Genomic DNA, 288358 nt, shown 5'->3' on the forward strand with positions numbered 1-288358 from the left:
TCACCTTGGTTTGTTTACAATGGCTTTATTTCTGTGATTTGTAATTTATCTAACTATCTGGTGTATATGATTTTATAATTTTTGTACATGTTTACTTTGTGAGTAACAAAGTGAACTACAAATGTAATTTCATTATACAACCCTGTGCTGTAAAATGACAAATCAACCTTGTAACCTTTTATTGGTTCCCACTGTTAACGGTAATTGAACTTTTATTTTACTTTTCTGCTGCCCTAATTAAAACATAACACGTAGAAAAACTTTAAGGTGGTAACTCTTATATTTTTGATGGAGGTGACAGTACGTGAGCACATAGCTTTATTAATAACCTGTTGTTAACACGGACTGTTGGTCGGTCGACCCACCACTCTGGTCCTGACTAAAATATCTCAACAACTATTTGATGGATTGCCGTGCCATGAATGTATATCCAAACTGGACCTTTGTGACAATCGCCACAAGATCCAGTAAGAACACCAGCACTACAGGGATGGGAAAAAGAAGAATAAACACAACAACATGTGATGTAGTGGTTCCATATGAGGATTTTCAACAAACCAAAGAACACCCTAAGACAGATACCAGTCCACCACAGACTGTTTAAAAGAGGAGTCATTTACACCAGAGTATAGAAACCACCTCTCAACAGGGGAGGAGGGCTGAGACACCTCTTATCACCCACTTACAATACTGTCCTTTCATCCCTTCCCAGTAGTTTAAACAAACACCCACATTTGGCCTCATGTGACAAAGCCAAACGACCGTCATTCAGACTTGGCCTCAAGTGACTCCAATGACCATAACGACTGCCTTTACAACACCCAGGAGCACTAAGGAGCTAAGCGGTACCCATCATCTTGATAACGACCCCACAGAGGTTAAATAGCTCGTCAGTCAACCAGAATTAAAGAAGCCTCTTGAATGAGAGGCGAAATGTCTTCAAGTATCTTCAACCAAGTCCAGTTGTCCTTGATTCTAACCCAGCTTGGATTACCATGAAGTTTGGAACAGATGTTCATGGTGCCCAGGCGCTGAACCCTAATGACTTCAGTGATTTCCTGAATTTTCCTCTAGTGCCACCTTGAGGTTCACATTTGTGGTTTTGAGTGAGATATTTCAACTGCTTTTGGGTGGATTGCCCTAACATTTAATGCAAACATTCATGTTCCCCTCAAGATGAACTGTAATAACTTTGCCATCATCATAAATCTTTGGTTTATGACCAAATATCTGCAATACTAATGATATTCCCATCATCCTCAACTTTAGGGGTTTAGCCAAAGACAGTTGCTTGTTATAACACATATTTGATTTTAACAGCCTCTATCTCATCCATACTGCCTTTCACTACCTGCCTCATTCTGAATTTCGGAATCACATGACTGCAAACAGCGAATTGGAGCGTGCAAAGCTAATCATGATTTGTGAGTAAGTTTTACCTACTGCTCATAGAGAGGCAAGAAAAAAAAATGAAGCACCACATTTTGTGTAGCAATACTAGAATCCACCTTGACATCATGTACATGTGTTCCTGTTTAACCAATACGTATATGATAAGCCTTCATTAATCAGTTCAACGATGTAAATTCACTGAAATCATACAGATGTATCATTAAGATAGTGATAACTCCCATTTAGCCAAAAAATACAATTTATACCTTTTATTGAATTACTTCCAAAGTATTCGCTAAATATATTAAATGAGTCTGGACAGACGTGGAGGTAAACTGCAACTTGACTGGTTGGTGGAGACAAACAACCGGGGTGGTAATTCTATTTTAAAATCTGTAATGCAAAGTTGATGTAGACTATTAGTCCCATGTGGAAGAAAATGTACAATACATACCAGAACATTGTATTTATTATAATAACTATAATAGGAATAAATACAACATTGATACCAAGTTTAGTAGCACAGTTCAGGCAGGATTAATACTATCAAAAATAGTTATACTGTTTTAAAATGGTACAGACCTTTCACAAACTATTTCACAGTACAGTATGTCTTTTTATTGATCAGTCTTGTGTAGTATTTCATTTTCAAAAGCAAATGTTTTTACAAAAGAAGGCAAGAAGTGGCTTGTGACGCTTTATCATAAATGTATATAATACTGCTATATTCAACAAAAATATAGTAATAGTGTATTTGCAGTCATTTATTATTGTCTTTTTTACTGTGTAAGTACAGTACAAGTCCTGCTTTCAGTGTTTGCATGATAGTTCTTTGAATTCTTACAATATACATGTTTGAAAAATATAATGCAAAACAAATTAGTACACTTTATCACACACAAATGTGTACACAAAACCATAATCTAACCTGATAAAACAATATTTCTAATTGCCTATTAATGTTTTAAGTCATAATTGGATTTGCATAGCCAGAAATGCTAACTAGTGGGCAGAGTGTAAATTTAGTTTGATTAATTTTGCTAATCATTACAAAATATCAGAAATTGAATTCCAACTCACTCTACGCACTTGTCCTGTGCTCAGCACTGTTTGTTGTGGGTGCAGGTGCCAGTAGCATGCTCAAGGTACAAAGATATAACAGAAACACAAGAGTAAATATCTACTTCTTGAGAAATTTGTTTCACAGCAGAAGACATGGATATTTAAGTGAAAGATAAGGAGGGGGAAATTACATATTTCATGGAATATAATGTTTCAACATAATTTTTTTTGTACATTTTCCTGCCTCATTGTCATGGGAGCATCCTGCTGGCAGCGATATTTTTGCCTTACGCTCCAACGTCCAAGGTGAAGGTCACACTGCCCAGGTAGCGGTCAGTGGGTGAATCATTTATGATGCCCTTGCCATTCAGTTTGCATTGTACTTGGATGTGAGTGTCGTACTGCACTCCTGCAAAACGCACAGCCACCACGGGCGCAGAGTAGTTTACCTGAGGCGGAAGAGGTCACGACAGGACAAGGCAAGACAGGTGTTAATATAGACTTAAATGACATTGTCTATATGCCACAGCAGTTATCCAGGATAAAACTGTCACTCACATGTCTGAGCTTCCCATAGTATGGATAGTACTTCATGTCAAAAATACTTTTAGGGAAAAATTGGATTTCTCCCAAAGCTTCTGGAGGTCCTTTCTGAAAGAGGAAGAAGTTATGTCTTCTTGAAGCACACTTGCTTGCATGATATGACTATGACATTTTCACAGATGTTGCTTACAAGCAAGGATGTTGATGGTTACCATACCTTAACTCCACAAGTCACATTTATTGGTTTGCCCTGGCCAGGTAAGTAACCAAGAATCTATAGAAAAGTAAGAATAGTAAGAGAAGAGTGTCATCATGCGAACAAAGTTATTCCTCAACCCTGTTTTTGTTTTATATTTTTGTTTGTCATGTCTTCAAACTGAGCTCCAATGACTCTTGATCTGACAAAGACCTTTTAGGACTAAACATTGCTTCAAATAAAATGTTTGTAGCTTGCAGATATCCATGCACAGACAACCTCACATTTTACCTTGTATGCAATTTGTTTTTTATCCTGCATCAGTTAGATGTACACACTACTCACCTTCTTTGCTTCAAACTGAGCTCCAGCAGGAGATCTTTTTAAAATTACATGCAAAAGTTTATCTTCTAGGAAGAAATGCCCAAATCTTCCACAATGTAATAATATGATGATAATTTACCATTTAAAATAAAAAGATTGTGCTTCGTGTGTCTTCATCCTCTCCCTGAAATGGCCACAAGATGTCACTCACTGAGGAACCTGTGAGCTTTAACAGTGCAGTAACACAGTGTGTCCCTGCTATTTTATGTTCCCTCTTTTGTTTTTTTGCTGATGTACATAATTGCACTTTTTAAAGTGCACTGTTTTACAGGTTTTGGTGGCATCTTACCCGGTTCATTCGAAGGAGGATGCATGGCCTTCCCTGAGAATAGCCATAGTGGGGGTCCTGTAGCCCAGAACAGTCCCCCAACCAGGACCTCTTAAACTGACACGCTTTCCGCTCTGCGCTCTCCTCCAAGTCATCCTGCATGAAGTATCTGTCCTGTGTGCAGCGAATGTTCTTCCTCTCCTGAGTTCCATCGTTATATGCTGTAAATGGAGAGCAAGGGGAAAGAGGCAGAGAGGGAGGGAAATGGAGAGAGGAGGGCATAAATAAAGCCTTGCTACAGCAAAGCCCTGCCAGACTCAGGCCTCTGATTAAGGAAGCTTGACAAAAGCTGGGCGTGAAAAAAAAAACACATTGAATGGCTGCACTCTGCCCACAAAGAGGCTTCCCTTCCCAGCATGCCCTGCAAGAATTAAATTGAAAAAGGGGACAAAGGTAGTGAAGATGAGGATTAACTCATCACATCCTTGCTTCTTTTTTAACAAACTCAACAACCTCATCCCCCCAACTACAATCACTAATAACTCACATCTTAGATATTCATCCATAGACCTTGCATACTTCTTCCAGGATTTGCGATCAGAGGCGTTAAAGGCGATCTCATGGCCTTCTAGATATGGGGCCATCGTCATACCTGCCAATGGAGACACAGAGACAGTCAACTGTGCTGAGACTCAATTAGAAGTAACACTGACAGAAGGACAATAGAGGATGCAGTGGAGGGGTTTGAGTTTGCCGTTATATTTACCTGGTGGCATCACTCTGTCATTGTAGGTTGGATGGTAGGGACTAATAGACCACATGAGGCAAAACATACAACCACCAAACATGGCTGCGAGAAACACATAAAGTGCAGTATAGAAGAGAAGGATGAGGCCTAAAAAAGGGAGTGGAAAAAGGGGAGTTATTTCTGATGCAATATTTGCGCATAAGTGAATTACATAACAGACCTCTCTCAAAAAATCCCTTCTCTGATCTGAGTGGAGAAAAACAAAGAACCATAAAGAATTTCCACTTTTGCTCAGACTGTGTGGTCCATCCGGACTGCAGCTACTGTCCTTGATCAGGACAGTTACTAATTTGTTTACCCTCCTCCCCTCAGGCCTGGACTTGCAAATAACTTTCAATAGTTGTGGTATAAAACCCACTGTACTGCGCTAATGTGAGAATCACGTGATAAAGAAACCCAGAGAACTATCATTGTTCTTCAATTTTCAATTAACAGTCCATTAGCAACTAATCAAGCCAAACGTGCACTAAATGAAATGGCTTTTGCTGTGCGGGCAATTTCACAGGGGACTAGCTGCAGCCAGCCTTGCGTCCCCAGAGCCACAAAGGCTTTTCTGTTTGAGCTCAGTGAGAATTCTCCCAGCTGTCCTTTCACTCAGGAACACAGTGAACCTCCGGTTGCCATCGTAGTGAAGGTCTTTTGCAGCCATAGAGGCCTGGCCAGCTCCAAGGAGCCCCAATCACCCCACTCTGGTATTGTGTCCTCTCTTACACACTCATCTCACAGGACACACAGCACAAACTTCAACCCAGGGCCTTTCTTCATCAGACACATGGGCCCCACACCCCCACAAGTGTGCACACACTGGCTATGTCGCTGAAATTAGCTCTCAGCCCTGCCTGCCTGGGATCCAGAGTCTCAGCTCATGCATGTAACACAGACTTTCCTGGGATATTCTCTCTACACTCAGTTGGATCATGTTTGTCATTGTGTACAGTTAGTGCAGCTGAGGGAGGGGTCTCTACAGCGTCACGTAGCAACTACCCTGGAATACCAAGAGGCTGCTCCATCATCACTGACTCAACAAACTCGTCCAGTCTGCCGCTTCTGCCAAAAGAAAAAAGTTAGCTGGATTTGGCAGTGAGCTCTGTGGATAAGAGCATCTATTAAGTGTTTAACTGCAACTGAGGGGCCATAAGCATGTTAGGTTCAGCGATGAGGTCACAGAGGCTTTGGGAAAGAGGCTGTGGAGAGCATGGTAAGATGTAGAGGAATGTGATTCCTGGCCAATGTGAGGCCTGGAACAGTGCGCTCCCGCTGGGGACACGTCCCCAGGCAGTCTGTTTTCGTCGGGACACTCTGAATTGTCCATGCACCTATGTAAACATTGAGCATAAGGACACACACACACAGCACAGTGAGCAGAGTCACTGGACTGCAGAGACATTTCTCACCCTCTAAAGTATCCCTGAGTGCATCTTTTAAAGACATTCAAACACCATGTTTGCTCCTAAGCGTGTTTTAGATGATTCAACTACAACACACTCAATATTATATCTAATCATTGGACACATGCAGTAAAAACTAAAGAATTTCAGCATTAATCCAAACGTCCCTCCTCATAACCCAATAACATAAAACCTGTCTTTCTCTGTCAACTCACTCCAGCTCTTTCCAGAGCGACCCATGAATTCGTTGGTCTCTGCATTCCACAGGTACGTCTTCAAGTCGTCTATTTTCTGGTGGAGTGTCCTCTTGGGTAACGGCCTGCGCTTCCATCTCTCAAAGTTCAGGTCTTCCTGCTCTAGAGGCTGGTGCTCTGCCAACTCCTCCTGCTCTTCCTCCAACTCTTGGCCATGTTTGAGAATCACTTTGTGAGGCTGGTGGAAAGAAGAAGAGAAAAAGCCCTCACCACACATATTCTCAACTGCTAAGTTCTGCAGTCGATCTATTTTCTTTTCAAATCACCGCAGGAAAAAAATGGCATGCCTTCAGCTCCGAGTATGACCGATGATATACACTGCCAGAGAGTGCTCTGCATATTAATGAACATCGCACTGATGGTCCTGTCCCCTGTTTCTGCAAATTATAAGCCCGCTGGTGACCTTTCTGGCACTCATTGGGAGAGCTGACCTCCTCTGAGTAGACCCTCCTGCTTGGAGCAACAGCTGCAGACAGCAGAGCTGAAGGGTCACTCTGACAGCCAGATGTTACTCACTGACTCTCAGCATCCACAGGCCAGGACACACAGATCCCAGAGGAACCACAGGACACATGTCACTTCATTTGTGAGAATTTGTCTGTTAAAAGAATCTGCTGTTAAATGTTCAAAATTTTGTTGGGAGTTAAGATAACTGCGCTGTTATTTAAAATAACCTTAAGGCTAGTGGAAAGATGTCTTAATTACTCCATGTGCTTCAGAAAATAAAGTGTTGTGAAAGTTATATGTTCTCTGTTTCATTTCAGCACTTACAAGACTTGGTGGATTATTTTTAAGGAGCTTCTCTTCAGCTCCTCCCTCTGTGGAACTGGGCTCCATGTTCTTCACAGAAAGAAAAGGTACTTGTTAAGCCAATCACATCTGCCATGCAATTAAATACAAGAAAGTTCTTGCGAACTTGTGGACTTCAGCAACATTTTCAAAACTTTTTACAACAATGCCAAGCCATCTCAACAGCTTAATCTAGCATCAGACACAAGACATGATTATTTTATAGTTTCAACATAGAGAATGTCAATGACAAATCTGACATACCTGAAGTTTTCTTTTCAGTAAAAACGCGGATTAATGTGTCGAAAACCCTCTTGGCCCGCAGAGAAAAAAGTAATGTTTGTCAAAAAAGGTTTGGGGATTTCATTAGAAAGTTTTAGGCATGCAAAGGGGACCGGGTACGGAGAACCTCCTTCAACTAGGCGCGCATCGTAGTGAATGAACGCTGGACAGAGAAAAACTGGGGGTGGGATACAACGTGCTTTTTTTTGTCCCAGAGACGTTTTGGCAGCGGTCTGATCCCTAGCACTGCATTCTGTGCACGCACCCCATCAACCATTGTCTGATAAACTGGGCTAACAGTGAAGCAAACCATGAATACAATATTTATAGCTTATCCCAACATAAGACACTGTTGTCAATCATTGCGTTGCCGCATATTGCACGTGCACAAAGACTCTCCAACAATTAACGTTATTATTATTAGGCTATTATTTTTGTATTATTAATCGGGTTTATATTTAATGAAACAAAAGCATCACAAATTAAATATCAGACATTAGCTATTGTCCCTGCACATGCATGCATACTAATCCGGTTGCCAACGCCAGCACCTCCACAGATTCTTGCAACAACTGCTCACCAGCAGCTTTCCCCTTGTGAAGTTCAAGTAGCCTAGTCCTCATCCCTGGCCCCATCTGCAATCCGGTCACGTAACGCTCTGTTACCCCGTGTAAAACTGGGAGAGGGGGACTTTTCAGAGTGTGTTTCCCCCCTTCTTCTTTTACATGAAAAGAGATATTGCGTCATGGAAAAAAATCTGTTCTTTGAGAATTGCGCGGCAAAACGTGCACGTGTGAGTGTGTGTGAGTGTATTTTACAGTGAAGGAAGGCCATTGATTCTTGTCACCACATAAGGACATTTGCAGAAAAGAAAAATCCAAAACATTTTGCAGGGAAAGCCAACCTGTGAAAAGCATTAACTTCATTCCCGTGTCCACGCAGAGTGTTGAACACTTCATTGTCAGTGTACATGTAAAATCTGCTAGGGGGCTCCAGGTCACAAATGAGCTGCGGGGCCCCTTTTAACCCCAAGTCCACCTCTTTGTAGCCTACAGGAATACCACCTGGCTACATATTACACATATTATTTTAGGGATAACAACATGTAAGAAAACTACTGTGACACTGATTTTGACACAAGACCATATGTCAGGTAATAAAGCAGGCCCCCTATCATGCCTGTGCATTTCATTTAAACAAATCAGTGCAGTAAGACAGGAGCTTCAGGGGCCAAACTTTACCTTTTCAAATTCAACAAGAGTTCATCACTGAACTCTTGAATGTCAGTTTTTTACGAAAAATCTTATAATCAAATGGATAGGATTTTGCCTTGCAGTGCATTTCTGAATCAATATAAATTTTATTTATATAGCACACTTAAAACAACCAAGGATGACCAAGGTGCTTTACAGGTTAAAAATACAACAATTAAAAAAAGTAATTACAAAGTAAAAGTACAGCAATAAAACATTATAATATACAGTATATGATATGCAATGATATTAAAATTGCCAAGGAGAATAACTCTCTTACTCGAAGGAAATACCAAAGAAAAGAGATGTGTTTTTAACAGTGATCTAAAGCATTCTAGAGTTGGTGTGGTTCTGATATGGACTGGCAGGCTGTTCCACAGGTTAGGGGCATACTGCGCCAAAGGCTCGATCAAGGAGGAGACTGGCAGATCTCAGCACTCTAGCTGGAGTGAGAATGCGAAGAAGCTCCGTTAGATAAAGCGGAACCAATTCATGAAAACATTTAAAAGTAAAAGTAAGTATTTTAAAATCAATCCTGTAATGAACAGGAAGCCAAGGGAGGGAGCGCAACACAGGTGTGATGTGGTCCCTCTTTTTCTTTCCTGTCAGGAGGTGGGCAGCAGCATTTTGGACTAACTGCAGGCATTGAATGGATGACTTGTCTAATCTAAACCCACATACAAAGAGTTACGCTACAATAGTCAAGATGGGAAGTTATGAAGGCGTTAATCACGTTTAAATGCACTGTCAAATAAGACACCAAGATTCCTCACAGTCCAGCGATCATTTGAAGCTAAAAGGCCAACGAGAGTAGCCTACCTAAATCAAGCAATTCAGGATGTCCAACACTATGACCTCGGTCTTGTCTCTGTGATTGGTGGAGGCGACTTGCTTTAAGTTGAGCTTTTCAGGTGTTTTCAATCTGCTTTGCTACTACTGCTAGTTTCTGTTCCACCTTTGACTTAATGACATTTTCAAACCAGTAACTCACAATCAACACCCAGAGAGCACACACAAGTCCCGTCAATGTCGGATTGAGATCGTGAGTGGATGTTATATTTCGGCCTATAGCATGGAAAAAGCAATCAGTGAGCAGCTCTGGTGTGTTTACAGCAAACAGCTGATGGCGTTAAGCTAAATAGGCCTACTGGGTCTGGAGTTATTGTTCATCAGTTGGTCCCCCCCTCTCTCTCAAAAAAAAAAACACTGATTACAACAGGTAATAAAGCATGTTAAAACCTCCAAAGCTCAGGCTGACACAGGATGTGAGTGCTGCAAGCTAAGCTGCTAACGTTAGGTAAGTTTAGGTGCTCAATTTGTTCTCAGGAGGTTTCTACCAGGAGCCGAATTACCACCGAGGCGGTGTCCTCTCCAAAGCAAACAGACTAAGTCATTAAAAAATTAAAGACACTGAATAAAGCAGTTTCATCCTTAAAAAATGATTGTCTCTTCAGTGGGTATGGCGTCATCGAACCGGAAGTTGGAAATGTTATAATGTCAGTCTGTGCTGGAGGTGCCCGATTCTGTTTTCAGACCTGCCAAACTGTTGCGATTTAATGTTTGTGTTTCTTTGTTCCTTTTTTGTGCTGGAGTTATTTTAAGAAGTTGATGGCTTAATCTAGTTTGATCGTGTGTCTCTTTACTCACATGCATCTTTAGTGGTCAAGCATACTTTTTTTCATCATAATCCAATCAAATCTGATGTTCATATATAGGCCTACATTTTGCAGATGACGTTACTAAATAATGATGCCTGTTCATTGCTTTGTATGCCATACATCAGAGTAGGAACATACTGTATGTCAGCTGGTTAATTTGCTTAATATTTGCAGGTCTTTAGGCCAGGGCGGAAACGCACAAAACAATGGTCTGAAGAAACCTTTCAGTTCCTTGAAAAGTTGATCCTGGGTGTAAATTAAAATTTGCTGTGTGCTAAACTAAATTCTTTATTTATAATGAATGAAATAAGTATAGTGATCTATAAAGTAAATTTCCCTACTTTGAATAATTAAATATTAATAATAATTAAATAATATTTCAAAAAAATTTTAACATGGGCAGGAATAATGTTTCAGATGGAAAACACCAAATCTTATTTATTTATTTGGTTTATTATTTGTCTGTCATTCCTAGAAGTATTTTTCCCAGAAAAAAAACTGAAGATGATACTCTATGATGTGGCAGATACAATTGCAAACAAGATGAAAAAAGACATGTCTAAATAATTATTTATAAATATTGAATCTCTTTTTTGTGATTTTTGTGCATTTTCAGTCTCAAATCTGACTTGGATGTTGTCTTTCTAATGTAGCTACTGCAAATTAAATACTAGCCTACTGTCAATTTATATAACAAGTAAAACCTAGTAAACAAAAGTATGGGGTCATTTTTAATCACACCAGAAGGACTTAAAGCCTTAGGAGAATGCATATTGTATACTGTATACCAAATCCACCTACCTCAAGTACATAATACCAGTACATAATTCTTTAATTTATTCCACCATCCTTTGCACTATGCTCCATCCCACATGTGTACATGTACTTGTTTGCATGTATGTGAAGGTGTACCTGTATATCTCATCCACTCCAGCATGTATATAATAATGATAATAATTTTACTCCTGCATCCTTTGCACTTCACTCATTGCACTATTATCTCAATCTGTCTATATTGTTTTTGTTTATGGTGTGTATAGATTTGTTCTCTATACTGTAGCCTGTGTGTGATTTTATTATTGTATTATTTTTGTATTAGCCTTTTGTGTAAGCAAACATATCGTGAGCAATGCACAATCCTGAGTCAAATTCCTCGTATGTGTAGCCTACACATACCTGGCACATGAAGGTGATTCTGATTCTTAAGTACATGAAGGCATTATGTATCACTGTGTTGGATTTTGTGCCTCTTTCTGAATGTCCGATAGCTCTTGAACGTAACGCCGTAGTTTCGACAGATGGTGGCGCTCGATACTCGACCCTCATCCATCTGACTTTGATTTTGTCCCGTACTATGATCCCAAACCACCCACACAGCTGTGTCAGAAACAGAAACAGCAGAATAAAATACCTTAAACACACTAAACCTGATTTACTCTCCATGTGATGTAAAGTAGGATGTCTTTTTGCCCCTGCTTTCAGTGATAAACCCTCAGGTGATGAACATGGATGCCATGGGACCTGTGCAATGCATTTACCATAAAACAGTTACTCCCAGTGACGTTTTTAATTTATATGTAGCCCATTATATGATTATTACTTTAATTTTACTATACATTCAATGCAATACAGAATACGTAAAGCTATTGTCTTTGTTTTAAATCCCAAACCCAATTTTCAGTTACCTCAGAAGTTTGACTTCGCTCCAACGTTATCTTGGAACGTTAACCGTTATACGTTACACTAGCTAGCTTATTATCTCTAAAAGATCTGTCTTTCGGTGTAACGTTATATACGTGTATTTTCCTATTGAATTTGGAGAATAACAATCATATTGAGTTTCAACGTTTGATCTCTAAATTAGGGTCCACCCCTAATGAGAGGTTTGTCATTCACGGACATGGCGGTGTGGGAAGATAACGGTCACGTTCTTCGGGGGAAATTGATTAAACGTAATTTAACGTTAGGTTAAGTATCGTTACATTGCTTTAACGCATCTACAAGTACGAGGACTGTAGCAGGGTATCGGTACTTTGCCTTTTGAGTAAGTTACGTGTTTGACATGCGCACATACATCCACCACCAGCAGCAACAACCCACCGTCTGACACCGACACACCGTGAGGACAGAGCCCGACAGACGGATCAACATCCGCAGGGATGTAAATGAGACGGACTCGGGCTCAGCGGGGACGGAAGGCTATTGTCAGAGAATGCCACAGCAAGCGAACACACCGTCTGCGTTAGCTCACGATTGTACACAGTTAGCTCTCACACATATAGCGAATAATATTGAGTCGTGATTATTATTATTATTTTTAATTATTTGCAAGCGGTCCGGCGGAGTGCGTAAAATCCCCCAGCCAGCATGCCCCCTGCTCAGAGCCTGCAATCCAGCGGACTGACTCTCTCCGAAACAAGCATGGGTAGGTGTGTGCAAGGTCAACGGCGTGTCTGCAGCAGGTTTTATCAATTAAATGATGTACTCGTTTTACCAGAATGCGGGGTTTTATTGGACGAGCTTACTGTTATTGTTGGCACATACCAAAGTTAATATTTTGACCATTGACGTGTGTTGTTTTTTGTCGGTTAAAAACAGTGACGGCCCGTTGTGTGTACAAAAACTGTCTTTGCATCCACCAGAGCGCTGTATTATTTTTTCTAGTCCAGGCCGCAGCGCGTCACTGCAGGTGCGGCCACGTTGAGTAACCACAGCAGCCTGGATGTTTGGCTCTAATCGGTAACTAGCCTGACACTTTTTGGCAGGATGCTCTTCTGCTATCGTGAAAATATAAAGGAATAAAACACACCATTCGTGTAAGGGAACATCAGTGAATATCTTTTGTACAGTATGGTGCAGCCTAAAACAGGCAGTTCTCGGAGAAAATAGGAGATTATTTATTGTTGTACTCAGTCTGCTCAATTTTGCAACTTGTAGCACTCATAGGGTCATCCATGTTTGCTTTACACTTCTTATTCCTTGTAAGGCAATGTTTGAGAAAGAAAAGTGGTCACTCATTATAGCACTTTTTAGAGGTGTCAGGCAAACCATATGTGACATATGTGGAGTAATCTTAATAGCTACTTTTTTAATAGCCTATTACTTGAGTAATATTTAAATAAAATCTTTCTTCTACTTGATTCTTATGAGTAGTAAGTCAAATAACATTGCCCATAATTTAATGTACACTTGTAGTCCCCTGGTTTCAGGTAGAACTACAGTTTTCAAAGGAATTCACATAAGAAGAAGAAATTGATTAATTCAAATGTGTCAACAATATTTTTGCTTAAAACTTATTGACTAAGATAATATAAATATATAAAACTTAAGGGATGTAATATGATGGGAAAACAGAGATATTCATTGTTAATTTCACCAATGTAAAACAGTTAGATGCAGTGTTTCAGTGAACTGTTTTGAGAGCTCTGCAAAATTGTGCATATATTTTTGGATGATTAATCTCAGAGGCTGTGTCCTTCATTTTGCAGGCAGCATGGCGACACAATTTGACTGAAACCATATGCTTTCCCTGCTTAGTGTAGTGATGAGCACTGATGTACTTCATATTGATCTCCAGGGTGGAGCATTAGCATTCGAGTAGCAGTGACGTCTGTTTGTGGCTTGCCAAATCTTGTGTTTCCACAAATTGATAAAAACAGAACATAGAGGTGACGGGGATGATCTGTTATCTGACGGGCTTTGATGAGCTTGGGGAACATCACAGAAATAACTTGATCAGGAAGAAGTAAAATAGATGGAGTAGATTACAAACAGAAGCAGGCAGAACTTCCTCTATCATAGTCTGACTACTGCTGAAACAAATGCACCAGAGAAAATAAGTTAGACTGCTTCTAAAATTACTGGCCACTCCCTCCTCTCTCTCTTTATTTATAACGTTCGCCTTCACCAAAAGGCCCTGAATATTGTTAGGGATGAGTCTCAGCCAGAGATGCCCTCTGGGAGGAGGTTCAGACAATTTTAATTCTGGAGTGGTTTAATAGACGTGCATTAACGAAGGTTATTTGACTCATGAAAGGGATACTGTTGGCACTTTTAGGTAGATTTTTTTGTTGTTAGTTTGTGGTTGTCTTTGTTGTTATTTATACGTATTTTTAGTATGTTTAAGTTTTTTGACTCCTGAATTGCAAACCTCACACACTTAGCTTAAAATACTTTGTGTATTTTATTATGTTCTTACTTAAATATAGTTTTATTATTAGTATGTTGTGTTGTCCTATCTGTCCTGTTGCACCACAAGCTCACCAAGGCAAGTGCCTAACGATGTTTGTTGTAATGGCAATAACAAGGGGCAAGTTAACTTATTTCAGCATATGATGAAAACGCTGCTTTACAAATATATTTAATTAGATACAGTTAGATATAGTGTACAGTTGCATACAGGATGCATGCATGCAGCACACAGTACAGTGCCTGTAAAGGTATTAACCCCATTTTGACCTTTCAAAAAAAAAACTGTAATGCCTTTATCATGCCGTATATAGCAGATAGCTGAGTGGATATGACATGCAACAGAGGTCCATGGAAGGCGGGACTGATATGATCAAACTGCCTCTTTAATTTAAATGTAATGGCAGTTAATGTGCTTTGAGGTTAAAAACACAAAAACTTTCACTGGAAATGGCTGCAAATTGTAGAATTAAACAGACCTTTGAAGTATGTCAGAAAGTTTTTCTACTTAACCAAACCAAATTAGGCCTAGGTATTTTGTTTAATGTTGGCAAACAAGCCAAGATTTCCCATCATGAGCAACACAAAAAGTTATTGTAGCTATATTACTTAAAGACAGGAATATCCTCCAATGTCTTGTTGATTCAGAAAAACAGCAACATCTTTTCCCCCATTAAAACTTTGTAATTCTAAGATCATTATCTCATTAATTCTAAAAAAACGGAGCAGATTTGTTTTCTTAAATTAATGCATTATGCTTCCTTAAAATATCTGCAAGACCCTTACAACAATGAATTGAAAATGTTGAATAATAAATTAAAGATTGGGTGACATATAAGTCGAAGTCATAATTCAGAGCCAGAGCCAGAGAAACTCCAGTCCAGTCATGAGTCTCTTCCATTACATCAATGCTTGTGGTGGATTCTAGTTGAAGCCTCACCTTCTAATTTGTGTAGAAGATACATTTGACCTCACAATGTTCACTCATTTGTCGTTTTGTAGGTTCCTTTAAGAGGAGGAAGAGGAAATCCATAATAGTGACGGTGATGCTGCTGATCGTATCCGTGCTCATCCTCATCTTTGGCCTGGCTGCGACAACCAGGACACAGAACATCACAGTGGGCGGCTACTACCCGGGATTCATTGTGAGTGCGCATTCACACCTGCGGGCAACTGCAACAGGCACAAAACAGCAGGCGTGCTCACTGCCAGAGTTCATAATAAGTGAAGTGTGAGCAAAGTGAAAGTGTTTCCAGTGAGCTCTTACCGCTCCTGGACTCTGATGAACATAATTACTGGGTGAATTTCCCTTCACATTTATTATTCAACATCACTGTCATTAGAGGCTGAGTGAGGTAAAGTATCTCAGCCCATAAATGTGTTTTCTTCACAGTACTCGGCTTTCAGCATTCTGTAAAGAGCTACAAGGAAAGCAGCCAGCTACACTTTTAAAGATGTTTCTTCTAACTTTACCATCAAATTAATCAAATTCATAATTTAAAGGTGCAGTGTGTAAGATATTGATATTAAAACATTTAAAAAATGAACTAACATTATTAACAGAATATGAAGAAGTTACAGTTAAGGAATGAGATGAGAGATGGTCCTGAGGCACGAGGGGAAGGCATTTAGCGAGCACAAGAAACTAGACTGAGCTGGACTACCACTGAGCTGAGGCAATGATCTGGCGACATGTGGGAGTTGAGCCAGGCTAAATGTACTGCTGAGGTGATGAGCTGACAGGTGATGAGCTTCAGGTTTGTGTAGGGGCAAGTGGCCTGGGAGCTGAAGAGTGAATTCGACAGGTGGGGAGTCATCTCAGTTCTTACACATTGTACCTTTAAATCATTCAAATATAGTGGAATTTACAGAGATTTACATAGAAATAGAAATTAATTGAATAACGTAATGCATCATTAAATTGAGAGATGCTTTGATCTTACAAATCCTCAAATTACAGTAAATGAATCTACAATGCATTTTACTTGTCTATAAAAGGGAAGAGTTGAGACTTTGGAAACATGCAAGCATGACAAACACTTAATACTTAATGCATCCCACTGTGCTATGAAATCAAAGCTTTATTGTCAAATTAGAAAAATGCTCTAACAGCCATTTTCTCTCTTTTCAGCTGGGCTTTGGCTCTTTTCTGGGAATTATCGGTGCTCATTTGATAGAGAACAAGAGGCAGATGGTAAGAGGATTTATATTACCTCCGTGCATTGAGATCACTTTCAGTGCTTGGTCATTATAGTTCGTATCAGTCCCTATTACCCTAACGACAGCATACAGCTCGATTATGTTGTTAATGTGACAATAGACACAGCAGACTCAACCCAGACTGAGAGTCACACTTGACCCGAGGAGGTTTGTGTATCAGAAGTAGTATCCTGGGCTTCAAGGGAGGTGCAGCCAGAAATAGAAATAGGGTGTAAGTAGAGGAGGGCAGATGTCCATGTTTGAATGTGGGGAAGTAAACTGCAGAGGAGCAGGTGGGAGGTGCCGGATAGGGACTGTCTGGGCTGAAATGAAGAATGAGTTTGTACTATGACACCTTTTCCCATAATGCAGCGGGTTTGGATGCCTGGAGTTCCAGTCAATGTGTGTGTGTGTGTGTGTGTGTACACGCAACGACTAACGCCATGACATGTTACACCACGCTGCATCTGATTTGTTATTTGCCATAAAATGTAACTACTTTCAGAATGTGTTGATATTATTTATGGTTTAGGGCATGAAAGGCAAAAGACATTTGTATTATTACATTGCCAGTACAGCTCAAATGATTAGCTGTTTAACAGAAAATTCATTAGCAACTATTTTGATCATGGATTCATCATATTATTAATTTTTTTATGCAAAAATGCCAAGAATTCACTGCTTCCCACCTCTCAAAGGTGAATATTTCCTGGTTTTCTTAGTCTTCTATGATAGTAAATAAGTTTGAACTGTGGAACTGGAAATTGTGATGGACATTTTATCATCTAACATTTTAATTGAATAATTGAGAGAATAATCAACAGATAAATCAACAATTAAAAGAATTGTTAGTTGCAACCCAAATTTTCAGTGATATAAAACAAATATTTTCATTATATATTTTCACACTTGTAAATGGGGGAAAGTCAATCCTAATTGATAGGATACATTATTGTAATTCAACCAATAATCCTATTAGCAGAAATCAGCAGCAAACTGTGCGAGCAGAGTTTCCACTACCACAGTTCAAAATAAACGCCATTAAGGTATGAGGTATAAATAAAGTCAAAGTGTACATTGATGAAGAAACATTGTTAATACACAGTGCTGTTTTTATCACTCTACTCCATGTAGTAGGGTCTTTATTGCTGAACGACACAAAGAACCTGCATTTCTTCTGCCACATATGATCATAAATTATCTTCTTGAAATCCCTGAAAACTTTAATATTTACTTTAGTATAAAACTTTCTATTTCTGTACAACGTCAAATATGCATGACTAAATATGTAACAATCAAAGTTAAAGTGTGGATTTAATAACAGCGGCCTGGCAACATAAGCAAACAACCACACAACTGTCATCAGACATGTTACTGGTGTTTTTATGAAACTACTGCACTGCACCTTTAAATTATGAACCTGAAAATGAGTATAATATGACCACTACATTTAAATAAGTAAAATAGATCTTAGTTTGGCAGAAAATAGTGTTTTGGTGGATCTTTTAGAATAAACTGATTGAGAAAATACATTATCAGGGCTAACTATCAGCATGTCTGCTAAATGTGTTGTTGAAATTCCCATTCCTGGTTTTATTTATGTTAGCATCCTCGAAATCTTGGTACAGGCATAAATCCCTGTTCCCTTTACCTGCCTTAATCTATTGTGTGCACTTGCACTGCCTCCCTCCTGTGAGCTGGGGAGGCTGCAGACAGGGCGGGGTGATCTGTAATTGAATACACGCTGTCTTTATTTGAAGGAGTGAAAGGAGGTGAGTTAGCCCTATAAAAGTGCCTAAAAAGAGCTGACCACCATGCCAGCCACGAACACCACTAGAGCTAGGTAAGGGTTGTCCTTTACCCTGCCCACAACCCCCCTCCACCTTCATCCCATTCAGAGGGATTGAGAGAAGCTCATGTGCTAAAGGATAGTGTTGGAAGTAGTTGGATAGGAACAGGAGTTTATAGTCTTGAGTGAGTAAAAACAGTTTTGTCTGTCTGTTGTCCTTTACAGTTAGTGGCATCTATTGTCTTCATCAGTTTCGGAGTGGTGGCTGCCTTCTGCTGTGCTATTGTCGATGGAGTTTTTGCTGCGAGGCACATTGTAAGTAGCACTGAAGCGACTACTTATTTAACTTACCTAATAAATTATGTATATGTATAACACTTGTGCTCCGACTTATAACAAGCTTATTAATCAATGCCATCCCCATTAAAGCTTAATACAGTCTGTCTGCATTAGATATATTAAAACATATGCCCTTCTGCAAGGGCATTGCTCACATACGGCAGGCTGTATGGCTACAACTGTTGCACCCTCCTCACCGAGACAAATATATAATGTGGTAGAGAGAGATTATTCTCCATGACGCAAGTACTTGAAACAATAAATAGCCACTAATGCACTCTCAAAACAATTATGCTAAAATAAGTTATGGCTGGGTAAAAAGGGAGATCAGTGCCATAAGCAGGGTTACATTTGCCAGTATGTACACACTAAACTACATAGAGGCACACTGTTGAATGGAAGAGCAATAGGAAAAGCAATATGATGCAGTGATAGAAAGTGATGCTGTCCGATGGCTGGTTATTCATTGTAACTATACTGTACTTTACAATTGTTAAATTTCATTAAAATGCTTGTAAATATTTCAGAATTCTACTTCTAAAAACTAAATCACATTTTTGGTGCCTATGGACATAATCCTTTTTGCTTTACCTCAACTATAGATCAACTATGGGCCTGGACAATTAGGTGCATAATAATCACAATCATTGATAATTATAGTTGATTAAACGCCATCATGCTCAATATTGATGCTTGGCATCTAAAGCACTTTCTGACCCTTGACAAATGTTTGTGAAATATACTACACAGGCAACAGATTTATTTATAGGGATTGTGTGAAAATGAAGGTAATATTCTCCCAAACATTAATACAATAATAAATATACATGTTGTCAATATTGAGCAAAATAAGCCATAGTGTAAGTTTGCTGTCACATGTATGTTATAGGTTTGTGTGTTTTAGTGGGTTAGTGTACAGTATTACCAAACAAATATGTGATTAATCAGATTAGCACAGGTTAGTAACCAGCCTTGCTTACTAGCTTTCTAAGGGGGGTTGAATGACGATGATAATCATGGTTACCGTTGCAGTCACTGATCATGGAGCACAAATCAAGTATAAGCTTCTTCTAATTTAGTAGTTTGGTGTTAGTAAGTAGACCCGTGATGAATCGTGCAGTGAAATATAGAAACATGTCATTTATTGTGCTGCAGGACCTCAGGCCTCTGTATGCTGGACGCTGTGAGTATCACTACAGTGAGACTGCATCTGACCGCGATGTAAGAAACACACATTTCTCTTTCTGTTCCCAGAAACATGATGAATTCATCCTATGTATGTTATTAATCATCTGTCAATACAGCCATTGGTTGTTTAGCCATGAAGTTGTATAAAGACATAATTAAGAGGCAGAAATCAACCCATATTGAAGAGACTATAAAATAACTTTTGACCTCCAGGTCTCCTGTCAGTCATCACGCACCTCCTGCAACCTGCGTGTGAAGAGCAACACCTGTTACTGCTGCGACCTCTACAACTGCGGGAAGTGAGTACGCTGGGTGGTCGAGCCCCTGATACACCTCTGAATCAATGGCTACTTACCTTGCTGTGACGCCTTGATTGTTTGGGACTTTCGATGTGTCCCGTTTGATGTGTTATTTTTGCGGGAGATTTTTTATTTTTTATTTTTGCACTGCAACTGCGTTGATGGTATTAGAACAAGAATGTTTCTTTTCTTTTAACCTTTGTTTCAGAGAACATCCTCTTATGGGACTTCAGAATAAAGATGTTTTGAAAAAGTTTAGGAAATCCTCCATGATTTGGAAGTAGGTCCCTTTTTTCTAGAACCATATTGGCCGTTAATGATCAACTCATGATTTTATTTTATTTTTTTGACAAGTGATAATTAAACCTAAGTAATGTATGTAATGTTTAGTTTTTATGCTTTAGCCCACCATAGAAGTGTGTTTTTAGGGAGCCATTTGCTCTGCATGTCCATTTTGTGTCTGATCAAACACCCATGGCATGTCCTCTGTGTCTCAGATTTGAACCAAAACCATCTGAACTTTTACAGAGACTTATTCATCTATATAAATCAAACCTTGTTGTATGTCTTTTAATGTGTCCTGAATACAAATGCACAGAGCCCAGTGGTGATTTTTGTGGCTTGACTGTAGGCTGTTTCCCTCTCTGTCCCACCAACTGGCCTAGCCGTGTAGAGGTGATTGGAGGCTACCACGAATACACAGATGTGAAGAGCTGCCAGGACGTGGTGCACCTCTATCACCTGTTATGGTTCGCTACCATCCTCAACATCGTGGCCCTCTTTCTGGGCATCATTACTGCTGCAGTGCTGGGAGGCTTCAAAGACATGGTAGGTCAGGTGACTGAAGAGAAGACGCCATTGGACAACTGGGCTTAAATTCTGCCTGATGTGTCGAAATAAGTCTGGTACTATATATTGATCTTTAATTATAGATTTGTCAGTATGAGCTGATGTAAAGGTGTTTTGTTGAGATGATAGCGACTGATCAATATTCTTCATGTCCTTGTCAGACTCCTGCTGCCTCAGAGAGTGCATCTGAACCTGAGGCCATTGCAGCTCCAGTGCCCTCACAGCCTCCTCCACCCACCACTTCCCTCAACTCGTATTACAACACTGCCCCCTGCCTGCCGCCTTACACTGCCTACGACCTGCAGGTACAGAGCCTATTAAACCCTGCAGTGTACTGCGTGATATGCGTAGAGTGAGAATGTGGCCAAAACACTAATTCATTTATTATTGGCTGTTTTATCAGTGATGTCTAGTTATTTAAAGCACTTGAACCACTTTATCTATTGGGTCATTTGATGTTGCTGCTAATTTCCCTACATGTGCTAGTGTTTCATTTTTGGTGTGTATATATAGAGTATTTCACAAAAGTGAGTACACCCCTAACATTTTTGTAAATATTTGACTATATCTTTTCACTTAACAACACTGAAGAAATGACACTTACTCTACACCCCTGAGTGAAAATGTCCAAATTTGGCCAAGTGTCAATATTTTGTGTGGCCACCATTATTTTCCAGCACTGCCTTAACCCTCTTGGGCATGGAGTTCACCAGAGCTTCACAGGTTGCCACTACAGTCCTCTTGCACTCCTCCATGACGACATCACGGAGCTGGTGGACGTCAGAGACCTTGCACTCCTTCTTCTGTTTGAGGATGCCCCACAGATGCTCAATAGGGTTTAGGTCTGGAGACATGCTTTGTCAGTCAATCACCTTTACCCTCAGCTTCTTTAGCAAGGCAACGGAGGTGTGGAGGTGTGTTTGGCGTCGTTATTATGTTGGAATACTGCCCGGCAGCCCAGTCTCCGAAAGGAGTGGATCACGCTCTGCTTCAGTATGTCACAGTACATGTAGCTCCCCAGTGCTGGCAGTACTCATGCAGCCCCAGTCCATGACACTCCCACCACCATGCTTGACTTCAGGCAAGACACACTTGTCTTTGCACTCCTCACCTGGTTGCCGCCACACACACTAGACACCATCTAAACCAAATAAGTTTATCTTGGTCTCATCAGACCACAGGACATGGTTTCAGTAATCCATCCTTAGTCTGCGTGTCTTCAGCAAACTGTTGGCAGTTTTCCTTCTGGGATGACAGCCATGCAGACCAGTTTGATGTAGTGTGCGGCGTATGGTCTGAACACTGACAGGCTGACCCTCCATCCACCCCTTCAACCTCTGCAGCAATGCTGGCAGCACTCATACATCTATTTCCCAAGGACAACCTCTGGATATGAGGCTGAACATGTGCACTCAACTTCTTTGGTCGACCATGGCGAGGCTATGTTTAACTTCTAGTGACCAGTATGAGAGAGTGTGAGAGCGATAACACCAAATTTAACACACCTGGTCCCCATTCACAACTGAGACCATGTAACACTAACGAGTTACATGACACCGGGGAGGGAAAAAGGCTAATTGGGCCCACTTTGGACATTTTCACTTAGGGTTGTACACACTTATGTTGCCAGCAGTTTACACATTAATGTCTGTGTGTTGTGTTATTTTGATGGGACAGCAAATTTACAGTGTTACACAAGCGGGACACTCACTACTTTACATTGTAGCAAAGTCATTTCTTCTGTGTTGTCACATGAAAAGATATAATCAAATATTTACTAAAATGTGAGGGGTGTACTTACTTTTGTGAGATACTATATGTTGGCTTTTATATTACCCATTGTTTTATGCTTTTGTATGGGTTGGATACTATCTGTTTTATACTTTTAATGTATGTTTGTTTAATGTTTAATGTATTGTGTGCTTGTGTTTTTTTGTCTTCATTTAAGTGAGCTCTCTAAGGCAAATTCCAATCAACCATGTTTATATGGTAATGAAGTATTGAATCTTGATGTCTTTTGATAAAGGAAGTGTACGAGAAATGAATCAGTTATTATCATGACATGAAATGGCATGCAACTTTATCTTAATGCCAGCAGTCAGTAGTCAGTATGTACATCTGCTATAATCTGTATTCTTCTCTCACTGTCAACAGACAAATATTCTAAATAGGGTTGTAAATGCCTGCAGCAAATACGTGGTCTGAGTACAGTTGATAGAGAAAGTAGAGTCCATGTGGTCTGACAGCTCCCCCTCCCCCTACATCCAGTTTCTGACTCCCATTAGCCCCCCCCCCCCCCAAAAAAAAACAGATAAAAGGACTATTTCATACCCCATCTCTATAAACTCAAAGATGTCTTTCAGGAACCAAATTCTTTTTTTTACCCATAATTTCACTTATGTATTCATGTGCTTTGTGGTTTTATCTTGTGTTTCTCTGCTGCACAACCAGTTGCCCTTTCAGGACAAATAAAGTGATTGATTGAATAGTCACTAGCAGTGAGGACCTTATTCTGAAACCAAACTAGTAAACATGTCATTTTAATAAGTGTTTTGCCTTTCCAGCAGGGCTCCTACATGTTCCCAGACTCCTCAGGCCTGTCAGATGACTCCCAGTCTGGAGCCAGCCACTTGTGGCCCACTTTGATCCCGCCGCGCTACTCACCTCCTCACAACCACCCTGATGAGAAGCCCCCACCATACAGCCCATAACGTGGCACGAGCACAGAAAGCACCTGGCATGTTGTTAGATGCTGAATGAGCAGTTTGAATACACAGTCCCTCTGGGCTCTTCCTCACAATCGTTGAAAACTGTGTCGAAGGAAAGGTGGTGAGGAGGGCAGCCACAGAGTACACACTAACTTTGAGTTCAGCCCTACAAAAGGGAGCGAGTGTTTGTCTCCCTGGGCATCACTCACACTCATGCCTTCACTGTTTGTGTGTGTGTTTGTGTGCATATACACATCAAGAGAGAGACAACCGGTTCAAAGCCAGGACTGTTTACACATCTATCTGCCTTAATGCAAATGGACTTCCAGTGCTGCAGCACTCTGTCACCTGCACTTATTGTGGTCAAAAACTCTCCAGCTCATAATTTATGTTCACCTCTCTTTAGTACATATTGTAAATGCTTCCCGCCTCGAGTGCGCCCTCACTCTTTGCAGTGTGAGGATCTGGACTGACCTTGTGTCAGATTAGATGAAAGCTTTAGTATCTGTCACTAATCTAAATCAGCAAGAAAATTAAAAGCTGTAGAGCTGTAGGCCCAAGCAGTCGTTTCACTGTACATTATTAAAAGGCAAAGTTAGCAGGTGTTAAGTACTCATAATGTATGTATAGCAGTGAGACATACAGATCGTTTCAGCAGTTAAGCCTAAGTTGTACAAACAGATCATGGTATCTATATATCAACTTTTCTGTTTATGTTCATAAATATCTCAATCAGTGTGGTGAACTTTGCACAGATGTATTCTTAAGTTAACTATCACTCGAAACCCTATTTATTGTATTTTCACTAAAAGCTGCAAAGCAGATAAGCATATATTGTGTCTATTTGTAAGTAGCCGTAATTTTACATCTATTAGTTGTGTTGTCTTTGTCACGAATAAACACTGGTACGGTTCAGTATGAACAGTCAGTGCTGGATTCATTGACAGGAGATGGGACATTGTGAAAAGTCAAAGTTAAGAACTGTTGTTCACTGAGGAAGAGAAAAGTGTAAAGTCAGTCCATGTCCACAAAACCAGTCTGTCAGCTTTAATCACTTTTTATTATTTAAATACATTCTCAGGGACTGATTGTCAGTTCCCTTTTGTCTTGCCATTAAAACATGTTTTGTGTAAATTCAAATAGTGTGCGTTTCTTTTTAGCCAAGCTTTAGCCATTTGGACGGCAGCGTCAGTTGGTCCACCATTAAATTCTGTACAACAGTGATTCCGAGATGATGATCCCGACTTTTCCTTTAGTGCCGACATGAGGTTCACATTATGGGTTGTTGGTAAAATTTCTCAGCAACTGTTGGACCAATTGCCACGACATCTGTCAAAATGTTCATGTCCCCCGTCAAGATAAAACTGTTGTAACATCCAATATAGCGCCATCTTTGGGTCAAACTTCCCAAACACAGACCTGCAACGCCTCAGCTCTATTTATATGTATAGTGCTAATCAGCAAGTGTTAGAGCATGCTAACACGCTAAAGATGGTCAACGTGGTTAACATTATACCCGCTAAACATCAGCATGTTAGAACGCCAACATTAGCATTTTAGCGCAAAGCACCCTTGTTCCCAAGTATAGCGTCACAGAGCTGCTAGCACGTCGGAAGAAAAGTCTTGTTTAAGTGCAATTGGATGAAATTAAATCATGTTTACCCATGTCTCTGAAGTCTCATTGCACAAGTGAGTTCAGCGCTTCCATCATGTTCGCTGGCTGTACACACAAGACTTTGTATCATTTGTTCAGACTTATTTTACTCTAATATTTTGCATTGTGGCAGAGAAAATTGATAAGATTTCCATTGTGTCCCATTTTGAGATGCTAGAGAAGATACATTGCAATGACACAACACAGTAAATAAAATAGGTGTTTATATGCTGGTGGTGCAAGACGATTAACTTAAAAATAGTAAAAGAATAATTTATTTACCATCAGGGAACCCTCATTGTTAATTGACAGAAAAGGGACATTTTGTACAATGCCAACAGAACTACTTGATTTTGTCTACTGCTATGTCCCTAATAAATACAACTGTAAAAAATAAAAATAAAAAAAGGGATTAACACAAATATACACTGTACATCATACATCAATGTTAATCTGTTAATTACAAAACAAAACCTGCATTATTTTATTGAACAGCAGAATAGATTTTCTTGTTAGCACTACCTTTTTTACTCATACTGACCAATCACTACATTTTGACAATGGAAAATCAGAGTGAAAAAGTAAAAATATTACAAAAAAAGGATTCTGCCTAATCCAAGCTAAGTGCTATATGTGCAAACTGAAATAATCCTCAGTTACTGTCAATCCTATCATCACATTTGTATGCAAAATCACTAGCCTACTCTGCGAAGACTGGCAGATTTTTGCAACACTCCTTACAAGACGTCAAAAATTTACAGAAAATAAAACAGGTGTTTAATGGACAAAAAAAATAAGCCATATTTGTTTTTTTCCCAGCAATTAAAATCATTTATCTTCCCTGTCACAATACCCACATGTGGGATCACAAATGATCACAATGAAAAAATATATTTCAGACCATAATCAACATTCTCTTGTACAGAACGAAAACCAGGAATGGTCATTTCAGAAACTCCTTGTATCTGTTAAATGGTTTTCCTCTGATACTCAAAAACAGAGAAATTCAAACAACCTTGATTTATTTGATTATGGGTCGCATCCTGTATTTTACACAAATCTATAGAAACCACAGATGCATAAATGTATCCAGACCAAAGGAAAAAGGTCACCTGGTTACACAAAGTCATCAGCTGAGGTTTCACCATCTTAAATAAGTGACTCCAGTTCCAATTTAATGGAATAGAGCTCAATGTTCTCCTTAACTGATTTAGGCAACATGGCCTTAAAGGTGCTACTAAAAGGATAACGCTATTTAAATATCTCATTTCAATGCTTCCATGCAAATCTTCAGAATTTGAGGCCCAAAAGGAAATGTCAACATCAGTTTGAGCCTGCACCAGCTGTAACTTGTCTCATTCAGAGAAAACCTTAACGAACACGATTATTATTTTTGATTTAAACCCCCCTTTATATTTCTGGGGCAGTTCCATATAGATTTTCCTCCATGTGAACCACTTCTATGTTTTCTTGCTAATGTGATTATCATTTATTCCAATGATACCAAAGATCAACTATTAGCACAAGCAGAGTAAAATCAGTTTTTTTCGTTTCCCGTTTCGATGCCATCTCCAGCGGGCACTGGCGGACATGTTTAGTACAATATTACAATACAAATGTTCTTAAAGGGTAAGGATACAGTAACCATACCTTAAGCTGACACTATCTAGAATTACAGAAGAATATTGTTGACATGGAACCAAAGAGGAAAATGGGTGGGGGGCACCTTAAAGGCACAGGCAATGGAGCAACGAGAGTTGCTCAGTAAGTCTCTGGTATAACAAAGTCAAACTCTGTAGCTCCCTGTGGAGGAGTGTTCATCGTGGACTCTGGTTGGGCGTGAGCATCAGGTGGCATGTGAGCTTCGGGCTCAACAAAGATGTCGTCCCAGTTCAACATTCTACTCTGGGTGGAAGACCTGATGTCTTCGCCGACTGTGGTTATATGATGCACGCTGCCATCCTCGGAGATGACGGGGACCCCCGGCCCGTCGGTACTCCATGAGTATGGTTTCATCTGCACCGTTTTACACGGCAGCAGTCGGTACAAGTTATTGTCGGCTTCATCTTTCTCTTTTCTCCCGCTGGGGTCCTGGTTGTGGACTTGCTTGCAGTGGGTGGACAGTACCTGGTAGTTCATGAACATCTCATTGCACAACAAGCACTGGTACCTCCGCTCTCCTGTGTGGTGGATTTCATGTTTAGTTCTGTACTCTGCCAAAGCAAAGACCTTGTTACAGTAGCGACACGGGTACTTCTTTTCCCACGAGTGGGTGTTGAAGTGACGACGGAGACTTGTCAGACACACGTAGGGGCGCTTGCAGACAATGCACACGTAGAAAGTCTTCCCATCCATAATCAGCTCATAGTGATCCTCAAGCTCTGTTTTGGTCCTCTTCTTGTTTGGGCTGGCCTGAGTTGATGTGGGTGTTTTATCAAAGGGTTTCAAAGGCGTTGCCATTAATGATCTCTTCCCTTTATTGGCTTTAGAGCCTCCTTCGCCTGGATCTTCCTTCACTGGGACAATGTCATATGTATTTTCTCCAATATTAGCATAGACTTTACAGCCTGATGAAATTGAATCAATCTCTGTGGCTGTATTCAGTGTCACTGTCTTTTTTGCTGCTATAGCTGATTTGGGAGTGTTGGTTTGATCTACTGTGCTTTCAGACACATCTAAGAGCCGTATTTTGAAATTCCCTTGCTGAGGTGAAGTAGAGACATGTTTTTTGTGGACTCCCAATATATCGCTGTTTTCAGAGGACTGAGAGGCACTAGAGGGCTCAGGCGTGATGCTGCTTGACCTGGCTGGTGTTGTAGGAGCACTTCCTGAGGAAACTCTGGCAGGGGAAGACGAGTTATTGGAGCTGCTGTCTGGACTGCGCAGAGGGCTGCTGTTGGGCAAACTGGGGTTTTGACAACGGATGCTGGGAGGCTTTGTAGCACATGTTCTTGAGGGGGCTCTGGCTTTCTCTGTTTGTTTTGCAACTGCATGATTTGATTCTTCATTTTGTTTTGGTGCTACATTTTCTGAATCTGCTGTATCCAAATCAATGACCTCTGCAGAGTTGGTTTTCTGATTGGTTGCTCTGGTTTGACCATCTGTCTGAGAGACAAACATAACATCACTGTCCGAGTCCTCATCATTACCTGCAGGTGTGCTCGTCTGATTGAATTCCTCCGCAGATATTGAGAATGATTCTGTGATGATCGGCATCACCTCAGCGGGTGTGTCACTTTTGCATTCCACCTCCTTTGACAAACCAGGTAGTCCCTTAACTTGTGATAATGGTGAACCCAAGTTTGCAATAAACTTGACTCCCAGTATCTGTCCAGCATTTATGAGCTCCTCAAGCATGTCAGAGCGGACGCGGACAATTTTGGAGCTGTAAATGTAATTGAGAATTTCCTCAAAGATTTCTGCTCTGATGAAGTTTAACTCGATAACTTGTCCAGCTACACTGAAGAGCTGGTGGAAATATGAACTTGAGGCAGACAGGATTGTTTTGTGCGCTCTGAATTTCTTGTCCTGTATGATAATAGTGACGTCGCAAAATAATCCATGATTTCGCTGCTCATTCATCGACTTCAGCACAGCTGCTGAATACTGTGTGTCGGTCGCAGATATTAGCTTTAGACTTGGCATGTCTGTAGAGATACAAAAAAAATGTGCAAAAGTCAGATACATTGTGTTGATATGCAAATACCACTCAACTTCAATGAAACATGTAGTAAAGGTATTTCCCTATCCTGATCTTCCAGTTCTAACAGACAATTATCACTGACACCCAGGTGAGTAGTGCATTAATTTTAACCACAAATACCTCTGACTTTGTTTTCTTGTGTTTCTGCAAACTACAGTCCACTCCACTTTATTAGCTAGCTGATACTATGGTTGTCTTATACCCCAAATAAATCCTAAATCCATGAGGGTTATTATGTTTTTGTGGAAATTGTCTTAGGTGTTGATTTAAGCTCATGGCCACAGGCAGTAGTTTGACATGCTTTTTAATTGTAGTGCGTTACACAGTGTTTCAAATAGAAGATTTGAGGCCAGTATTGATATTTAACAGTAAAAAAAAAAAAAAAAAGTCTGTTCTCTTGTGGACAAACTATATGACAGTGACACCATTACCTCAAATATGTATATACACACACACACACACACACTATTCCAAAAAATATGCCAAGCTCTAATTCCTAATACTTTGTCTAACCTTACCGATACAAACGAGGTGGACAAAATATTACAAAGCATTTTGTAAACAGTAAAATCTAACAGCACCACAAACTACAGGCTGCAAAATTATCATGCAGTCGCGGAAAAACAGTTAAAAATAACTGAAAGGCTTTATGGCAGGGCTGTTGCTGGCTGCATTAGCTTAAACTGACAATTAACGTTAACTGGCTATTGTTGAGGTGACAAACGCGTTATTTGAGGAAACATAGTTCCTAGTGGTGGGACAAGCCGTGTTTCAGTCTTTGATACAAACAGGAACAGTGAGAATATGAATGTAAACGGTGTTTGTAGTCATGCAAACAAATGTTGTGTGTGCAAGTTGTGGCAATCAGGCAACAACAACAAACAATAACGTAATTTTAGCTTGTGTTAGCTAAACGTTAGTTAGCCAAAGTTGAAGCAGAAATGTACAGGCGTTGAACTACGATTATTTAACTTTAACAAAGACATTAACTACTTTCACAAATCTCTAAGTATTCCTTTAGACGTGTTAAATGTGATATTCAAACGCTGTTGTTAGCCAGCTAACAAAGGTAACGCTAGCTGCGTTCACTCCCCTTCTTCCTCTCTAATGAAACCCGGACAGCGCGGCCTACAATTTAGCAGCGTGTTAGCATACTACATTCAAATACAACGCAACAGTGAATGCATGCTACCATAAAATAGTCCTACTGCACATACAGTGAAATCTGTTTACCTGCAGCACTTGTGTTTTCTGCCAAGACTAAGCAGGTCCGCTATCACCGACTGTAACAACTTAGCCAGAAACAGACAATGGCTAACAACAGACAGCTTCCCCTGCCAGCCGCTCTCAGCCCTAACTACCGCCTCATTGATTAAACAGCCACAAGGAGTCGCCGTCGTGTAGAATGAACAACTATATAACTCAAACTACATTGTATTAACTTACAGGACATATTACAAATAACATATTGACTTCATGCTAGCCAGAAAAAATAATGAAATAATGCACGTGCGATAATTCAGTTGAAAACCGTTTACTTTTTCCACACCGGGTTTTAGCGTCGAGCCAACAACTACCGGTTCATCGGTTTAGCCTTCAAAATAAAAAGTATAGCGACAGCTACTAACGGGAATTACACAAAGTAAATTAAAGTACCTGGCGGTCTCTTTTAGGTTCACATTGTCCTCCAAGAATGGATCCTGTTTGAGTCTCTTTGCAGCGGTAAAAGTCTGCGTGAAGATGATCGGACACGGTCTTCCTCTCGTGTCCATTGTACTTACTATAATTGTTTGCGTGTTTAGCAGTGTAATGCCGCTTCATATTATATTCTTTATATAGTACTTTCTGCCGGCAGATGAGGCACGTAGCGGTCGTGTTCAACTCCGTGAAAAATAACTCCACTGCCAGAGCCTCCTCAACGTACTTCTTCACCGGCTCCACGTTTCTAATGATAGAAACAGGCATCTTGCTTTGCATCGCGTCTCTGTTGCTACGAAAACAAACGAGCTAACGTACTTTACAGAGAGAATATCGCCGTGTAACAAGTTAATTCATTCCGTCTTGGTGGTTTAAAATTCAAGCCCACATTGCTCCGAGGTTCCGGTACGTTAGTGTGAGAAATCGGAAGTTGTGTTTTCAATGTACAAGCTAAACTTTACAAAACGTCCAACAACACATTTTAAACTTTACATTTATGCGCACCATTGTGCCACATTTTTACATTATTTCTCCATCATAAGAGTGAGCCGCTTGATATTTCATTGTTTATATCGCTATTTAGTCAATAACCTTATTTTCCGCAAAGGACACATAAATCACCGCCACCCTCACTGGACTGCAGCAGAACTAAATCCCACAAAAATTTTGGCTGAAGTGCTTCACATCTGCAAAAATCACATTAATTGAAAAGGAAGTACAGTCTTGATATGAAACACATTTAAAACGCACTGTTTTGATAAATCTTTTTTTATTTTAATAATATAACTTAAATGATATAACAAAGACAATCTGAAAGTGGAGGGGTTTACATTTACATTGACTAATTTGGCAGACCCTTTAATACAATAAACTATCAAAAGAGATCTACAAGTGATAGTAGATACTAGTAAGGAAGATAAAAAGATATGGAAAGACTGTGGCAGGTGCCCATAAAAGCTGTCCTATATAATAATAATAATAATAATAATAATAATGTATTAAATTTAAATAACGCCTTATCTTAAGACACTCAAAGCGCTTCAGAATGAAGGGGGGAACTACTCTCTACCACCATCAATATGTAGCTTCAGCTCATTCATGATATCATGACTCACCTTTGATTCTCCTTTCAGGCTTCACATGAGCCTGTCCAGCAGCTGGTTCAGTCTGGCACCGGATCTCTCTGGTCAGTTCAGGCTGAAACAGAACAAAAAACTGAATAATTCCAAGAAACTACTTTACTTTTTGTAACACCCCATAACAATAATGACTTCAAGAAAAACATCTTTTCCAACATCAGGCAAGAAATCCCTATTATTGGTCCTCGTTTTATGATGCGGGCACTATGGAAGCGGTCTGAATAGGATTATAAAAAGTATATAAAATATAACTGTTACATAAAATCTCACTTTTAACTTCGGGATTTGATAATATTCATTATTAAACATTTTCAACAAACATTAAATTACTTTTTCATAAACTGTGGCTAGATTATTAAGATTTTCTATAAACATTGTATTTCATTATCTAACAACAGATACAAACTGCAATTTAACTCAGTTTTATTAACCCAACTAACCCAACAACAATAACAACAACATAGCACACATTAAAACATTATAAACTGACTGAATTGGTCATCTAAATAAAACATATAACTTGTGTGCTTTTGGCATATGTGTGTGTACGTGTGAGTGTGTGTGTGTGTGTGTGCACGTGGGTTTGTGTGTGCGTGCGAGTTTGTGTGTGTACTTGGTCATCTATCATTTAGGACCATTTTGAGTTTTATAGTTGAGTTGAGTTAAGTGAAGACATTTTAGAAGGGGACATTTGAAGTTTGAGGCTTCAGACTAGTGTTAAGTTCAGAATTGGGTTTAGGTTTAGTTTAGTAGGGGTTGGGGTTAGGCATTTAGCTGTGATGGTTAAGGTTAGGGGCTAGGGAATGCATGATATCAGTGAATTTCTTCACTAAGATAGAAGTACAGTAGTGTGTGTGTGTGTACGTGTGTGTGTGTGTGTGTGTGTGTGTATGCGCCTCTTGCTTAATGGCATTCAAAGTCTAGCCCACACCTCTTTCAAGAGCTCCACATAGCGCTTTGTCACAGGCTGTGGGGGTGGTTTCAAGGACATTATCAAACAGGTACCAGAGGATATCATCCGGAGTTGAACAGAAGAATCGGTTTGGTTCAACGCGATGCATACATTTCACTTGGACATGTGTTTCATCTGTGCTAAAGATGATGCCTGGATACAGCTCTTCATCACATCTGAGCATGCACCACTGCCCAACCAGCTCTAAACTTCCCCACTGGATTTCCTTTTCTGGCGGTGGATTCCCTTCACTGGCTGGCTGTGGCACAGCTAAACACTGTGTTGAAGAGCTTGCAGTTAAACTTCTCAGGGGCATGATTTGGACTTTGTGGAGAAGTGGTTAAGTTCGTCAGTACTTCTCTTCTTTCCTTGCTTCTTTTGTAAGCCACTCTCCACTTTATACGCTTCTGCTGCTGTTCTCTTTCACTTAAGTCATTGATTCTCTTTTGTTCCCCTGTCTCTGTATTTTTTCTCCATCTCTGGCGTTCATTCTGCAGGTATTTCTCCCTTCTTTCAGGATCATCGTTTAGGCGTGCACGATACTGCCTCTGCCTTTCTGCCACTGTTGTTGATGCCATCATAGACTCATAGATGTCTGTAAATGTTTAAATTGATATACTTAAATCAAAAATTTGTTAAGATGACATTAAACACATGCATGTGGTATAAGACTGTTAATCAAAATAATAATTAATTTAAATAATTGGATAACTTCACAACCAAAGTGTTAACACAACCCGTCACAATATAAGTAACGGGGTTGAGTGTGACAGGGTTGTGATTTTTTGCTAAAGATGGCTGCTCCTCTACATGTGGTTCATAACAGGAGAGCACATGGCATGCATAAGATTAAAAAATCATATTTGTGGTTGAATTAACAAAGATCATTTTCACATCTACAAATTGTAACAAGGTTGAGTTGTTAAGCTTGACGACCACAATATCACAATATAAATGACTGAAATGTGGTTAAATGTGTGCACAATGTTGTTCAGAAGACTTCGATGATGTCACTTCCTGTTGTAGATGTCACTTAAGGATCAGTTTATTATTTTTATTGGGGGGGGGGGGGTGACATGTGTAAACAAGGTTTAGGGGTTGCTGAGGTATGGAACTAAATAATGTGATTTTAATGAATAATCAGGAATTTAATTTGGGGAAAAAACATTGACGGAATAGAAGGATAGATGTTTGTGACTTCTATCCCAAGTACACTTTCCTAGAAGCTCATGAGGGACATGAAAAAAAACAAGATCCTTTTTGATATAAACTTAAAATCTATTTAATGTTTTTACACTTTATCAAAATAAAAAAATGTTTTAAAAAATACACATAAAAGAGGTCAGAGAGACTCAAATCATACTGGTTATTCAGTATAATAATAATGTCATATTCTAGTCTATCCACAATTATTTTTTTTTGAAAACAACCATGTTAATAGATGTTAAATATGCAGTCAGTCAAACAGATATTCTAACCAAAAAAACAATTTACATAAACTGCAACAACAGCTCTGAAATTTACATATAAGGCTAATGTTACCAACTTTTGCCATATTAACCACTCTCGCCATTACAACACAGCCTAATTGCAGTTTTCAGCACTTTACAAGCCTATGACGTCCTCAAATGTCTTGTTTCGTCCACAACCCACAGTTATTCAGTTTACTGTCATCAAGGAGCAAAGAAACCTGAAAATATTCGCATTTAAGAAGCTGATATCAAAGAATTTTGACTGTTTTAAAAAAAAACTAAAACCAATTGATCGATCATCAAAATAGTTGGCAGTAATTGATTTTAATCATTGCAGCTCTAATTGCTTTGTAGGTAGGTAGATTTTAAAAATTCCATAAAAAAACTAATAAAACTTAACTACAACAAATTAATGCACTGATAATGCATTCCTGTTTGAATAATGGGGTCAAACGTTGAGTTGGGTGGGTAAATTATCCATTTTTGGGGATTGTAGCATGAAAATTTATTAGAACTGTGTCAAAGTGGTTAATTGCATGGATTACATGTGGATAACAATTTTCATAAAAACATATGTGAAATTCCCACATCAGCTACTGATAGTTTAATGGGGACATTACAGTCATGACTTCAAGTAAGCCAATAAGTCCTATATTACTTTCAGTTGACATCCAGATATTTATTTAACTTAACTACAACAAATGTTCTTGCCACAATCATTTTGTCAAGCTATTTCAAAAGTGTAAAATGTATTACCTATAAATATGCCTATACTTAACTATCAATATTGTAAGGCTCTGAGGTTTAAGGATATGCTATCTTGTACATCAGCATGTTAGTGTGTCATATGAATTCAAAAAAGTTGACAAAAGTTGAAAATGTATGTGGAACATGGAGATAAGAAAACTAACCAAGGGAAGACATCCATCCATCATCAACCGTTTATCCTGCGCACAGGGTTGCAGGGGGCTGGAGCCTATTCCAGATGACATTGGGCGAAAGGCGGGGTACACCCTGGACAGGTCGCCAGTCTATCGCAGGGCCAAACATAGACAAACAACCACTCACACTCGCATTCACACCTAAGGACAATTTTAGAGACACCAATTAACTTAGCATGCATGTCTTTGGATGGTGGGAGGAAGCAGGAGCACCCGGAGAGAACCCACGCAGACACAGGGAGAACATGCAAACTCCACACAGAAAGGCCGGGGCAAACGGGGTTTATGGGAAGACATATGAAGGAATATTGAAGGAGTGCAGGTAAATAAATAAAAAACATATCTTAAAAAGAATATAATGTTAGGAATACCTGGAAAACTCGATAATGACAGGATGGGTTGTTTATTTATTCAGATATCTCATTATGGGAAATTGCTGGGAAATGATGAAGCAACATTACATCCATGTCAGAACCAAACAATAGATAGATATTGCTGACAAAAAAAAATTCTGATCTGAAAATGTCATGCAATGATGAAACCCAGACTGCTTGTAGCAAAGTGGGTATTTGTTTTGACTTTGCCATTCCAACATTTAGGAAAATGTATCAGTAGACCCAACATGAACATCATCTTTGGTTTGATAAACTAAGACCAAGGATGTTATCATTGATTTTCAGAAAGAAAAAGGCTGTGGTGACCCCCCCAATGTCATGATTAAAGATGAAGCTTCCTCTAATTGCACTTCGGTGTCCTTGTGAATAACAGGCTGGTCTGGAAAGAGAACACCAGTGCCATCTTTTACAGGAAGCTGCAGCCTTTTAATGGCAGCAGTTCACTCCTGCATGTGTTTATGAAAGCATTTTAGCAAGTGTCCTATTTTATGCAGTTTTTTGTGGCTTAAGGAGGACGAGGACAAGAACCAGAAAAAATAAACTGAAAAGTAAGGCAGGGTCTATTATTGGCTTGACCCCTGACACTCTAAAAGGGTAGGAAGCCCAAGAGTGATATGCAAAATGAGGATCATCCAGTGTACAATGTTTAGCCACAGATCAGCCAACAGCAAAATTCAATTGCACTAGCCAAGTTTCAACCAGTAGAGGGCATATGCATACCCACCAGACCAGGCAATTTTTGTGTTTTATTTTTTATTTCAACTTCCTCATCTCCTCAATTTATTTGCAACTATTTTGTCTCAATGGACTTACTATTAATGATTGGTGTGTATAGTGTTTAGTCTGTTTTATATTTTTTGTTTGATGCATCTGTCCAGTGCATGCTTCATCAGATCTTATGTGTCATTTGTTGAAACTGCTTCTGTCCACCAAAGTGGCACTTGTGCACTCCTGTGCTCACTCATGAAACTGTTGCTACCAGAGTACACAGCTCCCACCCAATTCAATCTCTCATACTCTTCATTCATACTGGCTTCTTTCCAGTGAGCTAACATCATGGCTTGCATCTCAGAAAGAGCCATTTCTAATTTTGATTGATTTGCCCCTTTGTGGTTGTGATGTCAATAGCTGCATCACAAAATGTGGCTGTCATTTTATGTATAAACCATTGGTACGTCTTGGACCTGTTTGATGCAGCATAAGTGAGTGCTTACAATGTCAACATGAAGGATCCTTACCACCCATTCAGTTTCTGTGTGAATTTGTATCCGGCCACCACCCCTTTCCTTTTTAGTGGAGTCACAGTCTACAACCAGCAATGGAACAATGTTCAAGTCTGCAAAGAAACATAGTTTGAATCCCCATTTATTTTGGGCTTTGCCTTCATGTGTTATTCCGTTTTGAGCTTATGTTAACAGCACCACATGGCAAGCACGGTAACAGTTAACATGGTTCTGTAGTTCACCTTTGTTGAAGAAATATTAGCATGAATGAATTAATGTGATTTGGGGCAATAAAGCATATCCAGTTAAGAGGGTCCCAAACACTAAAGAGCAAGCAAATTCTTAATGCAAACATTAAGTCTGAAATCTCTTTGATTTGAAAAACAACAACAAGAAAAGGACAAATAAATATCTATTTCTCTTTTTATAATATGTCAGGTAAACTTACACCCCAAAAAGTAGCCTACTGACTCTGAACTCAATATCAAATACCTACATACCTTAATATTTCATTAAGCTAAGCAATTTAATATTTCTTCTCATCTTGCTCTGTAACATGTCCTACCTTTGTGTTGGCTGTGTACAACATACAATTTTCAAGACATAGGCCATTTGTTTGCAGTTTGTGCTCGCATTGTCAATGAATCACTTATTGAAGACTGAAGTACTGAAACAGCTACTGTCGTGATAACAAACAAAACAGGTAATGTCAAAGTGTTAAAGCACAACATGATGTGCTTTTCAGACATCAGAACACATAAAAATAATGAGCACATAAAATACACAACAAATACCTGATGCAGTTATAAAACAAAGTCTGTAATTAAATAATAAAATAATTTATGTTTACTATAAATTGTCCACATGACACAAAATGCATTTGTAACGTTATAATGTAAACAAGTAGATCTTATTTAGCTAAATGTCTTAAAATAGTGACAACCATTAACAGTCAGTATAAACTAGAGTTTCTAAATAATATGTTTTTAAGAGGCTGCAGGTAATAAATAAATAATTGGACTCTTCAGAAACTTTTTTATATTTATTAGACATACTAAAATGTCTTGTAACAAAGTTCAAGCGGAACTTTGTGCTTATACGTGTTCAGGAAGACCGGTTTCTGTTTGGGAACGGACGGATCGGGACTTCCTGTTATTAGACGCTTTGATTGCGTACTACAGAAAAGAGAAGAAACATGAGCGCATGTTAATATCTCCGTTAATCTGAACGTGTTATCTAGTGTGTCCCATAGTGTCCGTGTGAGTCTGAAGCAGTCAGTAAGTATGCCAATGTCTGACCGCTCGAGCTCTGACGGCGGCGGGGAGCCTCGGAGCCCTCGGAGCCGGAGACCCCGGACTCGTTCCCGCAGCCGCAACCGCGGGGACAGCCGTGAACGGAGCCTGTCTCCGGATAGCTTTGGCCCCAAACTCCCGAAGCCACGCAACAGGGAGAGGGAATGCGAGGAGCGGGAGCGCCGATTCAAAGAGGCAAAAACCCTCAGACGGATCCGCATAGGAAGCCCCCACCGGAGCCGGTCACGGTCCCGGTCCAGAGAGCGGCACACCAACAACAACAACAACACCAACAACAGCAGCAGCAGCAGCAGCCACAACCACTGGCCCGAGCAGCGCGACGCTCCGGGAAAACACGGGAGCTCCAAAGACGACTACTACTACGAGCAGCAGAGGGACGATGCTCAGAGACAGAGACAGGAGGCTTTTATTGCCAGGTAACAAATGCAAAAATCAAAGCTTGATAATAGTAATCATGAGGAGACATTTACAAAAAAAATGCTGTTGCTTTTTGGGAACGGCCTTTTGAAACGACATTTATGAATATTCTTTTGCATTGTCTCAAAAAATCAAATAACAATAGGTTAGACCCAAATAAGCCACATCCCACTCCTTTTTTACAAAATATTTTTAGATAGAAAAACAGATTAAATAAAAATTTTACCAACGCCTCCTTAAACTTAGAATCTGTAATCCTACACAAATAAACAAATTTACATGTTGAGAAATACGATATAATCAAACCCTTGACTCGCGTTTTTGTAGCGTTGCTATTGGGCCTGAACTTTTAAAGTTAGCTAAAGTCATTTCATTATTTAAAGCGGAGGATCCCTCAATTTTTCTGATTATCACGCAGTCAAAATTCTCATACGCTTTTTCAAAAAAAAAAAAATTTTTCAAGGGACTTATAAATCATCTGAAAAAGAATAATATAATCTGTGCATGGAAACTGCGCTTTATGGCAAATAATCCCTTTGAATATTTCTCGATCTTTCAAAGGGTTTCGACACAGTTAACTGTGATATTTTGCTTTCCACAGCCCAAAGAAACATGCCTTAATCAGACAGACGGCTAGAAGACTTTGAGTATGAAGTTTAGAATGGTGTAAATCTGTAACCAGCAAGTCTTTAGGGTCACAGACTGATTTTCTGCTTTCGGCTGCTGTATGTGTTTCAGCATTACCTGCCGTCAAAAGCTGTGAAAAAAGTATCCTAAAAGAGCTTGCTTACTTTAAATGTTCAGACAACTCGTCTCTTGACAAATGTGCCGTATTAGTCAAACGTTCTCTTGACAAGGACTAGGTTGAAATCATTATCGAAATATCAATGCGGGTATTTTCCAACACTGCTGAAATTGAGTTGTTGAATGCTCTTCTGCTGATCGTACAGAGATGTATTTTTTCAGGCAGGTTTTATACAAATAGAGGAGCCGATAGGAAGTATTCCTCAAAGGTTTTCCCACATAAAAACTTATTCTTCGTTTATTTTAACACAACCAGTTATTTGTTGTGAAAATAAAATGAGCCAGGTGTCACGTGTGATGAAGAAGGTCTCGGAGACTCATGATGACTTACGCAGCATTGTATATTAATGCTCGGCCAAGGAGACAGCTAACAGCATACAGTGTGCAGACACAGAGCGTACTGCCAAACCAAATCTGTCCGAACCTTCTTTCATCCGAAATATTTATTTCTCTGCCTTTCCCTTAGTGTGAATGGGCTTTGCCTACACGTTTATCATTAACTGTCATTAATAGCCTCCAATGCATTACCTATGTCACGTTAAAATCTAATGGTCTCATGTATTTTCACTCCAGAGACTGTATGTTCTGTAAACATAGTTCTGACTCCATCAGCCAGCTGTCATCACCCTGACTAGAAGTGAGACAGAGGCAAAGAGCTATAACTTGAAAGTGCAGAGTGCATTTTACTTTTTGGGGTCTGCTAGTGACCCTGAGCGTAATACATGAGCCGTATGTCACCTGTTACCTGGATGAAAACTTGTTTAGACTGCATCTGTCTGTCTTGCTGTTACAGGCGTCTGCAGGAGCGGGAGAGGATCGGTGAGCTAGGTTGTCCTGAAGTTTGGGGATATTCACCAAGAGTGAAGGAGCCAGAGTAAGTCAAGAGTCTCTCCTCTGTTAGCTATCATCACAGCATTAACATGTTAGTGTTGTATATTGTGCGAGATGAGAGATACACAAAACTAAATATTACTTTACTGTTTTAAGACAAACTGACTTTCTTGATGGACAAAATTAGATTTTGAATTGATAAATGTCAGATGTGTAAATCGGGGCACAATTCAAACGGGATCAAAACATTTGTTGCCTCTCGCTGTTGACTACTGTACAGATTTTCTCAGCGGGGCAGAAGTGGAAGGGAGGGACTTAGGCTTTCTATATTGGATTATATGTTGTATTTGGGTGCAGAAATGAATCTCTTTCTTTTGTCTCCACCAGCTCTGATGAATTCACTCCGGTTGAAGACGAGAAAAACAGCAGCTCAGAATCGAGCTCAGAAGGTACAGCCCATACCGTGTTTGAACATAAATACATGACGTTAATATTATATGGAGTTTGAATTTACAAGGAAGTCTGTCTGTCATTCGCAGAAGAGAAGAGGAAGAAAAAGAAGAGGAAGAAATCCAAGAAAAGAAAGAACAAAAAGCACTCAGAGGATAGTGAGCTGCAATCCGATTCAGATGGTAAGACAATCAAAATTACGATTCATTTAAGAAAGCTCAGTCTTTTTCAGTTCACCAGCTGAACTGTTGTGTTTTTATCTTGCAGAAGAAGAAGTAAAGAAGAAGAAAAAGAAAAAGAAGAGCAAAAAGTAAGCGCCGATATGCAGCTACACGACAACTTCATTCACACAGAAGGGGACGTTTTGATTAACCAACCGTTACGTGTTTACTAACAGGTCTAAGAAGTCCAAGAAGAAAAAGGCGAAGAAGAGCCGCAAGGAGTCCAGCAACTCTAGTAGTGAAGAGTCAGAGGAGGAAGAGGAGGAGGATCCTAACGCGGTGATGTGGGTGGAGAAAACCTGCATGGACGAACATGTGGTTGGGCCTGAAGCGCCACTCACCCATATGTCCCAGGACGACAGACCTTTGGAGTGAGTCTATTTCACATTTGTATTTAATCTTACATTACTGTTGAACTTTACATCACTGCAACTTAGAATTTCCACAATAAAAACACTGCAGAGGTTGTCTGAGAACAAGCAGGAGTCATGAAGCTGACAGGTTATGTTTTCCATCAATGCCAAGAAGACAACTTTCTACTATAATTCTTTTTGGTTTCAGTGCAGTTCATCAGGAGGCTGTTATTCTTCTGTTTCTGGAAAAACTAGAAAGAAATGATACGATCGACTGTGTCAAATCTGTTGTGGAGACAGAAAACATGTCAGTGACCACATGTATACGCTAGAGTGAAAAGCAAAGCAAGTTATTACACAATCTTAGGTTATGTACAGTTGGTAGAGCTGAAATGATTGGACAATTATTCTATTGGTTTATTATCAGAAAATCAATCTGCAACCATTTAATTAATAATAATGGAATTGTAAGCCATGCTAGCCATGTGGTGGACACGGCCATCTCTCTATGGATGGCTGTGTCCACCACTTTGGTCCAGACTGAAATATCTCAACAACAGTTTGATGATTTGATTAGGTTGCCATGACATTTTGTCCTGACATTCACGGTGCCCAGACGATAAATACAAATTCAAAAGCAGGTTGAAGTTTTTTTACATAACTTGTGACGAACAGTTAATCAAAAATAGCAAGATGGCGCACGGTTGGTTGGGCTCCGTGCTCCTCCTGCTTTTGCACTCTGATAGACTTTCTACTGACACCAAGATTAATAAGCAGCAAATACGTGAATATGTCAATAAACCAGAAGCCGCAAGTAAGAAGAACAAACAACATCAACAAGTGAAATGCCGGCGTGGAGCAAACAAACAGCGTCAGCGTTCAGACCTGCTATTCACCTGTTTGGTGTGGCTTCTGCTGCTGCTAACATTTGGATCACTTGTCCTAAGGAGGAGGAGGAGGAGGAGTTCTGGTTTACATTAAAGACCCCTTTAAGACCAAGAAAGTCCAATTAGATTAATCTCATTCAGTTGAAAGTCTATGTGTAAATGTTGCTTTACATGCAGCATGATGTTTAACATCCCTGTGGTGTATAACCCACCATCTAGTTGCCTACAAACTTTCTATCAAAATTTAGAAAACATTTTCAAATCTTTTAAACCTAACAAGAGAGGTCCTTATTTATGGAGACACTAATGTTAATTGGCTAAATAAATCCAGTAGGAAACAACTCAAAGAACTAACATCAAAATATGATTCATCAATTTATAAATGGACCCACTCGCCTGACAAAAACATCACAGACGGTAATAGAATTAGTTTTCTCAAATAAGCCTGAAAGAGTCTTAAAAACATACAATTTGGTGTGTGGCTTATCCGATCATAACATGATATTAATTTCCAGAAAACTCTCAAAGCATCTAACTGAATATAAAAATGACGAAAAGACAACAAAGTAGTTAACAATTCCCCGCAAGGATCTTAATAAATTTGAGAATGAGTTAGCAAACACTAATTGGGATGAAGTCTCACAACATAGTCAAGTGAATGAGTGATGTGATATATTTACTTCTACAATGAGTAATATTTTAAATAAGTTCTTAAAACAATGCAAAAGGCCACAAAGACAAGTACAACTTCCATGGGTAAGTGATGCAGTGCGACAGCTAATTAAAAAAAGAGATTTTGCTCTAAAAAAACAACCTTAAAACCAGATTTGACACAGACCTGAAGTTATTTAAAGGTTTACGAAATCAAGTAGTAAAAGAATTGTGCAACTCTTAAGCAAACTATTATATTAAAATTCTAACTGAAGCTAACGGAAATTGTTGCTGATGCTTTTTTAATCAATTTTTCATTAAATCCATACAAGATGTTGCTTCTAAATTTTCAGATAGCGAGCCCAATAGTAGCAACTTAAACATACTATCATCAGCAAATGAGAATTCCTTTAAAATTAGAGCAGTGGATCAGGCAGTGGTATTGAAAACTATTTCAGACCTGAATACCACTTTATCCAAAGTCAACTACAACATAGACGCAGCTTTCCTCAAAAAATATGCTCAAATTATCATCCAACCTTTGACCCACATTATAAATGTCTCTATTAAAACTGGAATATTTCCAGATGCTTGGAAAAAGGCACTGGTTAAACCCATCTTTAAGTCCGGGAATACCGCAGACGTCAGTAACTATCGACCAATAAGTCTAGTTCCAGTAATGTCGAAAATACTAGAAAAAATCATTTCAGAACAACTAACTGAATATTTAGAAACACATCAATATATACACCCTCAACAGTATGGTTTCAGACAGAACCATTCCACTGAATCAGCCATCTGCGCATTATTGGAAGATATTGTGCAGCCGCTTGATAAAGGAAACATCGTGGCTGCAGTATTCCTGGACTTAAAGAGGGCATTCGATACAGTAAACCATAGCCGTCTTATCTCAAAACTGTCATCCTTTAACATATCACACCAGGCATTATCATGGTTCGAGTCATACTTACAAGGCCGAGAACAATATGTAGTTATTGATCATATAAAATCTGCCCCATGTAAAATTAAGACCGGAATCCCTCAGGGAACCAAACTGGGGCCTTTTTTCTTCAGCCTGTATGTGAACAAGCGTCCTGAAGTTGGCCTTCAGATGTATGCCGATAACACTGTGGTTTATGTGTCCAGCAAAAGCCCTGCTGTTATTGGCAGTACAATGACCAAAAGTCTTGAGAATGTGTTTAATTGGCTAAACAAATCCTGTCTAACACTTAATCTGAAGAAAACTATTATATATATATATATATATATATATATTTCTATATTTCTATATTTCTATAAAAAGAACTCGGACAACAAATTACATTAACATCAAAATGAATAGCGAACTCATCGATCAGGTAGAACAAGAAAAATGTTGAGGAGTGATTTTAGATTCTCAGCTAAACTTTAAAAGTCATATCAAAAACATCTCAAGAAAAATGAAGGCCAGTATGAATTGTTTCAGAATGATCAGGAGCTGTCTGACATTTGAATGTGCTCATGTCTTTCTGAACACTATGATCCTGTCCCACCTGTCGTACTGTTTGGTCCCAGACCAGCCAAACTACCCTAAAGCTTATTGAGGGGCTTTATAATCGTGCCCTAAACATTTTAGATAAAAAGCCCATTTGATTCCATCACTGTTAAATTTACTAAACATAAAATCTTAAACTTTGTTAATTTTGTTAATCTTAGACATATAAAGTTGTTTTTTAAATGTTTGACTGGACTTGCACTTGAGCCACCTTGTAAATTTTTGAACAGGCTGGAACCCTTCAGATCAACAAGAGCTGCTACATGTGTAAAGTTCCATTTCATAAAACATCTTTTGCCCAAAAAGTTTTTTCTGTGAAAGGAGCCAATCTGTGGAAATGTCTTCCTACAAATATAAAGACTTTAACTAAACTTTCCACCTTCAAAAAACAAGCAAGCAGTGGTGTGATCATGCCATATGAAATGTATATCTGTGTGTATGTGAGGTGTGCATCTGTGTGAGCTCGAATGAATGTGTTTATTTACTACACTAACTCTTATTGGTGCTAACTGGTTTCTGGACATTTTATTGTATTCACTGTAAATTTTTACTCTTTCACTATCTTAACTGTTAAAAGCCCTTCTAGGGACAGGTGTTTTGCAAATTAGCCACGGCTATAAACAATGTGATACAGGCATCAGATTATTTTTTATGTAATAATCTATGTTTTTTGTATCTGTCCCTATACAAATAAACTATTAATATAATAATAATAATATCTCAACATCTATTTGCACAACATTTTAGTCCAGACATTCGTGGTTCCCAGACGATGAATCCTTATGACTTTGGGGATAACCTGACTTTTCTTCTAGCGCCACCCTGAGGTTGACTTTTATGGTTGGGACTGAAATGTCTCGACATCTGCTGGATGGATTGCCTTGAAGATTAGCACATTCATGTCCCCCCTCAGGGTTATAATTGTAATAATTTGGATCGCCTGATGTAGTTCCATCATCAGGTCAATAATTTCAATTTTGTCCAATACTTTTTAGCATGCTAACTCGCTAAACTCAGAACGTTAATGTGGTAAAATACTTACCTGCTAAACATATACCTCAAGAGACAAGGCTGTAGACTCTAAGTCTTGTAAATGTAGTGGTTCCGGCTTCTTAAATTCTTTGATAGTAAACTGAATATTTATAGGTTTTCGACAGTTTGTTGAACAAACCAAGAGATTTTAAAAGGTCAGCTTGGGAACTTGTGATGTCCATTTTCTGACATGTTGTAGGCCAGACAATTAATCAAGAAAATAGAAAATCTGCAGGATAAAAATGAAAATAATCATTAACTGCAGACCTAGAAGTTGTCTTAATAACATTACTAGCAGCTGTATGAAAAGGTTTAAGAAGAAGAAGCACATTCAAAATCTTTTGGTTTGTAGTATTTATTTCTGCCTAAAGTAAATTTGTTTCTCCTTAGGTAAATGTTGCCTAATTGTTTTAATTTTCCCTCTCCTTCCAGTTTTGGCCATGCACTGTTGCCAGGTGAAGGTGCTGCGATGGCGGAGTACGTGAAAGCAGGCAAACGTATCCCTAGAAGAGGAGAGATCGGTCTCACCAGTGACGAGATCGCAAACTTTGAGAAGTCTGGCTATGTGATGAGCGGCAGCAGGTACGCAGTGTTTACAAATGGAACTATAAACACCACGATACGACTTGTATCGGTAGGATGCAGTGAATCCACCAATTTTTCCTTTATCACAGTTAAAAATTCACTTTAACTACCAAGGCCTCACTGGAAAAAGAAATGCATGACTTAAATGAAGGTGACTGATCACACAACCTAATGTGAAAACTTGAATTACATTTTGCCTCCAGCCACCTCTGCAAATATATCATATTATTGTAGAAAATAGATTTCAGTATGTGTTTGGGATGGTGCCGTGGTTTCAAACAAGCTTGCGTGTTTTAATTACTGTGATTATGCACATATATAAAATATTGTATACTGGTCCATCTTGTCATTACTGTGTTACTGACAAATTTCGAACGTGACCCCTGCAGACATCGTCGTATGGAGGCTGTGCGTCTGAGAAAGGAGAACCAGATCTACAGTGCAGATGAAAAGAGAGCTTTGGCATCCTTCAACCAGGAGGAGAGGAGGAAGAGAGAGAGCAAGATCCTGTCCAGCTTCAGGGAGATGGTTTACCGGAAAACCAAAGGCAAGGAGGAGAAGTGAACGTCACATTTCTTAGATCACCCTTTACTGGACATCTTTTGTTTTTGTGACTTAAGAGTAAAGTTTTATTTGTTTTGGAGGATAACCACATTCAGCTTTAAAGGAATGTGCAGTGTGTAGGGAGGATTTTATTGTAAAGAAATGTGTCTGAAATGGTAATCAGTTGTATTATTATTATCCATCCTATTTACTCACTGGAACTGGTCTTTCCTTTCAATTGTTTCATTATTTTTTTTCTTGTACATTTTAGCAAATGATCCTGGTCAGAACCATAAATAAAATTTCATTATCAAGTCATCTTGTGGTTTTCACATTTCTTTTCACAAGTTTGGTTGCTCTGAGATAAATATTTCCAAGCAAAGTTGAGAGAAATGCCTGAGAAATGAAATGTTATTTTGTGTAGCATAAATGTTTTCTGTTGTCCTATTTTGTGGATCATTTAGTGACCTCTCAGATTTATCTTTTACCACATATGATGACCCTAAAGTCCTGTTTCAGAACCACAGAATTACAGCAATATTTAATATTATGCCAATTCATATGACCTAATCTACTACAGGAAATATTTCAGCTTGTTTCAGCCAACTAACTGGAGCTGGTACATGTTGGTAAAATCCAGTATGTTTCTTGTTCAGACACTGATGAGATATTTTGGATGGGGACAGTAATTCAACAGGGGTGACTCTTTCAATGTGGACATGGTGTCTGGCCAGGCTGCAATGATTATTTGTTGACTTGATGAATGTCTATCAAATTCTGAAAAACAACTTCTCAAAGCCCTGGCTGATGTCTTCATGTGCTTGTGTTGTCTGAACAGCCCAAAAGATATTCAGTTGACAATAAAATAAAACAGAACAGCAGCAAATTCTCAGATGTGATAACTGGAACCAGTTATTTGTTTCGCTTTTTGGATAATAAATGACCTAAATGATTAACAGATTATAAAAATAGTTAGCGATTAGTTTTCTGTAGATCAGCTACTTGATAAAATCGACCAATGGTGTCAGGTCTAATGGCAGGCAGTTTGTTTCTGCTGACTGTGATGAGGCCTTTAGACTAGGAAGAGACATTTAAGATGAACTATTACTAGCCTCACTACAGATACTGATCTATTCCTCAGGTGAGACATTATCACCTGTACAAGTGACATGACATCTACAGTTAATAGAAGCTCCACAACATATAACCAGGTGTAAAGTATTTATTATATTAGAGCAACAATCTCTCGTCTTTTGAAATTTAACATATGAGCCTCGCAAGATTTCCAGTATGGAATAGTTTTAATTGATAACAAGGACAACAGCCTTAAAAGACTGAAAACAAACAACTGAATGTTAAATGTAATTTATTTGACGTACAACGAAAAACTTTCTTCTGATCGGGGACTTCATTTTCCTCGTCATCAGTGGATGTTCTCAAGTCCCTGTTGAGGAAAAAAATAAATAAAAAAAAAGATCATCAACTCTTATTCTCTCATTTCTAACAGCTTTAAACCTCATGTAATGTCTAGCATAGCTCCACTCATCTTCAACCTGAGCAATTAACCAAATATAAAAAGACCTGTGTGGGTGTGCAGGGTGTTTTTTTGTTTGTTTGTTTTTTTACAATAAACATATGCTCTTGTTTGTTAATCAAGCCTGTTTAAGTGTGTTTTATGTGCAAATTCTGCTGGTATGGACAGTTTAAAAGCTATTTTAATATTTGGGGAAAAAATGCATTAGGAAAACATTTCAATCCCCTATCATAATGCAAGAAAATACTAAATTATCTTAATGAATTTAACAATCTTTTCTGTTGTTGTTCTTTTCTGTTTACTTATTTCTTTTGTCTTCTTGTATTGGTACCACTTAGGCTTGTACCGGCATACTCAATGTATTTACTGCGGTGAATTGTAGTATTCTGTAGTAATAGTCAAACTAATAATTATGCTTTTATTTTTGCATTGTTTGCTTAAATTAAATGATTGGTGAGCTAACGTATGTATTAGTATCCAGTTACCTCAATAACATCATTAGTTGTTGCTATTAACATCGCAAAGCATTTTACATTTCATATATAGATGTATGATACTACTTTTTCTTTAATTTACTTTATAACAGGAAAATAATAGTGTGCCAAATGTGCAGTCGATTCAGAACACGTCACTTTCAGATGGAAGACTAATGCTCTGAAATGATGGGTTTAGTTGGAAATACACCACCTAAATATAATGCCATCATTACTCTAGACTTTTGTTGTAGATGTTGCTCCATGAAACAGTATTTTGTTGCCTGTTTTTACACATATATTGTGTGTCTTTTCTGAAAATGTACACACCACTGAGGTCAATATGTTTGATAAATAAAACACTTGTAATGTCAGTGGCTAGCTGGAGGGTAATACAATTAGTTTAAAATACTAAAAAACTATAAGTTTTCTTTGGAAAATATGCACAATTCAAAGTATGCAAGTTTTCTTTGCAAGGAAATGTTTTATCACTATTGACACATGGACACTCACCTTGGAGTCAAAGTACTGTCCTGTTCCTGACACTCGCTTGTCTCTCTCCATCAGGTACCATTGCCACGGAGCCCGAGCGATTCTCTTTTCCTACAGGGAAAACAATAATCTTTAATGAAGTGGTTTACAGAGTACATAAACAATAACAGACTGCATATTTAGCTACATCTGACTTGTTAGCATAGCAGTGTTACATTAGCATCCAGCATCCTCCTCACCTTCCCTCCGTTGGTAAACTTGTGGATCTGTGCGGTGGCGACGCCAGGGATGATCAGACACGCGGTCATGATGGCGAAGCTAGGCAGAATTTCATACCACATGATAACAGCCTTAAACTGTCAGGCGACAAAGAGCAACTCTGATGACTGCCCTCGACAGCTTATTTTGCTAAGAAGCTAACAAAATGTCGGCCCTCCTGACGACCTAGCAGAACAAGAATAATACTTCCTGTCGGATATTTTTCAAATGAAAACCTACAAAGACTGCGGTATCTAACCCGTATAATTTGTGTACAAACGACTTCACTATTATGCTGTCAAACGTTTGTATACATTCTGAAAAAAATGTTGCCGTATTTGTAATGAACGTGTTGAAAGGTTGCTTCAATAGTTAAATATAGAAATTACAATGTAGTTTTCACACTGAATATTTAGACAAAGTTTACTCAGCAGCAAATATAACTTGTTTTGTTACTTTAACTAAACACTCGCTTGTTTTGTGTGGCATATACAAAATGAACTTAAACTTTAAACTTAAACTTGCGAAAGTTTATTTTGAAGGGCATCTGAAAGGGAAGCTGAATTTCGCTTACTTTAAGGTTATTATTTTTTAGTGAAACAAAACAACGAAAATTACTATTTCAGTCAAACACGGTCTATGGTCAATCCGAAGATTTAAAAAAAAAATACAAATCAAAATCTTAAATTATAATTTCAAATCCACGTTTGCTTCATAGACTGCATGGTTTGCTTTCACTCACAGCGCCGCCCTCCTGCGGTAACGCTGAACTGCAGGCCCAACCGTCAAAGAGGAAGTACGGTTAGCATCAGTTGGTTTGCTGCTAACCGGTGGCTAACTTGCTAAAAAAGTAAACAAGTCCGCGGGATGAGATGAAATTCAACCCCAGGACAAAGTAACTTTTCAGCTATGAAGGAAGACAAAGAAAACACTCGGCCGAAGGAGAAAAAAGTGGAAATAAAGTGTGAAGATGGAGAAAAGACGGAGAAGCCCAAGGAAAAGAAAGAGGCCATGACAAAGGTAAACTGTATGCTAATACTAGCTACGTTAGCAAAGGTTAAGTCGTCAGTTATAGATAATTATAGTTTCATGAAATAACATCATGTTTTTAACTGGCTGTATTTTGTCAGATATATCATACATAGCCTACTTTGTAATTTATGTAGTACGTTGAAGCCAGACAAACTGTCACTTGAACTAGCCCCAACTTTAAGATAATATTAGCCATTTTATTGCCCTCTTTTCCCAGGCTGATTGTTCTCCTAGATGTGATGGTGTTGACATTGTCAATAATCTTTCCTCAGATCGTGATCAGACGATTACCACCAAGTCTGACCAAGGAAGAGCTGGAGGAGCAGCTGCAACCTCTCCCAGAGGTGGACTACCTGGAGTTTTTCTCCAACGACACCAGGTGATATGATAAAAAGACACGTCATGATTAAAAAATACCACCAGCGACTCTAATAATAGTGTGAACTGACTTGAGTATTCTGTCCTTTCAGTCTTTACCCACACCTCTTCGCAAGGGCGTACATAAATTTCAAAAATCAAGAGGATATAGTTCTCTTCAGAGATCGATTTGATGGATATGTCTTCATCGACAGCAGAGGTATGGAGAGCAAACATTTATAGCTAAATAGACAAACTTTTCTCAGACATGAATTGAGGCCTCATGCATGTCCACATTTTGTTTTTAAAACAGGACAGGAGTATCCTGCCATTGTGGAGTTTGCACCTTTTCAGAAGACTGCCAAGAAAAGAAGTAAGAAAAGGGATGCCAAATGTGGAACAATTGTTGAAGGTAAAGATATTTATTGGTATAGATTATATATGTCCAAAATGTGAGATTTGGTGATCATGCATGCTAGGTATGCATGTGTTTGTGATTAAATTTGACGTTTGCTTCTTAAGAGTTGCCTAAAATAACCTGGATTAATGCTAGTAGTTGTTTTAGTACATGTGTGAACTGTTCTTAAGCTTTGTCTGACGTTTAAATGCCCTATTTCAATTAAGAAACGTTTTAAAATACTCCACACCAGACAAAGCTTCAGAGAAGCAGTCCAACCACACACAGTAACATGTCTTTATTGATATGTTGTATATTTTCTTTCAGATCCAGAATACAAGAAGTTCCTTGAATATTACAACGGAGATGAAGAAAAGTTGGCATCAACACCTGAGACCCTGTTGGAAGAGCTTGAGGCAAAATCAAAGGAACTTGTAGGTAGGTGAACAGACCCTTTAATTAAAACTGAAACATTACTGGTTATATTTTAAAACAGTTACACTGTTGGAAGGATAAATTAAAACATTTATTTGTCTCTTCAAGCTAAAAAAACAACTCCTCTGCTGGACTTCCTGAAGAATAAACAGGTAAATAAAGTACTGTGGGACAACAGTGTGGTTTAGTTATGCATGTTCATTTGCATAACTAAACCTCATGTCCTGTTTCAATGATGTTCAGAGAATCAGGGAGGAAAAGAAAGAAGAGAGAAGAAGGAGGGAGCTTGAACGCAAGCGTTTACGCGATGAGGAGCGTCGCAAGTGGAGGGAGGAGGAGAGAAGGAAGCGCAAAGACGCAGAGAAGATGAAGAGGCTCGAGAAACCTCTGGAGAAAGACAAGGACCAAGTTAAAGAAGAACCAAAAATTAAGGTGTGTGCAGCAGTGGATTGAAGCATTTTTTAACTCTGTGCAATTCCATGTAATGATTTTGTCTTTATTTGCATCTGTGTAGCTCCTGAAGAAGCCAGATAGAGGTGATAATGCTGATTCTGAGAAGCCCAAAGAAAAGGTTAAGAAACCAGAGAAGCCAAATAAAGAGGACAGGTCCATGGGGAGTGCTGATCATAAGAGGCGCCAGAACATTGAAAATAAGGATGATCGAGGAAGGAAGTTAGTTGCTTCAGTGTTTGTTTTGAATTCCCATTGCTCACTTTGAACAGAATACTTAAACAGGATTTCTGCTTTACCCTCAGGGTGGACGAAGATGGGCGTAAGGAGTTCAGGGAACGTGGTGTAGATCGAGACAGAGAGCGCGAACGAGAGCGGGAGAAGGAACGGCGGCAGAAGGAGAAGGAGCGCATCAGGCGACAGGACGAAGATCGCCGTAGAAGGAGAGATCGGCAGGATGGAGAGAACTCGGGCAGGAGGCGGGAGGAGGAGGTTAAAAAAGACAAAGAGCGTGTCTTCGAGAAGAAAAAGGGTGAAAACACTGGAGACTCCACTCACTCTGACAGGGCCGAGAAGCCTGCCAGAGACAGCAAAAGGGAGGAGAGCAGTAAAAGAGAGCGGCTACGAAATAAGGTAATGAGTCTGGCCTACCGAATCATTCCTCGCAGGCATTTTTCGTTTTTTCTAAAAGTATTGTTTCTTCGCATCAGGACCGGCCAGCTATTCAGCTGTACCAGCCAGGGGCCAGAAGCCGCAATCGAGGAGGAGGAGGAGGAGGTGGAGCAGGAAGAGGAGCCGAATCCAACTCTGCCGACAGGAAGGCAGATACTGAGACCGAGAAAGTGGCTGACAAAGGAGACGATTGAGCAGATTTCTACTTATGGCATTTTAAGTTTGGCGAGGAGAGGGAAGTAGGGCCTGCAAAGCTCAGAGCAGCGATGTGGCGCCTCAGGGCGACGTGCACTGTAGTGCAAGCAGGGCTGCATCTGGCTCTCCCAGTCTCAGAGGCAGAGATGGAATTGTGGAGCCTCTTAGTGCCTGAATGTTTATTTGTTAGGAGAGGTAACCGTAACCTTTGGAAAGAGTTTGGCTTTAGGGCACATTAGTTGAAGCCAAAGCTTTCTTGGACCAACTGAACTCAAAGTGACCTTATTTCAGTATTGTTTCTCTCATGTAGTGTTGTACACACAGCAAACATTAGCTTTCCACATCTTCATCCATATCACACTCTGATGGTAAAACATAACCTCGCAGGTCTTTAACTTCTCAGTTACTAAATATGTCAACATTGCCAAGCTCATCAATATTGTTTCCACGCTGTCTTGAATGGAATTTCTGTGGTAACATTGCCATTTTCAGTTTCACATGTAAAAATTACATCTTACTCCGCCTGGGGAGCCAGACAATTTAAACGCATGTGCAGAACTTCTTAAAAACATAAAACATAGTGCTAGTCTTACAGGCACGACATGCTGAAGGACATCATGTGTACTTGCCTGGATCATGTGTTTTGTTCATACATTCATACAGTGATTGAGGAGAAATAGCCATTTCTGACTAGAATCAGAGCGATCAACCTGTGCCCCCTCCCCTTTTTATAGTCTGAAACTCCCCTTTAACCTTAATCTGTGATGCACTAAACTGAATACTGCATGAGAACACGTCACTGCTGGTGATGCTACAGGAGCCACTTCTGACTGGAAATAAAAGAGCTCTTTGCTTAAGTCTACATGTCTTTTTTTTTTTCTCCTTGGTGAATCATTCAGTCTTGAAATGTTTTTTAATAGGTTGAGTGTGTGTGTATGTATGTATGTGTATGTATGTATGTATGTATGTATGTATATGTGTGTGTGTGTATATATATATATTTTATAGTTAGGGACTTTTGAGGTATTTTACTGGAGTAGTTCACCTCTTCCACCATATAACAATGGGTAGGCCTGATTAACTGGTGACATTAGACTTGAATCTTGAATCTAGGACAGAAATTTGCCCCTACTGCCTTAATTAATTTGATTAGGAATATGTATTTTTTGATGTCCACAAAATTGCCTTATAATGCAGACTGTGCTTTAGCTGATATTGTACTTTAGTGGTGTGGATTCCTTGACAAATTTACAATAGATAAAATTACCAAAACGTGTGGCATGCAATATACCTTGGGCTTTTGGGGCACCTCTGGGTTTAGAGCAACTGCCCACTTTGCCCAGTTGGTAATCCACTTTTAGTCCAAAACATTTTCATCTGTTCATATAAACATACATACTCTATTCATTTCAGGTTTCAGTATCCAAATATATCAGTAATGGGAAATAGGACTGAGTCAGAAGCAGGATTCACATCTAATCCAATATAAGTAGTAACGTGATGATGCCCCCGCGACCCTGTACGCAGGCTAAGCGGTTGACAATGGATGTATGTGATGATGCAGTGGCTAGGACACATGCCTTTGGTGTGAAAGACCCGGGTTTGATTACCACTGTGACATCCATAAATGTGTCCCTGAGCAAGACACTTAACCTCTAGTTGCTCCAGAGGCTTGTGACTTCTGACATATATAGCAATTGTAAGTTGCTTTGGATAAATTTGTCTGTTAAATGAAAAAATGGACATGTAAAAATACTCTGTTACAAGTAAATATCCTGCATTCAAAACCTGAGTAAAAGTACTTAAGAATCATCCTTAAAACTAACTATACAATTTGTCTCTTTTTAAATATATTATTTTATGCACTAACATATAAGCAGAGTTTTAATATTGTAGCTGGAGATGGAGCCAGTTTTCATTTTCATCTATAACAATGTATGTTTATTAGCTTTTTGTTTGTTTTGTGGGAAAAGTCATTATCTGTAATGTAATTAGTAACTACAGTAGCCAGGTAAATAAATAAATAAAATAGTACAACACATACATCTCAAATATAGTGGAGTAAAAGTATAAAATAGCATCAAATAAAAAGTACACCTACTTCAGAATTGTACACAAATGATGTACTTGAGCAAATGAACTTTCTACCACTCAGTGAAAAGTAGTTAGGAGTTAGCAGAAGCTCTTCAGACTACTTTTCCTTACAAAGAGGTACCCCAGAGAAACATCGTGTCTCAATCTTCGAGTAGCAGCTACATATTATTTGTATCTCCTGAGATGAACGTAAAGAAAACGTCCACACGGTGTCGCTGTTTGGTGGACGCCTATTGGATAAAAGAGCAACGTCACTTCCTTCTCTCTCTTCGACCACCGCCATAGTCGGGAAAGGACTGTGGACAAAATGGTAAATACAAAATCTTTAAACATCCATGTCTGCAGCCCCTTCAAACCTGCTCCGACACATTTAGTGATTAATAAATATTATAATGGTGTTGCAGAAATCTGGATGTTATCTAAAAAGATGGATTATGACCATATTAAAGCCTAATGATGTTAGCCGGTACCCACTCTGTGGCGCTACGCATGTTAGCTTTCAACTTTCTTCATAGACGTTAGCTGCTAGCTTGTTCCCTTTTACGTTATACATGATGTGTATTCCTTTGAATACGCGGACATGCCGCATTAGATAGAAACGTTTGTTGACATGGTGGTCTTTGTTGTTTGTAGTCGTCCCACAAGACTTTCAGAATCAAGCGCTTCCTCGCCAAGAAGCAGAAACAGAACAGGCCCATTCCTCAGTGGATCAGAATGAAGACCGGGAACAAGATCAGGTGAGTTTCTAATGTGTCATTTGCCAGTTTATTAGGTACACCTTACTAACTAATGCAGTCTAATGGAACAAGCATATTTTTAATGTCCTGTTAAGACGAGTAAGATGCTCACAGATGCACAGATGCAAGAATAACTACAGCAGACTACATTGTATATCGTCAGCACAACAGATTACTAGTCAATTGAAGCCTTCTGCAGGATTTGTCAGGCACTGAGTAAAGTTTGCCTTTGCGTAACATACTATATACTCCCATTTACAACTCAGTCACAGTAATGTGTGTACACCTAGGGCTAGGCAGTGAAACGGTAATGATACTTTCCTCTATCGATTTAACAATGTTTAAATATATCAAATGTTTGATTTAATTAATTTGAATAAGAATCAATTAGCACTTAATTTTTCTATTAAGATGTCTTATTGAGGAAAAGGGACTGGAAAATAAGATGTACTAATTTTTTGAAAAGATTTTGTCATGTTTTCAGTGTTCTACCTTAGATTTGTGAAGTGATCCACTGTTTGGTGTCAAGTGTTTGTCAAGTTCTGACCATATAGAATAGTTTAACAACACAATTAACCATCTGGTTTCCTAAATTTTTACTCAGGAGCAAAAATCAGACATTAAACTTAAAAGAAATAATGATTTGACATTTATCATGATAATTATCTATCAAATTATATGAATTTGTTTTATTGTGATAACACTTTTGGCCTATGCACACCTAGTTAAAACAAAGCAGTCTCATACAACAGCCCTGCATTAAGTCCTACTGGCATGATGGTGTTAGAAATGCATTTGTGTAATGCAACACAATTCAACAGTAGGGCTGCAACTAACGATTTCATTATCCATTAATCTGTTCATTAATTAGTAGTTAGCTCCAGAAATTGTGAAATGACGATCAGTATTTTCCAAGGCCCAAGGTGAGGTCCTTCTGTCCATGACCCAAATATATTCAGTTTACGGTCATAGGAGTAAAGAAAACAGAACATGTTCACTTTTCAGATGCTGAAATCAGAATTTTAACCTTATATAATAAGAAAAGGACTCAGTGGTAAATCGATTTATTAAAATGGCTGGCGATTAATGTCATTGACAACTAATTGTTGCAGCTCTGTTCAACAGCAGCACAAAGTACAATCTCAAATTACCATAAATACAAAAATTTCCAGTTTAACCTTTTTATAAGGGTGGGATTTATTGCAGGACTGTTGGGTACTTTTACTTGCACAGAAAGTTCACTTAATAACTTGAGCAACAACCTTGACTGAGTATTATTATAGTAGGTTAATTCTTCTTTTTGTTTTTAATGGTTTTAAAGTTGCACTTCCGGTGTTGGATTTCATTTTTGAGCTGTGTCAACTCTCGACTTAAGTGCAGAGAGGTATGGCTGGCTGACTAATGCAGGGAAGAAGCAGGAACTCCATATCATGTAAAGCAGGTCTGCAATTGCAGCACTTCATTGCAGTAGAGTGCTGTCATTAACCCTGCTGAGAGTATCTTTCTGCTGCAGAGCTCTTGTTCCTGCTCACTGTGGTGGTGATCAGGAAGCGCTGTAGCTGAACACTGTTTACCTAAACTGCTTATCTGCCTACTAAATTGCTGTCCTGAAAGAATTCCATGGTATGGCTTGTTTCTGAAATTGCTATGGTCTGGAACAAGTCCCATAATTGCCATAATGATTTAGTGCCAGTGGAAAAGAGAGAAATGATACCATCACCAAATAGCTTTTTCAGAGGAGGATTTATGAGTAGATTTCAAAACATTTGACATTCACTAAAGAATCTAATTATTGCAGTGACTTTAGCAATTGACCATGTGTCATGCAGGCTGTTGTAATCAGGATGTTTGTGGCTTCTGAAATCAACAGAATTTGCACAGGTTCAGCTGAACCTTTTGAACCTGCCCTTCATTTGACAGTTTGTATTTATTGAAATGAGCATGGTTTCATTGGCGTCTAGTAGTTTTGGACTTCCCAGTTTAGTGTTTAGTTCTCCTAGGAAATAAGAACACCACATGACAGGGAGAAAATTTATAAAACTGCTAAAGCTTGAGCTCAAATTATTATAAAAATGATTATAAAATCAAGTTTCTGACCTCAGTAGTAAGAAGTGGATTCCCCAATAGCTAAACTATGTATTTTTATTAGTGAAGTATTCGCCACTGAAATGCAACTTGATAGCATGAACTGCACAACTAGCAGACTACATAGGTCATTTCTACAAGATGCATGGTCTGCTTGAGTCACAGTTTACAATCCGTACAAGCTCATGATGCGGAGCAGATTTAAATCACTAAACAATGCTATGAGTAGCTTTATTTTCCAACCTTGACATATTTGGTATACATTAAATCCCTCTGTTACTTTCTCTTCCTGTCAGACAGTTTAACTCTTTCTTTTAATAGTTGTCGTCCAAAAGTCTAAATGTTATCTCTTGACATGTTTGTCTTTACATTTGATTTCAGGTACAACTCCAAGAGGAGACACTGGAGGAGAACCAAGCTTGGCCTGTAAGCATGAGGGTTCCTGGATCCAAGCATCCCTCCATTCCAACATCTGCCAGGACCTCCAGCTGCTGGTCCTGATCGCGGGGAGGGAGCCATGTTATCTGGAGCAGCAGTTGTTTTTGTACAGATACTCTGGTTATGCTCATGTTTGACAATAAAAGATCTGTGATCAAACTTGAAATGATGTTGTACTGCCTTTTTTCCCCCCCTTGAACCACAATGTGTAGCTGAGCAATCCACTTAGTGTTTTTCTGAGGCAAACATCACATAGGGAGGGGTACTGCTGACACAGCTCTGCAGAAAGAGAAGCACTGAAGGGGTTTTCCAATATCTTAACCACGCAGCAAACTTGTAAATCACTGTTTCATGGAAAATTGTGGTAATTTGTAGTTTGGCTGTGTTGCTTGTGCTGAAGACAGCAGTGCCATTGAAGAACGCTAATCTAGTAGCAAGACAAACTATGAAATGTTTACTTAAAGGGCAATCGCTAACATTTGAGTTGTTGACAAGAGCATGCTGGGTCAGCAGCAAGAAGTGTTTAGACAATCATGCAATATCATGTTTATTAAAGCTAGGTTCAGTGGAAGTTGAGGCAAAATTGAAAAATGTACTCAAGTACCAGTACTTTCTTCAGGTTGTTTTTATTTAACCAGATGACTCCCTGAAAATCAGTCTAGACTTGGACGTGGATTAAGGTGAATTGATACAGTGGCTCCCAACCTTTAAGAATAACTTCTTAAATGGTTTAATTTGAAGGATTTTTAGAGGAAGGGTTGAATGTACCAAGTATTGTCTTATCCATTAAATAACCACTTTGAATCTCCATTTCATTAATTATTTCTGCCTTAAATCCTAAAACAAGTACAACAATCTGCAACTACAGTGGGAATTTCAGTCCGTTTCCAGTAGAAACTCTCTTGTTTTTAAGGACTGAAAAAACATGGTGTTGCTCTAGAATGGAGAGAAATTAAACTTTACCCAGGTGTAAATTTGTTTAAAGAAGTAGAAACATTCTTGCTGCGCTGACAAAGCTGCAAGCGTAATGACTTGGTAAAGGGTCTGAAGGTTGGGGTCCATGAATGTGAATCAATGCACATATTGCAGGCTGCTGTCCAAACACTCAGTTTTTGTTTCCAAATAACGAAAACGAGGGTAGCAGCTTCCTTAAAGACCCAAACCTCCAGCTGCCACCACTCCTCTTAGTCCGGGTAAAGGAGTTCGCTTCAGCAGTCTCTCCACCGTCGACCTCATCATATGCGGTTAAGTTCATTGCGCCGGCGCTGTTGTTGTTGGCGTTTTTGTTGACATTTTGCGCACACCCACAGCTGTGCTCCTCGTCCCAGGTCCCCAGCAGCTCCTTCATCTCCGGCGGGGCGTCTCCCTTCAGATACTGCCAGGCTCTTTTCCCATTGTAGTCCATGGCATCGACGCTGGCACTGAACGCTCCGACCAGCAGCTTGATGACCATGTACTGACCTTGCATGCTGGCAACGTGCAGCGGGGTGAGCCCGCCGCTGCCTCGCAGGTTCACGTTCACGGGGATCCCCGCACTTTCCGCGTACCGCAGAAGTTTAAGCAAAGTCTCGTCGTGTCCTCTCTTGGCCAACCAGTGCAAGACCGAGTACCCGCTGATGAAATCCTTCCTGGTTAACAGATAGGGGTCCGCGGAGATGAACTCCAGTATGGTGTCATAGTTTCCCTCCACTGCAGACAGCATCCACGCGTGCTCCATCGGATTCAAAGCCCAGTCCGCGTCCTGCTCGGAGCACACACTGCGAGTTTGCGAGGACAGCACGCTGCTAAACCCGCTATGCGATGGGTCGCTCAGAAGCAACTCTTTCAGGTATTTCTTACGCATAGCGGGTGTGAGCGAGCCTCTCTCCGGAGCCTCAGTCTGGAACCCCCCCTGTGCGGAGCTGTCAATGACTTCTTGTTGCCTCTGCAGCCTCGACCTACGCTGGAAAGCGCTGGGCATGACCTGCATGCCATATCTCGAAAGTCGCTCCACAACGCTTCCCTGTCTGGATGTCCCGCTGTCGTGGGCGTCGGCATTGCTGACAGCTGGTTCGGATCCAGTTGAGTCACATCCAGCATCCTCCGATCTGCTCTCATACATGCTGCTTGGCTGCCTCCGCGCCGAGTTCAAGGCTACTTCCCTTTATTTAGACAACACCCTGGAGAGATCAGGTGTCAAATTATAAACTGGGGACAGTTTCCCCTCCACTGGACTAAATCCCTGTGTCATAGGAGGGAAACATTTGTAATATAAATGTGAAGACGTTTTAGAGAAGTTCAGACATGCCAGTCTTAAGCGTAAGTGAACCAAGTTCCTCATTTTGAAAGCATGAGGGGTTCAAGTAAATGCTTCATGCCACAACACTAAATATGACCAATGTTTGTTATAGTCACGCTAGAGTACTCACCTGTTCTCAGACCCACGGATTTAGCGCACACTCACTCCCAACTGAAGCGACGTTGAACATTAAGGCTTCAGTCTCGGTCAAACGCTACGGGCAAGATTCCAGTACAGTTTGTAAATTTTAGAGGTTTTACCCCGAATAATGAGCTGCACATTCAAGTCGCGGTTCTTCTTTCCTTTACAAGAGGAAATGAGACAAAGTTCATTCTAATCTCAGGAAAACCAATAGCGAGAATCCCTCACATGTGACCACTGATTCAGTTCAAAAGCAGGAAGTAATGTAGTGTATACTTCGCTGATATGTTAAATCCGTCACCAAGTATAAACTGGAGCAGAACCCCCCCTACTCACATTTAACAGCGGGTTAAAAAAACCACAACTTTATTTCAGTTAAAAAACAAACAGTTGACAAAAACATGCATTAACATTTCAATCAGTAACAGATTCTGGAGGAAGTTGAATGGTCAGCTCATCAAGGGTCTGAAGAAAGGCATCCAGCTCTGAACAACAATCTGGAAAGGGGGAGATGCAGTCAAGTTAATGATACCTGTAGTTAAGAACATGTACCCTGTACTTTATGGCTACAGCTGCCAGACAATTGTCACTTCTTAACTGCTGCATGTGAGCGTTTCCTCTGGCCATCATGCATATCAGATAGGATAACATTTTATGCATATAACTTTTAGTCTACACAATAGGTCATTTTCACTAGTGTTTATACACACACAAAAAAAGCTTACAGAGTTTGTGGTCAGGGTTGAAAAGTTATATGGTGCCATTAATGTGCAACTAAGTGGCCTCAATGAAAACTTATTCACAGCAACCAGGGCATTGTTTCTGGAAAGACAAGTTACCTTGTACTGGGGTGTCAAATGTAAACAAGCAATTAACACACCACTTAGGTACATTTTATTTTTATACATCTTTTTTTGGTGTTCACCAAGAGAGAACTGCCATTTCTACTTCACTAAGGTTGGGCAATATGAGCGTACATATAAACATGAATCAAAGTACATCTCCATGTCAGATCTTGGTGATAATTGTAAACAAAATGATTAACTGCATTGATTTGCAACAATTGATAGCCAAAACAGACAATCCTAGTTAATTTATCCATAAGTGGTTGCCCCAGAAATGTTCCATATCACAAGTATAGATGTGTCATGAAATCACATACTGTGGTGAGGATTTTAACTAGACCAGCCACCCTGTGTGCTTCATTGTATTATAACAAGCATGAATGCAGCCCTAATAGGAACTTGATACCTGAATGTTTTGACATCTTTACAGGTGACAGGTTTGGGAGTGGATCAAACTGTTCCAGATCCACCTTGCACATATGTGGAGGTGGCGAGAAACAGGCCAGTCCAGGCAAAGCAAAGCCACTGAGGAGAATCAAATCTTCAGGTACGCTGTACTTCTCAAACTCTGGAAAAATAATGGGGGGGGACACATGGGTGAATGAGACCTACACATGTTTTGTCATTAACATATTTGCCATGTACAAGTTCTTATGTAGCAAATCCATGAGCCTCAATGGGCTGAGTCCTGAGGGAACAAACCATTAACAGACTCAAGAAAGCAAGCTGTGTGATGCTGCAGTGAGATTCACACAGAAAATGGTCACAACTGATCAAGTGCCATTTTCCCTCCTTTAAGTCCCATGCCTGGAATGTAATTGTACAACTGATGTCATAGTTACCTAGTGGGTCATAAGGGATGAACTTCTCAATTTCTGGACATTCCTCCACTTTGGTCTGAGGAGCATGTTTGACTTTTGTTTCCTGTGGCAAATATATTGTATTAGTAAGCATGTACTTGAGGCATAGACCAGATGGGTTGCAGTTTTAGACTAAACTCATTTTAGTTTATGCTAACCTGCTTTACAAGTTTCTTCTCTTGTGTGGTGACAGCAGGGGTTGAGATTTTTTTGTTGATGGCACCAAATGCCTTGCGACCAGATGGCAGGGGAGTATTAAAGGTTTTGGCTATCATAGGAGATTTCAAGAGTTTCTCTGGTGGGTGGGAAAAAAGCAAAAGGTTATTGCACATTTCCACACAGAATCATTACTGCCAGAAGAAAAAACCAAACATCTGAGCACAACATTGGGGATTTCCCTACCTGGAGCAGACTGAAGCCGCTGTCTCATCTTCAAAGCAGGTGGATGAAGACATGCATTTTCTCGCTCTGCGAAAATTATGTTGGCCATTGTATCTGAAAACACAATCTGATTTTAGCTAATGCAACACATTACAATTGTTCATGGGACACTCTGAGGTGACAGTCAAGTACTTGATTTGAAAAATGCAATTTGTGATTCTAGCTTTGTCATAGTATAATAAAACTACTCTGGATTTTGTACAGTTGAGACAAATACATTTAAAGATGTGATTGAGCAATAACCCCCCCCACTCAAGATTGGTTAATTAGAACTGTTCCTTGCATCCATAAGGCTATTAACAGTGGAAGTTAATTTTTGATCTTGGAAAGTTTGACAAAATAATCTTAAGGGTAGCTTCTGTATTTTTCCCCCAACCAGACTATTTTTATCATCATCACCACCTCTTGTATTGAGTGAGTGCGAGTCGGCTGAAGCAAAACAGGGCTGCAATGTAATCCTTGGGCAATTGTGCCCCTTCCAACAGACTCCATTGACAAGACATTAATTTTACCTCCGTCTACCACTGCGTCGATGATTAGTTTGAACATGTGACTTTGGTTAAAAAAAAAAAAAAAACCCAGACACACATGTCACCCAATAGCCATTGATGCCAAGGGAGTCTAGTGCCTTGGAACAGAGACACTTCAACCGTTTGATTAAACAAAATTGTTCGTTTTTACTCCGTTGTGTCTTGGTTGCAGTGTTTGCGTGTCATTCGTTTGATATTTGTTTACCATCAGCTACTGTTGAAGTTAAGTCTACCAATACATAAACTAGACTCCATGGCTTAGAAAAGTATTTTGCATCAGTACATGTTCACATGTTGTCACACTTTCTACAGGACTGCAAAAAACATGCCACTTTGAGGCCAACATGCCCTCCACCAGCAGACTGGATTCTGCCATATTTCAGAGATCCTGGTAGTATTGGTTGCCTTGGCAATAAGAGTCCATTAATTTGGTGGGCAGCACTTTAGAGGAAGCACTGAAGGGAGGGGTGCATTTGTCTGGTCCTTTTATCACTACCAAATTATCAGCTGTCACAACTGAGCCAACTCCATCTGCTGATGAAGACCGTAATAAGCGGTTTAAGCTCAGGAAAACGCCAGTAAGTTGAGATTTTGTAAAGTCACGGTTATAGTATTAGGATCACAGGTTATTCCAAAAATCATTGATAAAAAGTTCTGTAAAATCACATGATTAGGTTATATGAAAGGGGGAAAAAAATAAAAAATAGAGGGTCCAAACCACTAAGGCTGGCAGCCAGTTTGTTTACGCAGTACTTGACACGAGACATTCAAGTAACAGAAGTGCACTGCAACTCATAGCCATTCTGGTAACGTTAGCACTTAATTAGCTAGTGACATCGGTCCTCCGCTAGCGCCTAAACTGCTGAAATACAGGCTTGTTGTCTCTCTGTTGGTCTTTATCCTCCATTTTTGGTTTAATATTAACACTTTGATAGTTAAATCTTTGTGGGTCACCGCAACGAGTTAGAAGAAACTTTAGCGTCTGCGACTTTTGTAAACATGCAAACTTCACTGAGTTAGCCAGTAACTGGGTTAGCTACCTTACGTTAGTCACGTCAACTCTTTTTCGTTAGTTTATAAAACTTAGCAACTGGCATTACTTAATACAAAAGCGCTGACAAATAGAAACAAACAGCAACTTCGATACACTGGTTTTAGGGTTACCTCAGTCAGTGTGTGCTAATCGCTGCTCGTCCCGTTGCTCTCAGTTGTTTTGGTACAAATTTTGTTTCTCAGCCACCGCGGCTCGTTTTTAAATTCACTGCCTTCGTCCTATTGGTCGCTGTAGCACAGAGGACTTGAATGGGCGTTACCCTAAAAATTTGCTGCCGTCATATTTAAGTCGATAATATGCACTACATATAGCTAAAGCATATAAATAAATAATGATACGGCCTAAATATTTATAATGTAGTCCCTGCAGTTCATCTACCTGAGATGTAACCGCTATCAGTCCTACTTCCTCTGTTCAAACACCTCATATACGTGTTTGTGACTGTATTTGATATCTTTACGTCATCATCAAGATGTTTGTATCATTGTAAATTGCCTGTCTGTTCGCCGTGGTTTCCCCCTTTTCTGCTAAATAACTGTTTCCGTTTGTAACGGTCATTGACGGCGGTTCACTTGCATCCCAACTGGACGAAACCATGAACACATCCTGTGAGGGGAGATGAGTGGGTAGTGCACATTCTTTTTAATCAGAATTATTATTGTTTCAAAACACGAGCCGGGGTGTATATGCCGTTAATAATTGTCTTAACGAAACACCGCTCAATGTGAGCACAGTTATCACAGTATCGTACCTAAAATAGCGTGTTAAAAAAGTGGTACATTCTCACTAGGCCATCTGTTGGCGTAACTTGAACGGTGCAGCCCCGCTTTGCTAAACACAGAGAGCAGCAGAGGTTTCGTCCTCCAGCTAACTGCTACCACCATGGCGTCAACTGAGATAGCGAGGCAAGCGGTGAGTAGCCTGTTTTACTCAGTATGTCATTGGAAGTATCCACACGTACCTCTTGAAATGTGTTTTGCTAGCCTCAGTAATGTCAAAAATACAATTGTAGCGTTACGTAAGATGTAATTTGGAATAGATTTAGGTTAGCTAGTTAGTCACCACTTGCTTTTCCTGGTTATATATCGTTCAAATTTCAATAACGTCGCTAAACAAAATGACGTATAGTTTACGTACTTTGAGCTATTATAAATCTGATTATGCATTTGTAAGTTGTTTAGAATAGCTGATTTAAAGTAAGGCCCAAGGCTGCTCAGTCGTAGCTTTCTGTTAAAAATATTTTCATTCCGTAACGCCTGCACATTAAGTTACCTGTGCTGATAACCGTTAACGTTAGCTAAAAAACGGTGTTTTAATCGACTTACGGTGCTTTAAAATAATTTAAATACTGTGTAGCAGATTCAGAATTCGCTCACGTTAAAACGATAACCTATTACAGAGCCATCGGTAGGCCATTCATTCTGAACGCCCCCATTTCAGCACAGCTACGGTGCTCATTTCCGTTATGTTGTTTCATGCAAGTCCCGTTAACTTTCAGTCGGGCGTTGTCTGATAAAGAATATGGACAAAACAGATTCTAGCTGTTTCTGTATTTAGGCCTGCAATTTGAAAAGCATGTGTAAAGTTTCCCTGTTTTTTGTTTGTGGGGCGGGGGGCACTACACCCAGAGATAGCTCAGAATAACAAGGTTTTGCAGTTTGATATCCCTTTGCGGCCCAGATAGATAAAAACCGGCTGTGTGTGTAACTTTGCTGTGAGTGTCTTGAAAAGCAAGAATGGTTTCAGGAATGTTGCACTTGCAGCTGAAGAGGAAAGGCTGTTTGTGCAGTCACATTAACCCCAGTTTTCCAAATACTCCCCCAGCTGTTTAAACCCAATTTCAACTATCCAAATAATCCACAACTGTCCAGTACCATCAGCTAGTCCAGTTATTTTAAATTGACCCTCAAGCGGAATGTTTCCTCTCAAAGCCTATGCCACTTTGGAAAGCAACATTTGTGTTATGTTAAGCCACATAATGGCTGGTTGGTTGCGTTGCCGTATAATCGAAATTCCAAGCTTTTCTTGCACCTCATAATGTAGACGTAGGCTGCAGAAATTAGATTCAGAGACTGAGATGCTCAATCAGCCAACACACACACATAACAACAGTGCTTTCACACTTTGGTGTTACTCTGGTCCAGATATACACTGTGTACAAACAGTGTAAGAGCAGAGTAAAGGAAAGTGCAACCGGCCCAAAATAGGGAGTTTAAGGGTTTAAACACAGAAACACAGTGCAGGCTACATTAATGTACTCTTTGACTCTTCAATTTTGTAATGTCAAAACTGTCAGATTTTAGATTATATATTTTTTTGTCAAAGGTATTTGTTGTTTTTACAGTAATCTTGACATGAACAACAAAACCTTTCCATATATGTACATTGTGGTCTGTAACTGTCTCGTCTGTAGGAAGAAAGTTACAGCACAGGAAACAGGAAGTGAGCTACACTGCACCTGAAGTCAGTCTCAAAGATTAACTAAATCAAATATAGTGGGAAAGTGTTGTAATTTGAGTGTTTTTTTTAGAGATATAATGTTACTTCAACAATCACTGAGATGTAGATGTTAAGTATCGGGTGTAGAGATTGAATCCTGTGCATGTTTACAGGTGTGAGAGCGCAGTACCGTAACAAGACATATCAATGCAAAATGTGTTCAGTGATTGATACCTGATGTTTTATGTTGATTTGTTTTGTTTTTAGGGTGAAGGTGCTCGTGCTGTGCCTCTGGCAGGCCATGTCGGCTTTGACAGCATGCCTGACCAGCTGGTCAACAAGTCTGTCAACCACGGATTCTGCTTTAACATCCTCTGTGTTGGTGAGTGTGTCATGCATGAAACTGCCTTTATTCTCTGTCCTGAAGATGACTTATTTGCTTCAATGAAAGTCAGGATTTTCTACGAGATGCACAGCATATTGCTCAGTATTCGCCCCACTTAGATTCCTCTGGCATTCCAGTTGGCATTGGTTACCGTGATGAGGAAGATGCTGTGGGTAAGAAATTCGAAATGTCTGCAGGGAGATATTTGATTTTATTATGAAATTAATTATCAGCATGACTGTTAACTTACAAAATGCAAGCCTTTTGCAGAATTTGTCAGACAGTGAGAATTATTTGTCTGGACATTCAATTTTATATTGAAAAAACAAGTCACTTCAGCTTCATTAAGCACCAGAATTATCCACTCACATACACTCAGTTGCCAGTTTATTAGGCACACCCAGCTAAAACGAATTAAATCTAATACAGTAAACAGTGCTGCAATAAACCCAAGCCTTATAGAGGCGATAAAGTTCAGCTTGTGCTGAAGCTGTTTCAGTGAGGCATTGATTCAGCTTTATGGTTATTTTTAAGGCCATACTTTGTGGTGCTGTCTCGTTATATTGTGTTATACTGAGAATGTTGTTATATTTTTTTCCACTCCGATTTGTATGAGTGAGTGCTGGATAAATTACTAGATGTTGCTGTTTTTGACAACATTGCATTACTGCACTCTGCACACAGTCAAAAAATTCTTGCTATTTGGAATCATCTTGTTTCAGGGGCACATGAAATCCTCAGGCAGCAATGGAAACGTGCAACCAATTGGTTGGCAGTGTTTTCTCTTCCTCTGCCATTTTTTCATGACACTTTGTAATTTTAGTATACACAGAGAGGAAGACATGGCACATAAACACACACACACACGCACACACAAATGCGAATACTTTGAATCTCTGATTCCTAGACTGATATTTTGTAGATTTCTGATGTGGATGCTTTGTCATTTTGCTCCAGAGAGCAGTAGTGAATATTGACCATTTATATTTCTTATAGACCTTGTATGCTATCTGTTTCTTCTGATATGCTATTTAGAGGTCTTGCTGTAGTATTTCTGTGTCTATATTTTTAAACATTTTGATGATGCCTTGTGGCCATTCTTAGTGCCATGGTTTTGACTCGCCTCCCAGCAGAAGATCTCTCTGCTATTTTGTGGATATACTCCAGTCCATTTGTATTTGTGTAGGAGTGAAATGTGGGATAGGCTGACAATACTGTCTCTTTCATAATTCAAATCTGATTTAATTTTAATTTTATCTTGGTGCTGTTATAAACAGAAACTTACACTTCATCCAATCCATTCAAGAATATGCAAGCATAGATGATGCAGGAGACTAGCAACATGCAAACTGTAAATGCTGTTGTGTGACTCACAAGTACAGCATTTCACAGTAGTACAAGCATTGCTTGAGGCAAAGGCATGGGATCTCTTTTATAATTTAGATGTGGTCTAAAATTCCAAAGAGGGAATCAAACATTTGGAGATGATGGTTCCATTGGGCAGAAGGATGACTGACTTTTCTGCACAGGATTTTTATTCTGTCATTTATGATTTCAGGAGGATTGATTGCAATCCTGTCCAGTTTGGCATTTTGTTTCTTTAAACAAGATGCCAGATTGCCTTCAGCATGAGAGTCTTCTTTATAGTGACTTAAACAGAGCTCAGAAACAGACAAAAGGACCCTTGATGCATCATTTACTTTGGATTCTGAGGGAAAGATTGGAAATTTGGAGGGTAGTGAGACGTCCTACAAAAATGGGCTAACATGTTTAGACTGTAGGTCAGGCTGTGAGGAATAAAAATAGAATTTCTTACAGTGGGAGCTTTGTATCTGAGTCATCTGACTGCCTTTAACAGGATGTCAGAATACATCAGAAAATAAGCAGCTACTTCTAAGCATTAAAAAAAAATTAGTTTGAACTATTTTGAAAATGTCACATTTAATCTACTCTACATTTTAGTTGACACTGTTTTAGGCTTTCTTTTTAGTTTCTTTAAATAGATGATCAGTAAAAGAGTCTGATGAGCTTGAATACACATTTATCAGAAGCTTACAAAATAAAAATGGTCAATATAATTGAATTTCTGCTGGTGTAGAAATACGCTAGGTAAAGTAGACATCGCCATGCACATGAAGATTAAGGTCTGTAGAAACTTAGTAACATGATGCACGTTTCTATGTTGTCAGGCGAGACGGGTCTGGGGAAGTCCACCCTGATGGACACGTTGTTCAACACCAAGTTTGAGGGCGAGCCCACTCAACACAACCAGCCGGGAGTCACCCTAAAATCCAACACTTATGAACTCCAGGAGAGTAACGTGCGCCTCAAACTCACTGTTGTCAACACCGTGGGCTTCGGAGACCAGATCAACAAAGAAGACAGGTAAAGCAGTCTGGCAGCTGCCACGCCTTCAAGAGAGAGAAAAATCTGATCTTTGCAACCTGGTTCCCTTTTTCTACTGACAGGCTCTGTCTTACTTCTACAATAGCATAAATCCACACCTGATTATAAACAACATTCCTCACATACAGTACAGTTACTGTGTGAAAGCTCTGAGCCGTTTCGTAGCTCAGGTTTCAGTCCTGATCCTGCAAAACATACCCTTTTGTATATGGAATCAAGCCTGCATCTCAAGAAGTTTCCTCAGCAGATTCATAGTATCACTTTAAAAAAAATCAGAAATCGGACGTAGATGCATCCTTTCCTGGCACAGCATTGAGGCTTTTTCTGGCTGCTGCAGACTGGAAGTATTTAATCAAACATAAGATATGATCTTGTTACCAAGCTAGCCATCCACAATGTAATTGCTGACTCTGCTCCTGAGATAAGTTAGGGGTGAGAATGATGTCACGTGAGCTCCAACCTTGTAAGTTCTGTATAATAGAAGGCTGCGGTTGTTTCCAGTTTTACACTTTGTTCAGTATCAAATTACTAGTCATAGATTTTTACAAGCACATAGTCATGTGAACCGCCACTGGGAGAATATCCTACAGTGTGTTCACAAGCTGTGTGTTTTGTGTATGGTGGGAAGTTTCCTGTAGTCCTCAGTGCATAGGGTAAACAATCTTTTTCCGTATATCCATTTTCTATAGCACGTATCATTTCTAGGTTTGCACATAATGTTGAAATAGTTGTTGTTTTTAGTCAATTGGTCTGAAAAGAATTGCAATGTTTAAAGTCTATATATGAATTAAAACATTAAACATTTGGTTGTGAAACCATCTCAAATGGACCTTCTCCCAAATGAGAGAGTGTGTCCTCACAGAGACCAAATCTGAGGATGGATTCCTTAAATGTGTTAAGTTAAAAATTAGTTAAGTTAACCAGGAAGTTGCTCCCAAATGACTGACAGTGTAAATACCAGGTGTAGGTTCCATGATACATGAGATTTAAAGTATGAGCTTCAACAACTTGTGGACAGTTGGTAAACAGTATAGCATGTTAACAGTGATTATTAGTAACGGCATATTTACGCTGCTATCAAGAATAACTTATTTATGCCTGGCTTCCATTTCTTTTTCAGAGGTTTAGTTCAACCAGTAAAAATATGGTGATAAATATGGCTCAACCAATGGAACACAGATACGCAGGAAAAAACAATGTGGTTTCATGATATTTCCCAAATTTAGGAGATAATGTGGATCACCTAAATGCCTCCCAGCTGAAAACTTGTTGAAAACTCTGTGGCTGTACTAAATCTTTAATTATGTTGAAAGGTAAAAGTGGCCAACAAGAATGTGTTTTTGAAAATTTACTAATTTTGCTAACTAATTTTATCATTATATTATATCCTCTGCTTTTTATTGGTGCTATTTCTACCAGAATTACTCTACACTGTAGACAAACATTAGTACAGTCCATTCAAGAATATGGAAGCAAAGATGGTGCAGGAGACAGTCAGCTTTTGTCAGAAACTGTAAATGCTCTTTTGTGACTCACAATTAAAGCATTTCACAGTAGTACAAACGTTATTTAACACGTTAGTAACGCTTTCGGCATTTTTTGAGACGGATGGCCTCAAAAAATCTGTTTCCTTCAAATTTGGGAAAAAGAATTCTGCTTTTCTTGGCTACATAAGGAGGACCCCTTTTTAAAGAGCACGGTGTTTCTATATCCAATCAGTGTTGCTACACTTTTGATATACTGATGCTTTGCACAGAAGCAAATTACTCTAAAACACTGTTTTGTTTAGTAGCAGAACATGACATGTTTTAATAAACAGCGCATCAGAAAAGAAATGCTCTAATGTCTTTCATGTTTCTCATGTCTCTGACAGCTACAAGTCTATTGTGGAGTTCATTGACGCCCAGTTTGAAGCATATCTACAGGAGGAGCTGAAAATAAAGCGCACGCTACACAGCTACCACGACACCCGCATCCACGCATGCCTGTACTTCATCGCTCCCACGGGACACTCGCTCAAATCCCTGGACTTGGTGACCATGAAGAAACTTGATAGCAAGGTGAGCTTCATGTCACTTCATCAAATTATCATCAGCCAGAAGACATTTTTATGTGTCCCTAGTTTCCAGGAGAATTTGTTTTTGTTGATTTGTTGTGCTGGGGGATAATTTGTTCAGAGACCCACTTTCTATTCTGGGTGTTTTCCATCAGTCCCAGATCAATTCTAGTTAGTGCTGGGTTTTATTAGTTTATGGCTCTTGTAGTATAAAGCTTCATACAGTTTATTTGCAGTTGTACAAGATTCACAAATTGAATAGCGAGAGTGTCTGTTTTTAGCCTTAAGTGAGAAGTACAGCTGCATTGCAGGAAACTGATATTAAAGAAGAACCGTTATATAATGCCTAAAAACATGGATAGACTTACTATAGCACGTCATACACTGCAAAAACTAAAATCTAAGTAAGATTAATTATCTTAATTGAAGGCGAAATATACTTGTTTTTTGTCTGACAAGATATTTCTTCTTACCAGGCAGCTTTTATGTTAGAGAATTTCACTTGTTTCAAGTTTTTTTTGTAGCAAGTGAAATATTCTTGTTCTGTTGGCAGATAATTTTGCTTATTTTAAGTAATATTTCCCCCATTTTAATGCTCCCCCCCCCCCCTTGTTTTTGAGAGCTCACTTTTTGCAGTGTAGATCTACTGGAGGTAAATTGCTGTGATCACTTTCATCTATCTACTCAAGTCATGGGTCATAAACCTTTTTTAGGCCATCTGCCTGCATGCAAATTGGCTCTGATCTTGTTACTGCGTCGGTGTAGGTCAGCTGTGAAATGCAGCCGGCTCAGTGACGGATGCCCTGTTTTCTTTTTTTTTCCTTTGTGAGGTCCTTTCCACAGCAGCTTATTTGCATGGACCTCCTGGCTTTTTTACAAAGAGTTAGCTCAGTGTTTGCCAGAGCAGCTGTGCCCTCTGGCAAACGCTCACAACCGCGTCATCCAGAGCAGAGCCGCCGCCTCAGCTTACACATTCACAGAGGGTGGGGGGGATTCAAACAGTACTCTGCTGAAGTGTCCTAGAGCAAGACGTTGAATCTTCACCAGACTCATGGGCGCTAGAAAGTATTTTTATTCACATGACCCAGAGCATGCCTTGCTGTTAGTAAGGGGCGCCCAGTTGGGGAGCAAATAATTTGTGATTGTGTAGGTGACAGGGCACCTAGAAAGTAATTGTGTGTGAGTGAAAGTCTCATTTTTCATCAACCCAGTTGTGCATATGAGACCATGCCTTTCTATTTGGATAGCATAGATAGCATCAATTCATTCAATTGAGTCTGACTACTAATGCCATGTTTGGAAAACTTTTAAGTGATCTGGTGCAGGATAGCAAAGCCTACTGCTCCCTTTGCTGCGTCTACTATTTATATCTCTTTGCTTAAGAAAGTGTTATTGTCTGCAATACACAATTACCTGATTTGCAGAGATCCTGCAAACTGAGAGAGGTGCAGTGATATGATGGAGAGAACACAGGTTATTAAGCACCCTATCCTTTATGAAATTGTATTTTAAATTGCTACTATAATCCTGAGCAACTAGCGATAGTAAGATATATAAAATAAATACGTGTAGGTGTGTTTTATTTTGTTAATAAACCTGAATTTTGTTCACTTGGAGCTACTACTTCTAAAAGACCAAAATGATATGATTTTGTATTGATTTGTTTAACCTTTTTGGTCCTCTTTTTAAAAATACATCAACTCCTTTCCAAATATGGAACTACGCAAATGGTGGTGAGGACAAGTTGCCACTGACAGACAGCTATAAACCGCTCTATATTTAACTGAATATCTGTAAGCTTTCTCTGCACCTTGTCATTGTGTCAGCCTATGTCAAATCTTTCCTCGTTTCTCAACTGCAGGTCAATATTATCCCAATCATTGCCAAGTCGGACGCTATCTCCAAGAGCGAGCTGGCCAAGTTCAAAATCAAAATCACCAGTGAGCTTGTCAGCAATGGAGTGCAGATCTACCAGTTTCCCACTGATGATGAGTCTGTGGCAGAGATCAACTCCACCATGAATGTAAGGCTCACAGCTGGCTTTTACACCGAACATCTTACTTAGTTCATGTTATAGATGATGTGTAAGGTCATCGTGGTCATTTTAATCTTAAGGAAATACAGTTGTATATGCAACACATTTTTTGTTTTTATATTTTGTTAAGGGCATAAATAACATGTGATGCAGATTCAGGACATTCATCGTGCTGTCAGGACGCCACCCCATGCAGGGAGGAGTGTGTTCACAGCAGCACAATCGGCCATCTCACTCTGCAGGAAGCCTGCAGTGTGGGAAAGGGCCTGTGCTCACTGACAGATCAGCCAATGCTCACTTGAGGCTGTTTATGAGGTCTGATCTCTGGAATTGCCTTAACCTCTCCCTCACTGATTGTGTTAGACCGTTGCCTCTCGGCTGTTATTGTATAGTCTGAACACACCTCTGTTCTGACAAAAGTTCATACTTCCTCCTGCTACAGCCGTTTCTAGATGTCTGTGAAAATGTGCACTTCACAGTCAGGATATATAAATAGAAATATCGCATTTTCTCAGTCTTCTTAGTTATGTTAACGTATCCTTAGCTGTCTGTAGGTTTTGTCCTGATCACTCAACAATGAATAAGATATTTGCAGCAGTCATGAAATAGAGGTTACATGGTGGCTTGTACCAGAATTTGATCAGAATCCACAGAGCTCTCAGGTGTGTTTGGCAGTATACCAACGTTGCTTTTTCCTCTGCTCTACAGAGCCATTTGCCATTTGCCGTGGTGGGGAGCACGGAGGAAGTGAAGATTGGGAACAAGATGGTGAAGGCCCGGCAGTACCCCTGGGGGACTGTGCAGGGTAAGCCTCGGTCACATCCTGTACAGGAAATGAGAGCGTGCTCTCTCTCATCAGAGCTGCTGCAGCTATTCCCTCCCCTCGTATTCCTCTTCGGCTCCAACAGCTGTTGCAAACTAGTTGATAACCAGTTATATAACCTCATTTAGCTGTAGCACCCTCTCTGCAACTATACTGTATGTTAGAGCTACAGCAGCTCTGAGCTCTTACAGATTGATCGCTGACAACGTTGACTTGTTAATGACTTACTCGATCAATCCATAATGGAGTTTATAATGTGCTGCAGTTACAATACTATTAGTTCATACAAGTATCTAAAATGTGCAGCAAAGGTTATGCTATGCTAATCTACTCTTAAGATATTTGATACTTTTCCAGCCACAAATGATCAGTTTAACTGTATAATGTTAGTGTGTGTGTGGGGAGGGGGTGTATAAATGTGGTGGTTGCATTATCGATATACTGCTTGGTCTATAAAAGGTCACATAATTGGGGAAAAATGCTCATCCAAATTTCCTACAACACAAGATCTATTTCTTTGCAATATCTTGGTTTGTCTGACCAACAGTCAAAAGATATTCAGTTTCTAATGATATAAACAGAAAAGAAAGCAGAAAATCCTCACACTGCAGAAGCTAGAACCCAGAATAGTCGGCATTGTTGCTTGATAAATAACTCTTTTGTTGCCTAAGAGGTTGGACGTCATTAATTTTAGGCGTGTTCACATTCACATCCATTGATCTGTGTAGAAATTAGCCTGCTTTATACACTGACCCCCCCCCAGCGTAAATAGGGCTGTGATTTTTTACCCAATATGGATATGAACAAGTCAGCATTTTAACCCTCAGTCTTTGTTCCATTTGAAATTTAATGTGCTGGATTACAGCCAAAACAGTGAAAAAACATATTGCTGTCCTAATACTTTCGGACTGCACTGTATAAAATGTCTGGCCAGAGGCTTTACCTGACATTGGTTCTGTTTACCACAGACTGACTGTCATGTGTACTCACATGATGTCACCCGTTCTGTGGGGGTGTGGTGCTTGGCTCAGGCCAGTAACAAAATCAATAGACAAGCCACAGGACATGACCACTATTCTGTTTTGGTAGGAATGGGTCTGTGAAATAGTTTCTCAAGTAATAATATATTTAATTATGTTCTGTAATTTAATGCAAACATTAGTGAGCATAGTGCTATCTGTTTCTGCCCACGTACACATATTGCAAATGACGTGCATGTGTCACTATGATGTGTCTCTCATAGTGGAAAATGAGAATCACTGTGACTTCGTCAAACTGCGAGAAATGCTGATCAGAGTGAACATGGAGGACCTGCGAGAGCAGACTCACACGCGTCATTATGAGCTCTACCGCCGCTGCAAGCTGGAGGAGATGGGCTTTAAGGACACAGACCCTGACAGCAAGCCCTTCAGGTAGTAGACTCGAGACTGCCCTCATACAGCTGGATTGTGTTTTTCATTTATCTTCTTGCTCTCCACCTACATCTGCTTGTTTCTGCTCTGCTCTCTGTTTCATTTAACATTTTCTGCTTCCATTTATAATTGGCAAGATTGCACCAGTTTGTGTCTGCGTCTAGTGTGTACTATAGTATAATGTTTCTGCTATTCATTTTTATCCTCCTTCTCCTTTTCTCTCTGCCAGTCTTCAGGAGACGTATGAAGCTAAGAGGAATGAGTTCATGGGTGAGCTGCAGAAGAAAGAGGAAGAAATGAGGCAAATGTTCGTCCAAAGAGTCAAAGAGAAGGAGGCTGAGCTCAAAGAAGCAGAGAAAGAGGTATTCTCATAAAACTTGAATGCTACCCTGTCTTGAAATATTACATGCATCACTTTGTTTAAGGAAGTTTCTGCTCTTGTCTTGAATAACACAAAGTTTCTTTTGTCCCCACCACATAGCTGCATGAGAAATTTGACCGTTTAAAGAAGCTCCACCAGGACGAGAAAAAGAAAGTGGAGGAAAAGAAGAAGTCCCTGGACGACGAGCTCAACATGTTCAAACAGAAAAAGACTGCTGCAGAGCTCTTGCAGAACCAAGCCCAGCAGGCAGGGGGCTCCACCACACTCAAGAGGGACAAAGAGAGGAAAAAGTAAGTATTGTTTTCTTCCTCTTGTGACTTCCTCACATCTGTCCTTACATCTTAGGTGCGGGAGACACCAGTTTTATGAGGATTGGAATAGTCTGGATGCTGTGAAACCAGGAGGCCACATATTGCTACACTGACATTTCAGGATATAGTTCCTGCCTCTGTTTAGAGAATTGCCTTAAAGATCTTTGTTACACATCAGTACATGAATACCACTGCCAATATGTGAGAAGCTGTTTGTGGTTAAGCCGTTGGGGTCCTTACGGGGTGAATTAGACTAAAATATGTAGCTTTGTCCTGACAAAAATGCAATAATGGAAACAGTATGACACCTTTTCTACATTCCATCAGTTATATTGTTGTCAGTGGCCACACCTCTGGTTTTAATGAATCTACACTATGAATTGTTCCATATTTTCCCCCTCGGTGTATCTGAAATAAATTATTTTGTCCCTCCAGCAGTTTATATGAATAGTTCCGCTAAACCATGAGTGTACGAGACTGTTCTCCACAACATGTTGCCGGATGTGTTGTTGTGTGCTATTGACATTGTCGGTCCCTTCATGTTGGTAATCAACTCCTGGTTTTGTGTTGAAGCTGATGAGATGCCGTGCCTGTTAGAAAAGGAAGAAGACACTTGCACTGAGAAGGTTCTTGTTGCTTTATTTTTTTTCCCTGTTAATTTATTTTCTTCACAGCCACTTCTTCCTTTTATGGGCTCTGCCTGGAAAATGTCTCTCCCTGTGCAACTTTGTCTGTGGGTCACTGATTAAAACTGACTAAAGAGGTCTTACACTTCAAGTTCCCAGAAGACAGTCATTGATTACTGCTTGTTGTGTAGATGTGAGTCTGTCCTGTGAGTGCATGTGTCACCTATGTCGCATCCATGTTTTCCAGTTAACTCCTCCCACACTTGCTGCATGCTGCATGAGGCACCTTTTCTGGTAAGACTGCCTTCTTGAGTTACACCACCAAGAATCTTAACAAAATGTAACATTTAAAAATTTAAATGAGGTGTCATTGATTGGCTTCTCAAAACCTTTTTGACTTATTACATGCATGTGAATAGTAATTATTCTAAAATACAACAAGCAAATCATCACCAAAACTTTATTGGACTGAAAAAGGCAACGTGTCTACATTACCGAGTGTCTGGAGATTTAATCGTGTGTGTGTGTGGAGGGGGTGTGTGTGGGGAGGGGGTGTATACATGTGGTGGTTGCATTATCGATATACTGCTTGGTCTATAAAAGGTCACATAATTGGGGAAAAATGCTCATCCAAATTTCCTACAACACAAGATCTATTTCTTTGCAATATCTTGGTTTGTCCGACCAACAGTCAAAAGATATTCAGTTTTTAATGATATAAACAGAAAAGAAAGCAGAAAATCCTCACACTGCAGAAGCTAGAACCCAGAATAGTCGGCTTTGTTGCTTGATAAATAACTCTTTTGTTGCTTAAGAGGTTGGACGTCATTAATTTTAGGCGTGTTTACATCCACATGCATTGATCTGTGTAGCACCCCCCCCCCCCCCATTGCGTCTGACATCCGGCACCTGTTCTAAATATAGAACGGGCTGTGCACTACTTTTCTTCATCTCCACATTAGAATAAAAACACAATCAAATGAACCATTAAAAGCTGTTAAAAGTACTATCTTAATTCACATGCATTTAATTTACTCTAAAGTTATTTAAATGCGACGCAGTCTGAGAAATGGGTGCAGTAATTCAGATATTTGAGCAGGCCTGTGGTATATCATTGGTAACATCAGCGTCAATCATATCCTTGAGCTGGCAGTGTTTACCGTCCTTGTGCCAGCTTCTAAATCAACCAGTTTATTAGATCCCCACACACCCATTTGATGTACTGCCCCATCTGCCTCTTTAAATCCACAACAGTCTCTTTTTTTTGTGGCTCTCCCAAGTCTTTCCCCACCCGTCCGTGCAATGACACAAAGAGCCATTCAAGGCTAAACTGAGACTAACAGGTCACACCAGAGTAGCAAATGGCCTCAGGGCCCATCTTTGTTCATAGAGATGACATGTTTTGTTGATCTCGCAGCCATATGACGACCCCTTCTGCCACCCCTCCCTCTTGAGTGGATACAAAAGCTAAATCCACAGAGAGCAAGAGAGAGATGTTGTTGAAACTCAACAACATGGTAGAAGTGAACGAAGACATCTGTCTCGCAATCTGTAAACTCCTCAAGCAGCTCAGGACCATTAAAATAGATGAAAACAAGCTGCTGTTTGATGAGCAATGAGGAAGACAATCAGACACATTGTTTGAAGCTCAAGGAAATGATAAAACCTAAAAAAAGGAAAAATAAATACATTTGTCTCTTTCTAAGAAGTAGACAACTATACTTGCACCCTAACGTCAGTACACTCAAACCCTTTTGAGTTGCCTTGAAAGCATGACCTCTTCTAAATGCCATCTGGTCACTAATGTTGATGTGATGTCACCGATGTGAAACTGTGTGTCGTGATGATGTTTTAACTCAAAAGAAAGCAATAACCTTCTCTCTCATTTCCAGCTTAGGATTCCTGTAGAAAAAGTGCTCCCTTGTGGCCATCCTGCTGTGAATGAGTTTCCGCCCCATCATCCTTTACAGTACCCCCCTTCCCCGCCCTCACCCTCACCCCATAATTACCCCCCCCCCGCTCTCTGGAAGACGCTGGGCATTGCTTATGAGTTTGACATCACTTTTTATTTTGCTGAATGACACTTGTCTATTAAATGGTTTGTACAAGCAATTATTCAGCTTGTCCTTTTTATACATGGTTATGAAAAAATGCATTCCATATTTGACTTATATTCAGTGATTCTTTGCATGATCCTTTTTTTTTTTTTATATTAACATACATGACTACTGTTGTGATGGGCAGAAATGTATTGAAGCTAAAGTGAAACATGCATCAGACAGTTGAGTATGTGTATGTGGTCAAAGATCTGTAGTAGATTAAAAAACAAATGATTAAGACCGATGAGGATTGATGCGAGGATGGATTAAGTTAATGTTTAAAACTGCTCCATCTTTAGATTGATTCTCTTCTCTTATTTAGTTGTTGGCTTGGGGTCGAGCTGGTTAGTTATAAGCTTGAAGTTATAATGCTTAAGATTTCAGTCCTGGTTGATTTGGTGACAGTGAGTGCAGTTTAATACTACACCAAACACTTGTTGAGCTGCTACTTCAACAGAAATACAACAATAGAGCAACTTGTGTTTACAGCCAAGCCAAACAAAATCACATTGGCCTTTTTCCATCATGCCATGAGCAACGACAATCTGATTTCATGCTGCATATTTAGCGAGTAGTACTATCTGCAGTATTTAAAACTGATCAGAAAAAAGACCACTGTTTTCCTTTGTAGATGCATTTTTGATCAGCATTGACTGTTGCTAATTGTGGCAATGAATACTTTGCACTTCCTGTGAACTCTTCACAATAAAAGCCACCCCGTGTTTTGCCAGTTGAGAGCTTTTAATGTGAAGTAGCAGCATTAAAGTAGAAGTAACTTAATACAGCTCTTGTACGACTGATGGTGAGTGAACAGGAAACAGCGAGGCTGATGTCTGAGATAGAATTACAGTAATGCTGAATTACATGCACGCATCTTTTCCTGCTAATTCCTTGTGCGCGTGAAGGCAAAAGAATGGCGGACCCCACCACTGACAATGAAGATAGAGATAATTACAGAATGTAAATAAAACAATAATAGACTATTGCAGAAACCATAAGTAATTAGTATCAAAAAGGAATTTGATTTAATGGAAATCTTGAGGAATATAACTTCCTAATACCACACCACACTTTATACACCCAATAAGAATTGAATTTGAGATTTAATTTGTTTGGTATTTATGTCCCTTTGCTGATGCTGTTTCACTTCAGCCTGATGCATGAGTAGTTGTGAGCCTAATCTCTTCTCTCCCATACCTCATTTATTGTCATGTGTTATGTGCATACTTGTCTTAGCTTTCACATTTGCACTTTTTAAAAATACTCAAATGTGATGTTTTGTTGCGTATATATTAATGTTGTCAGTGCAATTGTAACTTTCCTTTTATTTTACTTATCATGAAGGCACATTTATAAGTCATTCATCAAGATGTCCATTGTCCTGCAGGGACCAGTTTTGTTTGTATCAGTGTTGCGCATAAAATAAATATTATCTCATAAGAAAATAAAGGCCAGATTTTCACCAAATATTACAACTGTGGCCATAATCATTGTCTATGACACACATTGCTGGTCCAAAGTCTTCTCACAGCTTTGATTAACATCAAGTCAAGAATTCTTCAGGTATGTTTCTTTCTCTGTGCTCACAATCACAGGGCATCTGTTGACCTTGTTTAATACTTATTTTTTCACCACTTCAAGGTTGCTTTTATTGTCTTATGAAAGAGGGAAACTGTCTTGAAGACATTGCTGCATAAAAACACTTTGATTTCATATGATACCAGGGTCAAAATACATCAGGAGAAAGAGCAGTTTCCTCCTCCTAATCCACAGCTCACTGGTCTGTGTGGTTTCACTTTCCTTTGCAGTAATCCCTGGCTCTGCACTGAGTAGGTCCTCAGCCCTCAAACTTTGCTAAGGGACCAGCTTTTGTGGGCACTGAGTACCTCAAATGTGACCAGAGGCTTTGTGGACCCCATCCTTCAGGGTTTCTTAATTATCAGCTCTGCTATAATATTGATTAATGTGTATTTGTGTTTCACTGCAGCTCTAACTTCACCGTCTGCCATCTAATTCTTGCTTTATTGCCTCTGCTTATGTTTAGATGTGTACTTTTGTTTGCTGTGACTAACACCCTTCACTTGTGATGGAAATTACATGCGCACTTGTTTGTTTATTGTCACATGTGGTCTGCATTTACATCCACAAGAAGACAAGAAGACTTATAATACATTGGCCACAATATAATCTCATGATTTTATGCTTAATGTATTCTTTGAACTATGATCCCTATGAACTTTGTATTTCAAACTAAATCTGTTTTCTACCTGATATCAGATGCACTTCGAAATCTCAAGCTTGACTTGTGTTTTTGTAAACGCTTATGCTCTGCCACCTCTCTAACTGCCGGCTTTCTTTCTCTTTGTCTCTTTAGCTTCTTTTAATCTGTCTTGACCACCTGAAGAGGGAATTGCAGCTTCAGCGAGAACTAAGCACCCTTTACCTCTTCCCGTTTTCCTCGCTGTATGAACCTTTTTTATTCTCCCCATCACATCTCCTTTTGTTGAATATGGCCTTATGTGGACTCGCATGGTATTTCTGACCACCTAATGAAGCTCTAAACCCAGGCAGGTTGGGTACCGGGCACAGTTTAAATCTGTTATTATGTCTTAATGTATATAAAGAGACTCTTGTAGTATATAGAAGTCATAAGTTGGGGTTCACACTTTTGCAGGACTCGTAGGTGAAATCATTATTTGATCTTTACTTGAAACAAAATAGCAGGGACCTGCACTATGCACTCATCTTATATTTCAATAGGATTCTTAATACAATGCGATAAACAATAAAACGCTACTGAAACATCGAGGCTTGCTGATTTAAAACTAACTCATGAAGGACAGAAGCACTTAATGCACTGTGTAATGTGTTTTGAAGTACAGTAAAATGTGTATAGTCATGTTGTTTTCTTGAATCTAGTTCATTTGCATTGAAAATCTCCTGCTTCCAGGTTTTCTGAACATCAAAATTAGACAGCGAAATAAAGAGTCATAATCATGCAAAAGCCAAAGCAATATTTTATACCTAGCACTTCATTTGATGGTGCCCATGTTTACATGTCACTGTTGAATACCATGGAGGTCACATGTAATGGCCTTTTATTACACATTGTGCTTTAATATTCACCGGCCTATTCTATATTTTGCATGCATCTTTTAGTTTCATTACCGCAGTGATCTTTGACCTTTTGACCTGCTTGTTTTTATTCCCTAATAACTAAATTTTGCAGTCTATTTCTGCTGTTTTCTTAAAATGGTGCATATTTTTAATGTATTTTTGCTCTGTCCTTATGATTTCAGCTCCCTTTTTGCCAAATATTAGTGTAAGGTGGAGTTGAACTGAATCCCAGATAGGAGTATTAAAAACAAATACTCGTGCATTTATATAATTTATAAGGATATATTTTGTGTATTGAAGTGGAGACTTGTTGTTTATTACCTATGATCTTTGGATGTAACTCTGAGTGTAAAGTAACATTTTGGTGTCAGAAAATGCCATACATTTTTCTAGTATCAGTCATCACCTCCTGTAGTCAAAAACTCTCCCACACTACAAATGATGTAAAATCTTACTTTAGTTTGATTCCATTGGTGTACATTTTCAATAAAAATATGATCTTAACATATTAAGCTTTTGTCTTTTATTTACAGTGATGAAGCTCATGGTTACACCTAATAATGTTAATTACTGTAGGTTTGTGAAAACCTCGAGCTGATACGACCTGTAATGAGCACTTTCAAGGGTTAATTTAATGGTCTGTATTCAAACTTTTTATTCAACATGGACACAAACAACTGAGTTGATGAATTTAAAAGAAATTATTATAATTAAAAATGTAAAAAATATACATACGTGCCATAAGTATTTGTTATTCAGAATGGCCCATTTCAGAATATAAATATATATATGTATATACACACACACACATTACATTTCTGGATAATTAATATTGATGTATTAATGTGTAAGAACCACCTTAATGTTAAAGGTGGGACAAATTACAATGAATATATATTTCATGTTATTTTATATCATACTGGATAACGTGAATTTCCTCCTGGAGATCAATAATATCTTATTGATATAACTGTAAATTATTTGTTGATTTTATTAATCTAAATCTGTATAGTAAGCAAACGGACATACTTGAGTAAAGTACAAGAACTACAAAATTGCACTTGAGTAAATGTACATTAATTTGTTACTTTCCACAACTGAGCAGAAATATATAAATGAATGTGCAACCATTTACAGTATATGGAATGACTAGGACGGTGTTGCAAAGAAAAGAAGAAAAGCGATTTGACGTAGTGCTAATTTAGCATCACAATGTTCTAAATTACTTTATTTCTAGACTTCTACTTAATCGTGTAAGTCTGTACCGAGAGAAACTCTGCAGTGAACCTGAGATTAACACACTGCATCTCAGTGATATAATAATATGTGGCATATTTCTGCTGTATTTCCTCTTCAGTGTGTAAGCCACATGTACTCATTAATGACTCACTGACAGCAGCCCGCTGAGCTTGAACTGTCCGGCGGCAAAGCATTCTGGGCCAGTACGGTGTCAGACGCCATGATTTTCCTGTAGCTGGACCAGAAAATGGACGCTTCCTGCTAGTGAGCTAGTTGAATGGGTAACTGGAGTTCCCAGGAGGTTTCGCGCCGCATTTTAAACCTTCCGTCAAATTAAAGGATACAAACATACATGTGTTTTCTTTTTTGCAGAGGACGAGCTAAATCTGAAAGCTATTATAAGCAGCCTGGCGCTGCTGAAGTGGAGCTGGGAAAGCTACAGCCAAAGCTAGCTGGCTAATGCTAGCGGTTGCCAACGTTAGGCTAGCTAAAAGAGGCTAGGTCGATAATAATAACCGGCTGATCATAAAAATAAAAATAAATGCACCGTATCTTGCTCAGCGGAAGGACAGAGGTATTAGTCGGACCAAAGGCTACACCTTAAGGTGAGAATATGACATCGCTAGCTAGTCGCACATTTAAATGTTGATACGTGTAACGTTGATGTTTAGCATCTTAGTTACAACATGTCTGTGAGAGATGGACCCTGTCGGCCTACTGCGTCACTCTGTCAAGGCCTTGTGTTGGTTCAAAATGCAGCCTTTTTTCTCGCCCTTAACATCATATCCGTTAAATGTTTTTAGAAGTGTAGTGTAATGTTTTGTCCAGACACGTAGTTTGTATCTCAGTCACTGCATGCTGCTGGCAGGTGGTTTTGTTTTGCAGTGAATGTTTTGAGCCTCTATAGGCAGCATGGCGTATTAACTCATTATGCTGTGTTTGTATATTTTCATCCATTCATGTGACGTCTAACTCACACTGCCTCGATAACACAGGTATGGCCTGGATTTGATTTGGACGGTGCTGGTGATGGCAGAAGGGACCGACACTGGCGAAATGCCCTCCTTTGACCCAAGTCCTAGTTCTGAAGCAAAAAAGAGACCTACTTCTTCTGATGGCAGTGAGTATATTGATCTGTGTTTAGATTTAAACGTTTATTGAAATTTATACCAGGTTATCATCTACAGGTTGTGTTTCACCATTACATCTACATATCCACATATGCGAATATCATATTTCTTAATAGTACTGTCAGACATATGCAACATTCAGTCATTGAGTGAAGGACTGATTTGGGGGTAATCCAAACATCTTAAACTTGAAGGTTTGCCAGGCTGTTGAGCCAGTAGCATCCGTAATGTGAGTCAGGTGTGTATTTCAGGGGTTTCAGCAGCTCTTTCAGCTCTCACCAATGTTAAAGAATAAGGCTGTCAATATTCTTTATTATTATTTATTATTATTATTTATTATTATTTTTGTTATTGTCAACAAATCCCATGAAAAGGCCAAAACTGTATTCCTACTGGAGATGTTCATTTTTAAAAGCAGGCCAAAAATATAAACTCGAGTTATTTCTTTAAACAGTTGGGCACTGTAGTTTTTTTAGTAAACATTACTCAAACAGAAGCCATTTTCAGCTGCAGATTTTGGTGCACTACTGAGTATTTAAGGCTGCATGAGAGGTGTAAGTGGGATTGACTCAGAATAAACTAAAGTGCCCATAATGAAGGAACATGTCACCCAGTGCAAAAGTGTCATGTTCCTCATGATGTGTTTCTAGCAGTTTTTGGTTAGCAATGGATGTCTAAGTCACAGAGGAATAAGCTGTATGTGGCTTAGGCTTCACAAACAACACTTGTTACTAGGATCAATTCAACATTAGCTTTTTTCATGGGATGTGTTGACAATACAAAAACTCAGCCTTATACTGTAAACGCTGAGACCTGTATGGTCTGAAACTTATATCATGTACCTCTACAAAAACGTGACACTTAAGTTTTGCCACAACATGTTGTTAGGAGAAATGAATGCAGTCACAACCAGTTTCATGGAAATTTTATCACATTAACCCTCTAGTGCCCATCTGAGATTGATTCATCTGTATGTCAAATCAGACATCTATCCCAGTTTTCTAACTGTTTACCTGTGTCATGTTATTGCAGGAGACGAGCCCATGAGAAAAATGCCTGTGTCAAAATTTGGTTCCAGACCTCGGTTTGAGCCTGTACACTTTGTCAGTGGGGGAAGCAGTGGAGGTGGAAATGGTGCTGATGGGAAGGAGAACGATAAGGAGCGCAGGAGGAGTGAGTTGTACGGTGCAAGACAGTGGAACTCTGAACACTCTTCTTACAAAAGCACCAGCAGAGCGCAGGGCTCCGCATCCCTGAGGCCGGCTTTTGACCGAGTGCCATCTTACAGCTCTGACTCTTGGGGTTCCAATAGAGACAGAGAGCGAGACAGAGAGATTTTTTCAGGTAGCACGAGTGGGTTGGGTTATGGAGGACGTGGGTCCTCTTCAAACTTCATGGCAAAAACACAGCAGGACTACATATCCAAATATGAAGCGCACACCTCTCGAAATTCAGATTCCTATTCACAGCCCCACAGATACAATGGTTACGGGGGAGGGAGCAGATCAGGAGGCTGGGATTTGGGACGTCAGGGTTTGGGGTACAGTCATCAGGACCGGCCGTCATCAAGCAGGCCGTTCTGCAGAGTCTACAACAGCCCGGGCAGGAGCAGTCCCACCACTTCTCAGTCGGGTTCTTCGTCACAGCCCCTGCCTGTATCTCAGTCAACATTGGATGAGAAGCAAAGGCTGATTACCAATGTAGGGTCTGCGTTGGCTGTTGCTTTTAGGGACCCTATGTTCATGACCGGAAGTGAGTCGCCAAACTATAATTTCATGCTGAGCCGCAGCATTCAGGCCTGCAAGACTAATCCTGAGTATATTTATGTCAACCTGAAGGATATTCCTCAGGCTGACCTACCGAAGAACAGGAAAGTACCAACAGACGGTTATGCCTGTGAACTGAGATGCCAGGGTGTGTATCTTGCTACTGGATACTCTGGGAGTAAAAATGGAGCAAGGGATCGGGCCTCTGAGCAGGCTGTAAAACTCTTCCTGAAACCAGTAGAGGTTCGTGTGGTGCAGCGCAAATACAGACACTCCACGGTCAGTGACATAGTTGTGTGCCAGATGCAAAGCCCAACCCCGGCCTTTTTACCTGCTCTCCGCAACCCCCAGGATAAGCCGACGCCCAGCTCTAAGGGTCAATACGAGCCTGACAAACGGAAGCACTGGACCGAGTTTGTGGTTATGGACAATGCTCACGACGCCATCTGCATACTCAACAATTCGGCGGCTTTTAATCGCATGAAGATAGACTATAAGTTCGACCTGCTCCCAAACAGCAGTGCTTGGCTGTGCAGTGTTTTCCTGCAGGATGAGCTGGTAGCGCAGGCAACAGGCACTAAAAAGAACTCAAAGCACGCAGCGGCGGAAGAGGCAGTCAGGAAACTTCGCATGAACCAGGCACAACGACAGCAGCAGCAGCAACTGCAGCAGCAGCAACAACAGCAGCAGCAACAACAACAACAGCAACAACAGTCACAATACTCCAGAGGAAATAATCAATCGGATTGTGGTGGACGCTTTGGGCAACAAGGTGGCAAAAAGAAGCATCTGAGCGAGTTAGTTATCCTGGAAAACTCTGACAATGCAATCTGTATCATTAATGACACAGCTCAGTTTAATAAAGTGTCTGCCGATTACAAGTTCACGGTTCTGCCTGATCATCGCTGGAGGTGTGAAGTTTACTTGGAAGGACAGTATGTGGCAGCAGGAATTGGGCCCAAGAAAATAGTGAAGCACATTGCAGCAGAAGAGGCCTTAGCAACTTTGAGACAGACGCAAGCTGTGGTCAAATCCAACCTAAGAAAGGAGGGGCACAACGATGCCATATCCCGATCCCAGATCCTGGCTCGCTCCGGTGAGGAGGCCACGAGGCAGGAGATTAAGGAAGACAACATCGGAAACCAGCTGCTCCGCAAAATGGGCTGGAAGGGAGGTGGTCTGGGACGAGATGGGGAAGGCATCGCAGAACCAATCAGAGTGAAGGAGCAGTTCTCCAGAGAAGGGTTGGGAATGGACACGGACAAAACTGGAAACCAGCTCAGCAAGCGTGATATTGAGGACATCATTCGTAACTATGCCAGTTCAGACCGCCAGGATGACCTTCGCTTCTCGACCGACCTCACCAACGATGAACGCAAGCAAATCCACCAGATCTCTCAGAAATATGGCCTACGAAGCAAGTCATACGGACAAGGACGGCAACGGTTCCTTGTTGTCAGTCGCAAAGTACACAAAGATCAGCTCATTGGTCAACTTTTACAGGAAGGACAGGTGGGACGATATGAGCTGGTGAAACCCCAGGCGTCTCACTAATTTGCATGCAGAACAAAATGAAGAAAACAAAGTTGTCATTGACTTGGACTTCACAACAAATCACACTCAAGTGTAACTGCTTTGTTTTTACTTCTGTGACAAATTTACAGCACACATTAATAAATGAGAATCCTTCAGGTAACACCTGTGGTTTCCACATTCCTTTGCCATATAATGTATAGCAGGGGCTTTAGGAAATGTAATTTTCTTTTGTCTCTTGCCATTCCACATCCTGTATTTGTTTCACTTTTGCACAACTAGCTACTGTTCAGTGCTTTGTGGTATCATGTCCTGATGCTACAGTTAAAAAAAGGCTTTTGAGGTTTTTCCTCACCACTTTTTGTTTCTATTTAAGGAACCTGGCAGAATATGCAGCTTTTCACTGCTCGTTGGTGAACATTGTAGAGTGTTGACTCATGAAAGACGAGGATTAGAGGCGGTGACATCAAACTGTAGCTAGGTGCTCATACCAGTCTCGCTGTAGTGATACATCTCTATTCAGCAATACCTGCAGTGTTGTTTGCTCTGTTAACACCAGGAGATCATCCTAAAAGTACAAGCTGCATTGAAGATGTGATCTTTGTTAAATGTCAGAAATGTTGGTTTACGTGAGTACAGTTAACTTGTCCGCTTGTTTTCACAGCTGTAATTACTGAATAAATTAACTGATAACCATCAACTGGCTGAACTTGATTAAAATGGATATTTTTGTACAGTGAGTTATAGAGCAACAGAGACAACTTTTGCATATTTATTTTATATACAAGAAAATGTACAGTTTGTTACATGGGTTACCAGTGCAACGATTTATAATCTGAAAACAGACACAATCGGCACACAATCAGCCTAGTATGACAGCTGATTTGTAAGATTGTAAAATAGCATAGAAATGTTCTCACACAGCTTTTGAATGTCAGCATTATGAAACCGCATGAAACAAAGTGAAGGACCTGGAAAGGGTACTGAATGTCTTGTTTCTGTGTTGGAAGAGGGACAAATATATTCACCAATATCTAGAACATTTTTAAAAATCAAAAGGCATGGCTTTACAAGTACATCTGAGAGAAAAAATAACCCCCAAAGGCATCTGTTGAATGGACAACTTCCATGCCAGGTTAATTTTCTATTCCACTGAAAGGGTTTCAAAAGGCAGAAAGAAATAAAACCAAAAGGAGTGAGGCCACTGAAACAGAAACACCTAAAAACAGCTTTGTTTTTTGTAGATATGAACTCGTATCTACACAGAAAACCACACAGCAAACACATCTAATTAACTGTCACATTATCATCCAACCGGTTTACTTCAAGTATAAATAAACAGGTAGAAAGGTGACAACTGAGTCTGGCTATTGCCATTAAAAAAAGAAAAAAAAAAATAACAATGGGGCATATATCAAGAGTAACCCAGATATAACAAGGTACATTAACTTTTAACAAACATACGCTATTGCCCAACAATAGCATTTGGCAGGAGTGAATGCCACAACACAACAGCATACAAACTTAGCAACAGTTCTGGGACAAATATACTGAAGGATTTTAAGATGTGTCATTTTATTTTTGTGAGACCAGTTGTTTTCTTGATTATGGGCTGGATATTGTTCGTACTCAAACAATAACAGGGGTCAACAGTCACGCCAACTCTGTTCAACAATAGCAGAAACCCTCTTCTCGTACTCCCGCTTGTTTTCCTGGTACAGCTGGGCTGCTTGGCTATTGGCTGGACTGTTTGGATTTGGCTCATCCAGTAAAGACTAAATATACAACAGAATGTCAGTGGGTTAGGTTTCTATTAATGTTAGGACAATCATACCATGTATAAATAACTTGATTGTTTACAAACATCTGTGGATATTATTTTGTATGTGTCACTACAAAACAGATTTTTTAAAAAATTGATTTGCACCGACACACAATGTGTTTATCTGCATCAAGAGAGATTACCTGTATTGAAGTTAAGATTGAAGAGACATCGTAAGTTGGACTCCAACGATTCTGAAGAATATCTAAGCATATGCTTCCATCTGCATACACTGTAAACAAGCATACAGAATATAAAGCTATTTTTAGACAAATGACTGGATGAACAGAATACAAGTCATTTTCCTGGGATAAATGATAAATGTAACTTTTTATTGCTACAAATGAAATTGTTTGTGTACTGTAGTTATCAACCCATGGCTAAGAAGTACATACCGTTCGGATGAAACATTTTGGAGACAAATCGCACTGTTGGAGGTTTATTTGGATATTCCTCTGTGAATTCAATGGTAAGTTTGAAGGTTCCTAGAAGCAAGACATGGCATATTGTGAGCTGAAATACAGTCACTAAAAACAGTGTGTTACAGTGATCTAACCAGTGGTTCTAAAACTTTTTCACATCAAGGACCCCTAAACTGACACAAATTAGACCCCCATTTGATAAGATTTTGTCCCAGGATCGCCCATCTGATTTGGCGTTTAGATGTTTTATTCCAGAAAATGTTTGAAATCCATGACCAAAATAGTCATGCATTCAGTCACTATGTTACTTATGGATGGAATTATAGTGAAAATAAATGATTTGCCTTTTTGCTGGGGACCCCCTCAAGGACCCCTGGAGTTCCCTGGGCCCCACTTTGAGAACTACTGATCTAACTAGAAAATGCATTTATCAATATGTCTGACTGGTTGTTTTGGTGATGTTGATATGACACTCAAAAGAAACACTAAATCATTTGTGTTAATCAGCTGCCAACTTGTGTGTGTGATAAAACAGATTCATAGTAGTGAAATAGTGCCTGTAAAAGAAAAGCTATAAAGAACTGTATTTAGAACAGTTCTTTTCACGGTCCACAGATGGTGAAGAAGTCAAATGTTTGCCTTCTTGGACAACTATGTGCCAGTCTTGGTTTTGTAGAACAATTTATCCAGTCCAGTGCAGTTAAGTAATTGGTTAAAACGTCTAAACTTTTTTGTAAACACAGACTATCTGATCAATGTAGGAGGCCTGATCAATAGTTGTTGTTTACTGGCAAAACAAACTCACCTTCAAGGTACCATCTAGAATCTACTTACATCCATACAACCCTATATGATCCAACTTCCAAAAGCCAATGCTTTTAGAGACGTAATGAATATTTTCTGAATTATGTCATAGCAGGTTTACATTGGCAAGATAAATTATTTGGCTAAAAAGAGCTAAAAGTAGGACTTACCATCTTCAAAAGGTGTTCCCTCCGGTCTAAAAGAAAAGTAACAAACAGGTTATAAATCAACTTGCAGAAAGCTCCTTTTATCTTTTCAGTGATAAAGCTGTAGTTTACTGACATAAACTGCAGCTTTATCACTTGTTTGACCTTCAAAAACAAGCAGTGAATACTTACTCAAAATAATTCATTACTAAAATCTCTAAAACCCCTCTATAGTAGTTTTAAACAAACCAACTTACCCAAAAATGACGGCGTTCCACACCATGATATTGTTTTCTGACGGGGCCCCACTAACTCCAGCTGGAGGATCCTCTTGCAGCCTGTAACACAGAGAAGTCAACGTCATTACTATTAGACATACTATATTATGCCCCTGATAGTGGTCAACAGGGCAGATAAGTAAATACTATTGAAACGTTTGAATGTACAAGTCAGCAGACAGCAAGGGTCTGTTGATCATGAAACAGGAATACAAGCCCAAAGTTGTATCTCTAAGCCAGGATAGCCAACATAATACAAACATTATTATACCAATAATTCACCAGGATATTTTTTTGTAAAATAATGACATCAATCATACTGTAATAATACTGTAAAATAAATTACTTAGAATAGTCTAGTCTAAAGTGGACTGTTCTAACATTACCTGAGTGAAAATTAACAATGATAATCCTAATTAATGTTTATTGAAGTTTTATCCATTAGTTATGTAGGTAAAAATAATACCATGAAGATTGATTCTGACAGTGGGCCAAGCAGGATTAGATCTTGGACGATGTGACCATCAGTACTGTTTAGTTGGAGCATTCTGTAGATCAGGGATAAGAAACCATGTGCCGTAGCCGACTGTACTGAGTGTCTGCAGGTTTTTATTGACTGCATGGCAGATGGTTGCTTATCCTCAGGCTTAGACCCGGGGCCCGGGGATAGGAGCTTCCTTAATCAGTGTGTATTTGACAGTGTACATCTACCCAAAAGTTTCATCTGGCTGTGCATGGCCATCTGGCCAAAGACTTGAACTGTATCCACGATAACCAGTTACAAATACAGCACAAATAAATCATATCTGAACACAGCCATTAACAATATCGGGGAGGGCTCGAGGAAAAGTGATTATGTTACATTTGATAATAAGTTGCAGTATTACGTTTTTGACATCTACGAAAGCGAGCATTAAGTTGCACAACATTAACTTTCCCCTCTTGGCTAATTGTTACCTTGCTAATGCTGGTGTCAGCGCTACATGCCAGTCACGTTAACAATTGTCGGTACCTGTCAATAGCTTGCCGGTCATTAATTTGTTCATACTACCCAAAATTTGCAACGGTTATAATCCGCCCGTGTCTATATGTTTATTTGTATTATTTGATAGTGGTGGTGATGAAGTTTAAATTGCCGTTTAAGCTAACGCTAACAAGCTAGCCTTACATTGCTAACGTTAGCTTTAGCTACTTCTCTGTTGTTTTCTTTTCGCTTACCGTTTAAAATCTCTCATTAAACGTCGTCTTGCTGGAGTTGACATCCTGTTTACACGGAAACCTAAACCCTTAACATACACGTAAGCAGCTCAAGTGTAATGATTTTTTTTTTTTACCGGTATATTATTTTAACTTCTTCCGACGATTGCTAGTTTGGCAAATATTTGGCTGCCTCTGCTAGTCTAAGGTCGCTTCCACTTACACCTGAAAGAGGACATTAACAGAGACATACTCTAAATTGGTGCGCTGTATAGCTACATAAACACAAACTAACAGCATCACTGTACGTGATTTTGTTAAATAAACATGCTTACTTGTGTGAACCAGTTTCAGTTTGTTGTAAATATAGCTAGAGTATTCTTTAGTTTGCGGGAAAGGACCCTATCGCTGCACTTGGATCATTCCAGCGAAACTGACGTCATGTGTTTAGCACCCATATTTAGTTTGTTGTTCGGAACACGGTAAAGAATGGTATGCTTTTAAGGTTTCATCCTTCCCTTCTTCCACTTATTCATTTTTAATTAATTAATTAATGTATCGATTAATATAATCCATATTCAGTCATTTACTTTAGGAATAACGTGACTAAAACAAGGTATTCATGGCTGACATCTGGTATTCAATTTACAGTAACGTTAAAAGACCACTAGATGGTAACGTTACCTAGCTCCCAAGTGTTGTACATTATATACCACAACAACCCCCGACACGAGCGTAACATGATTGCCTTACATGGAACTACCATGGCCACTACCGCTTGTGTGGTTGTCAAACCGCTGTAAAAACTTTTCACACATAAAATAATAAAAAAAACCATATAGTGTGACATTGTTAATGATAAAAATGGTTATTTCAAGAATTGTCGTGCCAGTCCCATATGGTCTAGCGGTTAGGATTCCTGGTTTTCACCCAGGCGGCCCGGGTTCGACTCCCGGTATGGGAACAGCTATTTTTGTCTATCACCGCAAATATTAACAGATAATAAATCATTGACCCAAGAACATACCGACATATGTAACATTTTAATCTCCACTGGGAGCACATAATAATTGACAAATGTTGAGTGTTTTCGACGGAGGTTATTTGATACAGCTATCACAACATAGACTCATCATTTCCAGAGAAGCTAGTGTAGCTTAGACCCCGCCCGTTAAAGAGTTATCCTCAATTGCTCTCATCTCACAAGGGCTTGGACATTCCCGGAAGATGTCCATTTCACACTTATCGTAGTCTAACGTAGTACAGGGGAACAAACTCGACTAATAACAAACTCCAACCTTAGCTCGTACAACCGAAATTTTTTCGTCCGCAACTTAATTTGAGTAAAGCGTATAGAGCTGTTGATAGACTGATAGCTGTTGATATTGCATGTAACGCCACACCTGTGACCGCGTAACGTTATGTTTACTAAACATTAAATCGACAACTGTCACTGTCGCTAAATACCAGTCTTTTTAACGATTTGCTAAAATCAAAAGCTGTTCCTTGGTTGTAGATTACACTACCCATGGTTACTAATATCGATTAAGAATAAATTATGTAACGTTATTGGTCATCATTGACTTTTTAAGGATTGGACGCGGAAACTTTTCCATCGCGTCTTTTAGTCCACCTTCGTACCTCGACGCTTTGGTCAATTGTAAAACCTGTCCTGGTTCCTTTTGGTCTCGCTTACTACTACTAGGCTGCAGCCAAACTTTGGTGCCGGGCCAATCATTTCACAGGAAAATGTGACTGCTAGGAATTCCCCACGCATCAGCCCCTGTTGGAGAAAACTGCAACCTTGTGTCAGGAAGCCCATGAAAGCAGCAGGAGGGTGAACTGACCGGTGACTGTGCGATGATGCAGCTTTAGTACCAGGGATAATAATGTTCTTCTAACGTCGCCTTGTTTCATGAGGACAGCCACTAACTGCCTACATAGAGCCAGGGAATATACTCTGCTGATGACAACTTCTATCAGGGTGAGTCCACTGAGTATCTTTAAAAGCATGTTTTATAGTTATTGTGTCCTTTCCTGTAACTGCAACTGTGTGGATATAATTTGAGTTCCCTGTGGAGGTATACAAAGTTTAGATTTTCCTCTTATTGGTGTTTTCATGAGTAATAATCAGGACTTTTAGCAGATAAATCCATGGGATAATATAGCAGTTTGTATACCAGAAGCCTTTTATTGCACTGTTCCTACACTCAGAAAGTTGTCAGACTACAACTAAAGAGGAATGACTGAACTCATACGATGTTAGTACTAGCCCTGCATGGATATATGACCTGCAGCTCTGCTTTGCCTACTACTCCATAGGTTTCTGTGACTCCCCTTTGTGTCAGTTAGCCAGCATGTGACTGCACTGTTGGTGTGTGTGGCTGTGAGTGTGTGTGTGTGTGCTGAAAGTCAAGGCAATTTAGTGCTGCAGAGATGCCCCTTTGACAATGCAACAGCTATACCATACTAATAATCCATTTGTTCACATCAGATAGCAGTTATAAGAGGAATGCTAGTGCCATTTTAAGTACTTAGTTGCGTTTTACTATAATTATTAGAGCTATAATACTAAAAGTTGTCCATAGTCAGCATTAACTCATGGCCCTGAGTCTGTGACACCAGGTGTGGCCTTGTCTAGAAGACATGGGGAATGTTAACCTACTGTTTATAACTGACCCCTCAACAATTTGAATATTGATCCATTCTGCCTCAGACTAGTTAATTGGTATTAGAGAAGAAATAATTAGTCAACTGACAGAAAATTAATCACAACAATTTTGATAATCGACTAATCATTTAAAGTATTTTTTTATGCATAAATGCTTGAAATGTAGTACTTGCAGCTTCTAAAATATGGATAATGGCTATTTTGTTTCAGTCTGCAATGGTAGTAAACTGATTTTTTTTGGCCTGTTGATTACAAAAAATAAGCAGTTTAAACATGTCAATGCGTGCTATGGCAAACTGTAATGGGCATTTTTTTACTATTTCTTGAAATTTTACAGAACACGTTGCAGCCCTGTTTGGCATGAAATTAAACTAATAAATAATGAAAGCTATGAAAAACTATTGCAGCCATTGATAATCTGACTCCACAGTCTCTCATTCTTTCCATTGAAGAAGCATCTGAGCATGAAAATATTCACTTAAATAGGAGGGAGTTGCTTTAGGAGTGAGTCTAAATGGTCATTGAGTTCCCTCGGAATATAAATTAATGTTATGTAAATATATGTCTGCAGTGCTTGAAAAAATTGATAAACCTTATTCTGTGGCAAAACCAAATGTTTGCCAGATGTTTACATTTTTGAGCTAAGATGCTTGTATCATGGGACAGACAAACACAATCTCATTGGTCGACTGCAGTTGCTCCCTTCAGAGGAGTTGGCTGTGACACAGAGGGAAGGGGAGAGTTACGAGCGTTTGGCTCGTGAGTCCCACTAGAGACGGGACTAGCTGGACCCACCAACCCTTCACCCACCCTTTCACCCCCTCCTCTACAGTCTTCCTATGATGGGAACACTGGCAGTGGCTTGTGGATAATTGGAAACTTCAATCCACTGAAAGCAATTATCCAGAGCAAGACTTTCCAAATATACTCCAGTGGGGAGTCGTCTTGTTTGTCTCAAGCACGGGTCCTTGTTTTAGAAACATCCTGCCATGTTTCTGCCCGTCCATTCAGCCTCTTTTGCCCCTTTCCTCTCTGGTTTGATAGCTTTGAGTGATACGGTCAGTTGTGTGTGTGTATGTGCACACTGCAGACTGTGTGGTTGAGGCTAAAGTAGTTCCCGGTAGTCTTCTTATCCTGTGACAGTGAAGGCACCATCAGCATTCTGAGCAGCTGAGGAGTGCGATGACAAGCAAGAACAACAATGGCGTGCTGTCCTGTGCTGTGCTCTTTTTAGTGACGTGGAGCTCATCACACACTTCTTCCTCTTGCCCAAGATGTACCCGCCTGCCTTAATGGGCTGCTGGATATTGATTCCGCTACACAAAAAGAAGATCTGAGCTTTTATCCTATTTAGGAAGCAGTACTCCAGTTACACAAAAGCTTTCAGAGTGGCCTTGCATGAGATGGAGAAGGGAATCCAACGGCTTTTTTTCTTTTGCAAGATGGCATATGTGGTGGTATGAAAACATCTTACTCCCTGTAACAGTGTTCAGAGATATTTGAGTATCCAGGAGCTAATACAATGTTGTTTTACCCAGAGTTTTATGTTCCCACACTTGCACCTACAAATAAAGCTTACTTTCTTACTAACTCCTGCAAGCTTTAAAGGAGTGTGATGACTGAAAAAAACACTTTACTGAAGCCACCTTGTTTAAGCAGTGACCCTTTCTTAGGTGTAAATTAGTGTAATTTGGTGCCTTAGAAATAACCACAAGATGGCAATGTTCATATGCTTTAACTAAACAAACAATTATGAGATGGCTGAAACCTCAAATGACTTGCAGAAATGCAGGAACTGAAAAGAGAAATAAAACTGTTAAACTTCCCTTTTTTCCGTGTAGAAAAATACCCCACATTGGCCTGTTTGCTGTTCAGGGAACTGCTGTTCGCAAAGTTCCTTTATTGTACACTACTCTTTTACCACCCCAGGCTTCTGACACCTGAATATCACCTTGTCAGTAATGTTTGATTGCTAGGCAGCAGTAAACCGCCGCCATTGGACATGACGTCAGAGAGAAATTAGAGACAAGGGAAATTCCACCTGTAACCTCACTCGGCTCTCATGCTGCCTGTCTCACAAGCATGTGACTTGGACGAGTCATCGTGCCTTGGTTTCTCCAAGGATCTGTGCATTGTCATGATGTAATGCAGGCATACAGTCAAACTATTTTTAGCATAAAAAAGAAAACAGCTTGAACTTTGACCGTTACAAGTTTGTAGTTCTGATATAAATGCGATTGTAAAGGTTAGTTTTGTGCAATTAGTCAGACTTAAATATTCAGGAGGTGGACAATAAATTGATAAAAACCATACAAACAAAATAAGTGCTATTATGATGCACAGTTTTAATACTGTCTTCAATGATTGGATAATTTGTATTCCATAATAATAAAATTACAAATTGAGAGAAGACTCAGAATAGAGTAAAAGCCTTACAGTTTTCCTTTAAGGAATAGCTCGACATTTTGGGAAATACGTTGTATGGCTTTCTTGCCTAGAGTTAGATGAGAAGACTGATTCCACTCTCATGTCTCATGTCACGATCTGTACACTAAATATGAAGCTTCTGCTAGCTGCTGTTTCATGCAGACATGAAACTGGAGAAAGGACTGGAAACAGGAGGAAACAGCTAGCCTGTCCAAAACTAACAAAACCTGCTTGTAAACCCACAAATTGTTGTTTTTACACTCCAGTTGTTGTACAAATTAAAATAAATGGTATATAATGTATAATTTAGTGATCTTTACAGAACCAGGCTTGCGGTTTCCCCCTTTCCAGTCTTTATGCTATGCTAAGCTAACCGGCTGCTGGCTCTAATCTAATACTTGGCTAAAAACCGAGTAAGTGTATTTTCCAAAATGTCAAAATAAAACGAAATATTTCAATAAGAAATCAAATTAGCTTACATTCATCTGAAAATGTTGAAATCCTTCAGAGAAAGTAAGAAAAGGTCATGCTATGATGTTTTGTCTGCAGGGAGAAGTACTGTAGGATGAATATGAATATATTGTGTCCACTCTTGCAGCATGTTGACATCATGAGATTAGTTAACCACATTGCTTGGGTATTTTTATGGTGTCCGCTGAGGTCCCAATAAGCACAAAGTGTAGTAGCTGATGTTTGTGTAATTACATAAAGGAGTGCTGGCTTGGTTTGTAATGTTCTAGCTAACTGTAGCTAATACACACAAAGTAGTTCCTCACAGAAATAGAAACGGGCTCTGCCTGCAACTTCAGTGCATAATGATATTTCATCATCGTCATTTTTCATGTCTCTTAGAGCTAATGAGGTTGTAGTGAGTGGTTCACGGAGGCCTTTCATGAGTCAGCTCTGCCACCGGTGGTGCTTGGATTCAAACAGTGAGCTTTGCCCGAAGAAAGCTGAAGGATCTTTCCTCATTCAACTTTCGACAGACTCAACAAATGTGACTAATCTAAGCGAAGTCAGCGTTGACAGAATTTGCATGAGCTCTAATCCACTGAGGAACAGTTGTCTATCTTCACCATCAGTACATTTTGTTTGTTTTTTAGTTTGGGTTAATTTCAGAGTGACAGGTAGTCCACAGGCTTGTTGAATTATTTAATTGCATGCAGCCAGTGGGTATTATAATCTAGGCCCTGAGTGACAGAGCAATATGCTCTTAGGGCCTCATGGCATTTTATTAATAATGAGTTTGCTGGCTGTTAGCACACACTGGAGCAGACGTGCTCTTAGCCCTGAAATAGCTGTTGTGACACAGATGGACTTAAAACCTCAGTTATTGTTTATGATAAGATGTCTGCATGAGAAAAAAACAGTTTTGTGGTAAGTGATGTGACGTAGCAATGAACAATTTCCGCTGGTATTTGACTGCAGGTTATAGCCCATAGAGGTGGATGTGGATGATCTGGATTGTTGGCCTGCTCTCTGCATTTGATAGTAATTGAGTTGCAGTTTATATGTGTTTATGTGGAGTCAACAACAGCTAATCCTTGCATATCTGTTTGGCTACTGTATGTTGCATTTTTATGCTATCGTTTGGTTTATTGGGCAACCCAACCAGAAGATGAGTTGAATGCAATGGGAACGCTACCTAAGCCCCAGTACATACAAGGGGGCTAACAATCGATCAAATGCGTTTTTCTTTCAGCTCATAAATAGATATACTGTTTTGGTTCAGTTTCAGGGCTCTCATCAACACCGTTTCCAGAGTATTTAGCAAGAAACTCTGCTTCACACTACTTGCCTAGTACCAAACGGAAGACAGGTTACACAGTTAGTGACTAGCTGGTCAACATAGTGGAGCATTTAGCAGCTGAAGAGCCAGACATTTCCCTCAGGAGTTGGTGAAAATCAAAACAGAACTTAAACAAGAGTGAATATTGTACTTACATTCATCAAATAGACAGAAATATGACTCCAAATGAATGCTAATGTTCCTTCATATCTACTGGATGTGTAGAAATACTGTCCTCCTTATGAACTTAAAAGGTGATAATATGTCAATGTTGTGTTTACAGCTTGTTTCCGCTGCTCCAAAGTAATGGTTGGTTTAAATCTGGTCCACATATGAATTTATTTCCTCCCAGTTTGATTTTTCACCAGTCTTTTATTTTAGAGTAATCATGTAATATTCTGAAAAGGCTGCAAAATCTGAGCACAAAAATTAGCAAATTGTCAGGATAAACACTTCAGCTACGAGCGGTTTGACCTTTAATTGTTTTTTTCATGGAATACAATCTCAAGCTGCATTATTCTACTAAACATGCAATGTGTGATCACTGATGGTTCAAGAGGCCCCCCCAAGGAGACCAGGTTTAGGAGCCCTGGTCGATAGTATCTCTCCAAGAAGCCATTTGCAAGTGCATTCATGGTTCATATTACATATTGGTCCGAGTAAAGTCAGGCTAACTGAATCCCACATTGAATATTATCTGCTAAAGTCCTGTGGTGTGTGCGTCAACTCTGCTCTGAGGTGCTAATGAATCTTTAAAGCTTTACACCTACACAGCTCTTTGTTAGGTCTGTATGTCATACTCAGTCAGCACTGTGAATCATCTTCGATCCTGGCTCAGCTCAGGATGGTCACTGTCCGAGAATGATAAAGTTTTCGGAGAGCTGACAGCTTATTGAACAAACTAGATAAACTACAAACTAGTTGCAACAACAAAGTCTGACCCCAGCCAGCTGGCACGACTTTAAACCAAAAATAACTGTGATTTTTACACATCACCTTGGTATCCTTCAATCTGTCCAGACCTGATAGATGTTTTTTTAAAATAATTTCTCCTACTATAATTCTTTGTCCTTCTCAGTGGGCTTAATTATAATGCCATGTCCTCTTGTTTACCTCATTCTGTCTCTTGTGGGGTGCACTTCTGTCCTGTTAGCTGGCCTCTGACAGCCTCAGCTGAAAGCTTCCCTGTTCTGTATTTGAGCGGCTAGAGCAGCCATCTGATGACCTCCACACTACACAAATAATTCTGTGCGTCCTCCAAAGGCTCCCATATCTCATCCTGTCAAGGATTGCTTCAAAATGTGTGTCAGGTTTTGTGATACCACAGTCCTCCAACCTAACTCTCCTGAGTGATCAGAATTTTACGAGTGCAGTTCATAGCTTTTTGTCTGGTAAAAATTAGTTTGGCATGCCTTGATAAAGTGTGTCATATAAATTCATGTTCATGTCGGAGCAAAATATAAAACACAGTCCTATTTGAAGGCTCCATTTGCTAAACTTTGACCCCCTTTGAATGTGGTATGAGGCCAGCTTCTGTTGTTGGACTGTTACAAAGAACTAGCACAAAAGAGTAACCAGTGATTTCATTCTTAGCTCAAAGGAAAGGTGTGTCCTTTTAGTTAGTCTACAGGGTCACCGGACTCGCCACTGATCACACATGAAGGCTTTTTTGTTTTGCTCGAGTTAATATGCCACCACTGTAGAAGTAAAGCAGACAATGCACCGTGCTTTTTGTGTTTTCACACTGTTGCCTGATTTTAATTGCATGCCAGTGACATGTCATGAGGCATCGGCAATTTAAAACATCTCCACTTTTATTGCTTTTCCCCTAAGTGTGGGTGTGATTTGTTTCGCAAATCTGGGTGAGTTTGCATTCAGTGTTACAGGAGATAATTGGAAATATTGTAAATTCTCAGGAGAGTTAAGGGCAAAAATTTTTTTTGTAAAACACACAATGAGACATTATTCACATGCCACTCATGAGGCTTTGCAGTTTAGTCTGGATTTATGGCCATGAATGTGCCTTTCTAGACACTGTAAACCAAATACCAAAGATGTGTGTCTGTCTGGTGTAACTAAGTCTGCTGCTTTTCTATTTTTATTCAGTCGAGTTCAAACTTTTGAGCTGTGATTTTCTAACAATCTAGTGTCTGTTTTAGCTGAAGATGAGCAAAGATGATCTTTTGCATGTTTGTCCAACCTGAAAGAAAGACCCTCCTTTTTTGTGTTACTTTGTTTTTCCATGTCTGACTCAGGAGTTTAGGAGAGTGTCGTTCAAATCTGTGATTTTGGCCTGAATGAAGAAAATTTACTTAACCTGACATTTTTTTGACGGTATTATTGAATATTTAACTCTTGCTTGCCATTATGCTTCTGGTGTTTATTGACCTGTAGTGGAAATGGATGCTGTTCTGGGAGTAGTAATCTGCTCAGATTTTGAAAACCTATGAAATGGTTTTAGAGGGGGAAATTGCTTATAGCTGTTTTACACTGTTTCTAAAGCATGTTCATGACACAAATAGAATTTCTTGTGCTTGAATACACCAAAAAACAGCTACTGCTTATATAGCCAATGGGAAGGTGTGATATTACAGGGTCCCTGAAACCAGTCCCCTAAGTAGCATTTCAGTATCAGCGTTGTTGTGCTAAGCTGCAGTTATGTTGACAGGTATGAGTTGTCTGTCTCGGACTAATACAGTCCTAAAGGACGTAGTAAAGTCACTATCGATGCGCCATATTTTCCCCATGATGTCACCATTATGCTATGGTGACATCATGAACAACAAATCCGTGTTAAAATCATAGAAATCCTGCTCTCTGTGAGCTCCTACACAAACACAGAGCAAAAGTCAGTGGTCAGCAGAACAGAAAGGCCACGCTGGAAAAGTGAACCAGGTGAAGTGAAGATAAGGTTACTCAAGTTGACGACAACTATGCTTGTTATGTCAGTGCAGTAAAACCTTCGAGATTAAAAATCTCCTGTTCAACAAGCATAAATATATAAAGGTGTATATAGCAGAGGTGGCCAAACTTTGATTGTGGGCCATATACAGAAAAATATGATTAAATTTTCAGCATTCAATCACTGTCTTCTTTCTTCATGGTTCTGCCATGTTTAATCAACTGTGGTAAATGTTTCCATTGAGTAGTAATAAATAATTGTAGGTTAAGTAGTTGTTAAAATGGCTGTGCCTCTAGTGTTCAAACTGTGCAATGTGCAATGTACAGTGTAAATTTATTAGAAATAAGCTCATGCCATAGTCATAGCAGGCCATTTAAAATCGGGCAGGGGGCCGCATTTGGCCCGGGGGCCATATATACCACCCCAGGTATATAATAAAGTATGTAATTATATAGTGACTTTGCTGTTATAAATATTACTGTTGCTCCTCTAGAAACGTCATTTAGTTATATTTAAAATATTGAATTCTGACCGTGCACTTTTAGTAATAAAAAGGACCAATAACATTTTTTATGTAGCTCTTCTCAGCTTTATCCATGAACACCTTCAGCACAAATTAGCACTGGCAGGTATTTTGGTTGCAAGCATGTTTGACATTTTGAGTTCATTTTAAACTATCAAACATCATAATTCTTACTAGGAAGCCTCGGGTTATTTTTGACACAGTCACAATGTTGACTTTGAAACATTTTACATTTATGATTCTGGATATACAACTGACACTTAATTAGGGTAAACTTTAGCTCATGTGCAGGTCTGTCTAGCTCAGTGAAGCTTTTCACAGGACATGTACTGACATTTAGTTCATTCTTGTTAATGTAGTTCCTCTCCCCAGAAACTACAAAGACAGTGCTATATATGGCTCAGAATATACTGGCACAGAGAGAAATAAATGTGCGCCTGAGGATTCATTAAAGAAGTGTGTCTGATGCCTAGCCATGCCTTCTTATCTATATGTTTTCTCCTATTTAAGAGACTTAAATTCTGTTAGGGAAATATTTTTTTCGACAGCTGTCTACTCACAATTAACAGAGTACTGGAATGCAGCGCAGTCTCATTACGATTGTCTTTTCTTTCCAAATTTGAAGAATATGCTAAATTTGTGCGTATAGTCAAAGCGCAGCACTGTGGCTCTCAAACCTTTTCTCACTTTATTGCAAACGTTTCCTTTACTTTGATGATTTCTGAGTATGAACTGTGTGAATATGTACATGAACTTTCAATCTCTGATTTATAAGATAATAAGGTTATTAAAGAATAAGGTTTTTAAAGACATGAAAGTGCCCTATTTATGGTGGCAACATCTTGGAACACAAATTGCCTGTTGCTCTCACAGGATAAATTACAATTAATTCATAACATCCCTAATATTGATAGAGATGTACTAAATGTGTGCAGCTCTTATTTAGACCTCAGATACAGTTTGGTGTTTATACAGAGATTCAATTAAATGCCATTGAATTTGCTTGTGTACATTCATGTGTGTGTTTTTGTGTGTTTACATAGTTGTTTGGGATTATAGCAGAACTGCAGTGCATTAGCCTTAAGAGTTTAGAAGAAGAAGTGAAGAGCTTCCTCCAAGGCTTTAGGGGGTTGTGGACAGTATTTCCAAAGGCGGTGATGAATGGAGCTTGTTTGGTGTAACTTTCCCTCACAGAAAGGCTATCAATTTGCACTGAAGCAAACAGCTGCTTTCCACTCTGAGCTGAACAGTACTGAACGGAGGCCAGGAAGAATTAATGTGATGATGAGAGCACTCGATGGAGACTGAGAGGGTGATTTGGGGGTCCGTGACAAACAGACTCTGCTGCAGTTACAATTGAGTTTAATGGGTTCATTTATAAAATATCAATATCCAAGTCCTCTGTTAGTTTATGTTCTTTCCCAACAATGCTTTCATCATTTAAGCCAGGTTTTATTTGAATATTTGACTTTTACTTCTGTTAAATTAATAAAGTACCAGATGGGGATTATCAGTGGAAAACGTGTAAATTGCTGCACAGACAAGAGTGTGAAGACAGTGTTTTCAACACCACAGACCACCACTTCCTGTTCGCTTGAATGTCATTTCTGATAAAGATTCTTATCAAGTTCTACACAGCTATATCTGTGTACACTGAACCTGACAACATATGCATGTGTCAGTATTACTATTCTGTGTCACCTACTGCATCCAAACTGTGACACTTTCTGCAACACCTTTTAATGTAGAATTTGAGACGAATACCTTGTTGTCTGAGTTAAACCCACATGTGATGATTCAGGAGTCATAATCACTGAATCTTGAAGAGGAGGAACAGGGGGAGGAAGAGAGGATTTTTGGGCCTCTGTGGTGAAGCACTTGCTCATACCTAAATGCAAATGACTTTACAGTTTCATTTCTTTGTACCTACCACCAATAGAAGTTGTTTTATGGCTTTCTACTGCAGGGAGAACAGCTCCCCCACAAGTCAGTAGCTTTACTGGCTCATTGACATGTCTAATAGACTCAATATTCACTGTAAATATTTTAATGGGACACAAGGAGATGTGAACTTTACTTCTTAGCTTCAACACAGATTTTAATCGCCATGCCTGGCCCATATTGTATGTTCAAAGTCTAAACTAAGTGCATACCTGTCCAACTGTTTACCTACACCTCCAGCACTCTCCGCCTCTGCAGGAGAAACCTGTCTATCGTCTTTCATGCTGTTTTGAGGTGTGGCCCTCTAGTCCGACCTCTCTGCTCTCCCCTCCCCCCCACCTGCAGCCCTGTCCAATTCCTGCCATAGATAGAACTCACCTGAAAGGATTTGCATTTTGGGCTGATACTCGTCGCTGATTGGCCAGGTGAAAGCACTCTGCCTCAGGGCTCCCCTACCAATGGCGACAGCGCTGCGTGACTCATAGGGAGAGGACAAGTTGCTCCACTACACTTCTCCTTTTTCTGCTTCAAACAGCAGCCATTGCCATTGTCTTTTTTTTTCTTCTCTTCTCCAGTTTTGTCTTGACGCTGTGAGAACGAGGTGTGGGGTTGGCCAGTGGTCCACGCCTTCAGACAGCTTTGTCCCCCTCTGAATGCCCCTTGGATTATTCCTAGTTTCCACTTTTGTTGTATATTTTTCTTTAGATTTTTATTGGTTACTGAGATCGACACTCGTTCAGTTGCTATTATGGACCTTGTCACCCGAATCCTGTGCCTTTGAGGTTAGTGATGAATAGTTCTCCACCTCCTTTTCACACTTTACCTATTTGATGGTTGTTGTTGGTAGAAAAAAAATGGCTTGAAATTGGTTCCCGAGAATTTTATGTTTAAGAAGTTTTAATCAATATTACTGTACGGCGTGTATATGGGAGCTGTACTTAAGTTAGTGGACAGGCAGCTATGTAGTTAGGTCGCCATAATGTACACCTTTGGCTTTATCGTTACATTTTCATTAGCACACTTGACATGTTAAAGTTTCTTAATATTACAAAGAGGACAATCTAGACCTGCTCTATATGAAAACTGCAATGAGATAACTTCTGTTATGAATATAACTGAAGTAAGGGAGCTTTAACAAGTCATGCAAGATCAATTATTCAACTATTTAGGTACATATTTTTTCTCCATCAAGCCTACTTCTGCATCAAATTTTGTTCAAGGAAACAGCAAAACAGTATTCACAGTACTATGATTACAAGAATTTGATATATTAGGCTTTTAAATTGGGTTGCACATAATCAACCCAGCTTCCTCAAACTCGGTTGAGACTTTCTATGGCTTGACAACGTGTGAGATCAAGTAATAGGTTTGAGATTTTGTGAAGAAAAATAACCAGTATGAACGATCTTCTGCTGATATGTCCGATTGTTGCTTTTCTTTTATGAATTGTTGCCTTATATGGCGTGTTGAAGCAAGGGCGGGAACAGTGTTTTGCAAGCTCCTGGACCAAGCCCACATGTATTTTTCATGGTGTGGTAATCAGTAATTACACATTGTGTTGGTTTTGATCCCCGATTGCTTTCCAAATTCAATATATTTATTAAAAATGTTAAATGCTGCATTAAATAAATATTATTAGTAGTAAAACGTCTGTGGTTTGTTGCTGTTACTCTCCACAGTCTTGTGCTTGGAATCAGTCATGGAGTGCTTCATGCATCAAAATCTTCAGTTCATCAGAACACAGTGTTGCTCATCTTGTAATGTACAGACACAGAAGGCCTTCCTTTCAATTCAAAGGGCAGTTTGAACTCGCAGTGTGTTGCTTCCTCTTTTCTGCCCATTTTAGTTGACCTTCCCTAAAGTCTTTTTTTCCCATCAACCAGTAAAATTATTCTGTTGCTGAGAATTGGTTTCTAAATGTTGCTCAGTGCAGCAGAGATAAAAGCGCACTTCCTGTTTCCCCAGAAATCTACTGCACTTTGTGGACCACACAAGACATTGTGCACATACTATATCGCTGAATAAACACAAGTACATCAGATTTCAACCCACTTCTTACTGAAGCTTTCTTCAAATGCCATAGGAAAAGCTCTAAACCAGTGGAGACCAAGCATTTTCATCCAATTTTGGTCTGACTTTTCTATGTTATGTTAAAAATACCTAAGCATTGGGATTGTTTCACCAGTTTGGCATTCAAAATTGATTTTGTTGATGTAATGTCTGACGCAACTTTCAGTTGAGGCCTAAGATGGGCAACTGAGAATAGATCACTCAGAGATACCAAATAAATATCTGAAAAGGCTCAGTTACTGAACTATTTTTAGGTTTGGATCAATTGGCCTTTCAGTGGAGGAGCAAATTAATTATTTTCTCGTATTTGTATTTAACACTTGCTCTAGAATCAGCACATGACCCAGTAAGTGAATAGCTCTGTTGTGTTGAGCAGACACGAGTTTGCATTTGCCCTGACTTTTTCATCATACTCTGTGCCCACCCTGATTTGGATTGTAAATGAGGCCCTCGTGGCTGAACTCATGCTGGAGGTGCTGTTTAGTGAAGCTTTGTGTGTGTCTCATTCTGAAAAAGAAAGGGAGGTGGGCGCTGGACAGTAGTTTCAGGTTGGCTCTTCCTTGAATACAAAGTCAACAAGTCTTAGCCTGTAATTAGATCATTAGGCTTGGGCAAGATGACGGAGGTGGTGCAAGAGAAGAGCGTGACGGGAGGAGGAGGAGGAGGAGGAGGGGTGGAGTTTATTACTACAGTCCCTGCATGCCGAGATATGTAAAAATGGAGGGTTTATTCAGTTTCAAGTTACAGATACATGCTTGGTTTAAAATAAACACTGAGCCAACTTTGTATGGTCAGATACAAACAGTTTTTCTATGCCCTGAATAGAACAAACACAGAACAAACTTCTGTTTCATGTGGCCAGGTACAACTTGTTCTTTATCACAGAAAGGATCAATGGTATTTCTTTCTCTGTATACATATCATATTGTTTTGCAGCAATAATACAAATAGAGTGCATTTTCATAGGCTAAATAATGATTGAAAGTTAGTGGCATAGACAAACTTTAGCTCACCTTGTTTGGTCTTAATGTGGAAACCAACCAAAATTATTTTAGAGGTTCTAACTAAAAGGAGACCAGATTTGCATTGTCATCTTTAATTCAATATTTTAAATTGTCACATTATGTTCGCCATGACAAGAATAATTTCTTTCTCTCTAAAGAGATAGCTGATTGGCTGCCCCATTTATTGAGGGGGATGTGGGAAGCCAGTGAAACTAGTTATGTCTTGTTTACTCATGGTTATTATCTTTTAATAAACCTGCCTGGAAAATGTTAATATGAGAAAGCAGAGTCAGAGCTCCTGTCTTGTTTTGATGATTTGCTTGGTTGTTCTATGTTGCTCAAGCATGGATTTGCATCATGTTTCCATGTCAGTTTCTCTATTTCTTCATTGCCATTATAATTTCCATAGCACTCTCTTTTTCTGGAGTGGATGGCGGCCTTAAGGTTGAAGAAGTAGGCTTGTGACGGGAAGTTTGAACTCCTGTAACCAGCTGGGAAAAACTGGGTGGGGAAAGTTAATGTGTAACACTCTACTCTGCCCTAACAGCTACTGTCAAGGCAAGCACTGTATCTCCAGATGCTCTCAAGACATAGCTATGCTCAGTAGGTCAAAGCCACGTGTGTCTCTGTGTTAATGTGCTGCAGGTAAACTCAGGAAACTCTTCCTTAATGAATAAAGTTAAACTGATTGAGCAACTGTGTCCCTATGTTGCAACTATCTCATACTCAGAGCATGCTGGGACTGGCAGCCTGATGTTCTGAAGTACATGTCAAACCTGAGCTGTGATCATCACATTTAAAAAAACACAGAGCCCAGAGCAGAGCCCTGAGACTCTCTCTATCCCGACATATGTCATTTCAACCCTGGAAAAAGTTATCTTTGTCAGAGAAGCAGTGGTGATGTTTTTTTTCTTATTGCATCTTTCTCTTCAGACTTATTTCCAGAGAACTGAAAAGGGTGTGGTGTAATGCTGGACTTTTCAGAGATTATAAAACCCTTTTAAGTTCCAAAACATTCAATGGTTGGCTTGGGTCTTTCAGGGATTTTTATTTTTGCCTTAGTGGTGAGGTGACGAGACTTTGAATGCATGCATACAGTTTTACATTTTTCAATAGACTCATTTGCAAATCTTTTTCTAATTTTCACATTAACATTGCCTTGAATCCCCCAGAAACTGTGAAACAGGGGAGCTCCCACGCTCTCCTTGCTACCCACTTTACTCAGTCTCAGAATGCTCCAGAAATGGGCAAGTATATGAGACTCCCATCACCCACCTGGCGGGAATGGGTGAAAGACAAGAGTGTCATGTTTTCAGACATAGAAAGCGAGAAAGAAAGGGAGTGTTTGTGTGTGTATGTGTGTGTGTGTGTGTGAGAGAGAGAGAGAGAGAGAAAAAGACACAGAGAGAGAGAGAGAGATGATATGTGGAATATCAGGTCACACCTTTGGACAACACTCCTAGTTATGCAACGTACCATGCCGGTCAGGGCACAGATTTTGTGCTAGCAAAAGCAATATGGCCAGTAGGTCCACTTAACCGGAGAGTCTATCACAATGCAGTGTATCAGGCTCAGTGGTGGAAAGTAACAAAGTACATTAACTCAACTACTGTATTTAAGTACAGTTATTACATACATGATTTTTATGCTACTGTAGGCTTCTTCAACACATTTAAGAGGGAATGTTGTAGTTTCTTTGCAGATTAAGAGTTTACATACAAAAACAATAATGCATTATAAAATATGTTGCATTATTACAGATTCAACTATCAAACAGTGTGTTAAATTGTTCAAATGTACTCCATGTTGACCATCTCTAACATTAAAATACTGCTTACACGTTAATGCATCAGTAATAATACGCTGATATTATAATATATAATGCAACAACACTGAGAAGGGCCTACTAAGTACTAATAAGTAAAATGTTGAATGCAGGACTTTTACTTGTTATGAAGTATTTCTACTTTTTATTTTTACTGTGGTTATTATACTTTTACTCAAGTAAGTACTTCTTCCATAATTGATCATGCTGGATATACCAAAAAAAGTAGATTTCTGAATAAAAAGTTCACTCTACTTGTTGGTAGAATGCTTAAAACGGGAAAAATAAATATGCTGATCATGAATTAGGGAGTACTGTACAGTCAACTACAGAGGCTAATACTGTTGAGATTGTTGGATATGCCTTGCCTTTTAGTAGCATGCAGTTCTTGTAACTGACTTTAAAGTTTAAAACTTTCTGTAGTGAACTACTGTACCGTGGAAATCGTGATAGTGCATGTATCTTGATAAAAGGTTCTAATCCGTCGTAGAGCTTTTGTGGGTGGAGGAAGGTTTGAGGTGTGAAGTTTATTTGTAATAGATAAAAGTAGCATGCCGAACCTCATAAAAGTTTCCATTACAGCTTTCTGTTGGCTTTGTCTTTGTTTGAAGCATGGTCATTTGTAAATATGGGAATATGATACAGCTAGCTGACAGTTAAATTGCTAGCACTACATACTATATATGCACTATAATGCAGTGGCCTGGAAAACACACTCACATTGCCACGTTTTTCTTTCCAATTACATGGGTTCCACCCTGCATGAGGCAACATGGCTAAAAAAATAGGCTCCCCAACTATAAGATGCACGTGAACATAAAACTGACATCCTAAGTGAAATTAATTTTATCTGACGTCTGTTGCCACCTCCCTTACACTCACTCATGCTAATTTAAACATCATGTTGGTTTTATTGCAGTATCAGTTGGTACAAAGAGGCATTCTGACCTAGACACAGAGGGAAATTGATTTCCCACTTGCTTTTCAGAGGCTTTGGTCTCAGACACCCAGCTGCAGTGGTGTCTGTGTCTGGAGGCCTCAGCAGCAGGCTGTCAAATGGAAAACTGGCCATGGCCATAATGACTTCAGCACTCAAATAATCTGTTGGTCAGAGTTTAAGTTAATTTATTTTTTCATTTATTTATTTTTGTCTTGAAACCTTCCGTCCTTTCCTTGATGTTTTGCTTTCATATTATTTAAATGTCACTTTTTTTTTCATCACATTCTCCAACACCTCCCTGTGTGTTCGCGAAGTGCATAGTGACCAGAAATGAAAGAACTGTGGTAGACTCTCAGGCATTTCATTTAGGTTAAATTGAGCCTCAAAGAGCCACATTTACGAGTGCGATCAGGCCTCTTTAGAGAAAATTTGTCATGCTGCTGGTGTGGTGGACAGAATGTGTGAATAACAACGGGCTGAACCACAGGTTTGACAGATGAACGCCACAGAATTCAAATCTAAACCCTTTTAACATTAACCCGTACTTCTAGCTTTAGATTTAAATTCTAGCTGTCATTCATAGCCTTAAGGTCAGTGCACAAATAGCTACATGCAGAGATGACAGATTTTGGGGACATTAACTCTATGGTGACATTTCATTTCTTTATAAATTTGTCCATCAAGGATTGTATTGTAAGTCCTTACATTTTAGCTTAATGGCTGCCCAGAGTGCTGCTCACTCTAATCAAAACAAACATTACACTTTACTCTCACTTGGGGCTGGGGTAAGCAATTTATTTCAGAAGCATTGTTTTTATATTTGTTGAAATTGTCTTCACATTCTGACAGAAATCAGTAAATCAAATGCTCTGACACAAAGATGTAAAAAAGAAAATCTGGTATCTGTGGCCATCACAGGACTTTAATAAGCATGGCCGATCATTTTATTCAGACCGAATGAATGAAAGAACCTGCCTGTCTACCTACCTGCCCGCATGAAAATGTGTTTTGGGGGAGTGACTTTAGAGGTAGGCCAGAAGGGAGGGGATGTGATCATTTCAGTTGGATACTTTTTAAAATTTAGCAGTCTCCTGCTAGTTTCTCATACTTTGCCTGCCCAAGCTTTTATTTAATGGTTAAACATTTTGGCAAATGTGCTTGTTCGCTCTCTCTTGCCAGGAGTTGGATGAGAAGATAAAGACCTTTTTCATCTGTCCGTTTATATATGAATCTATAGGCAGCAGCCAGTTAGCTTAGCTGAGTTTAGCATATGGGAGAGACTAGCTAATGCTACCTGTTTAATCCATACAGAAACCAAAAGGTGTAGCAAATAAACATTGTGGTTTTACAGGGAGTCATTTGCCATACTATTTCTTGGCTTGGTACACATTAAACAAACAAAATGTAACGTGTAAATTAGTAAGATTTAGAAGTGCTTGTAAGCAGATTTTTTTTACCTCTGGACAGAGCCAGGCTACCAGTTTCCCCTCTATCCAGTCATTATGCTAAGCTAAGTGTTTGCTTTCTCCAGTTTCATGTCTGCTGTACAGACGCGTACGTGGTATCGATCTCCTCATTTAATTCTCGGCATGAAAGTGAATAAGGTATTTCCCAAAATGCTAAACTAGTCTTTAAAGACTTTCGTAACATAATCTTCCTGTGTCTCAGTGAGTCACAATGTGTTTTAAAAATGTATTTATTTGACTTATCCTGTAACAGCAGTTTACTACACAGGGAGACGCAGTTTGAATATCCATTCAGTCGTCTGTTGATACTTGTCGTGCCTGGTCTTCAACTTATGTCCTTGTAAACACACATGGGCCTTTGCTGAGCTGAATAAGGCCCACCTTCTATCTCTTTCTTGTACCACAGAGCCTAATTTACAAGCTCTCTCCCTCTGCTTGTTCCTAAGCAACAGCCGCTCCTTGTTTACCTTTGCGTTTTTGCATTGTGATTCTTGTCAGAACAACATATCCCCCAGGCCCTCGGGAGACTGATTGTCAGGCCTCTTTATTCAAAGTACTATTGAAGCAAAGGTTACCATGTCACTGATGTATGTATCACCCTGAAAAAGTAATAGGTTTAGAAACATTTTTATTAAACTCATATACTTATCTTCTTCTACTTCCCACATATAATTATTACAGATCCTTGATATAGTTAAACAATAACGCCATGTAAATATATTGTTATATAACCAGATTAAGCACGTCTGTCTCTTTAGCAAGGTAGTTTATTGTCCTGCACCCATGCTGCACCTTCCTCACTGCCTGGCAATCATAAATGAGTGTTTTTCATAAAGCCTTCTCAAATATTGACCGTGCTGGGCAGTCTGTTCTTCTGTTTCACATCTCCAAAGGTGAAATCAACCTTTGATTGATGTTTGCAGCAGCTGAAATAAATTAAAATTGTTGGCATTAGTACAGTAATCCTAACTTTTTTGTTTTTAATCGTGTAGTGCACGTCAGACATAGTTCCAAAAAAACATGTCAGGATGACGAGATAAAGTGACTGAAGTGCAAGTAATGTTGTAATACCTAAAGCATGCAATCCAAACATTCGTCATGACTACATGAGTTGTAGTTTAAGCTTGTTAGTTCAGTCACATAGCTTAACCGTTTTTGTCCTATTTTGAAGTATGCACATGACATCATGAAATGCAATGACTCGGCACTTCTCTCCTGAGACTTTTACTGGCTTCAAGATTAGATGGAAACACTGGTCCATGATACCTAATACCACACTGACCTAGTATCCAGTTGTGTGAAATCAGATAAGCTGTTTTTGTAGCGCTTTTTAAACAGAGATCCTGCAATACTCCCATAAAGAAAACCCTCAATTCTCCAGCTTGTTTTTTACACTGAATGTTTTAGTGAATAGAAATGTATTGTCTGCCATTTTGGGAAATATGCTTATTTGTTTTCTTGCCAAGAGTTAGCTGAGAAGATTAATACTGCTCTTTTGTCTGTATGCTACATATAAAGCTACATACAGCATAGCATAAAATTTTATGTTTGCTCTATCTAATGAGAACTATCCACCTTTCAGCACCTCTAAAGCTCACTAAATAATATGTTTTATCTTGCTTATTTACTTCCTACAAAAACAAAGTGTAAAACTGACAAGTTGCAGTTTTATGGGGGTTATTTTATCTTTATGCTAAGCTATGCTAACTCTGCTGCATATTTGCTGTAGGCTACAGGTGTGAGAGTGGTATAGATTTTCTCATTTCAAAAAGATAAAAAGCGTAATCCCAATACTGTTGAACTATGAAAAGCTTGACCCCAAAGTGTATGACAAGACAGAGAAAAAATTTGGTTATCTCATATCTGTTTTTATTCCCTCTCTAGGCGTGTTACATATTGCTGCATGCCTGACTATGGGTGGACACATCAGTCTGCTTGTGTCCAGACCTGTTTGGTATGCAGCCTCCTTTGTAACAGCTGGGTCCCCTGTTCATAGCCTTGACTGAGACTTGGAGCCCTGAGATTTCAGTGCTCCATCTGAACATGTAATTTTTAGTATGCTGCAATGCTGGTGTGGAAATTATGTTGGCAAAGTTCATACAGTGTATAAGCTCTGAATGGAATTTCTCCCTTTGAAAAAAATTAGCTGTTACATAATCAGATGGCGGCTATCAATGGTAAATTTGTTTATTGGTATGCTATAGAAAGAATCAGGATTTTCATCAATCACCTTGTTTTTTATTGGCGCTTGGTTTATAGGATGTGCTGTTATTTTTCTGGGTATGATATTCTCTCTTGCTGCTGCCAGTATACCTGTGCTGTGACATGTTAACGTCGGTATGAATGTAAACACATCAGAGATGGGCGTGTAAATAAGCTATTTCAGAAGCAGGTACAGTATGCAGCACAGTAGTGCACACAGTAGGGTTTGAATTTAGCTTTGTTTTACGAGAATTTATATAAATGTTGTATGTAAAATTATTTTATTTTGTCTTTTACCTTTTACAGAGAGGTGATTCTATGCACTAGCTTCCTGTACATGTGTAATATCTGTGGGAGGCTTGCTTACTGTATAAAAAGGAGAGAATTTAGCTTTTACACTCTAGTCATGCATTAAATTGCTCCCACACAGCAGCCAAAACAACAGCAGTCGGGATGAAGTATTTCAAATATGTCTGCAAGAAAGGAATCAGCAGGGCAATGCAAGGCAACTGACACACATGCACAGGCTTGCACGTTTTTATCCTTGCCTTTTGTGTTTGTTTTTTTTTTTTGTTACTTGGAATCATTGTGATTTTGAAATAGAAGAAATTACATGATCGAGCTGAGACACAAGAGAGGCTCTAGGGAGCAATATTTTTACCTGGCAGGTTCATATTATTTTCAGATTTAATTTCAGATTGCCAGAATTGAACAAATAGACAAAGGTTTTTCTGTCTGTTTGAGCCAGATGCATCGAATGCTATATAATTCAATAAAAGAGTGTAGTGGACATGGTCATGGCAGGTTATGGAAAGTAAAGCAGGTTAAAATTGTGTCTTACTTTCCAGACATTGTTTACATGTCCTGCACACCTGAACAGTGTCAACATATTGTTGCTGCTTGACCAAATGTGTCCGTTCAAAACCAGTTTCTAAAAGGACCAAATTTACAAATTAGATCTATAAGAAACAATGGACGATCAACATTTGTACTGTTCTCCACACTTACCAGCTCGGACAGGCCCTCAGAGCAGACTAACCTGTAAACTCAATAAATAACGTTGTGATTTTGTATCTTTAATTATGTATTTGCACATCTTGTTTCGGGATATCTAGAGAACGTCTTGCCATTTTTAGTGGTTAGGTCAATGCTATGACCTTGGAAAGACTCACAGTAATGTAGAAAACATTTAAGCGGCAGGACTCTCATTTTGTATAACATCACTGGTTGTAGATTATATCAGCTCTGCTGAGCACTGCTGTTGTTAAATGATGTAGCCTTGAGTGGTAATTTTAAAAAGATCCCCAACATTTATACATATTATTGTATGCTGTACAGACTGTAAAGTCCCTTGAGGCAAATAGTGGTTTGTGATATTGGGCTATATAAATAAAATTTACTTGACTTGCTAGACCAGTCTTACTTCACATCTTACTGACAGTGTCCAGATGCTTTAATAAAATCTTACAGCCTTGTGGACATTACAGAAGCACATAGCGCATCAAACTGTGATGTTTGAGGGATGCAGATGTCTTTTGTAAAACTTTGCTGCAATTTCCTGTCCTGTTTTCACAACTTCTGTGGCATGTGGCCTGTTGCCACATAATAGAAACAGGCCGCTGGGGGTAGTTTTGACAAATGCGCTGCTGTGTTAAGTTTAAGTTAAAACGGGCTTCTCTTTGGCAAAACCTGGTAAGACAGCAGTTAGATAGACAAGATGAAAATAAATGACAGTTGTGAAAAAAACATTGTGATTTGGATTTGTGTGGTTTAATTTCCAGGCCTATCGTTTGTTCATATTAACTAGCAGAAAAAGTAAATTCAACAGATAGAATTTTTCTACAATGTTAATGAATGGCTGTATGTGCTTTAGGGCATTTATTCTCAGTGGCTCATAAAAAAAGTTTGCAGGGTGCTCTAGTTGCACACATGGCATGTAAGTATACTGATATACTTGTCTAGTGTTCTGACCTATAAGTGAAAACTGTGTGACAGGAACCATGTAGTTTGTTCTGAGAATTTCAGTAAAACCGACTCATGGGGCCACAAGTAAGGGATGCTTGCATGCATGCATGTGTGTGTGCATGTGTGTGTGAAGGGGTGGGGGGTTAGTAATGCTTGTCTGTGTTTGCACTCCTCGTGTCACCATTGTGGGGAAGAAATGTCTGCAAATAGCAGGTGTGGCTTTGTGAGCGCTTTGTGATCCCTTTAATTCACCATCATTGTCATTAAACAACCTGAGTGTAGCAGGCTAAAAATGTCAGAAGGTGAGAAAATATCTAATGGTGTCTAATTTGTAGATCATATTTGAATAAACACTTTCAACCTGCTATTCTAATACACAGTATTGTATTTGTGGGTCCAAAAAACAGTTATCTGTGCTTAAACTACTAGAGACTTTGACTTGTGCATGCAGAACGTGTTTTCCTGTGGGTTTACTAAACTAAACTAAAATACATTTTTCATTGAAAGTCAATGATTTTTTCTTTTGCGTCACTTGTGTAGATAATTCTAGTAATGATATTATTCATGGAAGAAATGCTACCTTTGTCACAAGACTCATATCTACGAGAGTAATAGCATGTTGTTTGAGAAGGAAGGAGGGGGAGTTGAGAACTTTCCGCTCTTACACAGAGGAAGAAATTTTCTTCTCAGTGTGGTTTAACAGACAGGAAGTAGCAGAAACCCACTGCTCAGTGATGCTGTTCCTGTGAGTGCAAGATTCACAGGTCAGTTTGTGGGTGTTTTTTCTGCCCAGTTTTAAAATATGTCACTGCTATATCTGGCTGGCATCATTTATCTCGTATGCCCCTAAACAAGAAAGTCCAATTCGCTGCGCTGTGATACAGGTTATTATGTAAATGGTTGATATAGACAGAGAACGAATGGCCATTTGGTTCTCATCAGGAAAAATGCCTCTTACAAATCTGAATACAAACTGACCACAAAAGTGGAATCTGGTCTCTAGAGATGTTTCTGAATGTTTGTCACTGGGGACATTACTGAGCTTTTGTCCCTGTTCTCCAGATCATATTATCCCACTAAAGCTAATGTCTTATCTTGTGTCAAATGTCAAATGGTATAACTAATAGCCTAGTGTGTTAGTTGGCACAAACAACTCTTGTCACAGGAAAGCATGGGTCTTTCTCCTAGAACCTTGAGCCTGAATGGAAAAGTACAAGTCTCAGAGGAGATGAGATTAAATTCCATTCTCCTTCTGAAAGCCCATGCTCGAGGTGACTTTTTTCTTTTAGTCTTCATTTGGCACGGCTGAGCTAAATGTCTCCTACTTTCAGACAGACGCAGTGAGTGCTGGCTCGGACACAGTGCCCAGTGCAGGGTATGCGTTTCTGATGCCTTGTTTTCTGCAGCTGCATGCCATTAGCCACTGTCTATGCCTGCCTCTGTGCCCATTTCTGCCATTTTATCGCCACACGCATGGTGTGGCCTTAGGATTGCAGTGAATGCACTCCTTTATTCATCTCTATAAAGTGGAGTAGAGTTTGAAGCATGGTGAGACATGCTGTATTGTGCAATCCTGGGTGGTGAGTAAAATATAGAATGCACAGAAAATACTGTATACAAAACAGTTGTTAAAGTGCTGACATAGTGCTGTAGCAGTGGTGAATACCACCTCTGTGTGTTTTTTGTCTGGCGTTGATGCAACTGCTTAATTACTGTCTTCTTACTCTATTGAATTAGCAAACATTTTTGTAGCACTATGAGCATGTCTGCTGCTATAACTCAATCAAGACCTTATTTAGTATCTTCAAATATAGGAAAGATGAAGATTAATACACATACATAGTCATTGCTTACTTTACTTTTTCTTTCACTGAACTGAGCCATGTTTTTACTTTGCCAAAACATTTGTGTTTGAGCTATTTTTCTTGGCGCTAAAAGTACCATTGTTACATACTGTTGTGTAGTTTAATGACATCTGTAGTAAAACATGCCCAAAAGGGAATTGCTGCCCAGAAATGATGACCAGGATCCTCTGATGCTCTTATGGGCTATCACAGGGCTCCAGGAATGAGCTCGAGCCTCACATCACTGAGTCATTTCCTTTACAGGAACCCAGAGGATCCTGCAATAACAGCATGTCTGTGCTGACAGCCATTCAATGACATGGTAGTGGTAAACCCACGCATTTTCTGCCATCTTGCACATCAGTGTTTCTCTACACAGCTGAATTGGGAAATCTAAACCTTTGTAGGGCTCATTTATGGTTAAGATTTTTTTTTCTGTGAGTACTGAAATGTGTCACTCAGCAGAGTAGGATGAAGGGCAAAATCACTGTTTCTGTCAGTTTAGGAACCTTTGCAGGTGTTTAGTGAGTGCAGAGAGAACTCTTGATTTATGTCCAGTTCAGCTTTTACCTGTTACCTATACCTGTGTGGGAAAAAGATTTCACATACCAGGAATACCACCCGCTCTCTGACACCAACACCAGCATCAGCAGTCCTGTGACTGCCGCCGTATCTCCAACCACCCCAGTGCACTGCTGAACATGTCACGTCACCTGATGAAATCTGCATATTTGTAACCTGAGCTGAAAATGGCTGATAAGTAAAGTTTGCCCTGGTCCTTTTCTCGCATCTCTCCAATGTTTGCACTCACCACATGCAGGGTGAGTCATTGCATAGTCATTCAATTGGCTTAAATTACCTCCTTTCATGGTCAACAATGAGCTCAGCTGAAGAGACTAAAGCAGTGGAAGTAGAGCCTTCTGGGAATGCTCCATTTGTTCATGAATCCTTACTCTAATTGGTTGTTATTGCGACTGGCAGTCCCCATCCTGAAGGGGTGGAGTAGGCCAGTGTTTGCTTTATACTCCTCCTCAGTCTGCTGTTCACCAGGCTGCCATATATAACAGACAGTGGAGGAGAGCAGATTGATAGACAGAATCACATCACCATGGTCACAGACAAGGGCCATGATGGAGCCATACTATCAGCTTTTGGGATATTAGGGTAAATCACTGGGGCTGCTACTGATGATTATTTTCATAGTTAAGAATTTGACAATTGACAAATCACCTGCCTATCACAAGTGTGCAGACCCAAGGGAGATGACAACCAACTTTTTGCTTTTGTTAAAAGTAAAAAAAAGAAAAGCTGACATGAATTCAGTTTATTATATGAGACAGAAAAGAAACATTAATTCCTGGCATTGGTAAACATAGTGGAGCATTTAGCAGCCAAAGAGCCAGATATCTCCCTCTAGGTTTGGTGGAGACCAAAATAGAGCTAATGAATATGAAGAATATTACATACATTCATCAGGTGGTCAAAAACATGATATCCAATGGATACTAGAAAAATAGGTAAACTGTGTGTTGAATACCTTTGCTATAACTTCACAAGGTGATAATACATCAATATTGCGTCTTCTGCTGCTCCAAAGTGGCCAGAAATCAATTAATGCTGCTTTAAACTATGTATTTATTACAAATGATTTAAATAGCATTTTTGCCTTTGCAATGTGTTTGGACACAGGACACCACAGTTACACATTTGATGCTGTAGAGCTCATACTAAAATGTTCGAGTCTGTCAAAAGAAGGCCCCACCCAGAGCGAGTCACAGGCAGTCTATTTGCTCTGTGGGCTATTATGCATTGACTAACATCCCAGTAAAATCCCTCCCTTTGCTGTTCTCCTCCTCTTCTCCTCTTCATGACGTAGTAAGTGCAGTTACAACCCTGCTCCTGTGCTGGGACAAGGCAGCTGTTGTCATGTGCTCGGGGATAATGGGCAGGCTGCGTCTGACTAATGGCTGGCTCTCTTGTATCCCTGTCTGCTGTTAGCACCATGCCAACTGGGACATTCAGACCAATGATGCACTGTCAGGAGGGATATAGAAAATACATAAACACTGACACAGTCTGATGCATTGCCGTATGAATACAGCAGGGGACACACATACACAGACACATAAAGTCAATTAGACACACAAATATAAAGAACTGGGAGGGAGAATACAAGATTTACTGTTCACTTCAATCTTGATTCCCGCTGATCTTGCCAATCTCCCGCAGTCTGTTTCCTGTCATCTGACAACCCATTCATTTACCCCCATAAGCTGAAATGTTCACACTAACTACTCCATCAATATCCATAAATCTAACAGAACCTGTTACAGCTAAAGAGGAATCAAGATGCTCTGTTACAGAGAACGTGCCTCATATCTGGGAGAATGCAGCGAGGCTGGGCAGGACAATTTCAGAGTGATCCCATGTGACACAGACCACTGAGTCCTACACTATCTCATCCCACATGGGGTGTCTTGGTCCGGCTTCACAGAGACCAGATGAGGGCATCTGCTGTAAATGTGTGGGTGTGTATGGTCCATGTAAAATTGCAACTGGAGACTCACTTAGCAAGCAGACACATGTCCACAGACATGATTTCTTTTGTTTTGTTTTTTTAAAACATGATTTATACATCTTCCTCCATTTGGAAGATCCTTACAGTATATCCCCTTGTTTCTGCTTGAGTCTGGTAATGGCTTGACACACTCAATCAGCGCCAATATGCCAAGAAGACCAGGGCACTGAAGAGCTCCAGAGAGATGGCTGCAGCGTCCAGCTCAGTGAAACACTAGCCCGTCTCTCCTCTACCTCCCAGAAGGATGTTTTCCAGACCACAGTCACATGTTACTATTCTGTCTGGATGTTTGGCAGAAAGATAAACTAAATCGCAAAATTTGTTTGGCCCCTGTGCTCCACAAGCTGCAGAACTTGCCCCCCCCAATCCCCCCATCCCCCCATCCCCAGCACCTAGTCAGTCACACAGGCATTTCATAGAAAATAACCTCCACCCTGCAGCAGTGGAAAAAGCAGGGATGTGTGTGTGTGTGTGTGTGTGTGTGTGTGTGTGTGTGTGTGTGTGTGTGGGGGTGGGAGTGTACAAAACATTGCCATCTCTTACTTCTTTACTGCTACCAGTTCTTTGGTCCCTGAGAAGGAGGAGGTGGGGGTTTGTGGCCCTGGGCTGTCCGTTTATTCTTCAGCCTAACATCAGCCCCTCCCGTCCTTCAAACCTGCCTTTGGGTATGGGGTTGACACACACACACACACTAACGAGCACATGACCACCAGTTTCTCTCCCCCACTGCCTGTGATCACAGTATCTTCCCGAGGGTCAGCACAGAGTATCATCAGACGAGTGATCTCTCGTGTGTGTGTGTGTGTGTGTGTGTGTGTGTGTGTGTGTAGAGGGAGGGTTCGTTCAGACCCCTCTCCGCCCCAGCACTCACTCATGTGATCATGATATCAGCCCCGGAGCCTTAGGATCTTGGGTGGTTTGCTGAGGGGTGTCTTCACTTCAGGGACGGAGACAGCTATGAAATGAGAGGCATGAAGTGGTCAAATCAAAATAAGTTGTGAGATCCTCCTGATGCTGATATGTTGTGCTTATTTTAGCGTTGCAAAAATGGACCGATTAGTCGATAGAAAGAAAATAAATTGGCAACTATTGTGATAAATGATTTTAAAGTTATTTTTCAAGCAGAAATGCCAAACACTTGAGGATTGCAGGTTCTCAAATGTCAGACTTTTCAGCTATTCTTGGTCTGAAACCTGTTTTTCTGGTGAGCACAGAAGACTTTTTTACTTGGTCTTGATTCGCTCTGAGTTTATTAGAGGGTTTGTCAGGCAGGGAGGTAACAATCTGCCATTGATCTGATTTCTCTGCAGAAACTTGTGGCTTTTTCAGCTTTGAACATCAGATCTAGACATAGCCCAGATAAGTGTGTCCTGCCTGAAACTGTGTAGGTCTGGTTATTATTTGAATTGTGAGTTTTAAGGCCTCAAAAACACTCACACAAGGATTCTTTTTCTGTGCCATCCCTGCTCCTACCTTCCTCTCTTGTCTCTGTGAAATTAAATCTGATCTAATATGTCTATTGACCCTAGCCCCTATCTCTATCTCTCTCTCCCAGGTGTAGATGCTCCAGGCGCAGCGGGACCCAGCCTCCGTGTCAGAGAGGGACGAGGCTGCTCCCACCTGGGCCACAGCACTCCTCTGAAACCCGGATCGTGGTCTCTCTTTCGGAGCGCTAACCACCCAGATTAGAGAACAGGAGGACGACAGGGAAGCCATTTTGTGAGGTGAAGCTGAGTCTCTGTCCGTACCGACGAGGAGCCAGGCATAGTCATTGCCGGGATATTTTAAGTTGCCCTCTGACCTCCACTACCATGACGACTGCAGTACAGCCCAGCGAACTGGTGTTTGAATTTGCCAGCAACGGGATGGACGAAATCAATCAGGTATCGCTCTGGAGAAACCACATTTCAAACTTAATCCAGATGTTTGTTGCTTTTAATGCGTGACTGGGCCTGTAGACTACAATTTATTATTTGATCAAAAGACCTTTGGACCAGTGTTTGACCATCCATTTTTTAAAAGCCAGATATACTGTATGTGATCTTGTTGATACATCTAAGACTTTTCATAGCAGGGCAAACAAACCTTGTGTAAACAGCATGGTCACTGGGGTAGGATTAGTCGTGGCTCAGAGCCTGTGATCTTTAACTCTGACAACATGTTGGGGAACGAGGCAGGCGGAGGGGAGGATGGAGCAGAGAGGAGGTCTGGGAAGAAGAGAGTGGGCTGCTGGGAGCACAGAAATGGAAAGATTGAAAAATCTGCAGCGAGGTTAGGTTAGGGTGCGTGGGAGGGACAGGGTGGGACTTGGCCATCAATGTGTTTGTGGCATAAAGGTTAATGTGTGTGCATGCGATGTGAACCTGTGCCTATGTGTCTTTTCATTGCCCGGTCAGGTGTGCAGTTATTTCATCCCCACACCTGTGTCTGAATCCTGTGGAGCAGGCTTGATTGTAAGTGTGGTTGTATGATGTATATGTGTTCTTATATCTGTGTGTGTATCTAGAGTGGCAAGTTGTCACTGGATCCCTGAATAGCACCAGTTCAGGCCAAACCTGACAGACCAGTTACAAGGCTGCTTGGAAGTGATGGGATAATTCAACTAAATGACTTGTATTGTTCCAGTGTTCCAGTTTTGTTCCTTGCTGAACCCACTCAGCCTGTTAAGCAAGCAGCATGCCCCTATTTGCTAAGTCCTGGAAACACCCCCAAAAAGCAACAACACAGTAACATATGACTGCTGAGGCCATTTTGTTTCTGCTGGTTGTTGTTAAGATTTATTTTGGCCTCAATAAAGCTGTTTTAGCTCAGTGAAATCACAGGGAGGGTTCTGTAATGATTAGCCATGCTATATTGGTTTTTAAGTCAATAAGTAGCTCCCTAAGGTGCATTATGTAATGACTGTAGGATGATACTTAACGTTTGATCTAACAATGGGTAGCCACAAAAAAAAAACTTGAACTTGATTTGAAATAAAAATCTAAGTAAAGGTTTCTACATAGTCAAAGACATTTGGCTTCTAGTCAAACAACCCATTTTTAAACATGGTAGAATCTCTCATGTTACAAGCTGCTATGCTCTCAGATATCATGATTATGAGGATATTGAAAGCGTACACACAGTGGCTGGGCAGGTAAAGCAGAAGAGAGTGGGGTGTGGGGGGAACAGCTTGCACAGATGCTGTTGCTTTCAAAGGCAGAATGGGGAACTCAGAAATGTAAATCGGTCTGATTCTTATCGCTCCTGTTTCCCTACTAGAAACACTATTCAAGTCAACAAAGAGGAAGAAGCAGTTAAAACCTTTAGGATGTTCAATATTATCTGTCAGACTGTGTCACATGTCGGGCGCCTGTTAAACAACTCTCTCTCTCTCTCTTCCATAGTTATGATCTTGCACATTGCAACATGTTTTTCAAATTGTCAAATCAACAATACAAGACTTGTCTGAAGGTGTTCCCAGCAAAAACCAGTTAGCATCAAAACAACTGCAGAGAAAGCAGCTTCAGACACCTCATGCTCTGTCAGCAAACTGTGTGAGATTCAGGTTTCTGCACTTGACGGGGGTGGGGTGCTGCTGCTGCTGCTGCTGCTGCTGCTGCTGCTGCTGCTGTTTCTGTAGCTCAGCAGGCCAATAGTCAAAATGCCTTTTGTCTACACACGATTGACTCAAGGACAGCAAACATCATTTAAACCAAGACGAGGAGATGCGGTAGCCTCACTGTCTAGCTATCCGATAATATGTCTACCAAAGACTCGATTAATGGGAAACATTCAGTGTATGTCAGTGAGACATTGATAGTGTCTGCAGTCAAAGCAAAACTCAGGGTTTTTATTAGCCCCATGAGGCCTCGAGGTTTTGCTGCCGAGATGACATAAGCTATTTGTTGTTGATCTACAAAGTTATGATAGACGTCTTGTGGAGCCATCTTGCTCCTGAATCACAGACGATACATTATGTAGAGTGTATACAATTACTAATAAACAATCCTTGGGTAATTACTGCTGATCCTGCTCGGGAGGCCTAACTGTTTAATACCGTGTCCAAATAATGAGCTGGTCTGTTAGTTTCCTGGTTAAAGTGTAGCTGAAATGGGAGTGTATCCACGGACTGCCCTGTCTTCCCACCCCCACAAAACCCGGACACCTGGTATGCCCCAGGTCCAAACCAACAATGGACACTTGTCCAAAGAGACAGTTAAGCCTATATTCATGTTCCTCATACTGCACTGTTTTCTCTATCCTGTTCCTCCATTAATCAGGTCATGACAGTAAGACTGTGCTCTCAGTTGATCTACACTGTTTGTAAATTATGTAAATTTAAGGAGGCAATAGGCCGCCACTTAAAACTTTCTTTTTTTAATTAACTGTTTTTCTGTCGAGTGTCGGTTCAGGCAACACTGCAAATGTTCTAGTTATTGCGGCTTGTTATTTGTGGGGCAGCATTGTAAGTTGCACTCTCATTACAGGCAGTATAATATTAAGAAGAAATTTGTTACTGTTATGCAAAGGCTACATTCAATTTCACTAATCTTTTAACTATCCTAGGGCTATTCCTAACCCTGGTGCGCCGGGGCAGAGCTATGAAGACTTTCTATTTATCTGTTTTAGTGTGCTTTGGACATATAATAATAATACATTTAGAAAGCCATTCCTCAAACCCCCAAAGCAGCTACACTGCTCACACTGTCATGGTGGAAAATGATTTCTGAACATTTTTGAAGTGTAGTCTGCTGCCATCTGCTGGTGGTCAGTTCACTATGCGTTGTTTTGCATCAAAGTACCTGTGACCTTTTCATTTAAAACAAAAGTTTTCAGTTTTTTTTGATGATTTTCAAATCAGATCTGACTCTGGTGTTGTATGTTGTTCATACTTAATGAAATAAACAAATTGATAGCTGTCATTCAAGGTTACTAGTATCAGAAAAACATCACAATAAGAGCTTTGTAGGGCCATATGACTTGACTTATACAAAGGAATGAATAAGTCCCCATATCTCTGTCATTGACACGTACCAAGCGCCCAATGACCATTCTGTTTTTGAGGAGCACTCAGGTATGTTGGGCTTCTCAGCTGTTCCTCGATGGCTTGGCCCAGACACCAGTAATTCCCTCTGTACCCTCGCGTCGTCCTACATCGGGCTTTGCCATGCCTGAAATGAGACGGCAGGGTTAGAATTCCCAAAGCACGCTCAGGACATGCTGAAGGGGGGTGCTTGGCTGCAATTCATAACTGATCCATTAACATTCATTTGGGTTTATATAATTTCTGAGCATAAGATTAACTTCTCATGAGAAGTAGGCCAAATCAAACAGCTGGTTCCTGTCTTCTTCAGGGGGTCCCTGTGGGCCACTGCAACACCACAGAAATTACCTCTGCTCTATGCTATGTGCCTCCATATTAGCTGAAATTGAGTATGAATGTACAATATTTTACAAGGCAATAAAAATAAGAGACCAAATCCAGTTATAGCATTAATCTGATGTCATCTGGGGGTTTTATATTGCATTTATGATGTGTAGTGGAGGAATTAATGGTGTTTTTATTGCATATACACACGCGGATGTGCAAAGACCGTCAGCCCCCTGCTTTCCAGTGATAGCTCCTGTGTTACAACACCTCAAACCTCTCTCTGTATGTGTGTGTGTTCATCTTTCTCTTCAGCTGGACGACCCGTCAGTATTCCCAGCGGTGATTGTTGAGCAGGTGCCTGCAGCCGATCTGCTGCAGGTCTATTCAGGCCTGGAGTCCGATGAGGTGACCAACGGCATCATGGTGGACACCACTCTACATGTCGTGGAGGAACCTTCCATCTCGTTGGGAGGGGTGGACCTCTCGGGTAAAGACGTTTTACTTTACTATCATTTGAAGGGAAATGTGCTCAGTTAGGTGCACATACAACACACTAGTGTTTAAGTCCAGATCACAGCTGTTAGCAAACAAGTGGAAGACCACGCAAAGAAGGGAAATCACATTCTACACATTTGGTCCCTGCTCAGATTCACAACTGAATCTTTTTCTTTTTTAATTGTTAATGAAACAAATGTGAATCTCAACATCTTTGTAGTTCTTTACATTACGGGTCTGTAATTTCATAGGATCTTCTTAGAAAGAACTATATAATTTGATACTATTTGTTGGAATCTTTTTTATTGAATTCTTTTTTATTTCAAATGAGTCCCAAATTACATTGTTATTTATTTTATGCCTCTTAGAAATTATTTGGTATTTACAGTCCTGTAAAATGAAGTGTAAATATTTTTTAGCATGTACTTTTACAGGGCACTATTTCCTATTTTTTCTTTAAGTATTTGTATACTTAGTAGTAAAAATGTCGCAGACATGAAAGCAGACATGAAAAATGTTTCTGGTAGTCATGCTAGCCATTCAGCTGTATCCGACAAAGACCCAGACACATACATGTAAGCAATTACCACAATATACATAGTACAAGGATTTCTGATTAATGACTTTGTTGTCATCTTATGGACAGAAACCAGAGTTTCAGGCGCAGAGGACAGCATGGAGACGAACGAAGCTGCAGCAGCTCTTCTTAACATGGAGTCTCCAAACAACATTTTGGATGAGAAGCGTATGAGTAAGTTGTTTTGCATAGTATAAGTTATCCATAAGTATATATACATAATTTCAAAAATGGCAAAACTTCAGCTTTAATCTAACATTGTTTTAAGCATGAGATACATTCTTTGAGGTCTACTCATGGTTTGTCTGTGTTTCTGTATCTCTTTTTATCTCTATTTATGTATAGCATACACCTACGGCACTCTGCTGGAGTCAGACTTGACGTACACCCCTCTAAGGCCTGACCAGATGGATAATAGTGGCCTTGACATGTCCCTAGACGAGGACACTTCATCCATGGATGAGATACCCCAAAAGTGTCCCTTAAAACCACAGAAAAAAACCAAAGGTAATAATGTCGTCCCCCGCCTCCTTGTTAGAACACTAGAGCTCTTGGTGTTGTAGATAATTGCATGATTCTGCTGTGACCTCTCAACTTATAACACACTACCCCTCAATTTGAATCATAGTGCGGAAGCCGCGGGCAGTGCGTCCCTGCTCCCCTATCACCACCCCTAACCTGCCACTCAGGAAGAAGAGCAAAGAGGGCAAAGGTAAGCCTCACTAACTAGCCCATTTCTCTGTAACGAGCCAATAAAAATCAAGGTCTCTCCTCCTCTTGTGTGCGCTCTGTTTCCTCCTGTGGAGTGTGCAAACAGAAGTCCTGCAGTCCGGCAGGGGTTGAATCTGGGTGAGTTAATGGATGAGGGGATCTCAGAATGCAGTGTTTCACAGGGAAACAGAAGTGATTGCAGGCTGGAGGGCACATTGATGCTCTACCAGCAGAAGCAGACTAGTGCTGCTCGATGTGAACCCTCGTTGCACCATACAGTGTGACACAATGAGGAGGGGGCTGGGGACGGCAGGTTCAGCTGCACACATATACATCACCCTGTCATGGTGTCTGGGATTCAAATGACTATTGGGAGCGTTGCTGTTTTTAACCACTTCTGCCAAAACATCTCACAAGTGAGAGTAATCTACTCCCAGGCTTGGTACAGTTAATTCCATGACACACATGCGCACACACACAACTGACACAACAATGGTTATAAGAAAAGAGTAGTTTCTCCTGTAACCTCATAGGTGTGATATAACATTATACAGTAAAACCGAAACTACTAAATGAATTATAGATGTTTATAGCACAGCTGTAAGGCCCCACCATGAATGTCTGATGTGATTGAATGTTAAAAAACATGACTTCATTTACCCCCCCCCCCCTAATTTGCAGGCAACACAATCTACCTGTGGGAATTCCTTCTGGCTCTACTGCAGGATAAAAACACCTGTCCCAAATACATCAAGTGGACACAGCGGGAGAAAGGCATCTTTAAGCTGGTGGACTCCAAGGCTGTTTCAAAGCTGTGGGGCAAACACAAGAACAAGCCTGACATGAACTATGAGACCATGGGAAGAGCTCTCAGGTAAGGGGAACACAGGAATGAGGTCCATTTTCCAAAGCTCCTTGTCACGCACGTTAGCTCCCATGTCTCTGAACCCTGCAGACATGATTCCACATATATGTTTGTAATACTACACTAGAATGACAGTTTTACATTTTATGAGGCTGTTGACTTTGAATGATAATATTGTCGATAATGTGATTAACGGCTCTTTATCTACTTTTTCCTCTAGGTACTACTACCAGAGAGGCATTCTGGCTAAAGTGGAGGGGCAGCGGCTGGTCTATCAGTTTAAAGAGATGCCAGCTGATCTGGTGGTGATCGAGGATGAAGACACAGTCTCTGATGCCAACACAGGCTACGGGAATCAGAGATCTAGCAACGGACGTTCAGTGGTCCGTGGAGGGTCGAAAGGACACGGGAGGGCTCACAGTCACCACCAAGTCTCAGTGAAGCAGATGAAGAAGGAGCCTAGTGATGAATATCTGTACCCGGAAACCGACGGCGGACAGACTGAGCATCTACTTCAGTCTGTCCATGTGTTTCAGACCAGCCAAGGGTCAGTTGTCCAAGATCCGGCACAAGCTGTGAGGTAGGAGATTGGCAAGAGGAACACAGACATTCTTTAAATTACACACACTTTTACCAGAGTTTTTCATATTGGGAGAGTGACTGTCAGCTAAATGAAGAATGGTTTGATTTCATTTTTATTTGAATATAGCGCAGTGGGTGCTAGAAAACATTAATTTCTGATGAGAGGTTTCATGATCTTTCAAACTAGCTAGACTGATGAATCGGCAGGGGTGATAGTTGTTTATTCCGGATATATCAACGCATATCTCTGCAGAGAAGTAACATGAAATTGCTGTACAGAAATGTCAAGGATATGTTGGAGATAATTTAGAAACAGTGTCTCCAAAAAATTGCTTTTCCACCAGAAAACAGTTTAGTTTTCAATCGTAAAAAAATGTCTCAATCAATATATATCCTGGTCACAATTCTTTAAAAAAATGTTTTTAAAGGACTGATTAACATTTTGTGAAATATGCCTATTCACTCTCTTGCCTAGCATTAGATGAGAAGATATATACTATCTCATGTCTGACAGAAAACATCAAACTATTCTTGTAAAGGATCCTTATCAAAATGTTTTGTGTGTGTTATAGAAAAATACATATGAGTCGATTTGTTGTTATTGGACTTTTGTAATTGCCAAATATCAACATCAGTAGGGATCAAAAAAATAAATAAAAAATTCTGCATCAGACAGGCTTTATTCCAAACCCACAGGATGCTTCAATAGCAAAAATCTTTTCAGATGAGTTATTGAGGTGAAAAGCTTATTTATTTGGTGGTCCTGAAAATTCACAAATTTATGAACCCTTGACACACACATACATAATTACTTGACTATGGTGCTCATACGCATACACACATGCACAGAAATGCACTTGTCTGTGAAATTGACATAATATGACTGACTCAACCCTTGTCAACCTTTTTTTAATGGCTGTGACTTGTATGGGAGTCTTGAAACCTTGTATCTACAAAAATGTCAGCTTTTCCGAAACTGAGATAAACTCTTAAATTGCAGTACATGCTCCCTTTGTAAAGCTTATAATGGTCATTTTTTGTTGGTATCAGAGAGACATTGACCCAAATCTATGGTACTCTTTGCATCATACTGCACAGGTTTGTATACCGTTTGGCTTTTTCCTAAGTTGTTAAACATCGTCTGCAGTTAGCAATCAAGGAGAAAAATGATTTCTGCATTACAGCGCCGTTTGTTATATTAATAAGGGCATTAGTTCTGCTGTTTAGGATCATAGCTGTGCACTGGGTAACGTTCTCAATAGGGTTCCATTAAAAAATAATCCTTGTCTGTATTTGCAAAGATACAAACTGAATATTCAATTACAACAGCTCTGTCAGAAACAATGAAGAAACACGAGTACATATTCAGTTAAATTTGTCTTCTCAGGACCATCTCTGCTCCTGCATCACTTCCTGTGGTCCTGACATCTAGCGGATCTCTTCAGTCTGTTCCCCTCTCCACTGTTCTGGCCAACGGGGACTCCAATCACTCCTCCCCCCCTCGGGTTATTCTCCACACCATGCCCTCCACCACAGCAGGTAGTAAAGATGTGCTCACCATCCAGACGGCATCTCTAGCAGGTGGAGCCAACAGCCTGCAGGATGGCCTCCCTCAGCAGCTCCTTGTCACCAGTCTGGGCTCCTCCACTGTCTCCTGCTCCACCTCCTCCTCCTGCACTTCATCTCCAGGAGTCATTAGTTCCACCGCTTCCAACATCAACCTCACTCGCCTGGTTACCATCAACACAACCTGTGGGCAGACCATGGTGGCACAGCAGCCCGGCACTGTAATTGCCACCGTGCTCAAATCCAGCGACCTCTCTGGGCTGCATGTCAAAGAGGAGCTGCTGGATCCCAGCTACTTCCATTCGATGGTGAACGGTGATCCATCACTGGCATCACATACGTTTGAGAGAGAAGAGATCGAGGTTGGGGAAGCAGAGCTGCAGTATAGGACTGTGATCATTGATACCAGTCAAAGCCATGGCCAGGAGGCTGTGAGTGGAACTATAATTAATGGGCATTCCTCCCAGAACAGCAGCCCTAGTGAGGGCCTGACCCCTGTAGAGGAGCTGGAAGTGCGTGGGGAGATGTCCCTGCAGCCTGAGCAGGGAATCAAAGGGCTGCAGGAGCTGCCACTGTCTGTCCAATTGCCTGCAAACTTTATCCAGATAAAGACAGAGCCTGCAGAGGCTTAGGGCTGCAGGACTCCTCCACACAAGCTGAACCAAAAACAACAACCATTGCATCATTTTCACTGCAGACTTGATGTTTGTTTTTTTTCCTAACACAGTGATCTGATCAAAGATCAGAGCGAGGGATCTTGCTGGGTGTTGCTCTTAAAAGTTGGTCACTTCAGCCTCAGGATTTATTGTTTACTCACATATTTTGTGACCATGTGCCTAATTTAAAAAAATCAAGGGAGTGTTTTTCTAAGAATTCACTTTCCATAGACATTGCCCATTAACCCCAAAACACACAGATACACACACACACACACACACACACACACACACACACATAAAGCAAGCTCCCCCTCCAGGAGAACAGCCATTGGATTAACCAGGGATCCCTGTCTACCAAATGTGCCAGTTAGTAATTTTCTTATCTTTCATCTCATTAGACTTGTATGTTATCAGAGGAGAATGCAACAAACCAAAACTGGGGACTGAATGCCAAATGGTGCAATGAAATCAGACTTCTGAGAACGTGCAAAGGGTATATGTGTGTGTGTTTTTTTTAAAACCATATACAAGTTTCTGTTCCCACGGATGAGGGATGGAGTTGGTGTCACGGTGTCCTATCCGGTGAAAACAAAAACAAATCTCAGAGTTTAATTGAAGAGTGCCTTACAGGAAGTTCAAACAGCTCAAAACTCTTTCTTTGTGAAACGTCTGGGAAAAAGATGAAAAACGGACTAAATGGCTTTTCAGACTTTCAGACATCTAAGAACATATTACTCATTTATTTTCGTATAAACAAAAAAGGTATGCATTCCCTCTCTATTACTCCTGGCCTTAAAACACTGTGTTACTATGGAAATGGACATTTTCTGTCCACCAAGGACAACCGAACATCAAAACTGTTTGTATAGAGCTACAGACCGGAGGCACAGCAAGATAGGGAGGCACAAATGGAGAGAAAGAATACGCAGGATAAAACTGATTTTATCAGCCTCTGCTTCAGGGCCTCCAAGGTTTAAATCCTGTTTATATGAAATGGAATTATATATACATATATATAAATATATATATATATATATACATATAATATACAATTGAGATAAAATTTTAAGGCCATAGCGAATTTATTTATTTTGTGAATTTCTAAATTCTGTATAAAGACAGACACATTTGTCTTCTATTTACATGTGTAAACATGAGGGAAAATACAAAGAATATGAACATTAATACCAGGAAGTTTATTTGGTATTTTTTTTAAGACCAACATTTTTAATTTGTATAGCATTTCACATAATCAGCTTTGGCATTTTCTTGAGATTTGGACTTGAGTGCTCAGTGCAGCATCATTATTCCACTGTTATGTTATCTTATTGTAGATATCTCTTTGTTGTGTGTCTGATTTAAATATGTACTGAATGTGCTTTGGTTCCTTCTTTTCAGCAGACATACCTCTTTACCTTTTTCAACAGTCAAGCAGTAGGGACTATGCATTTGAAACAGTTATGTTCTGTGTACTGTATTAAACATCAGTGTAATCAGCCAGTAAGTCTTTGACATCATATCTCAAGTTTCTTTAGTTTGGTACAGTGAGTACCAGATCTGTTAAAGCTCCTTTCTCTTTCATTCATCTCATCTCCACTGGCCTTGTCTCCTTCCTTTTTTTTCTCTTCTCTCCACTCTTCATTTCTCCTCTCATCTTGTCTCCTCTCCCCTCGTTTTACTTGTGCCTTGTCTCGTCTCGCCTCCTCCTCTCCTTTCTTCTCCATTCCTTGTGCCTTGTCTCCTCTCCTCTCTTCTCATGTCCTCCCTCTCTCTTCTTTCTCTCCTGCTCTCGGGTCAGTCGAGTCTGTGCCTTCTTTATTTGCTGCCCCACTTTGTTAAGAAACTCTCAGCCCAGCCATCCGATTGGCCCCTCGGTTCTGCCCGGGGATGAAGCCATATTGATCCTGAGTGGTATCACAGCTAAATTGGTTGTATTTTCCACCCGGACTGTAGCTGCAGAGGGAGGACATTCAGACACACTGACCTCCATCTGCACTGGCACCTAAGGAAAGGAGTTAAATGCTGCTTTACAACCCCACATCAGCCAAAGGGCTCTGGGTCTGCAAAGACACTCTGAATGTATACTTATTGTTTAAGTGCATGCTTATTCAAATTTTTGACAATCATAAATTACACTGGGTTACATTTGCATTCAGACCTGTCAGTCTTTGAGTGGGGATTTGCTGCTTTATTTTCTTTTTTTTGCATTGTATGTATTCCTGTATCTCCCCTGTGTTTTCCACAAGCACTCTTGTCTGTGAGATGTTGAGGTATGTCCGCTGCTATGTTCTTCTCTTGTCTTGGGTTGTCAATTGCCTCCCTTATGCTGAACATAGAATAGGTTTTTAAGAAAAAGTCAATGTACTAATTAAAAACAAAATCTTCTGACCGAATATCCTCTTTATTTGTTTTGTTGGAGACAAGGTGGTTTTGAAATCGTGTGAGGCAAAGATAAAATGTCATACAAAAAATAAGACAATTAAAGTTGGAAACAAATAGCTCGCAAGGGGTTACTAAGTCAATTAATTTCTACAGTCGAGATAATGAAAATGAAGTATTTCTGCACTGAAAACTCAAAGTCTTATTGTTGGGCTGTTGCAGCTCTGAGGGACATTCGACCACATGGCATTTGAAGAGAAAGAAAAGGCTACTGTAGGAAACTGGATTGCAGCCATTGGCAGTCCAGAGACTGATTGGACTGTACTTAAGAGCACTGCTTCTCCAGTTGCTGTGGGTAGATGAATACATTAGCATGTGACATGCCCAGAGCCGAAGACAGCCGAGTCTGTCACCACAGCTTGCAGTGTGTGTGTGTGTGTGTGCGTGCGTTTAGGCTTTGGAAGGGTTACTTGGATTGATTCTGTTAGAGCATGTGTTACATTGATGTGTTGGTGTGTGTGTGTGTGTGTGTGTGTGTGTGTGTGTGTGTTGGGGGCTTGCATTGGTTTGGACTGACTGTGTGTGTGTGTGTGTGTGTGTGTGTGTGTGTGTGTGTGTGTGTTTTCAGGGTCAGGAAGGGGTGGGGGTGGTGGTGGTGTTGAGGAAGCTGTCTGGCAGCATGGCTTGCTTACTGTGCCTAGCTCTCTCTACACCCACATGCACAGCTGTGTACCACACAATTCAATCTTGCCATAGGGTTAACACACACACACACACTTTCACGCACACAGGCACACAGAAAAACAAGGCCAGAGGTTCAGCCACAGCCACCAATACAACCTTCACTCCAGCAAACATCTTCCTGAGCCTTTTTTTTGCAGATGGGAAAATAGTTTGAGACAGGAGTCTGAAATCATTGCACAAGCTCCACATTCAGCAACAAACAACCCTCCATTACATCTAAACAGACACTTCGCTTTTCTGTTCAGTGGTTCATCGATCGCCTGCCATATGGTAAGCGGAGGTTGTTATGGATTACTAAAATAATGAAAGGCTACTAGCAGCCGTTACGTCTGTGCTATTCCTTTGGTTAGTGAGTCAGGGACCCTGAAGATGGAGCGAGAGCTGGGTCCTGGGAGAGGAGGACTATTTCTGTGTCGCCTGCAGCCACTGACACAGCGCAAGTGTTTACTGCTGTGCCATGCTGCCTCTCACAGAGGGAGCAGTTGAAGGATGACGGCTGACATTATTGTGCCTCCAGCCTGCAGCAGGAACAGTACAGGGAGCGCTTATTTAACCATCAGGTCACCAGACTGACTGCAACGTTACAGAGAAAAGGAGTTGATGACTGCAATCACATGGCCATTGCCGCTATATGCTGTCTGTCTTAACTTGACAACCTGCAGCCAAGGTTAGATTTAAATGTGAGGGGTTTTACATACAAGCAAGTGTTTATGGACAGCAAGTGTAGCATGAGTGTAGCAAAAATCATAAAAATTGTGCAAAACAGCATCAGTGTCTGGTTTGATATGGCAGCAGTACACCTCTCTCTACTCAAGATGGCACTGGTAATACACGTGTCCTCAGCAGAGCCTGAGTCCTCAGTCTGGAATGGAGAGAAGTATTCCTTCAGGTCACTAATCTAAATACAGACACTCCTCATACATTGGTTTTTACTCTCCTCCGCCCCAGAATAGCAACTCATGGATCTAAATGAACGAGCGATTATTTGAAATGAAAATAAGCAGCTGGGAGTGAAGTTTTTATCCCTGCATTTTTTGATAAGTAACTAAAGGAATTCATTACCTTGTGAGCCTCGATGATAGTGGCCATTCCTCAGGCCAGGTAGGCAAAATCCTTTGAACTGTGCTAACCTGGTAGACATTCGGTATCTGTTTATCCTGCAGAGTAGTCGATCTTGTTTCCTCTCTTCATCAAAACAGAGATAAACAAGTACTGGAGGGGGGTTTTCCTAAACAGTGTATGAAATGCATGAGAACAACTGTGCAGGGCTTCATTTGAAGTGATATATTCTTTCATTTTGGTCCACAAAGGAAGAGTTCACTGTCACAGACTCAGAGATCTGCCTCGTATCTAATGTACTGAACCATATTATACTGTACATGGTAGGAATGCAAACTAACCCTCATTTATAGAGAAGTAGGGGTATTAAAAACCCGAAGACTAATAATCAGTTCAGTTCATTTGATTTTGTTTAGTTACTTTTTATTTGTTTGCATTTTTAGAGGAAGACATCCTTTTTCATGCTACACTCTGTCTTTGTGGCAGTGGTCTTAAAATGCAATCACTAAACATCTTGCTAAATAAGCCACATTTAGATGCTTTTCAAAGACTTCTGGAGATTTGTGTATTGGATACAAAGATGTGGATGCACCTTTTAGCATGCAACAATGGCACTGTGATCCATTTTATTTCTCTCACATAGGTGCAACTGCAGTATCACCACCATCCAGTGTCTCCTCCATGATGATTTTTAATTATGAGACTGTCTGTACTTTAAAGTTTGACTTTCATGGTTAATATTGGACTTTTGTCCCAACAGGCATGAGGAGCTCTCAGGGAGCCAGCTGTAATATCTGTATCAGCCTCTCAAGTCAGGGTGAGCCATCCCATTCAGAATGACTCTCAGGGCTTCCATGGCAATTTACTCTCACGACTACACAAAACAGTCCTTAGAGTCCTCTGAGACCTCGTCAGATAGACAACTAACAGCATCTTACAAAAAATAACACTTTTCACTATTTCCCAACATTTTGAGTGCAAAAGCTCTCCAACAACAGCAGCAGCAACACCAGCATGCTTAATGCATCTGTTTTAATAGACACTCGACTATTTGATGTGATAAGCGAGGAATAGTAAGGAATGAATTATATGAACACTGATTTTATGAACTTTTCAGAAATGCCTTGGGGGCTTTGTGGTACACTTGTCAGTTTATTTGAAGTATGTTTGCAATTATTGCATTTGTTAGCTCATGCCACTATTTTCTACTTGACATGTTGCTCTGGGCTATTGACATTATTGATTTAAAAAATAACAATATATGAACTCCATTCATGAGTGTATCCATAAAACATTTACATACAGTAATACGTTTCACCCTCTTTTTCACAAAATCCATTTTACTGCCAAATATTATTGATGTCACTGACATTATTATCCCACTGAGCCAACATGAGTCAACATCAAGATTTACTTAGCAGGCATAAACAATGCATTATTATGCTACACAAGAGATGCACAAGAGTGTTTCAGTTTATAAAATAGAAACACTAAAAGCATACATGTCTAGTTTGTCTCGTCAAGACACATTTAATTTGTCTGCTAATGAACAATGGGACTAATGGAAAAGAGAGAAGAGGGCCTGTCTATTCTATGGATAGTATTAGTCAGATTCAAACCCACACTACATCAGCTTTCGAACAAACACTATTAAGTTTCTTTCAAGGAAATTTAATTTTATTGTTTCATTTGATAGGACAACTGAGATTATTCATATAATAAAATTTTAATTGGAAAAAAAAATAAGGAAAGAGATAGCAACATAAAGAAGGCTTCAAAGCAAGCTATGACAACAAAAGTGGTCCATTGTTGTCTCTCTGTTTAACTTTTCAATGTCTCACATAGCTGGAATACTCTTGGGCATTGCACCTTGTTATTCTGATGACAGAACATCAATTATAAATGCCTATCTCACTTGCTTATCTGTTAGTTGCAGCCAGATGAGAGTTATTTCAGCTCGACAGATTGAGATGTGGTGTTACAGATTAAAATCGCCTCAGCAAAGAAGAAACTGTTTGAACAGTAGCACTATTTAAAGCATTTGGTGGATTGGAACAACAGGGAAAACAATGGAGCATAACACAACAGTAACTACATCACAAAAGACAGCTGAGGCGTCTGTGTATTTTTAATTATACTGTACCTCCTTAGTTTAACATGATACCACAAACAGATAAAAGACATGTTACTATATAATACATGGAGCTTTCAGAAGCGTCTTCTAATTCTGTACTAGCATTTTTGTATTATTATCTTTGTGTTTCTTTCCCTAATTTTGCCTTAATTAAAAACACTGAATTTATTGCATCTTTCCATAGTTTATTTTAGTTTTACACCATTTCTAACATGTTTTGTGTGTGTGCATCCAAGAAGTGCTGTATGACTTTCTCAAGTGAAGGAAAGTGATTATAAAAAACTGCGACAAAATGCATTATATATTTAGTTAAAAGCACCACTCAGATTGTATATATATATATATATATATATATATATATATATATATATACACACACACACACACACTGTTACATTACAGTATTAGTAGAGTCTGTTTACCCCATTAAGTAAAAAGTGAATGCATGACAAAGTAAGGACAGACAGTGCTGAAGTATTTTTTTTGCACAGATTAGTTTCTGGTGACTAAATTGCACCCATTCAACAGGATCAAATAACAAGAATACTAAATGGGTAGATGAGCAAAGAAAATTAGACAGCTGTAAACGACCAGTGCCTTTTAAGAAAGAATCAAAACACTTCAAATGCCATTTAGACTGTTTAGACTGACTAATACTCAATGGGCCAACTTTCAGATTGGATAATAATTGTGTGCAATGGACTGCTTTCGTCTCACAAGTGGTCTGGAATATTTATCAAAGGGAGAATTTGCAGCAACATAAACATAAACCTCCTCAGATCCTCCCCAGCATACGGGCGATCCACCAGTTGCACGGCATGACAACCTGACAGATGACCCGGCCTCCTTGGTAGTAGTATGGCCATGGGTTGAAGCCACCCAGGGGCTCGTGGTAGCGGCGGCAGTAGCGGTAACCACGGCGACAGTGCTGGCAGCAGTAGCCGTTTTCATCCAGACGGTTATCCAGCTCGATTCCAACATCTCTCTGCAGAGGACACAGGAGCGGGCAGGGTTACAATCACACACATGACAAATGCCAGTCCTCCCGAAGGCAAGGGCATGAGAAGAGGAAGAGGACAGGGAATGGCGTGAATTGATGAGTCTGCTTTGCTTGTAGGTCAGCAGAATATATGTAAAAACCAAACACGAGTTAAAAAAAAATCAGAATTGATGCCTGTGAAAATGTAAAGTTGTGCCATGCTTGATTACTGTGACAAAGAGATCAAGATAGCGGAGGGAGTGAACGAGCTTGATTTAAGCTCCAGGAGCATAAAACATGATATAATACCCCTGACCTTTCTGTTATACCAGAGGTAGCACGACTGCCGGCTGCACAATGCCCTGTCTCTGAATCCAGCATTCACGGCCTCTCTGCTATCTTCAATCAAAGGCACTCTAACGTTGGTAGTTACCAGCATAATTACACTATTTCTTTCATCTCTGACCTCTTAACTCCCTCTACCGAAGCCCACACTCTGCACCAAAATTGCAGCCCCTCCTCCAATAGAGCATTCAAATTAGAGCTCCCCACGTCTTGGCGCCCTCCCCCTGACCTTGACTTTAAGTGCATGGCACATTCCTAAAGCAATTAGCAGAGTAATGATCGCCTAACAAGGATTCTTTCATTTGCTCTTGCTGGCTGCCTCTGAATTTATAGAGGGGCCAAATGAAACCCAAACGAAAGGTAAATTGGGTAGAATTAATGGCCCTTGGATTTTCCATTGTGCTGGTTGGTTCATGCCCTCATAGACTCGTGGGGGCTGAGTGTCATGCCTTTGATCAAGAGTAACTCCAAATGGGGTTCGGAGAAGTGCCACTTAACTCACCGCGCAAGTTGAGGCAGCAACTGCCCTCAGTATGCATTTGACCACATTTCAATCTCTTTTAGTAAATGATTCCTTGGAGACAATCCTGCGCTGTCTTGTTAAACTGCTCCGATCCAGGAGTCGATGACTTCACATTCAGAACAAACCGGCATAATTCTTTTGCAAGCGCTTACAATGACTCAGCTACATGCAATAGTGCAGAACAAAACACATCCACTGAAGGGAATAGAAAAAGTGTGGCAACTGTTTAAGAGGACAAGACCCGCAGGAACACATGGCTGAGTTCCTTTACTCCCCTGCTGCATTAAGTACAGGAATTAGGAGTTTTCTTGAATCTACTCAGTGGGTAGTCAATCGCAGTGGTTTTACACACATTTTATTTTGTTTCTTTTCTGTACCAGCTAGCAGACTACAATCACATAGCAATAAATTCACCAAAAGCATGACTCATAAAAAAGTACACCATGCAGTTGATGTGAGCTATGATAAATGGAGCAAAATTACACACTCATGAGACATACTTAAAACACATAGAGAAGGTGCGACAGATGATATCTAGGGTAGCAAGGTTTGATTTATTACGATGACAAGCGCAGGTAGGCTTTTAATGATTTATTGTTTCAGTCAAGTTTCAGGTCATCAGCTTCCAGGCAACAATCTGTTATGGAAACAACACAAAAGTTGTCAATGGACCAATGATAATCTTATCTGCTCCTCACAGCCCAAACTGGGATGTTACAAAAAAACGGAGCTCCGGCTCAGAAAATGAAGAAAATATTTTATTCAAATGATGCCGCGTTTATCAAAACAAACAGCCAATAGGCAGCATTGTACCTTAAAGACAATTAATCAGAGCTATCCTTTTAAAACGGAGGGTACATATTAATCACTCTGGCTTTGAATTGATGTCTCTAGTGGGATGCTGCGGTGATAAGAATGGTTCACCTTGGGAAATCTGAGGCAGTCACTCAAAAACAAGCAGCATTAATGAAGAGTAAAAGCCATTACCCCCTTGCTGCATCTGATTTCATCACACACTCACGTATACACATGCAAACACACACTCACACAGAGACCTCTGTTCATAATATGAGGCACTGGATATGAATGAGTCTGCAGAGTAGAAAACTGCGTCAGTCATTCAATAAGATGTAATGAATCAAAGCACGACTCCTCTAATCTCCACACTTGTTGGTGTTATTTCACACACGCTGATCACCGCTCTTCATGAGCTTGAAGCACATGCCTGGATTTGTTATTAAATCTCATAGCAGAGCTCATCACATTCATTCTGGGATCAAAACAGCAGAGATAACATTTCTGTTTCATACCCTGCTTTGTATTTGAAAGGGTTTTTTTATGCTGAAGCACAGGACATTGCAACATATGAGAATGCCTCACCGCTTGGCCTGATCTCAGATTGTCATCTCACTGTGCTCTACAGTGAGGTGAAATGACAATGGAATTGTAATTGAATAAAGAGATAGTCATGTATTTCAGTAAACTCTGCCAGTTTACCAAACTGATAAGGAGCTTTCAGTGTAAAGATTTCTCTAGAGGCACAAACAGCTCCTGCATTCATGGATTTGAATTCAGTCAGTTTCCAGAATTCCTTTGCACCTCTGTTATGCATAGCCATCCACCCTGACCCTTATGCATGGCTTCCAGAGGTTTGTAACACAATAAAAACACTGCGACGCAGACCGAAACACACATCAAACATGTTTACACATATATGTGTGTGAGGTCAATTCATATTGGAAGTCCATCCTTGCTATATGGGTCAAGGACAGTGGTACTATCCCTTCAGCCTTGTCAGATGGTAGTTATTCAGTTTGAAATTTCCAGGGCCACCTCTCATACACAGTGCACTCTGACATGGCAGCCGTGGCAAAGGTCATTTTCATATATCTGCCAGCCTCTGTCACAAGGACCAAACAATTATTCTGCTTCACAAACGTGCGGACACATGGCACTGAAATTCAGACTTATGAAACACAGATGAATTGAATGCATGTTTTTTATGCGTCAGGCTTGCTGTGTGTGCTTTGTGTGTGTGTGTGTGTGTGAGTGAGTATGATAGATAAAACGCTGTAGGTAGAAGTAGAAAGAGAAATAGTGTGAGTAGCAGACTGTGTGTGTGTGTGTGTGTGCTTGGTTGTTTTCTGACTGTGTGCACATTTACATGAGTTCTGGATGAAGCAAAAAAGGTTTGGCTAACACATGTGGCATCCCACTGGAATAAGCGAGAGTTCAGACTCCCAATTACAGACTGCTGCCTGCCCTCTGCTTGGCCACAAAGGCCTTTGTTATCGCTGGACCCACAAACAGAGCCTGGATGTGCTGCTGGAATGGATTGCAGTGGTATGCATAACTCAGCTGATAGAGGCAGAACGTTTCAAAAGGAGAGCTGAGTTTTTCATCCCCGTGGTATGTTTTAATTGCATGGCACTGCATCTCCTGTCGCAGACGATGAGGGAGAAGACAGAGAAGCTGTGGGGGGAGGTTGAGGAGTTGAGCGGGAGGTGTTTCTGGGATAGGGCTGATAAATGTCAACATTATAGGACGTCTCATTTCTCTGCGTGTCTCTCTCCGTTTCTCACAGCTCTGAGGAGATGGCCGACTCATTATCCTTGAATTTAGCTTTAGTGGCTATTCACCTATAAGTGTGTGTGCATGTGTGGCGGATATCTTTGCACCTGTGTTCCTGCTATCTTTAGTGTGCAACTGTTATTTTATTTGTGCACATTTTGGGCACAATTCCTGTGTAATATACTGCTTTATATGATTTCCCCTCAGAGTCAGGAATAATTAACCATACAGCATTGAGTGGTTTACATGCAGTACACGAAAAATATGTTCCTTGGTATTTCCATTCATTTTATATGCTTTGATAATTAAAGCATTATTAATATAAGTGTAATTTATCTGTGCAGCAGTGAGTGACCTTGAGAGGGCTCCTTTGTACAGTGCTTTCCACTGCCTCAGAAAAAAGGAAGTAAAAGAAGGCACTAACGGCTTTAAGGCACAAGTTGCTGCCTTTGAAAGGCTGGATATTCCTCTCAATTAATGGAGAGACATTAAGGGAGTCTTCAATGAACTGGCCTTACTTAAACAGATATATAGAGCAATTGCTATGCCCTCTGGTGCACAAAGTCAGTTTTAACATCAATTAGTGAGAGATTTATATGCAGAAAGAGTCGAGGCAGAGCTGGAGCTGATTGAAGTGGCTCTACTGTATCTTGTGGTGTGGTCCAAGATTGACGTGGCGCAGAGGGGCCCACTTACATAGTCGTTTACGGCAAGGTGGTCCAGGACATCGCGTGTGAAACGCTGACCTGTGACCTCTGCGTCAGGTGTGTCCACATTTTCCATCTCAGCATCTGAATAAACACACAGAGGACAGTAAATGTACTGTTGTTGCTGAATTAAAATGAGAAAGCTCTTGGATTAATTTTTGGCTTGTACACTCCATTTTCCCAGTAGCTTGATGTTAATTACTAACATTCAGAAGAAATACTCTGGAATTTATTCCAAGCTTTTTCATGCTTCTGTCAAACAATGGTGTTGTTGCTGTTGTGATACTAACACACAAACCGTTTTTCACAGATCCTATTTGGTAAAGCCTATCAGCAGTGACGGAATGTAACTAAGTACATTACTCAAATACTGCACTGGCAATAATCTGCTTTTGGCTTAAACATAACTAAAAAGGTTTTGAATTCTATACCAGTCTGTTGGTGTATGTTACCTTGAATCCACCTTATTTATAATTTGATTTGCTGATTTCTATAGTATATATACTGGATTTCTATTAATTGTAAATGTGTTGCCCCACACTTCTACACAGTGACTAAATGTTTATTCAGAGCTTATGGTCTATAATTACACCCAGAAATTAGATTTTGACTACTATTAAATTTTAACTCCTGAATGAGTTGTCATACATCAGAAAAGGTTGAAGTAATCTAACTAACTAGACTTCCCCATTTATTTTTAGAAAAACTAAACTGACTTTTAGTACCCACATAACTACAACATTTATACTTTTTTCAATATAAAACTTAATGTGATGATGAAAGTAATTTAAATCAGCTACAACTCAACCAGCTAAAATTAATATATTAATATTTTACTTTAGATAGTCACATCTAAACATTTAGTACATTTAGCTAATAACACCTTTGTACTTTTACTTTGAATGAAGGATTTTTACTTGTAATGGAGTATTTTATACACTGTGGTATTGATATATTTAACCAAAGTAAAGGACATGAATGCTCAGTTTCTCAACTTTCAACACACACACACACACACACACACACACACACACACACACACACACACACACAGAGTATCCCAGGCTGGAAGCTTATATTGTTGGGAAATCATGCGGCCTCCACGGACCTACACATGGCCTTTGGGGATGCCCTCCAGCGAGAGTCTTAATAGACTGCGTTTAGAGGCAAAGATGCCCCCTGCTCTCACCACTCAGAAGGGAGGGATGGATCCAGTGGATGGGCAGCTCCTGGCAAATCTCCCAGATCTTGGAGTCGAAGAGGAAGGCTGGGTTAACGATGGGCTCCTTGGCAGGAACCCACACTTGGGAGTCCTCCACCTTCATATCCATGGCCTCAGTCTCATCCACCTGCTAGGAAACACCACACACACACACACACACACACACACACACACACACACAATATAGCATGTTAGAAGCTGCAAAAATGTCCAGGCCCCACACAAAGTATTGTCCTGCATTTACACTCTCCTCCCCTGAGCCACATAGCAGCTCCAGCCTCATCATTTTATCTATCACCTTTCTGTCCGCTGAGAGGGCGGCAACTTCCTGACTCCCACTGCCCTGACTCCCTCTCTCTGTCTCTCTGTCTCTCTCTCTCCCACCCTCTTCTCAAGCCTCCGGCATGGTCTTTCTATTATACATCATTGAAATTCACAGACAGTGATGATTTGACTTTTAAATGACTTTAGAAGTGGTCTTCATTACTCTGAGTGTGGCTGCAATATCGTTTAATGTGACAGACACAATAAAGCCTTGCATTCGCCTCCCTCCTTTCCCCCTTCCCTTCCTCCCCCTCCACCACAATGCTTCGCTTGGCACCCAGCACTATCAGTGGGCTTAATTTGTTGATACTGTAGTTCATGAGCTGTAAAGTAAACTATTATTGCTTAATGATGGGGTCTACATGTCAGTGTTGTCTAATAGAGACATATGAAGGGGATTTGGTCTCCCCTAACAGTGCAGATATTTATTTTCTTCATGTATATGTAAATACACACACAAACAAACCCCTCTTCCCATTCCCTTGTTAATTAGCAACCCAGAACAGAAAAACAGTTCACTTGACAAATGTTTTTACAAGGTGATTTTCTCCCAGTCTAAAGCTTAATTGCACATTAGTTAAGCTTGACGTAGAATCCTGGGGCTATAGCAGGAGCAAGAATCATTTATATCGGGTCGTGCCCCCTCCCACACGTTCACTGCTGTCACTCTCGCTTGAATTAGAATTTTGCTTTCTGTGCTGCTTCTTGTTTGTCATCGAGCGAGTTGTGACCTGCAGAGAAGGGAAAAAAAAACTTAAGCACATTCTGTCACATCAAAGATTGTGTTTGGGCTCGGGAGGTGCTTAGCCCAAGCTTTTGACACACTTTTCCCCACTTTTAAGCACCGGCCAGTAGACTAATGATGACTCGGAGGACTGGTGTAGCGGGTTGTGGTGGTTCGGTGGAGGGGTGCTCTAGCATTGAGCTAGTGCGCTCACCATTCCCGTGGCTGCAGAAATTAAAATCAAACTCGAAGAACACAAACAGCACTCTCTAATTGGACCTCTTAACCACTGTAGACAAGTGTGTCTTCTCTGGAAAGTAAATGGAGGTCACGACATGGGGCTCACAACATGACTTTGACTTCACAGTTGAGAAACGACTCCAATAACTTGTAGGAGAGGGCCCAGGGGGAAAGTGGTAAAGGTCAGCGTTTTAGCATGGGGCAGGGATTTCTAAATGCCAGTTGACAAGCACAAAGACAACATGATTACAGTTCTCCCGTTTGTACACACTTCTGAAAGGGTTATTTTGCTGTTGACAAATGATGTATTATTAAGACACAAACAACTTTTTATCAAGTATTGGACCTTGGGAATGATTCTAATTTGTTTTGTGTGGCCTGCTCCAGGTGCATGTGTGCATTCTGCCTACAGTGCACAACTTAATTACACACCAGTTGTGCTATAGGTAATGAATTTACCCTCTCCTGCCACTGTGTCCTAAGGGAGGAAACACTGTCTACATGACACATTGTTTAAAGTGGTGCTATGTTTGCCAGAGATCAACGAAAATGTTCTCACAGTACCCAAGAGCTTTTACATACTGCACATAGCATATTCAGGGGGTTTCATTACGCAGTGTACCAGGTGGTCAATTTTAGTTTACACCCATATTCAAGGAACTTGCAGTGAGAGTGCTGCCACTTGCTTAAGGGCACTAAAGGCCTGATCACAGTGGCATTTAAAACAGTGAAATAATCAATTCATCTTTTTTTCTAGTGAGGGAAAAGTAAATCTGTGCAATTTTTTTCTTGTGGACTTCAACTTTGGTGACCTTTGACATGCAAATTTGTGCCGCTGACAAAAATAGCAAACTGTCTTGAGAGTGCTGACCTTTGAGGGAACTGACAGCAGAAGAGTCCAAAATTGAGGAAGTTATATTAGCTGTATTGTACCATCCACTTTTATTTAACACTTGGTATGGTTCACAGACAATTATGAGACAGGAGTTGGTTGTCAAAAATACATATTTCTGAACTTATTGTCCCGTTAGCCACCGTGCTACCAAGCTTGCTAACAGACACTTAGCAAGCCTGCTTGCTTGGATAGAATAGAAACAGAAAAAAGCTCAGATAGTTATGTGTGATAACCAGCTGGTTAACATGTTAATGCTCACTAGTTTACCAACTAGCTCTGCAAGTTGTTAGTACTTCGCAAAGAGCTGCGATACTTTCTGGTGTGATCCATATGACTGAATTTGTCACCAATGTAGGAAGTTAACTTTTCAGCTTTTTGTTGTAGTCTCACTGGTCACCCTGTTATTAATTGAGCTCATATCTTCAAGCAGACAAATATGAAACAAAACAAATGTACTTTGTGCCTGCAGGACTTTGGTGTATTCACATCCTCTAAAGTGGTATTGTTCCTCAGTGCGCTGGTTTTCTGTTTGCAGTTGTAGTCTGAGTGGGAGGTTTTGGGTTGCTGGGTGAGCTTTGGTCATCCATATTAAGTGGCTGTTTAATGGAGCAAGCAGCATCCGTTGACAATGTTAAAGGGTGTGAGGGAGGCAGATGGCGGTTTCTGTGTCAGACTGGGGTAACTGGAATGAAGCTCAGGGATTACTCCCTCAGACATTTCATAGAGGAGGCAAATTGAAAAGGGAGGAAAAATCCTGGCAAACAATTCATGTTTGTCACCTGGTTCTCCCTCGCAGGGGCTGTATTTCCTTATCAGCCGCTTGCAGTTTTTCCTGCAATTTTTGCCACTGTTTTTCACCTCGGCTCTAAAGCCTGCCACGGCTGCTCTGAGCCCTCTTTCCTAAAAGCCTGCGGCTGGGTTAAGCTAGGAACCATTAGTACTTGGCTTTAACCCCTGTGAGCTTCATGTGTGCAACACCTGAGGAGGAACTTCTTCTGCTGATCTTCTCCAGGGTCACATGTGGGTGGATGCTCACAGAGGACAGATCAGGTGCCGTTGTCTAATGGACAGACCTTGATGTGGTCAGACTAATATATATGATATTGTTGTTTCCCTTGTGTAATCCATTGTTTTGTTGAAAACCCATTTCAGCAATATTAGCAGTACACAGTGGTGTAACTAGTGGAAAAAGGAGTAAAAAATAAACATACCTTCTTTGCAGACAAAATCGGTAGGAGAATGTTTTTTTAAACATATGAATCATTTAATTAGTTTATTAGTTTTGGGAAATATGTTTCTTTGGTGTCTTGCTGAGAATTAGATGAGAAGATCAATCCCACACTCATGTCATCAACAGGTATTGGCTTTGTGCAAAGCTATAAGCATAGAAATTCCAGTGCACACCCGAAATGTAAATGCTCCGTATTTGTATAGCGCCTTTCTAGTCTTTTGACCACTCAAAGCGCTTTTACACTACATCTGCATTCACCAGTCATACATATTCATACACTGAATGTGCTCAAACGGAAATTAACATTCACACACATTCATACACTGGCGGAACAGCCACCAGGGGCAATTCGGGGTTCAGTATCTTGCCCAAGGACACTTCGACCGTTGAAGGATATTGTAGGCCTTCCGATTAACGGCCAACCCACTCTACCTCCTGAGCCACAGCTGCCCCAAAATGTCTAGATCATCTTAATTTATTAGTTCAGCAATGCATCATTACAACAATTTGGTTTTTGTACAGATTAAAGGGAAATAATTAAATATAACGTATTTGCTTTAGATATAGTTAACAGTTTTTTTTACCTTTAGACTGAGCCAGGCTGTTTCCACTCTTTATGCTAAGCTAAGCTATTTTTAGCTGCAGGCTGTAGCATCAAACATGAGAGTGGTATTAAGCTTCTCATCTAATACTCATCTCTTCTCATCTAACTCTCAGCAACAGCAAATATGTTGCATACGCAACATAATTAGTAAATTATTTTTAATTAACATATCTGATAAGTTGCAAAATGTATCTGTAAAACATTCAGTTAAAGCATATTTCATTTGTTTTCCTACAATATCCTTCTCTTGCAATACAATATACAAACGAAAGCATTATTACTTTATTACTTTTGTTGTCTAAACTTAATAACACATGGGATGTGGGATGCAAGTCCTGCACTTTGTACGTGGACTAACCTCCTTAACCACCTCTCTACTACAAAAACACTAACAAACGTCGCCTGTGAATATAATCCAGGCAGCAATTATGTTTTCCCCAAAACCTTCTTGACATAACAAATTATTATTATATACATGTAATTTTGAGGAGACAAGGTTGCATGTTTGGCTGCCTGGTTATCACACTATCAGACTGACAGTTGATTCAAGGCTTCTTGCTACATGTACTTTAGTGTCATCCCATGAGGCAAGGCTGTAGCAGTGTATGACTATTCATAGTGATTTATTAGAACAACTTAATGTAGGCTTAACCACAACTTTAAAACACCTTTTGAATTTTTATTTTATTGAACATAGAGTAGAATCATCTATTTTGTTCATGGCATGGCAATAATAAGGGCTTCCGGAACTACTAGTATAAGCCCTGGTCACTTTCCTGGCCTAAGATGACTTAGATCACTTTGGAGCTAAATTAAGCCAATTAGGCTTCACAGTGCACAAAAGAAGACAGAAATGGCAAGGACATATGGCTCTGCCTGCGCAATTAGATTCTGTAAACATGGATCAGACATTATGAAGATGAGAGGAAAAACAAAAAAGAAGCAAAAAAACCCTTTTGGTTTTTGGGTGTAACAGCTTGTGTTCTTAAAGTTAAAACTGAGACTGGCTTTGGCTTGGACTGACAATTGGTTTATTCAGTTTTTAAAATGAAACCGTGAGCGGGGAGCATCAGATATTTGCCAGCTACTGTACTTCATCCCAGCTGCAATATGAAATGTAAATGAGAGCATGCAAGCAGTAGAGACATTCGAGAGAGGGATTTTCTCTTTGAACATACGGCCCACTCAGTGAATTGCACTGTGACACTGAAAAATTGGGAATTTTGATTGACTGAATTTCCTCAATTCCTTTTGCTGAAGTTCACAGATACAAGTACAAGAACCCAGAGAAGTAAAATGAATCACTGTAAACTTGGAGAGGCAGCCTCGTGAATTTTACAAAGAAATCATCTTTAAAAAAATACCATTTTAATGGCTTACCTCTCACTCAGACCTCTCTTGCACTCTTCCCCCTTTAGGCTATTTTGGTAGAGCCTTTGGAGGAGATGATTAAAAATTAATATTGGCTCAAGATTGACAGCAAACACCATTTGATGTGAGCCACAGAGAGGCTATGGGTTTGTGGGCAGCTTTCTGATGGTTTCACAGGCACCACAAACCCCAGTTTATTCTTCAGTGAGAGGGGTGGGGGAGATAGGATAAGATGGACAGGCTGAGGATTTGTGTGGTGCTCACAGTGCTCTACTCTGGTTATCTCCCTACAATATGCATGACAGCCTCTGTAGGACTACAGAGAGTCTGAGGTACAGACAGTTGAGAGAGGAGGCATACCAGTAACTCTGTGTCCTCAGCCTCCACCTCTGCCACTGCGGGTAGTTTTCTAGTTTGGGTCCTGATGTAGCACCTCTGATGTTCGGCAAACCGGATCCCAGTGATTCCCTTTGAAAAAAGAAAAAGAAATGAAGGGATACTCAGAAATTCAGATATATGTATCATTCATTAGCTTTCTGTGATGTGGGTATCCAATAAGCACTGGGGCGATCATTTTAAAACGCTCAGCTTTCTGCTGATAATCAAAGCTCTTAAAAAAGTCAAAGAAGTTAAAACCTAATGAGTGAGAAGAGGTGTGTTTTGATCTTCTTTTCCTCTTTTAGCCTGGTATAAAATTGATGACTGCTTGGCCCTAGCAACATTGCTCTTGCTTTCAAGCTGAATAGAAGTAAAAGGCGCTCCACCATGGCTGTGAAATATGTTATAGCAGGATATATCACACAGGAGAGCCAAGTGACATTGTTGAGAATGAAGTGTTTTCTACAGAGAGTGCCCCCATTGAATTAGGCAGTCATAGGTCCCTGTCACTCTCTTAATCTGCGCAGTCAAGTGTGGAGTCAGTCTCTTCAGCTCCACTGATGATCCTCCACCATGTGGACTGTAGCTCTATTCAGTCTGACACACAGCGTCAATAGGCAAGAAAGATTTGTTAATTCTCTCTTGCTGCCATTCTATGTTAATCTAAGATATTCAGCCGGAATAAGTCTGAAAGACTTTCAGTAGATCAGATTGTATCCAATTTATTTTTTCTGCAGAGTAGAGCTGCTCATTCAGCAGACTGTATTAGTACAGACGGAGGGATCTACATCTGCCATGGCTGCTTTAAAATTGTATCAACTGAAAATTGTATGAGCGGTACCATGAAAATGGACTTGATTCAATCTAAATTTAATTACAGTAACACGGTGATTGCTATGACATCTCCTTTGAATTGGTTAACTTGACCATGTGGGTGCTGTTTCTACATTTTCTGTGGTGCTGTCACTCTGAAAACCAGATACCAGCAGCACAAGACATGATACAAAGTGATGCCTGTCATAATCTACTGCGTGTAATTTCATCCTTGCGGAAAAAGGATGGGGCAATAATAGTCTCAAGCACAAAAGCATAATGTTTATGCCGGGCTTCATTGTGATGAGTCTCTGTTTAATTTGGGTGTACTGAATTGGTGAGCTGCAGCAGAAGAGGAGACGGCAATGTTGTGATGAGATACAATAATGATTACTGGGGTTGGTCAATCAGAAAATGAAGAAAGACACATTAACACAGGGATGAGAAATGGAAAAGCGATGTCATTTCAACAGACATTGTTTAAATATTCACTTGGCATATCCATGTGCAAGATGCTCATCTGTGTCCATTCAAGAGAATAGAGAACATGTAACTACATGCATTATTCAGTTGTTGTATAAAAAAAAAATAAAGGCATGTCAGAAGGTATTAGTTTGGTGCCTTATTATCAATATAATTTTATGTTTTTTAGGGACAAAGCTGAAAAGTCATATGGGCTCAGCCAGTTGTAGCTGTCAAGATAAGGTTACCAGCTACACTGTAGATAATCTATGAGAGCAACATTGTTGGAAAATAAATTATAAAAAATGTAAACCAAATCTATTTAGAAACAAAGCCTGTTTAAAAACATTACATCAACATATAATATAAAGATTGGCTACATTCACCACCTGTTTCTTCCAACATCTGTGGTGATATATGAATGTTGGTTATCTCCATCTTCACGTGAGATGCCATTTAAAGGTAAGGAGCTAAAACAACCAACACCTGCTGCAGTATGGACTGAACCATCACTGAATCTGGTAAAGGCCGCAATGTCTGTGCGGTGGAGCTGATGTCTGCTGAAAGAAAAAGAAGAAATTCCAGAAACACTTGCAGTTCTGAGATAGGAAATGTTATGATGGCACACTGGTGCAATGGTGCTGTGCTGAAGCTCTCTGAAGTCCTCTGATTTCTTCCCACAGTCTAAGGGTGATAGTGCCTTCCTACATGTCTCTACTACTTGTATTAGCTCTGTGATAGACCTGTCCATGGTGTATTCAGCCTCTTGCCCATTGTGAGCTATAGGATAGGCTCCAGACTCATGTGACACCGCAAAGGAGGAATTGGATAGGTATTGCATAAATGTTTTACAAACATGAGGGACATTATATTAGAAACACCTTGTAAAGTTTTTATTTTAGACTGTTTGAAGTTTTCTGCTGTGATGACAGCTGGAAAAAAACACCTTTTAGCAAAACATTATCTTGTCGGACTAAACCTTAACCAAACCTCTACCCCGAAATCTTAGTTTTTCTTGCTTCAAACCTGTGCTGTATTGTGTTGTATACAGTAATTTGTGCTGAACCACCAAAGCAGTTTGTCATTTGATTCAAATACAATGTAAAGATTGAGATTAAGGCCAATTTTCCTAAATGAGCTTTTGTTCGCTTGTCAAGAAAATTTATTATGAGTTTGTTTTAACACAAAAAAAGACCACGGTGATTCTCTCTCAGGATGTTTCTATCTCTATTTTCCCTCCTTCTCTCCCCTTAAAATGAGTGCAGTATTGGCCTGAAACAATAGCTAGTGGATTTCGCTTGTGGTCCACCGTCCTGGTGGCATAATCCCCTCATTTTCCATTCCTCACACAGCCCTCGGGCTTGATGGAGACTGGTTTAAAAGTGGCTTCGGTCTGTGTAATAACATGCAACATCATTTTTGTGTATTAAAAAAATATATTCTAGCATCAGCGCACAAGGTACCACTTAATCTAACCTATTGTATGGTTTTGTGGGTTTCCTTCCCCTTTTTTTCTTTTATTGCAATACGGTTTGAATTACTCTGCTCACTTGCTTGTTTCTTAGTCTTCCATGGTGGAGCACTGAATCAACAACAAATCTCCTCAGGGGAAAGGCTTCACTAACAGGAAGTGGAACAAACAACAGGCATGGTTATGCATGTGGGTACGTGGGACACACACACACACACACACACACACACACACACACACAAGGAGAGAGAAAGAAATAGAGAGATTGATTGCAGAGGTGAAAGTTTTCCGGGGCTGTGCTTGGCTTCCGTCATATAGCCATTTTAAATTCACAAAGACCATTGTAACAAAAAAACAATAACAACTCATTGTAGGTTTTTTTTTTGGGATGAGGTGTATCCAGTAACATTCAACCTTGCAACCCAACATTTCACAGTAAATAATTGTGTGAGAATGAGAACATTCATTTCCCAGTCAAGCAGCATGCTCCCTTCTTCGAGGCGCAGCATGTGTAACTTCCTGCACACTCAAGCAGGATTTAGGAATGAAAGGTAAGTTTATGAGTTCTGCTGCAGTTGAAAAAGGTGTGAGAAACAAATGAAGATGGGCTTGTTAATGGTGTTTGTCCCTGTACTGTGAAGAAATTACTGTAAATTAGAGGGAAGAAAACAGTATTTTTGTAAAAGACCAAAATTTCTGTGTGTGCATATAAACACACAAACTCTAAATGAGCACAGTTACTGATCTAGATTCAATTACTGATATTAAGTGTAGGCATTTTTCAAAATGTATTACTGATCCCCGTGTACACCTGTGAGTGTTATTTCTATTATTTTGTTTCACAGATGTTACAAAGGTTTGTCACGCCTTTTTTTCCCATTAAGAGTGCCAAAAGAGTGGAAAATATCACTGAGGAAGAAAATATGATTTCAACAAAGGATAAATGTTGTCAACTGCCTCTTTGAAAAGGGCAGGATGTGAACATCATAATCCTTTCTCCGCTGAAGAGAAGATACAATTACAGCATCACGTTTGCAGAAAAGGAAGAATAGCTTACATGGCCGATGTTTAACCTTTTACTCACATTCTTGAAGTCGTGCACCTCAAGTATCTCCTCACTCCCATTTCCCATTCTGAAGATCTCAATGCGTTGACTTGGGTTAATCTCCATCAAACTGTCTGTCTCTACACCATCCAGCACAGCTTTGTACTGATGATCATAAACCTGCAATGAAACAGACAACCATACACCACCATGACTAATAGATCAATGTGACAGTGGCATATTTATCATTGTCATTGTTTTTTGCCAAAGAATAGTAAAAGGTCAGTAAAAACCCCAAATGACGTTCAGACTTGTTCACCATTTAACAACTGAACATAGGAATAACCTGTCCAGACTTCTAAATAGCTGCTCACATCTAAGATTTTTTAGCAATTCAAATAGGTCTGGTGTTGACAGCTCTTGTTCAAAGTACAGTAAAATGTACAGTGTAGGTGAGATTGACGCATCTTTATAGCTTGTTGTGATTAAACTTAGAGCAACCCTTAAGTCAACATATTTTTTCCAAGCGAGGTGAAAAAAGTTAAAGTTAATTGCTTCTAACAAACACTAGCGGAGCTTGACTGAAAATGACAATGACTTGACCGATATGCCACTTGATTCTGAAAATAATCACTCAAGCAAAAAATATTTGACATGAACACGATGTCATACTGACAAATTAAATTAAATTAAATGGCAATTCAGTCTGATTATCATGGTGATGAAAAATAGGATAACAAAAACTGGTCTTAGGAGTTTAAAATACAATATACAAATTTGTGTTAAACCTGCATTAACAAGCTGAAAACAGTTGCCTATTGACACAACTAACAGCAAAATGATATTCCTTGGGGGTCGTGTTTCTGGCTACCTGACCAATCTAAGTCCAATATTCACTCTCTGTGTTCACCAGCTGTTTGTTACCTGATATTTGTTGTCTTTCTGCTATTTTGGTACTGGGCAGGTAACGTATAGTGGGTTTATCAAAGTTTTGTTTTTGCTAAAAAAAAAAGGTGCCTGATACTGGAAACAAGGTTGATGAGAAATTTCAGTAAAATTGCAAAGCAGTTTAAGTGTACAACATCCATAATCTGAAACATCAAGGCAGAATATTGCCAGAATATCTTTGTCTAAAACACAACATCTAACTGATGCAGTCAAAATAACAGCTGCTGAAACTGCTTTATTCATTAACCATCAGTTATAACAATCATTTGTGCAATTAAGACATTTGTGTTGACAGGCTGTGAAGTTAAAGAAGAAAATATGTTGGTAGAAGGTGCCTGAGGTAAGTAAAATAAAGACCGTTTGAATCTCCTGTACAGTTAAAGCCTTCTCTTCACTGTTTCCTTAAGGCAGTGTTGTTTATCACAACTGCTTGCTTATGTACTGTTCTTGGACATGCATGGATAGCTCTTAAAATTCTCTGTCTGAAAAATGATTCATGCCCACCAGCTGAAAATATGCTATTAATATTTATGTGAGGGTTGTGTTATGATGAGAAATATATTGCTGAGTTCATCTTCATCTGTCTCAGCGGCAAATCAGAGCCTCGCCAATGAGACGCATGATTAATGAATACACTCGGATGGGAGTCCATCAGGATTTATATCCCTCATCTGAAACTCCTCTGACGCTCTAATACAAAATTAGCTTTTACTTTACACTATTTAACATGTTTGCTTGCTTATATGCAGTATCCAGGACATTTAAATACATTGCATCACATGTAGCATATAAATATGACTTTTTGTCTTTTAGGTAGAAGAAACAGAGTAATAAGGATCAAATGGGATATAATTCTTAAAAGAAGATCTCTGTTAGAATGGCACTAACCTATAAATCTCCATTAACATGGGTCACAGTGGCTCCGAAGTGAAGTAGAACTTAAAATTGTCAGGAGAAGCCAAATTAAGATGGGCTTGAAATTTAAGTGTCAATTGAGCAGTTATAGATAAAATTGGGGCTATTAAACAGTCTGAAAGTCTGTGTGGTGAATTAAAGTTCTATTTGAGCATTTCTTTTATATTAACATAAAGGTGGAATGGGGGAATAGATTCTGGAGGCTTATTGATTTATACTAAAACAGTGAATTACATTTTCAGCAGGCTATCTGTTTTGATGAAAATCCAGCAGTGAGAATCTCCCCACCGCACCAGGTTGAAATAGATAATAATGTATTACAACAGTTTGACTTCAACTGGTTCAACATCCAAAGCTGCTGTGCACCATAATTGGCATTCTGAAAATAGAAATGAATAGCCTCTGCATGGCCTCTTTTGATCCTTAAAGATGCTTCGGTACATTAGGAACTTATGCTGCAATAAGGGGAAGATTTTAAAACGTAACAAAATATTTTGACTCACTGTAATGACGATGATCACTACAATTTGTTTTTGTGCAGATTCCTATTATTTTCATTGTGCATTTATGTTTGAAAATATGCAATGGGGAGATGGGGAGAAAGAAGACCTGTTTCTTACAATATATTTACTTACCTTGCACTATTTCTAAATAGCCATACACAGAAACTGTCACTTGGCTTCAAAACCTATTTTATTTTAAAAATACTGTGAAAGTTAATTAGCTTCCTGTTTGAATGGCAGATAAAAGGACAGCACATAGGAAAGGCTCCAATTTATGTTACACTTTCTGTGCAAGGACTTTGAAAAGGCTACAAAGAGAGTACTTTGGTCACAAAGACTTTAAATACGTTTTAAACTCTTGAAACCACTGTGACATTGAAGCTGCAGTAGGCAAGATTTAGTTAAAAATATACCGGGCATGTAGTTTGACAAAAAAAATCTCACCTCAAAGTCCACTTACTGGATCAGAAGGGATTTCCCATTTACAGCAAATGGTTATGCAGTTAAATTTGGAGGAGAGGCTCTGCTCTTTGAAGGATCTCAAAGAATCCGAGCAGCAACAAAGATTCTGAGAACTGATCCTTCTTTAATATATATGTACAAGACATTAAATGAGCAAAGCCAAAAATACAGCATCAAAGAAGGAGGTTGAGTTGGTAGAAGGATCTGTATCTGTATAAACAAAGTAATAGTAAGAAGTCATGTACACCTGTATGAACATGACTGGATGATACTAATCAGCTTTTTCCCCAAATTATTATTTGATCGATCAGATGTGCTCAATGTGTGCTGTAGTCACCTAGTAAATGTGTTAGCAAACAGTTGCCTATTAACACAAACAGCAGATAATGACACCCATTTGTTTGGAATTGTGTTTTAGCCACCTGATGATTGTACGTCCAATATTCATGCTTCATTTAGCTCAGTTATGGTCCACCAGCTCCTGAGAGAAATATCTGAGTCTTCAGAAGTTAAATGCTCCACTAGCTCTACCAGCTAGTTGCTAACTGTGTCTGTCTGCTGTTTGGTGCTGTTCCAGTAGCATACAGAAATTTTTGTTTTCCTGAAAAAGCTGCCAGTAATGCCAAAACAATGGGCTGAAAGATGCTAAAAAGCTCTGATAATTCTCTGTGGGTTTGTCATTTTTTCATTGCTAATATGAAAATACCAATTACTGCAGCTTTAACCTATACGTGATTAGGGCACACTTTATATTTGTTCATCTTCAAAAACTACTCTTTGTTAATTAATCTGGCCATTCTTTGAAAGATGGCACAGCTCTCTGAAATCACATTTCATGATTTCTAGGATTTGACATTCTCAACATTCAAAAGAGTTTCCTGTCAGCATGTGAAGTTTCCTACTGCGGCTATAAGCAACAGCCTCTAATCTGAAGTTGAGCTTCCACTCCCCGTTGTCTCTCAACTTCTAACAGCGCGTTGAAGTGCAAAAACAACTTGCAAGGAATAGGAGCAGTTAGTTTATAAGACAGCAAAGCAGCAACAACAATACAATAATGTCTTTGGATGTTATTGTTGTTTTTCAAAACTGAACGGTGCATTTGAACACTTAAAGGTTACATAGCAAACAAGCTGGCACCGTACTGAAATGCACATTGATTGCCACAGTAACATTACTGTGAACCAAACCTTGTTATTCATTTGAAAAACTGCCTTCCACTATGTCCGATATCCCTCTGGAACAGCTGTTTTTTATTTCTCACATCACAAGATGCCTCAGACTGTTGTACAGTATGAGATAAAGAATTCAGATCTTCACAGCTAGGAAAACATTCAAGCTCAGGAGTGTGAGGTGATCTGTGCGGAAGCTTTCACAGACAATGCCTTGTTTATTTCTTCTGTTCAAAGTTTCTGTCTGAAGTGGTTCTCAACAACCTCCACCTAGATGGCTTCTCACACAGACTGACTCTGAAAGGAGAGAATGAGAAGCGGCATGCACAGCTAGGTCTGCGGGTTGTTTGTGCGAATGGGCTTCGGTGTAGCACCCGAGGACATTAAGCAAAGGTCACGTAGATGTTGTCACAGGTGAGTGGGTTGCAGTTAATGTGTGTGTGTGTGTGTGTGTGTGTGTGTGTGTGTGTGTGTGTGTGGAGGAGGCGGCCCTGGGAACGAGAGAGAGATGAGCTGATGACAATATGTCCTCTTAGTTGTCCTTGAGGGTTAGGAGATAGAGGCTGCAGTCAGGCGGAACTGGATGCGTGTCACTCACGGCAGGGTGGTGATGGCGGTGGATGCAGGGGTGGGTTGGTGGAAAGCGTAGGTGGGGAAGGTGGCGCACGGGTTGCACAGTGCATCGGCCTCCTGGGAGCCCTAGGCAGCCCCGTGATGGATCGAAGTGGGCAGCAGCTTAGACAGTCACACTGGCGAACATCGTGTCCTTTTGGTTTGGTCCTTGCTGTTTTTTAGAACACGTAGAAACTTGTGGTTCAAATTCAATTTGATAAGCCATGTATTGTGGCGTATTTATATGAGCATATATATTCATAAGCACATTATAGACAAAAAAATCCTCATACGGAAAAGTATTTGTCAGTGCCATCTTTGAGCCCAGTATATACTGATATACTAATATATACTATAAACTATAATATATACTATATATATTACTAGTAGCCAGTAAGTTTTAATAAGAAATGTAAAATGTTTAATTATTGTATTTGCCAAGTCACAAAATGTTGTTTTTACTGTAAAATGTTCACTGATAGAGTATTTCATTTTTGTTTCCTACAGTTTCTGCCATTGTAATATCCACTCTTAACGACACATAATGAAACTTTTAAGTTGTTAGATTTAAAACTCTTCAGCACTTAGTTAAGGTCGGGAAAAGATCATGGTCTTGGTTAAATATAGACAATGTCAACAGTGACTTGAAGCACTTCATTAACATTTAACTAAAACCACCATTACATTTCTTAGTGAATCATAATTGGCAAAACAAATTAGTAGAATATAAATGTAATTTCTGGGAGACAGAGTGGCCACATGATTATTCCAGAAACTACTCATGTGAGCGGTTTCTAATCTGCAGTCCCATTGTTTAAGTTGCGGTTAAGCTTAAACTCAAACTACGGGACTAGGGAAAGATCCCCTTTGTTATTACAGTAAGAACAAATGTTCAGTGTTGTTAGACATGATGTAAACCGCTACTGGGGCTACAGGGGCTCAACTGTCAACCAACCTCCTACCTAATACTACTGTGATGGTTAATATTTGTAAATTACTAATACAGTGAGAACAGTTTCATAATAGAATACTGTCTTTGCATATATTTTGATATAATTTTGCAGATAGTTTTAATTGGAACTTACATTAAAAATATTGTGATGTCATTAAAAATAATGTGATCTTTGCTTGTGATCTTTGCTTGCATTTTCAAACAAGATGTGCAGTGTACACGTATAGCTACTTAATGGTAAGTTTTCACCGAAGACATTTTGACATGTCACTATAGCAAAAGCCCAAATGTAAATAATGGAATGAATGATGGCTGAATTGCAGTTAGCTGCTGCTTCAGTTTCAGGATTCTGGTGTTGTGCTGCTCACTGTCACACTGTCATAACTTTCTGGCACAGCTGAATATAACGGAGCCATCGTTAATGTTATTAGTAGCACCTGTGGTTTACCTTCTATGACAAGTCAAAATGACTGCTGTGAATAAGACCTATCTGTAATTTGTTTGACAATGTAAATTACAAGTTTATTCACATAAATATTTGTGTTTGAGTTTGACTTAAATATTGTATTTTTTGTATGTCTCAACTGGCTGTGATTATAAAGCATTATAAAACATTCATAACTCATATTTGGTTGTTGCGATAGCCTATTTATCAAAAGACATGTCTGTCATTGTGGGGTGAGAACTTGTTTAAAGCCTGTGCTACGGACTTTGGCAGTGGGCCCATATGTTCACATTTAAATCGCAGATTGATTGTGCCTTCAACTGGCTAGAAACGACAATGGTTTGCCTGCTTCAGAGGCACTTAAAATAAGCAGTGAATGGACCACTTTCACATTTCTTAAAGTGTTTTTGGAAGAAGATTCCTGAGTTGCACTGACAATGAAACTGCAGATAGTCATGCTGTCTCGGTGCTGAGTCACACAGAGTTTGATGTCTCTGGATCCTCTATGTTGGAGCATGCCAGCAGTTGCATTGTTGTCTGTGTATTGTCAAACCAGTGAAGATTCAGACATTTAAGGTTTGTTTTATTGCCAGTTATATGGCTTTTTTTCTGTGTCTTATTGTCTAGGAGTTACATCTAAGAAGTATTATTATTCCCCAATATCTTGGAGTGAAATCTAGCTCTAGCACAAGTGTCTTTATTACAGAACCAAAAAGAAAGAAAATAAACACCTCTGTAACCTCTCAGTTCAAATCCCAGGTTTGACAGACTTTTTCCTGCTGAGTTTAAACTCAAAACATCTGGGCATGGAAAAGCAGAGCCGGTTGATCACCTCAACTTTCTTTCCAGTGATGCAGAGGAAGCTTTCTTTCTCTCTCTGAATTCCTTGTCTCCACTGCTGGCTCCTTGTCGTCAAGCCGCCCCCACCATACATGGGCAATCTCATACTATGTAATGTCTACTAATGTCTCCCAAGTACTCAGGTTGTACTCTGGTTGGCAATGTTAAGTTTCTCACATTCTCAGGAGTAAAAATGGAACATCTCTGTTGAACACATTGGAAATTGCCACTGCAGAAGTGTAACCTTTACAAATAAAAGCAAACACAGTTGCTGCCTGAATAATTAATCCTCCTCTAGAATAATGACAATTAACAGACACATATGCACACTAAAGTTTCACCAGACACACAAGAAAATTAAAGGTAATGAAAACAAACTTGGGAAGAGAATTCTTTGGAACATAACACATTAACCTGAGAGAAGAGTAGGAGCAGGTTCCTATGGAGATATTACTTGTGAATGAGCAATTGCAAGGGAAATAATTACAGCCAGTGTAGATTTTCCACCCAGAAAAAGTCGTACAGATGGCATTCACACATGTGAACACATGTTCTGCTTATTCTCTGTAAGACACTGTTGGTGTGCATATTTGTGTTTTTTCTTACAGGGTGATTTGAACAGATTTTGTACATAAAATCTTAGAGAAAGAGAGGTGGAGTAAAAACAGAGAGAGAGAGAGAGAGAGAGAGAGAGATCTGATTGTGTGGTGTCTTGAAACCATGGGGATTATACTTGTGGACACTGATTACCAAGCCTGTCAACTCCCAAGGCCTGGAGAATTTGGATAAATGAAGTAGGAATGCTCTCTGGCTGCCAAACACATGGAGGCTGCTGTTTGGTGATGCCTACTAAACACAAGCAGCTGCTTCTGGACAGGTGCCAGCTCGGAAAATTGAATTCAAAAAATACTGGTCAGTCACTAATGCGTCATCAACTTAGTTGGTACAGGGTAAAATGAGCCCACTGGCAGTGCATGACATAAATCTTACTAAAGACAACCTGACAGTGAGCAAAATATAACACAACATACTGTATGGAGTAGGAAATATAGCATATGGCTGTACATCCCTATTTTTATGATGACACTACATCTATCTTTTTGTTTTTTGATTCAATTAACAACAATTCTGATCAGAAATTTTAAAAAGGCAAGTCCTCCCCTCAACAGTACAGTAGAAAACAAAAAGCAAAAAGATTATTTTACAGGAAAAAACGTTTTAGGCTAAAGCTACAGCTTTTTTACAATATCCCTATCATGCTAATATTGACATGTAAAACAGATCATGCATTTTTTATATAACCCTAGTCTTTAAAAAAAAAATTACGAAGTATGCTTTTCTTCTCTGCAAATTCACTGAAATTCCCCCCTTTAACGTTACTTACTTTATTTAATAATAATTAGATCATAAACCCAAAAAGTAATGCCCCAGCTGTTGTCATTACAAAACTTTTACTTTATAATTTTCATTTGAAAAAATTAATTTAATTAGTATATAAACAAACATAATTGAAATGAAGATACTGAATGTTTGACAATGTACAGTATTTCACTTGTTTTCCCTCCATTATCCATTTTTGCAATAAAATATTGACTCAGTAACTAAAGCAAGCATTAAGCCTTTTGCGAACAACGTAGACCTGAAGGAATGCAATTTTGGTCCACTTTGGTCTGTGTATTGAGTATTGTATATGGAGAGAAGACAATAAATTCCACATGGACCTCAACACTGACCAAAAATACACAGTGAGCCCAACAGTGAATTAACAGTAATTTACAGATAGTACGTTGTTTTAGCATTAGATTAGCCTCAGACAGCTAGTATTATCTAATTTTGTTAGTACTGAAGTTTCCCAAATTACAAACAACAGTTACAAAAAGAAATTGGATTTGGTTGTATAAAAGATTTGTCACAGAACTGACAAAATGGTGTAGGTAACATTAGTGGGCATCTATCCACCGGTTTTATACACATTTAAAATTTTTGCAAAAAAACGTGGAAACACAGTAAATTCGATAATGTCAAAATATCCTGAATTTGTTTTTACGCTAGGCTGAGGTGGAAAAGTTGGTTTATCGATGTCAGCAAAATGGAAACAGACTTAGTGAATAAAACATGACGTACGTAAAGCATGTGACTAAAACATGCACTGAAGATTCTGCTCCACTGAAGAGACAAAAAATAGCAGAGATGAAAAACATCAGATCTGTTTTGAGCGATAAGGAGACTGAGATGTTCCTCAAATTAATACTTGAAACAAACATAAATGCCATATTTGCCATTGTGTTTTCTACATTGTTTTTCACTGGTTGAAGTTTGACTGGTGCTTGTTTAATTACGTCATCTTGTTGCGCTCTCTTCTTCAATGGTTTAATTGCAGCCGAGTGAAAAATTTGCTCCACCAGCTTTTTACCTCGGCGACTCCTAATATTTGCATAATGGTAATGGATGTACATGCACATTATCTGCATTTTCTTTTGCAGATTTTTTCGAAATGTATTTTTAATTTGCACTACATTTGAAGGGAAACCTGGCTCATGTCAGTTAAACTGTTTCATTCAGTTGCTATTAGCAACAGAAGTCCTGTGAAGGTGCTGTGAACCTCAGCCACAGAAAAACCTGTGCTGAGAGACTAGAACAAGAATTTTTTATTCAATGTAATTCTCTGTCCATGTTATCTACGTTTTTTAGTCACTAAAATATGCTTAACATTCAGATCCACAACCATGCTGAGCTTTCTTGGAAGCAAATTTAGAGGAATCTTCCAAAATAAAAAGCCAAAGCATGTAGTCTCAATTTTTGTCTGGAAGCTCTTTGCATGTGCCCAGTCAGTGTGTAATGAAAGGACGCAGAGTCAGACTCTGGCTCTAAATATACACATTTGTAAAGGCCCTGAAACATTTCTGCATTATAATTAGCAACAGTATTTTCTGTGGTTTTAGTTATATGTGGAGGTAAATTGCTGCACGCAAGCAATTATGAAACTGTGCCCAAGTTTGCCCTCTTTTTATCTTCAGGAAGTAGTGTTTAAATAGCTCCAGTGGATGTTGTAACTCAAACATCTACTGAACACTGAATATTTACTTCTTGCTAAATTGACATAAAAAAGAATGTCTTTTTTTTCTTGCCGATGTGTATAATGTTGTTGCATACTTGAGCTTGAACATTTTTGGAGGAACTTAATATGTTTTCGGAAGCCATACAAAAATCACAATATGAGTATGTGGTGTATGTAGCATTAAATAGAAAGCTAATACTAGGTTGGCGTGGGGTTAAAGTGCTTTTGGGAATTCACCCAAGCAAATTACTTTAAGCATCAATTTGATGTTAAAATCTTTTACAGCTGCCAATGCCAAAGGCCAGTTAAGGAAAACGCTAAGGTCATTAGCCTTTCAAAGCATAAGCTAGAACGTGTCAAGATGCAAAAGCTTAATGGAGCCATCTTCCTAATGCACATTAACACTGTTAAAACAAACAGCTACTGGCAATGTACCACATTTTTAACTTCAATGTATTTTTCTCATTTTAGAAGATAACTTGCCAACACATAGACACCGTGATGCCACTCTCAGATATTTCCAGCATAGCTACTATGGAGTTTAACTGCAGAAACTTATAAACTATAACCACCTAAAACATCAGTGGTAAAGGTCAGATTTTGGAATCAGTCTTACAGGAACAAAGAGCAAAAGCTTCTTTCTAGTCTCCCAATTTTGCACTGATGTTTGATAATCACACAAATCCACTGTAGAAGAAGAAAAGGTATAAAATCCCCAGCTGACAGAAATCTCAGTAGAGCTGAATGTAATGCAGGCACCGGTTAAAAGAAAGTGCATTCGCCAAAAAGTGAATTATGACATTTCATCACAAAAAAACACTACTGAAGTGCATTAAACGTCAAAAATTGATAATACTTAAAAGCGTAAGAGTATCCGAGGGTGGATTTTTTCTTGTGTGCAGCAGACTGGAAAACCATATTACTGTAAGTCTTTCGACAACCACTCGAAAAAAGCTGTTTATATAGGCATAGTGGTAGTGAAAATGCTTGGACTTCACAACGTAATGGGTTTGAGTCTTCTGCCCCAAATCAGATTGGTATCAGATAGGTGTCGGATGGCCCAGACGGATATCGGTCTTGTGAAAATTGCATTCTTTACAGAGAAAGAATAAGAAAGCATTTTATCACTGGGCTTTACAAGAGCTGGTGTGTTTTTGAACTTCAGTTCTAGCTTCAGGCTAGCTGTTTCTCCCTGCTTCAAGTCTTTGTGCTAAGCTAAGCTAATTGCCTCCAAGCTCTAGCTCCGTAAGAGTGCTTCTCATTTAACTGCCCAAAAGAAAGCATATTTCCCACATATCTAACTATTCTTTTGAAGAACCTCAGATAAATACCACAAACACATTGAAATTCATTGCCTGGCTGTTGATTCAATGTGAAGCCCACTAGGGGGTCAGTAAAAATGTTTTCTGTAGAACAGTGGAAATAATACTTTTTTAAAAACAAAAACTAGTTACCAAATAAAAAGGGTCTTGCAGGAGCACCTTTCAGACAGGAATAATGGAGCGTGGCAATATCTGCTTATGGAACATATTGAGCATATTTGTGCAGTGTGGATTTTTGGCAGAACTCACAGACTATCATATCTCTCTTGTTTTATATGCATTGCTCAAATCAATTCATTGTGGAGCTTTTGAATCTTGAACGTAGTCTACTTTTCTCTTCAGTCTACCTACTCATACCGGAGAGGGGTGTAATGACCCACTTTCTCTCCTTGTCCCCCAGCGACTCTGCCGCTTACCACGTTTGACCACCTTGCTGTGGTCGACTACAGTCTGCAGCTGCTGTTAATTTACAGGAATACTGTTCTCCCCTTTTTCAGCTCTGAAGCATATATGACTAATCACACCAGTCATTTTAAACAACTTGAGCTCTCTCTGGCAATAAATCACCCTGATACGTGCTACTGTGCCCATAATAGAGCTGCGTTCAGTAGGGAGGAGGGCAGGGGGAACAAACTCAGGTACTGGGACATACTGTTGTTAGATGTGTTGTTTGTTTCTATGATCTCAATAAAAGTCAAAGTGAAAACAACAAAGGGTTGTAGTTTCTTTGTACAACAGCTCAGGGAACATGATGTTTCCCCAGACTTTTTGCTTAAAAAGAAAAAAAAATTATTTTTGCAGTTTACAGTTGTACAAAATAATACATAACACACAATCTCAACGCTATAAATACACAATAGAGGCTTTTCAAGACACAAACTTATGTGTTCAAGCAAATGTGACACTCACCCAGCGCAGGCTGGCAAGTAAATGTTGCTAACTTACATTTAACCAATGTTTGATATGCTTTCAACATTTCTTTTAAAAAGTTTTAGCCCATCCCCAGATAAACTACAAAGAGGAAATAGTGGCTTTTTTCTTCACCTCAATAACATGGAGAAAAAAGGGCTCCCAAAATGGCCAAAAATATACCTTTTTTAATCTTCAGCTGCCAACTGTAAGAGGGTACAGAGGACCCTCACAAGGCCTTTAAAGATGGTGTTAAACCACATTTCTGGGACATGACAAATGATGTAACATTTTACAATTTCCACAAGCCAACACGTGAAAGATATAACTTACACAGTATTAACAGCCAGTAAAAAGCAGAAAAAATGAAATGAAGTTAAAAGACATAAAGGCTATGTCATTTTTCTTTCTTCCCTGTCACTGTATTGTTTCATGTCGCATCCTTCCTTTGTGCCTTTCCCTGTCTAGTAACCACTGTGCCGAGCTGAAGAATAATCTGCTGCTCGTCAAGAGCGCTGAATGAATCCTGTTGCTTATTGTTATCTCAGAGTCGGAAGCAGACTTCAACAGACAAACGATTGCAAGCAGTGACTTCTGAACTTCTATGAGGCAGACAGTAACAAGGTGAATGGCCTCTATAGTGGTTACGTCTCCTTGTCGCTCTGCTGGTTTTCAACCATTCCACCTTCTAATAAATCAACAAGAGCACACTCTGGGATCCAGCAGCTAAATAGCATTTAAGAAACAGCTTGTGCGAGCTGTAAGGCTGCAATTTGGATCATTTAGACGCAAGGCAGTAATTTGGCCAGATGAACGGCATTAACAGCAACTGGAAAGTTTTTAAGCCACTAAGCCACCAAAGAAAAAAAAGTCCCAGTAGAATTTTACTAAAAGTCAATGAAGGCTGAACTTCTTGTGGTTCAGAAGGGCAAAAATACTTCCATTTGCTCAGGTTCAATCAATATTGGGGAAGTGACATATTTAAATGCACTGGCAATTTACCAACAGATGACAATAGATAGTTGCCTTGCTATTTATCAGTAGTGCATGTTATGCATTTGTCTGTGTGCCAACTTATGCATAAAAAATGTGCATGGAAAGCAATAAAAGGCAGTCTACATTCAGCTTACTGCAAAAATGCCACAATACTGTTTCTGCTACAAATACCAATAATGGCAGCTTCAGCAGACGTCCACGGTGAAGTCAGGAAGATCAAAGTGGGAATCGCTGCAACAAGAACAACCTCTCTTCTTTTATCACGACGCAGCTGATATTCCCAGAACAGCAAATCCCCCCCCACTGCTAATTCATCTGTGCCTTATAACATATAGAACAAGCCAACTATGCCTGTAACAAGGTAGACTGTTAAAACAATTCCTACCAGAGCTGCTGGGAGATATACAGGCTCATAATTGTTCAAACATTGTTTACACCACGCTTCTGCCTTGAAGACACAATAAAAGAGGGAGTGATAGTCCTATGCAGAGTCACTGGGCTATCACACCGGGACTATTGGTACTGATGAGAGGCTCTTGGTCTGTTGCCATGGCCCCTGTGTGGGTTGCATGTCAGTGCTGGTCTTCTTTTTAATAACACTGAAAAATACTTTGAAGCCCCACTGGGAGAACACAACACATTAAGCTCCCAATGTCTTGGTCTGCCTTCACAGCTACATTGTCTCGTGCTATTAAAAATAGCCAAAAATCATCCTTACTTGACTCTGTTTTTCATCACAATTTATTATCAAACAGATGTGGTCCATCATGGTCAGCCACTGATGAAAGACATACAAATGAAGCACTTGAAAGGGCAAATTAATGCTTTTCGGTATGTTTGCCACTGGTTGGGAGAAGATAATTGAGATAGGCAACAACCAGTATTCTTTTCTTTGAATGAGCTAAATAAGTAGCTTTTCTGTCAGTGTCATGTGGGGTGAAAAGTTTGGTTTAAATATAACCATTAAACGCTCGTCCTTGACTATTGCTCACTTCCATTATCAGCATGTGTGTGTCCAGTTCAGGTCAAGTGTTGGAAATTGAAGACACTTCTGGACAATTTACTTAAAAGCTTATTGAGTAGTATTTGCAATGATTATAGTTGACAACTTATTAATTACCAAGATGTTTACTGTATTAAAATGCTACATTTATCTTCCTCAACAGAGTCGTGAGGTGGACCGAAAATTTTGGTAGAAAACAACTGAAATATGTTGTCAATGAACATTTCAGTGATACACTTAGTATCAGCTTTTTTGACTAATCCAATCCTGGCAGTATTAATCCGTCAAAACGTATTTGCTGTTGCAAATTAGTTGTATACTGTATATGCAAAATGTTTAAGAGACCAGTTTGGCTGACTATCTGATGACTTTGGGAACAACATAATCTCATTTGTGACTTCAGCACTCCTTTTATTACTTGATTTGGTTACATAGCATTTCCTACGCATAAATTATGGGTATAGTCAAAACACTATTTTTTTTACCTGTTGTCCAACAGCCGGTTGCATCTTCAAATATATTTTCAAGATCTGTGGAAATATTTTACTTAAAATTGGTCTTCCAAGACAAAAAGTTCACATCTGAGAGATCACAAGAATTACTTAAATATTGCAACTCACTACTGGATAGAAAATAGCAAGGTTTGCATAGGGAATGCTATGTGACTGGTTTGCTGTATGGAGTAACACAAGGGGTGCTGAAGTCACAGTAACAAAGCCTGAATTCAATCTCAAAATTCTCAATGCTCAAAATGTCTTGCCTAAGATACACTGTTATATTGTAGATTCAGTATCAGTGTTTACCATAATTTCAGTCAATAGACTGTTCAGTTCTTGAAGATCACTGTCACGGTTTTGTTGTGTATTTCCTGTTTTATTTTGGTTGTTTCATTTGCACCTTGCTTGGACTTTGTTTTTCACTTCCCTCCTGTACCCCTTTGGATTTGTTTGCCTGTGTTGGACTGCTTACCTGGTTATGACCCTTGCCTGCCCCACCAAGTTGAAGTCTTTGTCCATGTTTTTTTTTCATTAAATCACTGAACTGCACCTGCTCTGCCTCTGATGTCTGCTATTGGGCCAAATCCCTTGTTATTCTGCTAACCTGCTAGCAGTCATAATGATAATCACAAGGGATCACAGGGTTAATTTAGGCAAAAGGACAAGCCTCAGGTGAAATTAGACAAAAACAAGCAAATATACACTGGGGAAGAGGACAAGGGATTAGTAGCTATTCATCTTTCATGCACAGGTCTAAAGGACTCCTTTTTGTAAACAAATCCTCTTCTCATGTTTAAAATTTACCTGAAATCATGATTACCGCCTTCAGCTCTGCACCTTAAAAATGTACATGTGTGAAACTTGTTGCATCTAACTATGACAACAATAAATATAAGAAATAAAATATGCCCATTGATTAAAGTAATTCTATTTTAGAAGTGTGAACTATGATGTCATACATGTTAGAAATCTAGCCTTGATAGACAGCTTAAAAATCTGTTTCCTCAGCAGGAATGAATTTTGATATTAATATGTAGTGTATGACAGCATTGTTGTTAATTAAACCCTGCAACATTTCACCCAGGCTATTATTTGTTCCTGCCAGACAGCTAATGAGCCCCACATTATCTCAGCAAGAGACAAAAGCCCAGAGGACACACTGTACTTTAAGGAGTCTGAGACCCCTGGTGTAACTGGTTAGAAGAAAGCCGTGTTTCCAAAATAACGTGTCTGCACTCACACTGGGGAGAGGAACAGAAAAATCAAAACAACCATCATCACCTTCATACATTTAACATGATTTGGACCCTCCATTTCACCCAGTCACGTTGTAGCTACTCATACAGGACAGTGGGTCAGTCCTATTGCCACTATGAATACCAGGAAAAGACAAGCTTTATCACCATCGGCTGACAAAGTGAAATACATTTTCTGGGCAAATGAGACACAGCAGCCAAACAGCAGTTGTCATCCATCATACTAGTGGTGATGAGTGCAGGATAACTACATACCCAGTATGATAACAGAAAAACTCCACAAATACCTTATTCAAATACTTCCAGATCTTATACATCCTACATATTAATTGTCTCTTTGAGCAACTGGACCATTATACTGTATGTCAAACACAAAGACACAGACAAAGAGGAACAGGTTGAACTAACAACATGGGCACACAGTACATGTATATAAGGAGGTTGACCAATTCTGCTTATTAGCATGGTGCATTACTACTAATGACCCTATAGTGCAAGTAGTTCTCAAAACTTCTTTCATTCTCCTCTTTGGAAGAAAAAAAGATTTTACGCCCCCTGATATGTTAATCAACTGAATTTGTATTAACCAGTAACAAAAGGGAAGCTATTCTTTTTTAAAAGGAGCCAAGCTGAATTCAGTGAAATACCATTTTCCAGATCATGAACTGTTTTTTTCTGGCATTTTTCTCATTAGTCTCTTTTGTACAAATGAAAACTGGAAGTTGCCCAAACTGCCAGAGTTTTACACACAAAAGGCGCAAGACTCTCCTGCTGTATACTGACAGTGAACTTAAGAACACGACAGGCTTCTTCATCCTTTAGCTTTGACTAACATGTTTGCCAAATGAGCTTCACTAGTTTTTCCTTTCTTCACTGACAGAGATCTATCGTTCCGAATGAATTAGATTCCTTCTGTTTTTTTGTTTTTTTTACTGCAATGCACTGGAGCAAATAATACTGTTACTATTTACACCTGTGTTTTATCAGTCTTTCTGTGGAAAAGGTCTATTCAACTTTGATTTCTCTCAACATTGTCACCCCCGGTCATGTACGACCTTATACTGTACAGTGTTTGCAATTGTGAATGAGTTACTTAAAGGTGACCTATTATGCTTTTCTGTTTTTTCTGTCATATCTGTAATGTTACAATATCGGATGTTCATGTTAAACGTGGCCAAAGCTTCAATTAATGAGGTAAACATATTTGAAAGAAATCCCAGTGAGCAAAAACCTCCGATTTCTGCTCTAGTTTCAACAGTTTTTTCTACTCACAGCTCTCTATGGTCACAACATTTTCCATATACGGTCATTTACGCACAGCCCCATCCTCCTGGCAACGCTATGCTCAGTCTGTCTATACTGCTCAGCCCAAGGCGACATGCCAGTCTTTTGAAGTTGAAGTGGTTCAATATGTCGTCAAGAAAGTGCTTTTTCAGTTGCAAAGGAAAATTAAGCTTGTTTGTTTTGTATTGATAATCGATAGCATAAATAACAAACCCATGTTTTAATAATGTACATGGGAGCATGCATGCAAACAGCTTCAATCTAACCTGTTCCACTTCCCCAGGACATGCTTTAAGGTCTTGGCCAATCAGAAGACAGTGGGCTTTTAGGGGAGGGGCCTTAAAGAGACAGGATCATCTACAGCGTGTTTCAGACAGAGGCTGAAATGAGGGCCTGCATGAAGAGCCAGTATAAGAATCATGCAAAGCTACCATACAGGAGTCACACAACTACAATATAAGGCTGGAAATGCAGTATAATAGGTTACCTCTAAGGTTCCCTTTGGAGTTTTTAAGCACTAGTGGCTCTATGGAGCAATTTGATAAGTGGGTCCCTGTTTTATTCATATCTCTATCATATCTAAACAATGTTTGTCTTTTTTTTAAGCCGTGATATTTTGTCTGCCCTTCTCAAATGACATGTTCCCCTTTTCAAACTCACATGTAAAACTGAAGTGATACCACAATTAAGTCAGTCAGCCTACTAGCTGCATTATCCAGTATGTTAGCGTATTCATTTTTTATTCTGTGACTTATGGATTCATAACATCTGGAATGAATATCTCGTCATTAATGAGGTTCATTGCAGCTCTAAAAACTAAGCTGTCTGGCTTACTTTGCTCATTTCCTGTGTAAACACTTGATGTTTCACTGGATGAAAGATCTCCCTTCAAAACTGTGTTACTTTTGCTGATTTTTTCATGTTTATTTCACCAATCTAAAATAAGCCTAAACAAGCCTGGCAGGTCTGGATGCATGTCATTAAAATCAGCAAACATTCCAACTTTTAGAGCTGTTATAAGTTCTCATTTTCTCACATTTAAAAAAAGGCTAATCAGCTAAGGTTATTTAATATGAAGTGTTAGACGGAGACCTGCAGGGATGATTTAGATGCCGCTTCTCTCCTTACACATATTGAGCAAGGGGACTAATGGGGTAAACTTACAAAAAATCAATGCAACCTTTCAACTGACTGATGTATAGCAAACCACACTGACATTGCCATTTTTCAGTATAGAAATTTACTTATTTCTAAAATCATGATCCATCAGGACCATATAGCAACATAATAGCAGTATTTCTGATGTGCAACCTAAAAAGTATTTCCAGTTTGCTGTTCACTTCTCAGCTTCAGAATTGTGGCTGTGAATGCGCGTTGAGGCTATATGCAGTGCAGACTTACGGGGAGAGCAAAAGTGGATGTGAAAGCTCAATCACATTCTAAATTGTACAACAGAGCAGAGGAGTCTACTTGGCAGTCACACCGGTGAGACGCAGAGAAGAGAGAAACGGAGTCTGGAGAAAAAAAGGCAAGCATTTGTGTCTGTTTACCCACCGCACTGTACATACAACTTTCTGCACATGAGCTGCTGGTGGATTGGCAAAATGAAGTATTGGCAATTAAGATGCTGATTTTTTCATACACCCATATCATTCTAGCTTCTAAAAAGAGAATCACAGACGCACTAAAATGCTGAATGGCACAATAAATAACTCCCAGTGGGCTTTGCAGTGCTGTCATCCTCTTTGTAGCAGTCACCGTCCCAGAAGAAGGCAATGTGCCACATCCGCCATGAAGCCTTCCTACCTCAGGCACTCCACTGTTAAGAATTTAAAACAACTCTCTTTTGTTTCTCCCGGTCTGCATCCCCTCCCTCCTCCCGACTGGAGAAGGCATAATGCATCATCTTAGGAGGGAGCCCTTAGCGGCCTAATTTAACAGCCAGGGAGAAACACCAGTGGACACCGACCCGCTAATGAATGAATGAGCCTGACGTGTAAAATCAGGAAAGATTACAGACTGAAGGGCCAGCCTCCCAAAATGTCTTGCCAAACCAGCTGTTTAGATAAGCCCTGTTGGCTCCCCAGAATAATAATTTCTACACATGAGACTGAGTAAACAAACAGAGTCTAAGGAGAAGTTAGCACGGTCTTGTTTTGGAGACAAACTAAGAAAGAAAAGTGACAGGAAAATAGAATCATATCATGACCAAACCTGTGTCTCGCTCCCCTGTTGCATGTTGACATCTGGACATTGAAGGGACTGTTAGGTATACACAGCCTACGAGCAATAAATAAACAAAGGGGGCCCGGCCTTGAAAAGCCATACACCTGTGACCAGTGGAAAAGCAGCAGGCGCAGCAGTGTTCATTAAAGGAGTCGGTCCTGACAGTGAGGCATTTAAGAGGCCATCAGGAGCGACAACTCAGCAGCTACCTTGGGACTGGAGAGGGAAAGGCATCAAGGTGAGCAATGCAATTTCAGCTTGAATAATGGACCACTTTCCGCAGGTCTGACATTCATGTATTTCTCAGGCAGTTTTGCCATACAGCCCAACAGCACCTGTGAGCTATTCGATGTTCCCCAGGAAAAACTGGTTTACAATGTCTACAGGTTCACAATAACTCTGTGCCTACCTGCTGGTCTGCAGATAATCTCACTCAAAGTGGTTCACGAATTAAAAATAGCACCAAACATATCAAATCTGATGTTATGAAGATCTTTTTTTTCCAGAAAAATAACATTCGTCGAGGCAAATTATTCTCACTTTTCTGTTGGATTCACCAGCCAGATTCCATTTTCATGGAGTTGCTGATGTAAACTGGCAATAACAGAGGATTAATTTACAAGGAGGCAAAATCCCCTAGTGAGACTTGTGGCCCAGAACAATAATGAGCACATAGTAAACAGACATTTGCCGTAAGCCAAAAGAGAATGCAGAGGCACCTAATCTACACACTGAAGCACACAATGCACACTGATGCATACACAGGCACAACCACGCCCTCACACACAAACAAACACACAGGCAGAGAAAATGATGGCAAAGTATCTTCCCCAGGCCTCTGTAACAACATATGTTTTCAGGTAATTAAAAGAAGATCCCAAGCGGTTATCATGTCATATTGAAATACAATGCACAGAGCAGATTTACATTCTGTGGTTATTTATACAAAGCGGGGTGCACAAGGTCACGTTCCTTTGGTGGACTGTGAGGGTAGACAAGAAGTGTTCGTGGCTGCAATCATGTTGTGGTTTTTACTTCTAATCAGAATGCTAAGGTCAAAGGGCTATCTAATGTGTACATACATGCAGCATAACACGTGTGTGTGTGTTTGTTTTGTTTAACTGAGCACACAACAAATTTAAGCAGTAGCCAATTTGCAAGTTGAGAGTGTGCAAGAACCGATTTGTAGGAGCGGAACACATTTTGTAATCAGTGTTTTTAGTAATTAGGCAACATTAGGGCTTCCTTTGCTTGTTATCTTCAAAGCTTTGGATTCTCAGATTTGTCACTTTTGATCCTTCCCTTGAAAAAGTCCAACTAAGAGCCAAGTATCCTTTGTATCAAAACTGGAAGTAAAGCACCATTATGTTCAACACCACCTTCTAAGGAATGACTACTTCCTGGTGTGCTCCAGCACCTCTTTCATTTGACTAAGACATTAACTGTGAAAAGGATGTGACTCTAACAGTTAGTTTGCACCTCTTACATTCTCAGGTTTTCAGAGTCTGTCAAAACAGCTGGAGGAAATTTGAAGAACACATTTCAAAGTGAGAGGGGTTTTGTACTTATGAATCTGTTCCTGTACATATTCTTGTTTGATGATTACAGCTTTAATTTGTTTTGCGTTCACTCTATAGTGAGGTCATTCATAAACTTGCATTTTTTGAGGCCACTTCACAATCAAATGTTTTTCACAATTTATCTTCATACTGGGAGTTTAGAAAAGCAAGAATACAAGCTTTCATCAACATACTAATTGACCACCTTTTATACTATAACAGTGATGGACATTCACAGAATGCTAAGATCTTACATATGTAAACATTCCTGAGAGAAGACATTGTCTTTCCACCTTACCTATGCCTTATGTGTCTTAAAAAATGCATTACAGGTACAATAGGTTGTAAAAACAGTGAATATAACCATATAAAGTTGTTATGGAAAATGTTGTCTGTTTACACATCCAGCAGACATTATTAGCATTAATTTAGGGATGCATTTCTGTCCACCTGCAAATGTAAATCCAATATTCAATCTCCTTTTAGCTCTGTTGTGGTCTCCATCAGCTCCTAAGGGAAATCTCTGGCTCTTTAACTGCTAAATGTTCCACTATGTTCACCAGCTAACTTCGTCCGTCAGCCTCTTAGTGCTGGGAAGGTAGTGTACAGTGAGTCTATCAGAGCTTTTCACTAAATGTAGCTGCCTGCTGCAGTACTGATGGTGATAGCTCTGAGGATTACTGCAGAATTGGGTGATAATTCTCTGTGGATTTGTCACTACAAATCCGATACGATACAACTTTTCTGAAATTCATTCATCATCCTTGGGCAGTTCCTTTCAAGAAATGTACACATAGATTGAATGTACAGTTACACATACACTGAAAAAATGGGAGATGATGGATAGCCAGAAGCTTGTCATTGTCAAAAACACATCAGAACGCCAAAAATGCTAAATAAAATGGAATAATTTTTAATGCCTGTGTTTAATTTTTCAGTGGATTTTTTTTCAATGCCAAAGTTTCTTTTTTCAGTTCAGGTTGTGTTTTCAATGCCATGCTAGTCTCAATCATGTTGAGATCATAGATGGTTGAGATGAATGAAAGAAGTTTTGTTCAAAATAGGAACAGGCTCAATAACAGCCAAGGACCATTACACACACATTTTCTCTCTTATGATTTGTAGTGGACCTCCAGAGCTTTCTACACAGTGAAGATAAATTAAACTTTTTTCAGTCTAAGTTAGAGATTATCTGTTAAAATGCTTATTTTTCCAAGCTCTGCTGGAAAGCAACATGAGCTGTAGTTAGCAAGCATTCGTAACCCCTAGTTACATTTATTCATTTAGCTGACGCTTTTATCCAAAGCGACTAACAATTGCTATTTATGTCAGAGGTTGCACACCTCTGGAGCAACTAGGGGTTAAGTGTCTTGCTCAGGGACACAATGGTGGATGGGTCACAGTGGGAACTAAACCCGGGTCTCTCACACCAAAGGCATGTGTCTTATCCATTGAGCCATCACCACCCCTAGTTGCTCCAGAAGCATGCGACCTCTGACATGTATAGCAATTAGTATAAGTATAATAAGTCTCTTTGGATAAAAGCATCAGCTAAATGAATAAATGTAAAATAAAGTATTTAAATAATAAAGACAAGACATAATCCGAAATGATTCGGCTGTACCAACCAATTCCTGTCTATTTCTCTATTTTACTTTAGTTCACTAACTTTGGTAGCAGTAAATTGGTGTTTAATATTTTTTTTATTTTGCACGACCTGCTGCTGTACGGTATTTTTATGATATTATTGTGTTTTTCTTCAGATAAATGCAAATTTTGTGTATTATCGCCATTCCCTGCAGTTCATATGTCCAATCTGACAAGCTGCTGAAGATATTCGTAAAGACAGGAGAGGGGAAAAACTATGCTCAAGTAAGAATGAGCATTAGTTGAAAAAACCTTATTTTGTTGCTGTACATAACACCACTAACATATAAGCAAGAAATAAGTATTCTAACCAAATAATCTTTACTGCAGCTCTCTCGTGACAATGTTGATTTAGGACGAGAGGCACAGGGCTCTGTACTACCTTTACTATATGGTAAGTCTAATTTAAGGTTCAGTATTTTAAGATTTTATGTTTCGTATCTTGTTAAGCTCTAAAATATCCCCAGTTATGGAAGCCACATACAAAATACCAGCTGACTATTCGAAACTGATCTTGGATTTTCAATTTTTGTGATCTCAAAATGGGTCAGTTCTGGCAACCGACAAGAGAAACTTTTATTTTAAAATCCTTCAACTTTCTATGACTTGAGATTCTGATGTACCAAATCTTTATTTTATATTTATATTAAGGCCATTAGGTAAACTTCATTTGATTATGAGACATATTTTTTAAGTCTGTGTTAGTAAAACACTCACATGCCATAGGTTTAAATAGTTATTTTGTGTCTGTAATCATTCCTCCTGTACTGAGATTTGAATACATGTAAAAAACTGCATTTGCAGCTAACTACCTGCAACCTAAACTACCCTCCTGAAGTACAAATTTAAAGCACTCCAGTAGGTCGTCATGTAACTGGAAAGCAATGCACACCTCAGGATCAATATCAAAGATTATCATTGGGCTATTACCAATGTGTAATGGTTGAGGTGGACAGAATGCAGTTTTCCATCTTGGATTATGGACATTAAATGTAAATGCTCTGTATTTGTATAGCACAAAGAGCTTTCCAGTCTTTTCCACTACATCTGCATTCACTATTTACACACTGTGCCTAAGTGCTCAAACAGACACTAACATTCACACACATTTTGCCTACGGACACTTCGATATGCAGCCTGGAGGAGCCGGGGATTGAACCGCCGCCTTCCTATTAACGGGCAACCCTCCAACCTCCTGAGCCAACATTTGCCCCACTATTGCACCCTCCATTGCACTGATCATGGACTTGATGTGTTATTCATTCTAATGGCTTTGGCTGTACACTTTGGATGGACTGTTTTTTTTATGTTACTTCCCTCCTGGTTTTTAAGTTTTCTTTGTTGTTGTTGTTCCTTTTAGATTCTAATATTGGCCGATGTTAATTTTTGTACTGCTTTTTTTGGACATTTTATAACTTGCCTCTTGTGTACCCAAAGTGCCTTCCATAACATTGCTGTGTTTTTTTCTTTCTCTTACAAAGAGAGACATTTAACAGTGTAGTAACATGATAATATGCTGGGAAGTAAGTTGCATTTGTGTAACATTATTGTGTCATTAATTATGATTGGAAAATATTAGCATCTGTCACAAGGAAGTTGTTTTAAATATGTACAGTGTGTTTTATAAAGTTCTAGTATGTATATATACGTTTCATCAGAACTGATTGAAATGCACTATTCACTGTTCTGAATTAAGGCTTCGGTTAAAAATGTACAGTTTTCTTTGAACAAATATAAGTTATTTTAGTGCAAGTGCTTTTTTGCATGTTGCCATATTAGTAAATGTTGTACTTAAAATGTTTAACAAAACCAGGTGTGTAATGATGTGCAAAATACTTCAGATATCAGATTCTAGAAATGTCTAAGTATTATAACTCAATGGTGTGAGATCTACTTGAGCAGTTTAGGTTGACTGAACATGAGAATCCTGCGCATAAATTAGATTAAGAAGTCATCCTACTTTAACAGGCAGTAATTGAATATACTGAACAAAATAAAATGTCTTTACGTTGACATGAAAAAGACACAAAAATATTTCTTTTGTGATGAACAATGTATATATCACATTAAAGGTTCAGTTTGCAAGTTTTAGTGACATCTAGTGGTGAGGGTTGCGAATTGCACCCCCCAGTTTGTGGTAAAACGGTGCAACGTTTTTAATGGGAATTTAGCATGTGAAAGTACAATATACATATTTGTGTGGGAAGCAATATCCAATAACGTTTTTTTCGGTAAGTATTCATTATTGGTCACTTGATAGGCACAGGTCTTGTTATATATCACCATTAGCACTAAATACAAATACATGTTTTCCACCAGGGCAGTAAAATGTGAAGTTTAACTGCTGATCTGAGCTTCCTTGCTGTTGCCCTTTCATTATCAATAATATTCATCAGCTGTTTGTCTCACGAAGGTAATGGCACATTTCTGTCAATGTAACAAAGCCATGACAGAGGCTGGAGAAGAACTACATGAAATTACAATCCAACTACATATTTTTTCTACCAGCGCAGTAAAGGTTTAGCTGGCTGACATGAGCTTCATTACATTGCCTATTAGCGACAGACAAAGCCAAAACAGAGCGCTGGAGAGAGAGACAGTGTAACTACATGAAATTAATCCAACTAACAAAACACCACAAGCCAAAGCACAGCGCTGGATAATAACCAATCTAACTAACAATAAATGTTTTTCTACCAGCTGAATGTCTCGCTAATTTAACCAGCAAAGCCAAACCACAGGCTGGAGAAGAAGTAGGCGACATGAAATTAATCCATATTTCACACCACTGACAGGGGAAACGTCACGGCTCTCTGTGATTATGGCCAGCTAACAGCTAAAGCTATCAAACAACAGTTTTCATTTGCATGCTAAAATCTGACAAACAAAGTTAATTACCTGTCCAGCAGAAAACAGACAACTTCAGCTCTGCTTTGAAAACATCTGTCCCACATTAAAGTTATAGCCTTCCATCTGGGAAAATCCACAAAATCCATGATTTCTGCCGTCAGCTGTCTGTCCCGTCTGGCTGTCGGCTCTCATGCTAAATAACAGGTGTGCTCCTTCATTTGTCCAAATTTCACTTCTCTTCTTACTTCTAATAAACCAGAAGACTACTTGGAGACTGTATACTATTAATATTAGTCCATCTTCTTCTTTGTATGTATGCAATGTGGTGATGTGCGTCTACAGTACTGGAATTACACAAGCAGAAGAAAACGCCGTAGTGACAAAACCCGCTCTGTAGCGCTGTTTGTCCGTTGTCGGCTACGGTAGAAACATGACGACAAAATACAGAGACCTCCACAGCAGGGGGTGCCCGCGGTTATGTAGATATAAATGTCTCATTCTAAGGTAATAAAAACATAATGGTTCATTATGTAAGGTCTTTATACACCACTGAAAACATAGTTATGGATCTTATATTGCATTTCTGTCATTAGATCGTCAGAAATATTACACACTGGAACTTTAAATTCTTCAGATGTGTAAAAGAAGCAAGGAGTCAGAAGATACTGTTAGCAAGTACAAACATGCTCTTGTAAGTTGCTTGTAAAGAGTGTGCTACAGGTTGGCCAATAATCTTAGCACAAATTTGGATTTTATTATATAGTTTAGTTTCACACATGCTGCTGTATCTTTTTACAAATAAATATTAAATCTACCAAAACACTCATTTACTTCTATGAAGAGACTTGTCTAATTTCTACATTGTGACTAGTCAGTGGAGGGAGGTGACAATCAGGAGGAAGACCAAAAATAATTTCCTCTATCTCATTAGTATTTATGATAAGTGTTTTTGTCCCACCGTTCAATTAGCCAAGACTACACTAGAACAGTCTCTGGTCATTGCTGTCAGTCATCAGAGATAGTAAGGTGGAATAATCAGGGTGCATTGTTAATATAGAAATATTGATAGTTCTTTCAAGAGCATCCAAGTCAGCTGGCAGAGGTGGTCAGTTGATGCGACTGCTCTTGTTGTGGTTATATAAGGACTCTCTTGTTAATCTTGGTTTTAATAAGTTTCCAGGCAGTCTGGAGCTGGGGAAATAATTAAACTAAGAGAACACATTGCCACATTGATACAGGAGAACTAATCCATCAGTCCAGCTACTCAATCCATCTCTTTACCTTCAGAGTAGTCCCCAGATAGTTTTGCTGAGGATACATACCTGAGTTCTACAGTCCTACTGTGTCTGAGGGAGCTTCCTTCCCATCTGACAGACAGGTGATTCTCCTTTGAAGTGGCGCCATCTTACTCACTGATGTGGAGGCCAGAGAAAGAGCCTCCCCCTCAAGACCCCATTAAAGCAAAACCCAGGGTCTGCAGGTTTGATATTCATCGTCTGGGCAACCTCTGCCATCAACACATTTTGTGCCACGTGAGAATGATCACAGCTTATTAAAGTGGAAATAATGACTGCTCTACCTCCGGCATGAAATATTTAACAAGGACAAAGGAGATTGCTCAGAGGTGATTCATATCTATGTTGAAAGGAGAGAACGTGGACAATACCATCTACATAGAAAGAGAAGTTGAACCTTGGTTAACCTGAGCTTAGAGGTGAATGTCTGCAATTGAAATTTGTATCTTAATGGAAGCAAAAATAGAAGAATAGTGGCACTGGGTTTTCTGAATTAATGTTTATTAGCCATAACAAAGATGTTGATATTACAACATCCTGCATGGTACATTGCCTTCTGTGCACCTCATGGCATCTGCAGTACACAGAAAACAGACTAATGCATTCAGGTTTGAAATATATGTGCTCCTTTCTAACCATCATTTCATTGTAATCACTTCGCAACTGTGCTCAGGATGTATAGTGCATCCAATTTCTGGGTGTGAAATTATTGATGTATTTTTCCTTCTAGCTTGGGTAAATTAGCTTTTTTTGGCCCCCTGGGAAAATCAGGGGAAAGGAGCAGAGTGAAAATGTTCTCCATCAAGTGTGATTGAATTGGATTTTACAAGATGAATTGCCAGGACAAGAGTTTATCCCAATTACTTTGCCAAGAAGTTTAAGTCCTACTGCAAACACTCTGGTCAACAGCAATTAGGGTCAGTTTTGAGTTATCAGGATCGGTCATTGTGAGAAGATGTTTACAATGTGAGCAGAAAGTAGACAAATGAAACAGGCCAAACCTTTGAAACAGTAAAAAGCGGTTTGTGGTTTGGTCCAAGAATTCATGAAATTACAGATCTGACAGCCAAAACACGCGCAGAGCAAAACACAGCTGTCTTTTCCATAGCCCACACATCTTTTAATCTAGCAGAATACAATACAGCCTGCAGAGACCGCCTTTGGCTCTTTGTGTGGCCGTCCACTCACATATTTTTTTCTTTGATGTAACCTGTATGATTTGCTGATGTGAAAAGTCTTTCATCTGTCTCTCATCAGTACAGGGGCGTAGGTATAGACAGTGCAAACAGTGCAGCTGCACTGGGGTCCGTGACGGAAGCAGCCCCCGCCGGGTTACAAGCTGGACTGCATCTGCATCTGGTATCATCATTTAACAGTAGACACCCAGTTCACCGAAAATCTCTCTTTATGGAGATCAAGTGATTTATATACACGCCAACGTGCATTTCCCCCTTTGCCGTGGTGTCTGACATCACAGACATTTGAAGGACTGCACTCAGTAGTTTTAACCAAAAAAGTCTGTAAGCAGTAGGCTATAAGTTATATGGTGAAAGATGATCCCACAGATTCCACAGAATGAATTTAGTCTTATTTTCTTTAGTATTTGTGTCACATAGCCCACATATGCAGTGATGACTGCTGGGTTGTATGGCTGCCCAATCTTAAGTTTCTATTTGATCATGTGACAAGACCATAAGACTCTAGACACCGGGTGAATGCAAAATCTGACAAGTAGACTAGCAGAGCACACGTGCAAGCTAGCAGTCATGCCATTCAAACATAAAAGTTGTTTCAAAAAGAGACAGGAGAGAAAAGAACAGGAGTAGAGGGTCGCAATCTCCCAAATAAAATTGTTTTGGATTTTTAACTGAGGACATTGTCAAAGATTTTGCCTAATGCAAGGCTCGTCGGATGCCATTCATATAGGTGAGTAACTTTACAAGTGCTTTTTCAAGGGATTTGGTGCGACTGCCGTGCCCCTGTTTAAAAGGTTGTTGTTGTTGCAGTGGACACCTCCCCTGCACTCAGCTGTTTGTAGTGACGTTTCAGGATTTTAACAATGACAGCACCGGCCATGTTCCTTGAAACTTTCTCTTTGACTTCTGTACTTTGCAAATACAAAAGTCTAGGTGACACAGTCTGACTCTAAAATCAATCACGTGATGGTACTTTAGATTGCTGCGTCTGGGCGCACACAGCAGCAACGTGTGTGTATGTGTTGGAGAGAGACCCACACAAAGAGAACTGTTTAATTTAATATGTTAATATGGAAAGAAATCGATTTAAGGAGCTTTAAATGAAGGAGGTTAGGTAATTACTGCATCTAATCTTATCAGTTGTTAAACCATGCACAGTGAGGAAATAAGGCACACAAATTTGCCAATACAGGGTTCCCTTCTAGACACGAACGCACTGCGTGCATGTGCTTCGTAACTGTAAAGGGCCCATCATAACAGCCTGCACTGGGGCCCATTGTTACTACCTTATGCTACTGCATCAATACCACACTTAGCAAGGACAGTGGCAATAAGGCTGACAAACAAAGAGGTGATATTTAGTCTTACCTTGCCCAGACTGGGGCTCCACAGATATCTCAGGCTGAAAACACAGACAGCCAAAACAAGGAAGATCAGAGCCAGAACCAGAGCGACTCGCTGGTAGGTATGGTACTTGGCCTTCTTCTCTTTTCCTGCCTCAACCTGCAAACAATGTAGGTTTAATATTACATATGGTAGCCTATATATGCACCCTAGCGGGCACTTTATCATGTCTTGATCACTGAAAGGGCACCCTAGAGGCTACATAATCACATTTTGTCCACTGGAAGAACACCCATTAGCACATTGGATCATGTTTTCTCCACTGAAATGGCACTCTAGAGGGCACGTTATCATATTTTGTCCACTGGGATGGCACCCTAGAGCGCACTTTATCACGTTTTGTCCACTGGAAGAGCCCCCTAGAGGGCACTTTATCACGTCTTGACCACTGAAAGGGCACCCTAGAGGCTACATAATCACATTTTGTCCACTCTAAGAACACCCATTAGCACACTGGATCATGTTTTCTCCACTGAAATGGCACTCTAGAGGGCATGTTATCATATTTTGTCCACTGGAATGGCACCCTAGAGCGCACTTTATCATGTGTTGTCCACTGGAAGGGAATCTTAGAGGGCACCTAATCACATTTTGTCCACTGGAAGTGCACCCTAGAGCACACTTTATCACGTTTTGTCCACTGGAAGAGCCCCCTAGAGGGCACTTTATAACTGGAAGTGCACCCTATAGCACACTTTATCACGTTTTGTGTGTCATAGTTAAATTAAGCTGAAAATTGCATTTTCAGTTTTCTCAACAGTGTAATCTTATGGTTTCACCTGCCATTAGTGGCACATGTAACAGAATTTTAAACTTTTTGACTGGATGCTTCTTGCTGAAATGAACCTTTGGAGTCAAAGTTGATTTCTCCTTCAAAGTTTTTATGGACACAGGCTTGTACTTGATCAAAGAACCACACTTATTCTAATGTGGTTGTACATCTTTTTTTACCGAAGATACAACCAGGAGAGTTTCATCTCCATCCAAGCCTTAGTAGAGCTCCAACTGTGAGTCATGTATCATTGTCTATGAGAAAATGTATGGAGCTTTTACATCATGGGGCCTCGAAATAGCTCCTCCCAATTTGCAACTCTATTTAACAGATATATGAGAGTGGTATCAATCTTCTCATCTAACTCTCAGCAAGAAAGCATATGGGGGTGGCTGCGGTAGGTAGAGCGGGTTGGCCGTTAATTGTAAGGTCGGCGGTTCAATCCCGGCTCCCCCAGGCTGCATGTCGAAGTGTCCTTGGGCAAGATACTGAACCCCGAATTGCCCCTGGTGGCTGTTCTGCCAGTGTATGAATGTGTTAGTTTCTGTTTGAGCACTTAGGCTCAGTGAATGAATGGTGAATGCAGATGTAGTGTAAAAGCGCTTTGAGTGGTCGAAAAGACTAGAAAGGCGCTATACAGAGCATCATCCATCGTCAACTGCTTATCCTGTGTACAGGGTTGCGGGAGGCAGGAGCCAATCCCAGCTGACATTGGGCAAAAGGCAGGGTAAGCATATAAGCACCTTTCCCAAAATTTCCAACTATTGCTTTAATTTATAATTTTCATAACAAAAATGTATATTTCTTTCTTTTCAGTTTTCCTTTCTATCTGTATTGCATTTAACCCAAAGAGATGCCATTTGATTTGGTCAATGCAAAATGTATCCACCAATGAGGTTCCTGAAAAATTTAAGCATCCCCATGCAAAGTGCAAGGAAGGACAGACTGCTACAAGTGCCACAGAAAGGTTACGTTTATTAAACTTTTCCTCAAATGAAAACTCTGCCTACCGTAGTCAATTCCCCAAGCTTAAGGCCACAAATTAATAAAGACAGTCTTTTGTTCCACCACAGCTCCAGTAGGCAGAAAATGAAAGCTTCTCATTCACACTGGACCACTTTTGAAGGTCTCAGAGGAGAGCAGATATGCAGATATGTTAAAGAAAAAAAAATTGGAACCAACTTCAATTAGCAAAACTGGTGTTACTTATCTTCCTGTCTTTCAAAATGACAATAAAGCAGCATTGATTTTCTATTGTGGCCGTGGGTGTTAACAGTAGTTAAGCTGCAGTAGATCTGACAGCACTATGACATGGTGACTTCTTTAAATAATTTGTAGTAATTATTTGTACAAGTCTTTGTGGCTTGTATCCTGTTAAAATAATTATCCAAAATTGTCTTTGTCTCCTAGATTTATAGAACTCATATAGCTTTTTAAAATGTTTTTAAAATACAGTATGTAGATGTTATGACCTACAGGAGGAAATATGATTCAGTAGTAATGGCATAGTAGTTACTCTGTAGCTTGTTGAATATGGATTGAATTTCGGATTAATAAATACATTATCAGCCTGACTTTGGGGAAGGACAGACGACATATTATTCACAATCACCCATTTCAAAACTTAAACTAAGCCTTTGCCATTAATGACTTCTAGATTTTACCATTCTTTATTTGACGTATTAGAAACAGTGGCCACAAAAACCTGAGACACATCAAAGTATTGTACATTCCTAAGGCATAATGAAAAACAGGACTACAATCATAGAGCCAGAAATTCCTTACATTTTGAATTTCTCTGAGTGAAGAAAAAAATGTTGGCTGAAATCCTCTGCTCTCCTATGTCAGGTTGCATAAGCAGTGGAAACTTAACTAGAGGACAAACCTCTCTCTGCCAGTGCTTTGAATATCAAATACTCAGAGGAGGAAGGTGGGATTGAGAGACAGACAGACGGACAGAAATAAAGGCAGGGATGGAGACAGAGTGAGCAGTCTGAGTGTGCAGTGCCCGCCAACTAGTGTTTAAAGGTTTAGGAGTTCAGAATCAGCCAGGCAATTCCTCTTGAGCTTTGTGAGGAAGAGTGCCCAGAGCCCCCTACTGTTATCACGAAAAAAGGAGCACTTCTTTGAGAAAACAGAAGTAGCCTCCAAAACCAACAAGCACAGGCAAATGGTTGATCACAATGGGGCACGCTCATATAAGCATTTGAATTCCTGTGAAAACTACTCTAAAATAAGAAGCCACAGGTGACTTCTTAACCATAATCATTGTCCATCCATTACTTACAATGTATTTGTGATGTGTATCTGCTGGGACAGTTGCCCATTTTTGGACAGTAAAATAACATTGTATTATTTCATATGCATAATGTAAAAAGATACTAATACTGTGCTGTGAAAGTACTTGCCCATATGGCTCTATTGTTAACAAGTGAAATATGAGAGTAAGAATATGTAAGAATTCTTTCAGAGCCAAAAATCCCTTCCTTAAAATTGAAGTCTCAAATAAAGACAATTCTTGGGGTCTTGGGGAATCAAGGGTATTCTAGATATAAAGCAAATACAGTGGTTCAGGTGAGACTGAGTATAAGAGTAAAAAATAAATAAAGAAAGCCAAGGAGAACAGACAAAAGGAATTAGATGGAAAAATTACTTTTCTGAGAAAACTCTGCAAGAAATCAAGCAGCACTCCTTTTTGATTTAAAAAAAGGCAGACATTTGACACATTTTATTTAAAGCTTACACTCAAATATCACAGGACCTCTGTCTCTCCCCTCAAACCACCACTGCTGCCACCTGTACTTAATTTATTGAGCTGTAAAAGTTTAAGGGTGTTCCCATTTTCTTGACACTGCAGTGACCTAAAATCCCCCCCCCCCCCCGGAAGACAGTAAATGTAAATAGTTTTTTTATTATTATATAAATGAAACAATTAAAAAATAAAAACAACAAAATTGGACTCACATCTTTCCACAGAATCTGTTGACTACTGGATTGACTGCTAGCCTCCATGATGCAAGCCCACAGAAGGAATCTTTCCGATCGTCTTAGCTTGGGAAAACACTAACACTCTGCAAAGCAAAGAGTCCCAGCTTCATTCCATAGCTGTAATTTGGGAGTGTGCTCAAGGGGAGGGACGTTTCAGATGGAGTGGAATAACTGAAGCATTTGTGATACCCATTAAAAGCAAGGCACATGTCTCGCATGCCTTCCTGCCTGCCTGCCTGCTCTGATTTCAAAGGTGGAAAGACACAAATGGATAGGCTGAAGACCAAAAATCAAATCCTTTGTTGAATGAATGACATACTACACTTGGATGAAAATACTGTGACTCACTGCTTTCAGAACATTCTTACTTGGAGGACACAAAGTTCGCATGTGAAAAATTGTACCTACATGGTGCAGATGCTGACCTTTTCAGTTAAAATTTCTGAAGCATCAAAAAGAGTTAGCAAGTACATTCTTTCTGTCTGCACACTTGACTACAAGCAGGTACACTAAACAAGAGTTGAGATGACTGAATAGCAGCATAAGGAAAGAATCAACCTTATAAAATGAAAAGAAGTGGCACTTGTGCACAAACCGAAGTAAAAGGGGAATGAAGCGAAAACTGTAATCAAGGACAGAAGTTTAAAGATCCCCTCTGGGCACATATTAAGGCACCTAAAAATACTGTCCGGTGAAAAAAATGGTTTTTCCTTTGAAAAGTTCAATTGAAAAGTCTATTCTCCGTGTTTGTGCACTTGAGGTTTAAAGTTTGTGACAGCCTGCTACTGTCAAACTCTGCACATACATCATTCTGCACAAAAAGCAAAGCACATTTTAAGAAGCGTCTATAGGTCATCTGATGAGCTGTTGCCTGTCACAAACTGCTATAAAACTGAATACCATTGTGTCTGCAATAAAATATACTTTTGTCAGAGAGGAAAATACATACATTTAAAAACTCAAATTTTCAAACTCAGCGATTCATGTTTTTCTCAATGTTTTGTGTTGTGCAAGCAAAGACTTCATTGTGGGATGCCTTTCAGTTGTTTAATAAAATTTAAAAAATGCAATTAGTAGCCTATTTTAATTAGTCAATTAGTAACATTTGAAGTGGGGCAGAAGGGAGGGGTTAATTAATACATGCAGTAAATGAAGTTCCTCAAATATTGGCACCCTCAGAACTTTATACAGCTTTTGGCAAGCTTAATAATGTCATCCAGTGGTACCCACCAATTTCTGTCATCCATACAGTGAACGATTAATAGTTTAATAGTTTTTGAAAATGTCACTGTTTTGGAGAAGTTAACCTTGTAACGTTTTTTATTTTATTTTATAGGTACATATTATTCAGCTTTAGGTGAACCGTGACTTGTAAACAACTTTTGTTTTTTTACCTGTCATTCTGTAAATCAAGGTTTTGTTTCCAGCACGGTATTACAGACTACTCTGCACTCTGTACCATGATTCATCTGTACTGGAAGTAAGTGAAGTCAGACAGCAAAGACTGGGAGAAAGATTATAATAATGACATGTGATGAAGGTCATGGGCAGGATTCAGATCCAGGAAAGTAGTGCTGGCCTAATAAATCATGATGCCTGCTGTTTTATGTAAAATACAGTTATGTACACATACGAAAGAACTAAAAACAGACCAGCCAGGATTGGATATTTCGATGTTGATTGTTAGACAAGAACCTCAATATGCATTCATGGCCAGTGTTTTTTTAATGCCATCTGGATTTTGCAGTCTACGTTAGGGATAGATACTCATTCCAGCTACTACAACACATACTTTTAGATGATCTATTAAGCATAGGTGCCACTGAGGTTCAAATGCGCCACCTTCCCAATCAAAGTAAAGGAGAAAACATATCCAAGTTCAAAGAAAAATATTGCCTGTTGAGAGGGAACGCTCAATAAAACATTCAAAGATAGAAGTTAGTGACTCAACCATTCATTACAAATACTAGATTCAACCAATAAGTAAAATTGTATTCTAATAATTATGTGGCAACAGTTGTTCAGGAAACACTGAGTAGTTACAGAGGAACAGAACAAATCAGGAACACTGATAACTGCAACACATCCTCATACCACAGCAAAATAGGTTTATTGTCGATAGTCCCAAAACGACATATACATAATTATATGTAGACTTGAATATTTTCACTTTATGCTGCTTTACTTATACTCCACTACATTTCAGAGGAAAATATTGTACTTTTTACTCCATTACATTTACAGATATTTCATTTAGGTAACTGTTCAAATTATTCAATAATTCACAAAAAGCCAAAGGTTATAGAAAAAAAGAACAGATTTCCTGCCTCCATTAATCATCTCACAACTCAACTCAATTTATCTTGTGACCCTTTGGAATAGACCCAACTGTACTAAACTAGAAACTTTCACAGACGTAGAAGTGCACTCGTATTGCAGAGCTGAACACCCACTTTTCAGAGATCTGCCCACACAGTTGCGAGCTTGAGAGTCACATGATTTCTGGCAGCGTTGTCCCGCTCTGGTCTGAAACTGCAACTCCGAAACAGATGGTCTGTAAAAGACAGGAAAAGCTGGAACCCTGGAGGCAAAGGCATTTACCGTCAAAATTTACTTTCAATCTTGCAAAATTACATTTCAAGTTTTTGCAGCGCCCCCAACCCCAAACACCTCCAGAAACTACAAAAGTAAAATGCTGCTTAAACACTGATGCATCAGTATTAAAAATCTGATATTGTAATATATAATAACGTATTAGTCACCTCATTATTTTACTGCAGAAAGTAAGAATGCAAGACTTTTACTTTAATACTGTGATGGAGTACTTTTACATTGTTGTACCGGTCCTTAAATTAATTATCTAAATATTTATTTGACCAATGCCTTATTGTAAAGTTTAACCCACTGCGTCACCTTTATTATTCTATTACCATCATTATCCACCACAGCACTTCTGTGACAGACTGCACTGCATAGCTGACAGTATCGTTACAGCATGCCACCTTTTCACTTGTTTTGTTTGTGTAAAACATCATAAAACAATTACACAATGCACATTTCATTTTATCTTAACATATCTTCTGACAGGGAGTGAAGGATAGTATCAAAGCACACATTCAGCCTATTTTTACAAACCACCTGTCAGTCTGTTTTTCATTATATCATCTGAGATGGCACACAGGCAATAGCTAAATAGTGCGATAAAATGTTTTTGAAGTGATTCCAGTTTATTAAAAACACAATTTCACAACCTAAAAGTTCCACTTCACACTCAATTTACAGAAGTGAAAAATGACGGCTCGGTCAATACCATCTGAGGTGGAACATTCCCGGTAAAATTGGTCAACCTGCAAGCCTTTAGTGTCGCGGGCAACATTTGAGCACATATTAAGTCTGTCAGATCTGATAGCTGTAGGACCTCGTCAGCTCTTTCCCATTGATATAAATCTTCACAATTACTGTGACATTTTGCTTGGGTAAATCAAGCGGCGGGTCTTTCAGGAATAGTGTTGTGTCAGCAGCAGAGTTGAGCATCCTGGGACCCTCATTCCCCTGATAGCATTCAGGGGAAGGCTGGGGCTTTGACACCCACAGAATAGAATAAACAGCAATTTAGTTTGGAGTGCATACCAGATACTCGCAGATTAGAACAGAGGTTGATGGAAGCAACCTTAGCAAACCAGGAAGAATCACAAAATAAACATTTACTCTATCCTCTTCATGCTTCAGACGTGATAGCTTTGATAGGAATTTTTCTCTTTTGTATTTATCACTTATGGAAACACAGATTGAGTGCTGTGACCAACAGTGAGGCCTATTACAAATTCAACAGACAAAGTTGGATCCAGTGACTTTTGTTATTTTATATAAACAGACTGTTTTCCATCAGAAAAACAGTTGTTCTTCTCAAAATGACTTATAGTACTTCAGGCAGACGTTGCCTTCACAAACTTGCAGAGTATATTGTGCTCTATTTTGCTGTGGCCATCTGGAAAAAAGCTGTTCCTTGTTTGCTTTTTTCAACTCTTAAGCCAGCCTCTAAAGCCTTGTCAAGCTTCTGTCACTCAGAGAGAAAGCTGTGGTGGAAACCCACACATTTCCCACGTGCTCATCCACATTCATTAACAGTCCCTTCCCACATGAAGGGAGACTGTCACAGCTAAAGAGGGGAGTAAAGTAAGAATAGGTGTAAGAGAGATAGAAATACAGAAAGAAAATGGAAATTGAGCAGTACTAACAATTTGTCTCTTTCTTGCTCTTTTTCACACAACAGATAAAAACTCTGTGGAATGAATCACACTTTTGAGCAGAAACTGGGTCCATACAGGTCAAATGTGACATGTAATCCTGTGTGATTTGATAACCGCCTCATGTATAGACGCAATTACACCACTTCAGTCTCTCATTACAGGGGAAAGAGGGGTGGGACAGAATGGGCGCTTCATGAAGAGGCAGTCATGAATCCCACCTTGGTCTGGACGAAAGATCTGATAGCCTCCATTTGTCATCTTCAGGACCCTCCTCATGCTTCAGTGACAGTAGGAAGGAAGTGCACCTCTGCACAGGAAGTTTACACAGTGCTCCGTTTCCCAGGAGTCCCTTGGCTCTTCAACAGACTGTAGCGAAGGTTTGACATATCATGTTGATATACTTCTGCAAATTCCTAAGTGCAAAATTCTCAGTGAGGCCCAGTAAAGTAAAAACTTTCACAGGTGAAATTCACATGCTGCTATTAATACTTGTCGATCGATTTCTGAATGCATCTCTTGCAATAATTGTTGTTAATTGAGTCCGTCAAATTTAAAACACTTCATCATGGTGGTGTCAGAGTTTTTTTATGGCTACCTTATACTGTATATTAGTCATTTACCTTATAAATAACCATAAATACTGACTTTACAAAACTACATTCTCATCTTTTTCAAATACTTTTTACAAATTGCCAAGTTTACTCCTAGTGGATTCAAAATTGACAAGAGAAATGAGAGATTACAAACAACTTTTTTTTAGCAAAGACAATATTTCATCTTAACCCATCAAGGAATAAAATGGTTGAAATTCATTTTTTCAAGACAATGCAGCAAATTCATTACTCTCCCAGCCTCATTTTCAACCTCAATTTTCAAGACACTACATACTTAGATCTTCCATCAAAGCCAATCTATGGTTGATGTTTATAAAAACAACTTTTAAATACATTTTCAACTGTTCTCAAAACTCCTGTTCTTTGAAACCAAATACAGTCCAGAAGACTAAAAGTCTAGCTCCTCATTTAACCCTCTGTTTGCCATAAAAGGGCCATGTGTAGTTTTCTGTTGCCTCCAGCAGTGAGATTTCAGATTGTAACCACTACCTTTCCAAGCTTGTGCTCGTGTGCATGTTCGAACTAATGAGTGAGCACACGGTGTCGGCCAAAACAGAGACATAACAAGGAACAGCATCACACAAAATGCTGGAAAATCAGGTAAACTCCCACTGCAACATTACAGTAATAATTTCAGCTTGAACTAATACATGCTCGTTGCATGATTATGCTACATTAACTGCATTTAGCTCATCATACGTCAGAGAAGCCTGCTGGCTTTTCATAACTATTTGTGTATCTCTCACCGGTGAGGCTTAACATTGTCAGCAGAGCTAAATTTATTGGATGATAATGAAAACTGTTAGTTATTGGCAGGCAGTTAACACTCACATATTAAGTCAGCTAAATGCAGTCAATGTAACTTTCTCATGCAAAGAGCATGGATTAGTACAACTTCAAGCTGATAAAGTATTACTCTAACATTGGAGTGGGAGTTTACCTGAGTTTCCAGCATGTTGTGTAAAGCTGTCTCTCGGTGTGTCGGCCTCTGTGTGTCAGATTCTATTCGCTCATGAGTTCGAGCATGCATACATGCACGACCACACAACTGGTTGCAATCTAAAAAACGCACCACTAGTGGCTGCTGAAAACCCCTTTAAGGTGCAACTTCTCTAAATTTCCTCCTTACTTTGACAAAGATACCTTCTGGATTCCTATTCAGGGGATTTTTTTTATGACCGCTCACACTGCACCATGCTGTGAGTGCATTTGTATTGTTAGAAATGAGCAAAGTTGAAACATTGTACACAATTTATTCATCAATAAATCCAGATGTTTATCCCTGAGATGAAAATATGAAAAACATTTAAAAATTAATTACATTTTGTTGTACAAATCAATTTATTATAACTCAAACATTGGTTTCTATTGTCCATAACTGATGTTAAAGGAGATGACTATAAACAGGAGTTGGAGGGATAACTGTGCACCATCTCTTAGGAGTTCCTTTGACATAGTGAGGAACTAGATGAATAGGAATGTGGATTATAGCGCTGCAAATCTTCCCCAAGTTTATACATTCATTTCCCAAATCTCACCTTGAGAGTAAAGCTACTTGCTGGGGGATTTTCTCAATTTCTTGCTTGATGGGACAGGTGTATTTACTTACATAATTGTATTCCTCATCCAATTTATAATGCGATTAAATATTAATACAATTCTGAGTTTGAAGAGAGGCAGATCTGTGAAAAATATCTCGACAGCAATATTGTGAAATTGTTCTTCTTGCTTTGCAACTTTTTCAATCACCCATTAATGTAACAGAATCAGTGAAATAGAAAATTTTCTGCGTCTTAGGATGCATTGAAAATTGTATTCAACAAATAAAGCACTCTCAGTAGAAGATAAAAATAGGCGCAGGTATTTTTCACTGTGATGATCTTGAATCATCTTGGCTGAGCTTTGTTTAGTTAGTGGCAGAGCTCTCTGGGGGAACATTGAGTGGTGTAGTCAAAGTGGAACTCTCCTGAATGAGCTTTGAGCTTCAAGTCCCCAATATCCCAGCATGTGCGCCAGAGAGTCAGACAATAGAGCCAAACGCAAGTCATAGCCAAATCATAATTACCTCTGCACCCTGCAGAAGCAGACCAATTGACTCCTCTAGATGAATGACAACAGGTAAAGGGCAGTGATTAGCCGCAGGCCTCAGAAGCTTTGTTTGGTGCAGAGGGTGAGGAAATTCTCTATATAGGGCAGAAGATATGCTTCACTTATTACGCTCTTATTATCCCGTGGACTTATTATGGGCACATTTCTGCTCAGTACTGGAAACTTTGCTTGTCACGCTCGGCTGATAGTGCACATACAGTCTGGTACATCCAGATATCAAATTGTTTGTGTTGTTTGTTACAGTTGTAGCATCATGACCAATTACTCAATGATTTATTGCTGATTGAGAATACGTATAATTGATTCATTTTGAATTAGTTACCAAATCTATAATATCTCGGCTCATACTTTGTCATTAGTAATTTAAATAGTTATTCACAATTAATGAAGAGATGCTATTTTTTAATATAAAAGAGAAGATTAAGGATTATTCTGTGTGCACACGGCAACATGATAAACAACCACTGAAGGATGTTGTTCTGCAGTCTTGTCTTCAGATAAACAATATGACAGTCAGTGCTTCAGGTAAAAAGTTCAAAATTAATGGTAAATGCAGCAAATTTCTCTCACAGTCTCACTCTGTACAGAATATATTAAAGATAAACTTCCATTTTGACATCTTTATTTAGTCAAACTGACCTTTCAAGTTTAGTGTGTTAAAAACAAACACACTAATTCACTGCAGCTTGATAAACTAGTGAGAGACAGCAGCATAATTACAAACACCTGGGTGATAAAAAATAGCCAAAAATGATTAAATAGTGTACAAATGATCTGCGCCCCATGTAATGAAATACTACCTATGCTCATTAAATATATTGATTATACTTTCATTAATAAATCAGTAGTTAATTGTTTGCGCCTGATGTGTTACTGGAAACAAATGAGTAATCAACCTAAATAGTTATAAATTTGATCCTGTTTGCTTTGTAGAGTTCTGCTTTACAAGTTGAACACTTTAAAACTAAAACTTTTCCTTGTCCTGCTCCTCCACGTGAGACCGTTTTCTGTTCCATTAATTATGAATTATGCTGATTCAAATGCATCCATCTGATAAAATAAAGAAACAGAATTAATCCCTTCAGCAACAATCAATATGACATTATTTGAACTGAACTATGCATGACTCATATTAAATTGGGTTAATTATTTTTATGTAATTCAGTACACTAACCATGTCACTGGATTCATATATAAGGATATCTACTGTATGTGTGGCATCATGTTGGCAGCATTGTTGCTTCCTAAAGAAATGTTGAAAGCATTAGTTTTGCTCCTTGACCAAACATTTGGGGAGGACATTTCACAGACAACAGCAATTAAAACATATTACAAGCTTTATTTTAATGGATTGCTCTCATGTCACCATCATTGTACATACTCATATTGACACAGATGACTATAACTGCACTCCATAGTTCCTCTCAACTTTACGGAGCTTTATACCATCTTTCTGCTCATCATGTTGATTGTGCGGGCTGAAACTTAACTGTTTTGTTTTACTCACTTCTCTCATTTTGTTGTCTTTAAAGTGAAAAAGAGTTTTTTTAAGCAAAAAAACAATGTGATACAGCTGGCACAACGTGTGAAAGAGTACACTGAGCTGCTGATGTGAATGAGTATAAAATGATGTGTGAAATCATCTTCTTCTGTGATATCACCATTACACCTGTTGGGCTGTGACAACAGGCACGCACAGCATCTCTCAAACTGTGATCTTACATCTAGTATTCAGGCAATGCAGTAATAACTGGATAATGTGACTTATCTGAGATTTAACAAGATAATGCAGAATATTTAGTGAATGTGAGCAATCTGTTGCCAATCTGTTATCATTCATTTTGAACAAAAGACTCCACCATGAGATAACACGGGCAGAGAGTATACACAAATGATCCTACAACATGCATTAATTGGATTTTAACATGCAGCTATCACTACCTGTAATCTTAATCCCCTACAGAGGACACATCTCCTTTGATGTTAGCTAAATGATGCTACTAATTTCCAGAAAACAAAAGTTAATAGTAATAGTACGAGGTGAGCAGCACACAGACATTAAACCCTCAAGGGTGAAAGAAAGCAGAATTAACTAGAAGATTCAGCCTCCTGTGAAGGGGTACCATGGGAAGAGGAAAGTGGCTCCCAAGCATCTATTGCTGATTTGCTGTGGGGAACTGCAGAGGTCCTATTGAAAACTGGACTATTTCAAGAATTAACCTCCACCATCTCAAAAGGCCTTTATGTCTTGTAAGTACATATTAGCAAGCATGTTGCCTGAACTACTCTATATTTGAATGAAGTAGGGAGTTCACTCAAGGCTAAATTTTCAATATATTTCCTTTAAAAGTGGCTGTAGCCACTGCACAGCGTGTACCTCAAAATACTGCATCTGTTGCCAGCCTGAAAAATTAAGCAGAAAGAAAGGATGGATATTACTGTTGAAGGGACAAGCCCTCTAAATGGGTCTTTCCTTAATGAGTGATGGTAACGCTGAGTGTTGAAACAGGTCTCTTGAGGTAGACTGATGTAAGCAACGCAAGGTAGAACAGTAAACATCAGTGGCAGAGATGGATTAACACTGTTGGCTCTGTTGATGAAGACATGTCTTCTGCAAGTGCAGAATTCAAGGGTAAAGACATAAGGGGAACAAACAACTACACTTAGAGCACCTTATGTGACCTTTCATTTGACCTCTGCAACAGAGAGAGAACCCAGTAGTCAGTGTTGTGTCATGGAGTTTTGCAAACCTGATCAAAGCTAGGGATTATGCACAGGTGTGAGTTAGTTAATAACATGTACAGTCACTTGTTAGGGTGTTTATTGCAAAAGTGAAATATGACCCTGGGACACCGAACAGTGAAATGTATCTCGTACACCTGCATGTAGCCCGTGTGATGCACAGTCTTGCCCATGGTTTCATACTATTTGATTGATCCTCAGTAACATGCCAATGAAATGTGGCAGTGCACCTACAAAGGCAATGCAAACATAACTTTGTTTACAACCCCTGGGTACCTTTACCTAAAAATAACAATACCACACTGTGTAAATACGTGATTCCAATTTTCAAAAGTTAAAATACCCAACATTTGAGTTTTTTCATTAGTATTTGTTGTACCATGAATATTGTACACGCAGTACTTTAATCTATAATAAAGCACCTCACATTTTATGTTGTGTATACATGTATATGTTTCATGTTTTGTCCATCAAATATTAAATATATCTGTCAGACGCATGTAGTTGAGTAAAAAGTTTGTGGGTGAAAACCAAATACCAAACATTTTTATTACATTTGTTGAAATTTTCTTTATATCCGTACAGCAATCAATAAATCAAATGCTCGGCACAGCACAGCCAATCATTTCAATTGGTCTGAATAAAATGATTGGCCTGCCTACCTGCGCGCACTCCACCTGTGCACTTATTGCACATGAATGTGTGTTTGCATGTTGCAAGTGACTTTGGAGGGGGTGGGAATTTTTCAGTTTTGATATGGAAATCCAGCAGTCTCTTGCTAGTTTCTCCAATGTTGCCCTGTGTGGAATGAACAAATTGAAAGATTCCCTGCAACTGTGATTAAAGCATCTGCAGAGATTTGTCCAGCAAAGACCTTACACAACAAGCTGAAATTTGTAGAAGCCAGTTTCTACCCAGATCTTCACCTAGATCAATACTACATAGTATTACGTTGACACACCCTCTCCACAACACCTCCCATCTAGCTTTTGTGGTCTGAAAATGTAAATCTATGTTTTTCTTCTCATTTTCATTTTATAAAGTAGCCACATTTCATTTCCTTAGGTAATGTAAATGTAAATGCTTGACAATGGCTGTACCCATTTACTGTAATTGCCTCTGTAATGCCAGCAATATGGAGACATAAACAAACTTTCATAAAGTTGTTATGTGAATTAGTTTAATGTATGTCATGCCTCTTTTAAAACCTGTGGAAATAAATTGGAGGCAACACAAGACAAATAGACGACAAACCTTCATTATCTTTGTGCTCATAAGCAGTGGGACAAAATAGACCTATTCATCACATATTAATTATAATGATTTGCTTCTACAGACAAGGTATTTTGGAGGCCATAGACTATTCAAATTGAGCTTTATTTTCTGAGAACCCTAATTCAAAAAAGGGCTCTAAATTATTTTAATGCAGTCGTTTTTCTTTCTCTTCCTTTCATCAGAATATGCCAGGGACAGCACACAACTATATTTTAATTTGCCGGAGAGGGATAATTCACTTCATCACTTTAAATTCATCACTTAAAATTAAATAATGGCTCTTCTTGTATTTATACTCAGCTACTACCCAAGGTTGGGGAGTGCACTTAAGGATGACACTTGTAAAACAAGTAAAAGAAGAAACCTCACCTAATGCTTGCTATAGTCATACTCGCCTTTTCTTTATTTTAACCTGTATATTTACAACTGACGATGTGTAAAGCGTGCAGCATCATTGGACACCCAGCCACCCCAATCACTGGACCATTCCAGCTGCTGTTGTCTAGCAAGGGAGATCGCAGCCTCGTGACCTGGAGCAGCATTAAAGGTATTTTGAATCTAAAACTTTAACACTAGCAGAAACACTGTAAATATCTGTCTCAAAACTTCTAGGTGCCTAGCGACGTGAATTTAAGAGAGATAGATAGTCTGTAATAGCTTTCAGTCACCTTATTGCTGGTTATCATCATTAGACTATCTGTGACAAAGTGGGTTTACTCACCAATTGTCCCATACATGTCATTATCTACATTACACTTTCTAGTTTATACAAGTGTTTATTTTTTTGTAATTTACTATGACTTGTGTGAAAGTGCACCACTTACTATCCTGGGTTGTTTGTGTTATAACCTTACAGTCTATAGCCAAGCATATGATAAGTTAAAGTAAACACACAGTAATAAATTAGTTTCACTTCCATTTTATTAGGTTGCAAGTTTAAACATGGTTTAATTGTTTTTCTGTGTTAATACTTACAATTGTTTGTTGCTTTGTTCAGTTCCACAATGCAGGGCAATTGTTTTGGGGAGGGGCCTGCCATTGACAGTATATTACTGGACGAAGCCACCACGCTGGTTTGAATGGAGAGCAGTGAAGCCAGTTTTGGACAGATAAAATACTACTACAGGGCTACTTCCTGTTGGCACCAGCGTCTACTGGTAGCTGCATAGCTGCACCAACAAAAAGTTTCATGGCTCAGTGTGTTTGTCTGACTCGGATCGTCACTGTTTAATCAGCTCTCTGATGGCCGAATAAGTTAGTGTTTTTTGATTGCTGAGAGTTTAATAAAAGCAATACGGTTACATCTCTCATGTGCGACAGGGTGTAACAGGTTTTTGACATCACTGAGTCAAAACCAAGTAGAGTTTTCTTTCTTTATAGGAATTTTTCTTTTGGTTGTTTTTGGTTATTCTAAATGAACGTGTAAAGATCCCTGACCTGTTTTCTAGTCAGTGGGAGCGGAGTGAACTGGTAACTAAGTTCCAAATGTTAAGTGATTTCAATATGGTAATGTTATGGAGTAGATCAACCTGCATCAGTATGGGATGAGCTGAAGCAGTTTGTGTGTGAATTGAACACCCAAATAAACAGTGGGATTTGTGCTCCCAAGGGGGAAAAGAGGTGAGGCACGTGCCTTTTGTTAGTGTTGCTATAAGTTTAATGAGTTATTTTCCTTAAGTCTTTTTGTTTGTTTGTTTGAGTTATTTGTGTACTGCAGATCACTGTAAATAAAATTATCACCTCTGGTAACATACAATGTTTGAGTCTACCACCTTCCTAGCCACTGGCATGGCTACACCACACTATCCTATGTGTTATATGAACTTTTAATGCACATTGGTTATACATATTTGATCAAAATTACCTTTGTAGAGCTATTACAACAAGGTAATAAAGTTCAGAAATGTCTGTAATGGCAGCAGTGCAGTAATAATGGACTTCAGTGATGAAACAGCAAGAGAAAATTCAGTGTTTCTCCAATACCTTATCTGATGCAACACTCAACCTGTGAAAGCGCAGGCTAGAAAATGCTGCTAACACAGATATAAAACATCATTATCATAGAAACAGAGTTAAGATCATCTTTGTCTCCTGCATGTCCACTGGACGATGGGCTGAGTATATTGATGCCATTGCACCAAACCTCTAACATGAAATGAGCATGGTATACCCAGCATCCATAGTATGGTATAGAAACCCTTAATTGTTTACACTAAATTGTAGTTGTGAGCAGATATAGGGACATTTTAGCTGCAATAATATTTATAGACACCATATATTTATAGATAAATTTCACAGGAAGAGTTATATTTATTGACAAATGTAAAAATAAATACTTGTCATTGTATATACTGTTAATGATGTAGTTGAGTTGTAAACAGTTTTAGTGCTGAAATTATTCCATTAGTTACTTGACAGAATGTTCATCTGCACTATTTTGGTAATTTAATTATAGTTTTGGCAATTTCTCAAGCAAATAAAATCAAATTGCTTTCTTGTTCCATCTTCTTTAATGAGAGAATATGGCGCTTCTGTCAGTTTTATATGATAGTAATCTCTTAATATAGTAATATCTTTGGGGTTTTGACTGGTGGCTGGACAAAACAAGCTATGTACACTATATATATATTTATAGTGAAAAACATTTATATCTATAAAAATTTAGTAAATAATTAGTGTTAAAATAAAGTTTATTTAACACAGATAAACATAAAATAAAGCATCTGGTAGTAAGGAAATCAAAAAGTCTGCTGTAAAAGCTTGTTGAATATCTTAAAGCTGCAATACACAGATATTTGCCTTAAGGCAGGAGTGTATTGTTAGTCTTGCCCTCTTCCTCCTCATTTGGTCAAGTTCCTCGTCACTCTTTCTGATGAAGGATCTGGCCAGAGCGACTTCTTGCATCCATGAAGCACACTCTGAAAAAAAAGAAAAAGAAAACCCTAATACTGATGTTGAGTATGCTTTTGAACGAGGTCTCATATACTGTAAGTGGAGCTCTGATGTTGATTTGTTTCTTCCTGCAATACCCCATTGCAGTTGTTGCTATGACTTTACTGCTCGCCATGCCTGCAGCAGACTGTATAGACCCATAAACATCTCAGAAATCACTCAAAAGTCAATTTCAAACCAAGGCTTTTATGTTTATATGCATAGAATAGTGTATAGTGTATAGTACACAGGCATATGAAAAACCTCGAGGGCTGTGTTTGTACTGCAATACCAGGTAGAACATTGCTGTTAAAGCAGTTAATTTGTAGGAGCATAGGAGAAGTAACATGCTACCAATTTATCAATTTATCAGTGGATTTAATCAAATGGAACTAAACAGATTAAACCATATTTCATGCAAAGGGACAAAGTAATTTACTTTATAACATTTTCTCACTGAATCACCTAATGTATAATTTTAATCAACTCATATGTATTCTCTCTTTTAAATGTACTCGCTCAGAAATAATAGGAGCTATAATTGCTGTGCAATTACTTTGTGATATAATTAGACTGTAATTAGCACGACATTGGCGATATTTATTGGAGAGATTATTATATAATACTTTTTTTTTTTTTTTTTTTTTTTACTTTTTCTTAAATATTTTTTCACTGTGTTAGTCAAACATAGTGGCATGTCCAAAGAGTCTAAACATCACAGCTGAAGCCAATTAAAGCTCAGCCTGTTTTCTGTTTTCTAACTCTTAATCTTGTCAATACTCAACAGCTGTTAGTTGGACTATTTGTTTGCTTATAACAGACTATAAAAGGAACAAAATCTTTCATCAGAATTATTAAACTGAAGGTGAAACACACATAATCATGCAAAATACCCTTTATAGAAGGCTTTAATCAAGTTTTTTTAAAGGACAACATGTTAATGAAGCTGTTCTCACTTTTAAGTGGCTGGCGATGTCTTTTGGGCTTATACCAACTGCCAGCAACTTCATTTCCATCCATTACCTTGTCAGAAACTTTGGATTGAGATTGACTTATCTAGTGACTCCCAATCCTTCCACAATACATCTAAAATACTCTCCTGAGACCCAATTTTCTACCTGTATCCCTGCACTTCCTCGTTTGAGTTATTTCCTCTGTGAGCACAAGTAAGCCATCATGCTGGACAACACTGAAGACAAAAGTTCTTACAAAGATGAAACACCCACACAGACACAAACCAAAGAGTCTTCAGGGTGTTTTTGATTCATTTTTTTGTAAAAGAGACATGAACAACTTTTACCTTTTAATGATATGTTGCTTGGCTGAGATTTTACAGAAAAGCTGAGCTAGTTTAAGGAAATTTAAATACATGGTATGTGAGGAAAATGATATACAGTGCATGCAGATCAACTTCATTAGGCATTTGACATTTCAACAGGTTGGACATCTAATTTGCAAAACTGAATTCTTGGAATTCAATTTATACAAGCTGTATTTTTTTCTCTCAAGAAATGTATACAAAATAATAATGATGAAAATTTAGACAAGTATTGAGCAGTGGGAACACACTCATATTCCATCATTAGCTGCAATACTCCTTGCTCAGTGTTTACTCTCTGGGGTACAGCTAGAATGAATTACAGTAATTGATTGGATCCACAGAGGTGGATCGAGCATGGAGCTGTCCACACTTCTGCCTGATCTCCATATAGCACTCCTCCCTCCTCCCTCTTCCTCCGCACATCTCTGTCTCTCAGCTTCGCAGAGGCTGTCCTAATGTATGACCATTGTCTAGAGGTCACTGTGGATGTCCGAGTCATGTGGAGGTAGCTCATCATGCCGAGCGCTGCATGCTTCAGGGAGTAATCACAAGCCTCCAGCTTCCCCCATCAACATTCTTTGCTGCCCTTAGGCCAACAAAGCAGATTTTTCATGTCAGCTGGCATGCACCTTCAACTCATAAGTAGCTGTTTGACTTTCACAAGTCTCGCATCATCCAAGCATACACACTCCCAGGCAAGGTTGCCACATCCTTGGTTCATAATTATATGCCAGTTATAAGTGTCCACTTGTGCATGCAGATGGGCTGGGCTTCTTAAAAATCCAGGTAGCAAGTTGGACATATCTACACAGACTATTTATCATTCACTAAGGGGGAGCCCTTACATCATAATAATAATTTCTAATTACTTTTGTGGTTTATTTTCAATGACTTAAAATAAAAATTGCTGAATCAGTGAAATGTCTCTTTGTATATCAAAACTCACCTACACACCTAAACACTTCTACACTGTTCACCATTCTATGTAATAGAAACCAGTCAATCTGTTACGGGTGGTGTGGTGTGGGGACAGAGAGGACCCAAATGCAACGCTCAGAGGATAGGAGGTTTATTGAGGGAACAAGGGGTTGAGGGACTGGAGTGGAGGGAGAGGTGGAAGCCGGGGAAACACAGGCACGGGGAACCGAGTTGACTGGGACCAGAGAGCCGGGGGACACTGGGGCCGAGGAAGGGAGGATGCAAGGGGGAACTGGGAGGACGCCGTGGGGGAAGCCCGAAGAGGAGAGGACCAAAGGATGAGCCCAGCCGACAGAACGGATGACGAGGGTGAGTGAACCTGGGAGGGAAAACAGACAGAAAGACAGGGTTAGTGACAGGAGCGACAAAGCACAGGGAAATTGAGAGAAAACAAAAACATGAGAGCCTGAACGCAGAGGTGGCACCAGGTATGGAGCAATGACGATCAAGCAAGTATGGTGTGGAGAACCGTGGTTGAAATACAGGCAGGGATGAGGTTGACTACTGGCAGGTGTGGCAGGCTGACGAGGTGGCTGATGAGGTGCAGGTGCGGCTCTTTGGCTGGGCTCAGGAGCAGAGGGAGAGAGAGCACACAGGGGAGAAAACACAGGGAGGCAGGCAGGGAACAGAGAACCAAGGAAAAAGCAGAATAACTGACAAAAAGGAGAAAAAAACCAGGACACTCACCGTCAGCCGGGCTGCCACCACAACACAATCATTTGAAAAAAATCTAATATCAAAATAGGCTAAATCATACTTCAGAAGGCTGATTGATTGCATCAAATTCTGATTGTGGCTCATTACTGCCTAATTCATCTGGAGTGACTATGATATTCATTTGCAATGTATGACACATGATTAACTTTGTACTGACAGGTATTTATAGATAGTTACTGCTGTAATGTTAGGAGGAGGTTCGCAAAGGGAAACGCTAACAGTCTTATATGGTTCTAAATATACATATTTATATTTTTAAATGGACTGTACTGCAAAGATCAGTACTTTTTGTACTGTACATGAGTGTGATTTAGAAACATTATTATTAAAGTGTATCTCACTTCTGCATTGGTTGCTTTTTTATGTACACAAGCTGCAAATTGTAGAGGCTGAGAGGGTGTCTGGTGTCTGTGAGCATCAGCCTTGAATGCTGACAGAGGAACAAGAAAAAAATTAGAAAAGTTTTCAGCTGCCACGGTAATTTGTTTCTTTTCTGAAACAACACATACCTTTAATTTTCATGCTGCACTCGCAGCCATACATTTATGCCTTCCCCTTTATTCTTCTGTAAATGTATTTAGAAAGTCTAAGTAGCTATGATGGTTTGTGATTGACTTTCTGTATGATAGTAACACTGGAGGACGCAGAGAGTCTTGTCTGCACTCATTACAACCACCAAGGCCCAGCTGCAGAGACAGCTGCGGCGCACGTCAACACCTGCCAGAGGAGGGACAGGATATATCACTCCATCGTCAGGCTCAATCTCAGCTTGATCTCAGCTCCGTACCAAACTTTGTGGTGATGACTTATGAGTGTCACAGTAAATAAATATGTAAACATCTGCAAATGTCAGCAGTTCAGATCAATTCAGAAAATTAAAAGATGCTGATTGTTGATTTTCTCACATTCTGGAGGAATTGACATCTAAATGCACGCATGGTTTGACACCATGAGGAACAACTGCTACACCGTCAAGAAAATCTTAATTGAAAATGTGCTCTGATGGTGAGATTGGCAGCTCTGTACATGTGTCTTGACACCAGTATTACGGCAGAGCAGACTGTGGGTCCACGAGGCAATTTCTTTGCACAGTTGAGATCCAGTCAGAGACTTCCTCCAATGGGACAGGCCAGCATACAGCCCATGCTCTCAGAAGCCCTACTAAATAGTCATTACAGAGTTCAGCACTGTCAGCAGATTTCAGCAGAACTTTGTAGCTCGGTGTTGGCAGCCAACTTGATACTCATACTCAGAGAAGGTTAACCATTGGCTTCCCTTGATAACATCAAAATGTGGAAAGTTGTGACCTCTGCTGTTCTGGATGTAACATACAACATCTTATATGGGAAATTACTAGCAATACTGTTTGGTTCTGCCGCAACTAGGGTGAAGTTAATTAAACTTTTATCCATTTGGGCCTTTAGGTTCAGGAAATACTTGATTTTACTACCACTAAAGTTTGCACTCCCACTATTCACACCGATAGTTTTTATACTTCTACGTTTTTGTTTTATAAGTACCATATCACACCATTTTGATTAAAATTTTGTCTTTTATTTGATTGTGACAATACATATACAGACAGGAATTGTGTAGAGAGAAAGAAAGAGGGGTAACACATGCAGAAAGTAGTCCATGGCCTGAATCAAAGGGAACACTGGAGTTATGGTATGCATCTTTAACAATTCTATATTTTTGTTATTGTCAGCAAATCTCATCCTTATCATCACTGAATCACTGAATATCTAATGCTGTAAAAATATAAAAAATTCTAAAGCAGCTTGGCATTGTAGTTTATATCAACTGTTGCTTAAATGGGTAAAAAGTGAATTTTTTCTGGCCTATTTTCAGCTACAGGATGGGGTGTGTAGGACTGACTCAAACTAAAAACACTATGGCACAGAAGAATTAGCTACATCTTCACAAGCAGTACTTATTAGCAGGATCAATGTATTGTTTATTTCTTGTTCTTATAGTTTTGTATTTTCATGGGATATGTTGACAATAACAAATCCATGCAGTAGAAGATTACTACACTAATCCTTTATATATATAGATATATAGATATATTATTAGTACTATGAGAAATGTAAACCATAAATGCAACATCCAAATTATCGGTTCAGGTGTCAAAATAATGTGGTTTGTTTGTAGGCAATCATTGTTTGAATATGAAACAGGTGCAGGTGAAATCAGTCATAGATGTCCATTTGGTTTTCTGGGTCATGCTTGGTGTGACTAGGATGAGGAAATATTTTCCCCTGAGTGCAGCTGAGTTTCATAGGTAGGAGAAGCTCTATAAACTGAACTGGAACAGACTTTGGCCTCCCCTTCATGAGGTTGTCGCACAGGACACACACCATCTCTGCTGCATCATTGCTATGATCCTTCATGTAATATTGACTATCTGGAATGTAGCTTAAAGCTCAACACTTGTTAACCTGTAAAGTTTCTTTCTAGTTGCATCACTCCTGATTTCACTTTTGAGCAGAGCCACAAGGCATATTGTGTTTTGTGATGCTTACAGCCCACCTTTGACAATTTACATTTTTCATCCCCTATAATAAATGGAAATAAAGCTGGCTATATTTGAAATGAGGATTTGTTCTCTGAAAGTAATTAGGAGGTGATGTCCACAGAACTCATAAAAGGCACTGGAACAATGGTGGTAACCATAGAAACCTTGTGGCCAGAGTAGTCTTCTGGGAGACATGCTTTAATAATATACTGGCCAAGCAGAGAAGGCAAATATAATATCACTCTATAGAAATGCCAGTCAATGATTAGATATGACTGCGTTCCTTTTGAGGGGCTAGATGTATAAGGGCACATATGCTGGTAAAAAATTAACTGACAACCGGAAAACACCCACCGGTGAAAGGCAAGGTCATATTATCTGCTGCACTTTAAGGTGATGCAAATATGTTGTACAACAAATCTGTTCCAGAATTAGAATTAAAATGAGAAATCAGAATTGGGAATGGCAAATCATATTCTCATTATTGTGGCTGGAAACACTACACTATTTGTGTGTGTGTGTGCAGTGATAGTTTTTTTCCCATTAGTATTGTCTGGCAACCAGCAGTGTATGTTGTGTATTTTGTAATTTGCATGGATACTTAACCCTTTCACAGATGGGTTTAGATAAACTCATGGCATTAAAATGCAGGGCAATTGACAAATGCAGATGGGTGACAAATTAAAAACCAACATTAAGTGTTTTAGTATGGAGTCAGGCCACCACGAACTTTCAGAACAGCTTCAGTGCCCCTCTGCCAAGTCTGTGGAACTCTACTGGAGGGATGAACACCATTCCTCTACAAGATATTCCCTCATTTATATACTGTATAAAACCTTTGTTTAATCAGGTAATTGAGATCAGCATCTCTTTAGCAAGAAAGTGCTGAGTTTAGCAGATAGGACAAAAAACAAACATATTCAGACATAACAAAAGGACATATACAGAAGCATCAGAGATGGTCACAGACATAACTAAATACATTTGAAGATGAAAGTTTATATTTTCTCATGGAGATGGTGGTGGAGAGCACGGTGGTCCAAAATCTTCCATTAGTTGGATATGAAGCTCTCTATTAATGTGCAGGTGTATATACCATTGCTTTGTTACATGACATGACAGCACAAAAGAACAAGAACAGTGGCAACACACACTTTTCCCACACACTGTTGCAACTGTTCCTAAGGAATAAAGTGACAATGTGGAATTAATTTGAAAATATAATGTCATACTTTACAAACAATAGATTTTAATGAAGAATTTTCCTTTGCTAATGCAACATTGTAATATAACATACTTAAAAGGGATCATATGGATGTCCTCAGACTTGGATTTCTGAAGAGCTCACTTATATCTGAATTTGAAAGCAGCTCCATGTTACTTTGTCGCTCTGGAATTGATTGTCATTATGTGTCTTTGTCCATAGTAACATTCAATTCTCTGTATAACTCTTGGGTAGGCACTCTAAGTTGTTACACAATTAGCCTTGGAGTAGTTCAGTTTTAGCCTGACACTATAAGAAGCACCGAGCCGGGTGAAAAGACACTCCAATTTTCCCAATTCCACACTTCTGTGGATTTGAGTAATCATCCAGCTATACTTGCTGATTGGCTCTGAATAGAAGCTCGTATTCAACAGCATTGCCATGCAGAAGATATTAAATTTTTTTTATGTCTTTTTATTCGTACTTAAATCAGACCTTGAAACTACATTGTAAACCAAATCTCTTGACCTGTAAATTAAAAAAAAGGAATCCAGACTAATACAAAAGGAGTCCATCATTATATCATTAAATAAGAGCAATCCTCAGTTTTGCAAGTTAAGAAGTATAGTCTATGAGATCCCAGTGGAACTCGACCACTGACAAGTAAACTGTTACACACTTGGATTTTGATTTTATTAGATTATTGAAAATAAATTGCTTATGAGCGTATGAATGCTCCTCTGTTAGCCATGTTAGAGATATAGTCTTAATGTGCCATTGACAACTACTTGTAAGGGATTTCCTTTAGGGGATACAGAGTAGCTGCCTTCATATACTTCAATATAAATGTAAATTAAAGTTATTGGCTGTCATTGCTGGTTGTCTATTGTAACCCCCCTAATTGATTAGTTAAAACTAAAAATATTTTGCTGGCCATCCTCACCAGCAGTCTTGCATTTTGAAAACTTGGGACATACCCATGCATGCTCCAATTACGAGATAAGAAGAAGCTACAGAAATGCTCATCATTCAGTTGTAAAGGTAAGAACAGAGTGTAAGAAATTAGGCTTTTAAGGACATGTTTACAATTTTTCAAGCCTGTCTGAAAACAACAGTCAGGTGCACATATGAACATTAAAACAGGTTTCACTTGCTGTAATCACTCCTCCTGTTCATACTGGACGTTTAAATTTCACTTCCTCTATTACCTTCATTGTAGGAGAGGAGGGACAAAATCCAGTCATCTTCCCAGAAAATACATATTCCAAAGTCTATCTGAAATTAACTTCAACAATCGGTGTTAGTCAAATCAAGCCACTAACTTCCACAGTTACAGCCTCATTAGTATAAAATTTCCTTCTAATGTTACCACCATCACTTACACTGGAATCACATTAAGAAGAGATATCTTAATGACCAATATGAACAGGAGGAATAATTACAGTGAGGACAGTGTTTCAATATGAATATGGGTTTCTGACTCTTGTTTTAAGACAAGCAAATATAAAGGATATGTTACATTAAAAAATTGTAACATATCCTTTATATTTGCATCTTTCATAATAATCTCTTATAAAGCTGAGATTCACTATGTATTATTGATGTACATACATGCGACAGAGGAACCACTTTTGTTCTTTGCCAAGTTGTTGTAACTGGTAAGGAATGCTCTTCTCTTCAGTAATTTTTCCTCGATATAGATTATTTAAATAAGTTTACTTTGCAAGACATGACAATATAATGTAAGATATCACATACTTGAACATAATAGTATACAGCATAGATATATCTGGGATGCATAAAGTCATTTACATTTATGTAAAGCTGGCAGTAACGTTTGTTAAAAAGTGCTTTGTTCCACTGGCCCCCCAAGCTTATATTAAAGTCTTTAAGAAGAAGGCCAACTGCTCTCAAACCGTGTTAGCCTTTCAAACATCAATTTGTTGCAATGCAAGATGGTTCTAAGCTTCTTCCAGTTCATCAGTATAACTCTTTTGGCTGGGAGGCAGCCCAAGGTGAGATACACTTAACAGTAAATTAACATATTACTTCAGGTTCTGACCCAGTATACACACAACAGGAGAAGCAGGAAAATTGACACTATAATTTACACCCTTTATCAAAATCTCAGCTTTTCACCTTTGGGCACTCCCATAAATGTAGAAAGGAGTCAGGGCTGCCACAATCATGCCAGCACAGATCAAAATGATTGTCAGCCATTTCAGAGAGATTTACACAAAATCTTGTATCGTATAACTCTACATCTAATACAGGGGTGACTGTGGCTCAGGAGGTAGAGCTAGTCGTTTGCCGATCACAGGGTTGGCCGTTCAATCTCCACCTTCTCCTGTCCACATGTGGATTACAAATTATAGCAGGATGCAAGACAAAGCCCCTGGGTTATGTACTAAATGACTGTCTAAACTCCAACGCAAGCAAGGTGGATGATTTAAAATGTCCCATCAGACACAAAGGGAAGGTCAGTTATTTATTAGTCTCACCTTTGATGGTCTTAATAACTTCTGCACCCCCCAAGAAGGCATTATTCCTCCTCCTTACTTTTACAAGATTTCCAAAGAAGTTAGCTAGCTGTAATACCACTGGTAATGAATGTTCAAAAGTATCATAAAACCAAAAGGAAAATGTACTTAATGCATAAAATACATTGGGTTATTGAATGCTGCCAAATAACAAATGAATGAGTGAGCTAGCTCCTAAGTTGACTTTCAGCTTTCAGTGGTCTATAACCCCACGTATAATTCCCTAAATTAATATTTTATGTTGGCTTCATCCAAATGAAATTGGTAATTGCTGCCCCAAAAGCTACCTCCGTCAGCCATATTTGCTCTTGTCTTCAATCACAAAACACTGAATAGAGAGAGAGAGATAGATGATATCCAGAATAAGAAAGCAACAATATATATTCTTTATCACATTAATCAGTATTCTGCAGTAGTGGAAAGTAACTAAGTACATTTACTACATATATGTGACAGTTTTAGTCACTAGTTACTTTGCAAATTAAGTAAAAGATCTGCCTCCACCACTGGTGTTTTACAATAATGGCCATCTGTGAACAGACTGAACTGTTAGGAAAGGTGTTGTTAATTAGTGAAATCAGGTGGGGTACAAATTAGTTGGAATGAAATGAAATAGCACATGGACGGAATCCAGTGAGTAGTAGAATCTATTAAAGTGTTAAAAAATGATTATGTTGCGTGTGCGAACCTGACAGAAACATACACTTTGGTGGAAGACAGATTGAAACAGGACGAACTGCATGATCAAGCTCTGTGATAACACCATCAAGAAGACAAGTGACTGAAAGATATCCACCGTGAGTAGTGATCTAATGTTGTCAACCGAACAGCTCAGTTTTTAGACATACTTGATTTGCTTTTTTAATTAAGATTGAGATGTGGAAAATGCCCCAAAATGCTGTAAAGGGGTAAACTCTTTCATTTAATGTGCCTGAACAGAAACTGAATTATCCCTTAATTAACATTAAAGGATAAGGTTATAGTATAACATTAAAAATGTATATTTTTGTTCTTGTCAATAAATACCACAAAAAGACCAAGGCTAACAACGCATTAGTCCATCTGTCAATGCATTCTGACTTTCAGCCTGTCAGTGCCCCTCAGCCCACTGATTCCTACTGAAGACATAGATCTTCAAAAATCTGCCAACAATTACGCAATTTCATTTTTAAAAAGGGTTTGTTAATTTCCTTAAGTAGTTGGGCACTGTAGTTTTTAGCAAATTTAGCTCAAATATGAGTACACAGTGATTTTTGGGGGACTATTTTCAGTGGCAGATTATGTGCTAAATATTTAGTGCTCTATTGAGTATTTCTTGGCAGCAGAATGGCAACTCAAAAAAACTACTGTGGCAGTTCATGGTAATGAAGGAACATGTCACCAAGTGCAACAGTGTGGCTTATTGACTGAATTTAACAATGGAGCTCTACGCACAGAGGAATAAACCTATGAGGACTTGGCTACACAAACAATACTAAAAAAACCACAATATAATTACACTTACCCTTTAACCTCTCCTGACACTGTATTTATAGAAAAACCTTTAGAGTACATATTTTGCTACCTTGAATTCGTGTACTGTGTGCCTTTAATTTAATGGTTTAGTAACACCGTTACTGCATATATTGCCTGCATCCATTTTTGTGCATGATTTTTGAAATTGTATTTTTGAAGCCAGATTCTGCTTGTAAACGCTTCCACTATTAAGATGATGACATATATATATGCATATGCTGTATAGCTTATCAAGTATAACTGGCAACGACAGGCTACTATTTCTTTATGTATGGTTAGCTTAGAGTACTAGCATGGTTTTGAAAAGCAACACCATTAAGGATTGTTAAGGTTCCCCTTAACATCTAGCTTTGTCATGTAAAAGCAGCATGTCTGTGCTTTATGAAAGGGTCTATTTGTGGAATAACAAAATGGTTTTCAGGGAACAAAAAAGATGGCTGTTTTAATGAGGCTGAGTGGCTCTTGTGGAGAAAAATATGGAACAGAGTTTTTAGCAGTCTCTGAAATGCAGTAGGCAGTCGTGTAACACTGGAGTGCAACCGGATGGGAATTTGTTAGGTAGCTCAACCCCAGCAGGCATGTACACACACACACACACACACACACACACACACAATCTAAACATGATTTTGGCTGCAAAAACGATATAGATTATTTCACATTTTTGAATCATGTTAACTTAGCGTGAAATCAACAGCACGAACCAGGCTTGTTTAAAATACAAAAATCAATGTTTATGGAACATGCCCTCACCAATGCCCAGCCATGCCATGGTGATGGGGCAGTTATTGGAGAGGCCTGTGCAATTGACATATTCAGCTTAACTGCTTGGGGGCTGTAAATATGGAGCCTGTTCCAAAACTGATAAACTCTGTCCACTGGTAGTGTTTACACCAGGCTTAAGCCTTGACATATGTTTTGGAAATGAACATCTGCTGAAGCTAGTGATAATCCTATAGGGAGCCCATTAAACACCCGAGGTTCACAGATAAGATATACAGTATCCCTATATTCCCTCTCAGCCACTATCATCTTGAAACTGATTTCCAATAACAAGCATTGGTCTTAACTCTTAAGCTGTCTCAGGCTAATGTTACTTATCTGGTCTAAAACATTAAGCAAGGTCTTTTCAACGGTTTTAATTCACCCCGACTACCCCAATGAAAGCGTTAATCATTTCACTTAGTGTCAGAGGTGGCTTGCCCATTTATCCGTGCACACAATGTGGGCACAATTTAGTATACATCACTTATCTCATCTCTGAATTTCACATAACGATAATACCAGCCAATGTTTTTCATTCTGTCATATTTTATGCGCTCTTATACAGTAAAGCTGCCACTAACTCAATGATTATCATTTACCGTGCATATCATCACACTAAATCTTTCTTGTGACTGACCTCACAGCATTTATATGTTGATATAAAGATACCAGCAGCTGGGAAACATGGATATGATTAACATTTTTCTAATTTCAAATGAATTACCTGGACTGCCTTTCAAGATGATAGTGGCTGAGAGGCACCTATATACAGTATGCTACTCATATTTTCTTTGTTGTTAAAGCCTGAGCATAAAATCACAATCCAAGCATTGAATAGTCTCAGGTGGCTAGGTCATTAAGAGATAACCAATCCAAACTGATGTTTTGAAACCTTTTGATGTCTCTCAAGGCACTAGTAGAGCCTTATAACACAAAACTTTTCACGTTTTAGTACACAAAAACCTTTACTCTGAACTATTAATGTTATATTCAGACAGAGATATGTTTTAAGTAATAATTTTTTGACCGCAGTACCCTTCTCCAGTGACAAGTGTACTGTAGGTGTGCTTCATGACTCTGACATTTGCATGTGAACTTTAAAAATGTTAAAACATGAAAGCATACATGAACAAGCTTATTAAATGTGGGTGTTAAAAAAAAGAATGATGACAGGAGAGAGGTCTCACTTGGCGTCGAGAAGGCTCTTTATTTGCAGAAGAAGATCTTGTTGGCTCTCCAGCATTTATCAGTGTCACAACTATGCCATGCTTATTCCATTTAAATAACACAGGAACACAAGTGCATCCATTTAAAAATACTGGGCATTGCACCTTGCAAATAAGAAAACATTTCCATATGGCGACCAATAATTACCTCAACACTCAAAACAAGAAAAGTATGTGTGTGGTTTATAACTAACTCAGAAAAACACATAAAACCTTGTGGAGGTTCTGCAGGATAGGGGTGGGGGTCCAAGGTATTCAATTTTGAAGTGCTTGTAGAGAGAATTTCCATAGTCTGCTACTTCTACTCACTACATTTAAGAGTGAAACATTGTACCTTATATGACAGCTTTAGTCATTAGTTATTTTGCAGATTCTGATTATAAATACAAAATATAATTAACAAATTTTGATGTATTGTTATCAATGAAGCTTCCTGATAGTATAAAAAGTAATTAAAGTCTCACCATTACCAGCTGCAACATTACAATGACACTTGCACATAAATGCATCAATAATGAACATACAATACTAAAATATATATTTAATCTGAAATGGACCATTCTGCATGGTGAGTACTTTTACTTTTAGTACTTTAAGCATGCATGAACTGTCAGGGAAAATAATTCCTTCCCAAATGAATCATTCTTTATGTAACGTGGCAACGGAGAGAATGCACGGTTACTCAGCCATGCCAGTACTCAGTATTTCCTCTCCTTAAATACAGAGCAAGTACGAAAAACAACAGCCAACAAATGGTAGACGAAGGAAAACGTCTCGGGTTACGTATGTAACCCTTGTTCCCCGAGAAGGGGAACGAGACACTGCGTCGGTAACGACACTATGGGAACGCCTCTGGGCGTGGCAGGGCTGAACTATGAATGAAACTACTCCAATCCTATTGGTGTTGCTACCGGAGGGGTATATAAGCACGCCGGCACACAGGACACATTAGCCCTTTTCTATGAAGCACCTCACCGCGGAGGCGGACCGACGCAGTGTCTCGTTCCCCGTCTTGGGGAACAAGGGTTACATACGTAACCCCAGACGTTCCCCTTCGAGGGAACTCGAACTGCGTCGGTGACGACACTATGGGAACGAGATACCCACTTAGGCCGCGCCGAAACCTTGCCTGCCCCCAGCGTGCAGAACCTGACGGCATGACTAGGAGGAGAGCGCACGGGTGCTGGGTGCAGAAGGAAGGTCCAGACTGTAATCCGGGTGAAAGTGTGAGGGATGGCCCAGCAAGCCACCTCACACAAATCCTGGAGTGACGCCTCTGCGAGGAGGGCCCTAGAAGCCGCCATGCCTCGAGTAGAGTGCGCCCTTACGGCCATAGGTGAAGGCAATACCGCGCACCTGATAGGCCAGGGAAATAGTCTGAATGATCCAGTTGCTGATGGTGTGTTTAGAAGCGGGGAGCCCAGCCTTGGGGGACCCAAAACACACCAGCAACTGGTCTGCTTTCCTCCACCGGGAAGACCTCAGAGTGTAAATACTCGGTGCTCTGACAAGGCAGAGCAGATGAAGTCTCCCGTCCTCCGCCGTCACATGAGGTGGGGGATGAAACGCCTGCAGCACCGTGGACCCTGCCAGTCTGCCTGGAACCTTAGGGACATAACCTGGACAAGGGTGCAGGATGGCCCTGACCCTCCCCGGGGCAAACTCCAGGCATCGGGGAGAAATCGAAAGTGCCTGGAGATCCCCCACCCTCCTCAGAGAGGTGATAGCTAGAAGAAAGGTCATCTTAAGGGTCAGGTGCTTGGCCTCAGCCGACTCCAGGGGTTCGAAGGGGGCCTCAACCAGCGCTTCCCAAGGGCCCATCACTCAGAGGGGCGGAATGCTGCAATGGCAGCCACATACACTTTGAGTGTGGACGGGGAGAGGCCAGCGGAGAAACGGTGCTGGAGGAACTCCAGTATGACAATTACCGAGCAGGTAACTGGGTCCACTGCCCGTTCTCTGCACCAGGTGGTGAACACATTCCACTTTAGGCCGTACATCCTTCTCGTGGACGGAGCTCTAGAGCTGAGCAGCGTCTCGACTGCTCCTGTCATCAGGCCTGCCTCCAGGAACTGCGCCCCCTCAGGGGCCAGACCTATAGCTGCCACAGGGCGGGGTGTGGGTGAAAGATCCGGCCCTCCGCCTGGGACCCCCACCCGGCCAAAACGGGGCTACTAATAGTAGACTGACGCCGTCCTGGTGGACCCGCTCCAGAATCCCCGGGAGCAGAGCGACCGGGGGAAACGCATACAGACCCCAGCGGGTCTGGGGGCGAGAGGGAGAACCACAGGGGACAGTGCGGCGTCTCTCGGGACGCAAACAAGTCCACGTCTATGGGGCCGCCATGACCGCGCCCCATCCCGTGTCTGTCTGTTGAAATAATTGTTCGGAGACAGATCGCTCCCAACACGGGACCTTGGGACAGGAACCAAGATTTCCTCCATACAGACAGGGAACGAAGGCACCTGCTTGTAACCTGTATCAGACGGAGTGGATTTCCCCTCGGGGAGAATCCCTTAGATTTCAGCCACCACTGCAGGGCTCTCATGTGCAGTAGTCCGGAAGGTATTATACTGGACGCTGCTGCCAGGAGACCCAACACCCTCTGAAAGTGTTTTACAGTGATGGTGCGGCCTAACTGCACTCTGGTCACTGAGGATAAAATGGGCACTCTTTTTTGTTTTTTTTGTTTTTTTGGTCTGTTCCATGATTCACACAACTCATTGTTTAAATCAGGAAAGAATGGCTAGGATCGACACGGGGGTGGCACTCGGGCTGCAGAAAGCTTATTGAGGTTATTGCCGGCTCCTGCCCCGCCTCTCATAGCTGGGCGCGGACTGATGACGTCGGCCCAGCTCCCGGAAGTTATCCTCCATGATGCTAAGCACTTCTAGCTCCTCAGAATCAGACTGTGCAAGCCTCTCTAAACTCATACCTAGGGCGGGAGAAGCCGAGAAACGGGCTACGAACGGGGAAGAGAGGAGGCGGAGTCAGCAGACGAGGACCGGAAAAAGGCCCCCCGGAGATATCACGCTGCGATCCCCATGACCGTAGCCGCCGCAACGCCTCAGCAACCACGGGGCCTGAGCCACGGGGAGAGCGCATCCGACCGAAAGAGAGCTGCACGAGACCTCAGCACCCTCAGGGACCGGGCCTCGCCATGGCCGCAGGCAGCCCCCTCGAGAGCTGCCTGGGTGTGCAACATCCCCAGACAGGAACACGCATCTCATGAGTCTCCCTAGCCGCGATGTAGCGTGGGCATGGAAAAACACATTGTCGGAACTGATTACCAGACATGGTCTCTACTGCTTCGTCAGGATTTCCAGGTAAGACAACAACTTTCTCAATAGTGGAGCTTCCAAACATACTCAGAGTGCCTGCTGAATAAAAAAAGGCTAATGTGTCCTGTGTGCTTATATACTCCTCCGGTTACGCCATCACACGCTACCGTTCTAGCAACACCAATAGGATTAGAGTAGTTTCATTCATAGTTCAGCCCTGCCACGCCCAGAGGCGTTCCCATAGTGTCGTCACCGACGCAGTTCGAGTTCCCTCGAAGGGGAACAAATGGCAGAGTATTAGCATACACTTGAAAAAAAACTCTTCCTGAGCTGAGAAAGGAAATGCAAATGTATAAGGCATCAAAGATGTTTCTCTGTCTCTTGATTGGTCTATGTTAAAACTCTCACCTACATGTCAGCAGACGTTTATCGTAAATCAGCCTTTGATTAGAAACCAATGCTAATTTCTCACAAGTTAGTTACAGTGAAATTCTAAAAATGAGCAGCTTATAATGTATTTCTCACATTCCCTCCTTTTGACTCAAAGTGTCAAACAAAATATTTTCGAGAAATCAAAATGATAGGATTCACTGTAAAACTGTCTTAGTGGGAATACAAAAATTGAGAACATTAGATGTTTGATGAATAGTTAAAACAATGAATTAGAAACAATTAGAAACAGAAAACAATAAAAAATATGAAGGACTAGATTTTTAAAAACCTATATCTGTAATGGTAGGAGACAGAACGGACCCAAACGCAACGCTGAAGGTTGCAAAAAGAGGTTTATTGAGGAAAAAGGGGGACGAGGAGGGACGGGAGGAAAGAAGGGGAGTGGCAGACAAGGGTGCGGGGGACCGAGTAGCTGGAGGAGCGGAAGGTGCTTAGGCTGGAGGTTCGAGGGAGGCTGGCAGACGTGGAGGAGAGGATGCGGTGACTGGGGACCCGGCAGGGTGCAAGGGGGGAAGCCGGAGGGCGTCGTGGAGGTGGCGAGAGGAGGAGGCTGGCGAGCAAGCCCGGCTGGCCAAACTGGGAGGCAGAGGTGAGTGAGCCTGGCAGGAGGAAACAGACAGACTGAGTTAGCAGGTAACTAGGACGCGAAACAAAGGGAAATTTCAAAAGAGCCAGAACGAAGCGGTGACACCAAGTCAGGAGCTGTGACGATTGAGCGAGGATGGAGTGGAAAGCCGGGGTAGAAATACTGGTCGTGATGAGGCTGATGGCTGGCAGGTGCGGCGGCCGGGGATGGAGGTTAACGAGGAGCAGGTGTGGGTAGCCAGGCGGGCTCCGGAGCGGAGAGGAAGAGAGCACACACAGAGAGAGAGAAGGCACAGGAGAAACCAGAATGCGAGGGAAAGGAGAAACAGGACACTCACCAACAGCCGGGCTGTCACCGCGACAGTATCATCTGTACAATAAAGGCTGACCTACATGTGTTGGGCAAGTTTTAAAAAATGTAGAATGATCTCAGAGAAAACACTTAATACAGGAGTTAAAATAGCCTACATGCATGGTCATAATACCGTAGGGGCCAGAATTGGTCATTTACCCATTTGTTGTAAAGAAAACATAGAAACTAAAATGATACAATATGCATAAGAAAATCTGCATACAAAATCATAATAATAACACTAAAAATAAATAAACAATCAAAAACAATAATAATTAAACATGGAAAAATAAACAAAATAAATCTACCAACAGATCATCTTTGTAGTTCAAAAAACAGGACTACTCCCGAAAACATAGTCATTGTCTTTCCCTTGATTACATGGTTTATTTGTGGTTATTGTGGATCCCTCTTCTTCTGTCCTCTTCCTCCTGTGTTGGTAACATGCCAATGTCACATCTCTTCTCTGCATCCTCTTCTTGCATCTTCAGTGGTTATGAAGATGCTTTCTTGTGTGAAACAGTCCGTGTAGAAAATCAGTGTAAATGACATCAGTTTGGCTGGTGAGTGCAAATGAATCTGTGAGTGCTGCCGTTTTATGAGTACTATTGGATTCTGTTTGTTGAAAACTCCTAGACTGTAGGGAACGTCTGTAATCTGGTTGAGCTGGTGTTGGAGTACCCTAACTGTGCTGATCAGGATGGCAGTGAGCACTGCAGCCAATGTTTCTTAGCAGCCATTGTCTATGTGTTGTTGGAGGGGATCCTCACTGTGGAAACACTTTGCACTGTGATGCATGGACCCACGTGTCCCTCTCAGCTACCCGGACAGCAGTTGGAGTCGACAGCAACACCTGATATGGTCCTAGCCAATGGGGATGGTGCCAATGCTTTCTTCGTAAATCCTTGATCACGACCCACTGTCCAGGCTAGATAGTGTGAAGTTGTGTTATTGCAGGACCAGGGAGAGCCGCTTTAACCTTAGGGAAAATAAGCTTCAAAGCATGGTTGAGTGCGCAACAATAGCTTACCATCATCCATCCCTGCCAATGTAAGCCTGTTTTGAGGAAAAAGGGATGTTACTCATCTGTATGGGACGCCCTGTTAGAATCTCATAAGGGGAGAGACCAATTGTCTTATGTGGCCGGCCTCTCATGAACATTAATGCGAGAGGTAACACCTCAACCAATGATAGATTAATTTCAGTCATTAGATTTGTTTGTATTTCTATAAGGATTCTCATGCCTATGTGTGAGTGGTCATTAGTTCATTAGTAGAATTACAAAATTTTCAACAAATCACTCAGAAAGAATTAGAAACCCCCCCAAAAAACATTGGTGCGCACCATAATATTTACAATATTTCCCATCCCTCCTTTTGATACATGGTTAAAAACCATTGATCAATGCTAGGAGACATCTTTAGAGGAAAGAGATACAGTAGAAAGCTTCTGCACTGTGGGTAAAGCAGGGCAGCATCACCAGGTCGTTAGAAACCTGTATGGTCCTACCATTTGCATACAGCAGTAGAAGGTAGGTGAGAACAGAATGCAAACAACAGATTTGTTAGAAAATCTTAGTGGGCAGGACCTGTAGAAGAGAAAAAAACATTTAATGCATACTGGATGTGCTGTCTTGTTCCTAAAAGTGACAAAGAAAACACAGAAACACATGCTAAATAAGTCATATAGCTGCTCCACTGACTCCATCTACAAAACGAAAAACATGGTTAAAGTTAGAAAAGATAGAAATATTTAGCTGAGTCAAGCAGTCTGAAACAAAAAAGAAAAAGAGCTGGACAGAATCCTGCTTCAAGTCATTAGAGTCAGTCAAAAAGTCAGTCAAAAATGCTTTTAAGTCAGCGAAAAATGTGTCTGCCTAGCAGTTCAAAATCAAAAAATCAAATCAGTCAATGACCAGCTGTTTCCCAATGTCTGGGGTAGAGATCTCCACAAAGGAAAAATTATAATCCATGAATGGCACTAGCCTGCTAGAGCCAAAAGAATTTAGTATTGTGGTCTTTGGAAATTCCTGGATTTGCTGTACCCGATTTGTGATCCAAATTAAAAAGGCACCCGTTTTGGAAACAAAATCCACCTTACCATTTGAAAAAACCCTTATGACAGTTTTCTACCAAGAAGCTAATGGTGACACTGTCACTTTGACAATTCCCTGGTTTGGGAGAAACACACAAATCTAAAATTATAACCACAACCCATTGCCAAATGTGGAAACAAAAAACTAATCTTGAGTCAGGATGAAAACAGGAATGCTTCAATGTGCATTTTGCTGAATCAATCACAGAAAATCAACATGGGCTGTTAGACCTCATGATATTAGCTATACCATATAAGGTCATTTATTTATTCCCCTAAGATCTCGGAAAATTTACCACCCCCCTTGTCTCTATAGGCTGAATGGAGGAGTTGCAGAAGAACATTTCACAACTGGAATTTTCTTTTCCTTTTGTTCCCCCCCAAAATAAATGTGTGTAAAATATCTGTGTCTACATGTAAATAGGTTTGATGGCTGTTTCAAAATGTGACAGGAATGCAAAATATATGTTCTAGGAGCATTATGGAGCACTTTAGATTTGATCAATGAGCCTTCTGTTCCTTAAATCAGACTAGGGTCTTTATGTAAATACTGGTTTATCACTCTCATCAGTGGTCTCACTGCTCTGACCTTTCTCTGCTACATTCTATGTCTTTTGCTGACTGGAAACGTCTCGGGTTAGATATGTAACCCTTGTTCCCTGAGAAGGGGAATGAGACACTGCGTCGGTGACGACACTGTGGGAACGCCTCTGGGCGTGGCAGGGCTGAACTATGAATGAAACTACTCCAATCCTATTGGTTTTGCTAGAACGGTAGTGTGTGATGCGTAACCGGAGGCGTATATAAGCACGTCGGCACACAGGACACATTAGCCCTTTTCTATGAAGCAAGGCACTCCAGGCGGGGTGAGGTGTGGTGGACCGACGCAATACGTAACCCGAGACGTTCCCCTGCGAGGGAACTCGAACTGCGTCGGTGATGACACTATGGGAACGAGATACCCACTTAGGCCGCGCCGAAACCCCGCCTGCCCCCAGCGTGCAGAACCTGACGACACGACTAGGAGGAGAGCGCACGGTTGCCGGGTGCAGAAGGAAGGTCCACACTGTAAAACCGGATGAAAGTGTGAGGGGTGGCCCAGCCAGCCACGTCACACAAATCCTCTAGTGACGACCCTGCGAGGAGGGCCCTAGAAGCCGCCATGCCTCGAGTAGAGTGCACACTTACGGCCATAGGTGAAGGCAATACTGTGCACCTGATAGGCCAGGGAAATAGTCTGAATGATCCAGTTGCTGATGGTGTGTTTAGAAGCGGGGAGCCCAGCCTTGGGGGACCCAAAACACACCAGCAACTGGTCTGCTTTCCTCCACCGGGAAGACCTCAGAGTGTAAATACTTGGTGCTCTGACAGGGCAGAGCAGATGAAGTCTCCCGTCCTCCGCAATCACATGAGGTGGGGGATGAAACGCCTGCAACCCTGTGGACCCTGCCAGTCTGGCCGGAACCTTAGGGACATAACCTGGACAAGGGTGCAGGATGGCCCTGACCCTCCCCGGGGCAAACTCCAGGCATCGGGGAGAAATCGAAAGTGCCTGGAGATCCCCCACCCTCCTCAGAGAGGTGATAGCGAGGAGAAAGGTCATCTTAAGGGTCAGGTGCTTGGCCTCAGCTGACTCCAGGGGTTCGAAGGGGGCCTCAGCCAGCGCTTCGAGAACCACTGCCAGGTCCCAGGTGGGCACCCTGGAAGCGCACGACCAGTGGAAGCCTCCCCAAGGGCCCATCACTCAGAGGGGCATGGAATGCTGCAATGGCAGCCACATATACTTCGAACGTGGACGGGGAGAGGCCAGCGGAGAAACGGTGCTGGAGGAACACCAGTATCACAATTACCGAGCAGGTAACTGGGTCCACCGCCCGTTCTCTGCACCAGGTGGTGAACACATTCCACTTTAGGCCGTACATCCTTCTCGTGGATTGGGCTCTAGAGCTGAGTAGTGTCTCGACTGCTCCTGCCGTTAGACCCGCCTTCAGGAACTGCGCCCCCTCATGGGCCAGACCCACAGCTGCCACAGGGCGGGGTGCGGGTGAAAGATTCGGCCCTCCGCCTGGGACAGCCAGGGCGGGCCCTCAAGGAGTGATATTAAATTCGAAAACCACACTCATGCCGGCCAAAACGGGGCTACTAGTAGTAGACTTACGCCGTCCCGACGGACCCGCTCCAGAACCCCCGGGAGCAGAGTGACTGGGGGAAACGCATACAGACGCGGCCTCGGCCATGTCTGTCTGACAGTGCGCCGTCTCTCGGGACGCAAAAAAGTCCGCGTCTATGGGGCCGAACATTTCGCATAATAACTCCACCACCTCGGTGTGGAGTCTCCATCTGGGTCCCAGGGATGTACATCGCTCTGAGGGACAGCAGTCTCTGCTGGGACCACAGGAGGATCTGATGTGCCAGTTTGCATAACGGGCGAAGGCGCAGACCCCCCTGGTGATTCAAATAGGCCACCACTGCCATATTGTCAGTTCTGACAAGGAAGTGGCGACCGCAGAGAGCGGGCAGAAAACTCCTCAGAGCTCTGAATACCGCCAACATTTCCAGGCAATTTATGTGCCAGGAGAAATGATGCTCCTGCCAGGAGCCTCTCGCAAAACGGCTGTCCATGACCACGCCCCAATAATTGTTCGGCGACAGATCGCTCCCAACACCGGACCTTGGGACAGGAACCAAGATTTCCTCCAAACAGACAGGGAACGAAGGCACCTGCTCGTAACCTGTATCAGACGGAGTGGATTTCCCCTCGGGGAGAATCCCTTGGATTTCAGCCACCACTGCAGGGCTCTCATGTGCAGTCCGGAAGGTATTATACTGGACGCTGCTGCCAGGAGACCCAACCCTCTGAAAGTGTTTTACAGTGATGGCGCGGCCTAACTGCACTCTGGTCACTGAGGATAAAATGGACTCGATGCGTGTGGGAGACAAGTGGGCCTGCATCGTCGTTGAGTCCCACACCACCCCTAGGAACGTAGTCCGTTTGGGGGGGGGGGGCGTCAGCACGCTCTTCTTCGCATTGAGCCGCAGCCCCAAACGCTGAAGGTGGGCGACGACGACTTCTCGATGCCGAACCGCTAACTCTCGAGACCAGGCCAGGATGAGCCAGTCGTCGATGTAGTTCAGTATGCGGATGCCCTGGAACCTCAACGGGGCCAGAACTGCATCCGTGCATTTGGTGAACGTGCGGGGAGAGAGTGCTAGGCCGAACGGAAGAACCCGATACTGGTAAGCCGTGCCCATGAAGGCGAACCTCAGGAACTTCCTGTGAGAGGTACTGATGGAGATGTGGAAATAAGCGTCTTGCAGATCTATCGTGACAAACCAATCCTCGGATTGGATGTGACTGATGATGGAAGGGATGGTGAGCATCCTGAACCTGAATCTCCTCAGAGACTGGTTCAGGGACCGCAGATCCAAAATTGGATGCAACCCTCCGTCCTTCTTGGGAACTAAGAAGTATCGGCTGTAGAACCCGGCCTCTCTGACCGGCGGGGAAATGAGTTCTATGGTCCCTCGGGGCAGGTGGCCGGTGTCCCGCGGGGGTCCTCGGTGGTGCCCTGAAGCAGAGGACCGCCAGGGGAAACTCGCCGGCGAACCACGGTTTGTGAGCCCAGTCGTCTTCCGGCTGCAGCCCCTCGGGGCGGACAGACCGGTGAGGGCCCGCTGGTGGCTAGCGCGTCCCGAGCGCTGAAGTGGTGGGAGAGACAACGTCTGTTGCTGGAGCCACCATAAGAGAGGGGACCTCGATCGGCCTCTCTCGGGGGAAGGGGGGCAGGGAGGGGGAGGAGGCGGTGGGTGGTAGTGGGTCCCCCTACTCTAAGTCTCAGGACCTCTTCCCCCAGACCCGCCGAGACTGAATGACGTTCCTCAGATCCATCTTCTCGGGAGGCTGTGGGCGAGGGCGCCGCCTTGCGTCCCAGGTTGGTTGAGGGGGACCCCGTGAGGCGATGCTCTTCTTCTGGCTGTGGCAGTAGGCGCTGGACGAGGGCTGCGTCCGCCTTTCCTGAGCCGTCGTGGTCCTGGAGCCTGACCGGTGGGGGAAATATCGCTCAAATGCCTCTCCCTGAGTTTTGGCGTGCTCGAACCTGCTGACGACAGCATCCACTGCTTCGCCAAACAGGCCAGTAGGCGAGAGGGGCGCATCCAGGAGAAAAGCCTTCTCCTTCCCCTGGATGCCCGAGAGGTTGAGCCATAGATGGCGCTCCGTAGCCACCAAATCTGCCATGGATCGGCCGATGGAATGGGCCATTTCTTTGGTCACACGGAGAGCTAAGTCCATTGCTCTACGGAGCTCAGTCAGGTCCTCCTCAGAGGGACCTCCCCCTAAGTCACAGTCCCGAAGGAGATCGGCCTGGTATGCCTGCAAGACAGCCATCGTGTGCAGGCTAGCACCAGCTCGACCCGCTGCCATGTAGGCCTTGCCCACCAAATTGGACGTCTTCCAACACAGCTTGGTGGAGAGTGCCGGCGTCCGGATGGCTGAGGCGAGATTGGGAGAGAGGTAGCTCGCAAGCGCTTCCTCCACCCTTGGCATCGCTCTGTAGCCATGCTGTCTGACATCCGTCACGTTGCTGTAGTCCAGCTGGGGGGACGTAGACAGCTGTGCAGAAAAGGGTTTGTTCCAAGATCTACACAACTAGTTGTGCCGGCAGGCAAAAAATTGTAAGGGCCGACACGGGGGTGGCGCTCGGTGTTGCAGAAACCGCTCATCTAGTTTACTGCCAGCTGGAGGCTGCTGCACAGCCTGTGGCCAATCAATATGCAGCTTGGCCACAGCCTGCGTCACCACTTCCAACAACTCCTCGTATCCCGGCGAGGGCTGATGACGTTCCGTCTCCCCGAAGTCATTCTCCACGATGCTAAGCACATCCAGCTCCTCAGAGCCAGACTGTACAAGCCTCTCCGGACTCATACCTTGAGTGGGAGAATCACTCCCGACCGGGGACGAGGGTGCTGCAGACGAGGACCGGAAAAAGGCCTCAGCCATCCGGCACCCTCGGCGATATCCCCAGGAAAGAAGCAGCTGCGACGTCTCAGCCACGGGGGGAGCGCATCTGACCATCCTCCAGGAAGAGAGCCGCTCAAGACCTCAGCACCCTCAGGGGCAGGGCCTCGCAATGGTCGCAGGCAGCCCCCTCTAGAGCTGCCTGGGCGTGCGACATCCCCAGGCATGAGACGCACATTCCGTGGGTATCACCTTCCGTGATGAAGCGCTGACAAGGGAAGACACACTGTCGGAATCGTTTCGACATGATCTCTGCTGCTTCGCTCGACTTCAGGTAAGATGATGATCCTTCAGTAGTGGAGCTTCCAAACATAGCCAGAGTGCCTGCTGAATAGAAAGAAGCCAATGTGTCCTGTGTGCCGGTGTGCTTATATACGCCTCCGGTTACGCCGTCACACGCTACCGTTCTAGCAACACCAATAGGATTGGAGTTGTTTCATTCATAGTTCAGCCCTGCCACGCCCAGAGGCGTTCCCATAGTGTCGTCACAGACGCAGTTCGAGTTCCCTCGAAGGGGAACCCTGGAGACTGGACAGTGAGGCTCCATGTGATGTGTGTGACCAGGATTCCTCTGGACTTTGTTCCTCTTGTTGGTTGGACTCAGGGACGGAACACTCACGTGATATGTGCCCATAACCTCCACATCTGTAGCACCTTCTTCTGTGTTGATGTGCGTTGTTGTGTCTGGGGTGTGTCCTCCAGCTTTTCTTCCCTTTGCTGGCGCATTCTCCATTATCATTTGACTGTTCCAGTGGTGTGACCCATTTCTCACCATCAGTCTTTGTGTTAGGTAGTTCTTCTGCAAACAGTTCTGAGTCCCAGTGGGCGTGTTCCTGCCCTCCTGTCGGTCTGGGCTGGGGATTTGGAGGTGTCACTGTCAGCAGTAGGTGTGCGTCTCTTTCTTCACCGTTTCTCCTGAGCCAGGAAGAGGCTGCTGATGGAAATAAAAACTTCTTGGGACAGTTAATTTGAGTCCCATTTTATCCTTTACCAGCTACTGGTGTGTGAAATGGGGAAACAGTCCTCAGGTCATGGCACAATGCATGTTCTCTGCCCCATTTGTCAGTTCTATCCTGGGGTTTCTCAGTCAAAAGGGCAGTGCTTGCCATATGTGTCTCTAATGACAAAAGGATAAGTGGCTTGGAGACAACGTATGGAAGTGGAAACATCTGATCTGGCTTTTGTGTGTCTCTGTCTTCTCATCATTTAAAATTGCATCCCTTATCTGTTGTTTTACCATTAACCCTGCCACTGATTTTGCTTCCCTCAAGTGTGCTTCTTTTTCCCATTTTTCAAAAACTTCAATCTATTTTTTCCTTTTCCTATTTTCTTAGCTTTAATTCTACATCTCCCTAAACAATCTGTACTCAGTGTGCCTAGGATAGGAAAAATGCCTTCAGTTACATCATGCCAGAAAGGAACATCAACAACCACACTTTCCCCCCATATTTCTACCATTATTTTAGCTGAACCTGAAAGAGTGTCAGGCAAAGTATTAAGTTTTTTTCCCGATTTGTTCCCCATGTTTTTCTACTGGCTCAGACACACTGAACAGATTTGCTTTTACTTGCAATGGGTTTTATCATTCACACAATCACTTTGATCATCCCATATTGTAATATGGTCAGATCTTGTCAAACACACACTAACTCTGGAGAAACTCTCTCAGCCGTATGGCACTTGCATGATGGTGCACTCGTTTTCGTTTACAATTGTGTATGCTAGATACTGAAAATGAATTTATCACAGAGTTTTCTACATTTATCATCTCATACACACCCAGATATTTTCCCTCCTTAGTGGAAAATAATGTTTGAAACAAACACTTAATCGTCACAAAAACTCTTTAAAACTCTGAATGGAAAACATCTGGAATGTTTTTCTAAGATGTGTTATTTATAGTATAACGAAACTACGGTAATTATGATCATGCAAACACGAGAGTTTGACCCAGGCCGCTGCAGCAAGGATAGCCTTAAAACATTTTTTTCTTCTTCTTTTTTTCCCCCCAGAAACACAAAGGAAAATGAGAAACTCTTCCAGAAACAAAAATTATAAACCACCAAAGGAAATTACGTACTATAAGCACCACCCAAGGAATTATGTCTTTAGGCCTTTCTTTGTATAAACCACCAATGGAAATTGCGTACTACCTCTAAAATACCACCAAAGGAATTACGTTTTTAAAATTAGTATCACCATACAGACTATATGGTGATACACAGATAGTATGTAATTCCATAGTCTATATGGTGATACTTAAAAAAATAGCTGTTCTAGCAACACCAATAGGATTAGAGTAGTTTCATTCATAGTTCAGCCCTGCCACGCCCAGAGGCGTTCCCATAGTGTCGTCACCGACGCAGTTCGAGTTCCCTCGAAGGGGAACAAATGGCAGAGTATTAGCATACACTCAAAAAAAACTCTTCCTTAGCTGAGAAAGGAAATGCAAATGTATAAGGCATCAAAGATGTTTCTCTGTCTCTTGATTGGTCTATGTTAAAACTCTCACCTACATGACAGCAGACGTTTATCGTAAATCAGCCTTTGATTAGAAACCAATGCTAATTTCTCACAAGTTAGTTACAGTGAAATTCTAAAAATGAGCAACTTATAATGTATTTCAGTAGCACTTTAAAATAACTACACACTATAAAGCATTAGTTAAGCATTAGTAAGGAAGGAATTCATCATTTATAAAGCATTATTCATACATTAATACACATTATTAAGTCATTCATAAACAGTTATAAATGTTTTATTCTTTCTTATCTACACACTATGAAGCAGTTGTTATTAGTATTAGTACATTTTTAATTAATCATTTATAAACCATTGTTTTTACTTTAATACACATTAGTAAGTCATTTATAAACATAGTTATACATGTTATATTCTTTATTAATAAGCTCATCTATAATATGCTTAATAATTGTATTTTCTTACTTCATATATGATCGATTCACTATAAATGAAGTATTATTTTAATGACAAACCATTTATGTATGAGTTGTTAATGGTTCATAAGATCATTTGGAAGGTTTAAGAAATTTATTACATAACTGCCTGTTATAAAAGAATTTAAACAATCTCAGCATAACTCGTAAATCTACCAGTGGCAAAGCCCAAAGGATGCTACTAAGACTACCCGAAAGATGCCCCAGCTAACTTTACAGGGTAAAAGCCTCACCGTGACAGGCCTGGTACCGTTTCTCTGAACTCCTCATCAAAACTCCAAGATCTGCGCTTCCAGAGATCTGCTGTGAAGGGACCAGCAAAGGGTTGCTTGGATGGTCCGTTGAAAGACACCAATCTTACTCCCCCCCAGTGCTTTCATCAACTGCTAACTTGACATGACATGTAGTTATTTAGAAATGGTCTAATAGTGCGTGTTCATAGATGTTTTATGACACTTAATAATACTGCAATTCATGATTAATTCTGGTAGTTACTAATGGTTAGTAAAGTATTTTGCATGAGCTCATCTAAAGTGAGGACTGTCTATGTCTCATTAACAATTTACAATGAAATTTAAAGGCATTAGATATTCTCTAAACATTTGTTAATAAAGTATTTCATGATTAATTCAGGTAGTTACAAAGCATTAACTAGTTGTTAGTAAGTACTTTGTGTGAGCTCATCTAAAGTGAGGGCTATCTATGCCTTACAAAGCATTTACTAGTTGTTAATAAGTACTTTGTGTGAGCTCATCTAAAGTGAGGGCTATCTATGCCTTACAAAGCATTTACAAGTGATATTGTAACACACAAGAATCAGTTATCTTCTAAACAGAAAAAGGAAACGGAAACAACACAAAGGGATACAGAAACAACTCGAGAGGCTATTGCTGCATAAACTGTACAACTGTTGATATAAAATGAACCATCTACAACCCAACCCGTTCTCACTCCCAAGTCGTCACATATGGACCAATGGTCAAGACCCCTTGTTGTCACTTTATAACACACTTGGGAGCCCCTTAGCATCATAGTTCAATGTACTGGGGAAAGCCCTGTAGCATAGTTTTTGAATGCTAAAGACAGGTCTAGAATATTTAGCACTAGTGTAGCACTTTAGCTAACTTACCAACCTAGGTTATGAGAAGTAGTGTTGGAGTAAGAAATACACTGTGTGTGATTAAAGAACAGTGGGCAGGTTTATTACAGTGCCTTTAACATCTCATAGTGCACCAACCATGATTGAAATAATCCGCAGAAAAAATGGAAGAGCTCTTTCAGAAAAAAAAAACATTTTAAAAAGTAATAACATTGTTATAACGTTACCAAAAATGTATAACTTTACCAGGTAGCATTTAAGCAAGACATCACTACTATGAATTAATTAAATTTCTCCATCTCTTAACATTACAATTTAAATTTATTTATATTCAATTCAGCCCAACATTACATTAAATTACAACCAAAAAATACTGAACAGAGTTTACACATTATCTTTAACACGTAATATCATAAATACTGTAAATAAAAATACCTCTGAAGGTACTACATCTGCTTAAACATTCAAAAGTACCTCCAGAGATTAGTTTGAAACCACGACACAACAAAATACTGTTGAACAGTTCATCATCATGTTCACAACATCCTCCGACTGCTTTTAACTTACAGTAATATGGTTTTAACCCACCCATTTAAGCTAGCATCACGCTGCACTTTTAGCTCTCTCCTAAAGGTTACAAACTTTACTCACCGGAGTTTCCAGGGGGAAAAAACTCCTTCGGTAAAAGACGGCATTCAAAAATCCCGAGTGATGGTGTCTTTACACTTAAGACCCGCTTCTGGGCCCGTGTGATCTTGTTTTTATTAACTTGTCCCGCTTCTCTCTTTTCTTCCTCTGTGCGGTCTGGCGCTAAAGTGAGCGCACACGGCAGAGACTACTGGACGCGCCAAGGGTCAAAATAGCGCTGCTTTAAGGCCTGTATTTTTTATGTGGGCTACAGTCTATGGTACGGATGAGACATGGTTGAGAAGGGCGGCTTGACCAGAAACCATAGTTTCACTTTTTTCCTGTGTTAAACACAAAGTCGATATTAAGGTTTTTTTCTTCGGTTGCATATGGAACGCAATTAACGTTCTGTTTCAAAACGTTAGTCACTAGTTTTATTTTGAAAGCGTAACCGGATGTTGCATAATTATTGTTGCTAACTTCACCGCCGAGACGTCCAAAACCGACACTAAAGGGGTCTTAAGGCGTTAACCCAGACCGTAATAAAGCTGAGACCTAAGAAGCCTAACTGAGAATTTTTTCAATCTCATTTGTAATGTTTTGTATGGCCTAGATAGTCCTTACTTTACAGAGAAAATACTTTTTTACTTCGACGCATTTATATGGTTTTTCATTTTTCATCAAATACAATCATTAAGCACATCATTGATGAGCTGGTAGTGATAGATGATCTGTCTCAGAGAAACGGTACCAGCCCTGTCACGGTGAGGCTTTTACCCTGTAAAGTTAGTTGGGGCATCTTTCGGGTAGTCTTAGTAGCATCCTTTGGGCTTTGCCACTGGTAGATTTAGACGTTATGCTGAGATTGTTTATATTCTTTTGTGGGAAAGTATCAAAAAAACAGGCAGTTAACCTACATTATAACTTTTTTTAAACTTTCCAAATGATCTTATGAACCATTAACAACTCATATATAAATGGTTTGTCATTAATATAATACTTCATTTATAAATAGTGAACCGATCATATATAAAGTATGAAAATACAATTATTAAGCACATTATAGATGAGCTTATTAATAAAGAATACAACATGTATAACTATGTTTATAAATGACTTACTAATGTGTATTAACACAAGAACAATGGTTTATAAATGATGAATTAAAATGTACTAATACTTAACAACTGCTTCATAGTGTGTAGATAATAAAAAAATTAAACATTTAGAACTATGTTTATGAATGACTTACTAATGTGTATTAATGTATGAACAATGCTTTGTAAATGATGAATTCCGTATTTACTAATACTTAACTAATGCTGTATTTCTCACAGAACGCAAGCATTTTGACTTGTAACAGAGTTACAATATATATATTTACAGTTTATAAAGTGTTTTATATTGTCCATCATTGTCAAATATGAATCCTGCATGCTGTATATAGACATGTTTGCATGCATGTACTGTACTAGTTCATGTTTATAAAGCAATCTATTACATTACCCATTCAATATTTATTCCTTCACTGTATTTGTATTTGTTTACAATTTACAGAAAGACTTGATTGTATACAGACATTGTGTGATGTTGGTCATCATTACTTTTTAAATATATTTTTATATACACATATTTTTTACCTACTTGTATGTACATAAAAATTCTATGATTAATCTTTGTCCAGATTTGTTGTCCTTTTTTTTAGCTGTATGTCTCTTTCTATCTTCCTGTAAATTGTTCTGTGTAAAACTGAGAGCAAAAACCAAATTCCTTGTATGTGTACATAGATTTGGCCAATGGACCTGAATCTGATTCTGATTCAAGTAAAGTGTCTGAGTACTTCTTACACCACTTAAGGTATCCAGTAGTGGTGGAAAGTAAGTACACTTACTCAAGTACTGTACTTCTACTTTTCTTAAGTGTTTCCATCTTATCTTACTTTATAACCTACTCCACTACATTTGAGAAGGAAATATTGTTACAATATTGGAGTTACTAGTTACCTTTCAGATCAAGATTTTACAAACAAAAAATATAATCAATTTATGTAATGTGATAGTTGTAGATTAAACTATCCAGCAGTATATAAAGTAGTTTTTAAAGTAATTTTAATTAGATCAACCTCCAACAGCTGTAAAATTAAAATGCTGCTTCTGTGTTAATGCTTTAATAAAAAGATCATGTAATCATTTTCTTTATCACAGCGATTGCAGTGATGAGGGGTGGAGATGAGTTGTGACAACAAGCAACACCAACAAGTGCAGTGGGATATAATAAGACATGGCCATTGACCCCTTCACCTCCATAAAAGAAAGGAGAAAGAGAAGATCAAATAACATGAGTGAAATACACCCTTGACTGCTAGCTGTTCTTTTCTGGTTGAATTTCTCTGTGTGGCTGCACGTGTGTATTTGACTCCTTGCTGTGTGGTTATTGATGTTATGGAGGCTATATGATATGCTGTGCTTTGTCTGTCCGGCCACTGCTGATACTGCCTACCATGGTTTTCAATAATTTGTAATTTCCCAAATTTTGCATTATTGGTTACTCAGTCGTCTGCTGATGGTCTGTGATTTGTGAGTAGAGCCAGGTTTGCTAGTTGCTTGTAAGAATTTCTTCATTTTTGTTTTGTTTTTAAGATGTGTTGCATTATGAGTAAAAAGAATGATAAGTAGGTAACTACTGCATTTGAAAGCTGTCTTGTGTAATTTTAACTTTTGAAATTTATAACGCATAAATATCCCACAATAACAGAAAGCCCACCAAACAGTATTCTCAAAGCCATCAGCATATCTTATAGTGTTTCTCTTTTCAAAAGAGCTTGTCGCTGCCTTTACAATTAATCTCTATTCTTTCCATATTTAAAACCAATGTATTAAAATGTGTTGACACTGCAGTGGGGCTATAACCCTTCTACTGATACAAGAAACAAGATCAAGAAAACAAGAAATTAGTTTTTGCCCATGTAATATTTGCATGGACAAAACAAAAGCTACAGTTTATTCCATTTATGGCATTGAATATTGTCACAAAATGCAATAACAATAAAGTCAACGTTATACACAAAATATGTAAAAAACAAAAAAAATAAGACACAATCACTTATTTGATGTATTTTTATTATATCAAAAAACTATAACTAGTGCTTCTATAATAACTTATGTTTTCTGGGACTCTCATTGTTCACAGCCCACTTCTCTGTGATTTACCATCTTGGAATATATTCATGCCTTGCTCCTTTCCGTACTTTTCATGATTTGAGCAGAGTTGAGAGTCAAGTTGAAATTTTTCTATATTCATGAGACCAAAATAACAGTCTATTGCACAGTGAGCCTGTGGGGGGAAAATGGGAAAGAATAACATAACAAATCCAGACAGAGAGAGCCACATAGCTGTGCCACCACCACTTCCAATCTTCAGCCGGAGATGAGTATCAGTCTGGTCAAAGAGTCTTCCTGTATGTCGGAGCCGTCCTTGGAACTATTTAATCACAACATGGAACTCTGTGGCAAATTGTTGCTCTCTGATTGGCCCACGCTTGACAGCCATGACCATATGGTGGGAAGTGATATACCTACCTGCTATCTTCCTGTGAGTGATGTCTCCAGTAAAAATGATTACTTCATTTAACCACGCATTATTCGGTTGGCTAGGGGTTGGAGGAAAATAAAAATTTATTAGCCCATCGGGTGGTAAAGCACAGCACACCAGCTGAGTCTTTCGAGTGCTCGCGTGATTGCCTCAAATGTTACTTTTTTCTGAAAATAAATCTGTTAATAAAATATTGAACAAAATATTTATTGAGTTAATTAATCCTTAAAACAATGCACAGCACACAGGTGTTTGTAATGGCTTTAAGTTTTTAAAGTTTCAGTGTCTTTTCTTGATGATTTCTATGATGTTTGATGTATGAAAAGGTGAATTAGGCCAGTGGCTCTTTACCTGGGGGTAGGGACCCACATATGCGCTCATGAGATTAATCTAAGGAGTTAGCAGATGATTACTGGAACAGGACATAATGTGAAACAGAATTCTTCTTGAATTAATCTCATGAAATGCTATATAGTTTTGCATCTTCAGGGAAACTCACTCTGTGATTGATCAGTAACTGTACTACTTACCCCGCCCCCACCACCACTATTTATAGGAAGTGCATTAACATTCTATAAATGCTTTTGAACACACTATAATGTAGTTGTAAGCCAATATAAGCATTTATTAATATATCAACAACTATCATCCTACAGTAAGTGGAAGCTGGTGTATAATCGATAGTGAATAACAATATAGTATGTCTTAATTTGTCAACAAACATTGTATATTAATACACACTTAAAATGTCTATTTCTGCTTACACCTACATTATAGTGTGCTATTAACCATTTATTACATTTATATATACTGCTTATAAATGTGAAATCTCAAAGAGTAAAGTGTTTGAACAGATTGAACTGATCACATGAAACCTGTGATGATTGGTCAAAAAGTAGACTTAGATTTGTATCAAGGCATCACCATCAGAAAAGGTTGGAAACCTCTGATTTAGTTTAAATACAATAATAAATGTTGTAAAAAAGCTCTGCCATAAACACAATGCCTGCTTATGGTCAATTCCACAGTGGCAAGTGAAAAACCTCATAATTGAGAAAATGTCCTGTGTAGTGATATTTGCCAGACAATTGTACAGTGATACAGAAATTACATTTACATACCACGTCTCATCGAAGAAGCGGTGCAGATATGTGGCATTTAGGTAAATGTCACCCAAAGGAATAAACAATCTCAGAGTCTCATTTCACATCCTCAGACCATTATTCATTAGTGGTGATTGACACACACTGCAATTAGGTCAAATAATATATTTTAACTTAACAAAGCCACAAATAAATGCCAATAAATGAACTTTAGCACTGGGAATCTTGTGTTAAATGATGGCAATATGGGATATCATTTAGCAATTACCATTATGCGTGCCACATGTGAATTTGAACATACTACGTCACTGCCTAGTTCAGCCATTAAACCAACAAATTTAATAATGCGCTCATTATGCATGTGCTCGAGTGTGCTTTTAATGTCGAAAAAGTAGGGATTTTTATGAGACCCCGTTGTGCGAGAGCACAGAGACAATATTAAGTTACAAAATTGAGTTATCCTCTCAGCTAAGTCCATCCCAAGGAGTCTTATTACATTACCCAATGACATGCAGATATATACGGCAGTAAACTGAATATTAAGAAGAGCATGTGATTATGTCAATCTGCTATGGTAATGAGAGAGAAATAATTCAGGGCTTGCAAAGGCTCAATGGAAAGATCTTGTGTGTATCCAATGTTTGGACGGTTCTTATGGTATAATTATACAAGGGGAGAAGATTATTAAAATGAAATATTCAATTCGGAGAACAGGGGCTTTAGCTGTAACAGTAAGCCACTCTGCTACTGACATGCCAGCCTACAGAGTTTTCATTGTCTAGTTACTCAATACTGAGCGTTATCGTAGTTGTTGACCTTGTTAGAGAAAGTGACAGTTTGCTGTAGAAATTATACAATGCTTTGGAATCTCTTGCTTCCCGCAATTGAAAGGTTCTCCAAAAAATGCTTCTAATTCACTGTCAAGGTGCTCTGATAAGTGCTGAGGAACTGACATATTTGCTGATAGGGAGACACAAAGCATGCTGTATGTGGGATTCTGCACCGCCGCTCTTGATTCTCCTTATCACTCAGCTATAAATCAGTCATAACCAACTGCTGAGCTGTGAAAGACAGTGTTGTTCTGGACACCTTCATTTATTTACCCTTCCTTGTTTACACATGACATTTACACGTACTGTTTCATTTTTACTTAACCACCTAGAGTTCTGTTGAGAATAAACTGCATGCTCCTTATTTTCAAGTGAGTGAAATCGTGACTTTCTATGCTTTTATTTTTCTTTACGTGATGTTTACAAGATTGGGCAATTTACCTTGAACTATAGGCTCTGTTGCATTCTTCAGCAAATTGAGTTTTAAAGAACTATGTTTGCAAAAACCGCATAAGGAAAATATCAATATGACAGCAAGTTCACTCAAAGTTTGTGCAAGATTCCCAAGGTAGAACATCTTCAACCTGTGGCCAAGTAAAACCTTTTATTCATCCTTTTACCGCCTCCTGTTTGTTACAATCCATTAAGACTGATGATGACCCTTTTCGTCAGCCACAGATAACACATTCCCCTTGTCAAAAGCTATCAGCAAAACTGTTCTCTGTGACAAGCAGATTAAATTCACCACCTGATAGCCTCCTTGAATGATTTGAAAAAATAGAGAAATTAAACATATTTTGTTCCCGTTCAAAATTCTGTGAGACACATCTTCATGACCTAATAATTGTACTGAGCTTTCTGGTGCCAGTAGTAGCCTAAAGCATATAGAAATAGGTCCAATGATTGGAAGGTTATTGGTTTAAACCCCTGACACCCCCAACACCTGAAGCGGAGAATGAACAAGTAGTGCTCTTCTTTTCTTACCAGCTAATGTTGAAGTGCCCTTGAGCAAGGCAATTAACTACTATGTGCTCAAGTGAAATGACTCAGTGGCTGATATCGGGGGCTGTCTTTGTGTGTGGCAGCTCCCAGATGTGAATTTACGTCATGGCTATGAAGCAGACTGCACCTGAAAAAGGTTGTGAATTTGCAGCAAGAAAAGATTCCTGAAAAGTAAAGAACTTAACTGTGTTCATCAGGTGGACCACAGCATGTAACAGGTAGAGATGACCTGAGCGATCGGTATTGGCTTAATGAACTTGGTCAAATGCTGATCCTGTCTTAACTCTACTGTGTTTGGTACACCTCAGCCTGATAACATTTGCAGCACTGCTGTCCTTTATGACAGCCTGTAGTACAAGCATTTTGCTGCGTATACTATTGAAAATTAAGGGGGTGCTGGTGTTAATGACAAATGAGTTCAGTGACCCAGATTGGCAAAACACACAAATTTATAAAGCTCTAACGCTAATTAATCTGTTGTTAAATCTTCCATCTATCCTCTCTCTTTCATATTAGCAAAGAGTAATGCAACACTAAGGTAGCAGCTACTCACTTTTAGCCAGCGCTGATCTTCGCTTATGACAATTAAAATGACAAACGTCACCGGCAGCAGGTCATATCATCTGTCACTAACTAACACTAAATCCATGAGTAACTTGATTGCAGGCCAGGACTGGATGTTGTGTCAGAGAAATGTGATGAGAACCAATGCAATGTTGGCTGTTACTGTTTAGGGTGTTGATCATATTATGTTCTGGTTGAGGTATATTAAACTCACCCATAGTTAATTATCTTTAAATTCATATGTATGTGCATATTATTAAATTAAATGTTATATTATATATAACATATATTAATGTTCTGATTGTGTTGCAATAATAATAAAATATTATGTTATATTCTACCTGTGGCCATTGTACAAGTACTTCTTCAGTACATTTTAAGTACATTTTGCTGTTAATACTTCTGTACTTTTGCTTAAGTATAAATGCAGAACTTTAAATTGGAATGTAGTATTTTTACATTGTTACTGCCGCTTTTAATGGATTAAACTGTCTACCACTGCAATTGGAGATTTAATTGGTCTTAATGTTAATTAATATTTGTACTCTTTTCCTGCCCCGCAGGTGTTGTTAATTTTTTTAATAGAAGTTTGATTGCGTGGTTGGTTGTTGTTGAATGTGAATATATATGCAGGTTTGTTATATTGAGAAATGCTTGATCACAACGGCTTTACTGAAAAGTAACTATTCCAATAAATGTTGAAAATATGCAGGAGCAGGTTTTTGTTACCGAAAAACCAATGCATAAAAGGAATTACCCAGTGATCTAAAAGAAACAAACTACATGCACAATAACATTAATTACATGATTTAATATTTAAAGTTTTAAATTATACTAAAAAGGCAAACTAGTACAGGCTGGAAAGTGAGGTAATAATAGAATTAAACTGCAAACAGCTGCAAATGATTTGTACTTCTGTCTAAAACATTCTTTGTATTCTGGACCGTGCAAAGTTATTTGTTTGTTTTCTGCCTTCAGTTTAATAAGGCTGCTAATATCAATTACACTAAAGATTGCCTTGTGCTTGTGCCTCTGTTGCTGGTGTTGTGCACTCGGGAGAGATCAGCAGCAGGAAGAGATCTAACCTCTAAACATAGGATTTCTAATTGCTTTGACATTGCTCACGCCATTGGGCCTCATTTGTATGTTCAGGTGAAGGAGCAATTTGGTCTAATGCATTGACACAGATCATTTCCCTCCACCCCTTCTTTCGCTCCTCACCTCACTTCATCAGCTGAAGGTGGACGGGCAGAGAGAGTAATATACTGAACCCATCTGTTCATCTGTCAGACCTTTTCTCCTCACAATTTATGGCACATCTATTTGTTGAAGTGTCTTCCCTCCCACAGAGGCCCCAGAGAGAAACTGCAGAAGTGAACAATTCTCACACCGGTTTCACAACCTGTGAAGCTGATTTGATGACTCGAGCTGGATCATTTGTGATGGAGGCTTCAGAAGCATTCCAGACTAATGGCAGTCAAGCCTACAAATTGCACCCACTTAAACCCATATATTGGTAAGCCCACTGTCTGAGCCTAAGCGGAGTCTGCCTGACTCCACCGAGACAGGTGTGCTTCTGGCAGCTCTCTCTGAAGTATTGTCAGGCATCTTTTAGCAGTTCCGCCCATATCAAAAGCAGCTAGAGAGATGGGGAGTGGATGATCCTGCATCCCCTAAACCAGCTGCTTCCTTTGATCTACTTGCTAGGTTCACTTGGTTTGGATTATGAAGCCATCTTTATATGCACACTCACATATTTTATCCAGCAGGAAGCCAGAATCTGTGCCATCTGACATAACCTCTAAAACAACTGCTGATTAACAATAGAAGGCCAATCAATTCCCTCTGTGAGCAAGCTCAGGATTCACTATTGCTCCTATGGCAGACATATGCTAATTTTTTCACTTAGCATAAATTATAGTCTAGTATGCTTCTGTGCCTGTGCTGGAGGTCTCCTACTAGTGTTGTCACACTGCATTAATGCTAGATATCAGGTTCAGATATTTATTCACTGAGAAAGACACTGAAACTCACTGATGTTTCAATGTTTAGTCTTGATCAACATTAATCATCCATGAACCTGCATTGCTTCTCAGATAAAACCAATCATATAAAAAGGAAAGGCACTTACAGATCTTTTTCTGTTTGCTACCTGCAGCATGAATCATGTCAGTATTTAGTTGAGCATTTAGTTGAAGTGGACTTGTAACTGGAAGGTTGCGAATCTGTCAGGCTAAGAAAATACTATATGAGTAGGGAAAGTCAACAGTGATACTCAACCCTCCCACAACAGCCGCTGTCGAAGTGTTCTGACTACTCCAGTGGACCTCCCCGCTGGCTAATTGCAGAGAATGTAGCTGTGTGAGGAAACTCTCAGGTGTGAATGGTAATCAGCAGCAGCGCATACACACCTCCTCGTCTCCAGAATTAAAGCTCTGATTGTCTGAACATTTAAGTCATCACTGTGAAATGGCCAACTCTCTCTCTGTCTCCTCATTTCTCTATCTGTTTCTGTCTCTGGCCCATTTCCAAACCAGTCCTCCCCTACTCGAACTTCACTACAGAGTGTCACTCCCCATGAAGTCACACTCACAGGGCGAGGGTATAAATAAACAGACATCATTTGGGCGGTACAGTGGCTCGCTGTCACCTCACAGCAAGAAGATCGTGAGTTTGTGTGTTGTGTGAGGAGTTTGTGTGCCCTTATTCAAATTGTGTTCTCCTACCCCTGAATACGTGCATGTTGGGTATTAGGAATACTCCTGCCAAGACACTGGCCTGAGAACTGCAGTTGGTCTCCTGGTGTTAAGCTGTGGCCAACCATTGCTGCTAAATATTTAGGATTGGAAAATGTAAATAATTTCCGCCTTCATTGTGCAAAGTTCCACGAAGTGCATGCACTTCAGCAGGTAGGTGCAGAACACAGTGTGAAGCAGCCCTTTCTTGTAAACCACCAGTCACTTGACCACAGTTTAAATGTTGAAGATGCCTTAAATTCATATTTAATCCATATAAAAGTGGGTTAAAAAGGGTATGTACTTATAACTGTCTAAGTTTTTAAAACAGCAAGATAAACTTGCTTGGACATGCGATTGACGTGATTTTAAAACATCAGGAATTAGTTGATTAAAACAACTAGTAACATTTTATTTTAAGGTGCTTGTAATAGGCAGTAATTAACAGTTAATAAGACACTTAAAAGACCTTATAGGATGCTTATAAACATAAATAAGTCAATATAAGTGTTAATTAAAGCATAATTAACACATTTATTATTACTTATAAGACAATTATAGGCTCTTATTAGAAATGTGTTAACAAGTTATATACACCTCATGAACCTTAATAAGATGTTTATTAACATTAATGAGACTTAATGGGTAATAGTAATGTCCTAAAACACATTTATTAGTGCTTGTAAGATATTTATGAACACTTAATAGAAACTTGTTAACATTTTATAGACCACTTATCAATGTTAACAGGATGTTTAATGACAGTAATCAGACTGTAAGAAGTTCATATTACTGCCTTATAAAGCCTAATATATCCTTATTTATGCACTTGTTAACCATTAACAATGCTACTTTGCAGCTACCTAAACTAAAGTGGGAACAGTGTCTTATTTAAAACCCCCTCCAGCCAATTTTAACTGCCGTTTTTGGTGAACATTCCTTCTCAAACAGAGAATGGGGGTGTGGTTAACAGTCGGACCTAATACATTACCATGACAACCAAAAACTGACAGGCTGGAGTGTTCACTAACAATATGCTGTGTTAACATCACTACACTGTAAAGTTTAGTACACTTTACTGTCTGGCAGGAGTAGCTATTACTTACCCATGATAGAAACTAATTTGCGAGAATCAGCTGTTATCAATCATACAGTCGATGGTCCTGTCACGCACTGCACACTATAACTCCCACTACTCTTACTTTACCGCTGGGGTGTGGGGGGTGCCTCCGCCGATGCATTGGTAAAACGGCCGTCAGTAAAATGCATGCTGCAGACTGAATATAAGACAGTGGCAGCTGAAAGTTCGTCATCTGTCCTCTGTTAGCCAACTTCCTGCAATAGCCATACACCTGGCTAACTAAAACTTAGTTAACTTAGCTAACTAAACTTTTAGATAACCAACAATCAGACACAGAGAGACATACCTACTGTTACTTAAGTAAGTAAATTACATGATAAATTGGTTAGCTAGCTCACAACGATGTTTATTGGTTTGTTCTCTGACTTAACGAGGCATGACAGTGCGCCTGCGCAAGCTTGGAGAATGACATATGACTTATGGAATTACTATAGTCATACGTCACCACTCTGTTTTAACAAGTAAGCAATTTTTGCAACTTTGAGCACAAAATTAAGCTATTTGGAAAAAAATTTGGCAAACTATGTGGGTAATCAATATTGTAAGGAAATGACCTCCCTCCCTGATTTTTCTTGACCAAAAATATGTAGAGTGCAAATTAAGGGAGGGCCTCTTGGATGGCTGAAGCATTGTTGTCATCACAAACCTGTGAAATACACCAGAGAGAATTAAACCTACTTTTTTTGCTAGATGTTAAGAACATATATAGCTCTTTGCTCTCCCTCTTAACTCCTCTGTGTTATCATCAAAGTAGAGAATGAGGCCTCTTATCACAGCTTCTCTTCAGGACTCAGTGCTGCTGTCCTACAAATATATGGAATACGAGATTATCTTACAGTACAGATATCAGAATGCTACAAAATTAAACTAACAGCTACAATATTAAAAGTACATGCCTCATTTATGATGTCAAGGGTCTCATTAAATTTCTTCCCAACATCTCCTCCCTTCCAATCTACATGTGTTTGTCCAACTTCCCTGGGAATGTGGACTATAGTGGCTTCAGTCTGATCTTCGAGAATTCTTCCTTGATCTGAGAAAGAGACTGAAAGAGAGAAAGAGAAACATCATGAGATACTGAGAGAAAAGAATTAGAGACACAGGGAAAGAGAAACAGAATACCAAGAAAAAGTAACCCTAGAAACTACCACCATGGGATCAACAAAAATAGATTACCAAGGTAATGGGAACTAATGTACAGCCAGCTACATCTGGTGCATACACATTAGAATTTAAGTCTTGCTGATCTTCTTAAAAAAAAAAAGAGTATGTGATAATTTAAAAAATGTATTATATATTTTTTATGTAGTTTTTGATAGATAGATCTATCAATTTGCTCTGTGAAATGTAAAAAAACAAACAGGACATCTGAAATGAAAACAACTTTTTGTCTGGCCCATGAGCTAGTTAATATAACTGTAAATTGTACGTTCACACACTCAATATGCACAGATTGCGCATCACATTGTAATTTGCATTCTTAATACAGCTACCCTATATAGTTCTGTACATTTCTTATTTTATTTATTTTTATACAGTAATTTGTATATACTGTATGTATATACAGGTGAAACTCGAAAAATTTGCATATCATGCAAAAGTTCATTTATTTCAATAATTCAACTTAAAAGGTGAATCTAATATATTATATAGACTCATTACATGCAAAGTGAGATATTCCAAGCCTTTATTTGATATAATTTCGATGATTATGGCTTACAGCTTATGAAAACCCCAAATTCAAAATCTCAGAAAATTAGAATATTGTGAAAAGGTTCAGTATTTTAGGCTCAAAGTGTCACACTCTAATCAGCTACACCTGCAAACACCTGCAAAGGGTTCCTGAGCCTTTAATTGGTCTCTCAGTCTGGTTCAGTGGAACTCACAATCATGGGGAAGCCTGACCTGACAGTTCAACCATCATTGACACCCTCCACAAGGAGGGAAAGCCTCCCGACACACAGGCAAAAACAGTAAAGACTGTGAAAAGATGGACCAACGAGTCAAAGCTGGAGTTACAGGCCTGCTTTGACTGCACTGACTGGAGTGTTTTTGAGGCTGCAGCCACTGACCTGGACAAACTAACTGACACTGGGACATCTTACATCAGTTTTTGTGAGGACATGTGTGCCGACTAAAACCTTCCGCACATACAACAACCAAAAACCCTGGTTAACAGCGAAACTCAGGCAGCTTCGTCAGACTAAGGAAGAGGCCTTCAGAAGTGGGGACAGAGTCTTGTACAACCAGGCCAGGAACACAATGACTAAAGAGGTCAAAGCTGCAAAGAGGTTCTATGCTGAAAAGCTAAATAACAGCTTTGCTGCCAACGACCCTGCGTCGTTGTGGAGAAGCCTACGGACACTCACAAACTATAAGAGACCATCCCCCAACACTGCTGGTACTCTGGCAACACTGGCAGACGAGCTGAATGGTTTTTACTGTAGGTTTGAAAAGCCCAAAGTCACACCTCTCCCCCACTCCAACGCCATCTTCAAACAGTCACCTTACCCTCTCACCTGCACTCTGATCTGTGAAGAGGACGTGAGCCACCTTTTCCAAAGGCAGAAGATCAGGAAGGCTCCTGGACCTGACAGTGTCTCACCATCGTGCCTGAAAATCTGTGCAGACCAGCTGGACCCCATCTTGACTCAGATCTTCAACAGATCACTGGAGATGTGTGAAGTTCCCTCCTGCTTCAAATGCTCCACAGTCTTCCTGGGCCCAAAAAACCCCTCCATCTCTGGACTACATGACTACAGGCACGTCGCCCTGACATCTGTAGTCATGAAGTCCTTTGAAAGACTGGTGTTGGCTCACCTGAAGGACATTACAGGCCCCCTGCTGGACCCCCTGCAGTGTGACTACAGGGCTAACAGGTCAGTGGATGATGCTGTCAACTTGGGTTTGCATCACATCCTGCAACACCTCGACTCTCCAGGGACATATGCTAGGATCCTGTTCGTGGACTCATCCCGGACATCCTCAGCACCAAACTCACCAAGCTTACTGTGCCAGCCTCCACCTGTCAGTGGATCACAGACTTCCTGACTTACAGGAGTCAGCAGGTGAGGGAACATCCCCAGCCTCACATTTCACATCCAGCACCCAGCCTATCAGCACTGGCGCCCCCCAGGGGTGTGTGCTCTCCCCACTGCTCTTCTCCCTCTACACCAACGACTGCACCTCAGGGGACCCATCTGTCAAACTCCTGAAGTTCGCTGACGACACAACAGTCATCGGCCTCATCCGGGACAGTGACGAGTCGGCCTACAGACGGGAAGTTGATCAACTGGCTCTCTGATGCGGTCAGAACAACCTGGAGCTTAACACGCTCAAAACTGTGGAGATGACCGTGGACTTCAGGAGGAGCCCCCCCCCCCACTCTGCCCCCCTTCACCATACTCAACAGCCCTGTGTCTACTGTGGTATCCTTCAGGTTTCTGGGATCCACTATATCCCAGGACCTGAAGTGGGAGCCCAACACGGTCACCATCATCAAGAAGGCCCAGCAGAGGATGTACTTCCTGCGTCATCTCAGGAAGCTCAACCTACCTAAGGAGCTGCTGATCCAGTTCTACACAGCCATCATCCAGTCTATCCTCTGCACCTCCATCACTGTCTGGTTTGGATCTGCCACCAAAAAGGACAAGGACAGACTACAACGGACAGTCAGGACTGCAGAAAAAATAATCTGCCAACCTGCCCTCCATTCAGTACTTATACATTTCCAGAGTCAGGAAACGGGCAGGAAACATCACTGCAGATCCATCTCATCCAATCTGTTCCAGCTCCTCCTCTCTGGTAGGCGCTACAGAGCACTGTACGCCAAAACAGACAGACACAGAAGCAGTTTCTTCCCACAAGCCATGACTCTGATGAACAGCTGATGTCAGGAACAATTTGTGTGCAATAACCAAGTAACTCTGTCTCTAATCAGCACCTGTTTACTGGTTTCCACTTATTATCTATTTATTCACCATTCTCTATTTCAGTGCTGTTCATACTATGTCATATTGTATATACTGTATACCAATACACCTACCTCAGGTCATAAGGTCATAGGTCTTATTTATTTTTTCCAGCATCCTTTGCACTATGCTCCATCACACTGTGTACATGTGTACGTGTATGCATGTATGTGTATGTGTACCTGTATATCATATCCACCTTCAGCATGTACATAATGAGAATAGTTTACTCTTGTATCCTTTGCACACTGATCACTGCACTATTTGTCAATATGTCTATATTGTTTTGTTCATAGTGTATATATTAGTGTTGTCTATTCTGTAGTTTGTGTTTTATTTTATTATTATTTTATTATTGTGTTATTGTATAAGTAAGCACATCGTGAGCAATGTACAATCCTGAGTCAAATTCCTCGTATGTGTACACATACCTGGCAATAAAACTGATTCTGATTCTGAAAAGGTAATTGCAAAAGAAGTTGGATGTTCTCAAAGTGCTGTATCAAGGCACATTAATAGAAAGTTAAGTGGAAGGGAAAAGTGTGGAAGAAAAAGGTGCACAAGCAGCAGGGATGACTGTAGCCTGGAGAGGATTGTCAGGAAAAGGCCATTCAAATGTGTGGGGGAGCTTCACAAGGAGTGGACTGAGGCTGGAGTTACTGCATCAAGAGCCACACAGACGGGTCCTGGACATGGGCTTCAAATGGTATTCCTCTTGTCAAGCCGCTCCTGAACAACAAACAACGTCAGAAGCGTCTTACCTGGGCTAAAGAAAAAAAGAACTGGTCTGTTTCTCAGTGGTCCAAAGTCCTCTTTTCTGATGAGAGCAAATTTTGCATCTCATTTAGAAACCAAGGTCCCAGAGTCTGGAGGAAGAATGGAGAGGCACACAGTCCAAGATGCTTGAAGTCCAGTGTGAAGTATCCACAGTCTGTGTTGGTTTGGGGAGCCATGTCATCTGCTGGTGTTGGTCCACTGTGCTTTATTAAGTCCAGAGTCAGCACAGCCATCTACCAGGACATTTTAGAGCACTTTATTCTTCCTTCAGCAGACGAGCTTTATGGAGATGCTGACTTCATTTTCCAGCAGGACTTGGCACCTGCCCACACTGCCAAAAGTACCAAAACCTGGTTCAATGACCATGGGATTACTGTGCTTGATTGGCCAGCAAACTCGCCTGACCTGAATCCCATAGAGAATCTATGGGGCATTGCCAAGAGATAGATGAAAGACATGAGACCGAACAATGCAGAAGAGCTGAAGGCCGCTATTGAAGCATCCTGGTCTTCCATAACACCTCAGCAGTGCCACAGGCTGATAGCATCCATGCCATGCCGCATAGTAATTCATGCAAAAGGGGCCCAAACCAAGTACTGAGTACATATGCATGATTATACTTTTCAGAGGGCTGACATTTCTGTATTTAAAATGCTTTTTTTTTATGATTTCATGTAATATTCTAATTTTCTGAGATTTTGAATTTGGGGTTTTCATAAGCTGTACGCAATAATCATCGAAATTATATCAAATAAAGGCTTGAAATATTATTTCATTATGTCATTATTATATATATATTAGTTTCACCTTTTAAGTTGAATTACTGAAATAAATTAACTTTTGCACGATATGCAAATTTTTTAATTTTTTAATTTATTATTATTTACCGTCCACTTAAAGTGCTGTTTTTGCCACTGACAGGTTCAGATTGTCCCAAGTGTCTGACAAAATTACAGAAAGGGTCCTTACAGAGAGAGACATTTTTGTTAAAGATTAAAATTATTTTTGTTTAACTAGAAACAACTCCAAAATCGCCATCACCAAACACACCAGACTCCATTTAATAATCAATACTTTTAGCATGTATAGAGCCAGCATAATTGTTACATGTAAATGGGTGAATTTAGGGTTTATTTCAACCAAACCAGAGTGGTGGTTGTTGGAACAATGGAAAGACAACTAAGATGGTTTGTGAAGGTTTTGTCTTGTTTCTGTCGACTTTAAATGAAGTGTGTTTTATGATGATAAAATTACAGTTAATTTGAATGGAGTCTGGTAGGTTTGGCGATTTCAGGGATGTTTCATGTCAAAATAAAAAGGATTTTACTCTTTACCAAAAGATCAACCTCTGCAGGGATCCTTTTCATAATGTTGTCAGACACCAAAAATAATTATGTGAGCATGTCAGTGGCAAAACAAGCACATGTTGTGGATGTAAATAGAAGGTGTGCACTGTAGTTGCCTATTAATGTAACATTGTAGCTTCTTTCACACAGCGGTCTCTTGGAGCAATTTCAAATGTCCACGAAAGAAAAGAAAGTTAAGTTACCCTAAGACATTATTCAAGCTGCTCTAAAAATCCAAGTGCCTATGTTAGCTTACACTACATGCCTTATTTTATAGCTGCATGCAAACGTTAGCTTACATTACATGCCTTATTTTATAGCTGCATGCTAACATTAGCTTCAAATTAACTTTACACTAGAACCAACTATTTTATCGGCACTTGCAGAGTTTCAGTTACACATGAAGCAACTAAAGCCACCTACCAGTTTGAGCTTCGCATTGCATAGAAGTAACTTTTAGCCACATGGTAACAGTAACTTAGTTACATTACTCCGGCTTGCAGTATAAATCCACTATAACAACGTTATCTTCAAATTACATGTAAAGCCTCGTTTTTGTGAAATCTGAAAACTGTAAAGACTGTAGTAACGTAGCTATCCACTTTGCTAACTATTTTCTTACCTTAAATTTGATCCACATGTTCCATCCATCCATCGTCAACCGCTTATCCTGCGTACAAGGTCGCGGGGGGCTGGAGCCAATCCCATCTGACATTGGGCGAAAGGCGTGATACACCCTGGACAGTTCGCCAATCCACTGCAGGGCAACACATAGACAAACAACCAGTCACACTCACATCCACACCTCCGCACCCCAATTTTGGAGACACGAATTAACCTAGCCTGCATGTGTTTGGATGGTGGGAAGAAGCCGGAGCCACGCGGATGCGGAAAGAACATGCAAACTCCACACAGAAAGGCCAGGGCAACAGGTTTGAACCACTGCACCACCGCGCTGCCCTGACCACATGTTCCTCGTTTGAAATGCAAGGGGTTTCCAGACCAACAGAACAGGAAGGGAAGTTGGAGTCAACTAGGCTCCTCCAGGCTCCTCCCACACAATAATTTTTTATACCGAGTAAATAGGTTTGTTGTGTGTGAGTGTGTATGTACCTAAGAAGATTGGCTGTGATTACTTCATACATTTTGTAAAGAAAAAATGCACAATGTCACAAATGCATATTAATTCAAAACTAGATCATTCATGTAAAGATACAAACTTAACATTTAATTGTTAAAGGAGACCTATTATACTGCTTTTCCAGTCCTATATTATAGTTCTGTGACTCCTATATAGCAGCTTTGCATGATTCAAAGTTCAAAAAAAATTTTTTTTTCTTATACTGATTCTTCATCTAGGCCTTCATGAGGCAGAGCCTCTGTCTGAACAAGCTGTAGATGCTCCTGTCTCTTTAAGGCCCCCCCTCTCGAAGCCCATTGTCTTCTGATTGGCCAAGACCTGAAGCATGTTACCAGGCTGTTGTTGTTGCTGGGTGGAACAGGCAGACTGAGCGTTGCCGTGCCATTAGTGTGGGGGCACATGACCATATATGGAACACTGTCTCCCTCTGGCAACGTATTACCTAGAAGCATAGAAAAAGCAAACTTAAACAGAGGTTTGTGCTCACAGTGATTTCTTATACTTTAACCTCATTTTTTGAAACTTTGGCCATGTTTAACATCCAACATTATAACATTGTAGATAAGTCATAAAATTTGGAAAAGCATAATAGGTCAAATATTTAATTACATTACATTACAACATTTACTCCTACTTGGTATTTGGTGCAGTCTTAAGAAAGTTTTAATAAAGAGGGATCCCTACTCTGACTTCACTCCAGGCCAAAGTACAGGAGGACAAGGCCTGAGTTTTCCTACCAGTCAGTCAGAACTGAAGAAGTCTCTTGGATGAGGGACGAAACGTCTTCTAGTATCCTCAACCAAGTCCAGTTGCCCTTGACCTCAACCTTCGTTGGAGTACCGTGTGTGAAATCAGAAAACTGTAACGAACGCCACTGCTTGCGATTGATATATCTGTCGCTGTGAAACAATAAACAATCTCAGTGCAAACTTGAGTGGTAAATGTAAAGTCTTGAGTTGCAGTGAATGATGAGGAGGTTTATCAAATCAAGCTTTTGTTTTTGTTTTATGAATTCATGTCTGTTTTAATCAGTTAATTTCATGTCTTTATTAAAACAAGCCAAATTTAAGATCAAACCGATCATTTCAATTATATTTTCATCAGCCTTATTTGATTCACAAGACAATTGATCAATTTAACCATCATTAAATCAACTCTGTTTTAATGATTTAAATTCTGTGAGTTCCATCTCTAATACAAATGTGTTTGATCATTCTATCCAGCACTAATGATCTCTACTGAAACGCTTCTCTACCCTCAGTAAGTCAACGGTAGCAAGTCTTCATCTACAGATGTATAGCCAAGCTTCAGCCTTCCATGGCACATCTGTTTGGAGTGACAGGCTGCCGTTCTGCTTTAAGCTAATAAAAAATAACCTCCACTTTGCCTCCAGAGCTGACATATTGCATATGTGGATGCAGGAGGAGCAGCAATTTATTTCTTCACAAGGGGTCACTTGTATTTTTAATAATTCATCCAGCATATGTTCAGATGTCAGTTGCTGTGCTTTGATCAAAAGCTAGCCTGTCTCTTGCTGAGCCATCAATTTCCAATGAAAGTATTTGGACTGCAACACACACCTGCCATGAATGTGGCACTGAGATCTTCCTCAGATCCCTTGCACAACACTCTGAGATGGCATACTCTTTGAATAATATTCTTCCGTGGTCCACAGGAATAAAATGTTACCATCACATTCACATCGTTGTAGTAATTAGACGGCAAAATAGTTGAGCAGTGCAGAGAGCAGTGCTTCCTGTAGAGAACATGGCAGCAGAAGTTGAATTTTCAGTCATATTGGCTTTTGCTGCCCTCTTGGGACGTCCATGTTCCTCTGGCTCATCTCTCTTGGTCTTGTTTCTTTTCACTGCCTGCCACTGAACCTTAATAGGAAAAAGTGTTTTGCTGCTCACTTGATCACTCCCTTTGAGTTTCCACTTTTTCTACACTGTATTGGATATTTGCAGCATTACTGGATTGAAGTGCATTCCTGTTGCTGTTTGTGCTTGCAACACTATATATGTTTTGTCCTTAAGGGCCACTATACTTGATAGATAACAATCTCTGTATATGGTCCAATAGCCGTTGATTTAGACAGTTTGCTAATAAGAAAGAAATGACAAATTTCACCAGTGTATTTTCTAGCGTTATCTTAATGTTGTTTATTTACACTTGCCCATTTGTTGCTACAGCTGAGAAATGATTGCAGTGTTTGGGAAGCAGGTAGCTGCAACACTAACACACCACCACATCCACCTCTCTTCTGTGTGGTGAAAAAAGGAGCTCAATCAAATTACAAAAATAGGACAAGTACAATACGCAAAAATCAAAATGATAAACTCTCTATAGGGAATAGGAGACGAAGACTTGTGTCTTTTGCGCACACACACACACACACACACACACACACACACACACACACACACACACACACATTCACACACAAACATTACACACAGTTTTTTATTTGTAGTTTTATGAGAAGTTGTGATATTGTTCTATGACACCTTGTAGTTATTCAAGAGCCAGCTTAGTATTCATACAAACATAATTAGAATGTAAGTGGACAAAGATATTTCCCACAAGGTAGTAAAGGGTCGTTGGATAATAAAGTTATGTTCCTATGGCAACTGCCTGCACAGATACAATATCAAGGAAGAGAGTAGAGGAGGGGATAGACAAATTTACGAGACTTTGAGTGTGCCTGTCTTCCCTTTCTCAAAATGGTCGTCTTGTACAACTGCATACTGAATAATCAGACTTGAAGGTCGACTGATCCATCTATCCATCTATCCGCAGTTTCAGCCCAGTGATTAATTCTATTGTGAGACCATAACATGCACAGTATTGCAAATCTGCATAGAAAAATTAAAAATATAATTTTTTTATCAGCTGTGATGAATCACATTTTCTATAGTTTGCTTATATATTTTAACATTTGATTCAATGTGAAAAAAATATGAAGCTTTAAGTAGGCTACAGTGTTTTATGTAGGATAGCACAGCAATAATAGTATGGCTCCTTCTGCAATGATGAGCGTTATGGACAAGCCATTTCCCTGGGTGAATCTATTTTAAAGCCACAATGTGCAGGTATCTAACTGTACTGTACAGGCTGTTGTTTCATGACTTGCCAAAAGAGCCTCTGTATAGTAAATATATATTCAGTATACTTACATAAGAAGTAGAGCAGGTAGCTCTTACTTTTGATAAATGTCAAATAGATATGCAAGAAATGGAATGTAAATATGCTGTGCATTAAATTAGGTCTGCAACTAAAGATTTATTTCATTATAAATCAATAGTTTGTTTGATAAATTGTTTCATTCACCCACTTGATGTCTATAAACGTCTTGTTTTGATAATCAGTTTACAATCAGTGCTCTTAACTATTTTCAACATCCTCCCAAAACCATCCCAAAATGAATGTTTTTCTACATTATCATCCATTAAAATCATTCAAAGTGGTCTTTAAGATAAATAAAACATCACACAAATGATTAGATGAGTGCCTGGCATGCTACTTGCTGGCTAGCTGAAATGAAATTGTCTTGGGACATAACGTTATTATAATAATATTATTAATGTTACTAATGACTTAGCTAGCTTACTGGTATGTCTAAGTTGGAGGATGGTCATCTCAGTATTAGCTACCAAGCAAGCAAACAACAGTAACTTTAACATTAACATCAAACAGTCTAAGGGTAACATTAACATTAATACCAGCAAGCTTACCTCATTGAGTTGGGTTGAATTCCCCCTTGCAGCTGCAGCTCCAGCTGTCTTAAGGTCAGATGCTCATGGTTTAGAGTCTGGCCCATTACCATTGTGTATCACTCTGACAGCCAATACAGGCGGTGACATCTGTTGACATCCGTGTGTATATGTTGTCCTGGAGGTTTAATAACAACTCTGTGTGATACACAAACCGTGCAGTGAGTTCCATTTTCAATCAATTAAATTTGTCAGGTCAGAATTATCAGATAAAATTAAATAAGTACTTCAAAACATGCGAAGGAGAGAGAAAAATGGTGGCTGAAGTCACATGTTGGACAAAGGAAAACTCCAAGGCGTCATAGACACATGTTTGACAAAGCGTAGTTATTTAATGCCAAATGTTGATTCTGCATGTGTATGAAACGCTGTGGTTTGCTACAGCGTTGCAACACAAAGGAGGCTAACCCTACCTGCACGGGTTAGCCAGTTGACATGCATATATTTCCTGACTTAGGTTTACGCACAAACTCCTGTGATGGTTAAGGTTAGGGTAAGGTGCCTGGTGTTAAGCTAGCTAACTAGTTAGCTAAGCTAGCTAACTAGTTAGCAACTGGAAGCACTACTAGCGTTTCTGGTCACCCCAGGGCGTCATATACAGATGCGCCTGGAGGCATCTCCTACACACGCAGAATCGACGCTTTGCGTGAAATAACTATGCTTTGTCAAGCGTGGGTATATGATGCCTGAGATGAGAACAGGCTAGTAAAACAGTCCTGTGCTTGCCATGAACCCTGTTGCTCTTTGCTATCTTATGCCCAGTTACGTTACCAGTCCATGGAGGTATAAAGTTTGTTTGGTGCTGCTTTGTTAGCTGGTGGTTCAGTGAGCCAGGTGGGGAGCAATTGTGGTTTGCTGTGAGGTGTCCACTTGTCGAGATCGGAGGAAGCCGGGTCGCTCCATCCTTTGTTCTCCTCAGAATTAGTTCACACTAACTAGCTTTGTTTCCCTTGTTGCTTGAAAAGTTATTATATAACTAAGCTTTTGTGCAGCAGGCTCTTGCATCACTAGCGTAAGAAAGAGAGTTCATTTCTGCTGTGTGTCTGCTCCGAGCAGGCCACAAGGCGGAGGAGACCTCTGGCCTCAGATCCGAGAGGCGAGCTGAGGTTCAGGGAGCCAGACGAGTCCAGGAGAAAGAGTGAGCAAAGCAAAGGGCAGCTGACCTAGTGACATCATAGGTCAAAAGTCACACTGACCAATGGTAGCTGAAAGCTGGGTGTGAATATTTAAGGATTGTAGGAGACTGAGTTCAATGGCTCAGTTTCATAATATAGATATGAACAAATTCATCAGTAGAGTCCCAGTGGTCCGGTTATAAAATTAGTTAGTCATTATTTTTCTTATGATTGACTATTGATTCATTGTTTCAGCTCTACAACTTATGCACAGTATTAAGGGTAGGTAAATGATAGGCTACTTTGTAAAATAGAAGCTGTGAATCTATCCATATTGTGGCATATTTTGGCAAAAACATTTGCAAAAAGAACATAATAAACCTTTAAACGGCCAGTGAAGAAGTGGAGTATGCTGCAAAGGTGGACTGAGAAATTTACGATGATATTTAGGTATTGTTTTTTCTTGGGGAGTCTTTGACTGGACTTATTGTGTTTGCTTGATTTATCAGTGCTAAATTGTCTCTGGTTAGGTACAGTACTTGCCACATTATGAAGAAAATCCTCTCTGGCTTTTCAATTTATCAAACTATGTGCACTCAGTTATGGTTCGTCATCAAAAGCCAAAAGCTGAGACTGAGACAGTCAAAAGCTTTTATGAAAGCGACGGCAGAGGCTTTTTCTTTCTCTCGTGCAGTTCAAACACTGGTCCTGAAAGGTAACCACTTTTCTTTGAATTCTATTTTTGAAGGGTAATTGGTGGTACAAAGAGAGCAGGTCATGTACACACGCACACAAGATCATAAATAATCAACAAAACGAACTTCTGTCTGGGCACTTGTAACTTCATGATACACAGCCTGCAAATAGGCGACTGTCAGTGATTGCAGTGTGAGAGTAGCACCTTCCAGTATTTCTTTTTATTGCACATCCCCGTCATCTGCCTTTTACTAACAACTTATGGACACAGCCTGGACTGACAAATTCACAGATGCACAGATATAGTTATAAGACTTTAGTTAAAAGCTGGTACTTTGTTATCCAAGTGAACCACCACACTATGGTCAAAAGTACAGCTCACTTCCAAAACAAACACCTGTCCGCTGCTGTCATTAACAACATCTGGTCGATTACTTTAAATTTTCAATTTGAAAACACACCAAATTGCCTTTTGAACATTTTACACGTGGAATGCAAAACACAAGAATGTTCATACATTAACATAGATGTTGTCTAAGACCTTATGTCCTTGAGTGGGAAGTCAGCCAGTCTGCCACAGGTATTTAACTTGAGTATTTACATTTTCTGCTTCTCTGTACTGACAGCTTAGCATTTATCTGACAGCTATAGTCACTGTACTGTACTGCTAATTAATATTTTCTATATGAAACACATGACAGGCTTATAAAGGAGTGGTGATTCAGCAGTGGATAAGACACATGCCTTTGGTGTGAGGGAGTTCAGTTCCCCAATATGACACATCCACTTACACATTCACTAACCCCTAGTTGCTCCAGAGATGTGCGACCTCTGACATACTTAGTAATTGTAAGTCACTTTGGATAAAAGCATCAGCTTAATGAATAAATGTAAATATAAATAAAACACAAAACACTACTCCTCAGTACTTAAAATAGCTCATGTCAGTGCCACTCCAACATTTTAAATGCAGGACTTCAACTTGTAATTGAGTATTTTAGTATTTTAACATTTGGTGTTTTTTTTAACACTGTTTTGCTACTTTTGCTTGCAGTGAGTAAAAGGTTTGGGTAATTCTTCCACCACTGGATGGACCTGTAGTCTAGCTTTACATAAATGTGAAAATACTGTAATCATGTCCTCATCAATTACAGACTTTTAAAATCTAATTGGAAACACAGTGATGAGCATTTTTCCAGCATCAGTTTGAACAAGCCTAGCATGTTTGTTGTTGTTGTTGTTGTTTTAATCCACTTGATGCCTAAATGCATTATCAGATGTTAATTGAGTGCTATTTACATTGACATACTGACCCTCACACTGTGCAGAGTCAACCTGTAGAAAAGTTAAATTTCACCCTGTACCTTTATTGTTTTGCACATTAATCTTATCACATGTTTCATTGCTCTTCTGATTCCGTGTGTCCAGTTAAGTGGTGCACTGACACCACCTTGGATGAATTTTTTCTAATGAAATGAATTCAGACTGTAATGTTGGCGCCCTCTGTGCTCTATTTTAACCCATCCCTCCTAATCCCTTCTCACTCAGCAGCTTTTACAGTAATAGTAGTAAATTCCCAAGCTCAGGTTGGTCTTGTATGGGTGTCATATAAAAACTACTGTGTTACCTTGCTTGTTTGATCAAGTGACTGATATAAAAAGTATTGTCAAAAGATACTTTCATGTACTTATTTTTTAATATGCTATTGTTTCTGTTATCTCAAGCAAGTAAATGTTGGTGTCTTTTATTAAATTATTGTGTTTCCATCATATTGAATTAAGACTTTATTAAATATTATTACTGTGATAATGAAAAATACACATGCAAAATAAACTATGTTAGAAAACACACGTTGCAGTGATCATTTATTTGTTTAAAAAAAAACAAATAAAGAAGAGTGGACTGAGCTGAGACAACAACATGCCACAAAATATCATGCATTCCTCTACAAATATTTTACTGTACGTAACAAATGGAGGCTGAAGACAAATCAAAAGCTTAGAATAATGAGTAAAAATGAAAAACACTGAAGAATTACAGTGCCTGATTAGAAAAACACAATTACAATAAACCGCCACAAAAAGCTGCTGCTGTTGAACTAAAGAAGGTTGCAAAGCTGTAACATTTTTGTTTTGACTGCTGAATATACACTTTGAAGATTTGACCAGAGTGCTGCATGGCTGATTTTCCAGTTCTGGCGTTTATCTTTTGCAGGTCTGATTTCATTCACATAAATAACAGGAACCATCCCTTTCATAGTTAAACTGCACAAAACGATTTTCCACTGCTGCTCTTACTGTAATAGACGAACTGATGACTACAGAGATTTGAAAATGATCTCTATGATGAGGCTTTCTCTGTGTGAAAGTAACTATTCCTGTCTGATCCTATGCTCTAGCCCCTTTGGTAAAAGGTCCATGATAGATTTCACTTTATGTGTTCCCTTCTGGGTGATATGTGAAGTAAACATCTCCTGATTTGACTTTCATGTGGCTACATCCATCTATCCATCCATCGTCAACCGCTTATCCTGCGTACAGGGTCGCGGGGGCTGGAGCCAATCCCAGCTGGCATCAGGCGAAAGGTTGGGGTACACCCTGCCCTGGACAGGTCGCCAGTCCATCGCAGGGCACATGTGTGGCTACATGATTTTCTAAATCATTCCACTACCAGTTTCATTTCAAATAACTGAAATTGAATCCTAATTAGTCTGCAGCTACTTTGTGATAATTACTAATGATATGAAATGTATCAAAATGCCATTATTTCTGCAAAATAAAATGATCATAAAAATGAATTTTGCAGGTTTAACAAAATTCACGTTTGAAGGATTTTTAAAAATCTTATTTTAATTGTAGTATGCCGCTTGCAAAATGTTTACCAGGTAAATCTAATTACAGTTAACCATGAAACATAATACAGGAAACATAATATATTAATTGAGAATTCAACAATCCATGTCAGCTTGTACCACCCATTATTTTCATGGGCCATATAAGACCCTCTGTCAGTTTTGATTAATTAGCAGGTTATCCCACTGATCACAGTAGAGCTTAATTAAACCATTTGCATTAGGGCTCAGTGGACCTTAGGTTAACACCAGTTTTTGTGGAGAACTTAGTTGATATGTACCACGAAAAGGAGAAAATTACATGAATCTGAAATTTTGAGTGAACTTTGAGCTGAGTATGCAGCATTTTCAGCACAGTCTGATCATCAGGGCTCTAATGGGTAAATTTAGTTGCTCTGATCAGTGAGGGCTTGAAATCTAAATCTACTTAAATGACAAAAATGTCCCAAAGATGCAATGTTGAAGTTAATAAAACATGAACTGCAAGGGGAAAACCCTTACAACACTGACATCTGAGCTATTCTCCCAGTGAAGTTTGACACTGTATACAAAGTGCTAAATTACCTGCCAAACACCCTGAAATCCCACCGTCTACTTTCCACAGTACATGAGGTACCACTCACCCCTGTGAAGTATTTATTTTCCCACTGTGTCTTTCTGAGTTATGAGCCCCATTCGGTCTGAGAACAGTGAAGAAATGCAGTATAACCTCGAGCAGAAAGACAACAAGAGCCTTGAGTTGTTGCTGGAAATTTTGTTCTTACTGAATCCTGCATTTTTAAAAAGTAAACATTTTCTTTCCCTGATGATTTTATGCATGCCACAGCCGTTTATTTACTCACAGTTTAATAAACCTCGGTTTCCTTAAGAGCAAACTAAGAGCACTTAATGTCAACATGAAACTGCAAAGTTTTATACATGAGGCAAAGTAACCATCTTGTCCCTAAGCCTTGTCTATGAAATCCTTTGGTGGCGGTAAGTAGCTCACATTAAAGCTGGTCAAACATATGTATAGATAAATAAACAAATTGGTGGGAAAATTCATTATGATTCTAACAAACTTATTATGAAATGATACAGTTTTTTATATTCATGCTTTAATTAGTGCCTAAATAATATAACTGATAGCATTAACTAATCCTTGATAAGGTATTAGTACAATCATAGTTTATAAAGGTAAATAATAAGTTTACCACTTATTCAGAATTGGTATTATGCATATGCTTGAGCTGAAACCATTAAAATATTAGTTGTTTGACAGAAAATGTATCTGCATCTAAAATTAATTAGTTACTTAAATAATTTATTAAGCAGATAACGCACATAACAAATTGAAACTTCACAGTGACGTTGATGTTAAAGCAGAGTAATGAAGCAGCCACCGCCTTAAGCTAAGAGCAGTGGTAACAGATGAATTAATTGTTGTAATATGAGCTGATAATGCAACCAATGAATATGCTTATCTCATAAAGGTTGCTCAATTATATCTGATTACTGGATGGACAGGAAATAATTAATCGAGGCAAAGATGCTTAATCTTGAGAAAAGGATAAGTGCACTCTTTAAAGTGTCCATGTGTTATCATAACCTCTCTGTTAAGGATTAAAGGAATGTTAATATATGCATTTACCAAGGGAGGTGATGCTAAGCCAGCGCCTGGTTAAAAGCAGGGAATTATGTGAACAGGAAAAGAACTCAGGGTCCTTTGATCGGATTATTGTATTTACCCAGCAAGTGTTTGTAACTCAGGTGCCTCAGCTACTCGCAGCATCTGTAGCCTAGGCTATTATTTCTTCTGATTAGAACATTGTTAATTCACTCTTTCAGCCAATCAAGAAACACTCTGGTGACAAAGTGAAGCAAAACTTTTTAACTCTCAACTTCATAATATAGCCAGATTAACGTTGCAAATTCTGTGAGACTGAGATGACACAAGCATTGTTCCAGGCAGCGCTCTCTGCAATCCACCCCTTACTTCAGAAACTCCCCCCATTTCAGAAATTTATTAGGGGATTTGTATTTCTAATGACACCTGCGCCCTGCCACCAGAGCAATGTAAATAATCCCATCACAGAGCCCCGACTCATCAGCGACAGGCTAATCCCTTGTTTAAGGCAGTTACACCGACCCCACCCATTAATACTGCCTTCATAAAGACACAGCTTAGCATACATTATAGAGTTATAATGTGGCGAATGCTTACAGCCAACTTGAGAAATCTCCTTCTCTGCTCCAGGAAGAACATGTCACCTCTACTGTTTCATAAAGGGTTCTGCCACACTGCATCACAGCTCCGTTTTTCGAATGCAGAGAAAATAAAAAATAAAACTCTCATCTCGGTGATGTATTGGAACAGAGATAATACAGTAATAAATTAAACCAAGCCAAAAGGATTTAGTCCTTGGAGAGAAATGTTAAGAGAAGTGGAGGAGTCAGGCACAAGAACTAATATCTTGTGATGACCCCTCTCCTCAAGTAGGTTTTAAACGTATGCAGCTTCATGGTACATGACTCAGTAGAGCAGCAAAGAAAAAATCCTCCAGCATGTTCTCTCTTGTTAGCTGAAAGTGATTTGTAATTTATATAGCTTTTATCTTCATGTCAACTAATTTTGTCCAAAAATAAGGTACCGTAGTAAATTTTTCTGTTATACTTTCTTACTAGCAAAGATATGCAGGAAAAAGTATGTATTGTATTTGTGAAACTTATTCATTAGATGCCTCTTACTATTGACTGTGAGTTGTGACACAAATGCTGTATATGTGAGGTTGCAGAGGCCCTACACTATGCCAGTAGCCTGGGAACCAGACACATCAGCTGAGCTCTTGTTTCATTTGCTCTGGCAGATACATCTGGCAGCTGGCCCCCCTCCTATGCAGACAGATTTCCACCCGGAGTGGATCCGGTTTGGCCAATCACAACTGTTTATCTAATATGGGGTGGGTGTGATGATGATCACTGACAAAGGAGTGTTGACGATCCATATTTGAAAAGTCATACGTCATTTCGCTGCTCTGAAATTCTGCAGGTCCATCCAGGTCCGTCCATCCAAACTGTTTAACTGTCAAAAATCAAGATTCTGCAACTGCGTTGCTTATTTCCTTCCTCAAGTGTTTTCAGAAACACATTTTAATGTTCTGTTTCGCTGTAATTTGAGAAAGTTTTTAACCAGGCCACCACTTTTTACCTGCTTGAAAACGGAACAAGCACTGCCCCTACTTGCATGTGTTTTGCTTGCCGCTTTATAACACATTTCATTGCTCTGATTGGTTGTAGGTCTATCCACTTGCATCAAGGGGCATTCTGGTTTGCACCCGGTGATAACGCCCTTTGAAAATGAACTGAGAGGTTTCAGACTAAGGTTACATCCACACTACTACATTTTTGTTTTAAAATGGAGACCTTTTGCTACGTTTGCACCTCCCATCCAGACTAAAATGGCAAATCCGAAGATGTAAAATGAAGAAGTTTGAAAGCGCTGCCGGGCCCGTTTTTGTTTTAAAACTCCAGTGTGTTAGTGTGTTAGTGTGGACAGGCAAAAATGGAGGACTTTAAAAACGATGACGCAGACATTCATGGCAAGCCAAGCAAAAACATGATGCTACTGACAGTGTTTTTGTTTTGTTATTTTTATTAAAATCTTTTGTACTGTGCAAATGACACTTACAAACTGCAGTAATTTTATGAATAGGCTTAAAAATAAAAGCTCAGTGATTTGACTAACAAAATGCAGCCCTGGTTAATAGATACACAACAATAATGTTATGCATTCAGCTCACTATTGAATGACACATTTAATAAAGTGTATGAAACAATTTCAGGTTATTCTGGATTGATGCTATGAATATATTTTTTGCAAATGCATATTTGTAAAATGTTCGCTGTTGACTCACTGTATGATAAAAAAACATTAAAAGAAGTTTAGAGCATAATATTGTTCAGAATTCAAAAACAAAAAGTGCCTCAATCTTCTGAAAATGTGTGAGCCCATTTACGTCATTTGGTTATGATGGAATCATCATTGCTGCCATTACCCAAATCGTCATTACTTTTCTAATTTTGTTGTGTAACAGCAATAGCCTAATAGCCAGAAAGATATATTTTGAGTGTTTTCCTCTGCTGGTAGCAAATGAAAGCAATCAGACTTTACAGTTTATAAAATGAGCACAAACTCTCAGCTGCAGATTACATGTTGTGCACACAAAAGGCGAACATCACATTCCTCTGCTGTAAATAAGATTATATGACAATATATCTTCCATCAGAGAGCTGTACTGTCATCTAAAAATCTGTCACTTTTTTTGTTTATGCTGTCAGACAACTGCACAAAAAATACAGCATGTTAATGACAACACCTACAATGTACTGGCACTCACACAATAAGATAATTATACATCACCAAATCAGTCGTCAACAACAAACAATGACACAAGGACACAGCTGTGATGAAATGTACATAAGAAGAGTTCTGCAACATATGGATTTTTAGTGTGTGACAGATTGTATTCTATAAAATAAAATACAGCAACCTTTGTCTTAGGAAGGTGTGGGAAGTAAAAATTATTTGTACAATGTCTGTGCCGTTGTGTTGAGACAGACAACTCACAGTTTCACTCACTGCTTATACCACTGTTGTACTGCAGTTAAATCAGCCTTAAATATTATGGTGTTGAAAGGGTTTGTTTTAATAGCGTTTTGGGTTTATCTGCTAGGAGCTTGACTGCTGAAATGGAAACAATCACGATGGTGAAAACTATAAAAATAAAGCAGAGGGTGAAATGAACAAGAATTATTCTTAAAAAATAAAGAGAAATAATTCTTTTACTTCAGTGTTTGCCAAAACCTTTATACAATAGCACTTTAGCCTTCAAGCACTTCCATTACAGTGCTCAGCATTACTATTTAATGGTATATTACTCCATGGCATTACTGCACTCCTATCTGTGACGTCAATCTGTACATGCTGCATATGCCTGAATTCACATTTAATGTATTTTATACATGTCAGTTGATACTGTACAGTATAATGTATATTGTATATCCAGCTCTGACCTTGGCACAGAATCTGGGGTCCTGTCCAACCAGAGGTGGCAACTTGTTAAGTGTAAGTGTTTCATTACTTAGAGTAATTGCTTTTCATGTAGGCCAAGATGTATTTTGAGTACATTTAATAACCCTACATTACTTAGACATCACACAGTGTCTGTAGATACAGAGGCACTACATTTAAGTTAAACTGTTATGAGTTTAGTTTTGGGTTATGTTTGTGTTTTCCCTGTGTTTTTCTGGTTTTGCCATTGTTTCATGTGTCTATTTGCCTCGTTCCTTGTCCCTAGTTATTTATGTCTTGTCTCTTATCTTAGGTCTTAGTCCTGCATTTTAGTTCCTTGCCTCAGTTCTTAGTCCAGTGCCTTAGTTCTTAGTTCTGTGCTTTAGTTCATGTTAATGTTATTCCTGGTCTATGTATTTCAGTGTTTCATCATTTGATCTTGTCTTGTTAAGGGTTTTGTAGCTTAGTTTATTCTGTGTTTATCTGCATGTTTTTTACCTGTTCGAATCCTTAGTCCTATGTCTCCATGTTTTAGTGTAGTCCTGTCCAGTCTCAGTCCATGCCATTTCCATATTTTGTGTTTTACTTTTGTAGATCTGTCCTGGTGTGTTCCCGTGCACTTTACTTCCTGTTTTATTTTGTAGGTCCAGGCTAGGAAGCACTGTGTAGCCACTGTGGATTGACAGAGAGAGAACCAAAGTTAGCATCTTGCTCAGGCCAGAGCTTTTTTATTTCTGCATACAATTGCATACAATCCAGTGACATCATTTCTAAGATCTCTCATTAAAGTGCATGTTATATTAATACCAAAACGTTTCACAAAATGGTGCAACCAAACTGACAAAAGACAATATAAAACATGCTACCTGAAGGAAAATAAATGCACATGACATCAAAACGATTTAATAGCTATTCCACATTACAAAAAACTCTAAATACTTATATGCAAAAACATAATAAAGCTCTAAACACACATTCACTTTACCTACACATCACTCACATATTAACATGTTCCTGTTAACATTCATTTAACATAAAATACACATGCACAAAACCTTTCTACACATTTCTTGCACATCATACTCTCTCATACACTTGCACTTAACTGCAGCACTTATTGCACTACCACGATACATGTGAAACTAGTATGAATATGGTATCTTTCCCATTACCGTTTACCCTCTACTGGCTGACTAATGCGCCTAACAATGGTTGGAACACATTTCTTTATGTTACCAAATGTTAATTTTAGTTACAAAACTGAGAGTAAGACTGAAGTTCAAAAAATAACTTAGCATGACAGCACTCACAGAACAGTTAGCAACAAAACGAAGCTTGATACACTTAACACACATCTCAAAATCATCTTAAAACACTAAAAAACATATAAAATACTGCATTCATATTACATCCTTTATCCTTTATTACATAAACGAGTTTTTCGGTACCTGTGGTGACAGAGAGAGGAACAAAGTTAGCGTCTTGCTCAGGCCAGAGCCCCTTTAATTCTGAGCTGCACATAAGCAGTCTCCCTACTTCATAAAACAGGTTGGATTTCTTTCAGCCGTAACAGTTTTGGAAGTCATAGACAAATGATGACCTCCTGCAGACATGGTTAACTGATCAGAAAACACGTTCATGTGTCGTTCTAGAGGGCATGGACAAACAACATACTTTATCATTTAATTTTGAGGACTTGATGCTCATGTTGCATACTCCAGTGAAGCACACTGAATATTTAAAATGACATCAGAGAGGAGAGTTAACCTCTGCACACCTGAAGCTTAATGCACAAATTACTAATGAGGGTACTTTTAAATACATATAGGTCTACAGCCCAGAATGCAAGAAAAACAGTTTAGTAAAATAAATATTGAGCAACAAAACAATTCCTGAGAAAATACACTGAAATGTGTAACTGCATCAGTTTTGACATGTCAGCATTTTATTTATTAGGATCCCCATTAACATAATCAAAACGGAGGCTATTCTTGTTATTACACAGGACATTATCAGACAATGTTATATAAGTGGTATGAATAAAGCAGCAACTGGTCAGAAGAGAGCAACTTCTCAAAGACTCTGTGCCAACTCCTTCAAAACTACATTTCAGTAAGTGTGCACAAAGATCTTTAATGGATGAGAAGCTCAGCTTGTAAAAAATTAGTTTTGTACTAATGTAGCTGGTTTTCACAAAGACAGTGTTAATCTTAGAAATAAAATTATTCACATGCATGCTATAATCCATAAGTTCTTACATCAGGACTATTTTTTTCAGTGCTCAACATTGGTGACCATCCATCTTCTGTCCTCACTCAGGTCATGAGTTTATAAGGATCATGTGTGACCGAAGATGACGACATGCAGAAAAATCCTCCATGGTATGTAAGCTCCCTTCATACTGAACTTTTATCTCTGTAAGACCACTGTTGCCGCAGTCACTTTGAAAATGATCTGATGACATAAAGTATCCTAGAGTTTGTTGAATTTTGTGTATGCAGAATGTATACCATGGCCTTTGTTTGCTGCTGCAGCAAAGGGTCTCAAGGACATAACTGATTCTTTGGTTGTGGACGTCTTTGTGAACCTTATGAATATGCGAGTTACCTGAGCTGTCTCATTCATAAGTCAGAGCACTCTTGAAAACACTGCAAGTGAAATATGAGATGCATAATTTCTTAAGGTTGTATGAGAATATCATCAGTGGTGACTGAAATTTAATTTGTGCCTAGAAAAATTACCAACCACTCAGCTACTCAGTACAATTTTTGAAAAATGTGATTACAAGCGACACATTGTGGAGATGCATCTGTATTTCTAGCTAACCAGCTAAATGGGTTTACTCTAGCAATGGGTTGTTTGAGGCCATAATGCTTCCTGATTACATTAGAGAGGGACAAAGTGACAGACTGTTGCTGGCCAGGGATGATTGCCTATATTACAAGTGATTGTTGCCTCAGAACTATTGTACATCCCCGTGAGGCAGAACCTGCTTTCACACAAAGAGGGCCACCTTTCATCTTGACCCAGACTACAGTTGTGCCTTTGGCCTCTAAATAGCTAGACCAGATCCTGAGAGTCTGATAATGATATTGCACTTTCTGTTGGATCAGCCTCTACCTCGTAGATACATGTGGCCACCATCGGGGCCCAAATGGTAGAGTTTAAAACCAAACTGCAGGGTCTCACAGACTTCTTATCTGTGTTCTAAAGGGGCCTTGGTGGTAGAAGCCTTATGAGTTTCTCTGTGGGATTTGTACTATAGCCAACTTTTGAGTGCTAGAAGTGCTTTGTCTGCTCCCTTTTGAACCCTAGGGGAAGCCTTAGTCAAAGGGGCCGTCTGCCAAAACGGCCTTTCTTCTTGCTAAAGCCTCAGCAAAGAATGTGGGTAAGCTCCACACCTTGTTCATGAGCCAAGTGTGCATGTGCAGGAACTCCTCATTCCTCCCCAAAAGACTGTCAGCCTTACATGCCAATCAGGCCAATGAGTTGGCAGCATATGACCTTGCTCATCAACAATGTGAGGAGGATAAGATATCAAAACAGCTTCACCAAGTGTGGTGTGGCTCTATAAATGGAGGGAAAGATTGGGTTTTACCAGCTTGAAAGTCTGTTTGTTTGGTTCATCATCATCATGCCTATCCAAATAGAGGCCCTGCAAATTGACTGTACAGATAAGGCATGGACTGCTGAGGCATACAGTATGGTCTGAGTGTCTTTCTGTTTCCATGTCTTCATGTCCTGGGCTGAGCTGATGGGTGTGTTGCTTCCACCAAGGGACCTGCAGGTTACCTGGGGGCGGCTCTGCCAGCAATGACCAAAAGGGACTTGTGGAGGACTATGAAAACATCCAAGATGACATAGGCTTTGAATATCTATAATTGGCTCTACCATCACTGAATACTTTTGCTCCACCTGCAGTAAAACTTGTAGCAAGCAAGTTGCTAAGTAGTGTATCTGTCTGTGGTGTGGCTGCCCAGGCTTCACTGTGCACTGACAGGTTCTTCAGTATCTTTTTCAGTATCAGTGGTGTTGCTCTCCACATAATGACAGCATCTGATGTGCCTATTTTCAGTCCTTGGATTGTGTGATTTCTTTCCAACCTTGCTGATGATAATAGCTGTATATGGTGTCAGGTAGGAGGATAAAATACATTTACAGATGTGAGTTTTATAGACTGCTCTGTGTCCCAGTGGATGTTTTTCATGAAACAGTGAAACAACAAACAGTCAAAAGTGTGACATGTACACCTTGAGAGACCAGTCACATAACTGGAGAAAAGGTTGGATCAGAGGGAATACAACTTCGGTAGGTAAAGAAGGTATCTCTCCTAAACAGTCTTATCACCTTTCAATAGCAGATCCATATTTTCATGATGATGGGTTCTAACTATTATACTATACTACTATACTGTACTAACTATTAAACTATTTGGAGGCAGTCAAAGGGGCAACTGGTGAATTCTAATGATATTTGTAAATAAATTAGATATTAGCTAAGCATAATGTTTGTTTTGTATTTATGCATGAATAAGGTCCACAACTAAAACAATACTTTTTGGAACAAATTGTTTCCATGGCTTGGAATAATTGCTTTTGAATAAATGAGAAACTAAATTATTCAAACATAACTGATACAGCATGAAAACACTCGTCCTTTTATTTCCCTTCAAACTTATGTATTACATTACCAATTTGGTAAATTGTGAGATTCTTGTTTTGCTTTTATTTTGCACTTTCCAAAGATAGCGTCCTTAAACAGTGTTAGTATGGTGATGGTAATTTATTGAATTCTGATGATAAAGTTTGAGTTTCTGTAAATACCAGTGTTTTGTTTATCTGTATTGTGGTTCATGCTAACTAAAAACTTCTCCAGTTTCAAATACTGCTGTTGCCGCTTAAGATCACATACACATTGCCTCCTGCATACCAGTTATACCAGAAGCTTTCACTTGGTGGTACCTTTGCTATCTTAGAACATTTTCTCTTTCTCTATAATTATTACTACATCACAATATACTTTTCAGGAAAAGCACTACAAAATTATTGACAAAACGTGACCCTTAAAATAAAACATTAATCAACTTTCTCAGTGAGTTGAAACCCCTGACCCTCTGTCTTCATCATCACCAAAAGTATGAGCATGATGACTGTTGCAACTGACAACTTGATCAAACAGACAGGGATTGAGAACTGAAAGGAAATCCTTTTCATCTGTTGGAAAAGTTAAGCTCTTTTCACACATTAAATAAATAGTTTATTAAAGTGTTGCTCTGAGCATATGTAGAAACACATTTAATGAGAAAAAACATCAGGTAGTGTGCTTTTTGGTTTACTTGGCTTATTTTCAGGTTCATATTTTAGGGTTATAATCTTTATTCACTGGTTTTACTGAAACTGGATTAGATTTGTTTTCCGTCTGATGTCCTCTGGCTGCTCTGCCTCCACTTTTGCCAGTTTGCAGAGTTTATTTTACTGGTTACTCTATCAGCTAACTACTGCTATCAGCAGCTGCTACTAAGTTAGCTACTCAGTTAGCGGTGCAGCTAGCTGTCCTATTGCTGATTCTGCCTGGAGTGGAAGCTTGGCGCTCCAGCTGATAACAGGAGCTACTGTTAGCAGTTAGCAACCTGTAGCTTTAGCAACAAGTAAAGCTATGTGTCAGTCAGGAAACTTCATAAATCACAGAGTTGAGGCAGAGTAGCCAGAGGACATCAGAGAGAAAACCACAAATATTTACCTTTCCTTCACAACCTTAAAAGAACTTTCTGAGAAAGAGACACACTGCACTGCACAACCTCCCCCTGTGGCTCTATCAGCTGGTATGAGCGCTTCTCTGGAATGTGGTCTAGTCTATCTAACTTTAGAGGCATAAATATCCCAGATGTTATGTAACTTCTAGCCCATTCACCCGTTTTTGGGCTTTTCTTTAAAGCTTGAGTGTTTGACAGAACACATTACATATATGTTTTGGTAGAAGACAATATAAAATAATACAGGGTTTGAATATACAATGGGTAACATCTGATAAAAACAGATTTAAATCCAAAACATTTGTGAAGCATAAAAATTTGAGTTCAAAGGGTCTGCCTTTTAATGCAAACAGTAGCAGCATTTGACCAATCATGGGATTTATTGTCATCATATTAAACTGGATTTGTACAGTATGTGAATGGGTATGTTTCCCAGTTTTAGTACCACAAGCATGTATTTGCTTGTGGCTATGACCAGTAATAGAAAATGTCACTGAGCAGTTATCATTTCATAAAACATGTTTGATATGTAATTATGATGTAGATATTATTATCTGGTAAACATGGTGTCTCTCTGCCACTGGCTTAAATTCTGCTGTTTTTATTATTTTTGGTTGCTTCACTGGTCTCAGGCAAGAAGCCGATGCTGGTTTGTTTGGGAATGTGACGAGTCACATCAAAGTACTGGCAATACTGTTGTGAAGCGACTGCTTTGAAGTCCAATACAAAACACTGCAGCAATGACTGCTTATCAGCAGTGACTGCTTATCATGGAAGACATGATGAATAGATTGTGATTGATGAAATGAAGTGATGAATTGACAAATAGAATTGAAATGTGCATTTGTATACAAAATATATTTTGATCATGAATGATTCAGATGGATCCCACAGCATGTGGGCATATCAAAGAAAAATTTGTGGGCATTTTTGGAACACTAAGCCCCTTTTTGGTTAAAGGAATTTTTTCATGTCATTAAATATGACAAAAATTCTACCGCTAGAAGCAAGTATTGACCCAGAATCATCTGATGACTCTGAATCTTAAAAGAAAAAAGCACTTCAGGAACTTGAATTAAACATTTACTGACTGAAGGATAGTTTTACATTTATGAGTCCCTCAGTTAAATTGCTTCTTTACCATGCCACTGTGGTCCCAGTGGCTTCATGGTAGGGTTCCTCCAATCATCTTTTTACCTTTCTTTTTATTAGTGTGCACATTTAATCCAACACATTTCAATTGAATTGTTAATCCTGTCTGAAGAGTCACCCTGTATACCAGTTTCTGTGTCTATCATAGTCATATGGTGCAAAGAGCATGACATGTCAGTTTCTCAGTTTGGATTGCTGTGGTGCCTTCACAGTGTTGTCTTGACATCATTAAAGCCACCAGGGACAATTAACGAAAGAGAAGAGAGACCTAGTTACAGAATGTATCACCATAAATGGTTTGATTGGTCTGCAGCCATTGGTCACTGTTGGCCTGATGGTCAACTAGGGGCCTATACTAAAAGCAAGTTGAACATACAACCAGGATATGTTTCCTTATCTGGTTTACTAACCCTAACAATCGCGATCAGGCTAAGCGGTCGCACGGCACTGGTTATCAACTCGGCAAGTCAACTCATGATTTCCCAACCCAGCCATGACCTTCACCAGCCTTCACATAAAAGGGGCAAATGACCAATCGCAAACATGGACAAGGCTAATGGCAACAGAACATCATATTTTAGAAAGGAAGAGCAATGCTTAAATAAGGTCTTATAATATCATTGCCACAACCTTAGGGCACATGAGTAGATCTGACAATTATTACATTTGTAGATCTGACAATTATTACATTTGTGTATTCCTTAAATGAATGTGTTGCATAAATGTATTCTAATGGCATGTGGGACAATTTTTATTATTTCAGCTGCACTGGCTGTGTGTCGGCTTTTCAACATTAAAAGCAATCCAACTCATCAGAACTTTTTGTTACTTTAAAAATCTGATTTATTTATTTAACAAAAAATTTCCAAACATGGTTCTAAATCAACGTTACAAAACATTCTCCACTTGAACCACATTATGAAAAAACATCAGGAAATTACTGCACATTTTCCTCCATACATGGAATGCATGCTCATGAAAGCCATAAAAAAAATATGCTACAAGTATAGCTGCAAATATTTGCTTTGAATTACCAGCTTTTTGAATTATTGTACACTGGAAACCTCTTATAGTGATCACATCTGTCCGGGTCAAATTGATCACTAAAAGCGGATGATTATTAAAACAGATTTTTTTCACTTTTAATTGCGGTGAAGGCCTGAAAATAAACTGTAGGCTATCAATACAGAGCTGGTAGCAGAGTTTGAAAATAACTGAATTCATAAAATATTTAAATGTTTTTCTCCATATGTCGTCATGTATGAAAAGACCCAAAGTAAACACTGTAAGCGGATTAAATGATTACTATAAGCAAATTATTTATACAGCATTTGGATAGAAATGATTCTGTCCCAAACTTTTTGATCACTGTAAGTGGTTTCCACTGTACTAGGTTTGAATAAAAAAGAGCTGTGGAGTGATGGAGACCAACCCACCTGGGAAGAACATTGAAAAATAAAGCAATGATTCATCCTCTAGTGGCACTTGTAACCAGAAAAGTTTTAGAGTGGCTTGATGAAATTCGAGTTCAACACTTGTCAGCACTGGAGCAAAGGTAATGTTCATACAAGTGACAAGGTCCAAAAGAGCAGAGAGACAGGCTCTGGTAAATTTGGGTGCGAGATACTGTACGGGTTGGTCCTTGCACAACTTTTCTGAATACAGACTAAAATATAGTCTATATATGTGGACATATGCGCTGGCTGATTAGTTTGCCAGAGTTGAAAGGGGCAACCGTAACGACAGAGAAGGCTACAGTAACTAGGAGCAGGGACATAGAACTGGGGGGGAAGGGGAACTGAATACACAGGACCCTGATGTTAGATGGGCCCTCAAAAACACTACAATGAATAGCCGCAGATGCAGGAAGGGGCCCACAGAGAACGGCTTTGTACAGGGTCTAGAGTTTTGTGCTGCGCCTCTGACTAGGAGTCTGGGGGACCCTCTATGTCATAAGCACTTTAACAGTGTTATTATTTGTGTTATCTGTACTTACTCTCACTGTCAGAAGGGGGAAACAAAATTTCCGCACTGTAGTATATATTAAAAATGTCTGAAAAGTGGTTTTAGTGGGCATGGTAGGGATGATTAAACTATAGAAATACTGAAATATATTATATTAACCATGTACCAAGGTTACAGTCAGGTAGAAAATCATGCACAGTACACATCATTGCTAAGGATTAGAAACCCTCTAGAAATAGTGAGCGTTACTTTCACTATATAGAATTTTGTGCCAGAATGCATTTCCCACTAATGCCATCCTGAATATCTGATAACAAACAAAATTCACATTTGTAAGAATCACTTGGAAACCTGCATTTGGAGATAGCTTTTATCAGTATCAGCTGTGAAAATAAGTGATAATTAATTAGCAATACTTTTCACTGACTGTCTATGAGACAATTGACAAATCTTCTGTCTGGTTTGTCCTCTGAGAACAAATGGAAAGCTCCAAGTAATTAAGTACCTCTGTGATGAAGTTCTACAGTGAAGCTATGAATCACATGATGTTAACTACCATTGATTTGGCTCTGAGTGAAGGGTGGTGGAGCATCAAGAACTCCATTTACAAAAATCTAAGTAAATGGACAGATAAAGGCCATGTTGATTGTGTGAGTTTTGAATGACTGTTGCATGCATAATGAAATCATGGGTATTGGTACATTTCTATTGACTAAGAACCATCTCTTCAAGTAGTGAGTCATTATGTGGGATGTAGAAAACCCTTAAAAGTTTCAAAATTAATTTGTGCCACTTTGGCATTGTGTAGAGTGTACAGAAGGAGATCACGGTAAGCACAATCTTTTCCCCCCCTTATGGATAACCAAGGCCAGTGCATGATTCTTTTGGTGTGTAGCAGTGGTAATTTTGGTAGCGCTATAACATGAAATAAAATAAAATATTATTTGTCAGGGCTCATCTAAATGCGAGTGCTTGCTCTAAATTATGAACCAGATAATGTAGATGTTTGGAGTGAGATAGATGAAGCAGTTGGTAATCGACATGCACATCTTTCTCACACTTAAAGCTAATAAAGATCTGTCTGGGGGAGCTAGACAGTTTGGCACAGAGCAAATTTACATTTAAGATTCTGCACTAATTGTTAGAGTGTGGTATTCCCTTTAAGACATAATGTTCGTGGTTAGTCTCAAAGCCACATCAATGCCATTCACTGATGCTTTTACAATGTAATTGGATTTATCGCATGCTTTCTAAACAATATAGACAAAAGCAGAACAAATCAGGAAAACATTTATGTTACAATGAATCAAAACATGAACATACTGGACTTAAATTCTAAAACAGCTATTTCAGACTCCTTCACTATTTATATTCCAACTCTATTTCTATTTCCTGGTTCTTGTACAGCTACAGTAATTGTGATCAAAAATCACAAAAGCACACAGTGAGGAAATAAATTGAATCGTGACGGAAACCCACTGTAGCTGGCCAATGAACCATGTATTGCATGGTTATAAAATCTCTCCACAGAATGCTAACAGCACTTGACTAACTTTAAACATGTTAAACCGTTTCTTGCAGCATTATATGCTGGCTCAAGCACCCCAATTACAACTTGGCCTCACAGTCTGCCCTGACTGTCAGTAGGATCACACTAAAACTGCAAAGGCAGACATTTCACTTTGAAAGGATTATTAATGAAATCTTGCTCTTTACACAGTGTTTCACACTGACATTGGAAGAAGTTCTCTCTACTCTGAGAGACTGTTAAAGTGGCTGAGTGGACTTGGGGAGGGAATTGGCTGTAATTGTCACAAGAGCTTGTGACTTAAATAGCATCTTGGAAAGCTTTGGTCACACTTTAAATCCTCAAACTGTAGACTGCACTGCACTTTGGTATTTGGCATGCTCATCAGAAGATCATAGATTGTTGATATTGCTTTTCAAAAGAGAGAATGAGTCACTGTGTAGCACTAAGTATCACAGACCCAGGACTTAGAAGGCCAGATGCTTCCTTTCAGACGTTATCATGACCTGAAAAACTGCTAACGTTTTATGCAAAATTAAGACATAGATTCAGAAAAGATGAGAGAATTGCATTGCACCAAAACACAACATTTAGATGATCACATATTTACAGTCCAGCGTTTGTTAGCACATGCATGCATAAACAATCATTTAAATCTGCTTTCATAAGCATGTTTCATACGTGTATCCCCTGCCATTGCATGCTTAGAGGCAGTGTATTGTAGTCATTATTATATCACCCCCACAACTATATTTTCTTCAGATGTTGTACATTACAAATGCTTACAGAACAAAACCTTTGGTTGCAGAGGGAAATCTCCCCGAGTCCTCAACAGAGAGAAAGCATCAAAGTTAAATGATCCCAACCTTTCCATAGAATGTGTATATAAATGGGTCTCCATGCTTGAGCAAAGACAGACAGACACACACACACACACACACACACACACACACACACACACACACACACACACACACACACACACGGGCTAAACCACATGCTCTTGCCTCCTAATGTAGTGACACTGCAGAGGAGGGACGAGAGGGATGACCCATAATTCATCACCCCGCACCCTGGACATCTGGTGTAGAGTACAACCTGAGCTAGGGGACTGCTTGGTATAACCATCACAGTGCACGGGTGTCTCTCCAGGCTCTCTAAGCAATTGACTCATTAGCTCACTGCTGACTGTCTGATGATGCATTATTCATTTGGTGGAAGGGTGGGGCGGGAAGAGTGTGTGTGTGTGTGTGTCTGTGTGTATGTTTGTGTGTGTGAAGGGGGTTGTCACAGGTGGCCAGGGTTCTCCTGAGAGGTTGATGCAGGATGGACAAGGGAGAAGATGGTCTGTTCACCAAGACGTCAGGCAGATGTTTGGTGGATTTAGTGCATCTACAGCTAGACATGCTTGAGTGTAAAAGCTTTTGTGTGGTTGAGCATACTAAAGCAATAGCTACTACTTAAAGACCTAATTAGAAATGCACATAAGTAAATGTGATGTATGTGTAGAAAATAAGCTTTTTAGAAATGAGCTGGCAAGTAAGTTATCCAGTCTGTGTGTCAGTGTTCTCCAAAATTGATCATTTCATTTTGGAGAGAATGTTTTTGTTCCTCCACAGGTCTGGATCCCTTCTCTTTTTGATAAGAGTATTAATACTACTCTCATCTGTTCAATATGAAGCTACAGCCAGCAGCTGGTTAGCTTAGTTTTACATTAAGGCTGCAAACAGGGGGAAACTAGCTTTGCTCTTTCAAAGGTAACTAAATCCACCTACCACCACCTCTAAAGCTCACCAATTAAAATGGTATCTCTTGTTTGTTTAATCTATACAAAACCCAAGTGTAAAAACAACATGTTGTGAAATGTTATCCAACGAAGGTTAAAGTCAAGGGCAATGGACTTGGTTGAAGATACTGGAAGATGTTTCGTCCCTCATCCAAAGGACTTCTTCAGTTCTGACTGACTGGCAGGGAAACTCAGCTATTTAACCTCAGTGGGCTCAGTCAGTGTTCCTGGTTGCTGTAACAACAGTCGTTACAGTCTTTAGGACTACCGGTGGCCAAGACTGAACGACCATCGTTGGTATCTTCACCTGATGCCAATAGGTTACGTTTGTTGAGTTTCCTGGGAAGTGATGAAAGCACAGTATTGTAAGTGGGGGATAAGTGGTGGCGTAGACCCCCTCCTCTGTTCAATGACGGCTTCTTGACCCGGGTGTAGATGGCTTCCTTGACACCTCTTTCAAACCATCCATCTTCTCTGTCTAAGATGTGCACCTGGTGGTCCTCAAACGAGTGTTCTCTGTCCTTCAGATGTAAGTAGACTGCAGAGTCTTGACCTGAGGAGTTGGCACTTCTGTGTTGAGCCATGCAAAAGAAGGGCCAGTCAGTCAGAAATGAAGAAGTTCTTTGGATGAGGGACGAAACGTCCTCCAGTATCTTCAACCAAGTCCAGTTGCCCTTGACTTTAACCTTCGTTGGATAACTATGACCTGGATGACTGACAATCTTCATAGATATATTGTGAAATGTTATGGGAGGTTATGCGCTACACGGTTACTTGGCCAAGACAAGCAGCTGTTCCTTAAAGGGGATCACTGCCATCTTGAAGGTCTTGGATAAGTCAGTATCTTGGACAAAGTCTGGCAGGATGATGAGGTAATCAGCCAGCCTGAAGTCTAGAGCAAGCAATGACAAATGATAATGCTACTCTCTAGTGATTGAAGCAGGTATCAGAAACTGCACTAAAAACTGAACAATATACACTTTAAAAGCATTTGTTCTGGGACAACATGTGCTTGGTGTCTTGCCAATGGGCTTTGGTAAGAGTTGAATTTATCACCCAGAGCCCCTCCAGAACAGGAAGAGATGGATAGCAATGGGGCGGTTGTTTCTCTCCTCGGTACTGAAAGTCCGGGATAGATAGAAGAGAATGGATGTTGTTTCCTTGTATGTGATATTCCCGAGGCATCATTGCTGAACAATACTAAAAAGTAGATTTTACATTCAAACACATACAGGAACATATGAGGTCAACGGTATGTGTAAAAAAAGGAACAATTGTTCATATAATATGTTATGATATTGTAATGATAACATTCTAAGACAACATATATGGTTTTCATTTAATGGAGATAAAAAAATTTGAACACCACAAAAGAGTAGAACTAACAAGTACTGCAACTTACTCTTAAGTTTAAATTTGTATATCTGTAAAAATACATGCCAATTGTGCATTTAGTTTACAATATGCTTTCAATCAAATGTGATATGCTGAGTATTAGGATAAAATATATTGCAATTTATTGCCTTTCTTCAACTGCATATTGTCCCCAAAGAAAAACAACATCTTATCTAATAAGATGAAGTTTTTAGTTGATTCGTCTCTATTTCCTACCAATCCCGCTGACCATGGCATTTACTGAAGTTATCACATGGCCACGTCTGCACCCTCCCCAGGCCAGTGGTGGGATAAGCAATGACAAATGCTGCATTGTAAAGGGACGTGGAAAATATGGAAATAAGATATAGGCTAGTTTTTAAAGAACTGTATGTCATACATAACTGTCACACAAAAGTCAAAAGTGTGGCTTGTCTATTCTTTCCATGGTCAGTTCAGTCATGTCCTCATTCTTTAGCACATTAAACATTTTATGTTCAGGTCTGCCGCCATTGTATAATTGCTAATCAATGTATTGATTGATTAAATTTATTTAGTCCCATTATAATTTCAAGACTACTGGAATTTTATTTGCTTTGGGAAAGACAGTGTACTGTGACCAATCCACTTTTATAGCAGTGATAAAATCTGCCATTATTTATTGAAAACTACGTCACAACATTGAAGGCTTGGGGGTTCAGTTTTGGTCTTCAGAAGACAATACATTTTAAAAATACAACTCTCTTGTGATAGTAAGGCCAATTAAGGTAGCCAAGCTGTGTGTGTGTTCTGAGTATTTTACTGTGCATCTGTACTATAATGGTACCCTTGGGGAGCTGGGCGGGGAATGTCTTAATGACACGACACTGAAATCTCCACTGTAGATGCTCCCTGAATTACAATAGCTTTCTGTTTGTGTGTGTGTGTGTGTGTGTGTGTGTGTGTGTGTGTGTGTGTGCGCATTCCATCACATGTAAACAAATCAATATGATGAAGGTTTCAAAGAGCAAACATAATTACTACTCAAATGAAAACAATTGTGTCTGCCCAGTAATCACAATCTCTAAAACTGTAAATCTTTGCAATGATACTTTCCAAATGACGTGCTAACACACCTGCCACTCTTGGACAAACACTTGCCTCTTATCATACATGCAGTTCACACAGAGAGGCAGCTCGCACAGAGAGATTTTCCTGATTAACAACCCCTCTTAGATTAGGGTGGATCATTGGTATTGAGTGGATAAAAAGACCATATAAGATAAAGCCTCTGTAGATGTTGGCTCTTACCCCAGGACTGGGCATCAGCTGTCGAAGTCTTTGTCCAGCAGATAACAACACCATACTGAGAGTCATGTTTTGGCCTCATGCAACCATAGTCAGTCTTTGACATTTGCAGCGATCGATTAGACTCTCAGGGAACTGCATTGTCTAACTTGACAGGGGCCGAACAGGCAAACAACAGCTTACACAAAAGCAAAGAAATATCCTTCTCTCTTTCACCTCAACATCTCATCCTTCTGCTCAATCATAGACTTGATATGTGCCGGCTGGCTCAACTTAGCTCAGGGGTTTTATTAGCTCCTAATAGGTTTGTCATTTGAAAGTGACAAATTTGACAGTTATTTTACCCAGACTATATGGTGCCACAGCTTTAACAGAGCCATCGGTCTGTTTCCTGCAGAAAAGACAGAAGGCAATGGAGGAGCCATGTCTTTTTGTTTGCCGTTTTCCTACTGACTTTATGTGAACTGTGCAAAATCTTCATTCCACCATGAAGGGGATTGAGAGGGATTCTGCAACTGTGTGTTGTAAGAAAGCAAGGGTTGATGCTTTGGTTGCAAATCCCAAAGACAGACCCCACTCATCCTGCATTCTCCCCAAGTCACCCGTGATGGCTTGCATTATGCTGGAGCTGTGCACGATAGAAATTTACTGTGATGTGCTTTACATAACAAGATGTTCTGATAAAGGGAGAAGAAAATCTGATGGCTGAAAGAATTGTCTACAAACTTACTAAACTAAATAGATGGAAAAATGAGATCTTATCTGTTTTGCTCTATCTCAAATGTGATGACAGGAACTTAAATATTTGTATATGCATATTTGCTCACCTGGACATACTGTTCCTTTGTGCGTTTCTTCTCCCGCAGTGAGAATAAGTAACAATACACGTTTTAATGTCCACTTCAACCTGTAAACCTGTCACTGCAGACAATCTATGATTTTCATTAATTTACTGCATTATATTCAGCCTGTTCTGCTGGTGGCGACTTGTTGAATTATCCCCAGTACTCTCTGTTGTATTATTATTATTAGCTATATCTTATACTCCTCAGCCGCAACAACCTAGTTTCCCCACAGGGATCATTAAAATTTAATCTGAACTGAACTGAAAACCTACAACTTGAAATTATGCTGCCGCTCTACAAGTCTGGGAATAACTGTAATTTACTGTTGCAGCAACCTATATTATGACAGAAATAAAATAATCAGCATTTTGTTGCCATAACATCTTTGGCAGCAGCAATGAAAATTAACATTCTGTATGAGATATGCTTTATAGCTACTATTTGTCAAATTTATCTAACTGTAGAATACTTTTACATTCCTATTTGTACTTTGTGTTATTTAACATCTTCAGTACATTTTTCCTTTTTGTTATATTTTATTTTTCAGTACATTTTCCAATCACATAAGATTACATGTTGGTTGCTGTGGTAAGCTTGAAGATTAAAATTACCCAAGTGTATATGAGGGTTCACAAAAAAAATCTGCCTTTACCAAATTCTCTCAAACTGTGTGTCTTCACACTGCCTTGTTGTCTGTCCACTATGGCGCAGTGGAGTACATCTGCAATGCAGGGGGCTCGACAGTCTGCCCTCTATTTCACATGTCAGTGCCTAACACCTTTCCTTTTACTCTTACTCTAAGCATCTGTCAGTGAGGTTTACCACATGGAGTCAACCATGTGTCTGAATGGTGGAGCAGATTATTCTGCAACTTCTCTCCCTCTTCTCTTTTCCAGTCAGCCATGATCCTTGTACACAAAAGGGTTTTAGTGAAGAGTGAAAAACAGCAGTGTTGCACAGGAAAGACAAATGACCTCCATACAATAGTGTCTCCTCTGTAGACTGCACATTCCTTATTTTATAGTAAGAGTGAAGTTAGATATAATTCAGACAAGTCAGAAAAAAACTATAAACAGAAACTTGACAAAATGGGACCATAATACACATCTGTGTGGTTATTATGCACAAACATGGCTTACATTTTCAGTAGAAAGGACAATGCATGCACCTGCATATGTCTGTGTTTGTGTGTTTTTCTGTTTGCATTCAAGTGTGTGCTTGTGTGTGTGCTCATGACATACTTTATTCCCATCTCCCCCATGAGTCCTCCAGCCCTCATTCCTGCCACCTCCCTCATTGGTGATGGATCCACATTAGAATTCATCCCTCATCATCCTGCCGAGTTATGACCCAGTAATAGTCAGCCCCTGTGGCCTCAGCAAATGAACAATAAAACCAGAGCCTTGCAACAGATCTCTGGAAAAAAAAGGGAGAGAGCCAGATGCCAAATCCTGACTTTCACCCACTCTCACAATAGTGTCCATTCCTGTTGAGTGAGGTGAAGACGAGACAAATCTGGCTTCACAGTGGCTATTTAACCTTGGCAATATTTTAAGCAAACCTTGCATCCAAACAAACTGAAGATTGAAGGATTTACTCAAGCACCCTAATGCGTTAAGCTTGTAACACTAATAGGCATGCTGTCTTTAGATACACAAACTCATGCATGAATGCATCAAGGTACTGAGAGCCATGGACACAAAGACGCAGAGACACATGAATTACATGCAAATATCTGTCTCATGACATGCACCAGGAGACGGTGTGTGAGTGACATACACAGTAAATGGCAGGGGCAATGACCCTGTCTGATCTTGTTTTCTGTGGTTGCTGTTTTTCACAGCAGAGCTGGATTATGATTAACTTGGCCAAGATTCCACCACATGGGGAGTTGTTTGAAGGCAAGAGGAAAGTTGTTGTGGTGTAGAAACTGGTCCGATTGCAGGCTGCCTGGGGACTTCACAGGGATCAATACAGGCGGAGTGATAGCCATGCACTTGATTAAAAGTGACTGCTACATCTGGTAGGCTTGGCCATTACTTTCCCACTCAGAGTCCCCGGGGTGAAAGAGCATGAAGTGACAGGCCTCAGTCAGCCCTCCATTACCACCTTTCAGCTGCCCCTCAGGTAGCAGCAGGCTAGGGCAAAAATAGGCTGACGGACGACAGAGGGGAAGAAAATAAAGGTGCTGCATGTCTGTTTGCATATGTGACTGTCCATGTATGTAACAATGTGTCAGTATGTCTCATTGTATTTTTGAATCCACAAGAGAATGCAGGTAGCCAGATGAGCTTTTGAGCATTACCCAAAGGTGAAGGTCGAGTGGAAAAGAGAAAAACATGTTGGTGAAGTTGTATACATCAGGGCATGCGTTGAAAGAATAACTAAAAACATGCATTAAGTGCAAACTTCTTAATAAATAATTGTTATGCCAACAAAGTCAAAAGAAGCTCTTTCAAATGTCAGGGGCATCACCCTCTTTATACCATATCATCTTACACTTACTTTGTGTAAGATCTTATCTCAATTATGTGCAAATACAAGTGCCAAGTATCAAAGAGAGACTGACATTAAAAGAAGTCACTGTGTTTGATGTTGTTAATCTCTCTGCCAGAATACAAGATGCATATTTGCTATGGAACAGCGTGAGAGCCATTGACATGCACAGAGCTTTTAATAGAGCAATAATGGACAGGCCACATGTCACCAATGAGGGCTTTGAGTACAGATGGAGCTCATGTGGTGCTAAACAGCTAAAAACAGGGGTGGTGCTGGTGTGTGTATGTGTGTGTCTGGTAGGGCTAGTAGTGTCTAGTTGTGCTGGATTGTGTTTAACACCACAATGGCTGGTCATTTTGAAAAACAATCATTTGATGGATGGTTTATGGTTGTGATGGATCTAATGGATTTTATGACATTTTGCCCCCAAAACAGCCATTAGATAGATAGATAGATCTAAATCTACATTAAAGTTGTGCTGTTTTGGCTAATTGCAGTTCCTAAATGTGATTGTTGTGAGTCAAGATCTTAAGTTTTCAGGAGCACCTTATATTTTATAGACATATGACCTTGATGACATCAGAGATCTACTGTACTGCAAAGAGCAAGTTCTGCTGATACTGTAAAAATAGTTTGTGTATGATGTCACAATTGAATTGGTTTGACATTTGTTGCAAACTGCGTCAATTTAGAGATTTCAAAACACAGTTTTTGTTGATTGCTTTGGTACTATTATCGCAAGTATTTGATAGAATTTAACTCTTAGTACAAAATCATCACATATTTAATTGACTAAGTACAACAGTGCAAATTACACAGTAACTTTTTCACCACATCTAATCAGTGTGTCATCAAAGAAATACCGTTCATATAAAGTAATTGTCTTTCACAATGCAATGCTCACAATACTTTTAATATGTTGCTCCTCTGATTTGCATAAACACATAATCCAACTGCTCTTAATGGTTAATCACTGAACTGTTCGGTTAACAAATGGTTTGTCAGCTAAATAAAATGTGTGTTTGTATGAACATCTAAATTACGTGCAACCACACATAATGATTAGCCTACTCGTTACTGCAAACTGATTTCACGTAGTGGTAATCACAATTGGTCACCCAATATAAGGCGGTGTCTAAATTCTGGCAATTTCTTTCAACATGGAGCAGGATTTACAGCAAGGAAGAGGAAGAGCTGGTGAACAAGGACTCCGTCAAAGAGGTGTGCATGGGCACCGTCAGAAAGGTGGGCATAGGGCCTGTCGAATTGTCTTTATAGAGAGGGAGCCAGAACTGTTGTCTCTAATGAAGTCCGGGCCATCACCGTTGATTATGTGGTGAACTGAGGCCTTACTATAGCAGAGGGTGATAGATTAGTTGATCCAAGTCTAAAATGATCAACTGTCAATTCTATCATCTGAATTTTTCGACAAGAAAACCAGTATGGAAGTGTATTGCTGTGTAATCTGTCTTTACAGTACTGTAGCTTAATACTTTCAGCACTTCAGTTTGAAACTTGCATTCTTTGTTATTGGATTCACTGGTAGATAAGATGACTAAACTGAAAAGACGTCATTATGTTGTGGTTTGGTGGGAAAAGAAAAATATGTTCTCATGACATTTCTCGAAACTTTTATTTTGAATCAATTGCTGTGCAGGTTGAGAGATGTTTACACTCAAAATAAATATATAATGGCAATTTTTAAATGAAAGACTGGCTGTGTTACAAGTGTGATGAGTTTGGACTTTTGTACCAAGCGTTGCGAAATATTACAACATACTTGCGATAATAGTACCAAAGCGATCAACAGAACTGTATTACAAATATTTCTGCTAAAATCTGAATTATGTTTGGATTTGTTCATATCTGAGAAATGCACTCGTATATGTTAACATTCCCAATAGTAGACCTCAGATTAAAAATGCATAAAACACTAATAAACAAACAAAATTGTCACATTTGAAATATTTTAGAGTTAGACAGATGGAAACGAAGAATGTACTGAAAATTAAGATTGAAGGATACTATTTGTATACTGGTGAAGGTCTGCGGATAAAATAGATTGAAGCAATAGTCACTGACAGTTTTTTTTTAATTCTTTAAATAACAATGTCACACTTGTTTCCCAGTAACTTCCAGCCCTCAAAGACTTTGTTTTGTTAGTGGTTCCTCATTCCCCTAGAGAGTTGCCTAAATTGTCGCCTACCATCCAGACAGTGTCTAAGATGCTGTGTGTGTGTGATAAGCCCTGAGTTCTGTTCAATCTCAGGCGCATAATACGCTTCAAAGCAAGCAGGACAACCTGCAGACTCAGCTGTGGTGGGTCATCAAAACGATTCAAAGGGAGCAATCCCATTTAACCCTAACCTCAAAGCTGGTGTTCCAGAGACCCAGTTTCAAATAGCCCCCTTCCTTGCCAATCTGTTACAATCAAAGAGCCCAAAGTCAGGGACAACATAGGCACATTTTTGTCTGCCTTCAATCTACTGTGGGGAAGGTTGCATCTTGGAGCTGTCTAAATGACGTAAATGTGATGCCTCTCTCCAACAGGCTTCTAATTACTATCAAAATTATGTTTTATTCACCAAGCATTTGACACAAAAAATACAGCGTGTCTGATTTTAATTTCCAAAGCGGAAGACAAGAATGAATTAATCATCATATCTTTGAGTGGAGCCAGCCTTGTACCTGTAGGTGTGCATTATCTCTCCCGTGCGTCCCTTCTCGCATTCAATCATGCAGGCTTTAATTAACGCCAGGCTGATGAATATAGCTCTCAACCCGGCGCTGATAGTCAGACAGTGTTGAATGAACTGTCCGTGTTACCTGTGACATAGTGTCTGCTCCTTTGTGAACATGCCATGCAATATTGAGCTGATCAGAGCACCCATGATGAAACTGACAACACGGTAGCCTATTCTTTGTTCTCATTAGTGGTAATGCTGCGTATTTACACATGTCACAGTAATGACACTGTTAAAGCAGGAGACAGCTGTGGGTTTGCCGTGCCACAGAATAGTGCTGAGCCTCTATAGCTGGTGTCTGTTGTGTGGGTGGGCTTTTATTCTTCCTCTCAATAGTATTGTATTAACCTAAAGAACACCTTGCCATTAGGGAGGGTGATATATTCTTGTCATTGAGAGTTGATCAGCTAATCATATATATGTGCTCTATCTAGCTGCCTCCTCATGACAGAAGAAAGATCTAAATCAAATCCGCATCAATTCTTCTACATACACTTGCACATAATTTTTGAAGGAACTCAAGGCAGGTAGGTTGGCCCAAACATCTCGGAGAACTACCCACAGTTCTTTTGTGGATTTAGGCAGCCTCAGTTGCTTATCTTTCTTCATGTAATCCCAGGCAGACTCAATGATGTTGAGATCAACGCTCTGTGGGGCCCATACCATCACTTCCAGGACTCCTTGTTCTTCTTTATGCATAAGATAGTTCTTAATAACTTTTGCTATGTGTCATGCTGCAGAATAAATTTGGAGCCAATCAGATGCCTCCCTGATGGTATTGCATGATGAATAAGTATCTGCCTGTACGTCTCAGGAGACCATTAATTTAACTCAACTCCCTTTGCAGAAATGCAGCCCCAAACTTGCAAGGATGCTTCACTGTTGCCTGCAGAAACTCATTCTTGTACCACTCTACAACCCTTCAGCAAACAAACTGCCTTCAAATGTTGAGTCATCAGTCCAGAGCACCTGCTGCCGTTTATCTACACCTCAGTTCCTGTGTTTCTGTGCATAGTTGAGTTGCTTAACCTTGTTTCCATGTCAGAGGTATCGCTTTTTGACTGCAAGTCTTCCATGTCGGCCACTTCTGATAAGACTTCTCCGCACAGTGGATGTGTGTACCATGGTCGCACTGTTTTCTGCAGCTCTGAGCTAATGGCACTGCTGGACATCGTCTGACTTGACATCACTGCACTCGAAAAACGATTTATGAGCATAGTGTGCTAGTGAAGACTACAACTTACCGTAATCTTTTTCTTGCACAAGGATTTAATGAATGAAATTAGCACATTAACACAATTATAAAACTGTTGTGTTGTCCTACAGGAATTAATATTATACTAGTGGTAAGCAATATAGTATACTATAAAATTAAATTATAACACATATAGAAACATCTTACTACATCTGCATCTGCAGTGGATGGATGTAGATTTAGCCAGAGCCAGGATGCTATTTTGCCAATATGTGCTCTATCTAGCCGCCTCCTCCTGAGAGCAACATGCTCCTCTTGATCTATTTTACGTCTGTTTTACTAAAGTAATTGTTAAAAATATTGTTCCGTAATCTTGTTTCCATAAAGTGTGCCATGAGTTATGTGGGTAGTGTGGTGTAACATGTATCTGTCCCTGGTTAAAAAACTATAAGTCCCACATGGCACAAGCTGCAAAGCACCAATCACAGGGATAACACATAAACTGTTTGTTAATAAGGTTTTAACAAAACTGTAGTGATCCATAATTAGCACCACATGGCTCTATAGGTGCTGCCTGTCAGCAGCTGAAAAACAAAACCCTACCAGCTTATATAGCTGTATTCCTGCACCACAATAATATACAAGTCAGAGAGAAATAGTTTAATTTAGTATGTTGGCAACTACTTTAGCCAGTTTTCATGCCCTCAGGTAAGCTGTTTTAGAGCCTAGGGGGACAAGATCATGTCAAGAAACTTGTCACCCAGCCCTTAAATTTAGATGATATGACTTTGCTCGTGGCTATGCCTCATGTTCATCAACATAATTTTCAATTCTGATTCCAACTAAAATCTTGTGCAAAGACATAGGGGTAAATATATTTAGTCTTTTTAATTTATAGTCATATCAGAGTCATGTTTTAAGAACAAGCCAGAAGATACATTTAGGACAACAACATCAACCACATTAAAAGTTCACCACCATAATTAAGAAAAACTTTACATTAGCTTTATTGAATAATTAAACCATTTTACATGTGACATTAGATGGTCAACTATCAAAACCTCATAGTTTAATTAATCATCACAGAATTTAATAAAATGTAGACAGTTTCTGTGTACAGGTTGAAGGTCCTGAAAACAGTGTAATTTGGGTTTCAACAGGCGACTGCTTTACTATGTCTAGGAATAACATTGCCAAAAAAGAACAGTGTGAAACACTTTAAAGCCCTTCACAGTTAAAATGTAGCTACTTCACATCTTTAATGGTCAGTGGTTATTGGCAGGAACTCCAGGAACTTAGTATTACCACTCCACCTAATTCAAAGCAAAAATTCTCCTCTCACTATCATGAAAGCTGAATACACTATGTTCACTCCAATCAACTATGAAATGAAACCAATGCATACAGTAAATCATGCATGAGACTGACTAACGTTTACAGAGAAATAACACAATCACAGTAAGAAACCAAAAAATGTTGTGGTTAATTTGAACAAAACTTAATCATGCAGCATTAACTGTTGCTAAAAGGTCGTTATTAACAGCAGTCTGTGGGCGTTAAGGAGATAGTTCTGCTTCTGAGATCTCTCAATGTACTTTAATATTAGCAAGCATTTAAAAAAGGACATACAATTTGGAAATTCTTTATGATAAAAGTATTGATCGTAATGTGATGTATTACCTCCTCTCCAGACATTTTGTTGGATGAGCAAGTCTTCTGTAATGAAAATGTGACTTTTATATTTCTCTCCAGTAAAAGCAACTGTAAGCTTTGGAAGAGACCCATGGGTGTTGATGCAATTCCTTGCTTGCCGATAGAGGTCGATAAAATTCATAAATGACTAAAATCCCCTTTAACTCTGGTTTTCACTTGACATGGCTAAATCGGTGCCGGTCCATGGGCTCAGCTGGCTAAGATATCATTAGCAGATTTTTTCCTCTTACAGCCAACATGAATTAAACAATAGAATTTTGAAATAACTAAAACATTATGTACTGGAATCTGGAGAAAAACATAGAGAAAGAAGAAAGAGAGTCTGTGTTTGTAGACAGCATGTGTCACTTGTGTTAAAGTGAATATTCAATTTGCCCCCTCCCCTTTAATTTAGAATGCCTAATCAATATTTCCAAACGTTAGAGACACTAAGACATCTAAAGTAAATCCCTTCTGGCCTCAGGGACCTTAGTGAAGCATGTTGCCCACAAACACCTCCTGCTGTGCGGGTGTGAAAAACCGATACACACTTCCAGACCATCCGCAAGTGGAAACAGTTGGGTACTGCCAGATCCTTGTCACAAGGGCCAGGTCTCGATGTGTGTGTTATGTTGATGGCATTAACATTTTTTAATAAACACCTTGAGGAGCTTGTGACAGCAGAAGGCATCCTACTTGACACACTCTCTCCCTAGGCTCATAGAAACAGCTGTTGAAATGGCCCAGACGTGGGCTGTGAAGCCCTGCTGGCATGTCTAGCCTCCGCAAATGCACCCGGCTGAGAATACACACTTTATTACATGCAAAGTCTCTTGGGGGTGCATAATACCTTTAAACATGTGTGATTGCTAAACAGGGGAATTGTAGGTTCATTTTTTAATCTCCAGCTTTAGGCTAAAAACATAAGAGAGAGCGTCTCAGTTGGATGAGATGCAGAGTAATTTATCAAACCTTTACAAAACGTCCCACACTGCATGTGAATGACATATTTGGTATGTAAGAACCATTGAAGCATAAAGTGCTATCAGTAAACAATTTTAAAAAAGAATTTAAAAATTGTGCCAACGTTAATAAAATTGCCTTAATAATTTCAACCGTCTTTGTTTCGACAATCGTAGCTATTTAATTGTTTTAGTCGAGACAAACCTTGAGGTGCTAGTCTGCTTGTCAAGTAAATTGAGGATGCTAAATGCTAGGGGTGGTCTGACTGTAATGAATGGATGAGTGGGTTGACACGGAGTGCAAGGAAAACGCTCAGCACATGAATATGAATTGGGCCTCTCTGTGTTCACTAGCCTAGAATTAGTGCTTTTCATTACTGATGGCTTATAGCCTGACTGTTTGGCTGCTGGCTGGGGTCACAATAAAATGATGTGCTTGCCAAAGGCAGAGAGGCTGGGTCACAAGGGACTAAATGGCCCAGTTATGAAGAGCAGAGCTTATCTCCCTCTCTGAATCAACCCCTACCCCCAGCTAAACTAAACATACACTATGCCCTATGGGGAGCATATCTCTAAGAAAACTGACCACAATAAAAGATCACAATCTCTCATCCCCTTTATCACATTACTTGCATTTTATACAATGTATTTCATACAGTTTTTATTCACACTGATCACAAACCAGTGTATAAATTGTTTCATCATTATATAACAAAATCATTAAACACTACAGTATGGCAGTTGCTTAATATGGTCAGTTCCCAGGATTTCAAAGCATCGACTGCAGTCAACTCTTTTTCTTCAGTTTTGGATTTTGTGCAAAAAAACAGACTAGTACTTCTAAATATCATGTCCTTTATTGATTAGACCCCCAACTGGGATCACTCAGTATGATATAAAGCTGTCACCATATGCCTGTGTTTAAAGTCCCCTCTTAGAACATAAGCTTGAAATGGGCTTGGATTATGCTTACTGTGGGGAATCATCACCACTGCTCTTGGCTGCCTTTAATCATACAATGAATAACACAGTGAATTATATCAGTGTTTTAGGTTTTAGGGTGAAGAGTTGAAATAAATTGTGCTGGTATTAAAAGATTTCCTTGATGTGTCAGATTTTAAGCTGGATGTTCCCATTATATTCATCTTCTTTTGACTCTAACATATTTTGTTCTGAAATTAATATTTGGTAACATGACTTGTTTCATTTTTGCTTTGTCTAAAAAATGATTATCAGTCAACTGAACATTAGTAGTGCTGTAGTCTTTCTTCGGGATTCTTCTTATGTCTGGCCTTAAGACTGCTCTTTGATGGTTTTATATTTTTAACATAATGTCAATATCCGCTATCGAAATGCTATAAAGTTGTTACTTTATAAGACTGCGACCATTAAATTAATCCATCATCAGCCATCCACAAGGGGTGAACAAAACAAAACAAATAAAAATGTATGATACAGTCTGTAGTTGTAGTGTTGTTGAGTATCAGATAAACTGCAAACACAAATAAGTAGAATCAACATCGCTCTGATTTGTTCCTGTTTTATGTTCTCATCTTCTCTCTGTAATTGTACAAAGCACA

The 288358-nt window shown here is 39.7% G+C and overlaps 14 protein-coding genes and 2 non-coding genes across 33 annotated transcripts; 9 read left to right on the forward strand and 7 right to left on the reverse strand.

The window, feature by feature from the left end:
• Positions 1-1843: 1843 nt before the first annotated feature.
• atp1b4 (ATPase Na+/K+ transporting subunit beta 4) lies at positions 1844-7547 on the reverse strand. Its single transcript, XM_038700120.1, has 9 exons — positions 7349-7547; positions 7067-7135; positions 6257-6473; positions 4612-4740; positions 4393-4497; positions 3867-4066; positions 3215-3271; positions 3013-3105; positions 1844-2903 (listed from the first exon to the last, which is right to left on the reverse strand). Exons 2-9 carry the CDS (start codon positions 7130-7132, stop codon positions 2742-2744), a joined length of 1029 nt encoding a protein of 342 aa, XP_038556048.1. The 5' UTR covers positions 7133-7135; positions 7349-7547; the 3' UTR covers positions 1844-2741.
• A 4653-nt stretch (positions 7548-12200) lies between these two features.
• tmem255a (transmembrane protein 255A) lies at positions 12201-24972 on the forward strand. 5 transcript variants are annotated; one of them, XM_038699477.1, is made up of 10 exons: positions 12201-12702; positions 15468-15610; positions 16597-16659; positions 18679-18768; positions 19948-20013; positions 20194-20279; positions 20488-20559; positions 20945-21107; positions 21290-21433; positions 23696-24972. In XM_038699477.1, exons 1-10 carry the CDS (start codon positions 12645-12647, stop codon positions 23837-23839), a joined length of 1029 nt encoding a protein of 342 aa, XP_038555405.1. In that variant the 5' UTR covers positions 12201-12644; the 3' UTR covers positions 23840-24972. The 5 variants fall into 5 exon arrangements, with proteins under 5 accessions (XP_038555405.1, XP_038555403.1, XP_038555404.1 ...); XM_038699475.1 differs by having other exon boundaries at positions 12203-12702; positions 20939-21107; positions 23693-24972; XM_038699476.1 differs by having other exon boundaries at positions 12204-12702; positions 23693-24972.
• A 770-nt stretch (positions 24973-25742) lies between these two features.
• Positions 25743-31194, reverse strand: zbtb33 (zinc finger and BTB domain containing 33). Of its 2 annotated transcripts, none has more exons than XM_038699474.1 (2): positions 30850-31194; positions 25743-29137 (listed from the first exon to the last, which is right to left on the reverse strand). In XM_038699474.1, the coding sequence occupies exon 2, from the start codon at positions 29133-29135 to the stop codon at positions 27252-27254; it is 1884 nt and encodes a 627-aa protein (XP_038555402.1). In that variant the 5' UTR covers positions 29136-29137; positions 30850-31194; the 3' UTR covers positions 25743-27251. The 2 variants fall into 2 exon arrangements, with proteins under 2 accessions (XP_038555402.1, XP_038555401.1); XM_038699473.1 differs by lacking the exon at positions 30850-31194 and adding an exon at positions 30427-30688.
• Positions 31195-38137: 6943 nt separating this feature from the next.
• LOC119888748 (NFKB activating protein) lies at positions 38138-46952 on the forward strand. The gene is made up of 8 exons (XM_038699446.1): positions 38138-38742; positions 40341-40421; positions 40766-40827; positions 40918-41010; positions 41096-41138; positions 41226-41420; positions 45939-46088; positions 46481-46952. The coding sequence occupies exons 1-8, from the start codon at positions 38297-38299 to the stop codon at positions 46653-46655; spliced, it is 1245 nt and encodes a 414-aa protein (XP_038555374.1). The 5' UTR covers positions 38138-38296; the 3' UTR covers positions 46656-46952.
• An 886-nt stretch (positions 46953-47838) lies between these two features.
• Positions 47839-49590, reverse strand: ndufa1 (NADH:ubiquinone oxidoreductase subunit A1). 2 transcript variants are annotated; one of them, XM_038699451.1, is made up of 3 exons: positions 49349-49590; positions 49155-49244; positions 47839-48078 (listed from the first exon to the last, which is right to left on the reverse strand). In XM_038699451.1, the coding sequence occupies exons 1-3, from the start codon at positions 49472-49474 to the stop codon at positions 48058-48060; spliced, it is 237 nt and encodes a 78-aa protein (XP_038555379.1). In that variant the 5' UTR covers positions 49475-49590; the 3' UTR covers positions 47839-48057. The 2 variants fall into 2 exon arrangements, with proteins under 2 accessions (XP_038555379.1, XP_038555380.1); XM_038699452.1 differs by having other exon boundaries at positions 47842-48078; positions 49373-49583.
• Positions 49591-50153: 563 nt separating this feature from the next.
• upf3b (UPF3B regulator of nonsense mediated mRNA decay) lies at positions 50154-53791 on the forward strand. Its single transcript, XM_038699440.1, has 10 exons — positions 50154-50411; positions 50696-50802; positions 50894-51000; positions 51094-51192; positions 51505-51615; positions 51721-51764; positions 51856-52044; positions 52127-52284; positions 52368-52695; positions 52773-53791. Exons 1-10 carry the CDS (start codon positions 50301-50303, stop codon positions 52926-52928), a joined length of 1410 nt encoding a protein of 469 aa, XP_038555368.1. The 5' UTR covers positions 50154-50300; the 3' UTR covers positions 52929-53791.
• Positions 53792-55224: 1433 nt separating this feature from the next.
• On the forward strand, positions 55225-58449 carry rpl39 (ribosomal protein L39). The gene is made up of 3 exons (XM_038699453.1): positions 55225-55333; positions 55657-55760; positions 58227-58449. The coding sequence occupies exons 1-3, from the start codon at positions 55331-55333 to the stop codon at positions 58273-58275; spliced, it is 156 nt and encodes a 51-aa protein (XP_038555381.1). The 5' UTR covers positions 55225-55330; the 3' UTR covers positions 58276-58449.
• Positions 57195-57331, forward strand: LOC119889466. Its single transcript, XR_005442059.1, has one exon. It is a non-coding gene; the product is annotated as a small nucleolar RNA SNORA69 (small nucleolar RNA).
• A 444-nt stretch (positions 58450-58893) lies between the features above and the next one.
• sowahd (sosondowah ankyrin repeat domain family d) lies at positions 58894-60944 on the reverse strand. Of its 2 annotated transcripts, none has more exons than XM_038699448.1 (2): positions 60692-60944; positions 58894-60442 (listed from the first exon to the last, which is right to left on the reverse strand). In XM_038699448.1, the coding sequence occupies exon 2, from the start codon at positions 60382-60384 to the stop codon at positions 59389-59391; it is 996 nt and encodes a 331-aa protein (XP_038555376.1). In that variant the 5' UTR covers positions 60385-60442; positions 60692-60944; the 3' UTR covers positions 58894-59388. The 2 variants fall into 2 exon arrangements, with proteins under 2 accessions (XP_038555376.1, XP_038555377.1); XM_038699449.1 differs by having other exon boundaries at positions 58894-60504.
• A 107-nt stretch (positions 60945-61051) lies between these two features.
• Positions 61052-64691, reverse strand: pttg1 (PTTG1 regulator of sister chromatid separation, securin). Its single transcript, XM_038699450.1, has 6 exons — positions 64543-64691; positions 62810-62902; positions 62566-62702; positions 62390-62471; positions 61954-62115; positions 61052-61199 (listed from the first exon to the last, which is right to left on the reverse strand). The coding sequence occupies exons 2-6, from the start codon at positions 62895-62897 to the stop codon at positions 61117-61119; spliced, it is 552 nt and encodes a 183-aa protein (XP_038555378.1). The 5' UTR covers positions 62898-62902; positions 64543-64691; the 3' UTR covers positions 61052-61116.
• Positions 64692-65314: 623 nt separating this feature from the next.
• Positions 65315-83023, forward strand: sept6 (septin 6). 6 transcript variants are annotated; one of them, XR_005441943.1, is made up of 12 exons: positions 65315-65344; positions 67139-67253; positions 69446-69641; positions 71536-71722; positions 73580-73741; positions 74462-74558; positions 75820-75988; positions 76218-76350; positions 76470-76660; positions 77255-77307; positions 77555-77601; positions 79200-80878. XR_005441943.1 is itself a non-coding variant. In XM_038699445.1 (11 exons), exons 1-10 carry the CDS (start codon positions 65315-65317, stop codon positions 77256-77258), a joined length of 1284 nt encoding a protein of 427 aa, XP_038555373.1. In that variant the 3' UTR covers positions 77259-77307; positions 79200-80878. The 6 variants fall into 6 exon arrangements, 5 of the variants coding, with proteins under 5 accessions (XP_038555373.1, XP_038555372.1, XP_038555371.1 ...); XM_038699445.1 differs by lacking the exon at positions 77555-77601; XM_038699444.1 differs by lacking the exon at positions 77255-77307.
• Positions 83024-83946: 923 nt separating this feature from the next.
• nkrf (NFKB repressing factor) lies at positions 83947-88887 on the forward strand. Of its 2 annotated transcripts, XM_038699842.1 has the most exons (4): positions 83947-84043; positions 84135-84367; positions 84758-84882; positions 85925-88887. In XM_038699842.1, the coding sequence occupies exons 3-4, from the start codon at positions 84792-84794 to the stop codon at positions 88210-88212; spliced, it is 2379 nt and encodes a 792-aa protein (XP_038555770.1). In that variant the 5' UTR covers positions 83947-84043; positions 84135-84367; positions 84758-84791; the 3' UTR covers positions 88213-88887. The 2 variants fall into 2 exon arrangements, with proteins under 2 accessions (XP_038555770.1, XP_038555769.1); XM_038699841.1 differs by having other exon boundaries at positions 83959-84367.
• A 63-nt stretch (positions 88888-88950) lies between these two features.
• Positions 88951-93073, reverse strand: ube2a (ubiquitin-conjugating enzyme E2A (RAD6 homolog)). 2 transcript variants are annotated; one of them, XM_038699848.1, is made up of 6 exons: positions 92882-93073; positions 91643-91723; positions 91410-91435; positions 90409-90498; positions 90157-90245; positions 88951-89966 (listed from the first exon to the last, which is right to left on the reverse strand). In XM_038699848.1, the coding sequence occupies exons 1-6, from the start codon at positions 92923-92925 to the stop codon at positions 89838-89840; spliced, it is 459 nt and encodes a 152-aa protein (XP_038555776.1). In that variant the 5' UTR covers positions 92926-93073; the 3' UTR covers positions 88951-89837. The 2 variants fall into 2 exon arrangements, with proteins under 2 accessions (XP_038555776.1, XP_038555778.1); XM_038699850.1 differs by having other exon boundaries at positions 92998-93016.
• A 679-nt stretch (positions 93074-93752) lies between these two features.
• trnae-uuc lies at positions 93753-93824 on the forward strand. Its single transcript has one exon. It is a non-coding gene; the product is annotated as a tRNA-Glu (tRNA).
• A 251-nt stretch (positions 93825-94075) lies between these two features.
• elf1 (E74-like ETS transcription factor 1) lies at positions 94076-134205 on the forward strand. Of its 3 annotated transcripts, none has more exons than XM_038699844.1 (10): positions 94076-94844; positions 122563-122890; positions 123404-123460; positions 126670-126844; positions 127499-127603; positions 127775-127936; positions 128058-128141; positions 128822-129014; positions 129226-129585; positions 130975-134205. In XM_038699844.1, exons 2-10 carry the CDS (start codon positions 122819-122821, stop codon positions 131783-131785), a joined length of 2019 nt encoding a protein of 672 aa, XP_038555772.1. In that variant the 5' UTR covers positions 94076-94844; positions 122563-122818; the 3' UTR covers positions 131786-134205. The 3 variants fall into 3 exon arrangements, with proteins under 3 accessions (XP_038555772.1, XP_038555771.1, XP_038555773.1); XM_038699843.1 differs by lacking the exon at positions 94076-94844 and adding an exon at positions 105601-105895; XM_038699845.1 differs by lacking the exons at positions 94076-94844; positions 123404-123460 and adding an exon at positions 105602-105895.
• Positions 134206-137130: 2925 nt separating this feature from the next.
• Positions 137131-187269, reverse strand: tnmd (tenomodulin). 2 transcript variants are annotated; one of them, XM_038699847.1, is made up of 7 exons: positions 187118-187269; positions 183346-183480; positions 154073-154213; positions 150225-150332; positions 144443-144602; positions 143243-143337; positions 137131-139113 (listed from the first exon to the last, which is right to left on the reverse strand). In XM_038699847.1, the coding sequence occupies exons 1-7, from the start codon at positions 187163-187165 to the stop codon at positions 138904-138906; spliced, it is 897 nt and encodes a 298-aa protein (XP_038555775.1). In that variant the 5' UTR covers positions 187166-187269; the 3' UTR covers positions 137131-138903. The 2 variants fall into 2 exon arrangements, with proteins under 2 accessions (XP_038555775.1, XP_038555774.1); XM_038699846.1 differs by having other exon boundaries at positions 144443-144605.
• Between the last annotated feature and the right edge of the window lie 101089 nt (positions 187270-288358).

Source organism: Micropterus salmoides, unplaced genomic scaffold (genome assembly GCF_014851395.1).
Source record: "Micropterus salmoides isolate LMB-PRFRI ecotype aquatic unplaced genomic scaffold, ASM1485139v1 Ms_hic_scaffold_5, whole genome shotgun sequence".
In the NCBI taxonomy this organism is placed as follows: domain Eukaryota; kingdom Metazoa; phylum Chordata; class Actinopteri; order Centrarchiformes; family Centrarchidae; genus Micropterus; species Micropterus salmoides.

What these genes read in the sequence shown, in the direction of transcription:
- atp1b4 (XM_038700120.1), bottom strand. Translation starts at nt 7,132, where the DNA reads ATGGAGCCCAGTTCCACAGAGGGAGGAGCTGAAGAGAAGCTCCTTAAA. An exon ending in TGACAGAGTGATGCCACCAG is followed by an intron (nt 4,498 to 4,611) that starts GTAAATATAACG and finishes CTCCATTGGCAG; the next exon opens with GTATGACGATGGCCCCATAT. An exon ending in ACTATGGGAAGCTCAGACAT is followed by an intron (nt 2,904 to 3,012) that starts GTGAGTGACAGT and finishes CTTCCGCCTCAG; the next exon opens with GTAAACTACTCTGCGCCCGT.
- tmem255a (XM_038699475.1), top strand. Translation starts at nt 12,645, where the DNA reads ATGCCCCCTGCTCAGAGCCTGCAATCCAGCGGACTGACTCTCTCCGAA. An exon ending in GCTACTACCCGGGATTCATT is followed by an intron (nt 15,611 to 16,596) that starts GTGAGTGCGCAT and finishes CTCTCTTTTCAG; the next exon opens with CTGGGCTTTGGCTCTTTTCT. An exon ending in GACCTCTACAACTGCGGGAA is followed by an intron (nt 20,280 to 20,487) that starts GTGAGTACGCTG and finishes CCTTTGTTTCAG; the next exon opens with AGAACATCCTCTTATGGGAC.
- zbtb33 (XM_038699474.1), bottom strand. Translation starts at nt 29,135, where the DNA reads ATGCCAAGTCTAAAGCTAATATCTGCGACCGACACACAGTATTCAGCA.
- LOC119888748 (XM_038699446.1), top strand. Translation starts at nt 38,297, where the DNA reads ATGCCAATGTCTGACCGCTCGAGCTCTGACGGCGGCGGGGAGCCTCGG. An exon ending in GCTGCAATCCGATTCAGATG is followed by an intron (nt 41,011 to 41,095) that starts GTAAGACAATCA and finishes TTTATCTTGCAG; the next exon opens with AAGAAGAAGTAAAGAAGAAG. An exon ending in CAGGACGACAGACCTTTGGA is followed by an intron (nt 41,421 to 45,938) that starts GTGAGTCTATTT and finishes CTCTCCTTCCAG; the next exon opens with TTTTGGCCATGCACTGTTGC.
- ndufa1 (XM_038699451.1), bottom strand. Translation starts at nt 49,474, where the DNA reads ATGTGGTATGAAATTCTGCCTAGCTTCGCCATCATGACCGCGTGTCTG. An exon ending in GGAGGATGCTGGATGCTAAT is followed by an intron (nt 49,245 to 49,348) that starts GTAACACTGCTA and finishes TTTTCCCTGTAG; the next exon opens with GAAAAGAGAATCGCTCGGGC. An exon ending in GACAGTACTTTGACTCCAAG is followed by an intron (nt 48,079 to 49,154) that starts GTGAGTGTCCAT and finishes TTTCCTCAACAG; the next exon opens with GGACTTGAGAACATCCACTG.
- upf3b (XM_038699440.1), top strand. Translation starts at nt 50,301, where the DNA reads ATGAAGGAAGACAAAGAAAACACTCGGCCGAAGGAGAAAAAAGTGGAA. An exon ending in TGTCTTCATCGACAGCAGAG is followed by an intron (nt 51,001 to 51,093) that starts GTATGGAGAGCA and finishes TTTTTAAAACAG; the next exon opens with GACAGGAGTATCCTGCCATT. An exon ending in ATGTGGAACAATTGTTGAAG is followed by an intron (nt 51,193 to 51,504) that starts GTAAAGATATTT and finishes ATTTTCTTTCAG; the next exon opens with ATCCAGAATACAAGAAGTTC.
- rpl39 (XM_038699453.1), top strand. An exon ending in AAGACCGGGAACAAGATCAG is followed by an intron (nt 55,761 to 58,226) that starts GTGAGTTTCTAA and finishes ATTTGATTTCAG; the next exon opens with GTACAACTCCAAGAGGAGAC.
- sowahd (XM_038699448.1), bottom strand. Translation starts at nt 60,384, where the DNA reads ATGTATGAGAGCAGATCGGAGGATGCTGGATGTGACTCAACTGGATCC.
- pttg1 (XM_038699450.1), bottom strand. Translation starts at nt 62,897, where the DNA reads ATGGCCAACATAATTTTCGCAGAGCGAGAAAATGCATGTCTTCATCCA. An exon ending in GCGGCTTCAGTCTGCTCCAG is followed by an intron (nt 62,703 to 62,809) that starts GTAGGGAAATCC and finishes CCCACCCACCAG; the next exon opens with AGAAACTCTTGAAATCTCCT. An exon ending in AGAAGAAACTTGTAAAGCAG is followed by an intron (nt 62,472 to 62,565) that starts GTTAGCATAAAC and finishes TATTTGCCACAG; the next exon opens with GAAACAAAAGTCAAACATGC.
- sept6 (XM_038699441.1), top strand. Translation starts at nt 65,315, where the DNA reads ATGGCGTCAACTGAGATAGCGAGGCAAGCG. An exon ending in TGAAGAAACTTGATAGCAAG is followed by an intron (nt 71,723 to 73,579) that starts GTGAGCTTCATG and finishes TCTCAACTGCAG; the next exon opens with GTCAATATTATCCCAATCAT. An exon ending in AGGGACAAAGAGAGGAAAAA is followed by an intron (nt 76,661 to 81,214) that starts GTAAGTATTGTT and finishes TTTCCTTTGCAG; the next exon opens with TAATCCCTGGCTCTGCACTG.
- nkrf (XM_038699842.1), top strand. Translation starts at nt 84,792, where the DNA reads ATGGCAGAAGGGACCGACACTGGCGAAATGCCCTCCTTTGACCCAAGT. An exon ending in ACCTACTTCTTCTGATGGCA is followed by an intron (nt 84,883 to 85,924) that starts GTGAGTATATTG and finishes ATGTTATTGCAG; the next exon opens with GAGACGAGCCCATGAGAAAA.
- ube2a (XM_038699848.1), bottom strand. Translation starts at nt 92,925, where the DNA reads ATGTCAACTCCAGCAAGACGACGTTTAATGAGAGATTTTAAACG. An exon ending in TGGAACGCCGTCATTTTTGG is followed by an intron (nt 91,436 to 91,642) that starts GTAAGTTGGTTT and finishes CTTTTCTTTTAG; the next exon opens with ACCGGAGGGAACACCTTTTG. An exon ending in CAATCTTAACTTCAATACAG is followed by an intron (nt 89,967 to 90,156) that starts GTAATCTCTCTT and finishes TTGTATATTTAG; the next exon opens with TCTTTACTGGATGAGCCAAA.
- elf1 (XM_038699844.1), top strand. Translation starts at nt 122,819, where the DNA reads ATGACGACTGCAGTACAGCCCAGCGAACTGGTGTTTGAATTTGCCAGC. An exon ending in GGGAGGGGTGGACCTCTCGG is followed by an intron (nt 126,845 to 127,498) that starts GTAAAGACGTTT and finishes TCTTATGGACAG; the next exon opens with AAACCAGAGTTTCAGGCGCA. An exon ending in ACCATGGGAAGAGCTCTCAG is followed by an intron (nt 129,015 to 129,225) that starts GTAAGGGGAACA and finishes TTTTTCCTCTAG; the next exon opens with GTACTACTACCAGAGAGGCA.
- tnmd (XM_038699846.1), bottom strand. Translation starts at nt 187,165, where the DNA reads ATGGAGGCTAGCAGTCAATCCAGTAGTCAACAGATTCTGTGGAAAGAT. An exon ending in GGAGCCCCAGTCTGGGCAAG is followed by an intron (nt 154,214 to 183,345) that starts GTAAGACTAAAT and finishes GTTTCATTGCAG; the next exon opens with GTTTATGATCATCAGTACAA. An exon ending in CTGAGGACACAGAGTTACTG is followed by an intron (nt 144,606 to 150,224) that starts GTATGCCTCCTC and finishes GGTGTTTCCTAG; the next exon opens with CAGGTGGATGAGACTGAGGC.